Raw genomic sequence first — 258,817 nt, 5'->3', positions numbered from 1 at the left:
GTGGAGGGAGGGGCTCAAGGGGACATTGCACTGGTCTTGCTGCTGAGACTACTTGCTTGTAGGATGAAATTTCTTTTTTTTTTCTTTTTTTAAGATTTTGTTTATTTATTTGACAGAGAGAGACAGCCAGCAAGAGAGGGAACACAAGCAGGGGGAGTGGGAGAGGAAGAAGCAGGCTCCCAGCAGAGGAGCCCCATGTGGGACTCGATCCCAGGACGCTGGGATCATGCCCTGAGCCGAAGGCAGACGCTTAACGACTGCGCCACCCAGGCGCCCCTGTAGGATGAAATTTCTTGCTCACTACTGTGCAATTGCAAGATGCCAGTGAAAAGAGCCATTTTTCCTAGAGTTGGGAAAGATATGAAAGTACCCACTCCCCTGCACCAATACTGAATTCTGGGACACCTCCCTTAATCCCAAACTTAAGTTTGTGACACATATGGACTCGAATCCTGACTCTGCTATTTGCCAACAATGTGACTTTGGGTGAGTTACTGATGTTGAGAATAATTGTCATCTCTCATAGGATCAGTATTAGGATTATATTAAAGTTTGTGAAAAAAAAAAAGCTTATATTTGTTAAGGTCCTGGAAACTATCAAGCACTGACTCCCTCTGCAGGGCTTACAATTTCAGAAGTGGCATGGGCCCTTTAGCTAGGGTAGGTGTCAGAAACTTCCATCATAAGGAGTCATATACAGGAAAGGACATCTGGCTAGGCAAGGCGTAGGGTAGTGGCTATAGCTGTGGTTCTGGCTTTCGAGGGGCAAGAGCCTGGCGGTGAGGGAGGTACCAGGAGCATCCTGTCAAGGGTCAACTTTCAACAAGGCTGACATTTGGGTTTGGGTGTTCGAAAAGATGGGAAGTTAGTAACCATCTCTTCTAGAATGGACTTTGAAGACAGAAAGTCAGATTCAGAGCTAGCTGTCTAATTTGCCTTGGGTAAGTGAGCAGCTAGGAGCAAGTCGAGTTCTGACACACTGAGACTGGGTGAGAACTGGGTCCATTCTTACAGGTCCCACAGTTTTTATAGTCTTGGGGGGAGTGCCTTGCAATGCATGGCTCAAAATATACAACCATTAAAAAATTATATATGTTTGGCTTCATTTTAAAAAAGCTTCTGAAGCCAGGGGTGGCATGGGGAACCAACCGCTAACTTGTAAGCAAAGTCCAAATAACAAATAAACAACCAGTTACAAAATATTTGCAACTCATAACGCAGACGGAGGGCTAACTCTTCCTATTATACAAAGAAATCCCTAGCCATCAGGGAAATTCAAATCAAAACCGCATTGAGATACCACCTTACGGCAGTTAGAATGGCAAAAATTGACAAGGCAAGAAACAACAAATGTTGGAGAGGATGTGGAGAAAGGGGATCCCTCTTACGCTGTTGGTGGGAATGCAAGTTGGTACAGCCACTTTGGAAAACAGTGTGGAGGTCCCTTAAAAAGTTAAAAATAGAGCTACCGTATGATTCAGCAATTGCACTACTAGGTATTTACCCCAAAGATACAGATGTAGTGAAGAGAAGGGCCATATGCACCCCAATGTTCATAGCAGCGTTGTCCACAATAGCTAAATTGTGGAAGGAGCTGAGATGCCCTTCAACAGACGAATGGATAAAGAAGATGTGGTCCATATATACAATGGAGTATTACTCAGCCATCAGAAAGACCGATTATCCAACATTTGCAGCAACATGGACGGAACTGGACGAGATTATGCTAAGTGAAATAAGTCAAGCAGAGAAAGACAATTATCATATGGTTTCACTCATTTATGGAACATAAGGAATAGCAGGGAGATCGGTAGGAGAAGGAAGGGGGGGTAAACAGAAGGGGGAATGAACCACGAGAGACTATGGACTCTGGGAAACAAACTGAGGGCTTCAGAGGGGAGAGGGGTGGGAGACTGGGATAGGTCGGTGATGGGTATTAAGGAGGGCACATATTGCATGGAGCACTGGGTGTTATACGCAAATAATGAGTCATGGAACATTACATCAAAAACTAAGGATGTACTGTATGGTGACTAACATAACATAATAAAAAATTATTATTAAAAAAAAGAAATCCTAAAAATTGATTAGAAAAATATTAACAATTCAAGAAGGAAGGTAGATGGTTAATGATAACATTAGTTCACAGAGAAAGGAATAAAAATGGCTCTTATACAATATGTGCTGAGCCTTACTCATAATTTGAGAAATGTGAACTGAAACTAAACTCGGGTACTATTTTGACATTACAGATTGGCAATCATCGGAATCTGATAACACCCCTAAACTGCCGAGGTTGGAGTAAAGCCGCACTCTCACACATTGCTATCGGAGGCTAAGTGAATACACCAGTAAGGAAGACAATTAGAGAGCGGCTATCAAAATTACAAAGATCTAGCGATCTTACCCAAGTCATTCTGCGGAATTAGCCTTGCACATGTGTGAAAAGGTGAATACACCTAGTTCTTCATAGCTTGATAACTGCAGGATTGAAAACAACTTATACTAATCTCATTTATCTGTGAAATCTAAAAAAAAAAAAAAAAAGTCAAACTCAGAAACAGAAAGAACGGTGGTTACCAGGGGCTCAGGGTGGGAGAAATAGGGAGGTTGGTCCAAGGGTACAAGCTTTCACGTATATGACGACGTTCTGGGGACCTAATAATGTACAGCATAGTGATGATTGTTAACAATACTGTGCTGTGTACTTGGAAGTTGCTAAGAGAGTAGATCTTAACATTCTCACCACATACACACACACGTGAGCACACGTATGCACACACCACAGAGGTAATTATGTGGGGTAATTATGATAGATGTGCTAAATAACCTGACTATGGTGATCATTTCACATTGTACATTTTCAATATATATAATTTTGTTTGTTACATATAATAAACAATAAAGTTGGGAGAAGAAAGAAGAGAAAGTCTATGGACCAGTCGGGAAGAGCTAAATAAATTATGGTACAACCGCACAACGGAATATTATGCAGGTGAAAAAAAAAAAGAAATGAAGAAGGCTTTTTTGAAGTGAATTTTAGTAACACATCAAGTATACCTTTTAGACTGAATGAGCAACATCCTATTCGGCTGAAGCTGAATTTAACCTCACAAAATGATCTAGGAAATGAGGATAAGGCTGAAATTTTATCAAAAAATCATTAGGAGACTATTACATAAAAATAGAGATTGATTTGAAAAGCCTGCTGTTAGAGTTCCAATACAGTACTTTCTCAACACCATTCGCTTTTAGATTGCCCGTCTGGCCACTCTTCTGCACATTCGCAATACTCAATACCAGCCCATTTTTAACTGAATTTAGTGAAGGAATAAAAAACCTTTAAGCCAGCTCTGCCAGCCACAGATACTGATGAATGTCATATAACTATCCGGATTTGGGGCACTTCTTTCCCTCTAATAATAATTAACTAAAAAACAACGATCTCCACTTCAACTCCTGGTCAGTGGTGATGATGCAATCTCATTGAAGTCACCCCATAAACTGAAACTCTGTATACTGCTCCATCATCCGGGTTAGGAAAGCCAACTTCGCCAGTCCCCCCCAGAAGCCTGTCCATGTGGCCCATCCCAGTCCCAGCCCTCTCCTTCATACCCAAACTGTCCGCTCTTCTGAATTTTGTAGGAATGACTTCTTTCTATTTCTTTATGATTTTATCACTGGAATATGTATCCTTGGAAACTATAGCTTCATCTCACCCAGTTTTTTTTTTAATTTAGTATGTTTTGAAGACTCTTTTACATTATAGGTACTTGAAATTTACCTATTGAAAAATCAAGGCTGTTTGATTTGTGGGGTTTCCTACAGCCAAATTTTGATGACCGCAAACTCATGGTTCAGTTAAACACGTTCTTATGTCTGCATATTTCCACAGTTCAAAACCGGACCCATAGACTTGATCAGACTCAGATTTGATCTCTTTGGAAAGACAACAGGTGATGTGCTGTCGTTTAAACAAGGGGCAGAATATGTCTGGGCTTCTCTCTCTTTGTGCTGGAAGCAGCCATTTATGCTTATTATTTAGATTCATAATTCATCCGGTTTTCAAAATGGCGATTTTCCCCCAAGTTTTTATTTAAATTCCAGTTGGTTAACCTACAGTGTAATGTCAGTTTTAGGTGTAGAATTTAGTGATTCAACACTTACGTATGTCACCTGGTGCTCATCACAAGTGCCCTCCCCTCTGGTCACCATCAGTTTGTTCTCTATAGTTAACAGCCTGTTTCTTGGTTTCCCTCTCTTCCCCCCCCCCCAGCCATGTTCATTTGTTTTGTTTCTTAAATTCCACATATGAGTGAAATCATATGGTATTTGTCTTTTTCCGACTGACTTATTTCGCTTTGCATAATTCTCTCTAGCTCCATCCGTGTCCTTGCAAATGGCAAGATTTCATTCTTTTTATGGGTGAATAACATTCCTTTTGTATATCGATACCACATCTTCGTATCTCTTCATAAGTTGATGGACATTTGGGCTCTTTCTGGAATTTGGTTATTGTACACGATGCCGCCACAAACAGTGGGTGCCTGTATCCCTTCAATTAGGATTTTTGTACCCTTTGGGTAAATACCTAGTAGTGCAATTGCTGGATCATATGATAGTTCTATTTTTAATATTTTGAGGAATCTCCATACCGTTTTTTACAGTAGCTGCACGAGTTTGCATTCCAAAATGGTGATACTTAATCTCCCAACTCATTTTTAGTTGTTAGCAGGAATAATTTTATAGAGACACTTTCCTGATCTACTATTTGGTTATCCAGTGGTTCCATTCATATGGGTCCTAATTGATTACCCTTCAAAAGTAACCAATTTTTTCTAATATCATTTTGAACTCATGAATTCAAACATATTTTATCAGTTTCAATATACTATATTTCTTATCATTACTAAAGCTCAAATGATTACATCTTTATGGGAGCCATTTGAAGTTGCCTCTATTTGACCCTTATGGTGTTTGATAATTATCCTGTTACATGGAACGAAAAGATGTTCCAGTTATCTTGTATGTTGCTTGCTCCAGACTAGAAATTCAAGAAATTCTGTAATTTTGTAGTCAGGACCAGAATCTTCTTACCTCTGAATTGGTCATTATTCCTAAAAATTTTCAGGGAATAAATAGATAAATAGATGTCAAATACCTTGTGAGTACCAACTGATATTTCCAATTCGAATACTTAACTTCTTTTATATCTCTTTTGTTTCAAACTGCAAATTCTGGTTCTTAAGGACACAGAATAAAATTAGAATCATATATAACATGCATAACATAAAATTATATCTATATGAATTACAATATTGGCATATATAAAACTGAATAAAATAATCGAATAGAGTTAGAATATCCCATAATTAATTGTTTGCTTTATCCCACATTACACACACAACAGTCTAAACGTAACAATGTTAATGCTACCACCACGAATTATAGTTACTAAAATAGTTTTAAAATTTTGCATGTGCTCTCCACTTCTTAACCATCATCACTCTTTTTTTTCTTTTTTAAGTGATTATATTGTATCTACATCCCGTCCTAGAGCCATTACCTGCTATCTTCTCTGGCTTTTAATTTTCATTGAGTTTTTATTTTACTTGAAGGTTTACACTGAAACTCCACCAGTAATTCATATGTTGAGGTCTCTCTAGTCATTTCCTTTATCCAAAGCATTTTTTCCCCAACGGATTCTTTAGAAATGGCTTATGGGAATAATAATCCTGAAATTCTTGTATGTTCAAACATTCTATTGTTCTTTGCACTTTTAAGTGAATTTTGCTAGGCATGGAATCCTTGGTTCACATTTTCTTTCCTTACATACCATAAACAGAGTACTTCCTTCAAAAAGGTCTAATGATTAACCAATTTTCTATCCCTTGTAAGTTATGGACATTGGCCTAACAGCTCAAAGGATATTTTTTTCCCTTTTTTTAAAGTTTGGTAATTTTACAAGAATATGTCTTGATGTTGAGCGTTCTAAGTTGCTATCATCAGTGACACAGTGTGCTGTTTCAGTGTAAAATTTCAAGTCTTTTAAAATCATTTCAGAAAAAATTTTCTTACGATTATTAATTTTTAGTATTCTGTTCTTTTTCCTTGGTTTTCTTTTTCTCGGAGCTTTTCTTATGGGTATGTTGAATCTCTTTTGTTTATTTAAAAAATTACAACATTTTAAAATCAATACATCTCTTCATTTCTTTTAGATTTTAAAATGTCTGCCTTTTTCACTTTCTGTTTTTCTTTCTCTTTCTGTCCGTATTTCACTGTTTATGCTTGTATTCTTCAACGTTGGTTAGTAGAGATGGTGGACCTCGGCCCTGAGCATCACAGCGTCTTCTTTTTGGGTATGCCAAGATGCAAGGCCTTGACTACTCTTTTCTCAGGCCATCGCTCAGGGTTGTGCTCACAGAGAAAAAGTGTTGACGAATGAGGTAACGTCTCCCTCAGGACAAAGAGCAGACTTGCTTCCACTTCGTATATAAGCGGTCGATTCCTCAAGCTCAGTGTTCCCCAGCTGTGACAGAAACCCATGGCGAGTAGCATCTCGCTGGACCTCAGCTATATTGCCCCATGGGACTCGGGGAACACGAGCAACATGGCGCTCTGGCTTCTGCTCTCACCGAGAATAAAGTCCTTTGCCTCAACATCTTGCTCCCAGGGAAACAGGGGGGAAAAGCTGCAGTAAAAAATGAAGTAAACATGTAGACTATAAAAATCCCACCTGTATGATCATAGTATAAAACTGCAACCTCTTGAATCTGTACACAGACTAAAACTGGAAGTTGTATTAGAAGAATAAAAGTACTATCTTTGACTTCAAAAAATAAAAATTAAAAAAATAAAGTCCTTTGTCTCTGACCCAAGAGTTCTGTTTCTCCTACCAGCATCTCTAAAACAAGAACAAGCCAGCTTGTTAGCTTGCAAGTAGGAGAAAGCCCAGACCCTTCACTGTTCTTGACAGTTTGGGAGATGAGGATGAGATAGTGACAGGGACATGGCTTTCTGGAAGATGAAGGACAAGGGCTCCCACGGGATTGGGTTAAGAGACAGAGAAGACGTCTTGGGGTACAGTAGCAGGTGCTCTCACCCTAAGTGGAGGGAGGTAAGGGAACGCCCCTTCTCCTAGCTGTTTGTATTACTCACCTATTGCTGCAGAACAAATTTCTGTACACACATGGCTTAAAACAACACAGATTTATGATCTCACAGTTTCCGTAGGTCAGAAGTGTGGGCACAGCGTGACTGGATTCTCTGCTCAGGGTCTCACCAGGCTAAAATCAAGGCGTGTGGTTCTCATCCGAAGCCAACAACCAGGGAAGAGCTCAATCTGTGAGCCACCATGTGAGCGAGCTTGGAAGTGGATCTTCCCCAAGCCGAGCCACAAGATGACTACAGCCTGGCCAACACCTTCATTGTGTCTGTAAATGACTCTGAAGCCAAGGACCCAGCTAAGCCACACCGATTCCTAGCCCAAAACTTTGAAGTAATACAGTCTGCTGTCCTAAGCCACTAAAGTTTGGGAAATTGGCTATGAGGCAATAGGTAATGGATATATTAGCACGTGCGGGGATAAAAGGAGAGAGCCCCAGAGAATGGGAGTTATGTAGGAGTGAGGGAGGCAGTCCTAATAGTGAGACAAGGTGCAAAAGAGGGAAAAGCCTCCCCTTGCTCCAGCCATCCCTGCAGACTAGCTTCTCTTCCTCCTTGTGCGCACCACACTCCTGACCAGAGAACAACAATCTCCTGGCAAGTGTGTCTGTTAAACAACCGGGTCTTTTTCCCATAGGGGGGAAAAAGCACCTGGATTCAAACGGCAGGATTTGGGGAAAACGTGCAGTGGGGCCCAAATAACGTAGCTGTGCTGGTCCTCTCTCCACCTCTGAGTCTACAACACTAACGGCCGCTTTGAGCTACAGGCACTGTCACTGATGACCGTCTGCTGGAGCTTCTGGCAACAGAGAAGCAACATCCACATGGAGATACTCCTTGGAGATTTGGACTTGTCACCTCCTTGGCATGGCTCTAGCCCTTTTGGAAAACAGCTATTGACCTGCTACAGAGTGCTCATGAAAACTGAAGGCCGATCCAAGGGAGTCTTGTGATGTCTTTTCTGGCCTGATATTCACATTCGGGAGCGAGTCAACTCAGACTCAATAACTTGATAGGTGGGAAGGGCCCCAAAGGCCTCATTAATCGAACAAAATGGTATATTCATGAGGCATGGGAGGTATTTTCTCCTCAACTGTGGCTGACCTTTGTATTTTCTTAGTAGTGATTTTTAAAAATCAAAAGACATACATTTTGATAAAGTTAAATTTATCATCTTTTTCTTCTGTAATTTGTGCTTCCACGTTCTGTTATAGAAATCTTTGCCTACCTGACTCTTGTGAACATTTTCTCCTAAGTTTTCTTCTAGGAGATTTATCATTTTAGTTTGTACATATCAGTATACGATCCATTTAAAGTTAATAGTTCTGTACGGTGTAAAGGAAAAGTTACATCTTTTGCCGTATGGATATGTTGGAAAGACTACTGATTTAATAATTCACCATTAAGTGGATTTTTATAGACACTTTTTATCAAATTGAAAACGTTCTCTTCTACTGCTCTTTGATGATAATTTTATTATAAATTGATACTCAATTTTATCATCATATTTTGTTTTTCTTTTTCCATGCATGTGGACAATTAAATTGATTCCTTCTTCTAATGTTAAACAACACTTGCATTCCTGAAGTAAATCTACCTGGTTGAAGTAGATTATCCTTTTTGTATATTATTATTATTATTATTTTTTAAGATTTTATTTATTTATTTGACAGAGATAGAGACAGCCAGCGAGAGAGGGAACACAAGCAGGGGGAGTGGGAGAGGAAGAAGCAGGCTCACAGCGGAGGAGCCTGATGTGGGGCCCGATCCCGGAACGCCGGGATCACGCCCTGAGCCGAAGGCAGACGCTTAACCGCTGTGCCACCCAGGCGCCCCTTATTATTATTTTTTAAAGATTTTATTTATTTATTTGACAGAGATAGAGACAGCCAGCGAGAGAGGGAACACAGCAGGGGAAGTGGGAGAGGAAGAAGCAGGCTTATAGCCGAGGAGCCTGATGTGGGGCTCGATCCCATAACGCCCAGAATGACGCCCTGAGCCGAAGGCAGACACTTAACGACTGCGCCACCCAGGCGCCCCATCCTTTTTGTATATTATTGAATTAAGTTTTGTAATGTTTGTTTTGGAATTTTTGCATCAGAGTTTGAGAGATCAGTCTCAAAAAATTTCCTAACATCCTTATCATGTCAAGGTTATCCTGGACCCATAAAACTAAGTTAGGGAGTGCTTCCTGATATTTTGTTCTCTGAAAGAATTTGCATGAGGTTTTTTCACTTGATGTTTGAGAGAAGTCACTGGTAAAGACATCGAAGGTTATGATTTCCTTAGCAACAGAGTTATAATTACGGATCCAATTTCATTAGTAGTAATATTTCTTCTTTTGACAGTTTTCACAAGTTGATTTTTTCAAAATGTTGTGTTTTGTGAAATTGTTAAATTTATCAGTATAGATAGATTGTTATACTATCCTCTTTATTTTCTTCCGAATGTCTGTTGGAAATGTAGTGATACAGCTCTTTATTCCTCTTACTCTTTTTTTGGTTTTTTCATTTGCCTTTTTAAAAATCTTGTTTTTAAAATATATTATTCATTTATTTTTGTGGAAGTCGAGTTGACACACAAATGTTCCATTAGTTTCAGGCGCTCACCACAGGTGTAGCGACCATCTGTCACCATACAGCGCTAGGACGATACCATTGCCCAGCCTCTGCTGTGCACCGGATCCCCGTGACTTACATTCATTCTGTGACTGGAAGCCCGTACCTCCCACTTCCCTTCACCCATTTTGCCCGCCCCCTCCTCTCTCCCCCTATTCCTGATATGCGTAAGTTTTGTTTTCTCTCCATTTTTCTTCATTAAAGCTGTGATTTTCAAAGAAATACATTTAGGATTTGTTGATTTCGCCTTTTGAATATGTACCTCTGCTCTTCTCTTTATTTCCTTTCTTACATTTTTGCCAGGTTTGAGATGCTCTCCTTTGTCTAGCTCCTTGAGGTCGATACTTAAATAGTTAATGTTCTGCATTATTTCTTTCCTACTATATCCATTTTAAGACTATAAACTTTCCTTTTAGCCCTGTGTTAGCTGCTTCCCACAATATGAATGTCACACATTCATGAGCACTCACTTCAAATTATTTCTAATTTCCATTATGATTTCTTCTTTAATAATACCAGTGTTGGGTTTTTGAAAATACCATCTCACAATTTTGGACTATTAATTAGAATATCTAATCTTTTGTATTTAATTCAGTTACTACTGTCTATAGAAGATTATATTTAGCACCTAATTTTTTTTCCTATTTTGAACTATCTATTTTGGGTTCTTTTAAATTGTTTCCTGGACTTCTTTTGGATTTCTCAAAAATATTTATTATTTCATTTTCACTGTACTTATTTGCTGTACTTTTTATTTAAGCTCTTCTCTAAATTGTTACCTTGATAATACTGCTTACATCTTTAACTTAATACAGAAAATGGCCAATTTTCACTTTTCCCACTTTACCAATAATTCTAGGACCTTAACACACATTCATGTAGGCCTACCTGGCTTTTGTTTTATTGTTGTAATTATTAAAAGCTACACAGCCAAGGAATAACCAGTGAGCTTGGAAGATAATGTCAAGAATAACTTCCAAAACTGAAATGCAAAAAGAAAAAAAATGAAAAAGATAGAACAGAATAATCCAGCCTGTGGGGTGATTAGAAAAGGTGTAACATGCACAGTGGGAATGCCAGAGGAAAAGAAAGAGATAAAGGAATAGAAGAAATACTGCAAGTAATGACTGAGAATTTTTAAAAATTAATTAGAAACACCAAACCACATATCCAGGAAGATCAGAGAACACCAACCAGGATTTTAAGAGATAATAACAGACAGCTGCTCCATGAGCCCCAATTCCCAGCCCTTCTTCCCTACTGCCCACACCGGTGTTCCCCCAGACTGTGAGATGCTCAAAGAGGAGCACAGGGTGGCTGTACTGAGGGTACCCCAGAGCTCAGCTCCCATGGTGACCACCGTGATCATTGTACAGATAAAGAGGGGCATTATAGACTTTTAAATGGGTCAATTCTCCAAGAAGACATCATAATCCTTAATGTGTATGTGCCTTGCCACAGAGCACCAAAATATGTGAGGCAAAAACTGATAGAACTGCAAGGAGAAATAGATGAATCCACTGTTATCATTGTAGATTTCAGCACCCCTTTATCATTAATGGATGATCCAGTAGGCAGAAATTCAGAAGGACATAGCTGAGTGAATAGCACCAATCAATCAGTTAGATCTAATTGACATTTATAGAATATATTATCCAACAGAATACACAGTCTTCTCAAGCTTGCACGAACCTTTCACCAAATAGACATATTCAGGGCCACCATACCTTATTAAACTTATTTATGTATTTATTTATTTATTTTTAGATTTTATTTATTTATTTGACAGAGAGAGAGAGACAGCTAGCGAGAAAGGGAACACAAGCAGGGGGAGTGAGAGAGGAAGAAGCAGGCTTCCAGTGGAGCAGGGAGCCCAATGCGGGGCTCCATCCCAGGACCCTGGGATCAGTCCCTGAGCCTAAGGCAAACGATTAATGACTGAGCCACCCAGGTGCCCCACATTAAACATATTTAAAAGAATACAAGTCATACAGTGTATGCTCTCAGATCTCAATGGAATTAAATTAGAAATCAGTAACAGAAATATAGATGGAAAAAAAAATCCCCAAATACTCGGAGATTAAATAACATACTTCTAACTACTGTATGGGTCAAAGATGTCTCAAGAGAAATTTAAAATATTTTGAACTAAATGAAAACTAGAATATATTATCAAAATTTGTAGGATGCAGAGAAAGCAGTATTTAGAGACACGTTGATAGTACTGAGTGCATATATTAGAAAAGAATGAAGATTTAAAAATCAGTCATCTAAGTTTCCACCTTAGGAAACTAAAGAAGAGAAAATAAAACCAAAGTAAGCAGAAGAGAAAGAATACAAATTAGAACAGAAATCAATCAAATTGAAAACCAATAGAAAAAAAATCAACAAAATTAAACACCAGTTCTTTGAAAGGATGGGTAAAATTGATAAAGCACTAACCAGGGTAGCTAAGGAGAGGGAGAGAGAGAAGACAAATTTCTAATATTAGAAATGAAAGGGAGGCCATGATTCCTGATCCCATGGACATGTAAGTGATCATAAAATAATATTATGAACAACACCATGCCTACAAATTTGATAACCTAAATGAAAAGGACCAATTCCTTATAAAACATGATCTGCCAAAACTTACACAAGAAGAAAGATATAATCTGCATAAGTCTAGATCTATTAAAGATATTGAATCAAGGGTTAACCCCCCCAAAATAGAGAGCCCCTCCATACACTCTATAGGTTCACTGGTGAATTCTACCAAGAACTTAAGGAAGAAATTATACAGATTCTGTACAATCTCTTCCAGAAAATAGAAGCAGAGGGACTATTTCCTTAAAAATATGGAATAAAACTACTTTCTCTATGGATTTTTTAACAATAATAATGAGCATTATTAACAACTTAAACATACACAACATTATATGTCAAGTATGTGCCAATAAATCTGAGAAAATTATTGAAAGGGGCAAAAGATTTGAACTCATTAGAGAAACGCTAATTAAAACCACTTCACTCATTAGACAAGCTAAAATTAAAAAGACTGATCCTAGCAAGGGTTGGCAAGGATGAGGAGGGATGAGTGAGTGAGCACTCCTGGTGAGTATGTAAAATGGTACAACTTCAGATAATAGTTTGGTATTTTCTTAGAGTTAAAATTATATTTACCATTTGACCCAGCTATTCCACCCTTAGACAATTCCTTAAGAGGAAAGAGTGTACGTCCATATATTTATACATAAGTGTTCATAATTGCTTTATTTGTGATAGCCAAAATCTGGAATCAATTCAAATGTCCTTCAACAAATGGATAAACAAGTTGTGGTATGTCTACAGAGTAAATACTACCAGGCAATATAAAGGGATAAACCATTGACTCAATAATGTGGATGAACCACACAAAAGATATGCTGACTGAAAGAAGCCAAACCAAAAAAAAGTACGTGCTGTATGATCTCATTTTATAAAATTCTAGGAAATGCAAACTGATCTAAAAGTACCAGAAAGCAGCTTAGTGGTTGCCTGCAGATGCTAGGAGGCGAGGGGAGATGGAAGAGAGGCATGACAGAAGAAATTATGAAGGGTCACATGGAAACTTCTAGACCTGATGAATATGTTCACTGTCTTGATTTTGGTGATAGTTTCACAGGCATGAACATGCCAAATATTATCAAATTGTACATTTTAAATAAGTGCAGCTTTTTGGATATCAATGATACCACAATAAAGCTATTATAAAGAAAATTATTTTAAAATAGAATGTAATGTATTTTAAAATCATAATTGAGGGACAGATGGACATTTTGTACTCCAGATATGTTACAAAGAAGGACAAAATATCACCAATGCAGTATTTCAGCCTTGAATGCATAATCTAAGACTAATCACGAGGAATCATCAAATGAACTCCAAATGAGGAACGTTCCGCATAAAAAGGAGGGAGGACTGTATGATATATATGTATATATATAAATGCCGTGGAAGACAAAGAAAGGCTGTGGAAACCAGATGCAATGCCTGACCCTAGACTGGGTCCTGTACCCAAGGAGGAAATTGGACATTATTGGGTCAAATGACAAATTACAATATGAGTGATCAAGTAGATGAAAGTATTGTATCAGTGCTAAATTTACCAAGGTTGATAACTTGTCACTGTGGTTATGTGACACAATAACTCTATTCTTAGAAAATAAACACTAATAGAGTTTTAAGTGCTCTAAAGCCATGATGCAGGTAACTTAACCAAAATGGTTCAGAAAGTGGGGAATGAGGTGGGGCTGAAGGGGGCCGTAAATGAGAAAGAGCATACCGCAACTAGAAAAGCAAATGGGATTAAATGTTAACAACATGTGAACCTGGGGAAAGGAGAAATGGTATTCTTTGTATTGTTTTTATTTTTGGAAATTTTTCTGTAGGTTTGAAAGAATTTCAATATATAAATATATTTTATATTACATATTATATATTATAAATATATATTTATAAATATATAAAACATAAAATATTGTGGAGGCACCTGGCTGGCTCAGTCAGTGGAACATGCGATTCTTGATCTTGGGGGTGTAAGTTCGAGTCCCACTTTGGGTGTGGCGCCTACATAAAATAAAAATTTAAAAAAAATTTTAAAATATGAAATAGTGTGATTCCTGGACTCAACATTAATGTCATCAAGACAGAAATGACTTTCAAAAGACTTCTGGGGTGTTTCTAGATGATCATGGATTTCTCCTTTCAAATAAATTGACCCAGAATTTTGTATTTCAATTCCATTCTGGTAAATGGAACTTGAACGTTTGCAAGGAGAAAAAAGGGGAGATATTGGTCAAACAGTACATACAAACTTACAGTTAGAAAATGAGCAAGTTCTAGGAATGTAATGCACAGCATTGCGATTACAGGTAACAATCCTATACTACATTACTTGAATGTTGCCAAGGGAGTAGATTTTAAATGTCCTCACCACAGAAATGGCAATTATGTGTGACATGGTAGAGTCATTAGCTAAGGCCACAATACTAGTCAGCTAACTACCACCATTGGGTTGTATCCTATTGCAATATGTAAGTGTATAAATCAACACACTGTACACCTTAAAGTTACACAAAGCTATATGTTAATTATATCTGAATAAAGTTGAGGGGGGGTACATACATTTGCAAGGATATTGGCCTCTACCTTCTTCATTCACGTTGGCAATTTAGCCAAGAAAGCTCTGATTTTTTTCAGTAGCACCTTAACAATATGTTCTTGACCTTGAGTGCAAACATTTATCACATTCAGATGGTTTAAAGTATCTTTGAGATGAGCCTAGCCAAAGGCAGATGCCCAACCCACTGAGCCACCCAGGTGCCCCAGAAATATGCCAAGTTTTTCAAACTGATCTTTCTTATTAGGAAATATTCCTAATTTTCCAGACAGACAGAAGTGAGACGCAACTTCATTGTATCTGGCTTCACACTTGCCTTCATGAGAATATTTACACACATACACACACACACCCACTGTGGCCTTTGTATCCTAGTAAGTTCAAAGATGCAAATGAAAACATCTAATTCCTGTTCTTTCACTTACTTCTATTAGTAATAAAGTCTTGGGCACTGCTAACATTTTGCAGTTTGTTGCCAACATTAAATATGGAAGAAAATGAAATATCCTTTATAGTGTAGGAACCAATAGCAGGCCACCCCAAGGTGGGCTGCTTTGGCATGAAGATTATTTTGAGTCAAAAAGCAATCCATCAGGGGCTTCTGGGTGGCTCAGTTAAGCATCCACCTTTGGCTCAGGTCATGATCTCAGGGTTCTGGAATCGAGCTCCACCTTGGGCTCCCTGCTCAGTGGGGAGTCTGCTTCTTCCTCTCCTTCTGCTCCTTCTCCCTAATCCCTCTCTCTCTCTCTCAAATAAATAAATAAAATCTAAATTTAAAAAAAGCAATCAGGGGCGCCTGGGTGGCACAGTGGTTGGGCGTCTGCCTTCGGCTCAGGGCGTGATCCCGGCGTTATGGGATCGGGCCCCACATCGGGCTCCTCCCCTGGGAGCCTGCTTCTCCCTCTCCCACTCCCCCTCCTTGTGTTCCCTCTCTCGCTGGCTGTCTCTATCTCTGTCAAATAAATAAATAAAATCTTAAAAAAAAAAAAGCAATCAATCAGAAGCCAGCAGATTCAGGAAAAGTTCTTTACCTACCCCTCAACAGCCTGAAAGAATGTAGATGGAGACCTGCTCCAGGAAGAGAGCTATCACTGTTGATAAAACTGCACTATGGTAAGAACTAGGTTTGGTAGATGGGGAGGAACCTAACCCTCAATGTCCCATTGTTTCTAAATGGCCCAGCAAACTTCTGTTTACCAAACATTTACTTTTTTATGTTCCAGTAAATTGTATTCCTTTCCTCTGAAGTCCCAGACTCCTACCCCCTTCTCCTTAGTTTGGGTGGACATATATACTTCATTTTGCCTACCTGGATTTGGAATTTCCATGTCTGAGTGGATTCCCCATATGTATGCTATTAAATTTGATTTTTCTCCTGTTAATCTGTTTCATGTCAATTTGATTCTTAGTCTGGCTAGAAGGACCTTGAAAGGGACAGAAATTCTTGCTTCCCGACAAGAGGTTAATGGAAAATACAAAATTTTCTACCAAGGTTCATAGAACCCATGAAACGAAGAGGACGCTAGACCCCATATTAATAAATTTTGCTCAGGAATGAAGGTAAGGTGCTGACAAAAATCTGCAACTCACATGCATAAGATCAGTCCATAAACAATTCTGCAAGGGTTTTTTGAAACTTTTCATTACACTGGGACTTTTCACCTGAAGTATTATGTTAACAGCAATATTGTGAATGAAGCCAGAATTTTAGTGACATGATCTATGCTTGAACCTCCGCTGGGCTCCTTGATAGACACTTCACCACCAGGGTGTTGTGAGGGCTCCATGAAATGATCTAAGTAGAAGTGCTTAGCCTCATGTGTGGCACATAGCAAGCACTCAATAAATGTTGGTTTTGTTCTTCGTTCCTTCACCTCTTTTCCCACCAGCCATTGGATGTGTGAGGGTGACTTCCCTGGGCCCTGCAAACAGGCTCCTTTCCACCAGACTTTTTAAACAATCATTATCTCACACTCTAGTCTCTGTACACACTCTGGAAAGCCATTGCTGCCCCTGGGAGCCCAGGAACAAAGTAGCCCGATTTCTGACTCTATGCCAAGGTCCATTCCCCAAAACAAAGAGCAGCATTTAGAAGCACAAGTTAAGAGGGTTGCTCACCTGTGGAATCGTCAAGATCTGTTACCTACCCTGAAGCCAAGAAAGACCATGAATATGAGGACACAATGTTCTGCCTTCTCCTCCTCAGAGCAGGGCAAATGGCATCTATGCTGAGTAGATGGCCGTCTTGTCATGGAGTGCATTAATTTGGGACTCTGTATCAGTGGGATAGTGGATGGTGGTATCAGGTGAGGTTTAGCCTTCATTCATTCCCTCCTTCATTTAGCCATCACATGTTCCGCACATCATCATGTGCCAAGCAAACTGCTAGGTCAGAATAACAGAACTTAGTACCCAACCTCATGATTTACATTATGAAACCATAGAATGTTGAAGTTGTAAGGGGCCATAAGAATGGCTGAAGTCTAACATCACAGATAAATGGCTTGCTAAAGATGCCGTGAATTACGTAGTAATCAACCAAAGGTTTCCAGACTCCCAGGAAAATCCTCTTTCTGTTGTACCACACTGCCTCTAGTAGGTTCTAATACTTATTCTTTCCTATGTCATGCTAAATGAAGAAAGAAATTGTTTTCAAGAGAAAATCTGATGGATAAGGTACTGGCGGAAGATGAGGAGTAAGTCAGAGGACCCCAGTGTTTGGGTAGAATTGCAAAATTTCACAATCCTAACTGGAACTAATCCAGTAGAAGAGAGATTCAAAACTCAGTGGGCCTTTCGGAAAGCAGCTGCCATGGAAAGAGTAGGCCCCGAAAACCAACTGCTGTTTAACATAGAATGTCCTTTGCTTCCTTTGCGATGGTTTTAAACAGATAAAGCAGAGAAAATGGGTGACAAAGGAAATGCTCCAATGGCCTTGTAAACCCAAGCACCAAAGGCTCAGGGCTTTGCCTTCTTGATAAGCCTTTGGAAAGTCCTGAAAAATGCCATTCAGTTTCTAAGATGCTCTCCTGAAATATGACAGAATAGAAAATTAGATTCAGTCTTGCTCTCCATTCTGCAATCAATTCTTTTCAAAGAAACCAATTCCCTGACTAAGGCTTTTGGCTCTCTTCTTAGGCAAAGATGGGCTCCACACTCTGAGTGGTCATAGAAAAAGAACATTGTAAATTCTGTGGCATTTGAACTAAGACCTATGTCCTCCAATCTTCACCTGATGTCTAAAAATGTCAGACTTGATATGTTTTAGTGAACATATTGTTCCTACAAGAAAGAAGATGTTGTTAAATTAGTTCTGTATGGAAGATTCCTAATATTTCTAGTCAAGGTGCCATCAGCTCACTGATAGGTTTAGGAGCCCTAGAATGCCAGGACTGGCCATGGTTTCCCAGAACTTTATCCATGGTGAACCTTAACTGAGTTAACTTTTGTAGAGACAGATACCTAAATCATAGAAAAACCAGCTGGTTCACAATGTAAGTTTGGTAAAGATCATGTTGTGTGATAATTCTAGGGGGGATTTCATAGCCCTACAGAATAAATAGTCTCTGGCTGTGGAGAACAGATTTCCATGAAGGTGAAGTAGTCCTGGGCTGAGAATCAGAAGTTCTAGGTTGAAGGCCCAGCTTGATCATAGATTATACATATTTTCATCTCTTTCACTCTCCTGTTTCTCATCCATAGGGTGAGGAGCTACATGAGCTTTCCTGACTTACACATTGTTCTACTTTCACACGTGGGACTATGCCTGGCACACAAAAGATCCCAGTAAATGTCTGTTGAATGTAAATAAATCTCCAAGAGGCAGGGCTGCCTGGGTGGCTCAGTCGATTAAGCATCTGCCTTCAGCTCAGGTCATGATCCCGGGGTCCTGGGATTGAGCTCCACATCGGGCTCCCTGCTTAGCAGGGAGTCTGCTTCTCCCTCTTCCTCTCCCTCTGTGCTCTCTCTCAAATAAAAAAATAAAATCTTAAAAGTCTCCAAGAGGTACTGAATCAAGGTGGTTACAAGTGTGGCCTCCACTCACTATTGTAATCATGGGTAAGTTGCTAGACCTCATCAAGCCTGTTCCCTCTCCTGTAAATTAGGATAAGAATGATAATGTCATAACTCTAACAATAATTACTATGAGAAAGATTTTATTTAAAAAAAACAAAGCTTAACGTAAACCCCCAAATTTACTAATTATCATTATACTTTGCTATGGGGTAAACAGAGAATAATCTGGAGCTACCAGAGGAAACCTTGTGTGACTGATTCCCTTTAGGCATGAATAATCCCTACCCTATGATGAAGGTTTCGTCCCTGTAGCCTGAAGAGCTGTTCTTGCAGTTCCTGGCTTCTCCTGTGCAAGGGACTTCTGGCTCAGGATGGACAAACACTTCTTGATGGTTTTCTTCCTTTGCTGCTTCATTGTAGGTGAGTCACAGACCTGAGAAGTGGGCTCCAGAGACAGGCTGTAGGGAGCCCCTGGAAACTCTGCATGTACCGTAGGCACCCACAGAGGGCTGAGCCTTGACCACATTTATGAGGGAGAGGAAGCCATTCTTCAGAATGCTCCTTCTGCCTTACAGGCCATCTTTTCTGACCTTCTCAACATTCTGCCATTCCTCACCAGGGGCTCAAGCCTCTATGGCTGCCCCTTGGTACTCTTTCTCCATTCTGTCTCTACCATTCCCCATAATTCAAAATCCTAGCAAGATTTTCCTGAGGACATCCTTTCATTCATAAATCTGTATCCCATTCGCTGACAGAGCTGGTCAGCCCATAATGGATAATTCTGTAGTTTGTTTAAGTGCTGAACAATGGCTTTTGATACACTTACAAGGGACTTCACATGAAAACAAATTATTATAGGAGAGGAAATATTGGATGCTCTAGAATCAGATTTTTAAAAAAATGCTTTAGTCGCTGTCTTAAAGTCTCCGTACCTCTGGTTGCTCATCTGAGAAATGGGGAAATACTTACAAAGCTTTTGTGATGATTAAATCAGATACAAAGTGAGAGAACATGGCCCAAATGAGATGCTTAATAAATGTTACTTTCTTTTTGCACCTAGGTGCACCAGGGAGAGGTTTTTTGTTTGTTTGTTTCTTTTATTAAACCTGTATTTCGATTAGCTCATCCCACAACACATGTTACTGTCATATTTTATGAGGACTTTACATAGATTCAGTTCAAAGTTCAAAATTACAGAGTACATTACCTAACAATATCTTAAAGCAGCAAATGTTAGCAACATAAGCTTGGGTAAAATATTTAAAGCACTCACCCTCATTATTACACTCCCGCCTATCTACACTGCTGTCAGGTAGGCTAGGCCATCATTCATAGAGCCATTTCAAAGCTGGAAAAACCAATGCCATTGCTCTAAGTAATCCAGGTGAAGAGGGCTGAAATAGGGACCAGAAGAATCCTTTTCTTCTCACAATGGCATTTCTCTGGGTTATGAAGTTGGTAAGAGCTCCCAACCATTTACTACCTGCTCTTCTACCCACCGCCAGCTCTTCATCCACCCCTTGCACCCCACCCCCCACCTCCCACAATCTAGATAATTCCAGCTCCTTCCAAAGTCCCCCTGGTCTCACAGCAGCTCTATGCCCTCCAGCAGCAACATCGCTGAAGTGCATGACCTGCCACCTTCGCACACGGACAGATCGCTGTAGAAGAGGCTTTGGCTTCTGTGTTGCTCAGAAGTTCGAGTCATGCATGACTTTAAAGATCTTCCAGGGTAAGTCAGAGGGTCAGGGGAGGCCTGACATTCTTAGGAGAGTACTTCAGTAATTTCATATCTCCACTCAGGGTAAGTTAGAGGGTCAGGGGAGGCCTGACATTCTTAGGAGAGTACTTCAGTAATTTCATAACATACCCTGATCTTCCAGGGTAAGTTAGAGGGTCAGGGGAGGCCTGACATTCTTAGGAATGTCAGTAATTTCATAACATACCCTGACATTCCCCTGACATTCTTAGGAATGTCAGGGTATGAAATGTCAGTTATGAAATTTCTGAAGGAGAGTACTTCAGTAATTTCATAACATACCCTGATCTTCCAGGGTAAGTTAGAGGGTCAGGGGAGGCCTGACATTCTTAGGAGAGTACTTCAGTAATTTCATATCTCCACTCAGGCTAATCCAGGAGAGGACCCAAATAGCAGAATGCTCCTGAGCTCAGGTCCCTGTGCATGCAGACAGAAGAGGACGGGGGAAGATGAGACAGGAGGAAGGAGATGGTGGTTCTATATTCCCAATAAAACTGACCAAACAGATTTGAACTCTGAAGACACCAAAGCACTAGTTGCTAATCTTCTACCAGGAATAGGAATGAAGCAGCTGTAGAGAATTAAGGGTCGTTAGGGACCTCAGGCAAACAACCATGAAGGGGGCCAGTGATTTCTACAACTTCCTGCCTCCGTCCTTTTGGTAGGTATAAGCTGCGAAGCCATTCCTAAACCCACCCTGATGCCTAATTAAATTTTCAGACAGGACTGGTGCCAGGTTGACCTGTCTTTACAGAACTTGGATCACTGGGTTATTTTCTATGTTCCTTCTTATTACAGGTAACATTCTACAGTTATCATATATGGTGTGTCAGAAATTCTGCAGAGACTTGACCTTTGATCTCAACAATCGGACTTATATTCATAAATGCTGCAAGCACAATTTTTGTAACCTCAAAATCTAAAATACTGGCCCTCCTGAGGTCTCAAGTCAGAATGTTGTCAACGTTTCTCCCCCTTCGTGCTCTGCGTGGCCTCGCCTTCCTACCTTGTCCATCTTTGATGTACTGCAGCTCTCTTTCTTTCAGTGTCATCCTTCCTCGTGCCTCCAGCTCGGTTTCTACCTCAGTCAGAGGATAATGATCCTGAACAACAGATTTCTCCCATGACAGGGAATGGCATTTCCATACTCCAAGAAGCCTGTCCCAAGAGGCTCTGTACAGCAAAATTTAAAACATGACTGCTCCCAAACCTTACGATTAGCTTAAATTAGTTGAGGCGGACTAGAAACACTTCAGCTGAAAGTTCACAAATATTTGAATCTAAAACGCCCATTTATTGTTTACTATAACTAAGCAGAAATTACAGCAAAATGGATGGTGGACACTTGAGATTTGCCTCTATGGACACATTATTTTCCCAAGTGGACAGTGTTCACTTCAAACTCAGTTATGATTTTCTTAGCCTTTGCAGAGTACATCCATATACAATGTCAGTACAAATCGGAAAATAAGGAAAATCCTGCCTCTGTGATAGTCACAGCTCATGCACGGCCGCTTGGAGGTCTGTCAAGATGTACACTCAAGATACATGGCAACTCTCCCTTCTTCTCCTTCCTCTCCTAATCTGCTCCTTTCCTCTTTTGCTATCCATTTCCACTATCACCTCCCCAGCAACCCACACCATTGCTGTACAAATTCTCCCGCTCTGAATACCCAAGTCACTTTATGGATACTTTTTTTGACACTCTCAATGAATCATTTCTCTGTTTATCTTATTTACCCCAGTATGTTACAAATCACAGCAAGAACAGATCCCTGTCTTACTCGTTTCTGCTGCCGTTAGCTGGCCAGTGAAAGTTTATTGCATTTAATTGAATGGCCAGTAATGTTGATGCAATTCTTCTTGTGCATCTATTTAGTTTACAGGACTTATGATGCTTTTATGCTTTTTCTGGCTACATACCTATTTTCTTGCGTACTAGGAATGGTAATCTCTACTTCTTACCAAACAAAGAATGTTCACTATACTAAGTGTTTTCCTTGAAGCAGATTATGCAAAAGACATTTCTTTTTGTGGGACACTTTAGTATTCAAATATCTTTAAAGATTTTTTAAAATTTATTTAACAGAGAAAGAGAGAGCAAGTGAGCACATGCAGGCGGAGTGGCAGAGGGAGAGGGGGAAGTAGGTTCTCCGCTGAGCAGGGAGCCTGACATGGGGCTTGATCCCAGGACTCTAGGATCATGAACCGAGCCAAAGGCAGATGTTTAACTGACTGAGCCACCCAGGCACCCCAGTATTTGAATATCTTAACTAACAATTACTTTTGATGGGATTCTTCCAAAACTTATTAGCTAATCTTACTTCAAAATTCATAATCAATACTACCATTATAAAACAGAAATGTAAGTTTAGAAAGGGTAATCTGACCCAACATATTGGAAATACCTGAAGGCACATGTTTTCCTAGTTTTAATGATGTCAAGATTGATCACACAGATATTTTTGATCTCAGATTTATTTTATACAATATAAAGTTTCCCTTCAATCTTTTATCTGACAGCTTTAGCCTCCATCGATTATTATTAACTAGATCTAATATTCATTATGAGTTGAAATATAATTACTTTATCTTCTTTTTTTTTTAGAGAGGGAGGGGTGAGGGGCAGAGGGAGAGAGAGAATCTTAAGCAGGCTCCACACCCAGCACAGAGCCCAATATGGCGGCTCCATCTCACAACTCTGAGATCATGACCTGAGCCGAAATCAAGAGTCTGATGTTTAACTGAATTAGCCACCCAGCCACCCCTAATTACTTTATCTTCTTAATTGAAGTATAATTCATATATAATAAAATAAATATATGTTAAGTATATGGTTTGATGTGATTTGAGAAAAGTATAAACCTATATAGCCACCATCCCAGATAAAACACAGAACATTTCCATTAACCCAGCAAGTTTCTTCAGGTAACCACCCACTCTCAAAGTTATTGTTCTTCTATTACCATAGTACAATTTTACCTGTTCTTGAATTTATGAACTTGAACAAATGAAAGTACACACAAACTACTCTCTCAAGTCTGGCTTCTATAGCTCACCAGATATTTTGAAGATTAATGCATGTTTTTGTTTACACCAAGAATTTGTTCTTTTTTCCCCCCATTGTATACATATACAATAATTTATTAAATCAATTCTCGTATTGATGGACATGAAGTTGTTTCGAGGTTTGGGCTATTATAAATAAAGCTACTACGGACATCCTTGTAATAAGAGTTTTGGTGGACATACACATTCATTTCTCGAGTAGTAAATAAAAGTAAAATTCATTAGTCATAGGGTAACCATATAGGCATACACGTAATTTTGAAAGAAACTGCCAAATAGCTTGTGAAAGTGGTGATACAAATATATAGTTCTACCAGCCCTGTATGAGAGTTCCACATACCTCCCATCACCAATTATTATCAGTCATTTAAATTTTAGCTATTCTAGTGGTTGTAAAGGATATCTTGTACTTTCCTGATGATTAATGGAATTCAGCCACTTTTTATGCCCCAGTTAGAAAATAATTCATGCATGTTTCCTTCTAATACTTACATTTAAATTAACACTCAACTTCTCCATTTGGAATTTATCCTTGTAAGAAACTGATCCAATTCAGTGTATTTCCACGTAACTACCCAATTAGCTCAATGATGTTTATTTAAAAGTTTATATTCTTTGCAACTAATTTGAGATGCTCCTTTCATAGTACACTGCATTTCCATTAGCACGAATACTAATTCTGGGTCCTCTACACAGTTAAATTTTTCTATCCATTACCTCTTCTTATAACATGCACAAAGAACAAATTCAAACTGAATTATAAGTTGAATATGAAAAGTACACAATAAAACTAGAAGAAAGTGTAGCATGCATTTATAACTTTGGAAGAGGCAAAGATTACTTACTTAAACATAACCTAAAAGCAAAGCCATTTTTAAAAAATTATAAATTAGACCACATTAAAATAACGATGTCTGTTCATCAAAACACATCTCTAAGAGAGCAAAAGGCAAGCTAAAGACTTAGAGGAGATATTTGCAATATTTATATCTTCCATAGAACTTGTATCCAGAACATAAAAATCGTTCTTACAAAAAGCTGAGGGACTTTATCACCACTAGACCTGCCTTGCAAGAAATCCTGAAAGGAGCTATTCGAGCTGAAATAAAAAGGTGCTAATCAATGGCATGAAAACATACAAAAATATACAACATGCTGCTCTAGGTTAATATGCAGTCAGACCTAGAAAACTGTAATAAGATGGTGTGTTAACCACTTACTGTAGTACAAAGGGCAAAGGGAAAAAGCACTCATGTAATGGTAGCTACTATAATTTATTAATACACAATATAAAAAGAGGTAAATAATAACATCAAAATAAAAAAGGGGGGAGTAAAAGGGTGAGGCTTTTGTAGACAATCAAAGGTAAGCTTCTATCAGCTTAAAGTGGACTGTTTAATCTACTTGACACTTGATCTCAGCAATCAGACTTATGTGCAAAAATGAGGTAACTATAATTACTGTAACTTCAGTTAGACTCAAGCACAAAGCAAAAACCTATAGTAGACACACAAAAGCTAAAGAAAGGGCAGACAGAGCAAACAACCATGGAAAATTACCAATTTACAAATATAGGCAAAGACAGAGGGGAAAAGAAGCAATATAAATACAGAACAACCAGAAAACAATAAGATAGCAGTAGTAAGTCCTTACATATCAATAACGAGTCTAAATGTAAATGAATTGAACTCCCCAATCAAAAGACACAGAGTGGCTGAATGGATAAAACAGAACCCAATTGTATGCTGGGTATAAGAGACTCGTTTCAGTTTTAAGGACACACATAGGCTCAAAGCGAAGGCATGGAAAAAGATATTCCATAGAAGTGGAAACCGAAAGAAAGCAGGGTAGCTATACCTATATCACACAAAACAGACTTTAAGCCAAAAACAGTAATAAAAGACAAAGAAGGTCAATACATAATGATAAAGAAGTCAATTCATCAAGAAGATATAATAATTATAAATACATACAAACCTAACATTGGAGCACTTAAATGTATTAAGCAAATACTAACAAATTTAAGGAGAAATAGACAATGATACAATAGTAGCAGGGGACTTTAATGCTTCACTTTCAGCATGGATAGATCACCCAGACAGAAAATCAACAGGTAAACAATGGACTTAAACCGTACCTTAGATGAAATGGACCTAATGGACATTTATAGAACATCCTATCCAACAGAAACAGAATACACATTCTTCTCAAGTGCACATGTAACATTCCCCAGGGTTAATCATGTGACAGGACATAAAACAAGCTAAGCAAATTTAAGGAGACTGAACTCATACCAAGTATGTTCTTGCCACAATGGTATGAAACCAGAAATCAGTAACAAGAAGAAATTGAAAAATCTACAAACATACAGAAATTAACACATTCCAGAACAACCAATGGCTCAAAGAAGAAATCAAAAGAAAAATTAATAAGCCAACATCTAGCAGAAGCAAGGAAATGCCAAAGATCAGAATAGAAATAAACAAAATAGAGACAAGAAAAACAATTTTAAAATCACCAGAACACAGAGCTAGTTTCTCAAAAACATAAACTAATTGACAAACCATTAGCTAGACTAAGGAAAAAAGACAGAAGATTCAAATAATAAAATCAGAATTGAAAGAGGAGACATTACACTGATAACACAAAAATAACAAAAATTACAAAAGACTACTAAGAACAATCATATGTTAACTAATTGGTGAACCTAGAGAAATGAATCAATTTTTAGAAACATACAACCTAACAAGTCTGAGTCAGGAAGAAATAGAAAATCTGAATAGACCAATAATGAGTAAAATCCTCACAACACAGAAAACCCCAGGATCAGATGGCTTCACCAGCAAATTCTATCAAACATTTAAAAAAAGAATTAACATCAATCCTCAAACTCTTTTAAAAAATTAAAGAGGAAGAACACTTCTAAATTCATTTTACAAGACCAACATTAGCCTGATACTAAAGCCAGATAAAAACACTAATAGAAAAGAAAACTATAGACCAATATCCCTGGTCAATATAAAAACTCTCAACAAAATATTAGCAAACTAAATTCAACAGCACATTGAAAGGACTAATCATTATAACCAAATGGAATTTATGTCTCAGATACAAGGATGGCTCAATAATCTGCACATCAATAAATCTGATGTACCACATTGATAGAATGAAAGATTAAAATCATATGATCATCTTAATAGATACAGAAAAAGCATTTGACAAAATATAACAGCATTTCATGAGAAAAAATCGTCAACAAAGTGGTTATAGAAGGAGCATATCTCAACATAATAAAAACCATATATGACAAGCCCACAGCTAACATTTATACATACAGTGACAAATTGAAAGCTTTTCCTCTAAGATCAGGAACAAGACAACAGTGTCCACTCTCACCATTCTTATCCAAGATATACTGGAAGTCCTAATCAGAGAAATTAGACAAGAAAAAGAAAAAAAAGATCAGAAAGGAAGAAGTAAAATTATCATTATTTGCAGATGATGTGAACATATATATAGAAAACTCTAAAGGCATAACCAAAAAGCTGTTGGAAGTAAGCAACAAATTCAGCAGAGTTGAGGATATAAAATGAACACACAAATATTGGTTGTACTTGTACACTAACAACAAAACAACTGAAAAAGAAATAAAGACAACTATTTCATACATGATAGCATCAAAACAAACAAAAATATTGGGAATAAATTTAAAGAAGGAAGTGAAAAATCTGTACAATGAAAACTACAAGACATTGAGGAAAGAAATTGAAGAAGACATAAACAAATGGAAAGATATTCCATGTTCATGAATTATAATTAATATTGTTAAAATGTCCATATACACAAAGCCATCTATATATTCAACACAATTCCTATCAAAATGCCAATGGCATTTTTTAAAAAATAGAAAATCAATACTATAATTTGTATGGAACCACAAAAGACCCTGAGTAGCCAAACCAATCATGAGAAAGAAGAACTAAGTTAGAGGCATCACAATCCTTGGTATCAAACTATATCTTAAAGCTATAAAAATTAAAACAGTATGGCACTGGCATAAAAATAGAAGAATAGACTAATAGAACAGAACAGAGAGCCCAGAACTAAACTCCTTATTTACGGTCAATTGATGTTTGACAAGGGAGTCAAGAACACTCAATGGAAAAAGGATAGTCCCTTCAACAAATGATGTTGAGAAAGTGGGTAACCAGACACAGAAAAATGAAATTGTACCCCTATCTTACACCATTCACAAAAATTAGTTCAAATAAGACCTAATAGTGCAAAACTCCTAGAAGAAAACATAGGAAAAAAGCTTCTTGACCTTGGTCTTGGCCAAGACTTTTTAGATATGACACCAAAAGCACAAGCAACAAAAGTAAAACCCAACAAGCAGGTTTAAATCAAACTAAAAGCCTCTGTGTAGCCAAAAAATAAAATACAAAATGAAAAAAGCTCTTTGTCTTTAGAAACATGCTGGCTGATGGCGGTCTTGATGGTGGTCCAAGATGGCAAAGGAGTAGGAGACCTTAGCTTCATCCGATCTCAGGCATTCAGGTAGATAGCTATCAAATCATACTGAACATCTGCAAACTCGACCCGAGATCGAAGAAAAGAATAGCTGCAACACCACGAATAGAAAAGCGACCACTTTCTACAAGGAAGGAGGTGCCGAGAAGTGAATCTGAGGTGACATATGGGAAGATAGACCTTGGGGGGGAGGGAGCCTCTGTCAGCCATCTACTGGTAAGTGATAGAGTAGCCAAGTGTCAAATTGGAACTTTTAGAAGTCTGCTCTGGTGAGGGACGTCCCAGCCTAAAAGGCGCTCAAGTGGCAAAGCAGGGCAGAGTCCTAGGTGGGACAGTGTGGTCTCAGGATCCTCGGGGTCCCAGGAAGACTGGGAATGCCTGAGGTGGCAGAGTTCCCAGGCATTGGAGTGGGAAAGCCGGCTACAAACAGTGAGCCCAGGAGTGGGCTCTCGGCTCAAGGTTGCCATATACCGTGAACCAGGGCGCAGTCAGGTGACTGCTCTCCAAAAAGGGGCTCAGCAAGCAGCAGAACCAGTGAGACCGGGAGGAGCAGGGCAGGTGTGTGCTGCAGTAGTCTGCAGGGTTTGGAGACTTGAAATGTGTTCGCATGCCTGAGATACAAATGCTCAGTCCCAGGCTGGGTGAGCACAGAGTGAGGATGGAGACCAGGGAGACAGGAGTGATTGACTGCTTTTCTCTGAGGACTAACTGAGGAGGGGGGGTCCCAAGCTCTTGGCTCCTGGGCTGGAGATTGGGAGGTCGCCACTATCATTCTTATCCTCTAAAGCTGAGCAGAAAGCCTTCAGGAAACAAAAGCCACATAGAGCAATCCGAAGCGGATTAGTTAGCCTGGTCCCCTGGCAAGGGCGGTGCAATTCACCTGGGGCAAAGACGCCTGAGAATCAGCGCAACAGGCGCCTCCCCAGAAGATCCGCAAGAACATGCTGCCAAGACCAAGTTTACCACTCAATGAGAACTGCAGAACTCCAGCGCTAGGGGAATATGGACTATAGAATTCATGGTTTTTTCCCCATGATTCTTTAGTCTTTCAATTTTAATTTTTTCTCTTTCCTTTTCCAACCAATTTCTGATTTTATCACTTTTTATAAAATTCTTTTTAATTCACATTTTTACAGTTACATTCTATCCTTTCATTGTATTTAATTTTATTTTTGTATATATATTTATATAGATTTTTCCTTCTTTACAATTTTGGGATGCAGTTTCTTCTAACAAACAGACCAAAATGCATCCAGAATCTAGTCTATGGCTCTGTTCTCTTCACCTGCCTGATCGTATTCTCTCTCTCTCTTTTTTTCTTCCTCTGTTTTTTTTTGTTTTGTTTCCTTAAATTCTTTTTAATTTTCTATCTTTTCAAAGTATTTAATTTTATTTTTGTACCTATATAAGTTTCCCTTTCTTTACAATTTTGGGATCTAGTTTTCTAACAAAGAGACCAAAATACACACAGGATCCAGTATATTGCTCTATTCTGTTCACCTGTCTGATTATATTCTCTCTCTCACTTTTTTTATTTTAATTTTTTTTTTTCCGGTTTCGGGTCTCTTCTGCTTTGTTTAGTGTATATGACTCTGGGGTCATTTTGTATTTTGTTCTCTTGTTTATCTATTCTTCTCTGGACAAGATGGAAAAACTCACCTCAAAAAAGAGAACAAGAGGCAGTACTGATTGCCAGGGATGTAATCAGTATGGATATAAGTAAGATGTCAGAACTAGAGTTCAGAATAATGATTATAAAGATACTAGCTGGGCTTGAAGAAAGTATAGAAGACACTAGAGAATCCCTTTCTGGAGAAATAAATGAACAAAAATCTAATCAAGTCTAAATTTTAAAAAAGCTATTAATGAGATGCAATAAAAAATGGAGGCTCTAACTGCTAGGATAAATGAGGCAGAAGAGAGAATTAGTGATATGGAAGAAAAAATGGTGGAGAATAAAGAAGCTGAGAAGAAGAGAGATAAACAACTACTGGATAATGAGGGGACAATTTGAGAGATAAGTGAAACCAGAAAGTGAAACAATATTAGAATAATTGGGATCCCAGAAGAAGAGGAAGAGGGGGGCAGAAGGTATACTGAAGCAAATTATAGCAGAGAATTTCCCTAATCTGGGGAAAGAAACAGTCATCCAAGTACAGGAGACACAGAGAACACCCCTCAAAATCAATAAAAATAGGTCACCACCCCGACATATAATAGTGAAACTTGCAACTCTCGGAGACAAATAAAAATCCTGAAAGCATCTCAGGACAAGAGGTCTGTAACCTACAAGGGTAGAAACATTAGACTTGCAGCACACCTATCCACAGAGAACTGGCAGGCCAGAAAGGACTGGCATGATATATTCAGGGTGCTGAATGAGAAAAATATGCAGCCAAGAATACTTTATCCAGCTAGGATGTCATTAAAAATAGAAGGAGAGATAAAAAGCTTCCAGGACAAACAGAAACGAAAAGAATTTGTGATCACCAAACCAGTCCTATAAGAAATATTAAAAGGGGTCCTTTAAGCAAAGAGATAGCCCAAAAGTAACATAGACCAGAAAGGAACATAGATAATATACAGAAATATTAACTTTACAGATAAATATAAAGGCACTAAATTAATATCTTTTAATAGTTACTCTGAATGTAAATGGGCTAAATGGCCCAATCAAAAGACACAAGTATCAGATTGGATTAAAAAAAAAAAAAAAAGCAAGACCCATCAATATGCTGTCTGCAAGAGACTCATTTTAGACACAAAGATACCTCCAGATTTAAAGCGAGGTGGTGGAAAATCATTTATCATGCTAATGGACATCAAAAGAAAGCTGGGGTGGCAATCCTTATGTCAGACAAATTAGATTTTAAACCAAAGACTGTAATAGGAGATGAGGAAGGACACTATATCATACTTAAAGCATCTTTCCAACAAGAAGAGCTAACAATTGTAAATATTTATGCCCTTAACATGGGAGCAGCCAAATATATAAGCCGATTAATAACAAAATTAAAGAAACACATCGATAATAATACAATAATAGCAGGGGACTTTAACACCTCACTCACTGCAATGGACAGATCATCTTAAGCAGATCAATAAGGAAACAAGGGCTTTGAATGACACACTGGACATTCAGGGCATATTCACAGAGATATTCAGGGCATTCCATTCTAAAGTGACAGAATACACATTCTTCTCGAGTGCACATGGAACATTCTCCAGAATAGATCACATCCTGGGTCACAATCAGGTCTCAACTGGTACCAAAAACTTGGGATCATTCCCTGCATATTTTCAGACCACAATGCTTTGAAACTGGAACTCAATTATAAGAGGAAATTTGGAAAGAACTCAAATACATAGAGGCTAAAGAGCAGCCTACTAAAGAATGAATGGGTCACTAGAAAATTAAAGAAGAATTTAAAAAATTCATGGAAACAAATGAAAATGAAATCACGACAGTTCAAAACCTTTGGGATATAGCAAAGGCAGTCCTAAGAGGGTGGTATACAGCAATACAAGCCTTTCTCGAGAAACAAGAAAGGTCTCAAATATACAACCTAATCTTACACCTAAAGGAGCTGGAGAAAGAACAGCAAATAACGCCTATACCCAGCAGAAGAGAAATAAAGATTAGAGCAGAAATCAATGAAATAAACCAAAAGAACAGTAGAACACATCAATGAAACTAGGAGCTGGTTCTTTGAAAGAATTAATAAGATTGATAAACCCCTGGCCAGACTTACCAAAAAGAAATGAGAAAGGACCCAAATTAATAAAATAATGAATGAAAGAGGAGAGATCACAACCATCACCAAAGAAATACAAACAATTATAAGAACATACTATGAGCAACTATATGCCAATAAGTTAGGCAATCTGGAAGAAATGGATGCATTCCTAGAGATGCATAAACTACCAAAAATGAAACAGGAAGAAACAGAAAACCTGAACAGACCCATAAACAGCAAGGAAATTGAAGCAGTTATAAAAAATTTCCCAATAAACAAGCGTCCAGGGCCAATGGCTTCCCAGGGGAATTCTAACAAACATTTAAAGAAAAATTAATCCCTATTCTTCTGAAGCTGTTTCAAAAAATAGGAATGGAAGGAAAACTTCCAAACTCTATGAGGTCAGCATTACCTTGATCCCAAAACCAGAAAAGACCCCACCAAAAAGGAGAATTACAGACCAATATCCTGACGAACATGGGTGCAAAAATTCTCATGAAGATACTAGCATAGGACCCAACAGTACATTAAAAGGATTATTCACCACGACCAAGTGGGATTTATTCCTGGTCAGCAAGGGTGGTTCAACATCTGCAGATGAATCAATGTGATACACTATGTTAATAAAAGAAAGGACAATAACCATATGATCCTCTCAATAGATGCAGAAAAAGCATTTGACAAAGTACAGCATCCTTTCTTGATCAAAACTCTTCACGGTGTTGGGATAGAAGGAACATACCTCAATATCATAAAAGGCATCTATGAAAAGCCCACAGTGAATATCATTCTCAATGGGGAAAAAAACTGAGAGCTTTTCCCCTAACGAAAGGGACGCCCACTTTCCCCACTGTTTTTCAACATAGTACTAGAAGTCCTAGCCTCAGCAATCAGACAACAAAAAGAAGTAAAAGGTATCCGAATTGGCAAAGAAGTAGTCAAACTCTCACTCTTCACAGATGACGTGACACTCTGTGTGGAAAACCCAAAAGACTCCACCCCAAAACTGCTAGAACTCATATAGGAATTCAGTAAAGTGGTAGGATATAAAATCAATGCACAGAAATCAGTTGCATTTCTATACACTAACAATGAGACAGAAAGAAGAGAAATTAAGGCATTGATCCCATTTAAAATTGCACGAAAAACCATAAGATACCTTGGAATAAACCTAACCAAAGAGGCAAAGGATCTATAGTCAGAAAACTATAAAATACCCATTAACAAAATTAAGGAAAACAAAAAGAAATGGAAAAATGTTCCATACCCATGGGTTGGAAGAGCAAATATTGTTAAAATGTCTATGCTACCTAGAGCAATCTACACATTCAATGCAATCCCTATAAAAATACCATCAACTTTTTTCACAAAGCTGGAACAAATAATCCCAAAATTTGTATGGAACCAGAAAATACCCTGACTAGCTAAAGGAATGTTGAAAAAGAAAAGAAAAGCCGGTGGCATCACAATTCTGGACTTCCAGCTATATTACAAAGCTGTAATCATCAGGACAGTATGGTACTGACACAAAAATAGACACATAGATCAATGGAACAGAAGAGAGAACCCAGATATGGACCCTCAACTTTATGGTCAACTAATCTTTGAGGAAAGAATATCCAATGGAAAAAGGACAGTCTCTTCAACAAATGATATTGGGAAAATTGGATAGCCACATGCAGAAGAATGAAACTGGACCACTTCCTTACATGATGCACAAAAATAGACTCAAAATGGATGAAAGACCTAAAGGTGAGAAGGAATCCATCAAAATCCTAGAGGAGAACACAGGCAGCAACCTCTTTGACCTTGGCCACAGCAACTTCTTGCTAGACACGTCTCCAAAGGCAAGGGAAACAAAGGCAAAAATGAACTGTTGGGACTTCATCAAGATAAAAAGCTTTTGCACAGCAAAGATAAGAGTCAACAAAACCAAAAGACAACCAACAGAATGGGAGAAGATATCTGTAAAGGTCTTATCAGATAAAGGGCTAGCATCCACAATCTATAAAGAACTTATCAAACTCAATACCCAAAGAACAAATAATCCAATCAAGAAATGGGCAGAAGACACAGACAGATATTTCTCCAAAGGAGACGTCCAAATGGCCAACAGACACATGAAAAAACGCTCCAAATCACTCAGCATCAGGGAAATACAAATCAAAATCACAATGCGATACCACCTCCCACCAGTCAGAATGGCTAAAATTAAGTCAGGAAACGACAGATGTTGGCGAGGATGCAGAGAGAGGGGAATCCTCTTACACTGCTAGTGGGAATGCAAGCTGGTGCAGCCACTCTGGAAAACAGTATGGAGATTCCTCAAAAAGTTGAAAATAGAGCTATCCTATGACCCAGCAATTGCATTACTTGGTATTTACCCCAAAGATACAAATGTAGTGATCCAAAGGGGCACCTGCATCCCAACGTTTATAGCAGCAATGTCCACAATAGCCAAACTGTGGAAAGAGCCCACATGTCCATCAACAAATGAATGGGTAAAGAAGATAAGGTAGATATATACAACGGAATACTACTCAGCTATCAAAAAAATTGAAATCTTGCCATTTGCAACAATGTGGATGGAACTAGATGGTATTAAGCTAAGCAAAATAAGTCAATCAGAGAGACAATTATCATATCTCACTCATATGTGGAATTTAAGGAACAAAACAGAGGATAATCAGGGAAGAGAGGAAAAAATAAAACAAGATGAAATCAGAGAGGGAGACAAACCATAAGAGACTCTTAGTCATAGGAAACAAACTAAGGTTGTTGGAGGAGAAGGGGGTGGGGGATGGGGAAACTGGGGGACAGACATTAAGGAGGGCACGTGATGTAATGAGCACTGGGTATTATATAAAACTGATAAATCGCTGACCTCTACCTCTGAAACTAATAATACATTATATGTTAATTAACTGATTTAAAATTTTTACAAAATGAGAAGGAAAAAAATAAAATTGACCCACGGGGGAGAAAAAAAGAATAATATGAAAAAAATTTCAAATGATGTAACTGGAATTAATACTATTAAATAAGATTCTAAGGGTTTATTTACCCATATAATGCTTCATTTACCTATTTTAATTAGTTTTAAAATAATTTTAACAAAGGGAGACAATAGAATTGCTATAAATGGATAAAATAACTTCCAAGTGTTAGAAAAATAAAAATGAGTTTTTCTAAAAAAAAAAAAGAAAGAAACAAGAATATAAAATGAATAGGTAACTTACAAAATAGGAGAAAATATTTTAAGCCATATATCAGATAAGGGGTCAATATCCAAAATCTATAAAGAACTCATACAATTCAATTACAATAAAACAACTTCTAGCATTTATTGAGCACCTAATACATGCCAGGCAATTAATGTAAGATCTCATTTCTTTCTTGCAACAACTCAGTAAAGAAGATGCTATCATTTTTATTTCATAAATAAGGAAACTGGGTTTCTGAGATGTTAAGAGAGTAGTCCAGGGCCATTTGGTGAAATAGTAACAGAACGGAAGTGATTCATATTGGGATCTTTGGGCTTAAAACACATCATTCTCTCATGAATTCATGAAAGAAAAGAAGAGAAAAGAAAAGGAAAGGAAAGAAAAGAAAATGCAACTAAAAATGGGCAGAAGAACTAAACAGACATTTTTCCAAAGAATTCCAGCGGCCAACACGTACACGAAAAGATGCTCAACATTACTAATCATCAAAAAAATCCAAACCACAATGAGCTATCACCTCACACCTGTTAAAATGGCTATCATCAAGAAAAATACAGATAACAAGTGTTGTGGAGCGAAAAGGGAACTCTTAGGCACCGTTAGTGGGAATGTAAATTTGTACAGCTACTATGGAAAACAGCTTGGAGGTTCTTCAAAAATTTAAAAATAAAACTACCATATGGTCCAGCAACTCCACTCCTGGGTTTATATCCAAAAGAAATGAAAACAGGACATCAAAGAAATATACGCACTCCCATGTTTACTGCAGTATTATTTATAATAGCCAAGCTATGAAAACAAATTGTATTCCTCAATAGATTAATGGATAAATAAGAGATGTGATACCCCCCAAAGGAATATTGTTTAGCCACGATAAAGAGAGAAATTCTGCCACTTGTGACAACACAATGAAACTTTTTTAAATTTTAATTTTTTAAATTTCTAAAAAAGATTTTATGCATTTATTTATTTGACACAGAGAGAGAGAGAGCATGAGCCAGGGGGAGAGGCAAAGGGAGAAGCAGACTTCCCACTGAGCGGAGAGCCCGACTTAGGGCTTGATTCAGGAATCCTGTTCATGACCTGAGCTGAAGGCAGATGCTTAACTGACTGAGCCACCCAGGCGCCCCAACAGGATGAAACTTGATGGCATTTTGTGAAATAAATTAGACAGAGAAAGACATATACTTTATGATCTCACTTACATATAGAATCTAAAAATGTCAGACTAGTACAAATAGAGATTAAGAAAGGTGGTTGGGTCTAGGGGGTGCATGAATTGAGATATTTAAAGATACAAACGTGCAATCAGTAGATAAATAAATCCAGGACATCTAATGCAAAAACAGTGATTACACACAATACTGTATTATAAACTTTAATGTTGCTAAGAGACTAGATCTTGTTTCCACCACACACAAAAAAATGATAATAATGTGACATAATAAAGGTGTTAGCTAATGCTTCAGTGGCAATTTTATTGTAATATATAAATGTATCAAATTGATACATCATACACCTTAAATTTACACAATGTTATATATCACATATCTCAGTAAAATTTTTAAAAAGAATTCTTACAAATCTTACAAAAGTATCTTCTCAACCTCATCATTAAGTGCATCCTATAATTTAGCAGTTCTACCCTATGTAGCAAATGAGTGAGTGGTCCACCAAAAGATGTTTATAAGAATATTCAGAGGAGGAAACAGGCCAAGAGACATGACAGAATTTTTATAAATCACACAATCTAAAGTCATAATTATAGCTCTAATTCCTCTGATTCTAAAGGCTTGTCTCTTTCTTTCACGTCACTGTGGGCAACTGGACAAACTTCCAAATTCCCCAGACAGCATTTCTTTCTTAAATAGAAAGTAGCTCACTGGAGGGCCAATGCGTAATTTCCATTTGAATTCCCCTATGATAGGCATGTGACTCCAATGTGTTACATTTTAATCTTTAAAACCTGTAAGGAATTATTTAATAGTTTCATTGCCTGCTACTTTTCAAGAATGCAATTTCATTTATTTATTTATTTTTAAAAAGATTTTATTTATTTGAGAGAGAGAGAGAGCATGCATGAGTAGGGGGAGGGAGGAGAGTGGGAGAGGCAGGCTCCCCGCTGAGGAAGGAGCCCAATGTGGGACTCAATCCCAGGACCCTGGGATCATGACCTGAGCCAAAGGCAGAAAGAAGCTTAACCGACTGAGCCACCCAGGTGCCCCATCAAGAATGTAATTTCTTTTAAAACCCTAACCTTCTTCTTGAGCCCTTTAACTGCTCCCAACCATGTTCGTCCTAGATCAAATTAGGAAATTGTTTTACGCGTTGTTTCTCAGGCCTTTACAGCACCTGATATAGCTATTTTGCTTCCTTTGAACAAACAACCCACACAATATCAATTATTTTTTTATCAGTGCTATTTTCTAATGAAGGGTTTGCCAAAAAAAGAAAAAGGAGGAGAAAGAGGAGGACGGGGCTGGGGAGGATGGAGGAGGTGGAGGTTCATGACTGTTTTATTTGTGATAACTAAAAACTAGAAACAACCCAATTATTCATAGACAGCAGAAAAGATAAAATGTGGTATATATATACAGTGTAACACTACACCGCAATATAAAGACTGAACTATCGCTATATGCAGCAACATGGATAACTTCCAAAGACATAAGGATGAGCAAAAGAAGCCAGGCACAAAAGAATACAGTTCATATCACTTACACGATTTCACTCATATGAAGTGTAAAAACAAGATAGAAGCATGGTGAAAGAATTCAGAAGTGTAGTTATACTTGAGGTTATGACACAGAAAGGAACAGAGAAAGCATTACTTCAATAAAAAAATTGTTTTGAAAGCCATTTAAACGATCAAGGAATCTTTTCAAGAAGTCCTCTTTGTCTATTCACGTATTAATAACCGTGTTGTTTTAATTATAAAAGCTTTGTTATTGATTTCAATATTAGGAAGAGCTAGCTCTCCTTCATTGCTCTTGGTCTTCAGCATTTTTTGGCATTTCTTGTTTGTTTATTCTTCCAATTGATCTTTATAGTCAACCTATCTAACTCCAGGGTAAAAAGTGATGGTATGCTTTTATTGGTATTTTTTCACTGGTATCTTAAAGGTATTTTTTTTTAGAATAGTTTTTTTTATAGTTTTCTTTATATGGATTTTTTTCTGCTCTAAGTGAGACATCCCATTTTATATTCTACATAGTTACTGCATATGCGAATGCTATTGATAATTGAATGTTAATTTTTCTGTTATTCGTAGCAGTTTGGCTATTGATTCTTTTGGTTTCATCAGATATACACCCTTTCATTTGCTAAAGAAAATAGTTTGGTCTCTTCCTTTCAAATTCTAAGGCCCCTAGTTCCTTTTTCTTGTCTAATTACATTGATTAATTTTCTAATATTATACTAATTAGCTGTATAGGTAGTGAACGTCCTTGCCTTATTTCTTATTTTAGCATGAAACCATCTAATATTTCCCCCATTAAATAAGCTACTGGATTTTGGACTGAGATATATATCACTTTATCATGTTAAAGACATTCATCAATTCCACTTTTGAGTTTTTTTATAGATGAACAGGTGTTGAATTTTGTGAAATGACTACTTGTTACCCTTTAGGATGATCATCTGATTCTTGTTATTGTATTATTATTTAACTGACTTTTTTTTTTTTAGAATTTATGATATCCTACTTTATTTTAGGACAAATGTTTACTGTTTTTATTTACTTATTTATTTATAGGTCTATTTAATGACTGCTTTTTAAAAAAAATATTCTGTTTATATTTTAGAGAGCGGGAGCAGGAGTGGGGGGAGGGGCAGTGGGAGAGGGAGAAGCAGACTCCGGTGGAGCAGGGAGCCCAATGCAGGACTGGATCCTGAGATCATGACCCTGAGATCATGACCGAAGCCAAAGGCAGAGGCTTAACCGACTGAGCCACCCAGGCGCCCCTTTAATTGACATTTTTAATACTGAACCACTCTTGCATCCCTAGAATAAGGCTCACTTGGCCATAATGTATGGTAGATTGTATCATCTGGCCCCAATTCTTCACCCCTCCTATATGTCTACATCCTTTAACGTGCAAATTCTCAATGTCCTCCCATTGTAGGTGGGATTACCTGCCCGGTTTCTTAACTCTAGGCATGGCCATGTAACTTGCTTGGCCATTGGGGTGTTAGCAAATTTAATGTAAGCAGAGGTTTAAAATGGGCTTGGGTCTTGCTCTCTTATGGTTCTGCCATTGCCATGAGTAAGCCATGTCTAAGCTAATCTATTGGTCCCAGGAGAAGATGAGCATGCAGAGTAGAGCTCAGTCACCCTAGCCAAGGCCAGGCTCAATCGACCAATCTCTAGCTATTCACTAGACGTGAGTGAGTCTGGTCTCACTGAGATTGGGCTACCCAGCTGAGCAAATCGGGACTATCTGAATTCCTCAGACACAGGAAATAACTTATAATTTTAAGCCTCTGAGTTTTGGAATTGTTATTCAACAGAAACAAAATAATTCATTTTAAGTTATCCTTTTATCTGGTATTGAAATTTGTTTGCTAATACTTTGTCAAAGATTTTTAAATTGATGTTTATGAGATTTTTTAAATATCAGACAAGACAGACTATTTTTTTTCATCAAGTCTTTTTAATGACAATCTCTTCCAATTCTTTTTTTCATCATGTTCAGTTAGCCAAAAAAAGTGAGATTTTTATAATGCTCTATATTACATAAACTCATTTGGATTTGGATATAATTGTTTAATAAAATGAATGTTTCCTTTCCTTATCTATACTCTGAAATAGTTTAAGTAGCATTGGAATCATCTACTTATTAAAGGTTTTTTGGGGGGGAGGGCACCTGGGTGCCTCAGTTGGTTAAGCAACCTACTCTTTATTTTGGCTCAGGTCATGATCTCAGGATTGTGGGATAGAGCCCCACAGCAGCCTCCGTGCCGGGCATGGAGCCTGCTTAAGATTCTCACTCTCTCCTACCCCCCCTAAAAAAAAAAAAAAAGTTTTTTTTGGAATTCTTCTGTGAACCATGTAGATGTAGTGCTTTTTGGGGAAGTGACAGGAGCTCTTTTATAATTTTCTCTGTTTTTTATTTTTTAAAGATTTATGTATTTATTTTAGAAAGAGAAAGATATGGAGATCGAGCGCATTGGCGGGGGACGGGGCAGAGGGAGAGAGAATCTCAAGAAGATTCCACCCTGAGCACGGAGCCTGCAGCAGGGCCTAATCTCAGGACTCTGAGATCATGACCTGAGTCGAAACCAAGAGTCAGTCGCTTAATTGACAGCATCACCCAGGCACCCCAATTTTCTCTATTTTTTAAAAATAGAAATGAGTTTGGGTGGCCTTTCTCATTCTGCTTGGGTCAGTTTGGGTAAAAATTCTATTTTCCTAGAAAATTACTTATTTCAACTAGATGTTTATATTCATTTGCATAGGATTATACAAATTAATTTTGAAATTTAAATATTTTTAAAAATTTCCTCAGTTTGGATGTTTATTACTCCTTTGCAATATCTAATATTTTGTATTTGTGCAGTCTCCTTTTTTAAATAACAGGTTAACTTGTGATTTGCTTATTTAAACTTTTTAATTCATTTGTTGTATTTATTTCCTGTTTTCTATATGTAGCAGACACATCCTAAGGTATGGGATATACCCAATGATTCACCCCTTGAATAACCCCCTCCCTTGAGTATGGGCAGAACTTGTGACTTGCTTCTAACCAATAGAATGTAGCAAAGGTGAAAGAATATCATTCATATTATTATGTTACATTATGTAAGACTGGATCTTAGCAAACAGGAGAGACACTCTCCCACTGGCCTTGAAGAAGCAGTGATGTTGTAAATTGACTATGGGGATAGCTACGTGGTAGAGGACTATGAATGAATGGCCTTTTGGAGCTGAAAGAGGCCCCAGCCAAGAGCTGGAAAGAAAAGAAGAACCTCAGTTATACTACTACAGAGATTAATTCTACCAACAGGCCAAAAGAGTTTAGAAGTGAATTCTTCCTAAATTGCTTTCAAATGAGAACATGGCTTGGTCTACCCCTTGATTGCAGTCTTGTGAGATTCTGAGATGAGGACCCAGCTAAGCCCTGGACTTCTGACCTATAGAAACTGTGAGATAATGTGTTTAAGCCACTAAGTCTATGGTACACAGCCACAGAATGAATGATGGCCATATGGAGTGAATACACTACTTCTGAGATATCTACTTTTACTTATTGCTAGTTCTTTCCTTTTTTCTGCTTACTTTGTTCTTGGTCTGCTATTTTGAGTTGAGTGTTTACCACTTTTTAAATTTTATGTGTATTTAATGCTATGAATTTTCCTCTGATAAATGCTATAGCTGTATTCCATAACTTTTGATATGTAATGTTTTCTGCTAAGAAATTCTGCTTTTTTTTGGTCCTAGATTTTCCTATTAAGAGCTCCTTGATAACACCTTTCTATATTTCCAGGTGGTGGCACTTTTTTGGTCTTGTTTTTAACTTCTACTTTATTGCATGTGGTAAGTGAATATTGCTTATATTATTTCTATTTCTCAGAATTTATCAAGTGTTTCTTTGAGGGTTTGCAAAGATTTCCCAAATTTAGATATCTGGAACACCTCATCAGACTTCACAGAACACACTTATTCTCTAGGAACATACTTATAGTGCATATTGAATAGAGCTTTTATTTAAAGACAAAGACTACAGTGCAGCAAAAGGAGAGTGCAGACAAAAATTGGGGGAAATCCAAGAGACATTCCATGCACAAGCTCCCAGAGTCCTCATTTACATACAGACTGCTCTCTGTCACTGCACTGCACAATCAAAATCTGTGTGAGGAATCTCAGCTTCAGGACTATTTTAAACAGAAGTTCTTAATGACAGTGCATGTGGTTGGTGGGGAGGGGTGGGATTATAATGTCTCCGACCATGTGATCAAACCAGGTTGGAAAATAGTTTATTTATATCAGTAAATAAAATGATGCTGGGAGGCACCAGGAGAGTTTCACACTTTAAAGGTTTTTATCCTGGCCAAAATTCCAAACATGGACTGAGAAAAATATGGACCTTTTACATTTCAGATGTAAATCAACTCAATCCTCCACAGGGCTAATATGTGACTAATCTTTGTGAATGTTCCATGTGCATTTGAAAAGCTGTGTTCTCTATTATCTGGGTTCAGAATTAGATATAGGTTTATGAGAATAAACCTTAATAATCATGTTGTATATGTCTTTAATCCCCTTGCTAATTATTTATCCACATGATCTGGTGATTAGCATGCATTTCTTTTTCTCATCATCTCTTATAATTTCTATAGGAGAGCTGTTAAGAAAAGTTGTTGCTGTGGTATTGGCTGCCTGTTTTAATAATTTACATCTTTATTGTAGATTAGTGGCTTTGATAACGTAAAGTATATTATCTCTTTCAATGATTCTGAGCCCATAAATAGGCTCAAAATCCATATGAGTTTTTAATACATATTTTTCCCGTTCATTTATATTTACACATTTTGAATTGTTTTGACTTGGTCATATTTCTAAATCATCACAGAGTTGGATATTGCAATGTTATACTAAACTAAAATCTTTGGCTGATATGTTTAGTCAATGCTGTTATATTGTTTTATGGTGTGTGTGCATTTGTGTGTATCTCTTCTACTTTATGGTCTATTTCCTTTTATACTATCTCTTTTTCTTTTCTTTTTAAGTTTATTTATTTAAGAAATCTCTACACCCAACATGGGGCTTGAATCACAATCGTGAGATCAAGAGTCCCATGCTCTTCAGACTGAGCCAGTCAGGTGCCCCTATACTCTTGTCTATTTTAGGGGGAGGGGAAAGTATGATTTAATAAGATGTGTGTTCCTATATGGTTCAAAATCTTAAGCACATGTTTAGCCTTCTATTATCACATCAGTCATGTTATCGATCCCTCTTCCAAATATAATTGTAGTATCTAAATTTATGTGGCCATTATTACACATGTCAGCATGACTGCAGCACAATGTTTCTTTCAGTAAGTCATGGTATACTTGTTGCATTCCCTCTTCACAAGGTTTACAAGACAGTTCTGTGTAACGATACAGAGATCTCCCTAAAGAGAGAAAAAAAGCAAATGTGATCTCCTTGCTTAATCATACCATCTTCCTAGCAATAACATCTCTCCAGAACCTCATTGGGTTTCTGTGGATGGGAATGAGCCCCAAAGCTGTGCCTAAATCTCATCTAGGTCTATGTAGGACCAGACAAAAGACATCTGCCTCCCACACAGGCTCCACCCCAGGTAGTTTATGGAGAATTTCACTTTCCCCAGACTTTCCCATGGTCCCAGTTTCCCTCCACACCTTAACTCCAGGGTTGGTGGGCACCATTGGTAATGTTTTGTGTCTCTCTATAACCCACACTTACCTGTTACTCGATCACTATAGTAGTAGTGATCTATGGAACAACTCCTGTTGTGAACTGTTAGATTGAACTTCCAGCACTTTTTCAAGCCAGTGAGGCATTTATATCCATTAAAGTGGGCACACTGATAGCAAAACCGAACCACTAAATAAAGAGAGGAAAGATTGAAAGCAGAGCTCTAGGGAAAGTTAAGTCTGCTTCAGAAGCCTACCCCAATATCAACATTTACACTGTAGAGGTGTAGACCTCACAAGAAGGAAGTTAAATACCCTTCCCACTTCTGCCAGGGGTCCTTACTCCCTTGAGTGGGTGACAGCTATGACCACAAGGATTCAAGCCTCCTCCCCCATTCACCCAAGGCTGGAGGCAGAAAAAAACCGCAAGAGCAGTGAGTGAGGAGAGTAGAATATAGTCAGGGAGGGTAGAGAGACAATGTTTGAAAAAATCAGAAATGTCCCCTCTCATTGTGGCATTATTTATGCAAAAATTGCAAACCAACTACAACATACATTTCGATGTCAGGACTCTGTCTCCTGAAAAGAGAAAAAGAAAAAAAATCTCCTTAAGCCATTTTACAGCAGCCCAAAAAGTCAAGGTTAGAAGCCACCTCCCTTTCCTCCCCACATAGCCTCTCACCACCCATCACCGCCTCCCTCACCAGGCTTTACCTTCATCCATGAAGAGCATTGTGAATATGCCCAGCAGAAGCAACTGGAACATCCTCGCGCCCATTCCTGAGACAGTCCCAGAGGGAGGCTCCAGCTTTATTTATTCCCATCACCTGCCCTCAGGCATCCCACTAGATCACAGAACCATAAATTTCAGATGAAGCCACCTGAATCCTCTCTACAATGTTCCCAGGAGAGGGTACACCCTGTGTGCATTTGCATTCCTCCATCCAGACACCCCATTTCATTTTATTAGGTCTAGTATAAGGTACTAATTAATGCTGGTAGAGAATCTCTCTTGCTAGTCCCTCTTCACTTCACTTGTAGTTCTGGAAGTTGGCCTACAAAGAGCCTGTCTAACCCCACATCCACAGGACAGCCTTTCACATACGACAAACCTGGGGTCACTGAGCATCTGTGAGGGAGTTGCTCAGTCCCTTTCAGGTATGACCATCCTGGACACTGGCCTCAGCATGACCTCCAGCGTACTACACCCCTCCCAAAGTGGGTCATCAGGACCAGAGCCTGACGCTCCAGATGTGGTCCGACGGGCCAGTGTAGCAGCCCTCCGAGAGATGGATGGGACAGTTCAAGACAGGGGGGTAAGAGGTTTAGATGATCTGTTTCCCTTGAGCTTTATTCATTAATTTGTCCAAGGGAGACAAAGACCAGAAATGATTATAGTGGGAGAGACTTACACTGGGGGTGATGGGGCGAGAGGAAGCCATATTTGGATTAGTCACTAGAAATGGGGTGTGATCGGGGGGAAGGAGCAGGGAGGCCTGGAAATGAGTTTTCCCATCAGTTCTCTGCCTTTGCCTCACTCCCTCCAGACAGCGCCACGCAGTTGTACCTTCCTCTTTCATCTACTAAGTGTCATTCGATTAGTGAGGCCTGCCGATGTGCTCATGGGCAAACAGGAAATATCTGCATGTGTGTGCAAAACTCTCTGACCACGCTGGCCACGTCCCTTTCCAGTTTTCTCGCACATGCTTAACCCAGTTTGTCACTCGCAGGCTTTTCCTTACTTATGTGTCTTGTCTCTTTCCCCTCTCAAGGACGAATGTGCCATGAATGCAGGACTTTCCTGGATTGTGTTCACTGCTTTCTCCTCAGCACCTAGAAAGATGCCTTGCACCTATCAGATAATCAAAACCAGCTGATGAAGACATGAATGCGTTGTTGGCGTGGTTAACCCGAGAGGCACAAGGGAGCAGTGCCCCTGTACGGACAGCCCCTAATTCCCAGTTCACAGGATGACATTCCTTGCCTACCTTGCAGTTGGTGGTCACCACAGAGAACGGACAGGCATTGATCATGGCCGATTCCCACTGTGGGGGAAAGAGTGACTGTGGGGCCCATTTATCTTGAGTGGGCTCATTCCCAGAGCCAGAAACAGGCTACCCCAATGTGATCCTTTCCCTGCACATCTGGGATGGAAGATTCAGGGTGCTACCTCCCTGCTATGTGATCTGAAACAAGTTATTCACTTCTCTGTGCCTCTGGGACCTCACAGGTGGAAACAAGGACTGCCAGAGGTACATCAGATGTAATTGTTGGGACTTAAGAAATTCACATATGGAGGGGCGCATGGGTGGCTCAGTCGGTCAGGCATCTGTGTTCGGCTTGGGTCACTGTCTCCGAGACCTGGGATCAAGCCCTGGGTCAGGTTCCCTGCTTGCCGGGGGAGTCTGCTTATCCCTCTCCCTCTGGCCTTCACCCCAACACATGCTTTCCCTCTCCCTCTCTGTCTCATAAATAAACAAAATCTTTAAAAAGAAAAAAGAAAAAAGAAAGAAAAGGAAGAAAAGAAATTCACATATGAATCATGGCCTGGAAGACCCTACTTGGTGTCAAAGGTTCTTTGGGCATATAGAGCACTTGATTCCTTTGAATTCTCTGAACAACCACATAGGTTTAAAAGAATTGACCTCATCTTCCAGTTGAAGTCCAAGGGCACTTGGAAAGGAACTGTTTTCCCCCAGGGAATAAGGTGCATATCTGTTTGATCAGGTGGGCCATTATCTTTCCTCTCTCCCATGCTCTTTCCTTCTCTTTACAATCTGGAGAAGGGTTCCCAGGGCTGGAGATGACTGTGGGGAGAGAGGAAGGGAGAACAGGTAAGAAAAAGTCTGTCTCCATTAAAAATAAATAAATAAAAAAAGAATCTCTCTCTGCCTGGCAGAGACAACATTCACAAACTAAGTCCCACTAAAACTAGGGTGTCCCACAAGCCTGGCTGGGATCTATAAGACTTATGAGCCACGGTCTGGGAAGTAATTCCCACAGGGACCACATTCGTGAGTCTTGCATTTGGAACGTGTCAGACACAGGCACCAATCCATGGACAGAAGTCCTGAGGGTCTGAGTCGGGAGAACCAAGCTTATGCTTGGAAGCGAAGCACCCCATGTTCTGGCTGGGAAGATGCTCTTGCACTATGATCTGGGCAACCAGGGATGAAAATCTGCAGCGAATTCCAAACTTCGTGCAACGTGTCTCTCTCCTGTGTTCATCCGGGCAACTTTGAACAATATTCTACTGGGAGTCGACGTAACAGAAACTGTGCAAACACACCAAACTCCTACGAAGTACATAAAACTCCCTTTGTGCTTCCAAATCTGAGAACAACTGCGAACGTGTGCCGTGCCTCCATACCAGAATACTTCTGTGCATATACCACAAGTCCACGTTCGTAACAACCATCATCGTTCACACGGTATATATGAAGTTGTGATTTGTTATTGTGGAAAGTGCACCTTTATCACCGGACTTGTCTTGCCCTCCTAGTAGGTGAGGCCCAGACATGGCGGGAGGTTCTGGAGCTGGTCCCCTGGTAAATCCCTTTACAAAGGTTAACACCCGACTCTGCCTTCCAGACTCAGCCAGAAGCTTTGGCCAGCTGCTTAGCCCTTCAACACCTCTCATCTGAGGATCTTAGTGTGGGCCCCAGACAGACCTTGGACACCTGTGGCCACCTCTCCTTCCCACAGATAGAGAGGATGTGCTCTGTAGCCATTCTTTCCTCCCCCGTCTCTATCTGAGGCCTTGGAAACAGGTTCCCAGCCCTCCCCCCTCGTGGGGCTGAGAGTCTGCACCTTCTCCCCTCCTCTGGCCCCCATTCAAAGCCTTTCCACCCTGCTGCCCCTTCCTCCATGGGAGATTGGAGGACATGCTGTCCTGCTCCTGCCCTGCCCAGGGGTTCTCCCTGTACCCAAGCCCTATGTCTGTACACGGAGGAGAAGGTAATGGACTTGAGGCCACATTCGGCTCCTTTGTAGCCAGCCCAAGCTTGGGCTCACCTTGCCCCTGCAGGAGGACAGTGAAAGGGCAGGGAATGCAGGGAAAAGAAAATAAAAACAGAACCCACCTCTGACCCCACCACCCTGAACCCATAGATAGTCTCTGCATTCAGCAATACCCTCTTCCATCAGTTCTGCCAACCTCCAACAAGCACTTCCCCTGGCCCTGCTCTGCAAGGAGCCCACCCGAGAGTGGGATCATCTGGTTCCAGGTGAGGCCGTGAGAAGACGGAGACTTGCTGTATTACAGGGCTCCCTCCGAGCTCCCACACAGGCAGGAAGAAGGAAGTGTGTGATGGATGTCCAGTCCCATTTCTTCTCCGTGACCGTTTTTTCTGCACATGATGGCAAACCTGCCTCACTCCCAGGCCTGCAGGGGACATAGGGTCTGGCTGACTAGCTCTCCTGGCCTGCAGTCCACCTAGGCCTGCCTCAGACCCACGTTCCCCCGAGCGGCTGGACCCACCCCACCACACTGCCCTGCAGGCCTGGGTCTCACCCCAGAAACCCTTGCCCCCTCCCCCATACTCAACCCAAATCAGCCTCCTGACCTAGCCCCACTTCCCTCCTTTAACTGTCCTCCAGACTTTCTAGCTGTGGGCAGCCTGGAAGGTACCATTTTCTCAAATGAGTCAGTGAGTTGGGCATAGAAGCCACAGAGCCCCATGTCTTTCTTTTATGCCTAAGAGACAGGACGGAACTGAAATTTCACCAGAGCGTCAAAGCAAAGGGAGATCCTGATCTGCGTCCTCTCAGCTGTCAGTTCAGGGATCGTGTCTGACCAATGACAGAAGTAAGGAACAGGAATTTGGGGTCAGACATGGATTCTGGGTCACCCCTTCTCGTTAGTTCAGCTCCTACCACAGGTGCTGCTTAAGACCTTAAATCACCTAACATAGTTGACAGGGGATCGACTGTGGGGAGGCCAGGAGTAACAGTGGACTTCTTCACTGGGACTCCTCCTAAAGAAAGGGGATCCCTCTTACACTGTTGGTGGGAATGCAAGTTGGTTCAGCCACTTTGGAAAACAGTGTGGAGGTCCCTTAAAAAGTTAAAAATAGAGCTACCCTATGATCCAGCAATTGCACTACTGGGTATTTACCCCAAAGATACAGACGTAGTGAGGAGAATATGCACCCTAGTGTTCATAGCAGGATTGTCCACAATAGCTAAATTGTGGAAGGAGCCGAGATGCCCTTCAACAGACGAATGGATAAAGAAGATGTGGTCCATATATACAATGGAGTATTACTCAGCCATCAGATAGAACGATTATCCACATTTGCAGCAACATGGATGGGACTGGAGATTATGCTAAGTGATATAAGTCAAGCAGAGAAAGGCAATTATCATATGGTTTCACTCATTTATGGAACATAAGAAATAGCAGGAAGATCGGTAGGAGAAGGAAGGGAAGAATGAAGGGGGGTAAACAGAAGGGGGAATGAACCACGAGAGACTATGGACTCTGGGAAACAAACTGAGGGCTTCGGGCGGGGTGGGGGGGGATTAGGATAGGCTGGTGATGGGTATTAAGGAGGGAACATATTGCATGGTGCACTGGGTGTTATATGCAAACAATGAATCATGGAACACTACATAAAAAACTAAGGATGTACTGTATGGTGACTAACATAATAAAAAATCATTATTTAAAAAAAAAAAGGACTCCTCCGAAAGCTTTCTGCGTGATCCCCTTTCCCGAGGCATTTCTTAGATGGAGTCAGCAGGCTCTCAGTCTCCAAGGCAGAGAGGGCTTTGCCCTGAGGCCCTTCCCTGAAGCCCTGTTCCAGTGCCCCAGCCTACTGCCTTCCAGCCCCTCGCCCTGGTCATTGCCCACCACATTGTGGAGTGATGAGTACAGGATGGGAGGCTCCTGTCAGCCACCCCCAAACAGCAGTTCTCGACCAATTTCCAGGACTGAGTCAGAGTATATGCTCATATGCACTTCCTTTTTTTCTTTTCTGAATTTGTATTCAAATTCTAGTTAGTTAACATATGGTGTAAAATTGGTTTCAGGATTAGAATTTAGTGATCCATCACTTATATATAACACCTAGTGCTCAACGCAAGTGCCCTCCTTAACACTCATCGCTCATTCAGGGCTTCCCTCTACAGGCTGCTGGGACATTGACAAGTCAGGCTGGAGAAGAGGGGAGTGAAGTCCCCTAGCTGTCACTTCCGTCTGTTCTCATCTACCAAAGAAAACCCAGGTGTGATGCACAGCTTACAGAGAACATTGACCCAGGTTCACACAAATTTGTTACAGAGTTATACTGGGGAAAGGTGGACCCACCACTGTGCAACGTAACTGAATGAAATTCATTATTTCTATTTCCCCAAGCAAAAGTGAACAGAATGTTCTGTCTTACATGTTCCTGTAATGCCAAAGCACAAGAACATAACTGAGGTAAGATAATGGAAGATTTCGGTATGTGAGAATCTCGGGAGCCACACACACCCCCGAAGCCTGAGTAGGTGGCGGATGACTCAGGCAGCAGACTACCCTCAGAGGTCAGCTGTCCAAAGAGGGCCATAGCCCAGGGGCTGCAGCTGGGGCCCTGCCATGGCAGGAAGACAAACCTGGCGGTGGGGCTAGTGTAGGAGTGGCCTGCTAAAGTCAAACTATCTCTGAGGCCTGTATTTGTCTCATCTGGGAGTAAGCCATAAGGTCAAGAACAGTTTCTTCTAGAATGGCCTTTGAAGTCAGGGACTCAGGTGCAGAACAGACTGGCTTCTCTCAGATGAGTGAGCAGCCAGGAAATCAACAGAGTTCTGATTTATCCTAACAAGGTGAGATCTAGAGTTCTACAAGGAAGCATGACCAAAAACTGAAGAAATATCCAAAGGATTGTGTAAATCCCTGAAAAGATCTCAGTTGAATTGTTCTGGGCGTGTTCTCCTTGTATCTCTTCCCCCGTCTCCAGGATCTCCCCCTCCTTTTGTGATTTTCTGGGAATTTCCAAGTGCCTTTCTCGATGCCAAACTCTTAGGCACGCATACTTTCTTCTAGAAGGCATAAAAAGGCTAGTTCAGGATTATTAGAAAGGACTCTATTCCCAGAGCAAGCCCAGAGTCAGGCACAGCTTCCAGCATTTTGAATGCTGAGTCAATTCCACCAACTTCCTTTTTGCTTTCCCAAAGGCCTGACCCTGGGTCTTTCAAATCTCCCTATTTTGGGAGAGACAAAATTCAGCTCTTCAACTCCTCCCACAATGAGTGGCTGCATGAGAGCATCCAAGTCAGAGAAAGACTGGTCACAGAGCGGCACAAGTCTTAAATGCTGTGCTTCTGGCATATATAATGGCACGCTGTGCGCTGCTCACCTTCCGGGGTCTCACTGGGTGACACTACAGCAACCTCTGTTTTGTATCCCTGCCTGTACTGCCTGACCTTTCTTTCTTGACAGGGACTTTTCTAACTAATAATATGCCTCTTCCCACTGAAACTGGGGTGCAGCAGGGGTCATATTAACGATAGTTTCTTCTCCTATGCTTACCTGGCTGCCGAAGGGGAGGACTTCTGGGCCACAAATTGTTCCTATTATTACAAACAACACGTTCTGCCCTAGGGCACAGAGACCATTTAAGAATCAAAACTGTTTAGTCTCTGGACAGCCAAGTTCTATAAATTTAAAGCAGCTCCTCTGGAAGCTTTTGGTTGCATAAGAAAGTTTGGATGGTCTGATAATCACTGAGTTACAAACGTTTATATAAGTGCAAGAGCAGCCCCCATCTCTACGTTTCTGATTTGTGAGGTGAGAATAATGATTCATCTTTCTGTCTCCCTTCTTTCAAAGAGAATATTAAGAATATCCACTCTTAAAATGTGGTTCAAAAAATAGCAGTTTCAGGATTTCAGCCAGGTCTTTTTTGCAGCCATGGGCTGGCAATCAATCACCAGAGACTCTTGCTTGAAAAAGATAGGATCTGCTAAGCAGGGAGACCGCTTCTCCCTCTCCCTCTCCCTCCGCCCTCCTACCCTGCTCCTGTTCCCTCTCTCTCTTCCTCTCTCTCAGATAAATAAAATAAACCTTTAAAAAAAAGGAAAATAATTACACTAACTATAGTATAAATTCATACTTGTAATTGAGTTAATTAAAAAATAACTATACTAACCTCATGGGGATTTTGTGACAATGAAATGTGATGATTCCTGTAAATGGTTTAGAATAGTGTCTACTACAAGAATATGTTCATTAGATGCTTATGATTATGATTAGCAAGCTGGCCCTTGAACACCGTGGAGGTTAGTGGCACCAACCCACTAACAGTGGGAAATATGCATATAACGTGGACTACCCCAAACTTAACTACTAATAGCCTACCACTGACTGAAAGCCTTACTGATAATATAAATAGTTGCTTAATACATTTTGTGCATTATATGCACTATTTACTGTATTCTTACAGTAAAGGTAGAGAAAAGGAAATGTTATTAAGAAAAACATAAGGAAGACAAAATCCATTTACAGTACGATAGGTATGCTTATTGAAAAGAGTCTGCATGTAGGTGCAGTTCAAACTCGTGTTGTTCGAGAGTCAACTATACAGCCAAGGAATTCTAGGACATGGCTAAGATCTAGTTGGGTAAGAGTTCCAATGGCGCTGATGCGAACATGGACCATCAACAACCGCATTTAACAGGCAGAGAAGTGAAGGTGATAATACAAATCCCCTTTGCTCTCAAATAAACGTGCAAGAGAAGCCTTCTAAAGCCTCCCCTTCGGCAGCCAGGTAAAGCCTTCTAAAGCCTGTTGACAAGGAGCACAGATGCAAAACCCAGGGAGATGTTCGAATCGCTCCTGGATCAAGGCACTGAAGTGGTCAGCCCTGGGGTCAAGGGGCAGCCAAGAGTGAGAGGAAGCCTCTGAGATCTGGATTAGACATGGCCCATGTTCCAAAGCATCTGATGACAACCCCTTAACAGCCCTGGGATGAGTATCTGGTCTTACAAATAGGAGCAGGTATCAACACGTTCCATTTCTGACCACTTATCTGAGAGAGAAAAAAAATTCTGTGTAGTTACAGAAGTTTGAGAAATGGTGTTACCTAGGCAGAGGGGAGAGGGCAACGCGCACAGCACTGAGGAGAGTGATGGCTAATGGTTTTCTCGGTAACTATCATTATGGAAATTTAGATTTCTGAAGAGCTCTGATAATCTCTCACTGTTAATCTGAGAATATGTAAGGTTTAGAACTGACATCCTAGGCTTAAGCTTAGCTTTCTTTCTTAATTTAATTTTTTATATTTTATTTTGTACTGCATTGTATTGCATTTTTTCATCATGGTAAGTGTACTCTATAATCCCCATCACCTATTTTACCCATCCCCCACTCAGCTCCCCTCTGCTAACCATCAGTTGTTTTTCTAGTTAAGAGTCTGTTCCATGGTTTGTTTCTCTTCTTTTCCTTTGCAAGTTTGTTTTGTTTCTTAAATTCCATATATGAGTGAAATCCTATGGTACCTGTCTTTCTCTTATTTTGGTTAATATTCCTCCCAGCCTTGCCCAAAGGGACCTATGGCCATTTACCAGGGGAACTGTGCACTGGGGAAAAGGAAATATTCAAACCTTTCAGGGATTACTAGAAACTGGCCCTGAGTTGACACAAATTCCAAGAGACCCAAAACATGACTGTGGCCCACCAGTCAGAGTAGGGGCTTAGGAAGATGATCAATGGAGTTTTAGCTCAGCTACATCTCATAGTGGGTCCAGTGGGTCCCTGAACCTTCCTGTGTTTACTTTTACAACTTCAAAATGCATACTTGGAATAGACATACTTAGCTGGCAGAAGTGTTTACTTTTAAAATTTCAAAATGCATACTTGGAATAGACATACTTAGCTGGCAGAAGCCCTTCATTCGTTCCCTGACTATGGAGTGAAAGCTATTATGGCAGGAAAGGTCAAACAGAAGCCATTAAAAATGGCTCTACCTAGGAAAATGGTAAACCAAAAGTAATTCTCAGGAGGACTGCAGAGATTAGTGCCAATATCGAGGACGCGAAGGATGCAGAGGCAGAGATTCCCACCATGTCCCCATTCAACTCTCCTAATTGGCCTGTGCAGATGACAGATGGACTTGGATAATGGCTGTGGTTTATTATAATTTTAGTCAGGTGGTGACTCCAACTGCAGCTGCTGTACCAGATGTGGTTTGATTGCCTGAGGAAATTAACACATCCCCTGGTACCTGGGGTGTAGCTATTGATCTGGCAAACATTTTTTTCTCCATACCTGTCTACACACCCACCAGAAGCAGTTTGATTTCAACTGGCCAGGCCAGAAATACATCTTTACTGTCCTACCTCTTTGGTAAAACAACTCTCCAGCCCTGTGTCAATTTAGTTTCTAGGGGATCTTTATTGCCTTTCCCCTCCAAGAGATATCACACTGGTCCTATTACAGTGACAACATAATGCTAAATGGTCCTAGAGAGCAAGCAGAAGCAAGTATTCCAGACATATTGGTAAAACATTTGCATGTCAGAAGGAATAAGTCCAACAAAAATTCAGGAGCCTTCTACCTCAGTGAAATTTCTAGGGGTTCAGTGACATGAGACATGTTGAGATATCCCTTCCAAGGTGAAGGATAAGTTCACTGTTTTATCAGGCCCCTCCTACAACACAAAACGAGGTATATTGGCTCGTGCGTGTCTTGGATTTGGGAGGCAACATATTCCTCATTTGGGTGTACTAATCTTGCCCATTTGCTGAGTAACCAAAAAGCTGCCAGATATGAGCGAGGCCCAGAAAAGAGAAGGCCCTGCAACAGTTCCAGGCTGCCGTACAAGCTGCTCTGCCCCACGGCCATCCAATCAGCACATCCAATGGCATAGAAGGTGGCAGTGGCAGACAGGGATGCTGTTTGGAGCCCCTGGCAGGCACGTATAGCTCAACTGCAGCACAGGCCCTTAGAATTTTGGAGCAAGGCCTGGCCATCCTCTGCAGATAACTGCTCTCCTGTTTAGAATAGCTCTTGGCCTGCTACTAGGCCTCAGTAGAAACTAAACACTTGACCATGGGACACCAAGTTACCATGAGACCTGAGCTGCCCAGCACAAACTGGACGTTATCTGACCCACCTGCTGACTTTTAGTTCTATTAAATTATATTTACACAGTTCTTCTGATTTTGGTCAAAGTGGTTTAACAGGGGCCAGATTTACCCTCCTGCCTAAAGCAAATTAAAAAATGAATAGATGACAATACATGGGTCCCAAGGCATTGGATATGAGGTAATGTAGGTCACCGATTCCTGAGGCATGGAAAATAAATGAGGTGAGCTCTATGACTGCCCCAGCTTATACCTGAAGAGTTCACAGGCTGTAGAAGTGTGCCTGAGTCGAAGAGACAAAACTGACAGTCTGGGAGGACCAAGGCGGCTGGCTAAGAGCTTATAGAGCTCTACATCAAACTATACAGAGCATACATCAAACAAAAAACTAACAGAATTGAAGGAATAGACAAAGCCACAATTGTAGCTAAAGATTTCAACATCTTTCTCTCAAAAACGGATAAAACAACTAGGCAAAAAATTTAGCAACACCACAATCAACCGAAAGGATCCAACTGACATTTACAGAACCCTTCAACCAATAAGAACGCAGGTGCACAGAGAACATATACCAAGGTATGCCACATCTGGGCCACAAACAAATCTAAACAAATTTAAAAAACTTGAGCTCAAAGTGCATCCTCTAATGACAATGGAATCAAACCAGAAACTTGTAACAAAAAGATATTGAGAAAATCTACACTCAAAAACTAAACAATTCTTAATAATCCATAGATCAAATAAATAAGTAAATAATCCGTGGATCAAAGAGGACGTTTCAAGGGAAAAATTTTTAAATGCATTGAATTGAACGAAAATTAAAATATGTCAAAATCTGTAGAAAGGAGCTAATGCAGTGCTCCTTTTATAGATCCCTTTAAAACACTAAACACATACATCTGAAAAGAGGGAAAGTTATATATTAATATTCTAAGCTCCCATCTCAAGGACCTAGGAAAACAAGGGCAAATTAAACCCTAAGCAGAAGGAAGGAAATAATAAGAGAAAAAAATCAATGAAAACGAAAACAGAAAAACAACTGGAGGAAAAAGAAAGCTGATTAAGGTCTACAAATTTTAGAAACCTCTAGTAAGACTGATAAAATAGAGAAGAAATATATTTCCAGTATCAGGAATGAAGCATGAGATATCACTGCAGACCTTGCTGACATAAAAAAGATAATAAGGTAATACTATGAACTACTCTATACAAATAAATTTGACAATTTAGACAAAAAGGACCAATTTCTCAAAAATTACAGACTACTTCAACTCACCCAACAGGAAATTATTTTAATAGTTTGTAACTATTTAAACAAGCCTTACCACCAATCTTTCACAAACTGTTCCAAAAAATTAAAGAGAAAGTCCTTCACATCTTATTCTATGAGGCCAGTATTACTCTGATATTAAAACCAGACAAAAAACAGTATAGAAAAGAAAACCATTACAGACTTGTCAAATCATATGTTGTACACCTAAAACTAATGTTACATTGTATGCTAACTATACTTAGCTAAAAAATGAAATAAAATAAAAAGAAATTATTGACCACTACCTCACATGCACAGAAATGCAAAAAAACCCCTCTAACAGATATTAGCAAATAGAATCCCGTAGTATATAAAAAGAATTATGCACCATGACCAAGTGGGGTTTATTCTGGGAAGCAAGACTGGTTCAACATTCAAAAATCAATATAATCTACCATATTAACAGGTTAAGGAAGAAAAAATCATATAATACCAATCAATTCAGAAAAAGCATTTAATAAAATTCAAAACCCATTCATGATTAAAAAAAATAAACTCTCAGAAAAATAAAACTAGAGGGGACCTTCTTCAGCTTAATAAAGAGTGTACACACACACACACACACACACACACACACAACCTTGCAGATAACATTATGCTTAATGGTGAAAAACTAAATGCTCTCACCTTAAGATTGGGAACAAGGCAAGGATATTTATTTTCTTTCACCACTCTTAACAAATATAATGCTGGAAGTTCTACACAGTGCAATAACACAAGAAAAGGAAGTAAATGGACTACAGATTGGAAAATAAGAAATAAAACTGTCCCTATTGGCAGAGAATATGATTGTTCATGTAGAAATTCCCAAAGAATCTACCTAAATGAATAAATAAATAAATAAGAACTAATAAGCGAATTCAGCAAGGCTGCAGATACAGGATAAATACATAAAAAACTGTTATATTTCTGAACACTAACAATGAATATGTGAATATCAAAATTTAAAACATAATACCATGCATCACTGCATAAAAAAAATGAAATACTAAGTTGTAAATCTAACAAAACACAGTCAAGGCTTATTTGCTGAAAACAACAAAACACTGATGAAAGATATCAAAGAAGATCTAAACAAAATGAAAACATACCATATTCATAGATTCAAAGATTCAAAATAGTACAAATGTCAATTCTTCCCATTATGATATATAGATTTAGCACATTTCCTATCAAAATTTCAGAAAGATTTCTTACAGCTATAGACTAGACTATTATAAAATTTATATAAAAAGGCAAACAAACTAGAATAGCCAGCTAGAACAATTTTAAAAAATAATAAGGCAGGAGGAACCTGATTTCAAGACTTTTCACATATGAAAACTGTGAGATAATGGTGGAGGGACAGACACACAGATCAATAAAACAGAACAGAGATGCCAGAAATAGACTAACATCATTACGCCCAACTGATTTTTGACAAAAGGACCAAAGCAATTCAATGAAGGAAACCTTTTCAACAAATGATACTGGAATAAATGAACATTCATAGGAAAAACAAAATTCAACCTAAGTCTTACACTTAATACAAAAATTAACTCAGAATGGATCACAGATTTAAATATAAAATGTAAAGCTGTAAAACTTTAAAAAATATATTTGGGCTCTAGGGCTAAGAAAAGAGTTTTTAGACTGGAGACTAAATGTATGATCCATAAAAGGGAAAGTTGACAAAATGGACTTAATCAAAATGTAAAACGTTTGCTTGGTGAAAGACCCTATTAAGGGGGTGAAAGACAAGTTACAGAGTAGAACATATGCGTAAACCACATACAATTGACTCTTCAACAACACGGGGGCTAGGGGCACCAACTTCCCACACAGTCGCAAATCTGCATGTTAACTTTTGATTCCCCAAAACCTTAACTAGTAATAGCCTAGTGTTGAACATAAGCCTTACTGATAACATAAACCATTGATTAACACATACTTTGAATGTTACATGTATTATATGCTGTAGTCTTACAATACAATAAGCTAGAGAAAAGAAAATACTAAGAAAATCATAAGAGAATATATATTTACAGTACTATATTTATATTTTTAAAAACCCTACGTTATCAGTTGGCCTGTACAGTCTAAATCTATGTTGTTCAAGAATCAACTGCACTATACACTATTTATAATGCAGCCAATTATTACTTGGTAGACACTATGCTAAGATGCATTTCCCCATTTAATTTTCACAACAACCATATGAAGGAAGTCAGATTATCATCTCATTTTAAAAGTGAGAAAATCGAATCAAAGAAAGGCTATATAACTTGCCCAAGGCACAAAACTAGGGAGTGGAAGAGTCAGAATTTGAGCCCAGATAATATGACCTCAGAGCCTACACTCTTAACTACTATGCCATATCCTTCCATATCATTCAATGTGTTACTGAAGGAATCTGAAAATGAAATAATTAGGGTTGAACTAGTGATTAGTTGTAAAAAGGAAATGGAAGTGAGAGAGATGAGGCTTTAAAAGGAAATAAATGGCAGAACTTAATACCTGTAAGATATATGGGGATGAGAAAGAGTAAAAAATGATCATTTCTTAAGTGTTGGAAGCCTGGGGAAATGATACCACTGAAAGGAATATGGATATCATAAGAGTGAATCCAGAGGGAAATGATGAATAGTATTTTAGTTATGTTATATTTGAGAAGGAAAAGATATTCATGTAGAAATCTTAGTACACAGCTAAGATAAATTTTAGAAACCAGGAAAGAGGTAAGAGTTGGAAATAAAGATTTTAAAATTATCTCACATAAAATGAGTAGTGGAAGCAATAAAACTATTAAGCTCTCGGGGCACCTGGGTGGCTCAGTCAGTTAAGCATCCGACTCTTGATTTCAGCTCTGGTCATGATCTCATGGTTGTGAGATTGAGCCCCACACCAGCCTCTGCACTCAGTGGGGAGTCTGCTTCAGATTCTCTCCTTCTCCATCTGCCCCCCCCCCCCGTCTCTCTCTCAAATAAAGAAATAAATCTTAAAAAAACAAAAACTATTAAACTCTGCAAGGGGGAAAAAAAGGACAATACTTTGGAAATGAGCAACAGTTGAGAGGCAGAAGACGAGAGGTAAGAGGAGAATCGTGACAGGGTAGTAGTCTCAAAGAGTTTACCAGATGAGTTTCAAGAAGAGAGTAGGCTGCCTTTGCTTTTCATTCTATATTCTGTCCCGGAAGATCTCATTCTCATCCATTATTTAAATAACTATCCACCCACACACAAATATCATAAGGCCATACCTTGCATTTAACTTCTTCACTCAGATTTCTAACTGCCTGATTTTACCCCTACCTGGATGTCTTAAGGGCATCTCAAATTCACCATGCCCCAAATCTAACTCTCTCAAAATATAGTCTTCTTCCAGTATTCCCTATCTCAGAAAATGGAATCCAGTTGCAAAACTTAGAAACCTACAAATAATCCATGACCTCTTTCATATATCAACCCTAGCCAATTCATGGTCATGTCATTTAGGGTTTTATCCACTAAATCTATCTGTCCTCTTCTTGCTATCTCTGGCTATTAACATCCTAGCCTAAGCCACCACCATCTACTGCCTAGAATACCACAACTGCCTCCAATTTGGATTTCACATAATCTTGTCCCCCTCAAATGCATTCTCCTCAATGCAGCCAAGATAACATTACAAATGCACACCTGAGTATGTTACATAGCACATCCCAATCTTCATTTTAGTGAGTTTCCATAGTTCTTAGGATAAAGATCGAATTCTTTATCTTGGCCTACATGACCTACATAATCTGGCCCTTGCCTACTTCTCCAGTCTCATCTCTACCCTGTCTTTTTGTTTGTCTTTTTTCAATTTCTTGAATGTACCAAGCTTCTACCCCCAAAAGGCCTTTGCAAATGCTTTTTTCTAGGCCTAGAAATCTTTCACCCGATCTCTCCCCTCCACATTTCCCCTACTCATCCATTAGCTCTTTGTTCAGTGGCACTATGTTAAATCTCCCCATTTTAGATGCTTTTATTAGACCATTTGCTTCTCCTTAGCACTGAACACAGTTGTAATTTTACAATAATTTGTGATTGTTTGATAAATGTCATTTTCTTCAGTCCAACTGGAAGCTTCATAAGGGAGGGGGGGCATTTTTTATTCATCATCAAATCACTAAGACACATAGCACAGTACCTAACATAGGTATTGTGAAACCGAATAAAGGATACCTCATTTAAAATGGAGCTAAGAGGCCACAACAGGAAGGTCTCATGTCCCACCACTACTCCCTGTCAGTTGTAGATCCCCAATAAGAACAGTTGTGTCTTGCATTCCCACCAAAAAGCAGTTTATACTTGACTACCCCGGAAAGAGCAAGGAGGCTTTTCCTATATAGATGCCTGGCAACAGCCTAGCCAATGAGAGACTGTCACAACTCAGCCAATGAAAATCCACAATACTTCAAATTCCCAGTGTACTCCAATAAACATTTTGCTTAGAACAGCCCCTCCCAACTTCCTCCTTTTGTTTATAAAAGAACATTCCTTTCCTTTGTTCTCTGTACTTGCCCATCATTTTGCTATACCTTAGCATGTTCCGAGTTAGCAATCCCCTGCTATTCCCAAATAAACACATCTTGGCTGGCAAAATAACTGACAGTTTTAAGGTTAACAGTGTTCAATAAATATTTACTGAATAAATTATCAATCTCAAAAAAATAAAAAAGAATGGGAACTGTGCAAAACTGGAGACGACCGTTAAGAAGATCATTAGCAACATCTGAGAGTACAGTTTGAATATATTGATGAGGGCGGCACAACAGCAATGAGAACAGAGTCGAGAAGCTGGGCAAGTACGCTGGCAGAAGAGGGGCAGCAGCATCCAAACGGCTGTTTTCATTTTGCTGTTCTTTAGGCCAGTGTTCTCTGTATTTCCAAGATTAAAAGGACAAACTGCAAATGTCAGAGACAGGAGATAATGAGTCAGAAAAGAGAGGGCTAGAATTGAAGGAGTTTGAAAATGTCAACAAAGGGGTGAGGTAAGCAAACATATCATAAAGGGGATTAACTTAAGCATGGCAGTATAGCCAGTTGAAAGTAATATTTCAGTGCAAAGATAACGATGCTGCTGGGTTAATAGACAGCTAAACCTAAGCAGGGAAAGCATCTGAAAGAGAGCTGTGTTACAACCAGAAGGTAAGGAAACCATATTAAACTGCATTAATCAGCATAATCCAGATTATGGGAAACTCCATAGGACCAACAACATGGTTCCTTCAACAAACTGCACAAGAAAGTGGAGGAGGAACTTTTTTAAAAGAAACTTAAAAGATCAACCAATCTACTTGATTGGATCCTGGTTCAGAAAACAAAGTAAAGAAAAAAAATGAGACAAGTCGAAAATCTAACACTGGCTATTTGATAATACTAAGGAAATACCTTAGATATTTTAGGTGTGATAATAGTATTGTGGTTATGCTTTTAAAAAGGTCTTTTTTAAAGAAATCATACTGTAATACATTAATAGATTTCAGATGCCTGATATTTGCTTCAAAAGAATACAAAAGGAGTTATGTGGATAGTGATATAGAAGCAACAAGATTGATCATGAATTAATTATTGGAACTAGGCACTAAGTTCATGGGGCTTCCTTATATACAATTTTGTGTGTGTGTTTGAAGTTTCCTTGATGTTTTTAAGGATGCAGTTTGGTTTTCAAGAATAGAATTTTCTTCCATATACTTTATTTTAGATGGACTTGGTTAAGATTTTTGACGTGGGTTCAATGGATTTCAGAGAATCATGAAGATTATTAAATCAGATCTAGGCAAAGTTGGAGCATGAAGTGATCCACCAAAAAACAAGGATTGTGTTGAACAAAAGATACCACTTGAAACGTGACAGGAGATAGATCCTTCAGATTGTCATGGATTAAAGGTTTTCAAAGACCAAACTTTGTCATAAAAGATAACAAGAAAATAATTGGCGGTGAAGATGAGCATGTTGAATGATCAAAGCAGTAGCTAAGAAAAATGACAGTGCTCTTGTTTCTAAGACACATGGATTGCAGAGATTTGATGTCAAAAAGTCATACAGGTGTGAGATGACCAAACTAGAACAAGGAATATTTGCTTATGAGGAAAGAATAGAATGTGTGGCACTAAAGTAGTGTTGATAGTGGAAATCTACGCATAGGGTCATTCAAAACTTTACAACCCACCATCTGCCATCTTGTTTATTCCTTTTTCTTCCTCCCAACAAATCCAAAGTGACTTAGAGGTCGTGCAAAGGCCCTGAGACTAAGGGGTAAAAGTGTTTGGAGAAAAAGGATGAAATATTATCCTCTCCCTCTCACTGAATCTTGAATTTAAGAAATGATATAAATTTGTCAACCAGCACCTGCCTGTTTGTGTGAAGTGGGATACAGAACGCTCAGACGTGGAGGACAAATTGTTTAGCTATGTTGCAGGGCAGTGATCAGAATATTGAGTCGTGGGGACCTCTATGCATTTTCTTTTCTAGGTCTCATCCTCAGCGATCCTCAAAGCGGGTACATAACCAAAAAAAAAAAAAAATGTTCTTAAAAATTAAGATATGGGCAGGGAGTAGACCAGAGCATTCCAGAGGAAAACCGCGAGTGCTGTTCTAGCAAGGAGGTCAGTGCGGCTGGAGCACAGGTGCAGAGTAACGTCGGTAGGGACAGGAGACACAGCAATGGGTCGGACAGCCTTGTGAGCCACAGAAAGGTCTCAATGCGCGTCTGTGTTTTTAAACAGAACCTGCGTGGGTCAGACCGCAGGTAAACCTTCTGAAGAGAGGGATCGCTGGAAATGGCGCCAGGCGAGCTCCGGGAGCCTCCTCTTCCGACGTCACCCCCCCCCCCCACACACACACCGGGGTCCGGAGTTGGGAAGGGTGGAGACGCCGTCCATTGAGGCGGACTAAACGGTAAGGTCGCCCCTGCCAAAACCCAGCCAACTAGCCGTTAACGAAGGTTAGAGAGTCCCCTCCTTCCCTACCTGTGCGCCTGCAGGCGACCCAAACACAGTTCCGGGTAACGAACCAGTCCAAGGGGAGGTTGGAGAATTTCCGAATCCACGCCTCAAATCCCGGGCTTCCTCCCGCCTGTGGGAGAAGGCGAAGCGAAAATGAGCACCAATCAGAATGTAGATGTGGAAGACGCTCGTCCTCAGAGCCAATAGGAGGGCTGAAAGGCGGTGCCGAGGGCTCGGGTTCGCTCTTCAGGTTTAAACGGCGACTGCGGGGCGGTTAACTGCGGCCTCGGCGCGTGGGCGGGCTGTGCGCCTGCGCGAGCTACGGGACGCTAACGGAGGCCTGCGGTGCTGTGCTAGCGGGGCGGCGGGGCTCGCTGCGACGAGCTGACCTCGGCGGGGCAGGTAAGCGGGCAGAGGCTGGAATAGGGGCTGCACGGGCCCAGGAGGGCCGGCCGTCCGCTGCTGTGGAGAGGTCGGGTTTTGAAAAGCGTGGAATGGGAGTTTCCCCCCTGGCGCGGCTGGGAAACGCCTGAGATCCCTACTGACCCCAGGTCTGCTGCTCCCCAAAGCAGGTGTAAGCTCTGTCGTGCTGTGCCCTTGGCGTGCCTGAGCCCCTCGAGTCACTTCGGGCGCCCGCGGCGCTCCCGGTTTTCACTGCCTGCCTGGTGGCTGCAGCGGCGGGCAGGTTCGTGGCCCAGAGGGCGGCGGGGGGCGGTGCCGCCGAGGGAGCCAGGTTCCCCGGAGGCCGGGAGCATCCGAGGCGACAGCCACGCCCAGCGCCAGGTGGGCACACGATTGTCTTTGTTGTCGCGCGGGGACCAGAGTCTTCCCAAGCCCTGGTTACTCCCTTTGTGAACTCCTGGGTGTAACCGTGTGTGCACCTCTCTCCCTAATGAGTTAGGATACCCCAGATGAAAATACACCTTTTTTTCTGATTATAAAGTTATACAGCCCCATTGTTTTTAGAGATAAATCCAAGAAGTACGAACGTATAAAGAAAAAAAGGGAAGAAAATACTAGATATTCCATCGGCCTCAGATAACCATACAAAAAACACCACTTCATATTTGGGTTTCCTTCAGATATATTCATTACGAATATATACTTACATGATTATGCTTATAAAATATTTATTTTTATATAATTGTATATTTTGAATATAATAAAGCATATTCATTTAAAAAGTAGATTATGCCTTAGAATTTTCGGAACACATGCTTGTCAAATATAGATAGGTATTACCGTTTTTAATGGATGCATGGTATTTCTTGAAATTGCTGTACTGTACAATATATTATTTAACCAATACCCTAATGATGGATACTTGTTTTTCCAGCTTCTTCATCATAAAATAGGATGATGGTGGCTACAGGTATGTATACATGTTTGCATTCTTGTTCAGTTTATCTCCTTAGAGTAATTCTTGGAAGTGGATTATGGCTTGGAAATTGTGGTACAGTTTAAATTGTGATTCATAATGCTAAGCTGCCCTCTAGAAAAATTAATGTCCTCCCACCCACCCATCCACACAGTGTAACCATGCTTATTTCTCCACCCTCTAACTGGCGCTGGATATTGAAAAATCTTACCAATCTAAAAGGGTATCTTAATGTTTTTATTTGTTATGAATGAGATTAAACATCCTTTTCTATGTGTATTAGTCATTATTTCTTTGGTAAATCATCTGTCTTTCCCCTATTCTGGTTTGTGTACCTCTTAATAGCTTTCTAAGAGGAGTTCGAATTTGTGATTTTGAACCTGTTAACAGGTGTTCCTGTTAACACTTGTTCTGTTAACAAGTGTAATGGTTGTTTCTTTGGATTAAGGTTGTCTTTTGTCAGTGTTTGTTTTGTTTTGTTCTAATGTTGTAGTTCTTTAAGCTGCTTGCTTACCTCCCCAGAGGTAGAGGAATTTGTTGTAACTCTGCAGTAGCCCCCCTGTAATGGTTAGAATCCAACTACTATTCCAGTTTAAAATCCTCCCCTTCCACCCTTGAAACCTTTTCACTTGCAACTACTAAGCCTGGGACACTGAGTTGCTCCAGATTTTTGAAGAGAAGGTGCTGTTGGGTATTTTGGTCAATATTACCAGAATCTGCAAAATATAAGCTGCTCTAGCTTCTGTGTGAAAGTTTCCCAAGTAAAGCGAAAGGATTATCAGGTCTTTATATTAAACATAAAGAATTTACAGTTACCTGTGGGCCTTACTAAAGTTTATATTTTGTTATTTACAAATACCCATCTTCATACATTCAAGAAAAAGAATGGAGTGTGCCATAATTTAACTGCAAAGAAGATAACAGGTTAATCACTGTGAAGTATAGTACATATGCCCTAAAAAATCTCTTTGGGCTTTAGTGTTGGAGATCCTCCTAGCCCGGACAGAATGCTATTCCATTTCTGTCCCTGCTTCATTGTTTATCTTTTTATTAGGTAGTTTTGTATTGCATGAACGTTGAAATAAATGGTGTAATACTTTTCATAAAGAACCATTTTATTTACTATATATGTATAATGTTACATATAATATATATTACATGTTATATATTCATATATAATGTGTATAATGTCATTTCAACTTCACCATCTATTGGAATAATTCCATTTTTCCAATGAAGAAAGGAAGATCTAAGGCCTACTTCTAATGTTTATTTAGTTCCTACCTTGAGTCAGAAGCTCAAATTTATAAATTTGATAAATATTACCTCAGATAATTTAGGTACTTTTGCAAAGTTACATTTTGGGATTCATCATTGTTTCATCTATGATGATTTTCTTGAGTTGATCTATGGTAACTACCAAAGACATTATCACTAAATGCTGCTTGTACTAGATTTGATAGTATAGTCTAGTTAACCTTGAAAGGATTTTACTTAAGATGTAGGACCTTGATCCTCTCACTCCTTTGCTTCTATAGAATCTGCCAAGCATGGCTTTTTAGTGTTTTTTTGTCCCATGTATCATCTCTTTAGAGTTGATGTTTTTTAAATAGTGATTTCATAAACTGTTCTTTTTCCAGGTTTTTCTTTAACTCAAAAACTAATGGCAGTGGAGATACACTGAAATCAGGTAGGAAGTTGAAAAAATGAAATGCTTTGGTTTGTCCTTAACATGTGAAAGTGAGGATGTTCTACTATATTCAGTGATTACACTGAAAAAGATCCTTACATCAAAATTAAAGAAGAAAGCAGTACTTTAAGAACATTCAGGGTATTAGGAAAATTTGGCAAATCAGGTTCCAAAAACCAATGACCTGATTCAAAATCCAGAGGACTTGGATTGTGCAATTGGCTAGTAAGAATAAACCTGTTATTTTGTACACTATTTTCCCATCTCTAAAATGAGGATCTTTTCCAGTTCCTACCCTGCTAGAATGTAAAAGCTATTATGTGTCTTCTTCAGTACTCCAAGGTCACTTGACTTTTCTTATACTATTTTACATCCTAAACCTGGAGTTTTTTCAGTGAAATCTTTTATCTGTGGCCCACCAGCTACTAAGCTTCTGTGGCACTGAACACAGCATCAGTTCAGTCTGTGTATGTTAATATTGTTTGTAATTGTCCCATATGTTGTCTTAGCTAGCAGCTTGAGGATATAAACCATACTTGTATCCCTGGGGTTTTGAACCTAAGTAGGAACAAACTGTTGATTGGTAAGTAAAACTTTGGATCTCGGACACATAATTATTTCATAAATGTACAGAAGTATTTCACTCTGCAGTGATGAAAATTAGTATCGAGGCAAAAGGTCTGAGTTCATTTGATGTTTATTATTATTGTAATTGCTATAAGAGCTAATGTATCATTTTAAAAGAACTTTGAACTCTTTTGAATAAATATTGGTGTTAATATTTTGAGGGTTACTTATGTTTGAGAACAAAGCCCCACCTTATTTTCCTGTCCCTTGCGTCTTAGATGTGCTTAAGTCTGAAACCTAGGTGTTATCCTGAAAGCCTCCCTACTTTTGAACCTCACATTCACTCAGCCATAAAACCCTGTTGCTTCTCCTTTCTTAATTTCAAATTCATCTACTTCTTTCCATCCCCCTTATTACAAATCTAGTCTAGGCCATCATCATCTAATTCCTTGATTACTCTAAGAGCCTCCTAACTGGTCCCACTGTCTTGCCCTCTTCCAGTTCACACCGTATCCAGAGCAATATTTTTGCTACACAATTCTGGCTTGTATTTTTTTATTCCCCCAGTGGCCTCTCAAGATAAAAATCTAAGCTTTTTTAGGAAGGCTTACAGGACTCTACAAACATGATTCTTGCTTCCTTTTCTAAACTATGCTCTTGTCAGTGTCATGCCATAGACTCCTGTATTTACAATTACCTGCAGGCAAGTGCTGCTCTCTCTCACGCTTTACACAAACTGCATCTTCTGCCTTGGACGCACTTAAAAAGTTCTGCTTCTTTATCCCCACTTTAACTGGCTCCCACTTGTTCTACAAGATTTAGCTTGGAAATCTCTTTATAAGAGTTTTCCTAAAACCACTACACCAGGGGGTGGTAAACTCCATGGCCTATTTTTATATGGCCCATGAACTAAGCTAAGAATGTTTTTTACATATGTAAAAGGTTGTGAAGAAGAAAAAGGGGGGGAACTGGATGGCTCAGTCACTTAAGCGACTGCCTTTGGCTCAGGTCATGATCCTGGGGTCCTAGGATCGAGTCCCGCATTGGGCTCCCTGCTCAAGGGGAGTCATCTCCTTCTCTCTCCCCGCTGCTCATGCTCTCTCTTTCTCAAATAAATAAAATCTTAAAAAAAAAAAAAAAAAAAAAAAAAAAGACTGTAACCAAGACAATTTGTGGCTCACAGCACTAGACTGATAAGCTTTATAAGAGATGCTGTGTTTTATTCAGTTAGGTCACTTTCAGGTAGTAGTGTGCCTTTCATAAACCAATGTACCAAATATTTAACTGATTAAAGTTCTTATTTTAAATTTCTCTCTTAAAAAATAAGACACTCAGGTAAAGCTCTTTACAAGAATTCAGATGAGTGGTGAGTACCTCATTTACTTTTTAAAAAGACAGCATAACAAATTAGACACTTGCAGGATCAGCCTTTAATGAATTTGAACACAAGGCACAGGTTTTCATGTGTATGTAAATCTCTCCATTTCACAATTGCTTTTTGCTGCTTCTATCTATTAATCCTTTTGGGGAGGAATGAGAATGTTTGAACTCTTAATTCAAGCTAGAACTTCCTTTATAGGGCTTAATGGTCATTGGGGTTGGGTTTTTTGTTTTGTTTTTTTTTTCCAAAGAATCAATCATCTGAATTTTAAGGACTTCTTGCAGTACATATTATCTTGGATTTCTTTTCTGTTCACCTACCACTAAGTAGTTGTTGCCTCCCAGATCCTGTTATGGTTAACTGATGCTTCTAATTTCTGTATCAACACAGACTCTCTTTGTTGGCTTCTCCAAAAGAGTATTTTCTTCCTCCATTGTATCATTACAGTCCCTTTTCGCTTTTGTTTCTTCCTCATGGAATAAATGTGGGTGCTCGATGCGTCCCCTACGTACAAAATGTTGGATCCGGGATTCTAATCCTTGGCATTTAGGACGATCCATTAGGGGTTTATATGTGCGCATTTTCACTCCTTCTACAAAGGCACTGGTCTGCTTTATGACAGAGGGCTTAACATTTCTCCATTCTATCACTCCATCCATCTTTGGTCCTATAATATATACAATCAAATATTACATGGATGCTTTACCACAATAGAATCACCTCCAAACTTTATATAAATCTACCTCCCCCCATACCCATATAACTTTGGTTCTAGTAAATGTATCCAAGGATCTTCCTGTTATACCTGTCCCACAGGGGACTGCTACGGAGTCCAATCCTTGTAGCATGCTATACAGCATGTGCGTTTTAACAGCATGATTAGCCCATAGTTGTTGTAGATGGGTCACATTGAACTCCTGAACCTCCCGATCATAAATCCACTGGATATTTTCAAACTTACAATCATACAAGACTAGAGGAAATTCTACGGCCATACTAGAGAGAAAAAGAGACAAGAAACACAGCATGAAAATACACAGCAGCCATCCAACAGCCTTGTTTTTTAAGAACATGGTGGTGGGGAGGGTAGGTAATTGGGTTAAAAGGGGAAAAACTTTGTCAGTATTGACCAAAAGATAAGAAAATAAAAAAAGATCCCTAACCTTGAACAACTTTACCATGAAAAGAAAAAAAACAACAAACCATGGATCAACTAGTTAGGCTTGATCTATATTAGGGTAAATTTCAGTGATAACAGGTCGCCGAGAGGTGAGCTAACTTGCCTCAACCATAATGCTATAAAATTATTTTTTTTATTTTTCCAAACTTGTTACTTTTGTATGGTATGAAGTAAAAACTAGATTTCACTGCTTAGGAATGAATTGTTGGTCTATCTGACCTCAGCCTGCTCTCAAAAGAAAAGTCTGACTATTCTTCCCATCTTTCCTACCATTTTCAGACACTGAATATTAGGAAAAATTCAAAAGTACAATAGTATGACTACCCAATAATATAAAGCAAGGAAGATTTAATATGAATAGTTTGAATGCTCACTTTTAAACTTCACCAGAACCTAACAGTAATACCTCTCAACATAAATTCAGGGGAAAAAAACTTAGAAATGAATGTTACTTTATTTAAGGGGCCTGGTCCAAACACCTATTTCTTACTAATGGGACAGAACAAGGAGAGCATGTTCATAACATTCTGTAAGACAGGTGACCTAGTTAATGAGACAGTTGTTGGGAGAGGAAGATATGTTAACCTTTAATCATTTAAATTATTTAATATATTTAAAAGTATTCTAAAGACAACAATTGTTTTGGTTTTTTTGGTCTGTTTTGTTTTTAACTTACCTGTACTGAGGTTTCTGGGGGTTTTTCTCTATGTTCAGCAGCTCATCAATAATCTCTGGCTTCTCCATTCCTTGGCCAATCAGAAAAAGGATAGCCATCATACAGCGGACTTGATGATAAAGGAATGCCTGGCCAGTCACTTCAAACTGACACAACTGGAAAGGTTCTTGCCATGTCTCCTTATCCAGGCTCTGGCCCACTAGCTGTACTTGAGCAAACAGAATAGTCCTCTGAAAATTAATGACTCCATTGGCAACATCCATTTTACATAAGTTCCTAAAGTCATGTGTGCCAACATACTTCTGAGCTGCATAGTTCATGGTTACAATGTCTAAGTCAGCACGAGGGAAAAAATAGCGGTAAGTCCGCTCCAGACAGCTAAACCTAGCACTGAAGCTGGGTTCCACAGGGGCCCAGGCCAGTACACGGATGTCTGGAGGGAGTACCCGATTGAGAATGTGGGTATAGCGAATCTCTTTAGCAGCATCGCTGACTTTATCTTTTACATGAAAATCCTCTGAAGCTCTGCCCTTCAGAAAGTGAGAACGAAGGTCGAGAGAAATCACCTGTGGAATTAAAGAAAGATGTTTGTTTTGGAGACACAGTCTGCATTCTTAATACATACACCTAAAATATGATGGTATTGCAATTGTTTTGAGAAAGAGTATAGGGGCCCTTACCTGTCCAAAGGCACTAACTCCTTTGTCTGTTCGCCCACACCGGTGATAGTTGGATGTCTGTCTGCTTTCTACTAGTCGAGTCTTGGTTAGAGCCTCAAACAGTTTCTCTTCAATTGTATTGTTTGTGTTTTCCTGACTGGCAAAGCCCTGGTATCCCCAGCCCATATAGGCTATCTTTAGGGCTACATGTCTTCGACCATGAGCACTGAAATCAAATGCACGCTTAGCTTTTCCAGCTCCTAAAGAATTTTCTCTCACGTTTGAATCTTTGTTGTTAGCCTGTTCTTTTTTAAGTCTTTGTACCTCCTGCTCCAGTTCTTGTACTCTCTTTAGGAGTTTCTCAGTCTGGATTCTATCTATTTCATTTTCAGCCATGATAAGACAACCAACCCCACGAATAAAGGAATCATATAGGTCCACTCTACCTGAAAAGAGAGTAAAAGGATAGAAGTTTCAATGTGGATTACTTTGGTGATGTCAGTATCATTCCATTATGCGCAGATAGTACCTAAGATTTGATTTAATGCCTAAAGGATATATTTCGCTTTTGTCCAGGGAGATAAGCATTAGCTTAATTGTTAAGGATCCACAGATGCTCTTCTTTTCCATCCTGTCTGGCCATTTCACAGGGGAAAAGAAAAGGAAGGGGGAATAAGAAATAGCATCGTTAAAGTTTAGTCGGGGAAGATGTTTGTAGATCCCATTTCTTTCTTCACTAGCTGAGATGATTTAAGGACTGATGTTACTGATATTTCTTCTTTAAAACATTTCCTTTTTTGACTTTTCATTATACTTGTCCAATCTTTCTGATCACAAAATCTGTTCCTATAGAATATGTCTATTCTCTTTCTACTAATTTTCCAATATTTCAGATAAAATTAGTGGCTTATATGTTCTAACATCTAACACTCAGTTCTGTCTTAAAAGGTGCTACAGTAGAGACTAGCCTGATTGATGAAACTTATCAATGATTGCACTTCATATTGGAAATAGAGCCTGAAGTCAAGATTTTCGCACTCTAAAGCAGTTTTGATGGCAGAAAAAAGGTAATTAAGCATCACGATCCTTTTTTTAAGTCTAATTTATGTTCTGTACCTCCAGTAGTTGTTAAGAGTCAGTCAGGAAAATGTAATTAAGATGTTGAAATTCCTGTCATATTTCAAAAATATGGGGACAAATGTACTACATCCTTAAATTTGGGACAGTGCTAGACAATCTATGACTGACGGTCACTTTAGTTATGGATTATCTCCCAAGTCTCTTCTAAGGCCATGTTATCTAATTCTTTTTTTTTTTTTTTAAAGATTTTATTTATTTATTTGACAGAGATAGAGACAGCCAGCGAGAGAGGGAACACAAGCAGGGGGAGTGGGAGAGGAAGAAGCAGGCTCATAGCAGAGGAGACTGATGTGGGGCTCGATCCCGTAACGCTGGGATCACGCCCTGAGCCGGAGGCAGACGCTCAACCGCTGTGCCACCCAGGCGCCCCAATGTTATCTAATTCTTGGTAGCTCATTTAGTTTTTGGCCTTTGAGGGTTTCTTATATCTACGATAGATTAAAAGTTTAAATACAAAAAAAAAAAAAAAAGAAACTATAAAAGTACTAGAAGAAAACCTTTTTTATAGTCTTGGAGTGGGAAGGGCATTTCTAAGTAAGATCCTGCAGAAGTGCAGAAACTGTAGAAAACCAAAAAACGTGACTACCTAAAATTGAAAGTTGTACCAGCAAAAAATAAAATCAGAAGGTAAACAACAAACTTGGAAGAAAAATAATTATGGCAAGGGGCTAATTTCTTAATATAGAAGTATTTTATGAATGTATACATCAGTTTTAAGGATCAAACAGAAAAAGTCCAACAACCTGAGAGGTAAATGGGAAAGGAAAAGCATTTCATACAAAAAGGTGGGGGGGGGAGCTTATAAAAATGCATAAGAAGTTGTTCAAGTCTGCTCAATTTAAGTGCCATTCATAGGAGAACTATTTTTTACCAAACTGACTGCAGAGAAGGTTTGATAGTGCACCACTTAGGAGAAGGAATGAAGAAACAGGCTCTGGAAGATGCCATCAATACAGCTTCTTCAGAGGGCATTTGACAACAGCCAGCAAATAGAGCCCACACATCTTCTGACCCACCTACTCCATTTCTAGAAATTTAACATACACATATACTTGTACAAGTATGAAAAAACTTAAAAGATACTCGTCGTAACATTCGTTTTAACAAGACTGTAACCTAAATTAAATCAGGGACTGAATGAATAAATTATGGTCGATCCATATATCGGAATCCTATGCAACTTTAAACAAAATGAAAGTCTCCATGTGCTGATATAGCTCGATCAACCGAGACTGTCTTTAAGGTTCAGAAGAGTTGCATAATATGTTCCTTTATGGTATAAGAATGTACATGTGAATATGGAAAGATTACTAGAGAAAGCGTAAGAAACTGCCTTTGAGAGATAGACTTGGTAGGGAAAGGGGAGATCCTTACTTAAAATTACATGTGCGGGACAGCATAGGGAATAAAGTCAGTGGTACTGTAATAGCGCTTTATGGTGACAGCAGCTACACTTGTGAACTTAGCATAACCTATAAACTTGTCAAATGTACACTTGAAATTCATGTAACATTGTATGTCAACTGTATTTTAATTTTAAAAAATTGCCATGTGCATGTACTAGTTTTTCAGTTTAAAAAGAAAAATTGTAGGTTATTAAAAACAAAAAAGAAAAATGGTAGGGATATTGGAAATAGTGGGCAGTAGCTACCTGTTCTAGATCCAGTCAGGAGACAAGCATTGGGCATTTGACTGGTTGGTTTGGGTTATAAAAGTTATTTCAGTGACAGGGTACTGGGATGAACAGATTTAGCTTGGCAACTGAAGATGTATTAAAATTACATCAGCATAGAGGGGCATCCGGGTGGCTCAGACGGTTAAGCATCCAACTCTTAAGTTTGGCTCAGGTCATGATCTCATGAATCGTGAGATCAGGCCCCATGTTGGGCTGCCTGCTCAGCTTGTCCCTCTCCCTCCTCCCTTCTACTTGGGAGCGTATGCATGGGTGCGCTCTCGCAAATAAATAAAAATCTTCAAAAAATCTCTTAAGCATAGGAGTGTTTATATGCATATCACTGCTTTTGTGATGGTTTTGGATTAAGTCACTCTCATAGTTAAAAGAAACGACTCTGAAGCCAGACTGCCTGAGTTAGACTTCCAGCTCCACCACTTACTAGCTGTGTAACCTTGGGCTAGTTATTTAACTTTATGCCCCGTGTTATTCATCTGTTGAAAGTAGGTAAAAAGTACCACTTCCTCACAGGTGAGGATTACATGAATTATAAATGGTAAGCACATAGAACAATGCTCGATATATAAAGTGCCCCTCTAAGTGTAAGTTGTATAATATCCATTAAGCATTATATGCTCCATATCATGTAGTTACAAGTTTTTGTTTTTTAAGATTTTACTGAGAGAGCGTGTGTGTGAGCAGGGAGGTGGTTGCAGAGAGAATCTCAAGCTGACTCCGTGCAGATGCAGGGCCCGATCTCACAACCCATGAAATCATGACCTAAGCCAAAAACAAGAGTCAGACACTTAACGGACTAAGCCACCTAGGTGCCCCAAGTCACAAGCTTTTTTAATGCCAGAACTCACCTGTCCGGTGCTAGGAGCTACTAAAGGTAGCAGGAACTACCAGGCATTAGAAAGTGGGGGCAAACAAGAAGAGAGTGGAAATGAAAGCAGACGATGGATTCTCCGGAGCTGAGTTAATGCTCCTCCAAACTGCTACCATATTACCCTTTACTGTAATCTATTTTATAACTATTACATTTATGATTGCCTTAGCCATTCTCTCTCCGTCTGACTACAATAAAATAGTACACAAAAAGGGAATGAACAATTTATATGAACTAGGAATTACCAGAAATCTGATCAGTATTTTTTCTTGCAGAAGGTCCTACAGTGTAGGGGAAGCAATGGAGGAACTTATGGGACCCGATGAACAAAAGTGGGCCAATATGGATCCAGAAGAACGAATGTTGGCAGCTGCTACAGCTTTTACCCATATCTGTGCAGGGCAGGGTGAGGGAGATGTCAGGAGAGATGCCCAGCCTATCCAGTATGATCCCTACAGTAAAGCTTCAGTAACCCCAGGAAAGCGACCTGCTTTTCCTTTGCAACTGCAGTACCCACACGTAGAAAGTAATGCCACTTCAGAAACAGTCTCTGAGGCCTCCCAAAGACTCCGAAAGCCAGTGATGAAGAGAAAGGTGTTGCGAAGGAAGCCAACTGGGGAAGTATTAGTGACAGATGAGTCAATTATCAGTGAATCAGAGTCCGGTACAGAAAGTGATATGGATCTCTGGGACTTAAGACAAAGGCTGATGAGTCTACAGTTCCAGGAAGACAGGGAATCCCCAGTTGACATTTCACAAAAATTTAATTTACCACATGAATACCAAGGAATTTCTCAAGACCAGCTCATTTGCTATCTACAAAGAGAAGGAATGGGCCCTCCGGCTTATGAACAAGACCTGATTGTTGCCAGCCGACCCAAGTCCTTTATTCTCCCAAGACTGGACCAGCTGAGCAGAAACCGAGGCAAGGTAGACCGGGTAGCCCGATATTTTGAGTACAAACGAGACTGGGACTCAATGAGGTTACCTGGTGAGGATCACAGAAAGGAATTACGCTGGGGTGTCCGAGAGCAGATGCTTTCTCGAGCAGAACCCCAGTCCAAGCCTCAGCACATATATGTTCCAAACAACTACTTGGTGCCAACTGAGAAGAAAAGATCTGCCCTTCGTTGGGGTGTTCGTTGTGACCTTGCAAATGGTGTCATGCCCAGGAAGCTTCCCTTCCCTCTTTTTCCTTCTTAAATGTTTTTTTTTTTAACCTCTGTTATGGGATTGTTTGGGGGTGACCTGGTTCTTTATCTCTGTCCTTCTATTTAAATAGAAACTAACTTGAAAGCCCATGGAACATTATACAGTAAGGACTTCACCCATCATTGGTCTTTCCTAGGTCTGTATCACATTGGTATCAAATACCCCTTCACTTCCAAATTACCACTCTCAAATCCACTAACTGCAAGAGAAATCATGCCAAAGAAAAACAGACCTAGTCTTCTCACTTTGTCAGATAGCACTGTTTCTGTTCTTTACTGTTTTTAACCTTTGGCCAATGTGAGTTGCTGTTTTTAAAGTTGCTGGGCATTAAGCTTATTCATTAAAGAATTGGGATTTTGTGAACTTGATCTTATTTTTACTTATTAATACTTCCCAAAGTAAGATGATCTCAAAACTGAGTTATGACTCTGGTTCCAATCATTACTCCCTATCATACTTTCACCACTTAAATACTGAGAGCCAAAGGAAAGGAACAAAAAACTGTCCTTTATGCACACAATCTTAAAGGAACGAAGAAAAGTAACAACATATCTCCATTACTAAAGGAACATACTAAATCTAGAAAATTTAAATGCTTCTTAATAGACAATAACTATTATATAACATATAGGATTCTAACCCTTTTTTTTTTCTTTTTAAAGATTTTATTTATTTATTTTGACAGAGAGACAGCCAGCAAGAGAGGGAACACAGGCAGGGGGAGTGGGAGAGGAAGAAGCAGGCTCCCAGCGGAGGAGCCTGATGTGGGGCTCAATCCCAGGACTCTGGGATCACGCCCTGAGCCACCCAGGCGCTCCACTAACCCAAGTTTTATTTCAGAATTACTTCAATAATTTATTGCCCTCCAATTGTCACTTCTAGAATACCATGCTTTTTATAATTTGCCACTGAGATTTTCTTGGAAATTATGCCTGTCACTTGAAGGCTATTCCCACTCAAAAAGAATTTATTAACATTTGGAACTAGATGTAGACACGAATACCAAAATGAACCTGGCATATTTGGGTACGGACCAAAACACTAATTCAGTTCACCTTAAATTGGATCTGTTATTGATGCTTCTAATCCACGGAGGAACATCTAAATCTGGAGGTTGTGTTTTAGCATTTGAAGCCATTAATTAGAGTGACCGCAGAAATAGTTTGCTTGTTCAAGGGAAAACAGCTGTGCAATGCAGAAATGAGTAACTTTGACCATTACTATCTGCTATATCTTCTCCATAATATTTAAGCTACATCATTCATCCAGTTCCACTGCGAGACATTTATCAGGAAAAAAATAATCAGTAACTCAAAGACAGATGTAGGAAATGCTCACTGCAAATAAGTAAAAACTGCAAACTATCCAACAGTGAAATGATTAAATAGAAAATAGCCATTGAAAATAACGGGAAACTAATGAAAAAGTACAAATTAAATGAAACAGGTTGTAAGCTATATGATCTCAGTCATGTGCACAAAGCACAAGGAAAAATCAAAACGTAGTGAGATTAAAGGTAGTTTTTATATTTAAAATTAAAAGCCACATGGCATTTTATATGCAAATTACACCAAAGACTTACCTCCATATTATCTCAAAGCCCAATAATTACCAACACAAAAAGTTTCCAGAATACCTAGTTTAACCCATAGTTAACCAAAGAACTAGTCCAAAGGGCTTAAGCGCAGGTAAGATTTGTGGCAAAAAGACTTGAGCCCAAGACCCCTGACTCGGTACAGAGCTTCCTCCAGCACACCACAGCAAACCCTAAGCAGACCTAACGCTTGGAAACGGGCTGCCAAATTACCACAATGAGGGAATTGGTGTATGCGCTGAGCATCGACTGTAAACATAATTCGCTATCGCTAGAGTTTCAATACTTATTTTTTGACGTTACAAGACTTAAATCTCAAAACATTAATAACCAGTGGAGTAGGAGAAAGCGTTTTCCATGATGAACCTTATTTTAAACCAAAGAGGGAAGGAGGAGGAATACCCAAAGGATCAGGAGACACGCGCTATGATCATTAACAGTGAAAAGCAATCGCGTGGAACGCAAGCTCCCTATTTGAGAAAAGTCGCCACGCCTCCCTCCCCACGTACTACTGGAATCCTGACCTCTACTAGTATTTAGTTTTATAAGCAAACGATTCTGAGGCAGCGGAGACTTAACTCCAAGTCCAAGGGCCCTCTAAGAATCGAATTAAAGAAGTTCCTACGCTGTGAGTTTCTGAGAGGAGCTTCAAAAAGCACCAGATACAAAAACAGGGTCCTAAGCTACATCCCACTTCTACCCATCATTGCTTTGAAGATTAAGGTATGGGAAAGGGGGGAAAAGGTCCAGCTGTTTGTCCATTTATCCGCTCCTCTTTGTATAACCCAGAAAATAATTCATCCCCGAACCCCCTTACTTACCTTCCGGTTGTCGACCGCGCAGCTTTTAGCGAGACAGGAAGCTGTCGCTTTACGTCTTCCGCGCGCACGCCCAGGATCTCATGGGAAATGTAGTTCACTCTTGTGGGAAATGTAGCTCCAAGAGACAGAGGTGCAGGCTTTACGCGGAAATTTGCCTAATATTATCTAGTCTTCTCCACCTCCGACAAAGCAGAATCTGGGGCCTAGAATAAAAGGATATATTCTAGTGCGATAAATTAACGGAAAAGCAGTTTTTCAAATGTCTTCTATCCTTATATGAAAGCTAACGTTAAAGAACCTGGCCCGATTTTATACCTACTTAAATTAGTAGAAAGTTACCATTGCGAGACAAAATCGTTTGCTGTTAGGATCCACATGTGAAGTCTGAAAAGGAATTTGATAACCTCAAAACAAACGATTGAGACGCCTGAGAGTGACCGAACAGAACTGGGGAGCCTTGCTTCAGCACCACGGAGAGATCATAACTAGGTTTTTGCTTTGCCTGGGTTTTTGCAGAGATGCTGATCCAAATCTCAAGATTCCAGTTAGAAAACTGAAAGAAATCTAGTTCTTTTGTCCAAATTTAGCAGTCAGTAGTACAAGGAATCTATGCCAGATTATGCAGATACGGGTAGGAGGTGGAGGTTGTACCGCAAGGAAAACATTTATCTCAGGATTGCATTAGCAAAGGGCACACACCAGAATTAAAATTAAAACAAGCCGGTATGTGGAAACACCACAGGTATGAGAACAAGGGCGACAGTTAGAACCTGAACTTTACTTCCTCTTCGCATCTTTCGCATTTGAATTCATTTGTCAGATGAAACTCGTCATCTACTTTCCTATGAAATTCTCTGGTCTTTCTGACATCTTGTAATGTAGAAGCGGATATGTGGGGAAACATGGGCAGGAGTGCTTCAAGCCACGGAGTGGGGGGCGGGGAGAGAGGAGGGTCCAGCCTCACCGCCCGGAGCATTGCGTAATAAGTGGTGGGTAGGGGAGGTAGGACTCTCGAATCAGTGCGAAATTGCTGCGGGTTACAATCTCCAGCTGTTGTTGGCTCGGCAGAGGTCAGGAGCAGGCGAGCGTTCACGACACTGGCGCCCCATCGCGGGTTTCTAACACCTGGCACCGACGCGCTGCTGGTCGACTGCAAACACGCCTCTGAAGGCGCTTCTCCTTCTCCTGCAGCCTCCCCTCCGCCCCCCCTGGCTCCGCCCACCTCCCTGGAGCGCGCGCGCCTGCGCGCCGCGGGTGGTCGCGGGCGCGTCAGCCTGCCCCGGGAGGAATCCTATTGGTCGCTGGCTGGAGCCGGGCACTACCTCGTGCCGGGGGAGGGAGCACGTGCTGGGGGCGGGAGCTGCGATCGCGGCTATGGCGTCGTTACTTTGGGGAGGCGACGCCGGGGCGGCGGAGAGCGAGCGGCTGAACAGCCATGTAACCGCCTCTGAGCCGGGGAGGGCAAGTGGGCGGGGGCCAGAACCGCACTTTGAGAGGGAAATCTGCCGGGGAGGGCGGGAGGAGAGAGTCCCGCTAGCGTGTGGAGTGGGGTGTCAAATGGTGGAGGGGAGATGTGGCAAGGATGTGGGGAGGGCTGGGGGCAGGAGACCCCGAGAGAGACACAAGACCTTTGGTTTGAAAGGGCAAAATGAAGACTCCCTAGACGTCCCGGGAGAGAAAGCAGCTGATAGTCCCAGCTAGACCCTGGAGTTTTCTGCTCTCCCAATTTGACCATTGAGCTTCGGCTAGCTTCCATCTTACTGACCACCGCGCTTTGCTACCCACCATCCCTTCCTCGTGCTCTGACCCCCAAGGACTGCCACATTTAGGTTAGAGGACTATAAAGAGGAACTTAAGGTACAGGGGCAGCAGAAAGTCTCCTTCGATTTTAGCATAATTCACAGAGGTGATCTATTCCTGAAAAGAATCCAGTGTCAGAATTAATACCGGACACTGCAAAGGAAACAGTATTCGGGTGGGTCCCTCCCTGCTAGGGGGGAGCACTGGGCTGCTTGGTGGCTTGCTTCCTAATATTGGTTGAAATTTGTGTCTTTCAATAGTTTTCAAACCTCATCCATCCCCGGAAGAACCTTCGGGGTATTAAGAATACTACAGTCCCAAACATAGGTGAGTGCTGTTAGATAAAGCAGACTGGCCTCAATTAATTAAAAAGCATTGCTTTTCTTAGGTCCCTGGCAACTGAAATGCCTCCAGCTCTCATTAACTCTCAAGGTCCTCCACTACCTTCCCAGTCTTTCAATGGATTCCTTCACTGGATATCCCTTGCTGTCAGTGTGTACTGTGGAGATGGTGAGAGATAACTGGGATCATACACTTTACAGTTCTGTTTGATATTCATTGTTTCTCTTCCATTCTTCTAGATGGTTCTATTCATAACACGGAAGAAGCTGATGAAGAAGATGTAGGTAGGAGATAAATTTATTTGCATGTAACCTAGCACTCTGTATCAGTTAATCGTGATTTTCACAATGTGAGCGAATAATATAATCTCAGTTGGAAAAGAACTGTCTTCTGTTTTCTTTATAAATAGTGACTATCAGAAGCATACTAATTTAGGAGTAGGCCATATTTCTTTAGGGGAAGTTGAAATGGAATATTCAGGAATGGGATAAGATTTTCAGCTGGCAAGGAAAAATAGGTCTGGTGGTGATAGATGTAGGCTTGCTTCAGGACAGAGGTTGGTATAGCAGCAGAGCATAAGAAACTGGATTCTCGTGTAAAAAGGAATTCTCGGTGTTATGTCCTTCTTTCTAGAACCTCCTTCTAGAGAAAAGATGAGAGTAGGAACAGTTGCTTGATAATATAATCTCTGAATGGGAAGGAGCAATTTATTAGATTCATTTAGGAGGCTGGATTTTCTCCTGCAATATCTCCTTTTTTTATTTTTGCTTTTCTAGTGGATTTGGCAGCTAATTCACTCTTAAACAAGTTAATTCGGCAGTCCTTAGTAGAATCCAGTCACCGAGTTGAAGTCTTACAAAAGGATCCCAGTTCTCCGCTCTACTCAGTGAAAACATTTGAAGAGCTGCGGCTGTGAGTGTTTTTACTCATTTATTGTGGGAAAATGCCAGAAAGAATGTACAGAACAAAGTAATCTGCTAATAATAAAAACTCTCAGAATCCCCTTCATGTTCTAATATTCAATATTAAAATGAGATGTGTACATTTTGCATGCAGTTGAAATATAATTCAAAAAGGAGCACTAGGATACCTGAGTGTGCAGCAAATTGAGAATATGTTGGTGGTGAAATATCTTAACCTTGCCGTGCTAAGGGGGATAGCTAAGCTCAACAGAGCCATATTGCTGTTCTCCATACCATAATACAGATATAGGGACATCGATGGCCCAAATACCCTCCCTCACCCCCTTTAGATAAGTTATAAGCTTTTGCCTTCCTAATTATATTTTGTTTCAGATGTATTAAAACGAATAACTTTCCCAAATGGGTTTGCATTTCCTAGGGATCTATTAACTAGCATTAAGGAACTTCATTTTAACAGGTAGAGTTACTGATAGGGACTTACGTAGAGAGGAAAAATCCAAAATCCCAATGCCCCAACATTTTCTAAATGAAAGAAGAAGCCTACCTATGATTAACGGTTGGCTGCCAGTAATCTGCCAAGTAACCAAATGCAGAATGTACGTGTTGTTGAAGATGGAAGTGTTCCAACCTACTTCATTTTCTCTTCTTTCTGTCATCTATCATGAGACCCCAGGAAAGATGCGTTTAAAAATGCTGGCTCCGGGGTGTGTGGGTTGCTCAGTCGGTTAAGCGTCCAACCCTTGATTTCAGCTCAGGTCATGATCTCAGCATCGTGACATCAAATGAGCCCTCCACTGGGGTCTCCGCTGGGCATGGAGCCTGCTTAAGATAATCTTTCTCTGCCTCTGCCCCTACCCCCCTACCCCACCCCCACTCGTGTGTTTTCTCTCTCTCTCCAAAAAAAAAAAAAAGTTGGCTCAGAAGGATGAGGTAATATTGTGTCTTCTGCTCCTAGGCAGAATTGATGTAAGAATTACCTCAATAAAATTTTGTCTTCTCTAAAAATTGCTGTTAAAGAATCAAAGAGTCTCATTCATTAAAAAGAATTAAACAGTGTGGGCATCTGCCTGGCTCAGTTGGAAGAGCTTGGGACTCTTGATCCAGGGGTCATGAGTTCAAGCCCCATGTTAGGTGTAGAGATTACCTAAAAATAAAATCTTTTAAAAGAAAGAATTAAACAGTAAATCTCTGTTTTCTGCTTGTGTGGAAAATAAGACTCTTCTGGCAAATTGATATACTTGTATCAGATGAGTTTTTCCTTTTTTGCTTGGTTCAACTGGAAAGTTCAACGTTAGGCTCTTATTACTGTCCTCAGCCTAAGCTTGTAGCATAGCTTATTGTTTGAGTGGTCCAGCTGTACAGGCACAATTGTGTATGTTTGGGAGTCGAGGTGTAAATCGTGTATTTCTAGATATTACTTCTGAAGCTCAGTTGCAGAGTGGCTTAATTTAGAAATATACCTTTTGAGTTCATATTTCTGAGGCTGCTGACCAATCGTAGGCTTTTAAGTGTGTGCTTTTTTTTTTTTTCTTGATAGGAAGGAAGAGTTATTGAAAGGGATCTATGCAATGGGATTTAACAGACCATCCAAAATCCAAGAGATGGCTCTCCCTATGATGCTGGCCCACCCGTGAGTTTCCAGGGCAGTGCTGTTCCAAGTTGGTTTTTAGTCTCCTATGTGCAGTTTATGCCCAGGTGTCTCTTCTCTTCTACAGACCCCAGAACCTCATAGCCCAGAGCCAGTCTGGAACAGGAAAAACAGCTGCTTTTGTCTTGGCAATGCTAAGCAGAGTTAATACCTTGGAATTGTTCCCACAGGTAAGGAAAGGTTGAGGGAGAGAGGGGAATGCTTGCAATGCCAATGATATTTTAGTAATGGGCAATATTACTGCCAAGATATGATAGCATTTAGAATAGACATTCTTTCATAAAATCACAGGGCATTGGGCATCAGGATGGGACAGTGATGGGAGCACAGGCTTTATAGTTTGACTGGTTCCAATCCCAGTCTGTCTCCTTACTAGTAAATGTCTTAGGTGAGTCACACTGCGCTTGGCCTGAAAGTGAGCATTCCCTAGTGGTGGCCGTATAGCTGTAGGACCGAAGCATCACCCGGTCCACTTCCTCCTTTAGCAGAGGGGAGACTGAGGCTTGGAGAAGGAAGTGTCTCACATGAGGCCACAGATGTCCGAGAGTGACTGAGCAGGGACTGGAAATGCCCTTGCCCTTCTCTTGGTCTAGCTTCCACTTTTGAAAAGTGTCTGGTGTTCTTTTCTGCTTCTCCAAGCTGTGCTCATCAACTCATTTGACAAGCTGACTACCTGAATATTGAGCGCACCCCCTGCAAAGGGTTCTTTCTGGAAGCTTACAGTTTGATCAGCAAGATAAGCTGTGAATGTGGATGATTGATGCCTGGTGTATGAAATTTTGTGCTTTTTTAGACAGGTTCACTGAAATACATATTCAGGGTTTGGTATTATGAGTAAAAATTCTTTAGGAAAAGCTGTGCTTGAATCCATGTTGAGAACTATACGTGGGAACAGTTGTTAGCACTTTAGCTATGTTTTCCTCTCCTCTGTATCACAGATCCTTAATTGAAGCACATAAATGCATTAAATGTCACCAGTTTCTTGCATCAACATCGTCATTCCTCAGCAACCACCCGATATAGGGGGATGGAGGTAACAAAGGAAAGAATTTCAGGGAGTATTCTGCCAGAGGTGTATACAGTGGATTGAATCAAGCAGGGAGTGTTCTGGAAACAGGCAGACTTTTAATAGCGGGCAAGAAGTGATGGGAGTGACACTCAAGCAGTGATTCACATTACATTTCCCTTCTTCTTGATTCCCAGCCTCCTTACACCCCACTCTCTCCCACAAAAAAAGCAGGATCTGTGGTTCTTCATAACTCTTTAGAGAGGAATATAAAAGGTATTTCTCTGTCCTTCAACCCCTTCTCCTCTCCCATACTCAACATTCACCTCAGATCTATCAGCTGCTAAACTGTGTTCAACTGAAAATACTTTATTCAACCCAAATCTCCCAGTTTCGCACACCTGCGTCTCCTCAAACAAGTTCTAACCGCATGTCAGATTTGCACGATGGCTTGCGTGAGCCTTGCGACTTCCCCCTTCTCTCTCACAGTGCCTCTGCCTAGCTCCTACTTATGAACTGGCTTTGCAAACTGGTCGCGTGGTCGAACGGATGGGAAAATTCTGTGTGGATGTTCAAGTGATGTACGCCATTCGAGGGAATCGCAGTATGTACCAGTAAGCCAGGCCTGGCGGATTTTTTTAAGTCCTGACTCCACCACCAGCAAGCATGTTCTGCACCTTCTCGGCTTCCTTGTCTCTAACATGGAAGCTATCGCAGCACCTGAACCAAAGAGCTGTGACCAGGATGAAATGAGCCGATGCAGATGCAGCACCGTGTGCACGCTTGGCACGTAATAAGGACCCCGTACACGTTAGCTGCGTCATTGCCACATCCTGCAAGATGATGGCTTGGGGATTTCCTGAGGCTCAGTTGTTTTGTGCAGAACAGCTTGTATGGGTTAACGTTTTTATTAAAGTATTATGTATGCGTAGCAGGAAAAAAAGTCTTTTAAACAGAGGTCAGAAGGTAAAGGTGGAAGTTATTCTTTCTTGTCCTCCAAACACCCGTTTCCAAGGATAGTAGTTTTGTTCACAGAGCTTTGTGGTTTGGTTTCTTTTTTCAGTTCATACACATGTGGATGTACACGTATATGTTTTTGTAGAGTATTTATGAAAATGGGAATGTTTTTCTCATAGTCTCTAAAAACATATGTTTTGGACGTCTTTCTGTGTCCATGCGCATAGCCCCACCTCATTGTTTTGACTAGCTTCATAGTATTCCATAATTTATTTAATGCAACCCATTGATAGACATTGTGCCTTTTTTCCATTTGGGGACAGTTGGTAGCTTTCTCACCACTGTGCCGGTATTTCTGTAAGGCGGTGGGATTGCCGGGGCGGGGAGGCTTTTTAATCCACCATGGGTCAGAATCCAATAGGCAGGACTATTACTACTTTAAACCTGGAGACTGGGGGATTTACCTTAAAACTCTGCAAAATCCAAATCCATGACGACCCTCAGGGTTTGCACTTCAAAAATCGTCACGGGATACACTTTCATTTCACAGTCCTGTGTTGCGTGGCCCTGAATTGTGGACTGTGAGGGTCCTTTGCCTCTGAAGGAGTCTTTCAACCCTTTTCTCCCTAGTTCCCAGAGGCACCGACGTCACCAAACAGATTATAATTGGCACTCCTGGGACTGTCCTAGATTGGTGTTTCAAGCGAAAATTAATTGACTTGACTAAGATTCGTGTGTTCGTCCTGGATGAAGCAGACGTGATGATTGACACACAAGGATTCTCAGATCAAAGCATCCGTATTCAGAGGTAAGTTTCATATTCATCCTTTTTCTTCCTGGATCTTTGGTCTGGAGCTGGTGTTTGATTTGTCTGCTGTTCCCAATTGTCTTCACTGCTTGAGTCCCTGCTTCCTTTGCCTTTAAAACACATTTGGGTGTTCAGCATTTTTCACAGCTCAGCGGGCCCTTAGACTACTGTCATTTCCCACTTCTTTAGTTTGTCATGTTGCCTGACTGCTTTCGTTTTCACTGCAGGCCTACACATGGAACCCACCAAATTGTGCCACTGATTTTTCTATTAAGAGCAAAAGTCTAAAGAGAGTTTATTAAAGCCTGCGAAAGCTATTGTGAGGCTAACTGCTGGAGAGTAGAGAACACAGTAACCTGGAATCAGGAGCCCGGTGGTCTAGTCCTGACTTTCCCTCTCATTCGTCAAATATATCCTCTTATTTTTCTGGGCCTCTCTCAGGATCACACAGGGCCTTAAAATTACAGATTAGCAGGCCTAACCTGAACCTCACTGGTTCACAATTTCTGGGAGTGGGCTCTAGGAATCTATATCACTTATTAAATTCAAATAGTACTGAGGGGTGCCTGGGTTTCAGTCGGTTAAGCAGCTGACTGTTGGTTTCGGCTCAGGTCGTGAGTGTGGAGTCCGCTTGGGATTCTCTCTCTCTCTCTGCCCCTCCCGCCCATGCTCCCCACCCCAAATAAATAAATAAATCTTAAAAAGAAAAACCGAAAAACCAAACAGTACTGAAAGACCTGTAATGAAAAAAAGTGCCCCTTCTAGAGAATACCTCTCTGTTCTGATGTTAACCCTCATATGTTTAAATAGTGTGCTCAGATGGCTATTTCTTAATGTGTTGCTGACTGCTAGTATAGGAAGTGGAAATCCAGCTCTTTTGTACCACCACCCTCTCCCCCCCCTTCTTGTCCCCTCTGCCACCTCTCTGTGGTTACATCATAAGAGCTGGGTACAATAATAGTATTGTTATCATTAGGACATTATAAATATTGTTCACTGTCACACAGTGTATTGTTATAATTATGTTTTTTTCTTGTACAGCTCTTTCCCCTAGAATTAATAATCGCCTGTTTTCCTTCGTTTGGTTAGTATCCCTGGGTAGGGATCCTTAATTTTTCTCTGCCTATTTCATCATATGTGTCATATGTCAGTGATATCTCCAAATAGGCAAATACATTTAAAAACTCCATCAGTGTCTTTTTTTCCTGAAACTCCCCCAAGCTCTCTCCAGTTTCAAGCTGGACTAGTTGTACAGCTGTCACTGTAGGTCTCGCCGCCCCTCATTTACATGAATCTCCTGTTTTCTGGGTGATTTTTCTTGGTTTACTGTCAGTTTATTCAGTCTTCAGGAGTATATTCTTTAGTGGCTTCCTAAAAAGAATGTTAGGAAGTTCACTTTCCATCTCCCACATGTCTGAGAATGTCTTCATTGTACTGTAAACCTGATCTTTTGATTGATAGTTTGCTTGGATGTAGAATCCAAGTTAAAGAATTCTTCCAGTAAATTCAGAGTCAATGTTGAAAATGAGATTTTTTTAGATACTATAATTAGTACTCTCAGTTGCAGTGTTGTTGCTGACAAGTTTAATGTCCTCCTGATCCCCAAACTTTTGTAGGTGATCCGTTTTTTCTCTCCAGAAGCTTTTGGAATCTTCCTTCTCCACAATACTCTGAAACTTCTCAATGATACGCATTGGTTTGGGTCCTTTGTTTCTCATCCGTTGTTCTAGACACATAGCGTGCTCATCCTGTTCATTTGTAAAATTTGTGCCTGCCAGATCTGGGAAAACTAATTCTTAGGTTCTTTCTTTCCCTATAGTGACCAACTTTTTAGAGAGCAGAACACAGTCATCGCAGACAAAAAATATATTTATGTAATAATATAATATAGAAAAAATAGTCATCGTGTGTTATTAACATAAAAATATGGGAAATATATGTTTCTTTTAAATTATATATCATCCTGTATTTTTTGTTAACATAAACGCTACTATTTAAGCAAAACAACAGAACTCGGTAACAGTGGCAATTAGTTGTAATTATTAGTACAACTAATTAAATGAATAATATGTATGAGAAACATATAAAAGTATTTTATAATGTCATCTTTGACAGCAATTTATTTTAATCTTTTTAAATTCATTATTGGATGCTTAAATTTTGTACTCTATGCCATTGTATATTCTTAAGATACTCAAATACAAAACTTTTTACGAGGAGAATGTCAATACAGTAGGACTAATTAAACAGCTATTACCTGTGTTTAAAGACCCATCCAGCAGTGACCTATTTCTTTTTGTCTCAGTGTGGTAGGCTGTTTCTACTCTTTCCCTTTCCTCTTTCAGTAATAATTCTCTGAACTACCAGCAGCCTTCTTTTTTTGTATGCGGCGGGAAAACTGAATACAGTCCAAAGTAAAACTCATTTTGACTTGGCAGCTCTCATGCTGACTCCTGCTACTAGTCCAGTGTGCTGTCCTCTTCACAAAAGTGTTAATCATGGACTATTTAAGAGTTTACTTACTAGCAACACTAGGTTTTTAAACACGCAAGAATTCGTGTCTAGCTTTCTAGAAATGTCCGCATCAACTCTGTCTGCAAGCTTGTTTGGTAGATGAGCTGTTTGTCATTCAGACCCCTTGCGTCTGTAAATCCGCCATTGAGGTTATCCACATCTAAAATGTCCATTACTTTCAAACACTCTGAAGTACATTAGCTACCATTGTGGTTCTCAGGGAACATGGTGGTGAAGCACGGAGGCGATTTAGGCTTGTAAAATCAAAGATGGATTCCGAGTAAGTTAGAGTTTTTAGCAAAGGAACAAGAAAGTCTTGTTCAACTGGGCTGCCCTTTTCTGGTGACATTTTTTAGTTCCTCAGCAGCCTTATTTCCTAAAAAATGAGTAATTTTTTTGCTACAAGTATTTGTGGGTAACGTCAGACAGCTCAGGGGCAAGCAATCTCCTGAAAGCGTCTTCACAGGTCATCACAGTTTTGGAGAAACAGCGTATCATTTCTGTTTTACTATAATCCTTTCCTCTGTTCCCATATTCAGCATATTTTCAGATTAGAGAAGGACTTTCTTTTTGTCTCGCACTTTGAAGATACAATTTTATGACTGGCCAACATTTTAACTCTTCTGTGGCCTCGACAGTGATAGTATACAGGCAGATGTTCCAGGTGACTCTCTTCTTCCATTTCCATACAGGTAAAAATCTTACTAAGTGCAAGTTTTGAGGAAACTGAAAAGTAAGGAAACACTTTGATAACAGAAGCTCAGTAGCACAGTTAAGCAGATGACTCGCCTTTTAGAAGTGCTGGGCACAAAGTATGCAGGGTGTTTAGCTGGCAGGGTCTTTTCATTTTCTTTGATAAGTTTATAGACTGAGTGGAAGCTGCCAGAATTGACATTTGCACTGCAGACAGTTGAACAGAAGCTAGTTTGTATTTGGATGTGATTATCAACAGTCTTCTGTTTTAGATTTTCTGTGTCTTATTAAAACTTCATAGAAGTCATAAATCAAAAAATGGGCAGAAGATATGAACAGACACTTTTCCAATGAAGACATACAAATGGCTAACAGACACATGAAAAAATATTCAAAATCATTAGCCATCAGGGAAATTCAAATCAAAACCACACTGAGATACCACCTTACGCCAGTTAGAATGGCAAAAATAGACAAGGCAAGAAACAACAATTGTTGGAGAGGATGTGGAGAAAGGGGATCCCTCCTACATTGTTGGTGGGAATGCAAGTTGGTACAGCCACTCTGGAAAACAGTGTGGAGGTCCCTTAAAAAGTTAAAAATTGAGCTACCCTATGATCCAGCCATTGCACTACTGGGTGTTTACCCCAAAGATACAGACGTAGTGAAGAGAAGGGCCATATATGCACCCCAATGTTCATAGCAGCATTGTCCACAATAGCTAAATTGTGGAAGGAGCCAAGATGCCCTTCAACAGATGGCTGGAGTAAGAAGTTGTGGTCCATATATGCAGTGGAATATTACTCAGCTATCAGAAAGAACGGATTCTCAACATTTGCTGCAACATGGACGGCACTGGAGGAGATAATGCTAAGTGAAATAAGTCAAGCAGAGAAAGACAACTATCATATGATTTCTCTCATCTATGGAACATAAGAACTAGGATGATCGGTAGGGGAAGAGAGGGATAAAGAAAGAGGGGGTAATCAGAAGGGGGAATGAAACATGAGAGACTATGGACTATGAGAAACAAACTGAGGGCCTCAGAGGGGAGGGGGGTGGGGGAATGGGATGGACCGGTGATGGATAGTAAGGAGGGCACGTATTGCATGGTGCACTGGGTGTTATACGCAACTAATGAATCATCGAGCTTTACATCGGAAACCGGGGATGTACTGTATGGTGACTAACATAGTGTAATAAAAAATCATTAATTTTTAAAAAAAACTTCATAGAAGTCAAGAAGATATTTTGAACTCTATTTTTCAAATCCTAAGAGCTAGGGGGGATATATTTTTTTGTTGCTCTGATTTGACATATCACCTCGTATCGTGTACAAAGCATGATCATTGGTAAGATCTTACAGAATTAGCTCTCCACTGAAAGCGCTAAGACATCTGTGGTCAAAATGTCTCCATTTGTTCACTCGCAGGACATTTTACTTGCAAGTGCCGAAGCAGGCAATGTAACTTTACTCAGTTTCCTAGAGATATCAAGGGAGGAATGCAATAATGCGTGTGCATCCATGCGTGTGGCCGAACGAGTTCCGCATCCACTGTTTCCAGCTGAGCACTGTGTGCTTTCGAAAGGCAGAACGACCTTGAATTTAGAAATGTTGCCTGTCTCATTCGGAACTTGGGAGCTTCAGTCTCCATATGTGCTTTTCACGTCTCCTTCCCCGCCGCGCCTCGCCCCCAGTTCTTCCTTGATGCCATGCAGTGGCTCTGTTTCTGATATTTACCTCTTTCCTCCAGTTGAATGTGTCCTCCTGTCTGTCGTTAAAATAACACAAGTCGTTTGAACTTCTTTTTCTGTCTTGTCTGGATTGTCCTGGCTTTCTCGGTTTCTTTTTTGTAACCTCCTTCTCTTGTGATGGATGCGATATGCTGCTGTTGTCTCTCTGAGAATATTAATTATAGTATTTAAAATTTTTTCTGTTCTCAACATTGGCTGTGAATTATCTAAGTTTCTTCTTTTGGTTTCTTTGCTACGTCTCTGTCTCTTGTGGTGGACCTTTCCCCCTCGTATCTGGTGATACCTGGCTAGCCTTTCAGAATCTGTGGTTGGGAACTGAGAAGCTTATTGACAGCTCTGGGCTCTTGGTTGGGGCCTGTGACCTGGGCAGCTCCCTTCTAGGATGACCGTTACTTGCAGGGCATTAGAACTATGGAATGTGTCTCATCTCCTCCCTAGGAGACATACACTTCGTTGCTGGCCTCCTGGGAGCAGGGCCAGGGAATGGGCTGCATATTCTCATATGCATATTTTCAGTCACTCCCTATTTCCAGCTCTCTGCTTTACTCTCACCTTCAGCTGGGGCTGGTATCCCCAAGTCTGGGATTTCTGCACAGAATGAACCTCTGGTCTCCTACTTGTACATGCCCAGCTGCCTGAAGTAACGTGGGACCCAGCTGCTCCTTATACACATTTTCAGCCAGTCTTCCTTTTTAAAAATAGTTTTGGCCAGGGACACCTGGGTGGCTCGGTCAGTTAAGAGTCTGCCTTCGGCTCAGGTCATGATCCCAGGGTCCTGGGTTAGAGCCCTGCATGGGACTCCTTGCTCAGTGGGAGCCTGCTTCTCCCTCTCCCTCTGCCTGCCGCTCCTCCTCCTTGTGTTCGCTCTCTCTCTGTCAAATAAATAAATAAAATCTTTAGAAAAATAATAATTTTGGCCAAAGATCAAGTGAGACTCCTTCTTGCCATCCCTTACCAATAAGTTGGTATATTTATGTATAACCGAGAACGAAAGACTCAGGATTCTGGGAAAGCTCCAATAGTCAAAAAGGGCTTTCTCTTCAAGAGAATATTAAGTAATAATTAGGGCATTTATGTTGGTTGTTCATTCTTCCGTTATTGATTTTCTTCTTCTGCTTAAAGAAGATTAAATCATGGTATTGTCCCATAGAAATATAATACAAGCCACTTGTGTAATTTTAAATTTTCTAGTAGCCACATTTTAAAAAAGGTGAATTCGTGTTACATTTTATTTAAGCCAACATATCAAAAAATAGCATTTGACAAGTAATCAATTTAATCACTATAAAAATTATTAGTGGAATAATTTACATTCTTTTCTTCGTCCTAAGTCTTTGAAATCCAGAGTGTTCTGTAGTATAGCCCATGTTTCCTTTCCTTGTGTAATCTGTGTGCATTGTCTTTCTGGAATGAAATGGCACAAGCCTTGGGATGCCAGTCCTGGTGCCATCTTTTTCCATCTGGAGGACCGTGATACAGTAGACGGCCAAGAGGTCCCCCCACTCCCCCGCCCCCACCAACACGGCAAGCTAATGCAGAATTTTCCTCGTATCTTCTAACACAGCACTCCTGCTTCCTCTGGCCCCTGGTGCTGGTAGCTCCCAGAGCTCTCAGAGGTTCTGAGGGAGCCACTGCCACCGTCTGCATCACCATTTCCATCTGTACCACTCACGTGAGGCCGTCATCCGCTTTCTCAGTTACCATGCTTTCCCGTCTTCCAGAATACACTGAGCTATCTCACCCACCAGTTTCTCCTCTTCTGTTCCCCATGTTGTTGTGGGTTCATGTCTTTCTGTCTCTTTAGAATCATACTCGTGGTACGTGGGAACCTGGGGAGGTACACACGCAGACAGTCTACTGTTGGTGCCCAGAAGTCCGTCAAGTCGTTACTTAGACAAGCTCCCCAGACAACCCACGCCCCAGGCTCGACGTCGTGCCTGAGAGTCACTGGACCCCATGATCTCTCCTACTCGCTTTTAGCACTAACGCCGTATCTTCTAGGTGCTCTGTCTTCTTCTCAAAAGCTGTGATTTCTCTCTGGTGAAATCAGATTAAATTAAAATTTATTGATGTATAAAATGTGCTCAGAGAAACACATGAATCACAAGTATACAGCTGAGTGAAAATTCAAAGAGGCTGTGTTCATGAGATGATGGCCCAGACCGAGAATTAGAAATTTATCAGCACTCCAGAGGTCCCCTACGGCTCCTTTCCTGTCACCAGCCTCTGCCCACCCCCATCCCCGCGTGCTCCTCCCCAGGATTAACCTCTGTTCTGACTGCCAGCTTCTAGAGTCATTGTGCCCATTTTCAAACTTTACGGGAGTCAGCCCTGTGTGTGTTACCGGTTCAGCTCATGTTTTGCATGCGGTAGCATTTCCCCTTTGTTCCCCGTTTGTTTCTATCCAGGTCCTTCCCATCCCAAAGAAAGTTAGTGTGGCTGTTGTTCTTTTCCTCCCAAGAAGTGTAACACCTGCCATCGAACGACTAGCCTGTTTCCTTCCTCCCATTTCACTTTGTGTGAGACGAATACCAGGAAGAAGATCTGGACGAACGCTCGGGGCTCCTGGTTCTGCCCCACTTAAGAAGAAAATGGGCATGAAAGACACTAGACCCTCCAAAATACATATCTAAACTCTGCTCTTGAGCTCCACACTCAGCTCGTGGGTTTTTCCAAATTCTTGGCGGCAAGGAGGGGCAGGACACGTGGCCCTTTGCACAGAGATGGAGCTTGTGGTAGGCAGCCCCTCACCCCCTGACCCCTGGTGGCAGTGGGCAGGACGTGCTTGAAGCCGCCCCCAAGGAGAGCGACAGGGATGGCCGCGGCTGACAGCGTCGTCTTCCCTTCTCTCTTACAGAGCTTTACCTTCTGAGTGCCAGATGCTCCTGTTTTCGGCGACCTTTGAGGACTCCGTGTGGCAGTTTGCAGAGCGGATCATTCCTGACCCTAACGTTATCAAGTTACGGAAAGAGGAGCTGACCCTGAACAACATCCGACAGTACTACGTGTTGTGTGAGAATAGGAAGGACAAGTACCAAGCCCTGTGCAACGTCTATGGCGGCGTCACCATCGGCCAGGCCATCATCTTCTGCCAGGTAACCGTGCCGCGATCTGTCTCGTCGTGCCGGACTCACTGGCGCGGGGAGCGGAGGGCACATGATGCTAATAAGGGCCAGAGAGCCAGCCACCCCCGTCAGCACTTTGGGTACGGGGAGGGGGTATTTAATGTTCGGAACAACTGGGATAGAAATGAATCTGTATGTTACGGGTGGAACTTAGAAAGATTAAGTAACGGAATAGGACTTCAAGATGATGTTAAATAGAGGACATCCTTATTTTAGAAGGATTGCTTCTGACACCCCCATATAAGTTGATGTTTATTGTGGGGTTTTTACAGATCCCCTCCATCAGATTAAGAATATTCTTGTCTAGTTCCTAACTTACTATGAGTAAAGTAGCCACTCAGTCACTCACTATTAATATTACCCTATTTTTATTTTCATATTTATTTTTTGCTCTCCGACGTGTTTCACGTTCGCGTGTTGGTTTTGTTTTCTCTCTACCACGTGAACACTGTAAGCTCCATGAGCACAGGACCACATCTGTGTTACTTTCGTAGCCCCACTAGAATGGCGCCTGGCTGGCACAGGGACAGCCCTGAAAGCCTTATAAAATAAAAGCAAGCTCGCATCTGCCACAGACTAGCCATGAAACCTTGGGCAGGTGACTCTGTGTTTTAAGCTTTGGGTTTGGGATTTTTAAAAAATTTTTTAATGAAATTAGGTAGCTGTTTCATCAAATTGTTGTGCGAACAGTGATCATAATGCATGTAAAGATCTGGGTGAGACGCTGGGCAGACGGGAAGCACTCCTGCAGTGCCTGAGGTTGTCTTTACTGTGTTATCCCATTTTGTCATCATCCTACCACTTGAGGTAAGTGAGCATTTTATCTCTGCTTCCTGGCTGAAAAGCCAAAGCTCCCGCTGGTTGAGAGCACGTGACCCTGAGAAGCACAGCAGGTGCCCCATTCGAAGGTTCCTCTAGGGCTTGAGGGAGAGGTAAAGCAAAACTCCCATGCAGCCCTTTCGAAGGCTTCCCTGCTGTGCGTATGTAAGCATTGCAAATACAGCCGGTCTGCTTTGACTTGGGGTGCTATGCTGGGTTCTGTGTTTTCATGTAGACTCGTCGAAATGCCAAGTGGTTGACTGTGGAGATGATGCAGGACGGCCACCAAGTGTCTCTGTTAAGCGGAGAACTGACCGTGGATCAGCGAGCCTCCATCATTCAGAGGTTTCGGGATGGGAAAGAGAAAGTTCTTATAACAACCAATGTCTGTGCTCGAGGTGTGTGTGTGTGTGTGTGTGGGTGGGTGGGTGTACACGTTTAAAGTCAAGTTTATTGAAATATTACTTACATATGATAAAACTCACTGATTTTAGGTTTACAATGAGTTTTGAAAGACATACAGAGTCATGTAACCATCACCATAATCAAAGTTCAGAACACTTCCCTCTCCCTCCAGAACTTGCTTGTGTTCCTTTGCAGCCAGCCTCTTCCTTTTATCATCCAACCCTTGGCAACTCCTGATCAGACTTCTGTCTCTGTATTTTGTCTCTTCCAGAATGCTGTATAAATTAGATCGTATGGCAGTTAGCCTTTGTGTCTGACTTACTCCACTCGACATAATGCTTTGGAATTCATCAGTGCTGTGACACGTACCAGTAGTGCAGTCCTTTTTATTGCTGAGTAGTGTTCCATTGAATGGATGTACCACAATTAATTCATCCATTCACCAGTTGATGGGCATTTGGATTATTCACAGTTTGGGGCTATTTTGAATAAAGCTGTAATAAACATTCACGTATAGGTCTTTCAGAGACACGTTTTCATTTCTCTTGGATAAATGCCTAGGAGTAGGATTTCTGGGTCATACAGTAAATGTATATTTAGCTCCATAAGAAACTGTCTTCCAAAGTGACTACCATTTTTCATTCCCACCAGCAAAGTAGGAGAGTTCCAGTTGCTCTGCGTCCTTGCCAGCAATTGGTATTGTCACTCTTTAATTTTAGTCGTTCTAGTACGTGTATGTGGCATCTCATTGTGTTTTTAACTCATGTTCCCTAATGATGTCGATCATCTCTGAGGCGCTTTTAATTTCAAAACTGTTGACTACTGGGGGAAAAAAATTCTGTTTTTTCAAGACCTGGTCCTTCCTACAGTCTTCATCCTTCCTGTACCCTTGCCTAGACCCCATGCTTAAACCGTGGTTCCTAATTCATTCTTAGTTCAGCAGATAGAATGGGGGCCTGAACAAGGATGAGGTCCCAGCCCCCCGGGAGCTCAGTGCCTAGACACTCGACTGTATAGACCAATGCTATCCAACAGAACCTTCCCCGTGGATGGAAATGTTCTACTCTGTGCTGTTTGGTTAGTAGTCACTGGCCATATATGGCTGCTGGGTACTTGAAACATGGCTAGTGTGACTGAGGAAATGAGTGTTTAATTTGGATTAATTTAAAGTTAGATAGCCATATTGGATGGCATGACTCTAGACCTAGGAGGAAAGAGGGCACCAAGAGCTCCAAGGAAGACAAGGATTGTGACCCAGACTGCCTTCTAGTGCTGGGGGACGGAGGCACTGGGGGATCACAGAAGTCTTCCTAAGGAACATGAGATATGAAAGGTTTTGAAGGAAGGTAGAGAATCCAGTTTGTAAGAATTGACAGTTTGCGTGAGAAATGGCAAGACTATGACCGTACTGTTGGATTTGAGTCAGGAGAGGAAGAGATGAGACTTCAGGTGGTGTGGAAATCTAGAATTGTTTGTACTTCGTCCTGTGCAGTTGGGTCAGTCAGGTCCTGAACACAAGTGTTCTGGATGTTGCCGTGGTGACTGTATTCAGAGAAATTAGAGGAGGAGAGAAGAGGGGAAGCCAGCTGGAAGTTGTAACAGTAAGGCAGGGGATAAAAATGACTTGGGTGGGATGATGGCTAGGGCATGGAGTGGGTGGGGTCCTGAGAAGGGTAGGAGACACTAGAGGGGGGCCTGCTGGGGACTCAGCACAGGAGGAGTGGAGAGGAGGTGGTGGCTCTGTGGGCTCGGTGAGAGCCCCTGTCCACAACACACACACCGTCTTTGTACATATTTAGACTTCTGGGGAACTAGCTTCTCCTGACACTCTTAAATCTAGCATCCTAGACATATTGGGCCAGCAAACTGCCAACCAGAGTATGCACTTCCATGATGTAAAACCAGGTTTTATTAGTAAATCGTGGCTGTCACACGAGAGTTCCCTTGGCAAAAGTGGTTTGTGACTAGCCATGTCCTACGGAAACAGTTGCAAGACCCTACAACCTCTCTCCTCTTCTAGGGATCGATGTGAAGCAGGTCACAATTGTGGTGAACTTTGATCTCCCTGTAAACCAAGCTGAGGAGCCAGACTATGAGACTTACCTTCACCGCATAGGGCGGACAGGACGCTTTGGGAAAAAGGGCCTCGCCTTCAACATGATCGAAGTGGATAAGCTGCCCCTACTTATGAAGATCCAGGATCACTTTAGTAAGTAGCACCTGTCACAGTGAGAACCGTGGACCCTGCCGATGGTGACAGTGATGGCGTGTGTCACAGACCTTATGCCCCGAGGCTTAGGGCAGCACAGGGGGCAGGGGCCAAGGAGTAGGAGGTGCCAGAGTTCCTACAGGGAGACGGTTGATTAAATCATCCCTATATGGTAGGTAAAGAACAATCGAAAAGTCCAGTGGAATTAATATGAGTTCAGGTTTATGTTATTGCGCATTGTAGGACCTGGAGCAGCTTTTCATGCCCTATAAAGCACTACCCTAAACAAAGTAATAAAGTCCTTTAGGATTATATTATGTCCGCAGCTTCCTCTCATGTTTACATTTTTCCCTTCCTCTGGCCCTGCCCTAACAAGAAGGACGGTCCTGATTTCTGAGATCTGCTGTCCTTCCTCCAGCCCCCCATCCAAACAAGGCAGGCTCTGATAACCGGCTGGGGCTCTTGGACTGGCAGGTTGCCCTCTGATGGACACTGGAAGGGTGACCTAAACTGAGGTGTCCACCTCTCAGATTACCCCATACCCCAAAGCCCATGGATATGGCTGGGGAGCCGGGGAAGAGGGACACCCAAATGACCCCAAATATATCTTCACCTTTTGGGAAAATGGTACTTAACTTTTGTGGGAAGCAGTGGACACTGTCCTGGGGAAATGCACAGAGGCACACATATACAGTCTGGAATACAATTTTGAAAAGTCTACAGACTGTAACACGTCCATGGCCCTTCAGGGAAGTTGATTACTCATGCTATGGTAAGCGCCTTATGACCTAGACTTGGGAAGTGACCTCAGTGGAAGAGCCTTAGCCCCCTTCCCAGTTGCCATCTTGTACTCCCCCCCACACACACACACATACTCACCCCCCCGCACAGGCCCACTTCATTCCTCCTAGCATGGCCAGGCCCCTTCCCAGGCTCCCCTCCCTTGCACTCTGGCCTTTTTCCTGCCCCAAGGTGTCTAGACACGCAAGTTCTATTGTTCGATGCATTTGATGCTATTTTGGGTCAGTATTAATTGGTTATTTTGATACCATCTCCTCCTTAAGTAATCTCTAGAACGTTCCTCTCTCAAGGGGTCACAGGAACACATATTTGCATAAGTGTCACTGTCTTCAGAAATTCCGAGTTGAGTGGAATGAAATTCCATTTATGCCCTGAGCTCAGACTGATTCCATTCTCTTTCCTTCTTCTAGACAGCAGTATTAAGCAACTCGACCCTGAAGACATGGATGAAATTGAAAAGATTGAATATTGAAGACAGAACTTTATTGCTTGTGAAATATCCTAGTTTATGTGAGAATGTCCCAGTGGGTTTCGAAGGTAATTTTTTGCGTTGGGGCTTTTTCAAAGTGAAACTGTTAAATATGGCAAAATAAATGTCATGGTAGCCTTAGCCTTGAGACCTGAGGTCTTTTTGAAACCAGATTGGTGTGAAGCACATGATCTTTTTGAATAAAAAAGCAAGATTATTTCTTATTCTAATCTCATTTACAGGTCAGCGTCCTTGCGTGGGCTCCTGGGATGTAGCGGGACTTCATTTCTAGGAGCTGAGCACACCTTATGGTGCCACGAGATGGCAGTAGAACCTCAGTGGTTTGGGAATGTGAGCGCGGGGCGGAGAAGCCACCCAGCTCCAGGCCTCACTCACTCGTGTCCTCCTCCCTCATGCGTCTGCTTGCTCAGGAGCGCATGCGTGCGCGCGCACACACCCCTTGGGCGGGAGTGCAGGGTGCAACCTTCAAAAAGTAAAACGATTTGAAAGAGAACATTTTGCTTTTTTAATGTTTCAGTTAATATACAGAATGTGAACATATTTTCCCTGCTTGGCTTCTTAATGTCTTTAAATTAGAGCGGATGTAATCCATCGTCAGCTATCTAATAGTCTCTGAAAACCTGCCTTTGTTATAGGCATTTCTTCAAAACAGGCAGTGGGGGTGGGGGAGAAACACCCATTCGCCTTATTAAAGAAGTAACATTTCATGCACGGTATATCTGAGAATCCCTGACGTTTTCCTGTAAGTCCCACTGAGATGCTTTTCATTTCTCACATTTGCTGCTAACAAGTGAAACGGTGGGCTTGAGGAAACCGGGGAAATTGATACTCTCCCAGAAAGCTGGAGCAGGTCTGCGACCTGCAGCTAGAGCCCGGGTCCTGGCTCCGTCTGGCCCACCAGAGCCCCACCGGCAGCCACGGGAATGCCCCTGTCATCCTGGCCTGAAGGTGTTTCTGGCCTATCTGTTGTGGTTTTCCACGTGCAGAACTCCCTGCCCCACGTTTTATCCCCCGTGAGGGCTCAGAATTACAGGAAAACCAGCAGCGAACTCACTCCCTGGCGACGTTTATTGTGCACCCTTTACAGCAGACACCAGCGCAAAGGAGACGGAAAGAGATGTTACAGCCGTCGCAGATCGGAGAAACAGCAGCCTCAGAAGAAGCCAGCAGGATAACAGACTGTGCCGAAGGAGGGAGGGCGGTGCGGGTCACTGGTGCAGCTCGGAAGGGGGGCCCCGAACACCAACCGGCTTCCCAGAGAAGACACTCCGTCTCCTCTTACGAGAGAGAAATATGTATTGAATGGTGCCTGTGGTCGTGTACTCAGGACGGCCTCCACTTATCTAGCACAGGCCCAATGCGGCAGCGTTCCAGGCACAGCTCATCACCACAATTACCGAGAGATCTTGAAAAAAACATACAGTCCTTCCCCGGGTGGAAGAAGCCAGACCCTCCAAAGACAGGGCCCAGAGGTGCAGTGTCGGGGGGCTGAAGGCACAGGTAAAGCAGAAGATATTAAGGATCCCTGTCTCAGGAGGAGACACCGAGGCAAAGAGAAGTCTCCAGAGACAGAATTTGTACAAAGTGGAACTCCCACCTCTGCATGGCCACGCGGTTTTCCTCACACGGTGTCCGCTGTGTGGGCTCGCGCGGGACTGTGATCAGCGTGTGGTGTCTTCCTGTCCGCGCAGTACCCAGCCCCCAGCACAGTGCCCAGCACAGAACAGGTGCTCACTAAATGTTTGCCGAGTAAATAATCCTTGCCATTTCTTCATTAACTAACGTTCTTCCCTGATGTTTTCCATTCGAGTTCTGAACCGCAATTATATGGCATAAGGCAACTGAGCATAGGAAGTCTATCAAGATGGCCTGCTCTCTCTTCGCGAAGTCAGCGGGACTGTGCCTGATACTCAGCTCCGCACTGGGGAGTTCTAGATAAAACCTTGCCATTTCCCGGTTCAGATCTCCCATAGACTCCACCGGTTACCCTCACGCACGTCTTCAGTAATTTCCAGTTGGCAACTGTTCCCACAGGGTCTGCAAATAGTGGGCATTCTTCGGCCTTCCCCTTTGCCCCTCTCCTCACATTCCTTTGTCTCGCCACCTAGGAGGCAGCAAAGCCGTCCTGTGTTCTGAGTGCCTCACAGCTGTCTTAGCACTAGCTGTCCAGTCTGGTGAGTCAACAATCCGAAGGCTGTTTTGCAGGGTGCAGCTCCTTGCTGGGAACCGCAAGCCATTTTCGCATCTCCATGCACAGCCTGGCCAAGGTCATCTCTCAGTTGATGCCGCCTGAGGAAGGAGTCTGTGGAGAGGCAAGGAGTAACCAGATGATTTCAGTGCATCTTTGGGCTGGGTTCATCAGCTGTGTATTACTTGGCACCAAACACTAAACCAAATCCATTGAGTTGATCTTGGCCAGCTTGATACTGTTAGCATATTGCAATTCACAATTACGTAGAGCGGGGCTGTGACTCCCAGTGGGAGTTGTGAGTGAACACCTCGCCCGGGGCACAGCTCCTATGATGTTAGGTGCTGGATCGAAGGCAGCTATGAATAATAGGAAAGGCAGACGCGTTGGTCATAGTCTGGTAGGGTGTCTGACAGCCCTTCCCAAGAGACGTTATTGCTTTTGGTCATGAGGAAGTGTTGATCCCCCTCAGCAAAGCTTGGTCCCAGTGAAAGCCGCTGGCGGTCTCGGCACATGTGATCAACAGTGGAAAGTCTTAGAGGCTTGCTGGCCGAGGAGGAGATGAGCAGTACGTTTCCAGCTGTGGGGAGAGAAGCTGGTTGGGTCGAGCCTGCTTCTGCTCTTGGTCCTCTCAGAGGCTCCGTCTCCCTCCCTTTGATTCAAGGAGGGACCCCACTGGAAAGAGGACCCGAACAGAGATGCCACAGCTGTTGGAATGGAAGGTGAAATGGGGGTTCAGAGCAAGGACCTTCCCGTGGGTGTGCCCTTCTTTGCCCTCTGAGCTTGAGGGCCTTCCTCTGTTCTTTCCTACGGTTGTACGGAGAGCCCATGCTTGCTGATCCAGAGGGTACGTGGGGCCCAGCAGGTGGGCATACGTTACTTTTACCACAGGACTGGGGAAGAGTTGGGTCCTCTTAAATCCTACCTTCCTCAGTCCAACCAACCCCCCCTCAGTGATGGAGGGAACCATCATGTGTATTAAAGACACTCATAACATTGTAACCCATGAACTATGAAATATCACGGTCTTGCTTGAAATATCTCCGACTGTGCTTCAAGGAATACCAACTTTCTATTCTTGGAAGAATCCAAAACCAACTCGCGCCAGAATTTTGTGTACTTTTTTGTAACCCATGGCTGAGAGGAGAGTTAGGCTTTGCCCTTCTTACTTCTGTCTGCTGACCCCCTGGCCCCGCTGATGTTTTCGGTTCTAGGTTCCGCATTCTCCCAGGTTCTTGGCTCTCTGCTCCCTGCTGTCGAAGGACGGATGGGTCAGCCAGGCTCTCGCCTTCTCACACCCTTCCCTCCCACCCCAGCTGTGCTGCCTGGCGCCCCTCAGGGGCCGGTTGTCAGAGCCATGGTCTCGAGACACTGCCCTCTTTCCCCTAATTTTCCTTATTGCTTTGTATCTCAGTCAGCTCGGGGAACCATAACAAAATACCACAGACTGGGTAGCTTAACAGAAATTTCTTTTCTCACAATTCTGGAGGCTGGGAAGTCCAAAGTCAAGGTCCAGCAGCGTTCAGTTTCTGGCAAGGACTTTCCTCTGCCTTCTCACTATGTCCTCACGTGGCAGGGAGAGAGCCCTAGCTAGCTGAGTGCACTCTGGCATCCCTGAGCCCATAATCCCATCACCAGGACCCACCCTCATGACCTAATTACCTCCCCCAAGCCTCACTTCCAAATACAGTTGCACTGGGGCTAGGGCTTTAACATATGAATTTGCAGTGGGGTGGGGAAAAAACATTGTGTCCCACCTGCCAAATAACACTTTGCAATCCATCACTTACAAACTATCCGATTCCATTCCGTTCCATTCCATTCACTGTGATTTAAAATTTGGGTGAGGTTGAAACGCCATTATCCTTTTATGATGTGTATTTCCACCCCACCATTAAACAGGCAACTTTTTTTTTTTTAAAGATTTTATTTATTTATTCGACAGAGATAGAGACAGCCAGCGAGAGAGGGAACACAAGCAGGGGGAGTGGGAGAGGAAGAAGCAGGCTCACAGTGGAGGAGCCTGACGTGGGGCTCGATCCCATAACGCCGGGATCACACCCTGAGCCAAAGGCAGACGCTTAACCGCTGTGCCACCCAGGCGCCCCTAAACAGGCAACTTTTAGACTCTTCTAATGTAATACTGAGAAGGAACACACCTGAGATGGGATGATTCTTGGTTCAGAGAAGGAACGGTGTGTCCTGAAAATCTACAGAGAATCCCACTGCCCTCCTCCCCCAGTTAGTTAGCTTCGGATTCTTCTTGGGTTAGAGACGACCAGAAGCTCTAATATCTTAGGAAAGATGAACACTGAAAAGATGACTCTCCCACTCCTGTATTCCAGAAGAAATGAAAGAATTTTTTCTAAATGAGAATCTTTACATATCTAAAGTCTTCAGTCCTTAGAGAGAAACTGGGCAACTATCTCACACTTCTTTGGGAATTGATCTTTGCCCGTGATTTTTTTCTATTTAGTAGAATGGCTATGGGTTTCTATATTCCCATTTCTAGAACATATTTTCCATGAGTGGGGATAATGTCTTATTTTTTTGTAAAGATTTATTTGAGAGAGAAAGAGCGCGTGTGCGCGCACAAGTGGAGGGAGGGGCAGAAGGGCAAGCAGGCTCCCCATTGAGCAGGGAGCCTGACGCGGGGACTTGATTCCAGGACCCCGAGATCATGACCTGAGCCGAAGTCAGATGCTTAACAGACTAAGTCACCGAGGCGCCCCTATTGTCTTATTTTGAGCTCTGGTATTGTATTAGGAAGAATGATGTGGTTTCACTCTAGTCCTGTAGTTTGTGATTTGTGGCTTGGAATCCCGGTTGGAAGGAAATGATTGACCCAGGGGCCCCGGCTTTTGTGAGGTTTAGAGGCATGGTCAGGTATAACAGCCTCAGGCATGATTTAGAAGGCAGAGCTTGAGCAGGCTACTTTGTGAAGTAGTGAGCTCCCCATTCATGGGAAGACTTCAGTCGATCAGAAGCCTCCGTTATGCTCACTTGCAATAGAGACTGTACTTCTAGTTCTTGAATTAGCTGGGAGTTTGGAATACAATGATCTCAGAGATTCTGTGCATTCTAAAATACCATGTTTCTGGGGTGCCTGGGTGGCACAGCGGTTAAGCGTCTGCCTTCGGCTCAGGGCGTAATCCCGGCGTTCTAGGATCGAGCCCCACATCAGGCTCTTCTGCTATGAGCCTGCTTCTTCCTCTCCCACTCCCCCTGCTTGTGTTCCCTCTCTCGCTGGCTGTCTCTATCTCTGTCAAATAAATAAATAAAATCTTTAAAAAAATAAAAATAAAAATAAAAATAAATAAAATACCATGTTTCCATGAGTGCACACAGCAGAGCTGCACGCATGGAAAAGCATGAGCCATAGAAGCCTTGCACAGGGGAAGATCATTTTCCACAAACGAAAGGAAAATGGAGTGATTAAGCTCTGATTGCACGCTGTCTCAACTTTCAGATTCACTGGCTTCTTCCCCATGTGACCATCTCTTTATACCTATCTTCATCAACTTACGCAGAATGTGGATTATTTTTCACTTACTATTTATATTATAAAAGCGATAAAAGAGCAAATAAAAGTAGTAGGGGTAAAATTAGCAAAAACATCATTTCTTCATCATAACAATTATCCTGACGTAGTCCTTTCCATCTTAATACAACTATTTGTAGTTAATCACAGTGCATATATGTTATGTCTCTTTATTTGAAATATTCAAGTGTTTTTTCCTATTGCTGCATAGTCTTTGGAATTATTAAAAATAATAATTGACCATACTGCTCTGTCAGGTGAATATAACACAGTGCATACTCCTAGCTTTGTTGAACATTTAGGTGGTGTCCAGTTTTTCAGCATATTGTAATTATAAATAATGCAGCAAATCTTCTTGCCCATTATTTTAAATTATTTCTTGGGATTGGAGACATTCCGTTTGAGTATTAGGTAAAAAACAGGAGCATTTTTATGGCTTTTGGTAGATGATGGCAAATCGCTTCCAGAGGGCCATTTATACCATATACCGTCCCTCTGATTTCCCCTCACCTTACCAGCAAGGAGTATTTTCATTTTCAAATTGCTCGGTAACTTTTTCCGGTTTACATTTCTTTTAATACTAACAAGATTGGATTTTTTAAATATATGGCTCATTGTCTGAAAAACATCTGTGGTGTCCTTTGCCCATTTATCTTGTGAGAGCTTAATGTCCTTATCAAGTTGTGTGAAATACATATATGGGTTGATTTTTCCAAATAAAATAAAGATATTAACCATTTTTCCTAAACCACATCTTCCCAGTTTGCCTCTTTAATTTATGGCTTACCCACAAAATCATCTAATTTTTATAGTGAAATATATCAATAATTTTGTGAGTTTTGACTGCGGCTTCTAGAATGTTAGCACTGGTCTAGAAAATACTCAGTTTTATTTGCCGTTATTATTGTGATTTTTATCTTTTAAAAAGATATTTGACTTTAACCCATCTGAAATTTATTCTGGGGTGAGGCATGTCAAATCGATCACCACTTCTCTTTTTAAAAAATGTTATTAATTCCAACAACATTTATTGAGAGATCCTTTCCTTTTTCCATTTTCTTCTGATATCTCCCTCATCATATTAAATTTCTACACATCTACGCACATAAAATAGGGTTCTGACCACCTACTTAACCCCAGTTTATTCTTGAGCCAGTGGCAGTTCTAAGTATTGTCACATAATGTGTTTTAAGGACTTGTTCCTCCTCTTGGTTACCGCAATTCCCTCTCATTTTTTAAAAAGATTTTGTTTATTTAGAGAGAGAGAGAGAGAGAGGGCTCAAGCACGTGTGCACGAGCAGGGGGAGGAGCAGAGGGAGAGAGAATCCCAAGCAGACTCCGCACCGAGCCCAATGCAGGGCTCTATCCCACGACCCTGAGATCATGACCTGAGCCGAAATCAAAAGTCGGATGCTCAACCCACGGAGCCACCCAGGCGCCCCCTCCTCATTTTTCAAAAATATCACTACTAGTTTTATTCTTTGATATTAATTTTAGATCCATTTTATCAACTTCCAAAACACCCTCTGGATTTGGGTTTGTACCCATTTGGCAGTCATAAGTATTCAGTCCCTACATTAATTTGCACTATTTAATTACAAGGTAGTTCTCTTCTGTCTCAATGTGCAGAGGCACGCTAGGAACACGGACACAGAGGGACCGGGCATGGCCTGGGCCGGGAGGCTGCGATTGCTGGGGGGCACGGGGGTTGGGAGGACTCAGGGGGCTGTACCTGGGCTGGGGCGTGCACGCCCGCACGCTGACCTGTCTGCCAGAGAGGGAGTCCAGGCGAGGGACACTGGCGTGCCGTGCAGAGGTCAGGGGACCCGGATACTCTGATACCTGGAATACTGTCAGCCCTTTCTGTGCCAGGGCAAAGCCACTTCACGTGCCATGGCCTCGCCCCCCAAGGATCCTTCCAGCTCTAAAGCCCTCTTCCCCTCTGCCCCATGTGGTAGAAGACCCCGCAGTGCCCTTCCTGCGTCACCTCTGCTAGACCACAGGCGGGAAGGCAGAGACCCTCCTCACAGATCCTATGGGTCCTAGCACCCAACCGAGTGCGGAGCCCTCGCAGGTGTCCCGTGCTGTGGGGAAGAAGTGGCCGAGGGCGAAACCGTGCGGCCCCAGTGTAGAGAAGAGTTTTGTCCTAGCTGATGCGTTTGAGTGCACCCGGTCTCAGACTGCAGTGTAAACAGAAATAACCCACAGAACGTGTGATTCCACAGCTCTCCGAGAGCAGGTCTGGATGGTGCCCGTGCTGTTTGCCGACCACACCCTGACTAGTAAAAGTTAGAACATGGACCTGTGTGGGAATTCCTGGCTGGAAAAAAAAAAAAAAAGGTGAGTTAGGGGGCAGGGGTGGCTAGGGTCCTAGTCACCGTTGTGCTTTCAAAGTATGTGTATAGACAAGAAACACAAAGCCATTTGATACCTTATCGGGATAGTAAGGTGATGGGAGACTTTCTTCCGTGTGTGTTGCTTTAAAGTGTTTGCAAAGAATAAAAACTGTAAAAAATATTTTAGTGAACGGGAAAAACAAAAGTGGTTCATCCGCAGCCACAAGAGATTAGCTAGGCCACACCCCTCACTGTCCCTTCTCTGGGTGACTGTCCCCCTGAGGTATGCTTTCTCTCTGGCTGGGGCAGTTTCAAACAGCCTGTCTGGGTTTGCTCTTGTCTAGAAGCACCTGAGGCTATAGCCACTGCCCAAAGGGTGAAGATGCCGCCTTTAGAGAGTCAGAAAATCCCTCGTTCCTCATCGAGGGTTTACCCGCCGCCAGACCCAATGACCAGTGATGCCCTCCACACCCACCGAAAGCACGAAGGAAAATCTCTGAGTTAAAAGTTTGCCTTTCTTACTGGAAGAATTTTTATTAGGCCAAAGCGTTGACAAGTTTGTCATTCCCAGAATCTGCTAACACCCTCCCTCCATTCCCTTCAATTTTTAGTGCTTTTCCCCTCCTCATTTTTAGCGGGGAGGAAAAACTGTCTTGAACAAGCAGAAAGTTTTATCCAAGGTGTTTGGCAATGACTCCATGTGCTGGGAAAGATTTATGTCTCCGTTCTCTGGCACTGCCTAGCGTGAGCTCACTTAAAACAACTGAATAAATGAGTTCACTTTATCCTGTCAAAATGGAACTGAGGGCGGCATGGTACCCAGCTGGGGTCCACGGGGACCCTGAGGCAACGCTCATGTCTCAGTCACTTGTGCTGAGCTCAGCCGTTTTTATGTCTGTCTGAGATCATTAAAACGAGGAGGGCAGGGAGCAGAAAGGCCTGGGGAATGAATGGTGTGATGGAAACACTGCTCGAAGCCCACAGGGCTCAGCCAAAAGCCTGAATTTAGGGGTTCACTTACAAGGCTGACTCTCTGCCAGTCTTGTCTCCACCAGTTAGCAGCGCTTCGGATAGGAACAAGACCCGTTGGTTTGACCAGAGCTCCTTCAAGGGGCTCCTCGAGAGAGGTTTCTTCACGCTAATGGTCACGAGAGTATTTGTTTCCCTTAAGTCCTATTTTGTCATTCCTATGGCCTTATGATCATTAATACTGGGCTCATTGAGACAAGGCCTTATTGTAGAAAAGGAACATGGAATCTGTCCTGGATGGATTGTCTGGGCCAAGCTCAGGTCCATCCCTTTACATGGGTTGGGGCTCAGGATGCTTTGTTATTAACTCAAGGGAAGGGTGGTGCTGCTTAGTCCTGGGCCAAGGGCAGCTGGCTAGCTGGAGGGCCCAGGATGGCCCATCTGGGAAGTGACTCCGTGACCTTCCACTCTCCCTGATGCCAAGACTTATTCCTCTCTCTAGAGTCCTCGTGCTTCAGACAGAGGGAAGGGTAGCTTCTGCCTTAGGGGGGGGAACCCGGGACTGTAATAACTCCTAAAAATTTCTTGTCATTTAGAGGTGACAGAGTGTATCCCCTAGAGTGTAAGGGGACCATAAGGTTGTGGAGACTGCCTTCTTCCAAAGGAAGGGAGGTGAGGGAATGGAAGAAGGAAGAAGATCCTCACAAGTCCCAGGAAACTCCCATAGGAATGTAATAATGCCATTTTATAAATGTGGAAGCTGAGAGGTTGTGATTTATATATGTAAATATATCCTTAAATCAATTTATTTTTACCTAAAAATGGAACTAGTTTGATGTGTGCTGGCTATATTTTTCCAACATGCGTTAAAGCACAAATATGCATGAGACAAAAATTGTCATGGGTGTAATCCTTGGATGCTGCCCAGCGTGCCCTCATCCCACGAGGGCAGTGGCTCTCACAGTGTGGGGCCAGACGGGCAGCATCGGCATCCCCCGAGAACATTTCAGAAATGCAAATTCTCAGGCCTTACCACAGACCTCCTGAATCAGAAGGTCTGGGAATGGGGCTCAGCAAGTTCTCTTCTCAAGCCTTCCTGGTGATTCCCATGCTTACTGAAGTTTGAGAACCACTACCCTGGAGTGTTGGACCACTTGGGAATGTCCTGGTTGTGTCTCCTTTGCTCTCACAGTGTCTTCATGACCACAAAGCACACGAAAGCCCTGGGTGAAGCACCACATAGATGTTAACTCAGACCCAGCCTGTCACAGCTTAGTTAAGAAGACAAGCGTTGTGATGTGAATGACTCCTGCATCAAGGAAGACACCTTGAACCTTACACATACGGGTGCAGAGAGCCAATGCCGGCTCATTTCTCTCCAATTCCTCTGGTCAGAATTCAGAACTGATAAGGAGGACCTAGTAAAGCAGCTAGCTCTCTCCGTTGTTTAGAACAGCTCCGTTCAGCAGAACTCTTTGCAGTGATGGAGGTGTTCCATATCGGCGTGGTCCTGGGAGACAAATTCGCACGGGTCTTCTGCATTTCTGCACATTTTTTCAAGCAGAAGCACTGACTATCTTTTTCTGGACAATTTTCAAGGACATTTGTGTAGCCAACAGTCTTGGACGGTAGAGATCATGTCTTCCTCCAGAGCAAAAAACAGCCAGCTTCCTGCCCATTATAAAAAATTCGGGTTCCTGAAACTAGGGTTTCCTCTCTTGTATTGCCAACCCACTACATATCATCTGGCCATCCTCATGAGAACCGGAGCTCAGGAAACTGGAGCAAGAAAACGCTGACACTCTGGCTACCGATGTTGCTATCAATAATAAAGCCCTTTGTCTTCTGCCCACATTCATGAAACTGGCAGATTAACTTGTTCGCTTGCAACTAGGGGAAGATACGAGACCCTTCACCCTCCTCACAACACATTGTCCAACACATGTGGCTATTGAGCACTTGAAATGTGGCTAGCGTGACTAAGAAGCTGAATTTTTAGTTTGAGTTCATTTTCCCCCTAGTTTTATTGAGAAGTAATTTGACCAAAAAAGTTGTATGTATCTAAAGTGTACAGTGTGATGGTCTGATATAAGCATACATTGTGAAATGATCCCTGTGATTGAGTTAATTACCATATTCATCATCTCACATAGTTACCGGTTTTTGTTTTTGGTTTTTGTTTTTTTTTTTTTGGTGATCACTCTTAAGAACTACTCTCAGCAAATTTCAAGCATATGATACAGTATTATTAACTATAGTCTCCATGCTGTACTGAAAGTTTGAACACTTTGATCAATTTCCCCCCTTTTCCCTCACCTTCCAGCCCCAGGCAACCACTATTCCACTCTGTTTCTGTGAGTTTGACTCCTCCCCCCTTTTTTAGATTCCCCATATAAGATTCCATAAAAACCATACGGTATTCTTCTTTCTCTGGCTTATTTCATTTACTGTAATGCCCTCCAGATTCATCCATGTTGACGTAAATGGCTGGATTTACTTTTTTATGGCTGAGAAATATTCCATCTTATATTTAGACCGTGTCTTCCTTATCCATTCATCCCTTGGCGAACCCTTAGGTTGTTCCCATAACTTGGCTATTGTGAATAACGCTGCAAAAAACATGGCGGTGCAGACATGTCTTCGAGATACTGATTTCACTTTCTTTGGATGTATGCCCTGATGTGAGATTTATTTTTAAAGAGCCACATGCAGCTAGGGACTATCCTATTGGACCACATAGCTTAGAAGGCTGACCAGGTAGAGGGATTTTCTCCATGTAGAGGGAGGATAGACGTAAGGCCATCTTTATTTTCAGTATTTGAGCGTTGATGATTCTGCAGATCCAGGAACTCTAGGAGGAGCAGAACTTTTTATTACGCCAGGAGGGGTTTCCTGGTACGGCTCAGAGGTGAAAGGAAAGAGAAATTGGGGCTGAGTTCGGAGCTTGGGGATGGGGAGATATTCTTGCTACAAGATACGTCTTTTGGAAGAGGCTTGGAGGCAAGAAAGAGAAGGTATGGCCACAGAAGACAAGCAGACCAGTGGCCCTTAAAGAATTTACCCAGCCCTGCCCTCCCCTTCCTCAGTTTGAGCATATTCCCCATCCACCCCTGGCTGGTCAGAAACCCCTTTGGGCCTTTTCAGCTCCCCAGGCTCCTGCCCCCTTACCTCCTGGCTCAGAACAATCTCCTCTTTGATTGCGGGCTTGGGCCTTGCTGACAGGTCAGGTCATATGTACCTAATCAGGAGGAGCTGGGGCCTGAGAGATGATAAACGGGGCTTCTCATTTCAATAAAGTTTGTGCAGAATATTGGAAACAGCTGTGGGCCTTCGCTGGCGGGGCCAGAGCCCGTGGGGGCCTGGTGTTTGGGGGAGAAGGGTTGAAATCGGGAGACACCAGGGTGGGCGTCTAAAGGGTGCTTTGCCCCCCAAAAGCTGAGAAAGCTAGTGAGCCTAGTCCAACACCAGCTCCTGCTGGAATCCCAGGCTTTGGGGAGGGCAGGGAGCATTCTGGAATCAGAGCACTCAGGTCACACCAGGCAGGTCTGCGTTACCACCAGGCATTTATTCACATTTATGTCACATTTATTCACATTTATGTAAATATGTCGTTCATTTCACAAATTCCACCTAGATTTCTCCACAAGCTGCTTTTCTCACCTAACATCATGAAAATCCCTCCAATGTATTCTTTTTCTTAAACGGTGGTAAAATATATACAACATTTACCATCTTCATCGTTTTTAAGTGTAGAGTTCAGTAATGTTAATGAGATTCACACTGTCGTGCAACCGACTTCCAGAGCTTTTTCACCGTGCAAAATTGAAACTCTGTACCCATTCAACAGCAACTCCCCATTCCCTCTTCCACCTCAGCCCCTGGTAACCACTTTTCTTCCTTCCTTCCTTCCTTCCTTCCTTCCTTCCTTCCTTCCTTCCTTCCTTCCTTCCTTCCGATTTTATTTGTTTATTTGTCAGAGAGAGAGAGCACACAAGCAGGGGGAGCAGCAGGCAGAGAGAGAGGCAGACTCCCCACTGAGCAGGGAGCCTGACGCGGGACTCAATCCCAGGACCCTGAGATCATGACCTGAGCCAAAGGCAAACTCTTAACTGACTGAGCCACCCAGGTGTCCCAATGACTTTTCTGTCTCTATGAGTTTGACGACTTTAGAAGTCTCTATAAAGTAGAAGTAAAATCATACAGCATTTGTCTTCTTAAATTTACTCTCTTTAATATTTGCATAACATTACAGTATAGGGACATAAGTCTATCGTTCACTACCAGTATTTTTGCAAAATGCTATCGAAAATTTTTATGCATATCCTTGCATACTGAAGTTTGCTGCCTTTCTTATCTTTCCTTCTTCCTATCTTTCTTTCTTTCCTTCTTTTCTTACTTCTCCCCTCCCTCCCTCCCTCTACCAGAAATGACAGAGCTGGGTCAAAGAGATGCATATTTTTAGGTTTCATCCAGAAACCTTTCTCAGAAGCCTGGGTAATCCCCATATTCACAGCTGTGACTACTGCCCCCCCCCCGCCCCCATTTCTTCTTCAGCCCTGGCTCTTTCTAAGTTTTACTCTTCTGATGAAGGAAGAGTGGTGTCACGCTTTTATTTTAAAGATTTTATTTTATTTATTCGAGAGAGAGGACGTGTGAGAGAGAGAGAGAGCACAGCAGGGGGAGGGGCAGAGGGAGAAGGAGAAGCAGACTCCCCGCTGAGCAGGGAGCCCCACGTGGGGCTCGATCCCAGGACCCTGGGATCATGACCTGAGCCAAAGGCAGACCCTTAACCGACTGAGCCACCCAGGCGCCCCACGTTTAAAGTACGCATTTCTCTAAGTATTGGTGAGGTTGTGCACCTTTCCCTAAATGCATCGGCCGTTCACAGCAGAAATGCAGATGCTTCGTATTCATATGATTTGTCCATTTTCCTGCTGGCTTATTGTCCATTGTGCGGAGGGGCTCTTGTGTGTTACAGATGTCAGCTCTCTGTCGCTGGTAGATAGACACTGAAATACTGTCTCCAGTCTGTAATTTGTCTTTTGACTCTATGTGATCTTTTAATCCTTTGAACATTTATTTTTTTTAAGTTTTTTAAAAATTTATTTGTCAGAGAGAGAGAGAGCACAAGCAGGGGGAACGACAGGCAGAGGGAGAAGCAGCCTCCCCGCTGAGCAGGGAACCCGACGCAGGACTCGATCCCAGGACCCTGGGATCATGCCCGGAGCTGAGGGCAGCTGCTTAACCACCTGAGCCACCCAGGCATTGCAATCCTTTGAAAATTTAAAAAATGTATGTCTATCTTTTCCTCTCTGGCTTCTGGATTTTCTGTTTTGTTTAGAAAAATCTCCTCAAACCAGAGATTGTATAAATATTCTAATGTATTCCTCATTAAATTGCTTTAAACCGTGTTTAAAATGGTTTTAAATATTTCCTCATGAAACTGTTTAAATATGGAGAACACTACGTAAGTTGTTTTACATGTGTACATTTAAATACATTTAAATCTTTCATCTATTTGAAATTTAGTTTCAGTAACTTGTGAGGCATCAAGATGAACCTTGCTCTGTTTTTTTCGGGGAGCCAGTGGTGCCTACACACTTTATTAAATAAACCATCCTTCTCCCCACTGGCTTGACATAGCACTTTTATTGTATATTATCCATATGTGCTAGGGTGGATTTCTGGACTCGGTTCTCTTTCTGTCCCCTGGATCTATTTATCTTGTCCTTTACCCTTCATGTATGATTTGATCACAGTGATTTAGAGTCAGTGTTCCTAAGGCCACTCTTACCTAAAGATGTCATTGTTTTCATTGTTACCATGATGCAAGTCTTTTCCAGCTGTCACAGCCTGTGAATGTCGGTAACTTTTCAAGACAAGCCAGAGGAAGTCCGGGAAAGCCTGCCCCTGTGCTCTCAGCCATCAACCACGGCAGAGGCCGGACGGTATTAGACGAACATCTACTCTGTGCTTGGCACTGCTCTTTTCGGTAAACCTGGGGCTGGAAGCCCAGAGTTTCCCACGCTGCAGTGCCTAATGGTACTTCAAAGTTCTGGCTTCTCGGCTCCAGACCTATCCTCGATACACCGCTTTGTGAAAGTGGCCTTGGGCCCTGCGAATCCCATCTCTGCTTTGCCAGCTTTTCCCTATTCGATCCTTGTGACCAGAGCCACTAGAGGGAGGCTTGCAGGCGAGAGGAGGGAGAGTTCCCTCTGCATCTGAGTGTCCCCAGTAAGGGGTGCCCTGACCCTTCACCCCAGCAGCAGGCCCGTCCGAAGTAGCAGCTGGATGCTCGCGGCTTCTCCATCACTCACAGATTCTCCATGCACCACGCACCCCACACTCCAGCTGCAGGTGCCCCTTCCTCGGAGGTCTGGGCCCAAGCCCACGGGTCCTTCCTTCCCACTCAGAACTTCCTCCCCAGAGCTCCGGGTCCCTCCTCAAACATCTCTGGGCTAGTAGCTGCAATCTCTTCTTGTTTCCTCGGGACACCTGAGCATTCTCTTGTGACCTCACGACCAACCTTATACCTAGTTCTGGATTCTTAATCCTTTTTTCAACTGACTGGTGTGATTTCTGTCTCCTGACTGGACCTCAACTGACACAGGTAATGGGGACTGGAAGTTTTCTGGGGGCTGAGGGTGGCTTCTCTTGGCCGCCCTGCAGGGAACTCCCCACCCTCCTCCTTTCCCAGAATTATTTGGCTGTTGGTTGTCAAGGAGACGGCTGACAATTTCCAGTTTGCAAGCCTCCCCCTGGAGCTCTACAGAGACGTTCTGGAAACTCCCTACTCCTTCCTGCTCCCCAGCCAGGGAACTTGGGAGAATCTCGCCAGGTTCGTGGGCAGGGCATGGGAGAGGGGAGCTGGCCAGGCCTGCACATGGAGAGACAGACGAGAGGTTTCCTTAGGCCTTGCTTCCTCCATGGACCTCAAGTGCCCGGCCAGCTCCCCCAGCCCTGTCCAGACAGATACCTGCTGGGTCCAGACGAGGCCAAGTTCTCCGACCAGGCCTTCAGCCACAGAAACCTGTCCTCCCGGCGGGAGCCTCGTTCCCAGCTGCAGCGGAGAAGAGCCTGGAACCTTTTCTGGGGAGGAGCTTCAGCCATTCCTAAGTTCCTATCACTGAAGCAGGGAACAGCACACGCTGACACCTAGTGTCACGCCCGGGCTCCAGTCTATTCCAGAATAATAACAGTGCAACATAGTAGTAATAATAATAATAATCATAATAATAGCAGTGAAGTGGATGTGAATCTCACTCTATTAAATTCAAATAAAGTTGACTCCATTACTGGGACCCTACTCCCATCCTGGAGCCCCACCAGAATCTTCGAGACTTACATACGAAGTCCCAGAAATAGGGGGACGCTTCCAACCCCGGGTCCAACGTGGTTGCTGCTGACCTTTTCATTGGCTGAGCTTTGGGGGACTTTCCATTTCTCTGCCCTTGTGGGTCATGGGCCTGGCCTCTCAAGGTTCATCCTCTTTCAGGGACCCAGTGACCTCTGACCTGTCCCCAAACTCAGAGAAGTCTCTTCAACGGCCGCCAAAGCCATACTCCTTACTCCTTCTTACCACTTCCATGGTGAACACCTAATACAACTTTTCAGTGACTTCTTGCTTCTAAAAAAATTAAAATGGTTAACTTGGGTGTGAAGCAGCTTTTGTGTCTGGCCTGCAACCATCTTCGAGGCAACGCAGAACTGAAGACCTGGCCAAAGCTTCATCTGTTTTATTTTTGCAGAAGTCTCGGGGAGGAAGCTGCAGACACCATCACATCTCATGCCCGAATGTTGCAGTATTAAGAAAACTAGAAACACTGTCTCACCTAATGGCAAAACCATTATCTCGCAAAACAGAGTGAAAAACCTTTGTCTGGTGTTGTCTCGTAAAGAGTCAGCCTCATTTACGGGGAAGATCTGGGACCCGGAGGGGGAAGGAACGTGCTTGGTGTCCCTCGGCTGGTGGGCCACAGAGCCGGGGTCTGAACACTGACCTGGTTCCGAGCTCTGCCCTTTCCACACCCCCGGGTTTGCACAGTGGTTTCTGCTTCGCGCCGTCCTCTCTACGCACCCACTCCTCCAGCTCTCACAGCAGCTCTGAGAAGCCCCTGGGCCATGGGCACGACAACCCCATTTTTAACGATCGGGAAACTGAGGCCCGGAGAAATGGAGTGTCCTGCCCACAGTGGGGCAGGGGGGCTGGCTGGGAAAGTCTCCGGGAATGGTAAAGCAGACGGAAGGAGGGTTAGCTACCAGGCAGAGCTGGCACGGAAACCAGGCCTCCTTCCTGTCCCCCAACGACGGCTCTAGCCACCGTTGCTGCCCCTCGGCCTCGGCCTCCCCTGCCTCCCCGCCTCCCCTGCCTGCCTCCCTTGGTCTGTTGGTCTCCCTTTCTTCACCCCTCTATCTAGGGCCTCACTCATTTCCTCTCTGGTCTCCAAAGAGTAGTTAACAAAGTGACTAAGCAGTGACCCCTGCCGGGCCCTCTGTCCCTCTTGCCCTCCCCCTCCTCCTATCAGCCAGGAGCACAGCGGGGGCCATGTCGGCTGCGGAGCCTCTGGCCCATTTCCTCTCCAGCCCTCGGCTCATCTCCTGCCAGGGTCCCCGGGGGCCTGTGGTTGGCCTCTGACAAGGCACACATGGACACACATGGAAAAGCCATTCATTTCCAGGAGCATTTGCTTCCTCTGCTGCAGTCCAGCTGTCCCTATCCTTCCACCTTCTGCTCCCCCAAAAGCCTGAGGTTTCAGAACCAGGGTTCAAAATGGTGGCAACAGGCTGGAGAAGTGCGACGGCCCGCTGCCCATAGTGAGGCCAAAGTTCGCCAGAAAGTGAGGCAACGGCCTGGAAAACCTGAGCGCTCGTCGTCGCCAGACCACTACCCCCTCAGAAGACCATAAATGTTAACAGGACGGATAAACAAGACTCCCCCACGGTGAGTAACTGAGAGAGATTCAGGGTCTTCCTGTCAGAGCGAAAAGGGACCTGGCAGCTCCACAGGCCCCTGGCCAGCCCTGAGGGGACGGTCTCAGGTGGGGACCAGATGGAGAAGGCCCAAAGGGATGGAGCTGCAAGGAGCGCAAGGAAAAGAGCAGAGAGAGCCTGAGCCCGTTGGTAAATGTGGAGAGCAGTACTATCTCACGGGGTGTGGAGAACCCAGCACACGCCTGGCAAGAAATGGTAGCTTGTATTCTTATTTAGGTAGAGAATAAAAAGACCGAACAAGCTGTTTCAAACGTCAAAGGACTTTCATTTGGAAGGGCTCATGAATAATTGTGCAAAGTTTCGGTGAAAGAACTCAACCCTGACATTAGAAGTATGAGGGAAGCAGATTCCAGTTCACCCGAAACAGGAGGGCAAGAATGAACGTTTATTGCGTGCCTACGAGGTGCTTACAAGGTGCTTGATATGCGTGCCTGCGTATTATCTGTCCGACAACTTGAGGCGTAGTCAGAATCATGCTCGTTTGGAAGATGCAGACAAGGAAGCTCAGGGTGTGTTGCTTGCCCGGGGTCCCGCGGCTCCTGTAGTGCCCACCCAATGTTGGTCATCGGGGGCCGAAGGGCCATCTCTCCAGAAGGCTGCAGGCCTCACCCATTCAGAGCCCTTAGCCTGGTTCTCCAAAACTCCCACTCAAACAACTCAAGAGTCTGGATCCCTAAGTTCATCCTGTAACCTCTTCCCTTCTGAGTTGAGCTGAGAGAACACTCCATTGTTGGCCTCTCATCGCTCCTAACTCCACACCGTCCTCTCTTCCTCCCTCCAGGATCTCCCAAAGCAATGGTGCAGGGGTTGATGGAGCCCTTGGGACCCAGGTTGGCTGTCGTTGGAAACCCCACAGTGAGGGGGCCTGCATCCACCTGAGCAGGAGGGGAAGATGGGAAACAGGCACCAAAACCTGGGGAGCCTACAGCCTCACTTGCCGCTGGGCCTATGCACTGGGCATGCCCAGAGCACAGCACAGTACCAGGTGACCCTGGCTTGGCCGATGCTCTTTGGGAAAGTGGGGTAGGGAGAAAGGGAGATGTCCTGCCGTGTACAGCAGGGTGCCTTGCACTTAGCAGATGCGCAAGAAACGTTTGTAGAATTTCTGACATTCTTCAGGTCAAGGCACATAAATAATTTTAATAGGCAGGTGCTATATAGGCATAACCTCATTTATTCTTCTCAGGAAAACAATGATATAAATGAAGAAACTGAGGCTCAGAGGGAATAAGTTCCATGCTAAGATCACACGACAATGGAGAGGCAAAGCTGTGTTCTGACCACTGTACTTTCTTGTCTTTCAGAAGTGGAAGAGCTTGCCTCTCCTGGACCTTGAGCTCCCACAGCATCAGAAACAGGAGACCTGGACCTGCTCTCCCATTCTGGTCCTGCTTCCTCTTCCCTTCCGGACAGGACCACAGCTCTGCCCTGGGGGGACAGGGGGATGGTTAATTTTATATGTTGACTTCACTGGGCCATGGGTCAGATATTATTCTGAGTATGTCTGTGAAGGTGTTTCTAGATGCGATTAACATTTGAATGGGTGAACTGAATAAAGCAGATTGCCCCCCACCATACCACATGGGTGGGCCTCATCCAATCGGTTGAAGGCCTGGATAGAACAAAAAGGTTGACCCTCCCCCAAATAAGAGAGAACGCCTCCTGCCTGACTGCTCTGAGCTGAGACATCAGTCTTTTTCTGCCTTTGGACCTGGACTGAAGCATCAGTTCTTCTTGGTCTGAAGCTTGCCAGTCTTCAAACTGGAACTTACATCATGGGCCCTGCTGGGTCTCCAATGTGCTGACTGCAGATCTGGGGACTTGCCAGCCCCCACAATCATGTGAGCCAATTTCTTATAATAAATCTCTTTCTTTCTATACACACACATCCTATCAGTTCTGCTTCTCTGGAGAATCCTAATACACTTCCTTCCCTGACTCTCCCTTCCAGAGTCTCCCTTACATGGGAGCCTGAATCCCAGGGACCATCTGCCGTGCTGCTCGAAGCCAAGTTAGAAGGGAATAGGGGCTCATGACCCTACAGAGAGAGCCACGGCGGGCACCTCTCGGCCCACAAGGAGCCTGTGGGGCACTCCGCTCAGACAGCTCCTGTCCCAGCTGAGTCCTGATGAACCTGAGACCCAACATCAGATCCCCCATCTCACTGGGGTCCGGGGATCTCACCCTACACCCAACCCCAAACGATGGAAAGCTGACCTTACGTCAGGCTGTCTGTCCGAGACCACTAGGACCGCGGGAGAGCTGGGCTCTGCTCCAGCATCAGGGTCTGTGCCTCGTAGATCAGATCTGACGGGGGGGGGGGGGGGTGAAGGACCACGTACCAGCTACGCGCTGGGCACTGTTTGCCCGAGTGTGCGTATGTGTGTGCGTGTGAGAGTTTTATCAAGTATCCGTTAAAGTTTCTGAAAACAAATGTATAGTTTGATGGACTGTAACCCCCACCCAAGTCAAGAAATAGGACATCTAGCACCCAAGAAGCCCCCCATATGCTCATATAAAGTTTTCACTTAATTTCCATAATAATATTTACAAGAAAGAAGGTGCTATTATCCCCATTCATCTGCAAAGAAACGAAAGCTCAGAGAGGTTCAGAAATTTCCTGGTTTCACAGTCTGTCAGTCAAACCCGAAATCTGGCATTGTGGTTGACCCCCGAGCTCCTTCCACCCTCTACCAACTTCTCCCAACAAAACATGAGCGAAACACAAGAGGGCATTCGAAGTAGTGTTTGAATCTCTTTGTCCCTAAGGTCTAGGGGACTGCACGCAGGGCTCCCACACCTGGGCAGGTGGTTGGACTCGCTGAGACTGGGGCCGTTTTCAACTCTATGCTCAGTGACTCTCTGATTTTATGCTATCATTAAAATGAAAATGCAGGAAGCTCAGGGGGGGTGTCCCCTAGATCTGTCCCAGCCAGGTCTTGCCCTCCCCAACTCTGCATTATGAATGGAGTGAGTCATCTGGTAAATAATTTACTTGTCATCGGGCCAGTGAGGGTAACAGGAGAGCAGGGGTGGAGGTGGCAGAAGGCTGAGGTTGGCAATCCGAGCCAGACCCCCAATCCTTCTGGGGCTGGGCTTTGCTCTGGAGAGAGAGCACCCGAGTGCCAGGCAGGAACCCCAGATGGACGGCCACCCAGGGAGATGAGGCCATGGTGGGTCCGAGGGCTCCGCACAGACCACTCGGTCTCCTGGTCCTGAGCCCCTCTGCCTTATGCATGGAGGGGCCTCTGGTGAGTGATACTCAGCCTCCCCCCCCCATGATGGCCCCATTCCCCCACTCACATCCTGCTATTTCTCCCCCTGTCTTCCCCGGGATCCCTCTTTAATGCTTGCGTGGCCATTCAATGAAGTCCATCAACTTTGTTTATGCGCTGGAGCTTAGCCAGCGTGCCCGGAGCCACGGCTCTGTGCCACAGACAGCATGCTGGGTCACCCTCCCAAGTCTGGGGTTATCCTGACGGCCACCGTCGGGTAGTAAGCATGGAGTGACATGGCCAGATCTGGGCTTCCAAAAGTTCCCTCCAAAGTGCATGGTCTTCTGGTTGCTGCGAGCACTTGGGAGACCAGGAGTCTAGCTGCGAGATGCTGGGAGCTCGGGCCAGAGCAGCGTCCACATGGTTGGGAAGCAGCAGCTTCCAGGTTAAGTGTTTTGCTTCTTGATCAATTGAACGGCAGAGTTTTGCCCTTGGTCCCTTCCCTCCCGCTCGATGCCTGTCTTGCCTTCTCTCTCTGGAGAAGCCGGGAGCGGTGGGGAGAGTCTGAGATGGGGAGCTGGGCTCCCCCACCTGCCGTGCAGTTCTAGATGAAGCGACGTCGTGCTCAGAGTCTCAGGGGGATGTGATGACTGTGACAGTTAAGGTCAACAGCTAACACGTGTGCAGGGCCTCGCACAAAGGCATTCAACAAACGGAAGCTGGTGGGACTCGTTCCTGTGCCCTGTGTGTCATCTGAGGCATTTATCGTCACCATGAAGCTCTGCATGTTATAGTTACCTGGCCACGGGGGACAGGAGAACGTGGGGCTCCGGAGCATGCTGCCGTTCCATGCTAGGTCCTGAGCAGAAAAGGATAGCGTAGACTGAAAGCTCCCCGAGAGCAGGGATGGGGCGGCTCGTTTGTCATTGTAACCCTGGTGCCTGGTACAGGGCAGGCAGCTCGTAATTAGCAGCTGACAACTAAATGCTGGGTGGGCGGACGGCTGGCTGGTGTCACCTTCCCTTTGGTGCAGTGAGTCTGGAATCCCCCTGGAATTGTTACACAGAGAACCCCCCCCACCAGAGCATGAATTGCCAGTGGCCATGCAGAGCTCCCCATCTGGTGCTGACCATCAGATTGACTTCCAGCGTCTTGTTAAAAATACAGATTCCTGCTGCCCTGGGGGTGCGGAGTCCCTGGTCTGGCATGAGGCCCCGGAGTATGTATTTTTATCACGCTCCCACAATGGTGGGATGGCGCATGGGGATGGGAGCCTCAGCTCCAGTCAAGGACTCCCCCGGGCCACCTGCTCCCACGGCACAGCCGGACAGGAAACTCCGAAGCTCGCTCGGAAACGGTCTCTTCCCCACCAACTCCAAGGAGAAGGACGAGGGGCCCCAGGAGGGGGAGGAGGAGAGCCCAGCCTGGACGTCCTGCATTGCCGCTCTGTCCCTGGGGCAGCCCCACCGGACCCACCGAGCCCCTGCCGAGGAGGCCACGTCCGTTCGAGGAGCGCGGGGTGGCTCTGGGGGCTGGGTTGGGGCTCCGGACCCGCCCCGCGCGTGGTCTTCAGGGAGTGAGAAAACCTGGACTCACAAGGAAGGGAGGGCCAACCCCCCCTCACTCCCCTGGGCTCGCTGACTCCCCGGCCTGTGGCTGTCACCAATGGAGCAGAGTCCAAGGTGGAGGCCTGGGCCTCGGCTCTGGGGGCCGCGAGTCTCCGGAACAGCAGCCCGGTGCTGCGGGAGCTGCGGGAGGGTGCCCGAGGCCGCTTCCTGTGCCAGGCCCTGCACGGGGCCGGGGGCCAGCTGCACACCACCTACTCCTACCTCACGCTGGCCATGCTAGGTGAGGGCCCGAGCTGGGACTTAGTGGCCCGAGTGGCTTTGCACGCTGCTTTGCCTCTGTTTGCATGTGCTTCCCATTGCACGGGGCTGGGCCCAGGTTCCAGGGCACCTTGGCTCCAGGGAGTGAGAAAACCTGGACTCACAAGGAAGGGAGGGCCAGGGCCCCGTGGCAGGCCAACCCCCCCAGCCTGGCACGGGTCTGTGATAATAAATGTGGGCCTCTCCTTCCTCCGGCCGGTGCCCGTATCAAAGCCTCGGTGAGGCTGAGCGACCTGTCCCCTGTGGAGGGGGCCTACGTGGTGGCCACATGTGCAGTCCGGGAGGGCACAGAGCCTGTCACGTTTGCCTGGCGACATCAGGCACCTCGAGGCCCAGAGGAGGAGCTGTTGGAGGTGACGGAGAGATGGCTTCATCTAGACCCGGTCAACAGAACACACCTGGGCTGGTACCTATGCAGTGCCCACAACGCCGTCAACCGGCTGAGCAGCGATGGAACCTTCCTTGATGTCATCTGTGAGTCAGCCTGGGGGTGGGGGTGGGCGGGGAGTGCTCAGGGCTGGCACCTACCCTCCCATCTGCACCCTGCCTCCCGACACACCTCAGGGCCCCCAACAGTGCCCCAGCCTGCTGAGCGGCTCCAGTAGGTGAGAACCTCAGGGTACCGTACCCCTGGTACCAGATGCGGATCTAGTACCGGGCTTCTAGGCTTTTCCAGGTCGTGAGCCCCTCTTCCCAGGAAAATGAGCATATATGCAGAGTCACAGTTTTAGCCATAATTATGGTGAAAGGGGCGGCCCTTTGGGTTGAGCAGGAAGGCCTCGCAGAGACCGACTGAACCCTGAGGAAACCGGGAGGAGGGACGCAGTTGGCACAGAGGGCAGCAGGCTGGTCCCAAGTCAAAGGCTGAGAGCCTCAAGTTAGAAATCAGAAGTCTGTCTTTAAAGCAAATGAAGAGGGGCGCCTGGGTGACTCAGTCGGTTCAGCGGCTGCCTTCAGCTCAGGTCATGATCCCAGGGTCCTGGGATCGAGTCCCATGGCGGGCTCCCTGCTCAGTGCGGAGCCTGCTTCTCCCTCTGCCCCTTCCCCTGCTCCTGCTCTCTCTCTCTCTCCCAAATAAATACATAAAATTTAAAAACTAAAGAAAATCCATGAAGAGCAAAGGAAGGATTCTTTTTCAGAACTTACAAGGAACTCCAGAACAAGCAATGAGAAGCAGCAGCAACCTAATACGGAAGTGGACAAAGCCCACGGTAGTTCTTTCAGTAAAGAGAACAAATAAAGCTAAGGAACTTTTGCAAATTAAAAAAATTAATTTAAAAATGGAATTAGACGTTTATGGGAAGAAGACTAGGATGGTCTCGAGCCGTGCTCTCTAACGTGGCTGCCATTCGTGGGGATCCAAGCTCTGCAGATTTGCCTGAATCAAACAGGTGTTCTCAGCACACTGGCTTTGAAGGCTTAGTCTAAAAAAAAAAAAAAAAAAAAAAAAAAGGAACATAAAATAGCTCATCAATAAGTTTTATATTTGATTATACATTGGAATAATACTCTGGATGTATTTGGTTAAATACAAAATATTATTAAAATTATTAAAACCCATTGGTGCTTTTTGCTTGGTTGGGTTTAGTTGTTTTTCCTTTTTAAGATTTGGCTACTAGAGGGGTGCCTGGGTGGCACAGTGGTTAGGCGTCTGCCTTCAGCTCAGGGCGTGATCCCGGCGTTCTGGGATCGAGCCCCACATCAGGCTCCTCCGCTGGGAGCCTGCTTCTTCCTCTCCCACTCCCCCTGCTTGTGTTCCCTCTCTCGCTGGCTGTCTCTATCTCTGTCGAATAAATAAATAAAAGCTTTTAAAAAAAAGATTTGGCTACTAGAAAATTAAAACAGATCTGTGGCTCATATGTATCTGTTGGCCAGTGCTGGTCTAGAGGATTTCAAAAGCCAGGACTAGCGATGTCCCGTCTGTCTTGTGGGTGGTGGTTTGTAGGATTGCAGACTTAGGACCATGGAGGAGACAGGCGAGTGGTCCTTGGGAAAGACAGAGGAGCAGAATGGAAGCAGGTGGAGGATTCAGTCCTTTCTGGGTGGCAGAAAGAGGGGACACAGGAAAAAAGGGAAGGCAGTGACCCAAAGAAGTGAGAAGGACTGGCTCTGGGATCGTGTTCGGGGCAACTTCAATCCTGTTTTCTGCCCTCTGCAGCCTAGAGGGGCCAACCGTCCCAGTCCCAAGAAGCGCCTCGATTGTGGGCGCACCGGGAAGGTTGGCACCCTCCCTTCCTCCTGCCTAGCCAGCTCTTGCCGTCCCCCTACCTCAGTCTCTCCAGGAAGCCTCCCGCAGCCTCGGGAGCTTGCCCCCACAGACCCTCAACACCTATATTTGACTGTGCTTATGGCCCCCGGACTCTGAGCTCCTTGGGGGCCTTGCCCGGTGGGTGACACAGTGGGTACATAATACACGCTTGCTGGACGGTAAGCTCAGCTAAGATGATATGAGTGAGTGAAGGAATGAAGCCTGGGGAGATGACACAAGTCTTCCTTTCCCTCCAGATGGTCCAGACAACCCTGTGATCACCGTGGAGCCACTGGGCTTCAGTGAGGAGGGTTTCTGGGCCAGTGAAAGGAAAGAGGTGACCCTGAGCTGCCTGGACGCATCCAACCCCCGGAGTCACTATGTGTGGCTCCGTGACCACACTCAGGTCCACACCGGGCCTGCCTACACCATCGCCAGCGCCAGACGGGCCCACACAGGCCTGCACACGTGCCTGGCCCGCAACAGCCGCCTGGACACCCGCACCCAGACCAGCATCAGGCTCACCATCTGTGAGTGTGTGGGTGGGGGCCACTCACAGCTGGGGCCGCTGCAGCCCCGAGGGACGCGGTGTGGACATTGTGGGGGAGGGAGGGGTGGCAGCCAGACGGAGTTGCAGAGCAGGGTGAGAGGCTGTGAAAACTGTGGGAAGGGGCGGGGAGAGGGGAAGCCCCTGACCTTATTTGGACCTCATCCCCAAGTGATTCTTCCCACCGCCTTGGGGACTGAACTGAGGCACAGAGAAGGGTAGAGAAATGACCGTGAGGCAAAGTGCCCAGTGGCCAAAAGAGACCAGGAAAGAGGGAACCTTCCCAGGTGGGGGCTTCCATGGGCCTCTGGGATTCCTCAGGGACTCCGAACTCCTGCTCAGCCCCTCAGCCCCTGCCCCCTGACCTGAGAGCTCAGCTCTTCGCTCACCAGCCCCTCAGAGGAATCCATCTTTCCCCGCCCACCCACTTCTCCCTACTTCTCTTACTCTTCGCCCTGTGGCCTCCGGGTCCCCCAGCTGGGCCTGGGGACCATGGTGCACGGGCAGCGAAATCTGTCCAGCCTCACCGTCACCCGCTTCTCCACCCAGATCCCCCTGAGGGGCAGCCCTCCTGTGCTGTGCTCCCCACCCTTGGGGCTGTGACTTTGGTCTGCACCTGGCCTGGGGGGCTTCCCACTGCCCAGCTGCAGTGGGAAGGGCCCCAGGGAACCGGCCCTACTGCCCTCAGCAATGTCACCTGGAGTCAGCCAGCTCCCCAGCTCCCCAACGGCAGCGTTTTCACGCCTTCCGCGTCCTGGCTCTGAATCACCACACGGCCGGACACCCGTCTGAGGTGAAGACACCAGGTGCTGGGCCTAAGGCCGTGGAGGGACTCACCCTTTCTCGGCAAAACCGAACCCGAGCCCAGGGTCATCTTGGTCTGCACAGGGCGTCCCCTACTTTGTTCCTCGGTGTCCCTCCCACCGATGCCTCCATCCCCTCCTTGGCCTCCCTCCCACCCAATGCCTCCATCCCGGGCTCTTTCCTCTTCTCCACCCTCCCCTCAGGTCATCTCCACTGCTGTCTTCCCCATTCCTCCTTGCAAGGCTCTGGAGGTCCCAGGCCTGGGGGTAAGAGCCACGGTTCAGCTTGAATCAGAAGAAATAGAAATGGGAATGGGGTGGGGTACAGGGTGCTGGTGATTAATTAGAGTAGGGGCACAACTCTGTGCCTCAGTCTCACCCCCCAGGGCACAGGTGGGCTCTCAGCTTCCCGCTGCTCTCTCTCCAGTGGAGAACTCGTGTTTCATGGCGTCCTTCCCTTCAGCCCCAGGCTGCCAAGATAATTGGCCTGCTGCCTTCTGTGCCAGAAATGGGGGGCTTGGCTGGGGACTCGAAAGCTCAAGAGCACGAGGCATGCAGAGCACCTCTTTCCCTGGGAAAGACTTGAGCTCCGGATTCTGGGGATCCAGTCTTGCTCTTGATTGCCCACCGCGGAGCATTGCCCGCTTGCTGCCCTCGAAGCCTTTGTTGTCAAGTTCAGTAGTGGCTCCAAAGCCATGTAACCAGCGCTCTCCTCTCTTAGCGGACGACGCCCCCTTCAGCGCCTATCCAGCAGTGCTGGGTGCAGCGGGCACAGGAGTGGTGGGGGCAGCCGTGGCCTCCCTGCTGGTGTTCCAGTACGCTGCCCGGCACCCGGAGACTCTCCCCTGTGAGTGGGAAGCTCAAGCGCAGGGTTGCTTGACTCCATGGGTGGCCAGGTCTAGACCTACCCAAGGAGAGAGGCAGACCCCCCGGGGCAAGGAATCTAGGCTCTTCCTTAACTGTGACCTCTCCCCAATGCTAGCTGTCCATCGGGCTCCAACTGCCAACCTTAGGATCTGGGGCTATCCCCCTCTGCGTTCCGGGGTCTCTAGTGCGGAGCCTATCGGGGAAGGGCGGGTTACTTTCCCGGAACCCACGCTCAAGTTGCTCGAGTAACGCACCTTCTTTTCTTCCTACGGGCCTCGGTCAGTTGCTTGTTCCCACGGAAGTGTAGAACCCCAGTCATTCCGGGGGTTGGGATTGTCCTCTAACCGGAAAGGAAGGCCGGGGAAGTGTAGTTGTCACTAACGTCACTCTCCCATGTCACCCTCAGGGAGCACAGTCACCAATACGGGGGTTCAGGGGAAGGCCTGGAGGCACCGGCGGGTGAGAAGGGTTTTATCCTGAGGAGGATTACTCGTATGTGAGGACAGCAGTCCGGAGCTGCATGCATAACGCTCGGTCTCTGGTCCTGAGAACAATCTGGGACTCCTCTGCGGCATCTGTCTCCTTTGCTTGTGTCTGGTTTTCACAGGCGTCGAACCACCACCCACCACCCCAGGTCCGGATCCCGCAGAAGAACCCACATGTCACCATCTCATGACGAGCCCCAGCTCATGTCACCATCATGTGACTGCAACTCCGTGAGGCCCCAGACATGCACAGAGGAGACAGGTGGGAGTTGGAAAGATGCCTGTGTCACACTTGGTCTTAAAACCCAGATGGCTAAGCCACCGGCTACCCCTCACCCCCTAATGCCCAGCCTCACACGAGGACAAGGCTCAGCGGCAGGGCCTCTCCGTGACCTGGCTACAAGTCCTGGCCCGGCTGGGGGAAGGGAGAGGCGGAAGGATGAGGAAGACACCCAACTGGAGAAAAGCCGAGCTGGGTGTCCGAGGCCCCGGGACGAGGGTGGTTCTGGGAACGGCGCCGGGTGCGCTACGAGCAGGCTAGCCGCTTCCACGCAAAGCCGGTGAACTGAGCGGTTGCTAAATAAACCCTCCTCGATGCGGTCACTAGGAGAGACCGGCGTCAGCCGGGTCCCAGCTTCTCCTCCTGGCAGGAAGCAAGGAGACGGGAAGCGAGATCTGTAGGTATGTGCTCCCTTCCTTCAACGGTAGCAAGAAACGTGCTCTTCTAGTTCTTTCCCAAATCTCAAACTCCTTCCGCGAGAACACGAGCTTCAGTTATGGGACCGGCTTCATCAGAGGGGTAGTGAAGCCAGGGGCCCATCCCTGCGTCCCCGTCTCTCTCTTCCCTTGGGTGGAGGAATAACCCCGAGTCTGCAGCCGTCAGGGGGACGCACAGGCGCTAGACTCCGGGCGTCTGTGCCAACACGACAGAGCAGAGGCATTCCAGAAGCAGCTTCTTGCCACCAGGCCCGGGGGAGCTGGCTGACAGGGGACGGGGGCTGTTCCAGAGTCGCGCTGTGTCAGCTGCCAGCATGACTCACTGGCTCCAGGGTGTGTGTGTGTGTGTGCGCGCGCGTGCGTGTCTGAAATCTGGGTGAAACACAAACGAATGCTTGTTCAAGGGACTAGAAGCGTCAGGACTTGGCGCTGCCTCGGCAGGGGACTCGGAGAAGCAACAGCAGCAGAGCCAGCGGATGAGCTCGCCAGGATAAGTGGCGCCTGGAAGGAGACGGGAAACGGACAGAAACTTCAGTTGCTTCTAAGGTTCTCACAGATTTAGACTTTATTAGAAAAGGGATTTCAAGTTCTCTCAAGGCTCTCGGGGCTGGAGCTAAGGTTTAAGGGAGGCTTATTTCAACATGGGGAATAAACTAGAACAAGGCCCCACCCCACGTCAAAGACCCTGTTGGCTTTCCGGTCAAAGCAGCTCAGACACGTTGATGGGTTTTTAGGGCTGCTTTTCTTGAGGAGGCTAAACGTCTGCCCAGGAGTTCACACGGATGTTGCTCGATGCTAACGGTAAACACAGACAACAGGCGAGGAGGGCCCTCCCCTCCCCACGCTCCTCAGGCTGCTCTCCCCCCCGTCCTCTCTTCCTTCCGAAGAGACACTGAGGCCCCCGAGGGGCGTCCGCCTGCTTGGACACAGCTCCTGGGCTCAGGGATTCTCCCAGCCTCCCCATAAAGCACTTGCTGTCCTAGATCCTGTTCCTTCAGGACCTGGATCTCGGCGGTCGGACCAGAAGGGATTAACTCTGGGCCGTGCGATGGGGATCTTCAGGGGAGGGCAGGGATGGAGGTTCCAAAGAATTTCCAAGGAAGACGTACAGCCACCCCGACCACAAGCTACAAGCAGCTTTATACAAACAGGGAGGATCTGAGGGTCCGCATCTTCACGTGCTACTCTACAGGAAAGCAGCATTCTCTTTTAATACAAAGTCGTATCAACCAGACAAAACCTGTCAACGCTACATCGTTTAAAATATGTACAGTTCCAAACATAACATTACAACTTTCAGGAAAATAAAACACACTTTTCAATAGGATACAAAAACATGCATCTCAAAGCCATTACTTTAAAAAACAGAGCAACACAGGTGAAATCCAGCCATGGGGTCAAGTTCTTGGCGGTACTCCATCCGGGAACGAGCTGTGACACAGTCGGCCTATACAGACGTGCTGGTCTTCAGACTCGCTCCACAGAACCCAAACCCAGAAAGACACGCTTTTCGAAAAGACCACTTCCCAAGGCGTTAACACGGCACGAGGTCATTTACGCCCTGCACCGCGCCTAGCGGCAGACTATGGGTTCCTAACGGGGGACAAAGGACACGGTAAAATGATACACCAGGGGCAGGGGTGGAGTTTGTCGCTAAAACAAAGAACCACAGAGAATTCTAAGAGGAGAAGGAACGTGAAGAGGCCTAACCAATGACGTGCTCACTAAGCCCAGGGAAGATTCCATTCCCAGGCAGGGGTGGTGAGGGCTGTCGCCAGGAGACGTGGGGACTCTGGGAAGGCCAAGTGATGGGCACGGAGCTCTGCCTGCGTGGGACATAGGGCGGCTTCTCGGGCTGCGGGGTCAGAGGAACCCTGCAGCAGGGTTGGCGGGAGCATGCAGAACTGGGCTGGTTCCATCACAAGAGGGAACCGCATGCTTTTGGAAAGCCGTCTGGAAAACTGGAAGGAGCTCGGATTACGGCTCCGGGCAAATCGGGTTGAAATGCAGGCTCTGTGGTGGGTGATGGTATTGGAGATTTGTTGTGAGGGTTAAGGAGATAGCCGAGAGCAGCACCAAGCATGGTGCCTGGGATGCTGCGGTCAGCCCGCAGATGCTGCTGTGTCCTCTGACTTCCTGGGGAAGCGACATCAGGCAGGACTGTCCTTGGTGACCGTGTAGGTCATCCAAGTTCAGAACAACTCAACATTAGGGAGAATGCATAACTCCTAAGCGGTAAGGCAATTATATATATATATATATATTTATATATTTATATTTATATGTCTCAATATATAAAGGCATTTTTTATAAATAAAATACAATAAAAGGAATAACACTTAAAACAGCGTTACTAATAATATAAATAAAAGCAGTCCACAATGAGATTGCCCTAAAGGTAAAGTCGTCTCCTCTTCCTAGTGGACAAATCCCATATTCAAACTCCATCTTTAAAAGCAGGTTATGGCCTAAGGCTCATGCTAGCACGCCACTGTTTCCTGAATCAAGACAACTGCCCACGACATCTACTCCCCAGTTCTCCGAAACTCCCTTTGTGACAGCATGGTTGTATCCGGGCTGGCAAAACACAGGGTATGTTTTCATATTCTGCGCACGAGGACTCTGTCCTTTGCTAGTCACAGAAGTAAGGGATGCAGCTATCCGCCTCCAAAGCTAATTGCGTCTACACCACATGAAGAATAAATCCAGTATACTCTAAGTATGGACACTGGGAACGCAGAACTTGCTCCTACAGCATCCCTAATACCTGACCCTGAAATTATACTCACTACGTTCTACTCGAAGTCATTCTGGCACAGGGACCCAGCTCCGACAGCGTATTTCCCTAACTGCTCTATTTATAAGATACGTAGACATATATAAGGGAATACTGATGCATTTACATAAACAGTTGATTAACATAGTATGCTAGTCTGTTTCACTGCAATTTCTGGGAAACTGAACTTTTCTCATTGATGCTGAAACTGCTTGACTCTACGTAAAGAGAATCATTTTCTATTTTTTCCCCCAACGGGATGCACAATCCAAAAACAAGCAGTGATCTATTGAAGCTTGAATGAAGCTATTAAAATAGTTATTAAATAGAAGTAGTGTTTTTTTGTGTTTTTTTTTTTTTTTTTTTTTTTTAAGATGTGGAGAAGAAAAGCCTTCCAAAGGCAGCTGCAAATGTCCTTGTCACTCAGAGGGAGCCGTAACTGTGATTTATGGGCTCTGCTAACCAAAGCTTCACGTGTGTGTTTACAATGACGACATTCTGAAAAACGTCAGGAAATTTCAAACCATACCCCTCTCCCTCCAAATTAAATCTTTTCTGACACTCACATCTTCCAAGTATTGCCCAAGCTGGAAGCTTGAAAAATAATAATTTTTGGGTGGCATGACACTGGGAGCACAATGTGGGTCTTTCTTTCCAAATTGCCACTTTAAACTCATTTTGTTCCTACTCTTAGAAACAGTCCAAAAGGGCCCTATAGTGACAATTTAATAAACCAGTCCAATTTTAATGCAGTGGGACCTGAGGGGGCTATCTTTTTCTCTCTGGCCTTGGTCCCATGTCTGCATATGGCAATAACTCTACAGACCTTAACCTCAACCATGTTCATGACACCGTCGGGGACTAGTGCTAGAAAACTGCACATCATTTGTGCCCATGTGCAGACAGAGAGTCAAGGGGTCACCTATGAGTTCTGTGGAAGGCACTCATAAAATTCATAAGACACCTACTATTACGAACGCTAGGTTACAACTGAGCGGGACTTCAAACTTCTCAGAAAGTCTGATAACACAATACATCGAAAGACAGCTTTCCATGTGAAAACTTCAGTTCCCTCTTAGCCGAATAGGCCAATAGGCTGGATCCTTGCAGGAGGAGACTTATGGTCACTGAGGTTCTCGGAAACATGGAATGATCCCACCGCTCTCAGATGATTGAAAACCACGCAAAACTAGGTTGTTTCCTACTGAGGGGGAAGGAGGATGAGGGAAATTTTAAGGCATAAATAATATAAAAGGGCACACATTTTAAGATACATTCATAGGAAATTACTACTACAAAAAATAAATAATGATTTTCTCTGATCTGAATTCATGTCCTTCACACAGTCCATCCCCAGGCCTGTTTTGTGCAGTTATTGGCTTGAAGCAGGAACACGACTGGTCATTTGCACACCCTCAGGTTTCTTGGGGTTGCTGAAGGACCCCTGCAGGGCTGTCTAAAGGAATGCCAGGAGGAGACCAGGTAGTCTTTTCCGTACAGTCCTTGGACACATGTGGCAAAATAAGAGGGTTCCAACTTAAAATTTTGTTCTCTGTTTCTGAATGGACACAGCTGTCTCCTGAAAAACACAAAGGTTTGGGAGCATTATGAAATCAGAAAGGCTGACTTTTACAAAACAGTCTCACAACATTACTTTGAGCAATAAAGAAAGAATAATGAGCCCAATTACGCTGAGTTTGACTTTGAGAGAGAAAGTAAGCTTCAAAGATTTAAAATATGGTTGAGCTCTCACGAACAATTGTACAATTCATCTGAGGGCTAAAGCAAAACCCTTAAAACCCCGCAGATAACCACTTCGAGGAAAGGCTACAACACCAGACGCAACTCAAATGATGAAAGAGGCCCATGATCACAAAATACCTTCTTCCAGCAAGTCTACCGTCCGGGCACAAACCAAACCAAAGTCTATTTGGATTTGGTCTCCAAAATGTAATGGGATTAACAGCCTGAGATGAAGGATGTGAATAACAGAATATCACACAATTCCTTATATAGTCAATTGTTTCGAAGTACCTAATACCCCCCACCCAGTATTTCAGAAATAATGTGAGATGATCACAGAGAGAACATCCTGAAAGCGACTGCCCTCATAGAGGTCTTAGCTAACTGCAGACTAGCTAGAAACTTCAGATTTATAATGTCTCCCAGTACCTCTGCTGAACTCTGCTGTATCTTCTGTGCACTCAGAATTGATCTCATTCCTACTGTCCTGACAGCAAGTATGCTGAGCAGGTCTCGGCGCCGTGTCATCTTTGCAACTCTCCTCAGGTGACTGGCCACAGTTGGGGACTGTGGAAGCCAGACATGCAGACATCTTCATGGGACTGAGGGGCTTCATTTCCAAACCATCCTGAGGGTAAGGTGCTACCACTGGGACCACAGGAAGGGGGCTGCTGCTGCAAGTGCTGTTAGTTTTGGTGAAACACCTACAAAATACAACCGAAAGAATCAGAGTTGTGTCTAGAGGGATCAATAATTAAAACACACGTATTCTGAAATACCATTTGGTATTTTGTATTCACAGACTCTTAAGAAAGATTAGTGCTTAAAAATAATGAAATGATTCACTATGATTTGAGATATTAAGAACTCAAAAATTACAGTTAAAATGGAATATAGGAAGAGAATGCACCACTTAAGAATAAAACCGTATGTGGGGAGCCCAGGTGGCACAACTGTTTAAGCATCTGACTCTTGGTTTCAGCTCAGGTCGTGATCTCTGGGTCGTGAGATCAAGCCCCGCCTCAGGCTCCGTGCTGACTGTGGAGTCTGCTTAAGACTCTCTCTCCTCCCTCTGTCCCTCCCCCTACCAACACATAAATAAATCTTAAAAAAAAAACAAAAAACCCATAGGTGAGGACCTATCTCACAGGCTTCCTTTGTCTTGGTCCAAGTCTGAAATTGTCTTCCATTTCATAATTAACTGGTTCCTGAATATAGCACACGGAAGAAAAAGGCCATTGGCCACTCAAAGGAATGGGGGAGAAAAAGAGGAAGAAGAAAACAGAAAGCTAAGAAACCTATGGCCACATGAGCGGACTAATCTTATGAAAGCCAACAAAAACACACTGCTTTGAAATCAGATAATATGTTCCTTCTCACCCTTGAAAAAAACACTACACGGATTGGACATTCAAAAATCCAGGTTTTATTTTTAAACTTTTCTCTTTGCAGAATAGTTGCTAGAACTTATTAGCACTGAGCACTTCAATCCTGCCCTACTTTTACTTCCTGTGCTCATCTAAGATATGTGTTTCCTTTTTTTCTTTCTGTTCTTCCGGTTGGATAATTTCTATTGATGTTCTAGTTCACTGATTCTTTCTTCTGTTGTCTTCGATCTGCTGTTAGCTCATTCAGTAAATTCTTCATTCCAGTTAATTGTACTTTTCAGCTTTGGAATTTCCATTTGGTCCTTTTTATAGTTTCTATTTCTCTGCTACAATTCTTCATATGTGAATTCATTGTGTGTTCATCTTCCTTTAGGTGCGTGAACCTATTTATAATAGCTGCCTTAAGTTACTGCCTGCTCATTGTGGTATCTGTGTCACCTCAGGGTCTGTTTCTATTGACATTTTTTTCCCTTAAGTATCACATTTTCCTATTTCTTCACACATATAGTAATTTTTACTGTTTTTCCCCCTCTAATTTTCTGGTTGTTCTGTTGGTCTTGAATTCCATCCTCTGACACTTTCTGCTTGGGCCCTTGACCCAAGACTGGAGAAATGCACTCCAGCAAAAATCCATGAACAAATGTCAGGACAATGTCTTTCAAAATTAGATTTATTCAGTTTCTGCCTGCTTCTGGTTATTCTCCAATACTTCCAAATGGTCCAGATTTCATCATTATTACCTGTGGATGATCGAGCTAGTCCATCATTAACAAAAGCTGGAATTACAGGAATATATTTTTTATTTCCAAAATTATAAGAAGAGTCTCATGAAGACATTTCATTTGGCTTTGCTTTAGGCATGTTAGGTAGAAGACACATAACACTGACTGGTAGTATGATGTAGTTATGCAATGTTAGGGAATAAAGGTACGAATTCTTATTAACATGGAATGGTACATTTCTGGGGCATATGACAATCAGTAAAAGGAAGTCCAAGCAAATGTTACTAGCATCTCTGTTGGTTCAAGTTATTGGAAGTATCAAATGCTAGGCAAGAAGAAAGATGTGAACCTGAAAGAGAGTAAGATATCTGTCAGTAAACCAGATCCTTAATTTAAGTAAGTCCAACATTAATTTCAAATAGAGAAAAAATACTTACCATACATTTAGTGGAATTCAGATACTTGTCACCTGAAATGAAAGCAAAGTATGTGAGGTATTCATTTGTACAGAATAGTTTGAGTAAAAGATTATTTAATAGGACTATATTTTAAGTTTCAAAAATATAGAAGAAATATATAACTGATTTAAATAAAACCCAACCGTTTCCATGCATGTCTTAAGCCAATAGAAAATGAAGGAAACACTAGTATGGAAGGAAGTTTGCTGGAGGCAGAATCAGAGCTTTGGGCTGGACAGATCATGGTTCCAGGAGAGTATGGCACTCCTTGCTTGTCCCATGCTACATTTTATTCTATTCGAAATGTTAAAAACTTTCCTGGGATGCTGGCAAAGGGGAGCACTAATCTCCTGAAAGCCATTTAATGATGTCCATGTTATTGGGTTCTTTCCTTCTTGGATTTTGTCAGGTCTCTTCCACTGTCCCAATACCCAGGGAACCTGAGAATCCCCCTGAATGTTTTCAGTTCATGGGGATCAAATACAGACTCTAAGTAAGGTATTTACCCAAAATGTGGGGCATGGTCAGAGGCAAAAACAAAAAAAAAACAAAAAACAAACAAACCAAAAAACAAACCACAAAACCCCACCTTTCCGAATTCAGATACTACTAATGCAAATTCAATGGATATTATCCATTTATATAAATAACCTTCCCTACAAGAACTCTTTATTCTAAAAGCATTTGCTAAACAACTTCTAAATGTCAGACACTGTGGTAGACACTAAAAATAAAAAGGTAAATACAGCAGATTTCCAGCTTCCAGTCAAGCGGAGGAGATGGACAAGTAAACAAATGGTTACAGTGTGATGCAGTGTTTGTAAGAAGATACAAAAGACACTCTCAGCACTTACCTGTGAAATGGGTGATAGACGTGTAGCTGATGAGAAAGAGCACGACCTGTGTGATCAGCTAGAGGCCAGTGTCTATTCTGTCCTACTAGTTCAGACTCAACTGTCTTACAGTCAAGGAAATTACATTAGGTAGCAATTATTGAGTTAGAGAATAAGAAGGATTCTAATTTCCCAAAACCAGAAATACCTCTGGTCAGGGGAATCTATATGGCCACTATGATTTGCTGGAAATAACTTTTAAGAATTAAATTGCTGGTTTCTGGCTATGACTCAGTAGTTTATATCAGAAGAACTCTCCTGCCAAGGACAACTACAAAGGATGGAGAAATTTTTATTTTAAATCTGTTGAAGATATCAGAGGTCAACTACCAAAGCAAGCACCCAAATGGCTGAGAGCCACAGAGAAGGTAAATGTAAACGTGAGTTTCAATACCACTTTTCCTTTTGAGGCATTTGCCCAATTCAGTGCAAAAAGAAAAGGCTGAAACATCAAGCAGAAGGTGGTGGCTGCAAAGCTAAGAAGCCAAGCACGACTCCTGGCACTTTCATGGGGCTAGGAGGATAGAAACTGGAGTTCAGAGTCTCCTAAAGAGAAAAAGACTTTCAATTGGGACCCTGGAAGGTTTATGCTGTAAAAATCATGGTGAAGCAGAAAGAGACAACATTTTTATAGACACTGAAACTCAGCAGTAAAATAGCTCTGTCCCTGATTGAGCGAAAGTGATTTGCCTCTGGCAAAACTGCCTACCAAAAGCACTCCTTCTGGAGGAAGAAAACCTCCTCCAGAGCCTCCGTGAGTTTTTATACGCCATGCCCAGAATTCATAAAACATTACCAGGTATATCAAGAGGAAGGAACAAGAGAAAAGTAAGTGATGCATATACTGAGTTAGGAGGCAAAGACTCTGAAAGACCTCGCTGCATATATTCAAGAAAACAGATGACAAGACGAAGAATTTTTTTTTTTTTAAAGATTTTATTTATTTATTCGACAGAGATAGAGACAGCCAGCGAGAGAGGGAACACAAGCAGGGGGAGTGGGAGAGGAAGAAGCAGGCTCATAGCGGAGGAGCCTGATGTGGGGCTCGATCCCAGAACGCTGGGATCACGCCCTGAGCCGAAGGCAGACGCTTAACCGCTGTGCCACCCAGGAGCCCCAAGACGAAGAATTTTAATAGAGACCTAGACTCTAGTAATAATTATTATTTGGGATTTCTACACTAAAAAGTAGAATAACCAAAATTGAGAATAAATACATGGGGTGAGGAGCTAACTGGGCGCAGATGAACAGAGGTCTACTGCACATGAAGCAGGCATTGCACACCATTCAGACCGAAGTACAGAGACAAAAACGGTGGGAAATATAGAAAGAAGCTTAAAAGACAGGTGAGGAATAGTGAAAAGCTCAAAAATATATATAGTTGGAGTCTCTCTAAAGGAGAGAAAAGAGAATGGGACAGAAGCCATATTTGGAGACATAAGGACTAAGAATTCGCTAAAACTGATGAAGGCTCCAGCACAGATTCGAGAAGTCCTACGAACCCCAAGCAGAATAAATACAAAGACAGTTACACTTTTGGATGTGAATAATTAAACTGTTGAAAGCGAAATACAATGTGAAAATCGTAAAAACAGCCAGAAGAAACAGACGTTATTCCTTTGAAAGGGAACAATGCTAGCTGCACAGATGATTGTTCACCAGAAATGACAGAAGCAATAATGCAATGTGGTTAAAGTACAAAAAGAAAGTAACTGCCAGCCTAGAATTCAATAAAACTGTCAAAAGGATCCTTCAAAAAGGATGAACTGAAGACATTTACGCTGGGAGAATCTGTGACCCTCAGACCTGTATTATAAGAAATACTAGAGGCAGTTTTTCAAGTTGAAGGAAATGATTACCAGCAGACACAAGAAAGAAAATACAGAAAGGAATGAGGAGCAACAAAGAAAGGTAGTGTCGGGAATTCTGAATAAATACTGACTTCCAAAAACAGTAACTGTAATGTCATAGAGGATTTTAAGTATTTGTAGAATGAAAACCTGTGACAAAAATAACACAAAACCCTAGAGAAGGAATGGAGTTAAAATGGTCTAGGAAGTGGTAAAGTACTGATATATACGGGACTCTGATTCAAGTCATAATGTCCAGCACCAAGCACATAGTTCATGGCACATAGTAGGACCTCGAAAACGTTGAACTAATAAACATTAAAACATCAGATTTTTAAAATATCTTTTCCTTTTTTTTTTTTAAGATTTTATTTATTTGTCAGAGAGAGAGAGCACAAAAAGAGGGCGAGCGGCAGGCAGAGGGAGAAGCAGGCTCCCTGCTGAGCGAGAAGCCCTGATGTGGGGCTCGATCCCAGAACCCCGGGATCATGACCTGAGCTGAAGGCAACTGCTTAACCGACTGAGCCACCCAGGCACCCCTAAATATCCTTTTTCTTAAGCAAGTAAATCCATTATCGGGGGGGCATGGAGGGGCAAAGACTCAAGTAACTGGAAAATACCTTGTAATAGCTTGTTAATGCCCAGTACTAAGGTAAGACATGTCCAGTAAAGTGAGAACGAACAGATACACTTACCCCTGAAGTTTTTTCATTCCCTGTAGTAGTTATCTCTGTCCTTGTTCGATAGTGGCTCTGTTGTCTGGATTTTCTTTTATCTGTTGGTTTCAAAGTTGTCGGACTTAAACTTCAATCTCCTTGAGGGCAGGCAATGACTGTCCTCAGTGTCAGAGAAAGCTCTTAAAACAGTGAGACATACAGCACACACAGTCAGGTCCTTTAAAAAAAGTCCCCAACGGGGATGCTGTAAAACAAAGTAACTGAACTTCTGGCTTGATGCCTCGTTTCTCTGCAAGGTTCTAGAAGTCACACAGAGGTCCTAGAAACCTAAAAGACCAAAAAGGGTCATCAGGTCAGAAAGAAAAGTTTTCATTGAAAAGAAGCAAAGTTAAAATGTAGGGAAAAAAAAAATACTTGCCAGAATTAGAAAAACCAAGGACGTTCCCTAAAAACAAAATTTTATAAATTAATAATTTGTTTAGGTAGATAGAAGATGAATGAAATTTCATCACGTTAACATAAAATAATGAAGACTCACCGGATAGGAAGAAGCCTTAAATTCTTCTGTTTCTTTCCTTTCGGTTTCTTTTTCTCTGTTCATTTCTTTCATTTACAGCAAAGGGTGAGATTTTTAAATGCACTGTAAGGGCAGCCCTAACATCTGAGTGTGAGGCACCGCTGTGTGGCAGTGGGGCTGAATCACGTGGGGGGGGGGGCAGGGCTGAAGGGCCGGCCAAGTCAGAGGGGCCCCGGCCAACTATGATCGTTGATAACCGGGTTTTCTGTGCCGAAGTAAACACACAGATTAAATACACAAGATGTTTTAAAAGAAATGACATATATTTAACAAGAAAAAAAAGTACAATTTTACTATTCCCTATTCTTTGGTATCTATTTTTCAGCTAAGCGAAACGCGAGATGACCGCAGTTGTTAATGCTTTTGCTCTGAATTGTGACTCTCAATTCATAGAACGGTGTCGACAGTAAGATCGTACTTTGAGTTGGATTACCCACTTTCCAACAGGATAAACCAAACTGATTTAAAGTTTTCTGATACACCAAATCCTAACTCCTAATCATCAGGAATTAACCATTTGGATAACCACACGTAGATAATTTCATTCTAGTCCAGGTATCTACATGTGTTGGCATAAAAATGGCTTCAACTTAGCGGTTATGTGCTAAGACACAAGCATAGAGGACAAAATGCATAAAAAAGGAATAGGGGCGTCTCGCTGGCTCAGTCATTAAGTGTCTGCCTTCAGCTCAGGTCATGATCCTGGAGTCTTGGGATCCAGCCCCGCATTGGGCTCCCTGCTCAGCAGGGAGTCAGCTTCTCCCTTCGCCCCTCCCCCCTGCTCGTGTTCTCTCTCTCTCAAATAAATAAATAAAAATCTTTATAAAATAAAATTAAATTTAAAGAATTAAATTAAATTAAAAAGGAATACAATACCTGTTCTGAATAGAATCAGGAACACAGCATGTGAAACCAATTTTACTGATTAATACTTGAACTAAAATTTCTAACGCTGTCAGGTAATCATATAAAAAAATATCTATAAAGACCCAAATCGGGGGCGCCTGAGTGGCACAGCGGTTAAGCGTCTGCCTTCGGCTCAGGGCATGATCCCGGCGTTGTGGGATCGAGCCCCACATCAGGCTCCTCGGCTATGAGCCTGCTTCTTCCTCTCCCACTCCCCCTGCTTGTGTTCCCTCTCTCGCTGGCTGTCTCTATCTCTGTCGAATAAATAAATAAAATCTTAAAAAAAAAAAAAAAGACCCAAATCTATAGGCCGTGAAGACAGGTCAAGAAGTATACTGCAAATATCTGACACTCATCGAGCTGCCCTTACAGGGCACACTTTACCGTTCACACAGTCAAAGAGTTTGTAGCTTCACTGCCTTAGGCTTCTCAAACAGCCCTTCAACTGCAGTTATTATTGGCTTAAGGGAGAGTGAAGGTTTTCACGGAGCTGTCTCTGGCTCAATGAAACTACTTTTCTTAATTTTAAGTTTAAAAACATTGAGTAAATAGAACTCTGGGCATCTTGCCACATCCCAAAATGTGTGCTAAAACGAATTCAGGTGGTCTGGGACCTGTTAGTTTACCAAGGTATCTTTCAGTTAACAGGACAGACCTGACACACCTGTAAGACAGAAAAATGACTATTATAGTGTCATAAAAATAATATTCTTGAACGAACCATCTGAATAGCACACGCTAGAAAACAAGAGATTGGAGCAGTGGCATAGAATTGTGCCTGGGTCAGTATGTTGCTTTAGTATTTCTCTAAATGTATTCTGGATATTCCAGGAAAACTATCCAGGACCCCTGACATATTTTCTAGCGAGATGTTCCATTTCTTCACACACAGCTGGATATTTGTGTTAAGCGTGATTACATAATCACTCCGATTAGATACTTGCGTAAATCGTGCATTAAGTTTCCTCTTTTGATTATCCCCAGAGGGCAAAGACTGGCTATTCATGAATCTCCTGGATGTGTGACACGTAAGCTCATGAGTATGTTCTGGAGACTTCTGACACAGTCACATCTGGGTGGTGGTTTGTTTTAATACTCAGCTCACTTCTGTTTCCTCTTGCCTCAGTGTCTCTGTCAGTTTGCTGACCCAGCCCTTATTTTTGGAGGCTCATCAGTTGCTATGCAACAGAACCCTGCTGACGTTCCCCCAGGACCATGGCTATCCCCCACTCTCACGGTATACTCTTCATTGGATGCAATGACCCCAGTCTCAAGGTGGGAGTTGCCCTTTGGGAATTAGTTTACTGGTGACTGTCACAAACAAGCGACAATAAATGAGGACATTACTGAACACTGACAAGCTCACGTGCACGCTATCTTACAAATAAGAGACCAAAAAACACTATCCTAACCACCTACCCTTCACAGTGGGCCCTCGGTCTCCATCTTCTAAGTAGGAAGTACAGACCTTCCCCAAAAGGAAGGTAGTGAGCAATTTTAAAACTCAGATACAGTGCTTTGAATTTTTTTTCTTAGGGAACTAGGCAAGATTACCACAGATGGAAAAGAAACCAAGTTTTAGGTTTTGTGTGTTTTCTGCCTTGGTTTTTATGGCTAGTTCTAAAGTAGCGACGTGATCAGCCGCAGGAGACGGATTGAGTCACAACAACTCACTTGCTGGAGGAAAGAATTTGGGCGCACTCGACAAGTAGTCGTTTTCATGCTTCACAAACCAGCGGGGCAGCTCGACTTGTAGGCCAGAAAGAGCTAGAATGTAACAAAATGTCTGCATGCTCATCTGTATACACTGTTTTTATCTGCCGATATCTGAGGTCAGTGGAAGCTTCCAAGTTGGTAAAAGAGTGTCCCCAAGCCCAGGAACACACAGACTTTCAAGGTCGTCATCAGGCAAAGCCTTGGAGATCGATCATTCATAGTATCCGTGCTTCCTAAGGCGCTAATTTCAGTTCTCCTTTGGACCAACAGCCATGTGTAGCTTGTGCTTTTATTCCCAGATGGATTATATACATTTTTCCAAGCTGATTTTTACTTGGCTACTTCCTGCCCACTTCCAATCTCTCTAGGACCCTTAATTTCTTGTTCCTTCCTGATGGGACCTCTCAGTTCGTTCATCTGTGAATTCCATCAGTGTCCTCTCTAGTCTTTTACAAACGATCAAGACTGATGGTAAACACACAGGATTTAACGTCAATCCTTTCCCACTAAGCTAGCCAAGCAACTGACAAACCCCAGTTGATTATATATCCAGAACTGCGCCAATGCCTTTTAAATTGAGGAGAGGAGAAGAGAAGAAGGATAGAAAGCTTTTGATTTGTTTGACTGAAATCTGTTACATTCTTGAAATGCACAAGGATTTCTCAATTAAGTCTTTAGTGTATGGGACTGGCTCCCCAGAAAGCTGCATTCTATACGCCTCTTTCTAGCTGTCCATGGTGAGCTATTACATATCACTCTTAAAACGTGAAAAGGGTTCAAATTAGCTGAATACAGTGAAGCAGGCAGTCATTTACAACATGCCACGAGAGCACCAGAATCAAATAAAACTCCACAGATTGTTGCACTGTACATTTCCCTCTTGTTCTCAAATTTTCACATCAGTACTCCAATTTAGGCAATAAAGGCAACGTTTTCTCTCCAGATAGTTATTACCAAAACAGAGGGAAGATAAAAGGGGTCTAAAGCTGGCACTGACTTGTTTCTTAAGTGCCACTCTACAAAATACACTTAAGTTTAAACCCACGAAAGCACGGCAGGACACTATGCAGCTAAGATTGCAGAGGGGGCAGGCCCTAAGCAAGACTTCCTCAGTTCTCAGGCATCTGCGGAATACGAGAGCTGAGGTTAGTTTGATGTGGGCTCTAAAAGGATGACTCCTAAGGGTGCACTAAGGGGTAAACAGTTTCTTCTCATCTCCTGTAGTCATTCCTAGCTCAGTGGTTGCACCCAGTTACCTAGATATCCCCTACCTGCCTCTTCAACCAATCACTCGTCTCTCTCTCTTTTTTTTTAATTGGCACCTCCTAAATCTCACAAACCCATCTACTTCTCTTCATGTCTACTGCAACCGTCCTAGCACACAGCTTCTCCTCTGAGTTATTGAACTGGCGATCTCACTGGTCCCCTGTATCCTCTCTTGCCCCATCCAATTTATTCTCCAAACTCCATCCAGAATGTTCTAGCACAATGCTGTTCTACTTAACATCTCTTGCTGACTCACCACGGCTCTGTATGACCTGCTTTCACTCACCTTTTACCTCTGACCCCTTCGCTTGCAAGGTTCCTGCCATGGATCTGTACAGATCCCGGCATTCTGCTTTATAGATACTGCACAAATGGTACCTTGTTTTTGTCTGGGAAGTTTTAAACCTATCCCCTTCTCTTTTACCAAGTTTTAAAATTCTTCAGTTAAAATTCATTTAGAGCAAAATGTCACTTGTTTAGGGAGGTTGTTCCTAATACATTTTTTACTTTTCCTTTATTTTTTTATTTTATTTTTTTTAAGAATTTATTTATTTATTTGACAGAGATAGAGACAGCCAATGAGAGAGGGAACACAAGCAGGGGGAGTGGGAGAGGAAGAAGCAGGCTCCTAGCGAAGGAGCCTGATGTGGGGCTCGATCCCATAACGCCGGGATCACGCCCTGAGCCAAAGGCAGAAGCTTAACCGCTGTGCCACCCAGGCGCCCCTACTTTTCCTTTAAAGCACCCAGTTTTAGGTATACAGTCATTTTTATGATTTATTTTTATCATTTTGAAAAAAGGTATGTCTCCCCATTAAACTATAAGCTCACTTACAGTGAGCAAACCAGTCAGGGACAATGCCTGATTTGTTCATTATCTCCCAGGACCTAGCTGGGTGTCTGGCCCACTACAGACTTTCAACAAATGTTTGCTGAATGAATAAATGAACGCTTTTTCCTTTCGCCCTTCTTATGCTATCACACCCCTTGCATCATCTCCTCGAAGACGTTTCAAATAATAGTACCAGGATCTGATGTTTTATTATTATTATTGTTATTATTATATTATTATTATTATTATTTTAAGTGGAGCCCAAAGAAGGGCTTGAACACATGACCTGAGCTGAAACCAAAAGTCAGACGCTTAACCAACTGAGACGCCTCTCCTCGAAGACATTTCAAGGCCATAAACAAAAAATCATAAAAGAGAGAATGTCTTATAAAAAGGATGTCTAATCACTTTAAATACATAGGAAATAAGGCAAAAACAGTACCTTAAATGATTAAAAATACAAAAATAATGAGCCATAGCTACCATCTCCCTTGGTGACCCCACCCATACTTAAGTTCTATCACTTTGATGCAAATGACTCTGAATCCGTCTCACCATCTACCCCCCGACCCAACACCAGCAGGTCATCTGTGCCCTTAGATACCCACCTGACCCTTGGAACTCTAAATGCCCCAAACCAAATCCATCACCTTTTCTCAATGTGTCATTTTATTAAGTTCGTTCTTTCTTTTTTTTTCTAAGATTTTACTTATTTATTTGAGAGAGAGAGAGAGAGAGCACAAGAGCGAGCACAAGCAGGGTGGGGCAGAGATAAGCAGACTCCCCACTGAGCCGGGAGTCAATATGGGGCTCAATCCCAGGACCCTGGATCGTGACCTGAGCTGAAGGCAGACGCTTAACCGATGACTGAACCACACAGGCGTCCCTTCAGTTCCTTATTTCTGTGACTATTACCATGGCAATTACCATGCCATCCATGCTTGAAACTTTCTATTCATTTTGAGCCTTCCTTTTTCTCTTGATCCCTATCAGTCAATGGCCAAGTCCTAAAGATTCCCACTCTAGGCGTGCCTGGGTGGCTCAGTCGGTTAAGCATCTGACTCTTGATTTTGGCTCAGGTCATGATTTCAGGGTTGTGAGACTGAGCCCCACATTAGGCTCCATGTTCAGCGGGAGTCTGCTTGGGATTCTGTCTCTCGCTCTCCCTCTGACCCTCCTCCCCCTGCGTGCTCTCTCTCTCAAATAAATAAATCTTTGAAAAAAAAAAAAGATTGCCAAACAAGAACCCCCCTCATCCCTTCTTTTCTATCCCCCCTCCTTGCATGAAAGCTAAGGGCTTCATTATAGAAACAATTTAACTGGTCTCCTCCCTGCAATCCCACCTGTGTTCTGCTACCACTAACCAAGCCTAAACACATCTCTCGAATACATGGCTCCCCTTCTCAAAAATCTTCCGGAGAAACATGATGCGACCAGCCCATTGTTTTTCAACATTTAACTGATATCCCCCACTTTTGATTAACATAAAAAAATCTCATATCCCTCCTGCACCTTTATTATTGAAACAATAGGGATTTTTTTCCACTCCTTAAACGTAAAACTGCAAGACTCAACGTGCTTCTTCAAACCCTACTCCCTGTATTTGGAGCTCTGCTGTGAATCGCCATGATTAGACTACGGGCTCTCCGAAAGTGGGGCCTGGGCCAGCGCCCAGTAGGTGACAGGCGCCCGACACATGTTTATGAAATTAACTATGAAACCGTGACATTCAGGATCATCCGTGACATAAACTCAGTCCAGCTTTCCATTTTACATCCTGCGAACCCTGTACTTGCTCTTCACCAGCCCAGTTATTCCAGTGGTTCTTAAAACAAGGTGCCACGACCAGCAGCACCAGCATCAGTCGGAATTCATCAGAAATGCAAATTCTCAGGCCCCACCCTATCCCTACTGAATCAGAAACTCTAAGGGGACAGCCTCGGAATCTGTGTTTTCACAAGCACTCCGAGTGATTCTATCGCATGCTGGAGCGTGCTAACCACTGAACCACACTGCCAGCATACCTTGGGGATACTGAGGTTTGCTTCCAGACCACTGCAATAAAGCAAATGCCACCCTAGAGCCAGTCAGAGGAATCTGTTGGTTGGCCAGTGCACACAGTTACGTGAACACTATACTTCAGTCTATACAGCGTGCAACAGCACTCTGTCTAAAGAAACACGTACGTACCTTGATTAAAAAATACATTATCGCTAAAAAACGCTCACCGTCATCTGAGCTTTCAGTGAGTCGCAATCACTGATCAGGCCACTATAACAGAATAATGAAAAAGTCTGAAATACTGCAAGAATTACCAACATGCGAAAGAGACACAAAGTGAGCAAATGCTCTTGGAAAATGGGCGCCGACAGATCTGCGTGAGGCAGGGTGGCCACAAACCTTCTGTTTGTGAAAAAACACAGTATCTGCAAAGTGCAGTAAGGCAAAGTACAATAAAACGAGGTGTGCCTGTGCTTAGCCTTCGGTAGACCGTCACATAACTTCGCTGAAATTATGCCTCTTTTTGTTTACACATTAGTTCAACTGGCATTAGGAAATGCAAATGTATTGTTAGCAATGTCAATATTCTGAAAGTGCAAATTGACTAAAATTGTGCACATCGTACCTGTCAGCATTCAAAGCTTATTACAGATTTTGCCAGCTGGGGGGATCTTGAGCAAAGATACCTGTTTTCAGTTTCAAAGTCAAAAGAGTTAGAGGCTTTAAATGTAATGATTCCAATTTTCCAGAGTTGAAGGTAGGTCCTTACTGATATTTATCTGGCCAATCACTAAGCATGCTGAGAAACATGTTGTTAAGCCTATAGTTGACTGGCTACTTCCAAGTTCTGGTTTTGGTAATTTCCAGACACGACTCTTCACCTTGTAATTGATTTAAAAAATATAGGTCCCACCCCCTTTCAATAATGAGATATCCAAACTCCAGTCCATACTCATTATTTAACATACTAACTCTAACACGATTGTTAAATGCAGAGTTTTAGAGCTGGGGAGGGCTTCTGAGACCATGTCCCCCAACACCGTTGTTACGGGAGAAAGAGAGCTAAGGTTTCTGACAGACACAACTTTAATACAAAGGAAAATCTGACCATCTGTGGGGGTGACTGTGTAGAGGCAGCCTGAAAGCTTCCTGGAGAGCGTCAAAATTTAAATGGCCACGGGGCGCCTGGGTGGCACAGTCGTTAAGCGTCTGCCTTCAGCTCAGGGCATGATCCCGGCGTTCTGGGATCGAGCCCCACATCAGGCTCCTCCGCTGAGAGCCTGCTTCTTCCTCTCCCACTCCCCCTGCTTGTGTTCCCTCTCTCGCTGGCTGTCTCTATCTCTAATAAATAAATAAAATCTTTAAAAAAAAATTTAAATGGCCATGTTATTCTACGTATTTCTATCTTGTTTGAAATGCTGTGAGTACCTGTCTTAGGAATTTTTAAAACCCCCCAAATTAAAATAAAGTGGGAAAAAAAGTGAAATCTGCTACTTAATTATCACAAGGTCTTGAGAATTAAAAAAAAAAAAAAAAGGTATTGAATACTCCAGTAAGAAAATCTCAGCAATATTACCACGAAAACACATTACTTTATACAGAGGGTTTGTCCCCTCACATTCAAACACGCTCTCATTCCTAACGCAGAGCGGAAAAGAACAGGTGAGAAGAGACAAAGTCTGTATACAGAGAATGACTGTAAAGATTTCACATACATCAAACCTTTTAATAACATCTCAGTGAGAAGCAATGTCTTTAATATTGTCCATCTGGCTCAAGACACCAAGGCCCAGAAAGGTGAAAACCGTCGAGCAGGGCCCAAAGAGCGGTAACAGCCTTACGCTTCAGTCTCCTACTGTGAGAGCCGTAGCCTGTGTAAACCGCCACGAACGCCCTTCGGGGAAGGGGGCGAAGAGAAGAGTCCCACACCGGATTCCCAACAACCCGCGCAAATACAGAGCCGAGTACCTGTTGTTGTTCCGGCAGTTCCGACAGTTAACGCACTCCATCGGGTCCGTCTGAGGTACCGCCGCGTACACGCCACCACCCTTGTCAGGAAGGAAGTACAGGGGAAAAGAGAAACGCACGGCGTGAAGAGACCACAAACCCATAACCAAACAGCCCCAATGGGAAAGCCAGGCCAGTGACAAACGGCCACACGGTGTAGTCTAACCAACCCCTGAACAAGGTTATGTTTATCATTATTTACCAATAGTTACAAATGGGTTCCTTACGACATTAAAACTACAGTCTGCGAACCAACTGCCATGTTTTTTTTCCATGTATTTTTGTCCTGGAAGGAGCCAAAGAAATGGAGAAATTTAGTCACTTCCCCTTCAGTGGTTCAAATCGACTGGCCCCCCAATACACTGTACATTAGAGACTCCTGTTCATTTGTACTCTTCTCGCAGTCATGGGAGAATTTTATGTGACGCCAGTTGGAGAAACAGGGTGGAAATCTGTTTGAATGATGTCACAAGATAAACCCATCTTCATTTTCCTGTAATTATTTCGATTAGGTCTGTTCACTTGACTACACTAAGTTTTAAAACATGTTATATTTTTCCAGATGGAGTAGATTCTCAGCCAGCAATGACTTGGAGGGGAGAATTAATATTTTGATGTTGCTTTTGGCGGAAACTGCCCGGCAATTAAGAAAAATGCCCAGATTAACACATACCTCATTGTAAAACGCTTGCCTGACACATACAATGGCAAGAGTTCTTCACAGCTGATGTTCAGAATTGAACCAGCCTTTTGGTCAGAGTAAAAATTCTGCTTTCAGATGAAAAACAGCAGAACGGAGTCTGATACGGGTGGGAGACGTTGTCACACTGCACCCAAACCCAGAGTAGTTCTTTGAGGTTAAGGAAAGTTCAGGCAATTGTTTTTCCCAGAATACTTTCCATTTCCATTCATCTCATAACAACAGCCAGAATCTAAGCAAACCAAAAGCACTGAAAACGTCTCTCAACATTCCTGATCCAGCTAGCAACAGGAATTTTTAAGAAAACATTGCGAGAAAGTATATCTTCTGCTACGTGCCGTCTGTGGACGTCAGCTCCAAAACTTCACGAAGTGAAGTTAAGCTACGGGTAATGTGCTTAATCGAATCACTAAACACATCAAAGTTAATTCGATGATTTTTACGATCGCCAGTATTTTTAAATATGTCCCCATTTCCTCCCACCCCGAAAAGACAAGAAAACTAGTGAGTAAAACCCACAGATGGTAGCCTCTAAAATTATACACCTAAAGGGGCAACTATTATTTAAGTAGCAATTCGTTGTTCAAAAAACCCAAACTGTTGTGTCCAAATCCTCAATCAAACATCAGATTTATTTTTTCTCCTTCTTATGGAAACAGCATGTGCTATTCAAACCTTAATGCTCTCTTGTTTCGTTTCTTGGACAACGTTAGTAGCTTGGACTAGGAATAGTGACCAAAAAAGTTTACAAAGTCTGAACATAAGCCACGCCTTTCCATGTAAAATAACGAAATCGTTACTCTTTTGGTCCTGAGATGCATTCAAGCAAATTAGGTATTTTTCTACAATATTCTTAAATTAGATCACACAAAACCCATTACATGTCCAGCTTCAAGATACAAATATATATTACAGTTTTGTTCTCCAAATGTAATATTTTAATAAATCTTTGTTGAAGTTGAAGGTGAAAAAACTAAACTTTTTCAAATTTTAGCACCTTGTGGGTTATGGAAAATTCATCTGTAATCAGAACATGGACAAAAACGTCAATGAGGGCTTAATGGTACAATGAGTGCAACTAAACATACCACCTGTTTGACTGAAAAATAACATGGCCACACATCCAAACCATGTAATAAAGCAAACTCCCTAATGCAGAGAACCTCTCTCACCAGCATAAATGTAAAATATGCTAGCCGTTCTATTCCCATTTCAAAAATTAAACTACATCACTAAGTTATCCCGAAATAAAGTATTTTTCAAGGTCTATCACTCCTTGTGGCTAAAGAATACTAATATTATAAAAAGCAAAAATCCCGGGACCGCCTGGGTGGTGCACCTGACTCTTGGTTTCGGCTCAGGTCATGATCTCAGGGTCGTGAGACTGAGCCCCGAGTCAGGCTCTGCACTGGGTGCAGAGTCTGCTTGCGACTCCCCTCCCCCTGCCCCTGCGCTTTTTCTCTCTCTCTCAAATAAATAAATCTTTAAAAAAATAATAAAAATTATAAATAAATAAAGGCAAAAATCTTACAGGCAGCAACCCTACCACACGTTGGCCACAACAAGCAAAAACTCACTATAGGTTGGAGGTCACAATCTGATGGCCTGCAGACAGGTTCCACGTGGCCTACAAAATGCTTTCAAAAACTGGAATTAGTTGCCAACATGTAAAAAATCTGGCAATTTTGCCAAGATTTACAAGATGCTTTGAAAAAATCAGAAAACCCGGTAACCCGGGGCCCTCAGTTCTCTGTGCCAACAACTGGATTGAGTTGCAGCTGGTGCTCTCGGACTGCTACGGCCTCCACTGTTTCTGTCTCATTGCCAGCTTGCTTTGCTCAATTTCACGATCTGCCCGACCCCTCTAAAGCATATGAGTTTCCAGACTCCGCTCTTAATGAAGCAAATTTAAAGTACTGGGTCCACTCAACGCTCAATGGTATTTCCACCTCTCAAGAATAACTTCCAGCCAGTTTGTTACTGGTATTCCACTTTCACTATGAAATAATTTTAAAACATAAAGCAAATTGATGAACATACTATCACCTGACAATAGAAAGCTTAACGGAGATTACTCTGGATCAAGGGGTTGCCAGTAATACCTACTGTTTCCAGTCTAATAAACCCATGAGGTTTCTATGTTGACAAAGGCCAAGGAGGCTGACCCTGTTCTTGCTCCCTGGCACCATGGGGCACAGGGAGGCTTTATCTACAATTAGGTCTCTTACATTTACTAGGTGACGAGGATGTTCAAAATCCACATGTGTCCTGGTTAGTGAGCTTGTGTGCCCCGAGTAAAGCCCTCCGTTTAAGCTCCCGTTCATGATTCCGTTGACTCCATTCGGGATCTTATGGTGAAGATGGGAGCAACCGTTGCTGAGACCCCCATTGCTTATGAAGCTTCCATGAACATTCCCATTTATCCGATTTGTGCCAGGCAGAGTAGTGTATTCCACCATCTGCCCATTAATATCTGACCCCTGGTAGAGATAACCTGGAGGGTCATATTCTGTTAAGAGAGAACAAAAAAGAAAAAAAAAAGTAAGATGGTGAAAAAGACAATCTTCTTGCGTGGGCAGTTTTATTAATAAACCCCTAAGAAACTACAAATACGCTAAAATAAAATGCCCTAAATGTGTTCACTTAAAGTCTAATTATGAGATATGCTTTAAGAAAGTTATTACTTTTTCCTTGTGTGGAGATAGCTAGGAACTTTAAGTTAATTAAGGCTTTGTTAATGGGAAGAGAAATTAACCAGAGAGAAATTACTCAAGAGTAATAAATCATGCAAATTGCAACTATCTAAGTACTGGCAACATTAAGAAAAAGTGTTTAAATTCCCACACACTTCAAAGTGCTGAGAGAAACTATAAAACAACAAAAGGCAAATGTTAAATAGAAATAAACAACACTTTTAAATGAAAGGATGGAGTTGTGTATACATTCACTGACTATCAGTTCCTTGGTTAATACGGCCCGTGTGGAAGTTGCGGGTACTAAAGGCAAAAGGCTCATTATTCCATTTCCTTATATGAAAAGCACTTAAATAGTTGCCTCAAAATTCCACTTTCCAGAGGCATGCTTGCTAGATATATTTAGAACAAGCGTAACAGCCCTTAGAAAATACAGCACCTACACTGTACAAGACTTGTTGGCAGAGTTTTGATAAAATCTTCAAAGGTATTAGAGCACGCCAAGACTAGAGTAGGCGTCCTTCCTCCTATTACCGAACTTCTTGCACAGGTGAGTTACCGTCACTATACCTGCTTATCTTTTCCATCAGACTAGAAGCTGACAGGGCAGAGACCAGGTTTACTTTTTACCACTGTATCCCCATTGTCTAACACAGTGCCAGGCACGTCAAAGACAGCCAGTGAGTACCTTCTGGAAATGGCTGAATGAACATCACCACCATATATTTCCATCTTTGAACATATCACCAAGTCACAAAGGAAAATGACCTCAACCAGATTAAGCTTGCTCAGACGACCAGAGCAACACTTTTCTTTTAATGATTCAGCACACACTCACACAATTAAAGTCCATGACACCGAAACCATTTAGGAAAAGACCCAATCAAATGATCTCCGACCCTTTTAACCTGGCAGCACCACCACCACCTCTCTCCCTGTCTATCTCCTAGAAAGCACCGATTCGATAAAAACAAATCACCTTTTTTTCCCCCTGAACTATTAGCTGTGATTCTCTTTTTCTGGGGACAAAGGGGAAACCAAAAACACCTCCTCCCACCAAAGACTGAAGTCTCTGCTTGATCCGATTCCCCTGTCTTATAATAGCTGGGGGAACAAGAAAGCTGGGGAGGGGACAGAACTAGGGAAAGAAGAGGGAAAGGGGGTTCTAGGTTATCTGTTTTCATACAGCACCGTCACTTCCATTACTAGATACACGTGGGGAGACAAGATGCCAGGCTGGAGCAGTATGGGTACATCAGGGATGGAAACAGGACATGTTACCTTAATTTGTATCACTCAGTAACAGTAACATAGAAAGGTATTCCTTTCCCTCATTCCCAGCCTTTTCTACTCCCGCTGACAAGATGTGTACCAGTACGGAGGTGTTCCTGCAGCAATTCCAAAGCTCCTGCTTCGAGAACTCATGCTCTTTGGTGGTCTGACAAAGCAGAGCTTCCCAGCACGGAGTCGGCTATTTACATAGAGACCTGCCTGGTTCTGGCTTTGCTGTTTATTTCTCCTGGGCGATTTCGTGTGACGCCCCACTTGCTCTGGCTGACAGCTACAACAGTCCTCAAGTCACCTCCCCTGCCTGCAGAGTATCTGACGTGCTTTATACCGTGATGCTAACCCACGGAAGTATTAGAGATCAATATTTATCCTGACAGTATTTTCCTCCCCATCTTGAGAAACAGACAAGGAAACACTGACGAATGGCTTACTCTGTATGGTGTTTTGCTGGCGGTTCTTCCACAGGCACATGGCAATGAAGACCATGAGGATGAGGACCATCACGCCCAGCACACAGCCAACGATCAGATACAACATGTCGCTGCTTCTAGCGGGGCTGGCCGCAGGCCCGACGTTGCGTCCACTTCCCGGAGAATTTGGAGGGGTACTCAAGTCTTTGACAGGATCCTCAGAAGCTCCAGGAACGCGTTTCACTAGTTGACATATAAAGGAAAACATGATGTCAGAGTGCACACAGGCTCCATGCAATGGTTTACTCTCCGAAGGAGGTCTGGTTGGGAATGCAAGCCAGTCTGTTTACACTTGTTACTGAGATGATCTGACCACCAGTGAGTCACAAAGAGGGCTCAAAAGTTTAAAAATCTAATGTGCCAAAGTCTCAGTCCACAAATTCTAGAGACATCATAAAATCAGAGAAACAAACGCCCTCGGTCTAACCCAAACTGCCATATGATTATCTGCTCAATTGTACTTGGAGAAGACTCCCCATATTTCAACTTAAGGATGGGACAAAAACTTCTTTCTATGTGCCACACTTTGAGCTGAATAAGATTGAAAATTACATAAATTTATGCCTCTTTGATGTGACTGATATTAAAGATATGACTGTGGACCATTCAAACAATTATATACAATTCCAAAAACCTCACGCTTAATATGAAGCATTCCAAAACCGACCACCTCTGGAGTCCATGTAAATGAAGTTCTTTTTTTCTTTTTCTTTCTTTTTTTTTTTTTTTTTTAATATTTTATTTATTTATTTGACAGAGAGAGACAGCCAGCGAGAGAGGGAACACAAGCAGGGGAGTGGGAGAGGAAGAAGCAGGCTTCCAGCCAAGGAGCCTGATGCGGGACTCGATCCCAGAATGCCAGGATCACGCCCTGGGCTGAAGGCAGACGCTTAACGACTGAGCCACCCAGCCGCCCCTAAATGCAGTTCTTTCACCTAATTCATTGATATTCTGGAAGACAGTGACAACAAAAGCTAATAACAGGTGGGACTCAAACCCCATTTTTTCTGTCCTCAAATAACATGTGCTTAATGCTTTAAATGCCATAGAAAAGCAGCAGAGCATAGGGGCGGACAGCCGGCTCTCTGGAACCAGACTGCCAGGTGCATATTCTGTTCCACCACTTATCCTTAGCTGCATGACCTTGACCTCCGGGAACCAGTTTCTGCATGTGGGAACTGGAGATAAGGATAAAGGCTCTACAGTAAGGCTGTGATGGAGAGTAAATGAGTTAATCGTGTAAAGCACTTAGAACAGAGCCCGGCACAAGGCAGTGCTCAACCAATTTTGTTACTATTAAGTATTATATCATATTTCCTGTTATGGCCCCTAACAGCCCAGTGGAGCAGAGCGGTCCTTAAAAAATTCTACTTCAATAAACGTTATGCTGGGGTTCAATTTTCTAGCACCTTTACGCAGAACAGAGCGAGGAATCCATAAAGAGGCCACCTTTCAAAGGAAAGAGGTCCCCAACACTGAGAAGTGGATGAACACTTGGCAGAGACTCTAAAGGAAATTCCTGCTTCAGGTGGTATGCTGGATTAGACGATTCTAAGGCCCCTGCCAATTCTAAAGAAAACAAACGAGTTTCTGAGGCAAAATAGATGTTGCAGATCATACATTAACGATCACCACAGTCCGTCAGGTTGGTTCACTCTTCATTTACTCTTTATTTATTCATAATTCTACCAAGCCTGATGATTTTGCCAGTCTCTGCTAAAGTTAAAAATGTCTGTGGTGGATGGTGAGGGAGACAGATGCATCAACGTCAGTAAGAGGGAAAGCTAACACGAGGAAGAAGAGGAGGAGAAGGAGGAAGAAGAAGAAGAGGAAGGAGAGGGAGGAGGAGGAAGGGGAGGAGGGAGAGCAGAGGAGGAGAAGGGGAGGGGCAAGGAGGGGAAGAGGAGGAGGGGAAGGGGAGGAGGCCGAGGAAAGGAGGTGAAAGGGAGGGGAGGAGAGGGAGGGGAGGGGAGGAGGGGGATGAAAGGAGGGGGTGGAGGGGGAGGGAAGGAGGAGGGGAGGGGAGGAGCAGCAGAAGGAGGAGGAGGAAGAAAAGAAGATAAGAGCATGAAAAAAGAAAAGTGAGATGAGAAACAAAGAGAAACCCAAAGACTAAAGAAAAACCGTGACAGTCTCTGATCTTTAAGGGCAGGGGAAATGGCTGGCCTCAACACCTCTGTCATTCCTGGAGCACCGTACTGAATTACTAAAGATAAGACAATCATTGTTCAGAACGCGAACCCTGACTCGTTTCTTTAAAAGCAGAGATTGTGTATCCTACATTCTCTCTTTAAATAGGCTGGGAATTGTGTCATACATTTTAGAAAGTTATTCACTATAAACAGTTAATGTTTTAAAGAGCTGTTTTCATTTGTCAGTGACCTGAAAGTCTGTAGGCAGAACCTTTTCTTCTCCAGCAAAGTCCACTAATGATGCATACTATTACAGACACAGCTAACTCTAACGCTATTTAAACAATACAGTTATTACCTGTCGTCTGTGTTTTGCCTGGCTAGATTCTTAAATGTCTTGGGGACAGAGATGATAAATTCCACTTTTATTTAATTTTGCCCTGAGAATTACAACACTCTAGAGGCAAGTAAGAAAGGTCCATTAGGGGCGCCTGGGTGGCACAGCGGTTGGGCGTCTGCCTTCGGCTCAGGGCGTGATCCCGGCGTTGTGGGACCGAGCCCCACATCGGGCTCCTCTGCTGTGAGCCTGCTTCTTCCTCTCCCACTCCCCCTACTTGTGTTCCCTCTCTCGCTGGCTGTCTCTATCTCTGTCAAATAAATAAATAAAATCTTAAAAAAAAAAAAAAAGAAACGTCCATTAACATATCACAGTGACTAGTACAAAAAGCCCCTCAAATATATACTAACCAAAGTTAAATCTAAAGGTCTGTGTATACACAGGTTTAAAGGTAGATTTAATATGTGGGTTTTGCAGCAGAAAGGCCCATGACTTAGCATTAAAAAATGAAACTATGTCTTGTCTTTATAATTCAATTTTTCTGAGCCTCAGTTTCTTCATTTTTAAATCAGCATCACAAAATCACCTGTCGCAGACACAGAAGGTTGCCTGGCCCATTCAGCAGCCTTTTCCTGCCACACTAACAGAGCCCCGATTTCATCCAGCTGTCCGCTCAAACCCCACACAACTCGACTAGGTCCTGATCAATCATTCCATTCCAGGGAATGGTCTGGGGAGCATGTGACTGAGCTCTGACCACCGAGACTAGCAGGGCTCAGGGACGGGTGAGGACTTTGGGAAATCTCCTCTTGTTCCTGAAAACACACACAAGTTCAAACAATCCCTTTTTCTGTCGAATCAACGGAGCCTGGACACGAGTTTGTAAATCGCCACGTTAGCTGTTTCTATCGTTCACATGTAGCATCGTCATCCTAACGACAGAAGATGCTTCACAATCTAGGTATGTCTGCAGAGTTGAGAATTTCAGCTCAGCATTAGCGCACTGTGACGCTGAACAAAACCACCACACTTGAGAAGCAGACAGTGTTATGCGTAACGGTCACGCAAGAAGCCACTTGCGTGTATGAAGCACTTTTCCTTAAAATTATACTATAGTGTTTAAGAATTCTAATTCCCGCAGCAATTCTAATTTGCAGAAATTATTCCGCAAATACTTCTACTCTCTTCGTGAAGAGAGAAAAGAAGGGAAGTGACTTACTTGGGGTCACATGGAAATTCACGAATATTATCAATGCTTACGTAAACTAAGTTTTAGGCAAGTGCTCTAGCCAACATATTCTGTTTTCTGTTGGGACGGTCTTAATGCCTGCACCTAGAAAGCGGTCCGGAGCAGACGATTCCTTAGGTCAACATATCAAGAGTCAGGAGGAATAAGGTAGAGTCTGGAATTCCAGTACTGTCCAGGGGACAAAGCACGAGCTCTCATTCCTCTCCTACCTTTAGTTTCGCAGATCATCACGTTACTGAACTCGCTTTCTCCCCCTTCATTGAAGCATTGCATTTTAATATCGTAGGACGTTTCTGGCTGCAGATGGCCAATCATGTGCCACTGCTTTGAACCTAGAAAGGAAAAATAAAAGAGGAGCCTGACATATCGTATGACCTGAAGGGTGATCTCAAAACGAGGCTGAGACAGCACATATCACCAGTCAGTCTGTGCAAGGAAAACAGTGTGGAGGTCCCTTAAAAAGTTAAAAATTGAGCTACCCTATGATCCAGCCATTGCACTACTGGGTATTTACACCAAAGATACAGACGTAGTGAAGAGAAGGGCCATATGCACCCCAATGTTCATAGCAGCACTGTCCACAATAGCTAAATTGTGGAAGGAGCCAAGATGCCCTTCAACAGATGACTGGATTAAGATGTGGTCCATATATACAATGGAATATTACTCAGCTATCAGAAAGAACGACTTCTCAACATTTGCTGCAACATGGACAAAACTAATGAATCATCGAACTTTACATCAAAACCAGGGATGTACTGTATGGTGAATAACATAATATAATAAAAATATTATTATGAAAAAAAAAGAAAACATCCTTAATAGAAGTATTTTAGTAATAAACCACAGATAAACAGCATTTCTGTTACATGCCACGAAACACCCTGAATTAAAGCTATACCTGTGTGCTGATACTAATACTCATTTTCTTTATAAATAATCAGTGGTGAGTCGTTCATAAAATACAACATAAATTTTATGCATAGGTGAAGGAAAAAAACCCTCAAGTCCTCTGACGCCTCATGTTAGCCTAGCGAGTCAATCCACTCTGCCCGCCAGAAAGGAATACTATACACAGATCAGCAAATGGTGCCTTAACCCAGGACAAGTGACCATTTATTGACAAGACAGTCTGACAGAAACGCTCAGTCCCACTGGACTGGACGTGATATGAACGCACAGCTCAGCACATGCCTGAATAAATGGTTGAGAGTAATCAAAGAGCAAAATCTACTAGGGGAACCTCTGGGTCCCTCATCCCACTATTTTTTTTCCTTTGAGTCAGGGTCCCCAAGCCACACAAGGATCTCTAACAGAATGAGTCTGTTGTTATCCATGGCACACGGCCAACGTTTCATTTAGAAACACTCTTCAACTGAACACTCCTGTATAAATCGCCCTCCATTTTTATTTCCGCAGGCATGTGACGAACTTTAATAAACAGGGACACTTCTTCCAGATTCAATGAACTCTTCAAGCACCTTTAATCCCTCTTAGAAAATACCTCTTCAAACTGTTTCCACAGCTCCTTAGATGCTCAACTATACCACCTACTGATTAAAGAATTAATTGAGGCGGAGGAAAAACAAAATCAAACCAAGTATCCAAGTCAAATGTACTTGGCTGACAGGACCAAGAGCCCTAGGTTCCTTTCTAATTCAACACAGACAAAAATACTCCAAACCGGAAACACAATCCCTTTTGCAGGTTACCACCACAAAACCCCTCATTCATAAAGCCCTGTAGTTTACACGGAAGAGAATCTGCTTGTTCTAGGATCAAGGGACTATGAAAGGCTTGAGAAGTGAGGAATTCTATGCCCCCTTTATAAGCGTAAAGAGGACCCTACAATAAACTTGACCCAAAACCTCGACTCGAAGACTGGAACAGATCTGCTTCTAAATTCCACACACTTTCTCAAAGACTTCTATTTTTTCTCTGTCCTTGGGTCTTTCCTCGCCTAGCCTTACTCTCACCTAACTACAGACATTCCTCCCAAATAATTACCCCACTAGATTTGAAGTTTTCCCTTCAAAGCCCTAGTCAAAACAGAATTAAACTACACTTCTGATATGTTACAAACAAGAGAAAATTATTAAAAGAACACGAATCTTGTTAGATTAATATTCCACTGTTAGGGTAACTCTCCGAATAGCTAAATGACAGGAAGTACTAACAGAGAGAAAGAGTCTTTCCTGATCATTGATGAATAAGACAACTAAGTGTATTATCAGGTTGAAAGTCAACCAACCAGCATATCCGTTGCTTAAACGGGTAATTTTTTCTCAAAGGATGTTTTAGAAAAGGTGAGAAACCAAAGCACAGGCTTAAAGATTAGGATGCCTGAAATTCTGATTTATTTGAAACTCAACTTAACTCTATAAGATAAAAATATTCATCACAAAGGGACTGGTATGCCAGAAACATTTACAGTTTATCCCAATGCGGAACTTAATTCAAAAGAAAGGATAACTTAATATCAGTGCTCTTAGCAGATTCTTTAACGCTGTAATTGAGTTTCAGATTCTTTTACCAAAAGCTTAAACAATTCTGAGTCAATACACATAAGTAATCTAAAACTTTACTATAAAGAGAACGTTACATGCAAAGGGTAAATACTTTTGTTCCTTGGTTTGGGAGAACAGGCCAATAGTTTAAAACTGCCACAAAAAGAATGTCAAACGCATAAACTTGAAAATAAGGAATAAGCAGATTACACAGCACAGTGAAGCCCACGTAAACATCTGACTGCTCCGTCTACTAAGTTTATAAACAAGTTCTCTGTGAACCAGAAGGCAAAACTCACATTTGCAGACCCCACTACTGGAAACAAAACCTCCTGTAAAGGAATCCCAGCTCCACACACTATATTCACATCACACAAGCTTGCAAAAGTCCAAAGATTTAACTTGAGAGTATCCTTTAAAAACTGGTCACCGGCGGATATTTCTAGAGGGAACCAGGAGGGGTAGGGAAAAGAGTGACACGGAGAGAGACGGAAAGGGGTGTTCACTGTACTTACGTTTGCCTTGTTGAGAACTATTTTACAGCAAATGTTTAACTTCTGTCAAAAGAGTTTAAAAGTCTGACAGCCCCGCTCTCCTAACCAGCTAAACTAAAATGAAGAGTTTGCTAGGACTCAAATCTAGAACGGTGACTAGCAACTCTTACCATTTCTAGAAAGTGAAATGTGCATATGGAAAAGTGCCCATAACTGAACAGTTCGCGGAAGTTCATGAACTGAGTGTACCCATGGTACCAATACCGAGGTCAAGAAAGGAAAGAGTACTGGCACCCCAAAAGGACTCCCCATGCTTCTTCTGGTCACTTCTCCCTCAAGACAGCTACTATCCTACCCTCACAGAATAGTTTGGCCACTAACAAGTCTCCTACCTCATTTCCTCGATTCTTCGTGTTTAAAGCAAATTTTAGAAACTCATTTGCTCACTATTTTTCCCGATAAAGAGAAATAATCACTCTTTTATTCAAAAAATATTTACTGTGCACCTACCATGTACCAGGTATTAAAACTCAGATGATAACCTTTTACCACTTTACAAAAGTAATTCCACTGGATAAACATTAAAAGGAATGTTACAATATTTAAGGAAACTTGATGTAGCATATTTAAACGAATTTATTATAAGGCTACTTACACCAGAAACGATATGCAGTATTTGACGTCAAGAAGTCATATGAAAATAACCTTGGCCTAGGGCCCTTTTTTGACATGATCCATGGATGTTAGCAGTTCAAAGAGTCAGAATCTTGGAGTGCAAAAAACCCTTGGAAGAAGCTTTGCTCCCAAAGCAAGAACCCCTTCCAAGATATCTCCGAGAAGAAAGCAGCCAGATTCTACTGAGCACCTCCAACGTTAGGGAGGTTCTTTTGTCCGAGAGCCCTTGTTAAAACGCTGCATTGGAGGGGTCTTCCTTAACACTACTCCCCCTCCCCACCTGGCTGAGTTCCTCCTCCACTTAACAATCATTCGGTATTTGAAGACGGCCGCCATGTTGCTTATCCATCGTCCCTTCTCCAGCCTCAATATCCCCAGACATTCCCTTGTTCCTTCTGGACTCCAGTCGTTCCTTCATTCAATAAATCCTGAACACCACATCACTGTCGGGGCTGGCGACACAGCACTGGGAGCAAAGGCTCCTTGCCTACAGAGAGGCTACCCTTTAGTGGGGGAGACACACTAAGTAAATAATTTCATATATCCACACACATACACAGACATACACGCTCCTTACATATCAACCGCGATGAAATCTAGGACAGAACCATAAAGGTCACGGTTAGAAATTACACCAAGGTATCTCATACACCAGCAGGGGTTATCTGAGGAGGTAATATTTAAGCACACAACAGAAAAGTGGAGTAACCGAAATAAAACACTGGAAGAGGAACACAGGAGGTGGCAGAAATTGCCCCGTATCATCGTCCTGAAGCAAGAGAGGTCTTGGCGCACACGACGACACTCAGAGGGCCGGTGTGTCACGGAAGAGACACGGGGCGGGGGGTGGGGGAGAGAGGTACATGAGACTGGTGGCAGGTGTAGGCAGAGGCCAGCCAGACCACATACAGTCTTCAGACCACATGCAAAGTTCTGGATTAGATTTTAAATGAGGGGAAAGGCGGTTTCAACACGCTCCACTGTTGTGGCTGGTTTTTACTCTACGTATATTCCAACTTCTCAGCATCTCTAAAAGCAGATTGTTCTAGTACAGACTTCAATCAAACTGGCACGGAGACAATATTTTTGCAAATATAGCTAGAAGTTGCAAGTGACTTTTATACTCAGGTTACTATTCATTGAAATAAAACAGAAAACACAATTCTTTTTCAGATGAACTACTGACAAATCCTATCTCCCCCATACTTTGCTGTTTCTATAACCAAAATGTAAGATACTACATATATTAAATTGGAAAGATGGTTTTTCTTTGGGAAAAAGTCAAAGTAATAGTGTACATAACATTTCATGCCTTCTCTATCTTAACCTAGAACGATGTTTTTTGTAATATTTATAAACCCTCTCCATCCAAAGCTCTTTGCTGGGACGCCAGCTTGCCAGGGGGACTTACCTTCCACCACATCCCTCTTGTAATCACTGTCATTATCACTATCTGTCGGCCGGTAGTAGATATAAAATCCTTGAATGGGTGTATTATTGTTACTTGACGGAATGTACTAAGAAAAAGAGAAGCAAAGACTTGTCAAAGACAAAAATAAATGTAACTTTCACAGCCATGAAGATTCATTTATCTGTGTGGCGATATTTTTCTAGCTTCATTTTGCAAACACCCTTGATGGCCATTTTGAATTTAATTCAAAGGTAGTCAAAGGTATTAAGAGCACTTAGTTTTCTGTTGGGCTGAGCAAAAATCAAGTAGTATATTTCACAAGGTTCGAAGGCATAAAGGGACATTTGGCTCCAAAGAAATGGATCTTGAAAGGGCAATTAAGTTAACACTTGGATGAGAGCTGAAGAGACAAGTTTATTTTTACTCCTGCCCCACTTACCACGCATGCTTTTAGACAAGTATCTGTGCCCTTCATTTTTCCCTCACTTAAAAGTGAAAAACATTTGCTATTCGTAATACCGTGTCATCAGAATAGTAAATCGATTGTTAACACAGCCAAACACTTAACAGTTAAAAACACTTTGTTACTCGTAATATTGCGTAAAATGATCGTCAACATGGCCAAACGAGAAAGCGTCTGGTTCAAGAAGATGTCCCACTCACCGTCCACTTCAGCATGATCTGAGTATCGCTGACGGCTTCGGTGTAGGCGATGTGAGGTCCAGTGATGGGGCGGTTAGAAAAACGATTGGGGAACCCAGCCACCTGATAAGGACGAGACGCCGAACTGCGAAAACTCTCACCGTAATGGTTGATGGCAATGACCCTAAATTTGTACGTGGAACCTTTTGAGGGAAGGAAAAAAACCAGTTTTTAAAAAACAGGATACGAGAGCCAAAGGTATGATGGTCAAAAATGGAACAGCTGCATTCAAGTCTCTACGCTAACAAACACAGCCTCTGAAGCCTGTACGGTGAACGGATTTCCAGCCACTGGCCAGCGTCTGTCAACCAGCAGTGAATGTTCATGATGACCCCGACCCGAGAGCTCATGAGGGGTCACCGGGAGACGATGCCACGGACGATCAGCGACGTCTGTCACGGAAGGGGCAGGCAGGGAACAGGAAAGAGCACGTTCACGTTCTTGACCGTCATATTCTAAAGTCATAATAACCTCATATGCGGTACGAGCTGAAGTAACCGCTCACAAGGAGGTTCCTCTCCCTTTGAAAGAAACGACCGAAGAGAGGTTGAATACGGCGAAAGCTCTTCCGAAGGGGCACCGTGTGGGGGACAGCAGCCGTCTCTCTGATCTCACCAAGAATACGATAAGAAGGAGCAGATCGAAACTACAACAGAAGGCGTTTCTTTGTATTACATATTAGGAGCTCAAAAAAACCCCAAAAAACCTCGAAGGATTGTGTTTCTGAAACCCTGAGTCTGGAGAATACATCAGACTCCTACAGCACGTTTCCCGATGACTCAGAAACAGCCACTGGGCTTCTGAAGACGATGCTTTCCGTCTATAAAACGCTATTTAGCTTCACCCACATTTAAAACTTGTCATCTTCTCCCAACGATACCTACGGGCTCCTAGGCTCATGTTACCTGTTTAGACAAACATGGGCATTCGCCACTAAAGTACATCGAAAAGTCCATAAACAGAATGGCCATGAAACCCAAACAAATAAAGGGCACAAAAGTGTACTTGTGATTACTGCTTTTCTCTTGTGAGGTTTAACTTCCCGCATACAGCCTCAAGATATTGGGGTGACGGGGGGGGATGGGGGAAGGGGTCTTTGTGCTGAAATAAATCTTACAGAGCAAAGAAGCAGTAAGTGTTCCCTCATTTCCATAAGCCTAAGCGCTAATATAACTATGCTGAAAGTCATTATTAGATCAAATAATTTTAGTCAAATAGCAAGCAATTTTCCTCTTAAAACACGTAATCATAGCAAAACACCTACACACACGTACACAAAGATGTCACCGCAATGCTCGAAGTTACTGACAGTTAAAAATAGTCCAAAACCCTGAAAAAAAGGATGGGTTAAGTAAATTATACTAATACTTATATAGCAGATATATAGTTATTAAAAACTGAGTTTTTGAAGAATTTCTAATAACACTGGAAAATGCATATAACAGGGAAAATGGGGTCACAAAACAGTATTTACAGCATGATCCTGGTTTGTATTAAAAAAACAAAAAAGGCTACAAAAAATATACCAAAGTGTAAACAATGCTTATCTCTGGATGGGTGGGTTTTGGGTGACTTATTCTCTTCTTTCTAGATTTTTTTTTTTAAAGATTTTATTTATTTATTTGACAGAGATAGAGACAGCCAGTGAGAGAGGGAACACAAGCAGGGGGAGTGGGAGAGGAAGAAGCAGGGTCCCAGCGGAGGAGCCTGATGCGGGGCTCGATTCCAGAATTCCAGGATCACGCCCTGAACAGAAGGCAGACGTTTAATGACTGCGCCACCCAGGCGCCCCTCTTCTTTCTAGTTTCTTTGCTTTCAAATTTTCACACAATAGGCTCCCGTTACTTTAACAATTAGAAGAACACAAAATCATTACAAATATGCATCTAAAGTCAGCACAGGGCGCCTGGGTGGCTCAGTCAGTTGAGCATCTGCCTTCGGCTCAGGTCATGATCCCAGGGTCCTGGGATCAAGTCCTGCATCGGGCTGCCTGCTCCATGGGGAGTTTGCTTCTCTCTTTCTGCCCCTCCCCCCACTCGTTCTCTCAATCTCTTCCGCTCTCATGCTCTCTCTCTCAAATAAATAAATAAAATTTTTAAAATAAATACATAAAGTCAGCACAGATGGCAAAAAAGGAAATGTTTGAATATTACTACCTGGCTCTAAGCTACGAACTTCCACAGAAAGCTTGGACGGAGGGATATCTTCAGCTGCCACCAGCCAATCACTGGTCCTCATCCGTTTGTATTCGACCTTGAAGGCAGTGATTGGAGAACCCCCGTTGGCCCGAGGAATCCAAGTGACATAGACAGAGGTCTCTGATGCCGTGGAGATGGTAGGCCGGTCAGGTGCCTCTGGAACTAAACATGGAGACATCCATTCCAATAACCCACGGTATCAGAGGAAAGGGATAAATCCTAAGCAACATTTTAGTAAAGGTTTGTCACCAAACTTATTACCAGAGTTAATAATATTATGACTGTCTTCTTGCCCTCTGTTAAAAGCTAATGGGCAATGAAATGGCCAAAAACAGGAAATAAAGGAAGGAAAAGCACGATAATCTATAAACTTGAGAATCAGCTCTAAAAAACTGAAAGTTAATGGTAATGAGAATAGTGACCATGCTACTTTGGATTCATAGCTAAACAGTGTAATTATTACTCAGTGCTTCAAGTCTGATTGTGGTTATAATTTACAGTAAATGTTCAAAATTAGGTGTTATTTAATGTTTTTCGTTATCCATCCAAGCTACATAAAACACATCCAGCAAATGATTTACAGATTATTAGCTATTGCTCTCATATCCTCTCTCAATATACCTCAAGGCTACAGGAATGCTACTCCCAAAACACAGACGGCAAGTGGTAGAGAGATGAAGTTTGACTAATAAATCAACAGGGCTACTGATGGTAAGAGAGAATGCTGTGCGGGATGAAAGCAGGAAGACGGGGTATGGAGTTAAACAAAAGGCTCTCAGCAATCAGATGGTTCACCTGATTATCCACAAAAACTTTAGAAAAAGGGGCCGAGAGAACCGATGTCTAGCAGTTGTAGTTCACTGTGCCAAGGGGAGAGGATGTCCCAGCCCACAAGAGTCTAGAGTCCCATGGCAGGTAGAAACATCAGGAGGAGGTCCATCCGCATTTAAACCATGTACCTAACGCTTCTTGCTAACCAAGCAATCTTGTGGTTATAACTGGCTTCCCACTCGGTTCCTCCAAAGAAAGGACCCTGATAGAAACAATCTGGTCTCTGTGACCGTTACAGGACAAATTAGTAAATCACCCTTCTGGCTTACACTCGTAATCCCCTATGAATTTTGTACAAGTGAGCTGGGTCTCGGGAGACTACCTTTGGGCTGGCTAACGATCAAGTGTCCAGAGCTGAAGGAGGAGGACCAAGTCCGGGCCATGGTTATGCTACGTGGGTGAAGTCACTCAGGGAGCCCTGTCTGTCTAGCCTGAGCCTCATTCCTTAAGCAAGACCACTCTGTCTCAACATCTCTTGAGCCCCAACACAAACACATAAGAAAGAACGTAATCATGTTGCCGATGGTACCTGTATGGAGAAAATGGCGGCACTTTAAAAACAAATGGTGTAATGGATAAAAAGAGGAAAATATTCAAAGCAGGCAGCTTTTGAGTGATACTTACTGTATTCCTTTCAAGTTAGAAAGCAATGGAAACAGAATGAATAGAACGGTTAGTGATTCTCTACTTCGGTACTAAACAACAACTTCCTTAAATTGATTCACGGAAGGTTAAAACTCTTCAAAGAACACCACAGATCCAATAGAAAAAGGTTATCAGGGAAAAGAATCTCTACAGAGGAGACTCTTCAAGATCTAAAAGAAAGAGCATGTGACAGTTAAGGGATAAAACAAAGACGAGTTGGAGTTTAAAAATCTGAATGAGAAGAGCAGCTGCACGCCTGCTGGATGACCTCCGTGAGTCCCGCTTTCCTAACCTGTAAAACTGATAGGCTACCTTCCTCATCAGGTTGTCACGAAGATTCGAGAATCACTTCTTATAGCTATCTCTGCCCGGGGAACTCCAAACTCGTGACTTCTAGAACTGAATCCATAACCTGCACCGAAAAATCCTGATTACCATTACCTTGGTAAATGGTCCCTGGCCACCCCAGCCCAGAGTCACCCCATTTCTCCCTTTCATTCAATGTGGATTCAATGCCCTCTGTCTGTCACCTGTGTCCTTCTCCATCTACACTGTCACTCTGCCCATTAGTTCCCTAGCCTCATCTTTGGCCTTTCCCCTCTCCCCCTCCTTAAAGTCCTTTAGAGTTCTTCATAGCTTTCAGGAAAAGGCTGAAATTGGAAGTACATCATACAAGGGACCCACCTGCCTCCCCCACTCTGGCGTCACTCCCCAAGGCAACCAGTCAAACCAAATCAATTCCTTAACCCCCACATCTCTCAATGAAATACAACATGTCCCTCATCCATCTCTTTGCACAGGAACTGTCTTTCCCTAGAACTTCTTTTCCTGTTCCTTCATCCATTCTTGTCTTCATAGCGGTCTTGTCTTCGAGGCTTAGCTTGACGGGGCCTCTCTTACCACCACCTGCCTCCTTTTCATATTCCTTTTGTGATCCCATTAACACCGAGGATAGGACCTCAGGCACAATGAGTCAACATCATTATTGTGGGTTCGTTTTTTAGAATTAAAAAACCCCCTCTATGGTTATTGACTTCTTGTCTGGGTCATCGCTCTGCTGTAAACCTCCTGAAGACGAGACTTAACTTCACCTCCACTGCAACAGCATTTAGTCCGTATCTACCCAAGTATGTTACACCAATCGTAAGGTTTTTGTTTTCCAGATGGCAGCTTTACTCAGATAAAGGGATACCCGTGTAAGTAATCTGCTTCAGGCAGCTGAACTGCTCCTCAGAGGTGAAAGCACTCCAAGCAGAAGGGGCTCATGATACTGAAGAAGCAGAGGGGTTCCAGAAGGTGTTCGAATGTTACGACTCACTTTTGCCTGAGACCAGTTCATGAAAGACTATAGAAATAGGGAAGAGAAGCTTGAGCATTCTCAGAGCTCAGCAATGAAATTTTAAGCTCTCCCTGGATGTCCTGCTAACACCTATTAACACAGTCACAGAAAGTACATTATGTTTAATTGCAGAATTGATAAGTATGAAATTTAAATACTAAAAAGAAGGCTTCTGAAAACGGTATTGCTGTGACATCTAAAAACCATGCGGTTGGGGGATGCCTGGGTATCTCAGTCGGTCAAGCATCCAACTCTTGGTTTCAACCAAGAGTTCATGACCTCAGGGTTGTGAGACTGAGCCCCACGTTGGGCTCCATGCCCAGCAGAGAGTCTGCTTGTCCCTCTCTCTCCTGGTCTGCCCCTCCCCCTCTCTAAAATAAATTTAAAAATCTTTAAAATATTAAAATTAAAAAAATTAAAAATAGAAACCATACAATTGGCAAGCCATAGCAATAAAATGGAGCATGACATTGACAAGACGGAGCAATAAAACAGAGTACGGCATGTAACCATTTAGTTATTATAGGTGCCCCTACGCATTTTGATAAGTCACCAAAAAAACAAACAAACAAGAAAAGTCAGACTTTTAAAGTATAAATTTGGTTTCTGGGGCTCCTGGGTGGCTCAGTCGTTAAGCGGCTGCCTTCGGCTCAGGGCGTGATCCCGGAGTCCTAGGATCGAGCCCCACATCAGGCTCCTCTGCTGGGAGCCTGCTTCTCCCTCTCCCACTCCCACTCCCCCTGCCTGTGTTCCCTCTCTTGTTGGCTCTCTCTCTCTCTCTCCGTCAAATAAATAAATAAAATCTTAAAAAAAAAAAAAAATTTGGTTTCTTTGCCAGAGAGGAAACAGAAAAATCCTTTTTGTGAGTTATAAAACCTTAGTACCAGAACATTGTGAATCTGAGTTTATTACCTTAAACACCAATCATGACACTGAGTTACCAAGAATTGAGTAAAGGGCATTAAAAAATGGTTGAAATAGGACCTGGAAGAACTATATGGTAGGCTGTAATCTGAATGACAAACAAACACCCTCTCCCACTTTATCCCCCAAATAATTTGAAACATGTCAGTTACACTGGTAAACAAACAAAATTAAAAAAAATGAAGGTTCTCCACTTTACCTCCACTATGCCTAGAGGAATCTGTAAGGACCACTCCAAAGTTGTCCGCAGCCTCTGAAACAACAGGGCGCCGAGGGATGCCCATGGGGGGAGAGGACGCCTGCGTGTTCTTCGATGAGGTTGTTTTCTCTAGAAAAGTTAGAAGACATACACTCATCTGCTGCAACATAAATTCTGTGTGTATGCAGAGTAAGAAAAGATACTATAAAACCCAACTGGTATACAAATATAAGAGCTTCTCTGTTAGAGTGTCTAAAGACCTACCTTGTAAATACTTAGCTAATCTGAGGAACAGCACTTGAAAAATTACTTTGTCTTTTTCCAGCAGCTTTAAGGGAAAACTAAAAGGTGTCTTTCTTCATCAGGCTAACTTTCATTTACACACAGAATAAACACCACAAGTGAAAAAAGCCAAATGACTAGAGTAAAGGCTTTCAAACTGCTCACCCACTCTTCTTCTCACTGTACCTATTTCTTAATTCTAAAACATAAAATTCATGCTTAAAGAGCTTCTGTTTCTTTACGGGAAAATTATTATGTTGAGTTTTAAAATTCCAAGAGGCAAAAAGTGAAAATGGGTGATTATTGTAAAACTGAAATACATGCTTATTATTCAGTATTTACAGGTTAGAATCTATAAACAACTGTGGACTAATTATGAAAATTAACTCAAAATACACTGCAAATACCCATTCTTTTTCTAGCTAGACTCTGTAATTAGTATGAAAGAGTCTTTTCCAAAAGCCAATAAATAAATTTCTTCTCGATCACACCTCCTTTTTATTTTCGTGTCGTCCTAAAATACCCCTCCGCCCCGTTCCTCTCTCCACTCCCTGGTCCTTCTGCCCATTTATGGCCAAGCTATAATGGCATCCTTTCAATCAAGCCTAACCCTCAACAAGCTACCCCACAGAAAGAACATCCTTTCTTTGTACTCCTCTAGCATCGTCTAAGTCTTTGACTTGTCATATTTGGGCCTCTTTGCTGACACCTTTGCCTTCCTCCAGTCTATCTTTACCCTACAGCCGGAGTCCCCCATTGAAACATACAGTAGATAGTGTCACAACTCAGCTCAAACTTTCCAATGCTTCCAGCTCACTCGGAGTCAAAGTCAATGTCCTTGCAGGGTCGATAAGGCACCATGTGGTTTGGCCACTCTGTCATCTCCTGGAGCTTTCTCCCTTACAGCCTCCTCACTTTGCTTCTGTCTCAGTGCCCCCCTCCAGTGTTTCTAGGGGACATCAAGCACACCCCACCCCGGGGTCTCTGCAGTTGCTACTCTCTCAGCTGGGATGTTCTTTCCCCAGATATCCACGTGGCTTTCCGCTTCACCCTCGAAGTTCTGCTCACGGAGGACTTCTCTGGCCACCTCGCTTAAATTGTGCCAACTGCTACCCCATCTACTTCCTATATCCATCCCCTAATGTATTTCTCTAATTAGCATTCATCGCTTTTTAATGTACTTATAACTTAGGTGTAAGTCTCTCCCAACTAGAATGTGAGCTCCATGAGGGTAAGGGGTTTGGTTGATTTTGTTTATTGCCCAGCACACAGAAGGCATCCAGTAAATCTTAGTGAACTGAAATCCTGCCTTGTAGTTGGTATTTACTTATGTGTCTTACCCTTCTTAGCAAAGCAAAAGCCCCATTAGGATGGATCTGGTCTTGATCATCTTTGTTTTCTCTGTATCACCGACCCTAATGCTTTACACACCATAAACTCTCAAAAGTATTTCGAGAACACGGGATGGGATGGAATGATACAACATGCATGGCCAAAAAATGTACAATAGTAAAATTATTTAGTGAATTTATATATAAGACTCTCTGTGATCCAAAAGGACACTTAACTAATAAAGTGACATCAAGCCAGCCAGCTCACCCTCTTAAGGGAGGTGATACTCACCTTTGCTCGTTCGGAAGGTAAGCATAGCAGGTTGCCCTTCACCAGCTGCACTTCTTGCAACCATCAAAACTTCGTAGAGACTAGAGGGTTCCAGTTCTGTTAAATGGAGCTCGTTTTCACTTCCTGGGACTCGAACTGTGTGCCAGCTTCCCACCAGGCCAACACCATCATCTAGCTACTCAAGAGAAAAGAAGCCATTAAAAAAAGGAGATTCAGGGCAGAAAAACCTTCCATTCAAATTGGAGAAAATCTTCAATTTCAGATGAATTTTGGTATGGAATATCCCCTTGGAAGTAAAAGAGACATAATACTTCTTCATGCTAAGAAGTAGAAGGAGACCTGTATACAGCAAGAACTTAGGAATTCTTATGAATAAAAAGACTCCTAGTTCTGCTACTTACCACTAACTTATGGCCTCAAGCAAGTTATCTGATCTCCCAGAGTCTGCTTCCTTTACTTGTAAAGGAAACAATACTCCTTTCTTACTGTGCTAATAGGAGTATAAAATAAATATAATCTGTATATAATATAAATTAGAATATGTAGGCACATATGAATTCTATAATTATCCATTATCTATTTCCAGCATTCTTCATGTCTTGACACTTTCCACATGTATTGGAGGAAATAATTTTAAAAAGATCCAATCTGCCGCATAAAGTTAATGGAACCAGGAAATGACATCGCATGCAGTTTTTTTGTGGGTAACAATCACAGTGAAAGTTTCTTCACCCGGAATCCTCAGGTTAGAAACAGTGAATAAACTTTCAAATATCACCATGTTCGCTTTTCTAGATATTAAAAATATTACTATTCGATGATGGGTACCAAAATGGCTTGGACAAAGTATTTTAAATATGAGGGCATCTTTGGTTCATTTACTAGTCTCATTAAACAAAGGGAGATTTTCTCAGTTTGCTTTCATACAAGCCCCTAGAAGGATAAACACTGAAAAATCAACTGAGAGGATCCAGGTTCACCCGAATAAATCACCAAACAACATGAGATTCCCATACAATGAAGAAGGACAACTTGGAATAAAAATAACTGTCACAGATTATGCCAGAGGACTCTGTTTGGGGTTTCTAATAAGAAACTGCTTTATTTGCTAAATGAACTGTACTTTACTATCTCAGAAAGGGAAGGGATGACTTTTTAAAAAGTGGTTTCTGGAGCTTTACACCCAAGGGGTTAAAATGTTTGATAAAAAACGTCAAGAAGTCACCGGGTTCTTGGAATTCCTATTTTGGGGGAAATTACGTACACTTCATTCCTACTGCTTTTAGAAGACTGATTTATCCAGCATGATTGCTGGGATAGCTCTCCCAAACTCACAGTCCTAGAACACGCCTGTCCTGTTTCCCGCTGCCCCACAAATGTCAAAGACAATAAGCACGTGTTCTACGAGACGATGTTAAGGCGAGCAAAGAGAAAGCCGGTACACAAGAAGAGATTACCTTCCGATACTTCACGAAATAGGCATTGATGGGCAGCCCACCATCCTTCCCTGCCCTCCAGACCAGGTGGTACGTATCAGCTGTGTAGGTCTGCGGAGGGCTCAGAATGATGGGGGCGTCAGGCACGGAGGCTCCACTGGCATTCTTCTCTGGGGCTGAGTCCACTGCACCGGTGTGCCCCTTCACGGGAAAGGAGCTCAATAAGCCAGCTTCTGAACTATCTCTTTTATCATTCTGAGTGGGATCAGAAGCTGTGTCTGTTTCTGCTTTTGTGTTCGTTTCAAAAGGAACTGCAGAGTATGGGAGAAAAAGAGACAGAAGAGAGAGCGTGAGGAAATTCATGATTTCAGTGCCTTCTACCCAGCGGTGTAACTGCCCACACGGACACTGACAATCTGAGCCCAACTGACAACAGGTAACATTTCGATCTGTAATTCTTGGAAACATCTAACCTCCAGGAGCAACCTCTTACTGAAAAATCAATTACATGATGCAGGAGTTTAGTGATCTGAAGGATGTTATTTTTCCTTGCTCTACGCTAGTATTCCCTTTTACAACAATTTGCTAGTTTAACTTCGGAAGATTTTAAGTTGGAGAACACAGAGCGTTAACTTCAGTTGGTAATGAAGCAATGCATTCCCTTGGGGATGAGGTGAACTAAATAGTAAGGAAACAGTCAAGAGTTAGGCTAGTACCTACTGGGCAGCCAGTCTCCAAAGAGAGCCTTCAGTATTCACACCCTCGTACAGTACCCTCCCCACCGAATGCGGGCTGACCCTAAGACTGGCTTTAACCAATGGCAGGCAGAAGTGAGACTGTGCTCTTCCAGCCTTGAGTCTTAAGAAGGCCTGGCACTTCTTCTTTTGTGTTGCCACATACAGATAGCCAAGCTAGCCATGCAGAGAGACTACAGGGGTGTGGCGAGATGGAGGGAAGGAAGGGGAGGCAGGTGGGGATTCCAGCCTTCACAAAAGCACCACGCATGGGAGTGAAGCCACTTTGGCTGTTCCAGCCCCAGGTGCCATATGATTGCAACAGCATGAGACCCAAAACAAGGCCAGCAGAATTACCTAGCTGTATCCAGTCAACCCACAGAACTCTAAGACATAATAGAGGGGCTGCTGGAGGGGTGCCTGGGTGGCTCAGTCAGTTAGGCATCCAACTCTTGGTTTTGGCTCTGGTCATGATCTCAGGGTCATGAGATCGAGTCCTGTGTTGGGCTCCACGCTCATTGGGAAGTCTGCTTCTCTCCCTCTGCCCCTTCCTCTACCCATGCTCGCTGGCGTGCTCTCTCAAATAAATAAATAAATATTAAAAAAAATAAATAAAGGGGCTGTTGGATAACTAAAATACTTACCCGACACAAGCAAAACAATTTATATTCAACAAGAGGAAAGAAATGAAACAAGACTAGCAAAGATAAAAGAAGAGTTTACTTATTTCCAAAGCAAGCCCTCTTTCTGGATAGAATCAAAGGTTGGCTTAAGAAACTGCCACTCTAGTAAATAAAATAAAGAAGCAAATAAAAGGAAAAAAAAAAGAAACTGCCAGCCTGAAGAAAAATAAAACAAGCCTACAGTCCAATAGGACTATAAGCATCCAGGACATCCAGAGAAGGGAAAAATACTTCTATTTGTACTGAAAAAATAAATAGGTTGCATTTCAACCCCCACCCCCCAAAAAATTTACTGAGCACATATTATGTGCCAAGCATTGTGCTAGACACTTAACGAATATAATCTCATTAAATTCTCAAAAGAACATTCTTAGGTAGATAGCACCACTCCTACTTCACAGATGAAGAAATGAGGGTTCTGGGAGATGGTGACAGGAGAGGGCAGAAGAATGTTAGTGGTGCCGCCGTCAAAACTGAGAAAGCAGTCTAGGAAAACAAGTATGCCACCAGCACCGCGAAATCCAAGTACTGACAGCTTGCTTTCTCTAAAGTGGTATTCATACTGGCAACAAAAAGATCTCCTATTTTTGACCACTTATGTGGAGGAAGGGAGCAGGGGAAACAATGTGAAAGCGTTTCTTTTGCACGATGAAGTCAGATTCCTGGTTTAAAAAAAAAAAAAGGTGGGTGTGTTTTTAGGACAATCACAGCAGTTTAGGAGAGAGGCAGCAAAAAACCCCACAGCTAACGGTGTAAGATCAGTTCTGGTGTAAGATCAGTACTCGGTTTAAGAGAAAAGGTGTCCCAGACGCGTCCTCCGTTAAAGAAAACAAAACGCCAGTGAGAAAATCATATAGGAGAAAACTAATTAAGTTCACTGAGACAAACTTCAAAATATTGCTCCTGGAGCTGCCGTGTTTACCTAGTGAGTCAGAACGTGGGCTGGCTGGGCAGGGCAGGAGCTGGGGCTGCTGCCGCGGGCACAGGGACTGAGCAAGTGGCGGTAATTAGCTGTGGCTGAGCGTGGTGGAGAATGACCTTTTTATCATTAGCACTTTCATGGATCCTCTGGGCTGGTTACCACTGGGAAGTGGCATTTGGCTGTACAAGAGTTTAAAGACCACATGCCTCAACTGATACAGAGGCATGAGACAAACTTATGCTCTAGCCGGGGTCTAACCATACGAGGGTCAGAATTCTTTCTGCTCTTCAGGATGCAATGAGCCTTTCCTGTAACTTTTATTAAGAAGGGGATTCAATTCCTTCCCCTCTACTATTTCCAATACTATAACTTGAGCACTCACGAGCTACTAGACACAATCTATAAAGCCTCAATGCCAACTCTGTGAGGGCACGTGAGTAGCTCAGTCAGTTAAGTGTCTGCCTTTGACTCAAGTCATGATCCCAGGGTCCTGGGATCGAGTCCCACGTGGGGCTCCCGGCTCAGCGGGGAGCCTGCTTCTCCCTCTACCCCTCCCCACTGCTTGTGAGCTCTGTCTCTCAAATAAATAAGTAAAATCTTAAAAAAAAAAACAAAAAAAACCCCAAAACTCTGTGAAATGGTCAGATGAGACATCTAGCATTTCTAAAGGCAGAGCGCTTTTTGAATTGGAAAAGAGATCGATAAAACTCTGCTTTTAACGGCAATGAACTTAATGACTCTGAGTTAAAACTAATTCAACAAGGACTATAACCAAAGTTGTCAAAGCCATTCCCACTGTGACCACTCATACCAGCCACCCCTACCCAGACTGTCCCAAGCCAACTCCCATTATAGTTCTGAAGAGTTACAACCCACTCTACAAATATTTCTACATCCAAGACCTCAAAACCCAAGGTCTCTGGGAAGAAAAAAGGGGGGGTAGTCATCTCTGTCTTTGACCTTGCTTACTCCGCTCTTCACAGAAAACCAAGTAAACAGCTCTCGGTGTGCTAGAATTTAATAGGGCTCAGACTCCTGTAAAAGTGGGTTGTTCTGCATTGTTGTGAGCCGCAATAAACTCGGCTGGATCTTAATAATTACAGAGCGTGCAAAAGAGGGAACGCAGGCCTGCTGAGCAGGATGTAGGTGATGGGGTTGCTTACTATACATGAAAATGGTATTTATCTAGACTTAAAATCCTGGGGGAGGAGGGATCTTAAAGATCTAAAAAGTTCTAACCTAAACAAGTTAGCTTATGCATCTTCCAAGGGATTTGTATCTTTCATATTTAAAGCGAGGGAGTTAGACAGACTAGTTCCATCAGCTCTATCACATCTATGCCTCCCGCTACCCTGTATTTACATGAAACAATCCCATCAGCCAAAAGCTAACCAAGCAGCACCTGGGTTACACCTGGGTTACAGCTAACAACTTTGAGTAGAGCCACTCCGATTTTTGCTCGGCAGAATAGATATGTAAATATACACCCGTATACATACACCGCACATATTTATATATGTATATATTTATACAACACTCAACTACCTGCTTTGAGGATTCTTTTTTTTCTAAGATTTTATTTATTCGTTTGCAAGAGAGAGAGAGAGAGGCAGAGAGAGCAACAAGCACGGGGAGAGGCAGAGGGAGAGGGAGAAGCAGCTCTCCGCTGAGCTGGGAGCCCGACATAGGGCTCGATCCCAGGACCTGAAGATCAGGACCCGAGCCAAAGGCAGACATTTAACCATCTGAGCCACCCAGGTGCCCCTATGTGAGGATTCTTAAGATGACTAAATCAGTAGCTATTTCTTCCTTCCCTAACCACTACATGGGATAATTATCATTTAATTGTAATTAGACAGTAATAATTATAACCTAATACTTAGAATTTGAAGGGTTTCTATTGCCAGACAACACTCCAAACACTTCACACGTATTCTGAATTCCTTAAATTCTCACACCTATCTGATCAGTCGGACCCTCACTATCCCTGTGACACAGATGAGGAAACAAGCAGAGACGAGTTCAACAGCTTGCCCCAGGTCTCAAAGCTCCCAAGTGGCAGAGCCAGGATACCAACCCAGCCCCCACGCCTACCCCCCACGTCATCCCGCCTCTGGCATTCACAGAGCAGCACAAGAGTATAAACGGAAGTCTCGGCCTTCCCCACTCGTCTTCCTGCCTCCAGCTTCCTCTAGAGCCAGAGGGGCCTTGTGTGCATGTGAACGGAAACACATCCAACCTCTGTCGACTTCGCCTTCAGCCCCGTGCAAAAGACCACCCCTTGCCCACTCTCCCAGCGTAGGGTACCGGCCACTGCTGGTGTGGCCTGCACTCTGGCGGATGGGCCAGGAAGAAAGAGCTGTGTGGAACCAGACTGCGGCTAACGAAAGCGAGGAATTCCAGAGCCCCGTCCTGCTGTACACAGGGATGAACACGGGCTCCAGGCTCCGGGTGAGCACAACCCCTTAACCCCACGGACTCTTTGACCTGTGGCATCTGAGGACCCAGGCAGAAGGAGGCCACACGAAGCCCTCTAAAGCAGCGGCCCATGGCAGGGACCTAGCTGCCAAAACTAAGGGCCATACTCTGCCTTGTGTGTGACAAATAAGGTGACAGTCTCCTCTCAACGGACTACCTGCTGGGGAACCTGCCCTAAATACTCACTGACGGAAGGTTTGAATTTGAAGTCGAATTCGAATTAATCTTAACACTACCGATACTCTACATACTAGCTCTTCAAAAACTGTATAAAGCTTTTAAGACAGCCTCACCAAAAATCAGGAGAATATCAAGAATTAATGTTATACATCCCATTAGAAAGGTAACTCTGAACAAGAGGCACTGTTTGATAGACCACGACTCCCCTTTCTCAGTGAAAACCAACCCTTGAGACTTTGGGCACTGTACTTGTCAAGGGCTCCCCTGAAAAATGTCTGCAAGGACCACTTTCAGTAGCTTAGAAAACCAAACGCATTAATCACGAAAAGAGGTCATAACCGGGCTTGCTCCCAAATGAGAGCTGTCCATAGGACAACTACAACCCTGACGAAAAGATCAGAAATGGAGATTAAGGTTCATCCGGTTCTTGTGAAGACCAAACACCAAACACTACAGTTCTGTATTTCACTATCACTGGGAAAAAGTATATATATTTAGAGATTGCTGGATTCATGAAAATAACATACTTCAAAGCACTTTATCCCCTACTATTAGAGGAAGCTGATCACCTGAGAAAAAGAACCAATGGCCACTCACCCACTGTGAGGACGGCCTCTGACCGTGTGGTACCATGTTCATTCGTAGCTTCGCAGGTGTATTTCCCAGCATGCTCCTGAGTGACAGACTGAATATACAGAGAGCTTGAGCCGGCTCGGGACATGATGAAGTAGACAGGCTCCAGGTCAAAGCCCCCCGGTCGTAAGTGTGACTTCCGGGATTTAGATCTAAGCACTTGAGACGGATGGCTGGTTATCAACCCATGCCTGTCGTACCAACGCATTACCGGGATTGGCATTCCAGTGGCATTGCAGGACAAAGTCACAAAGTCTCCATCTACCACCTGTACGCTTGCTGGTGCTGTAATTATAACTGGCTTGAGTCCGCTGTCTATTAAAAAGCAATTCACACACACAAAAAGTAAGAACATTGTTACATCTATAATGCAAAATAATATAAATTCATCCTATTGCATAGTGTTCTCAATGTGGTGCCCAAGTAGCAGTCTTAAACACATCTTTTATATGTGTCTCTCAACAGTGTTTTTTTAACTGAAGTATAATGGACATATAACATTGGTTGCAGGTACACAACATCATGATTCAACATATATAAACTCTTTGTGAAATGCTCACCACAGTAAATCTAGTTACGATACCCTAAGCAATGTTTTACGTGCAGAATAGTATGGAGAACGCATTCATTCACTGAAATAACAGTGTTCACAAAGTCACATGCAAACAGTGATACAGTAAGGATAGTAATAATTAAAACAAAGATAACTCGCTCCTTGTTGGCTCCCTTCTCAACTTTCAGCAAGTGAAATTGCCCATAAAATGTAAAATTTTGGGGCGCCTGGGTGGCTCAGTTGGTTAAGCGTCTGCCTTCGGCTCAGGTCATGATCCCAGGGTCCTGGGATCGAGTCCTGCATCAGGCTCCCTGCTCAGTGGGGAACATGCTTCTCCCTCTCCCTCCACCAGTGCCCCTCTTTGTGCTCTCTCTCTTTCAAATAAATAAACTAAAAAAAAAAAAAAAAAAAAAGTAGAATTCTTCATTGTAGGCTCCTAGACATTTCCTACTTAGACTTCCTGTCCTTTAGAAAAAAAGGAATGTATATAAAGAAATCTGTTGAGAGCTTTCCACTATATATCCTCTACACATCTGACCACGCTAAGTACAGAATATGCAAAGCCAAAACCTCAGACTTCAAACATGAAAACAGTGTGAAGCAGCATAAGACAAAATAATACTCCTTCACGAAAATATAGTTAACTCCAGCGGAAAACATCTGATTACAAAAATCCTGGGAGAGAAACCTGTTTTGAGTAAAAGTCGATGAACGTATTTCTTACCATATACACGAACAACACTTTTTTTCCAAACTATAGTGACACCAACTCTCTTTCCTTTTGGCCCTAGATATTTATTCTCTGGAGCTATTTTTTTAAATTAAGATTGACTGATTGATTGATTGACTGATTCATTCATTCATTCATTCCAGTGAGAGAGAGAGCGAGAGGGAGGAGCAGAGGGAGACAAAGAGAGAATCCCAAGCAGACTCTGCACTGAGCACAGAGACCAACGCAGGGCTCGATCTCACAACCCATGAGATCACGACTGGAGCTGAAACCAAGAGTCAGGCATTTAACCGACTGTCCCACCCATGCACCCTTGAAGCTATTTTTAAGTGCACCTACAATGGAATATTAATTACAAACGGCATTTTCTCCAGCACGTTCTTTTCTTCCTCCAATCCTACTTCCTACATTTGACAAAACCATCACTTGGTATGATTAGGTTTCTGAATTTTGGCCAATCTAGTAAGGCTGTCTCACTGCTCATAACTTGCACCTCCCTGAGTACTAATGAGATTGAACATTTTTTCACCTGTGTCACTGATATTCTTCCTCCTTTGTGAAATGCCTTTTGTACAATTTTCTATTGGGTCATTTATCTTTTTTGTAATGGTTCAGAGTTCTTTGTATATCCTCCAGATACTGTTCTTTTATTAGTTCTCTATGTTACTAGTATCTTCTCATGGTATATTGGTTTTCTTTTAATTTTTAATGTTATTCTTTAATAACAAAGATGTTCTAATTTCAATGTAGTCATATCAATCTTTTTAAAAAAATTAGCTCAAAACGTCTTAAGTTTTGAAACCCAATCAGATAGATACTCTCCTATATTTTCTTCAAAAATTCTGCCATCTCGGGGCACCAGGGTGGCTCAGTCAGTCAAGCATCCAACTCTTGATTTCAGCTCAGGTCATGATCTCAGGGTTGTGAGATCGAGCCCCACATCAGGATTCATGCCTGGGGGAGAGTCTGCCTGGGATTCTGTCTCTTCTTCTCCCTCTGTCCACCCCCCCAACTCACGCTTTCTAAATAAACAAACAAATAAATAAATAAAATCTTTTTTTTGGTCATTTTCCTTTTCATAGATAGGACTTTAATTCACTAGGAATTTATCTTTGTATACATTATGAATTAAAGATTTAATTTCTTTTTCTCCATTTTAACAACGAATTATCCCACACCAAAACTTGGAATGGATATCCTCCTCTTGGGGATCTGCAATGTCACCTAAGTCAAGTCCTTAGGTGCAAATGTCTTTTTGGCGGTCTCTGTCTTGTTCTAAGAGTCTACTTTTTTTTTTTTTTTTTTTAAGATTTTATTTATTTATGTGACAGAGAGGCAGCCAGCGAGAGAGGGAACACAGCAGGGGGAGTGGGAGAGGAAGAAGCAGGCTCCCAGCGGAGGAGCCCAAAGTGGGACTCGATCCCGGAACGCCGGGATCACACCCTGAGCCGAAGGCAGACGCTTAACGACTGCGCTACCCAGGCGCCCCTGTTTTAAGAGTCTACTTGTTCCTGTACCAATATGTTATATCTTAATTACCACAGACTTTTGTATACTAATATCTGTAAAAACAAGTCCCCCATGTTCCTTTTCTTCTTTTCCTATGTCTTAGTTATTCTTGGGCCATTCCTCATATAAATTTCAGAACCAGTTTGTCAAGATCCTCAAAATATTTTGATAGGATTTTATCTACACAGAAGGTCTTAAAAAGACCTGAGAGCTTCTAATACTGAATTTGGGTATCTACGAACTGGTATACCTTTCCAGGTTACCTAGGTCTTTTTGATGTTGCTAATATTGAAAGGTGACTTTTAAATTATATCCTCTGTTTGTTGCTGGTTGTAACGATTAATTTTATGTGTCAACTAGACTGGACTAAGGGATGTCCAGATAACTGGGTGTGTCTGCAATGGTGCTTCTGGAAGAGGTCGGCATTAGAACTGATGAACACAGTATAGCAGATGGCACTGCTATCACTATAACATGGGTGAGCACCATCCAGTCTGCTGAGCGCTCTGTAGAATGAAAATGCAGAGGAAAGGTGAATTCTTTCTCTGCTTAAGCTGATCCATCTTCTCCTGCCCTCGGACACGGAACATCAGCGCTTGTGTTTCTCCAGCCTTTGGACTTTGGTCAAGACTTACACCATCAGCTCCTCCTCCCCCCCATAAATAAATTACACTACTGGCTTTCCTCCTTCTCCAGTTCCATAACCATGTGAGCCAATTCCTATAATAAATCACCTCCTCTTTGTATCTTGTATATTCTATTGGGTTTGTCTCTCTGGAGAAACCTAATTCATTGGTATAAAGAAATCCATTGATTCTTATTTGATGGTCTTCATCCAGCCACCCTGCTGAATGCTTTTATTATTTCTAATAATTCACCAGCAAACTGAGAATTCTCTATGTTGGCAATCACGGCAGCTATAAATTAATAATGATTTGGTTTCTTTCCTTCTTATCCTTACACAGTTTATTTTTCTTGTCCTTCCACGCTGGTTAGAATCTCCAGTACGATGATAAATAAAAGAGATTTTAAAAAGAATGCTTCCAATATTTCACCACTAAAAGTGATGTTTCCTGTAAGTTTTTGTTAGAACTTTCTATCAAGTTGAGAAAATTCCCTTCTATTTTTCTAAGAGTGTCTAACATGGATACTGAAGTATGTCAAATTTTTCTGCCTCTGTTGATATAATCATATTATTTTTCTTTTTTACTCAGTCAAAAGGATGAATGGCACTTTAAATTTTCTGACAGATTCCTGGGATGACTCCTTAGTCAAGCTATATTTCCTTTCTTATATATTGATGGCTTGCTAATATTTTATACAGGATTTTTGCATCTATGATCATAAATGAGATTGGCCTTTGATTTCCCTTTCTTGTGCCATTCCTTTGTGATTTCTAGCATCAAAATCATACTGACTGGAGAGGTCCCATTTTCTACCTTTCTCTGGAAGAGTCTGCATAATATTTGGAATGGCCTGTTACTTGAAAGTTAGTAGAACTCTCCATAAAACCAGCTGGCCTGGTGTTTTCTCTTTGAGAAGATCTTAAACCCCTAATCAGTTTCCTTCTGATAGTGTAGGACTATTCAGGCTTTTTAATTTAAGTCACAGCCTTACTAAGTTGTGTTTTTCCTAAGAATTTGTCCATGTCTGTCTATATTTGTAAATTGTTGGCACAAAGTTTATCATGGTCTTATGATTTTTAATCTCTGTAAGACTTTTACTTTTTATTCCTATTATTGTTTATTTGTATTTTGCCAAAGATTTGTCCATTTTATTAGATTTTACTAAGAACCAACTTTTTTCTTGACCCTCTCTCCTTTATCTTCATTTTCTGTTCAACTGATTTCTGCTCCTATCTTTATTGTCTCCTTTCCTTCGCTTTCTTTCAATCTCTTCCATTATTTCACTTAAGCTCACTAATTTTCAGTCTTGCCAGTTTTCTTTTATAAGCATTTAAGGCTATACATTTCCTTCTAAGTTCCATTTTTGCTATATCCTACACAATTCAATCTCTGGCATTTTCATTACCAAAGTATTTTGAATTTCCATTATAGTTTTTCTTTTATTCCACTATTGAGAAGTATAATTTTGCATTTCCAAATACATGCCAATTAAAACTTATTTTTTATTATTAACTTCTAAAATAACTGCATGAAGATCAGAGAATTGGTCTGCATGACACTGATTCTTTGACATTTGAAATAGTCATAACTCATAGACAAAAGATTGATTTCCCTAATACATAAAGGACTACCAATCCACAAGAAAGAAGACCAACAATCTAATTTTTAAAATGGACAAAAGACAATGAAGAGTCAATACACGGGAAAGCAAATTCAAATGACTCACACACATGTAAAGAAGCCCAATTCACTCATAATAGAAGAAACATAGATGCAAAGGTACTTTTTTTTAACCTACCAGATTGGCAAAGATTTAAAAAACAACTGACAACACCCTGCCTCGGTGAGGACAGGAGGAGACAGGCAGTTGCACTGCTGGTCGGTAAGAGTATAAAGACCAGTAACAATTTTGCAGAGCAACTCGGTGATATCTACCCAAATTACCAATGCATACCTGCTTTTATTCAGCAAGTTCATTTCTAGGAATTTATTCTACAGATATTAACACCTGTGCAAAGTAATCTATGCAGAGGGACATTCATTATAGAACGCCTTAAAATGGCAGAAGTTTAGAAATAGCCATCAGTAAGGTACTAGCCAAATCATTACAACCATATCACGGAATACTAATAAGCAATTTGAAAAAGAATAAAACACTCTTTAATATGGGAAGATATCCAAGATATGTTAAGTGAAAAATTCAAGGTGAAGAATACTACCACCATTTAGGAGAAAAAACAGACAGATGTTATTAAATACACGTTATGTGTAAGTGATCGTAAATGTACATACAAGGATATTCAAGAAACTGATAAAACGAGTTAGTGCTAAAAGCAATATGGTTGGCCAGGGAATAGGAATGAGAGACTTTACCACATGCCTTTTAAACGATGTAGTAACTGTTAAAAAAAAAAATAATTAAAAAAATTCTTTTTCAATTGAGGTTGGTCAAATAATATTGCTTCTTCATGAAAATGCCTATCTGCTACTAGGAAAGAATGTGGGAAGTAGGCATTAGTTCTGTTACAGTAATAGGATGATGTCCTCTTAGTAAAAATGATTTAATTTCTAACTAAAGCAAAAGCCTATCTGTAAAGTAAAACTTCCTATGATTATGGGACCCAAAAACTTACCTTTTTCAATTTCAAGTCTCCCAGTAGACTGTATGAATCCAATCCCATTATCTGCTACGCACTGATAGAGCCCTGAATCTTCCACGGTCACACCACTGATTTTCAGTCCGTTTCCTGCAGTCAGATGTCGTGGGGAAGGGTGAACAGGCTCTGCGTTATGGAACCAGGTACGGTTAGGAGTTGGGTTCCCGTGAACCTCACAGGTGAATTGTACTGTGGCACCCAAAGGGACGGTCTGATCCTGTAGTCCTTTCGAAATTGAAGCATTTTCTGAAAATAAAACATATAAATTAAACTCGAGCCCCTAAGAGATACCTTTTTAACTTAACACAAGACACAGAAAATCTTCCCTCTACCAGTAACTAGTTGAAACAATACGGTTGTATTGTTCACTCACATTCTCCCATCTGCTGCGGTCATCAAGAAAAAATTGGAAATGTATTTGAACTTTCTTCTAATAGGATAAACCATATGTTACTGATATGTCATTGTCTCTTTTTCTAGATCTCTGCACCCACCTAGCTCCTGCCAACACACATACACACACACACACACACCCCGCCTTAGGCTTCTCTGAGCATTTGTTTCAGGTGGTTTGTTTAAAATAAATAGCTTCCCCGGATTTCACACTAAACAAGAGCCAAAACAGAAGAATGCTTATTTGCAAGTTAAATTCTTTCCATGGTCAGTTCTGTCTTAAGGTTAGATATAAGGCAGAAAACTTTACTATCCATCAAGTCACTTACACCTAGACAAAGTAAATCATTGACCAACATTTGTAATATATGTCCAAATTATATGCTTATGCATATTAATCTAGACCTGATCTATCATTGCACTTTAAAGCTCCCCTGCCCTACCCTTCCTTATTTCCCGTGTTACCTATGCCAGGCCATTGTTGCAAAGAAACACATGCAGAAGTTTATGAAAACTATCTTTACTATGTAACCACTTACTACCTACTTTTTTCTGGCTTTCGTGAAAATCTGTTTTGATAAAGGAAAACATTTTCTGCTGCTAGACATGACAGTGAGATAGGTACCTGGAAGAAAGGAAAGGAGCAGCTTTGAGATAAAGAGCGTATATACAGAAATGTGGGTAGAAATAATGCAAATTTTATGAGCCAGATACAGTGAAAGCACCCCAAAGGGAAAATAAGATGAAATGGATTTTTCTTTAAAGATTATATTTATCCATTTGACGGAAAGAGAGAGAGAGCACAAGCAGACGGAGTGGCAGGCAGACGGAGAGGGAGAAGCAGGCTCCGCGCTGAGCAGGGAGCCCAACGCGGGACTCGATCCCAAGACCCTGTGATCACGACCTGAGCTGAAGGCAGATGCTTCACAGACTGAGCCACCCAGGTGCCCCAAAATAGATTTCTTTTTGAGATGACATTTTTTAATCAGTACTCTCAGTTACTACTACTCCTGGGTACTACACACTGATACAGCCCAGAATCTTCCATCCTAATGAATTCCCATCTCTTTCCTCCATGTCATTAGGAAGGAAGAACTATCTCTGCATGACACAGGCAGGCTGGGGGTGAGGTTCTCATGAACATCCCAGGTGAAATGTTCTGTGCCACCAAGAAATACTGCCAAATTCAGCAGGCCTTTAAAAAAACGAAGCTTGTTCTGACTACCGGTATCGCTGTTTCCAGCTAGTTCCTATTTCATTTATAGTTCCCCAAGAGATCTTCCATTCAACATCAGTTAGACTAGAAAATTAGCCTGACTTGAAAAACAATTTAGTAAGTCACATCTTACCAAGTACATTAACCATGTAAGTCACACGTTGTACGTCTCCAGACTTGTTTCCCACGATACAAGAATAGTTTCCGGAGTCCGCTGGGTCAATGCTATCTGTGGCAAGATGAGAATACAACCTCCTCCAATTGCTCCCGGGCAGAGCGTCCTGACCGTCCTTCAGCCAGTGCACTTGAGAAGCTGGGACCCCACTCACCACACACTCCAGGGTGACAGGGCTATGAGAGAGGACAGCTAATGCCTGTGACAAGGTAGGGTGAAGAATGTGAAAATCATCTGAAGAAGGGCCTGGAAAAAGAAAACAAAAAGTTGTTATGATTAAATATTCCCTTTCAATCTCTTCCTTAGCAAATCTGTGAGCCTTCCCATCTTCCCTTTCATTCTTCCTTACACTACAAGATCCTACTTGGTAGCTAAATCATTTTTAGTTGAGAATTAAAATACTCTGTGACCCTTTGGAACTATTTCTGAATCAGCAGCTGAGAAACGCCAAATTTTGGACAAGACCAGAAACCACGACTTTGTTGTGCTTTGACTATTGGTTCTAGCTTAGTTCAGCTACCATAATCTACAAGACAAAAGATACGTATTTTTTCATAATTCACAGTTAGCCACCAATTTGATTACCGCAGATATAAAGTCATATTTTCTCAATAATTTCCTTTTATTTGAGCAAAGGGTCAAGTTCTCCATATGCTTTCCGCTCTGTCAATCTTGATCAAAAACCTCTCCTAAAAATTCATTATCTTTTGAAAACATGTACAATACCATTCCATAACGCATTTACATATTTAATTTTTCGTAAGACTCTCTTATGATAAGCAAACAGGATCTGAAAGAAAAATGAACTCTGCTTTCCTAATGTTTTATAAGGAATGCTTCTGAGGACACTTCCTAGTTACCATTATTCTCCCAAATACTTACGACTCACAAGAAGCTTTCGGCCAATGGGTTCAACTTTTAATTCATGTGTGACAGGATTAAAAGCTGCACATTTATAGGAGCCCTTGTCCTCCAACGATACATTCAAAATCTGAAGGTTCCCTGATGGAAGGATTAAGTAATTCTCTGAGGAAAGAAGAGAACGCAGTTAGGCTTCTAGAAGAAGGACACCAATTAAAACAAATGAAGGCTGATAGCTGTGCTTTAACTTTAGACATAAGAACAGCAGCAAATACGCAATCAGGGAAATGTATTAAATGAAAGAAAGGGAAAGTTGAGGCAGGAGGAAAAAAAAGTCAATGGTACTAGAGGAACAAAAATCAAACCCAATGGAAACAAACATTGGACAACAGATCATTTGCTGAGAACACTGAAAGCACAAGCACATTTAGAAAAAGATACAACGACCACAGCTTCCACCTTGAGCAAACCTCCATCTACAGCACTGATCCCCCAGGGTCCAGCTATGTCTATCCGGTCATTTTTTTTTCTCAACAAATCCTGCCGGCGAGGGCCCAGCCACAGGTGCTACACCAATCAAGAAAGCAGATAAAAGCTCTGCATTCATGCTGCCAACATTCCAGCACAGGAAAGGGGGGTGGCAGAGAAAGGGGTAATGGGTTCAACTTTTAATTCATGCGTGACACATGAATTAAAAATACAAGCAAACAAAAATACGTATAACACAATGCTATGAAAATAAAAAAATTAAGCCAAGTAAAGGGGACAGAGAGCAGTGGGCATATTATTTTAGATGGGGCCACGAGGGAGGTGTCAGAAGAAGAAATATCTGAGTGGAGACCTGAATGAATGGAGGGAGTGTGGGGCTGTAATCACATCTATAATATAGCCATCTGTGCTTGTCTCCACTTGATTTCCCAGAGGAGAGACAATACAGCTTACGTATTTTTTTGCTATCTACAGTCCCTAGCACGCAGAGCTCAATGGCAGGTGAATGACATTGGTTCCATGGGTGCCACTGGCTTTTTGTAAAAGGTCTCACCTGTGGAATGTTTCAGCCACTTTCCCCGGATTTTATAGCGCACCTCAGCTTTGGGGTTACTATCTGGTACCCTGCAGCCAATGAAACCAGTACTTTTTTCTTCTGCTGTGATAACATGCTTTGTTGCTGAACCAAAATCACCGAGAACTAAAAGAAATAAGTAAATAAGTATATAAATTAAAATAAATAAATGCAAACTTAAACTCTCTTTCCCAAAGGAAATTTAAAAACCAGAGGCCACATCGGCCACATGGCCGTTGGTGGCAACTGATCCCAGTTCACAGAGTAGCGTGATTTTTTTATTTCAGAAAGCAGCTGGGGTAGGGGCGCATGGTTGAGGGCTAGAGCTAAGTCATGGCACCCTTTTCCAGAAGTCAGTGCTTCCAGGAGGTTACAAGACAAGCAAGCAGCTCTTAAAACATCAGGGAGAACTATGAAGCACGGTCCTTCCCGTTCTTTTTTTTTTTTTTTTTTTTAAAGATTTTATTCATTTATTCGACAGAGAGAGAGACAGCCAGCGAGAGAGGGAACACAAGCAGGGGGAGTGGGAGAGGAAGAAGCAGGCTCCTAGCAGAGGAGCCTGATGTGGGGCTCGATCCCATAACGCCGGGATCACGCCCTGAGCCGAAGGCAGACGGTTAACGACTGCACCACCCAGGCGCCCCGTTCCCATTCTGTCGGGATAAATTCTTTTCAAGTCCAGTCCCTCATCAAAACTCACTTTCCCTATGCATCTTTATTCTGTGGGCAGCTACTCACATTGCAATAAAATGGTTCACAGGAACAAACCTAGGACATCGACAAACCAAGCACTATCTCGTTTCTCTCTCAATTCCTCTCACTACTTAAAGTGCACTACAGATGGAGCCTGCATGGAAGGGCTCTTGATTATCTCCAAGGCTAAAAGCATTCAGCCGCCTGCCACCAGGAATTCAGCCTTCCAGTGTGTGTCTTGGAGCTGTCCATGGGTCACAGCTCTACGCAAACATTTACTCTTCTCGGTTATGACAAACTCACAACTCCTGGGGAATCCAGATTTGTTCTGTAAATAGGGGTGCTCTTACAAAGACATTTTCCATTACTGGAAGCCATCACCATTTGAAAGGCAGATGGCTCAAACCTACTAAGAAAACCACCACATTCCAGATTTTCCATCAGTTCAATACTCAACATTCCTTTCTCTACGGTCAATTTTTTTTTTCCCCTGCTTCTTTAGCCTGGTTTCAATTACATACATTAAAATCACTCAGTAATCAAGACAAATAAGACAATTAGATATGAAAGATAAAGGACCGCATGAAACAACTGAGTGTCAAAGGAGACAACAGCTTTTTTGTTGCTGCTGATGTTAAGGACTTTTTTTTTTTTTTTTTTATGTTAGTCACCATACAGTACATCCCTAGTTTTCGATGTAAGGTTCCATGATTCATTAGTTGCATATAACACCCAGTGCACCATGCAATACGTGCCCTCCTTAATGTTAAGGACTTTCAAATATCCACAAGGGAATTCAGAATTCGCATTAGAAAAAGGTCCTAACCATGTAAAAGTTATTTGCGTGCCTCTGTTATAGATGAAGACGAGGCTAGACTCACAGAAGTTCAAGTACATTTCCCCAAGTTAAACACACAGCAAGCGTCAAGGCTGGGGTGAGAACTCCTATGTGTCGACTCCAGAGCCCATGCTCCCCCTCTGTTCAACAACGCAAGTACTAACGGTTAATTCCAGGAAAAAGCACAGATGCCAGAGACAAAATTCAACTCACCAGCAGTCGATACTGTTGCAGGGCCACTGACAATGGCACCGATGCTATTGTTGGCGACGCACTGGTAAGACCCCGAAAGGGACGGACTAAGAGACAGAATGGTCAAAGTGCCCTGATGAATCTTAATCTGTTCCAGGTCTCTATCCAATCTTCTTCCATTATGCCACCATGAGATATGAGCGGTCACAGGGTTAGCAGAACAATGTAGTACTACGGGTCCGCCAAGTTTCTGGACAGCGGACAGTGGCTCAGAAATAAAATAAGGTGCCAAGTCTACAAGGAAACGTTCCCCGCATGCCAACGTGGGGGGGGAATAAGGGGGAGAGAGAAAGAAGAGTATATTGAATACATTTCATCTGAATCTATATAATTACAGGCAAGCCCTTATTTCGTCATACCTGTTACCATTCTCAATGCTTGTAAAAGTTCTAGGAACATTTTTGTACACCCGTTCTTAGAAGGAAAGAAGGGCAACACATTAACCTAGGACTTAATGATTAGGGTAGAAGAGAGTGAAACCCGATATAAATCAGACAACATGCCGATTCTGTAAGTGAGAAATGGCAAATGGCTCTTTTTATGAAGTAGCTTCTGAGAAATGCAAGTTAGGAACCTGAAAAAGTGAAGATAACTTGCAAAATAAAAAGAATTCTCTCCTATATCACCAAGGATTTGATTTTAAGACTAAGTTATTCTATAAACAATGGCTATGGTCTTACTACTTCCCTTTAATATAAAACAATGTTCAGTCATGCTGACATACAAAGTCTATCCTTTTTTGCATATAAAGCTAAGTAGAGAGTCAATTTTAAGTTTTATTTGGTGTTTAGAGTAGTTGCATTTATGACATCATTTCCTCAGCAACGTGGGGGGCAGGGTGGGTTCTCGAACTAACGTATCAAAACAGATCCTCCCCCTCCACCCGAAAGGAGGGGACAAGAATACTATTAATCTGGGGGAATAAACTACTTCAAAGAAAAAAAACTGAATAAATTGCTAACCCTACTTTCACAGGATATTTCCTCAGAAATGAAGACTGAGGGGTGTGCCTCTCTCGACTAAAACTTGAGGTGGTTGTTCAGCAAAACAAAAACTGAAATAAAACCAGAAGATCAGCTTTTGGGCTTACAAAAAGTTATACAGTATTCTTAACAGAGATAATAAATATTACTTAATGAATAAACATCACTTGTATTTCTCTCTACTTCTATAGGAATCTGAACATGAATCTAAAATTAAAAGAAACGCACACGCGCCACGCGCTGGGCATGGGCTTACATACACATTTAACAATCAACGCTTTTAAGCTTTTCAGCTTAAAACAGAAGTAGAGAGAAACTCAGCCAAGGTCACGTGAGAAAGTGGCAGATCTGGGATTTGAACCAAGTTCTCTCCAGACTGAGTACTAATACATGCTGATTCTAAAATTTCTTCAGTGGTATGGAGTCAGCATTTTTTCTTGTTATAATTTCCAAATTCAGACATTTGCAACATATCCTCTTATTGAAAAGCGCATGATACGATGATATTTGTTTTTAAGGCAACAAGAGGAATAAATTATAAGGACAATGATAGGAAGGCCTGCCAAGGCCCAGAAGCACTACGGAGATCCTGAAATTGCTGAAGGAATCAGTTTTTAAATCATTCAGCTGGGTCAAACCAACCTTAGAAATGTCTTTGGAAACCATGATTATCAATGAGGATTTGAAGCTGAAGTTTGTTTTTTATAGGATTAAGAAGAGGAAAAGCTTGAGTGTGGACATGACTGTTCTTGGGGATTAAAGAGCACGCTTTGGGTGCTGAGCACGGAGTCATGTATAGAATGACTGAATCGCTGTATTATACTCCTGAAATTAATATCGCACTGTACGTTACTGGAATTAAAATTTAAAACTCAAAAAAAAAAAAACAACCACGACCATTCTTCCGCTCTTACCTGAATTCACAGAAGGGCACAGAACCGTAAGGGTAACAACATACAGCAGTGTCTGTAAGGGCCGAGGATCTGGATGCATAGCGCCAGCTTACAGACGCAGGCAGGACAGACTTCCGGGCGTTGGCTCACTAAAACACATCCAGAGAAAGAAAGGAAGAAAAGATCATCGAAACGCCCCAAACAGCTGAAATCCTGTATCTCCATCGTCCCAGTTGGGAGCATGATGGCTGCCATCTATTTTGAAAGCTTTGTAGCGAGTGTGGCAAATACAGGCACTTGATGACCTGTAATCTCCCCAATCCACACACTCATCTCTAGACACTAAGCTAACGTTGGCGGTTTTGCTCATCCTTCCGAGGCACTAAGATAATACCTCCTAGTACACAGACTCAATTGCTTCCAACAAATACATTCAACCGCCTTTAGTGCATTTGTTTGTACATTTTACAAGCATCTAAAACTCAACACCGCCAAAATGCACCCCCCGCTTTATGGCTGGCCCTAAAATATAAACAGTAACAAAAACAACAAAATAATAACAAATGTTTACACAGTGCTTGGTACGTGCCAGACACCATTTCGGTGCTTTCTGTAGACCCAAAGACCACGGTGGTGAGAGTAGACGGAACGGTGGCAGGAAGGGAAGAGGGAGACCAAGGAGGAGGTAATGTAATCACTCAGCAGAGAGATGAGCACATGGTGGGTCAGACCAGTGAGTTAACTGTGGAGCTGGTAAGGAGTAATTGGACTCAATGTAGTCTAAAGGTGGAACCAACAGAATTTGCTGAAGACTTGGCTAGAGTATGATCAAAAGATGCGTCAAGGATAACTCTTAGTTTTTGGTGTAACAGAATCCATCATAACTCTGTTTACTGAAATGGGGAAGACTGGCAAGGGGGAGATGGATCGAAGAGTTTAGTCAGCTGTTCTGTCTTGGGGAAGGTCCAAGATACCCACCACGAGGCATCCGAGTACTACTGTCAAGTCAACAGCTGCATATAGGCATCTGGAGCTGTGTGGAGAAGTCAGAGCTGGAAATATAGATGACAGAAATAGAGACATGAGGGGCGCCTGGGTAGCGCCGTCGTTAAGCGTCTGCCTTTGGCTCAGGGCGTGATCCCGGCGTTCCGGGATCGAGTCCCACATCAGGCTCCTCCGCTGGGAGACTGCTTCTTCCTCTCCCACTCCCCTGCTGTGTTCCCTCTCTCGCTGGCTGTATCTCTGTCACATAAATAAATAAAATCTTTAAAAAAAAAAAAAGATAGAAATAGAGACATGAGACCTATTAAAGCCCTAGCACTACCTGATCTCTAAGGAAAGTATGACAGAGGAGAGGAGAGACCAGGCAGGAGCCTTGGGATACTTCAACCTTTAGAGACCAAAAAAGAGAAGGAAGCAGCAAGGGAGATGAGGGGAAAAGTAGCCAATGAAATAGGAAGGAATCCAGGAGAATGTTGTGTTCAGGGAGAAAAATGGAAAAGATATTTCTAGAAGGAAAGCATAAGCAACTACTGCGAACACTGCTGAGAAATAGAGTTAAGGCGAGACACCATCGTGAAGGCAAATACCAGAGCGCAGGGGATACCGACAACAGTGGCTTCAATGCAGGGGGACTAGCATCTGATGGTGGGTTCAGGACGGAATGGGAAGGGAGGAAATGAAGCACAGAAAATTCCTTCTAGGGCTTTGCTATAAAAGGGCAGCAGGAATATAGGGCGAATTGCTGGAGACATGTAGCAGTCAAGGGGAGGCTCGCTCATTCCTGCGTTTCTTGAATGTAGAGACAGTGCAGCACATTTGGCTAAATCTAAAGAGAGCTTCACAAAACCCAGCACTGGTAAAGAACGTGGGTAAAAATCGCTATCATCTACTATTGGTGGAAATATATTCAGCAAATTTTTTGGGGGGGAATTTAGCAATATCTATCGAAAATCATTCATTCATGCAATTATGCTTATGGAATGCTTACTACATGCCAGGTACTATTCTAGAAGCTACGGACAGAGCAATTTAAAAATATATAAATAGGAATAAGTGACACAGGCAAAAACGTATCCCTTCTATTCTAGTGGGACTGGACAATACGCATGATAAATAAAATGACTGAAATTAACAAAGTCCATGCCACCCTCCAGATATGGTCCATCCCTCCTCTGTGCTGCCTCCATGCCTTAGACACACGTCTGCCACTGCACTCATCACTCTGTTCTGCAGTGCATCTGGTTACGTAACTATGTCCTCCTTGAAAGCAAGAATGCTCTCATATTGAACACCGTAAATTCTAATAGCTAGCCGAAAACAGGCACTGAAGAGACATTTTTCAAAATGAAAGGAATACCTTCCTATAATGGAATTCCCAAAAGTACCTTAGAGAGTAGTATTTCATGAAACCTGTCATCTCACGCGACTTCGGCATATTCTCGCTATATGTTTTTATTCCTTCATTCGATTATTCACTCATATACATGTTTTTAACATCAGCAAAAATTATATATAATAAGTGCCTACTATATGCCAGGCACCCTGCTAGGCTGGGGATCCAAAGAGCGGTTATTATGTCTGCAAATTCTCCCCCCCCATTCCTACGTGGCCAGGGCTGGCCACAGAATCCGTGACTATGGAATACGACAAAATATAACTTAAGAGCTACATGAAGGACGTTTTAGAAATGGGAACTTTATGCACATATTCACTTATGCAAAGGTTAATTCTAACCACTGATAAGACTGGGCAGAAATACAAAGCAAGGCATACTTCTTATTTATAAATCGAATGATGTCTCCCGGGATCTGCTCCCTTCTCTATGCCATGCACTCTGACTCTGCGAGTTGCCAACTCAAGTTTATCTAGATCACAGATCATCAGATCACGGACTGCCTTTTAAGTTTCTTCTTGCCGACCTCTTTTATTTTTTTTTTATTTTTTTATTTTTTTTAAAGATTTTATTTATTTATTCGACAGAGATAGAGACAGCCAGCGAGAGAGGGAACACAAGCAGGGGGAGTGGGAGAGGAAGAAGGCAGGCTCCCAGCAGAGGAGCCTGATGTGGGGCTCAATCCCATAACGCTGGGATCACGCCCTGAGCCGAAGGCAGACGCTTAACCGCTGTGCCACCCAGGCGCCCCTTGCCGACCTCTTTTAAAAAGTGGGAGAGGATATTCTGGTATCACTCATTGGCGGAAGAGACCAGCTGTGTGCAACTTTTTTTTGGTTTATTTGAATTCTCACTTGGTTCAAGGGCAAGGACTGACACACCACTGGTAAGCGGTCAAGGCAAAGCAAACATTCAAATAACTTGTTAACAGAAGCCGCTGTCCTGAGAGAATGAGGACAAGGAGGGGCATTCTTCCTTTTGCCAAATCTTTCCTCGACTATTTATTTATTAAAAAGCAGTGAAACAAATACCAGAGTCAACTTTAACCCCAGCACGCGATTCACTGAGTTACTTTAGCTGTCCTTTAAAACTTCACAGCTCATTATAGCTACCTAAATGATCCCACAGGACCATCCTGTATGAATTCTATCTTTCTATTAGGTTCCTTGCAACATGCTGTCAGTTGATTTTGGAGGCTGGAAAGAACTTAGGACCGTAACATAAATATTTATTGACTTCGTTTATACTTACCCAAGGAAAGCTCGATGCGTTTGTTAAAGAACTGTGATAACGAGAACAAGGACCTGGATTCTATTGCAACAGGAGTCAGGTGGCCTGAAATTACATTTGACCCCCACCAATAGTCCCTTAGGTCTGATCTCACAAATAAACACTGCTGCCCACAAGGAAGGCGAGATGACGTAGAAAGCAGAATATATCCATTAGCACTGTTGGAAAACTGTTTAATGCTATGTTGCTTCCAAAAGTACTAGCTTTGTCCAAAAACAAAAAAAAAAAAAGCGAAAAACAACAAAATTTAATATTAGCATTACTGTATTGATCTAAGAAGTTATTGGAAAACAACAACTATATTTATATTTATATATAATGTAAATATTTACTTATTTCCCCTGCATTGCTCTACCAAATGAACAATTGCGTGTGTTTGGCCAAGTTTACCGCCACTGAACGAGGCTCCTATCACCTTCTTACAAACAGGCCAGTGGTCTTAACATGTATGTTACTTTCCTTACTTTTCTTTCCTACAGAAGTTTACCTTGGCAAGGGAGACAACAGCCTTCATTTCCTCTGCACAGAAATTGTTAACCCATCCTCCTCTTATCCTCTCTCCTGATCTGGAAACAGTGGGCAGCAGAGAAAAGGTCCACGGTAGGATCACAACCACCCACTCCACCACACATCATTTTTGGCACACCACTTGCCAAAGGCTGTTTAACCTCTGTTCTAGTGTACATAACATCCAAATATTTTCATGCAAAAATTAAAAACAGAATTCTGATCTAAATCATATCAGATGCAATCGAATTCTGATTTAAATTACAATGTCATGTTTTAAACTTCAGTGTTTTTCCCATTTAAAAATTTTTTTTAGGGACACCTAGGTGGCTCAGTCAGTGGAGCGTCTGCCTTTGGCTCAGGTCATGATCCCAGGGTCCTGGGATCGAGCCCCACATCAGGCTCCTTGCTCAGCAGGGAGCCTGCTTCTCCCTCTACCTGCCGCTCCCCCTGCTTGTGTTCTCTGACAAATAAATAAAATCTTTTTTTTTTAAAGCATCCAATGTGGTTAACATACCAGATGATATTTTAAATAAAATATTCAAGTTTTCTTCATATATTCTACAATGAATATGTTACAAGTAAAAAATTCTTAACAGTCTCCACAAATATTCATTGACAAAAAAACCCCTACACATTCAGCACAGAACAAAAGTAAACACAATTCTACCACCTAAAGATAACGTATCAATATTTTGATGCATTTCCTTCTAATCTTTTTCATACGTGTATATGTACATAACTTAGACTAAACATATATGCAATATGGTTTTAAATCCTGCTTTATTCATTTTTTATCTAATGAACATCTTTGCTCATTAAATAATTCATAAACACAATCTATAACAGCTATAGATACTTCACTGAATAGATGTACTTTAACTTACTTAGCCACTCCCTTTTGGGTAATTAGGCTTCTTTTTTTAATACGTGTGTGTAGCTATGTATATTTATCTTGCTATTACAGATAATGCTGTTATGAATATCTTTGTCCATAAATCTTTACCACTCTTCTACTTCCGTCTTCAGGATAGATTTTTTTTTTTAAGTGGATTACTGAGTCAAGGAACACAAACTTTTTAAAAGATTTTATTTGTTTATTTTAGAGGGAGAGAGAGAGAAGTAGATTCCCTGCTGAGCACGGAGCCCAACGTGAGGTTCGATCCCCGAACCCTGAGATCACGACCTGAGTCAAAATCAAGAGTCGGATGCTTCACTGACTGAGCCACCCATGGGCCCCAACATAAACATTTTTAATACTCTTAACATATATACTGACAAGTAGTTTTCCCAAACAAGGCAATAACGTACAACCTATCCCCAATAACCACCATCCGCATAGTATGGTTTACATCCCTACCCTGTGGTGAGTAAAGCATGGATGTCACACAGGAATTTGAGCAATTAATTCAAATATTTGATAAGGCACAGAGCAACATTTACTGTTTAATCTGTTAGGGACTTTTAAAAAACAATCTGCTAAATTTACATAATAATAACTACAACAAAAGGAGCCTGCCTGGGTGGCTCAGTCGGTTAAGCGTCTGACTCTTGGTTTTGGCTCAAGTCATGATCTCAGGATCCGGAGATCAAGCCCCATGTCAGGCTCCATGCTCAGCACAGAGTCTGCTTAAGATTCTCTCTCTCTCTCTCTCCCTCTGCCCCTTCTCTTCCCTGCCCCACCATGCACACTCTCTCTAAAATAAATAAATCTTTTTTTTAAAAAAGTAACTACAAAAGGGGCACCTGGGTGGCTCAGTCGTTAAGCGTCTGTCATGATCCTGGCGTCCTGGGATCGAGCCCCGCATAGGGCTCCCTGCTCTGCTGCGAGCCTGCTTCTTTCTCTCCCACCCCCCCTGCTTGTGTTCCCTCTCTCGCTGGCTGTCTCTCTCTGTCAAATAAATAAATAAAATCTTAAAAAAAAAAAAAAAAAGTAACTACAAAAAAAGTAAAAGGAATGGACATTGTGGACCACATTTATCAACCCTTGTTAATTTCTAAACTTTCAATTACAAAAAACACGACAGATACAAAAATCTCTGCTTTTTACCCAAAATTTACTGTAAAGTAGGATGCAGGGTCACTGTTGTTATACTGGGTGATTTTAATTTATAACATGCATTTCTCTAAAAATAAATTTGTATGCGAAAACTGCTGACAGACACTTTCTGGCAATATTTGCTGGCATTCAAAATAGTAAATTACCATTTATTTCAAAACTTAATTCTCCCTTCCCTACTGCTTTTCTCGTCCATAAAGCATTTTTTAAAAGATTTTATTTATTTATTTTAGAGAGAGAGAGAGTGCGCATAGAGGGAGAGGGAGAAGCAAACTCCCTGCTAAGCAGGGAGCCCACAACTCGGGGCTTGATCCCAGGACTTTGGGATCATGACCTGAACCAAAGGCAGATGCTTAACTGAGTGAGCCACCCAAGCGCCCCTTGTCCATAAAGCATTTAAGCACCTCTACTTCCCTAAACTACTAGAGGTAATCAAATAACTCAAGGCACTGGATTTTAAATTGGGTTTGTTCTTGCCTTACTATTGGACTTTAGCAAAGACATGATCAATTCCCTATGTGAAAATCACAACTCCTGAAGCTTATCCAACTCACTGGTCTCAGAAGAAATTAACAGGACCCTGAGGAAGTTCTTCCACCTGCTTCCTATCTTCAGAAGAAGTCAATGGCCCACATAATTCTATTATTTTCATTACAGTTCCGAGTGGCAGATTTAAGTGAGAAGATACTCCGGGGGCGCCTGGGTGGCGCAGTCCTTAAGCGTCTGCCTTCGGCTCAGAGTGTGATCCCGGCGTTCTGGGATCGAGCCCCACATCAGGCTCCTCCGCTAGGATCCTGCTTCTTCCTCTCCCACTCCCCCTGCTTGTGTTCCCTCTCTCGCTGGCTGTCTCTGTCAAATAAATAAATAAAATCTTAAAAAAAAAAAAAAAAAAGAGAGAGAGAGAGAGAAGACGCTCCGAAGCTGGGGCGGGTGGTACAATCTCTCTAGGGAAAAGACTATAGGGTACAAAAACCCCCAAACAAAACAGAACAGCTAAGCATAGCATCCCATTAAACCTACAAATCAGGGGACAACTCTTTCCTCAATGCTATAAAAATCCCTGGAGGGCTCCCCACTTTTGCATGGGATGAGTGCTGCTCCCTGAGTCCTAGCCTGATGTTCCTAAAGATGACTGTTTATGTCCTAAGTTAGAGGGCTTCCTTTAAGCTCTCTTTCCCATCCACATGCAAGACAATTTGTCTTGTAAAACACTGTATTTGAGTGCCAGCCCAGGCTTAGCAGCATTTCTGTTGGCAAAAGCAAGCTAAGGGTATGGCTAGTCTTAGAATAAGAAAGGGAATACTTCCCTAACATTTACTTAACTTATTGTTCAGGTTGTGAACTTACTGCTTTTATAACCTCTTTTCAACAGGCTGCCAGAATAATCCTTCGGGGAAAAGTCTTTCCTGAATTTCTAGATTTGATTCCTTTGTTTTTGAAGCAATGCCTTTGCTTTCCTAAGGACGATCAAAGCTGTCTCTCTGAATTATCCCCCTCCCTAGACTCCTATATCAAACTTTCTTATAGTTTTCTTTCAGGTTTAGGGAATAACTGTGATTAACCTGTGAACAAAAACTCCGCTTGGGATCCATGTATGTCTTCAGAAAAGAAAATTCTTTAAGTTTCCTTTTTTAAAACGATCTTATTCTGCATGACACAATAATTTCCTTCTTTAAAAACAAAAGATTGGCCTTTATTTTCAAATAATCTATTCCATAACATGCTATTTCTCCTGTTGATTTAAACGAGTCTTCTGCAGTAACTAAACAAAAGAAAAAATAGAACATGTCTACTTAAAAATTTTGAAGTAAGTGCTCTCAAGATTAATTCAGCACAATTTCAATGAGGGAAGTCAAACATATAATTTTTTTTTAACTCACTGAGGTACCTTGACCTTAATCACATCAAATTATAAATCTCCTATAAAAGTCTTCTTCATTCTGACTATTTGAATAATTTAGCTAAGAAGTTAACTTGTTTTCTGCACGGACTTCTCAAACAACCCTACTTTTTCTAGAAAATACTCAGGCAATTAATTCCATATACAGGGCATCTACTCTGGGCAAGAACCTACGGGGGGTACAAAGATTAAGAAAGATGAGGTAGGCGTAATTCCTGAACTAAAGGATATTGTGGTCTAAATGAGAAAAGAGGGCATGAATATAATTAGCTTTGGAATAAAGTATCACCAGTGCAACGGGAGTGTGAAATATATTCAGAGGAATCTATCTTGTAGGCATCAGGCTCTGCTGGGCACTCAGCCATAGACAGGACGTCTGTCTCCCTGCGGCTCGTGCTCAGGTGAGGGAAGGGACAACTAAGGAAAGCACCCAGACACACGCTCACCTAACAGAATGACTAGCCTTTTGGCCACAGGGGCTCCCGCAATCACCACTTTTGGGATGGTTTTTCTTTATTTGGCGTCACAACTTTTTCAATCAGAAACAAAAAGAGCAGTACTTTGATATTACAGCTTCGGGCAAAGATACACCCACCAGTGTCCATGACCCCACGATTTTTAGTCAGGAAGTCTCATCCAGGAGAATTGGAATGGCCTATTATATCTGGATGAACAAAAACACTGTGTTCTGTGTACAGATGCCAAGTGAGTGGGAGGACGGGGAGTGTTTTCTGCTAACCTCTCTGCGCTCTGTGCACCGTTCCTATGAGCTGGGGACCACTCCCCTGTTAACTCTGTTTCAGTTCAATGTGAATGCAGATCACTCCTTAAGAGGACCTGCTGTCTGAACACGATTTTCCTGCCTCTCCACCATCGTGGGGGGAGGACTTCCTCACGGCCCCCCGCACCTGCCACCAGCCTCAAGTCCTCTCTTCCTTAGTTGAGCATAGTAACTTCACTGCACCGTATTTAAGAACATGCTGCGTTTACTTTCAAAATACTGTTTATCACCTCTACAACGTGTTTGTTTCCCAATTGTTTTTATTGCTCAGCTGACTTGCTTTTCTATCTGTGAAGACTGTGGCTATCTTGGACCAGGATGGCATACATCATGACTTTTTCCCACCAAAATCAATGGAAATGGTTTGCACTAAGAGGCAATGCTTTTATAAGTACGAGTTCTCAACATTTGCTGCAACATGGACGGCACTGGAGGAGATAATGCTAACTGAAATAAGTCAAGCAGAGAAAGACAACTATCATATGATTTCTCTCATCTATGGAACATAAGAACTAGGATGATCAGTAGGGGAAGAAAGGGATAAAGAAAGGGGGGGTAATCAGAAGGGGGAATGAAACATGAGAGACTATGGACTATGAGAAACAAACTGAGGACTTTAGAGGGGAGGGGGGTGGGGGAATGGATAGATCGGTGATGGGTAGTAAGGAGGGCATGTATTGCATGGTGCACTGGGTGTTATACACAACTAATGAATCATCGAGCCTTACATCGGAAACCGGGGATGTACTGTATGGTGACTAACATAATATAATAAAAAAATCATTAAAATAAAAAAAAAAAGGAAGAAACAAAAAAAAAAAGAGGCAATGCTTTTAGGAGATAAACGTTATCAAGAATTAAAGTAGTTAAGGGAGGGGGGATGGGCGAGCCACAGAATGAGGCACAAGTGTTACAGGAAACAGAAGGGTCACTTCCCCCGGACTTAGAAGGTTGAAGAAGACTTCTCTTGGAAACAATGATCAGGTGAATGTGAATGGATGAGTCTGGGGGGCAGGAGGGAGGAAGGGAGGGAGAACAGCAAGGGGAGGCTGCAGTCCAAACAGAAGGAGCTATGTGTGCACAGAATTAGAAGGAGCAAGGAGGTATGGCTGCGGAGCCGAGTACGAGGAGGAAAATAAGGGGTGGGGGGCAAGGCGGCACAGGGGAGCAGAAGCTACAGCACACCGAACAATATAAATCAGGTCAGCGTTTTGGCTTTTATCCTGAGAGGGGAGTATTAATGGCTTTTAAGCAGGCAAGGGACAAGATCTGACTTGTGCCTTTGAAAAAATCATTTATGCTGCCATGTGGAGCATGGCCGAGGAGAGGAATGGAGGTTAGAAGGCCGGGGAAAGAGGATGCAGGCCTGTACTAGAGAAATAGCAGAGGATAGACTTGAAAGATTACAAAAAATTTTTAAAGACATGGACATATTTACCAGATGTTCTTAAAAGGTGGCACTGATAGGACTTGGGATAGTGAATGATCTGGACTGGGAAAGAAACGATCTCTTAGACGTCTTTGGAATTTATCACCGTCCACCTCTGTCTCCCCACTGCTCTGACCTCAAATAAAGGAACACGGCTGCTGTCCAGATTTCTACTTGGACAAGTGAGTGCGTGACGTGCAGGAAATACACGAGAAACAGCAGGGCTTTCCATGGCTTGTCGTCGCTGTTTTGATGGCAGCAGGGAATGGGGAGTGTGTCCCGTAAGGCGCAGAGAGAATGAGTTGAGTTGGCCATAAGGGGAACTCTAAGAAAGAGATCGAGGAGGCGAGCAGAAAGAAGCCTGAAGTGCTTTAGAGCTTTCAGGGGACAATAACAGATGGACGAAACTGTTGCTCCCTTCTGAGGAGGGGAGGACCCTTAAAAAATCCACCGCATTGGAAGGCGTGGCAACGCCTCATTCAAAATAATCCACGTGATCAATACCATTAATAAAAACTTTTAAAACAAAAAAGAAAAGGGGGATGAACCAGGGATGAGCCCTCAGATTTCTTAAAAATAAGTTTCAAAATGTCACTGAGTTTCATACGCATCTACCTTTTTTTTCTTAAATTCAATTAGCCAACATAGAGAACATCATTAGTTTCAGATGGAGAGTTCGATAATTCCTCAGCTGCACAGAACACGCAGTTTAAGGTCATCGGACACATTCCTTCCCTGTTGACTCCTTCGTGATCACTCGAGCCTTTGATCCGCAGCAGTCCTCACACTCAGAAAACGAGAGCAACAGCTGGCACACATCTTTCAGTGATTTCACTGCAGGAGTGGAATGGGCAGGAGGAGGGTGAGGAAAAGCAGCAAAGTGCCATCATGAGTCCAGCTGCCACAGAGACACCCTCTAGCACGTTAATCTACGGAGGGGGGTGATTCTCCTCCTTTCAGAAACGGAAGAATGCCTTAGGGCAGTGATGTGCAATTGACAACCGCGCATGCTCTGACCTGCCAAGTAGCTCAGAGGCAGTGGGAGGAACGTCTAAATCTTCTAAATGGAGAGCTGGTAGGACATCAAACAGCCAGGTCCACATCTGGAACTTGGGCCAGTCTCTCCTCCCCAGAACTCGGACCCATCCATATGAAACGCAGCCCTACAGAGGGCGCATTTGATGGGCACACAACGATCGCACCCTCATTCAGAGCGACTCCTTAAAAACTGTGCACACCTACAACCTCACGACCCTGCCCCCACGGCCCCCGGGTCTCAGTCGAGTCAGCCAAGCACACGAGCTGATCCTGCTGCTGCACAAGCAGTTCCTTTCACTGTGGACCGTCAGAAGCAGAGGCAGAAAATGGAAGTGACTTGGGAGGTATGGCACCAAAAAGGCCAAATGAGCAAAGAAATAATCAACTCCACATGAGCCACTTCGGCTCCAACACAATGAAAAGGGCTGAGGACTAACCCCAGGAAAGGTCACTGGGGTCAGAGGTCACCAGCAGAAAGAGGCAACAGTGAGGGGCCAGAGGAGTCAGTGTGGTCCTAATTACACACCCAAACAGAAGGGGTCTAAGTATGGAGTTAGGTTCTAGTCACAATATTTATGCATCTAAAAAAAAAAAAAAGTCAAGTGTTCCTGTTCCACTGTCTTTCAAAGAGACTATTTCTTCCTGCTTCCAGAACACAGGAAACCAAAAATCATGGAGATAAGATAATTCTGGCATCCACCGTGGGTTGTACGGGAGCATTACGAATATTTTAAAACACAGTTGCAGACAAACAGCGAAATTCTACAGAGTGACTCGGCAGAGATTATTAAAAAGACAAAATACAGCAAGTTTCAAGAGGACCATTTTGCAGACACCAAAGAGTCCGCACTTGCTCACAAGTCAACACTCGGTACATTTTTCAAGGTTGCCACTGGAATTGGCTTCACGGGGGGAAAAGAAAAATAACAGAGTTTTGGTAACCATGAAACAAAAGCCAGCTAAGAGCAGAAGTTTTTAAGTTTGCTAAGAACTAGTTAAACTTGAACAGACTGATCTTACAAAGATCCAGACAGACATTTGGCTAACGTTTTTTGATGAAGGATGAGAAGGAATACGAAAACATTTGAAAAAGGGGCTCTAGATAAGTGTTAGGTAATAAATTTAATATAGTTGTTATTATGTTCGGCGCACTGCTGAGACCTTACCAAATGAAACAAATTTCTCCCTGGCTGTTCCGAAAGACTCGCCCTCTTGGGGTTTGGTTTAGATTTCATTTTAATAACAAGGAAATAAAACCTCAAGGAGAAACTCATTTCCATGAAATGGATTCTAATGTATATGGTCAAACATTTAGGAAAAAGCAAAATAAGAAAAAATGAGAAATGTGCACACTGCAAATAAACTTGAGTCAATGCTGGCTGAGCACGGGACTCGCATCACAATGACTTTTATATTCTGCCACCTGCTGAGCTGGAAGCTTCCTAGAGACCTGGGACACAGTGACCCTGGTTTCCAAGGACCTCATTCCACCTTCAACCATGGCTGCATAAAATCACTGAAGGAATCTAGATTTCTTAGGCGCCCCTGCTTTGTTCAACTGGTGATGGGAATTAGGTCAGACACAGCTTCATCACAGCTGTCACAGCGCCATGGAAGGGAGGCCGTGCACGGATAATGGGACTCCTCAAGCACATTCATAAATGGACATACAAGTCAATCACAGATTACCATGTAGTCAGTACCTAATCACCTCAAATGGACTGTTAAGTCTATAGATATGTAAAAATACACACTGGCCTGTAGGAAGAAAACCTGCATCCCAGAAAACTTTGCTAGGCAGTGAGAGCCAAAGAAATGATCAAGAAACAATGCCCCGATGAATGAGAAAATAGAGAAATCAAGATCACGGGATCTTTGCAAACAGCACAATATCGCGGGTCATTCTAATCCAACTGGGAGAGCCAAAGAAGCAGCGTTAGCATTAGGTCCCAACTGTCTTCCAGAAATGAAGCAAAGCTTGCCAAACAACTCTGCTAGGCTGCGTATGCCTTCAGAGCAGTGGCTGCATTTTGACATTATGGGAGGCGACAGCAAACAGGATGGTCAAGACCATTTAAGGACACGCTGACACCCAAGACACATACGCACGCACGCACACACATGCATGCACCGGGTACACTACTGGGGAAACCACAGCCAACTGGCCCAACTTGGAAGACACAAAAACTTATTCCACTGATAACTCCTCGGTGCAAAACTTCTCTGAAATTCCTTTGTTAATGATTTTCGGTGTCAGTGTATAAACCTGATTCTTATTATGTTCTTATGATTATACCCGATTTTTAACACCACAGTGTCTTTCTCTTCTTTAAGATTTTATTTATCTATTTATTTGAGAGAGAGAGAGAGAGAACACAAGCAGAGGAAAAGGGAGAAGCAGGCTCCCCACTGAGCAGGGAGTCCAATGCGGGACTCGATCCTGGGACGCTGGGATCATGACCTGAGCTGAAGGCAGACATTTAACCGACTGAGCCACCCAGGTGCCCCCAACACTACAGTGTCTTAACTCCAACATTATCAACCAATTTATTCATTAATGGCTATTTCCCAACAAATTAAAGACACCAAGAATTTTCTTACACTGCTATAACCAGTAAAGATAATTCCCAAAGAGCTCCAAATTTCTTGGCACAGCAACAGCAATGTGCGATTGAGTACACAGCTTACAGACTCTGACTTAGATACGTAAGTTCTGGCATATTTCTTAAAATCTTTTATATTACACTATACTCAACGTCTCCCATGTACACAACACTAGCCACACCTTCCATCTGCCAAATACACTTTGTATGTTGCCACATCTACATACCCTGTAGCAGGACTCTTCTTGGAAAGACCTGTCATCATCGGCTTCTATGAACAACATGAGGTTTTTGTCTTGTTTTGTTTTTTTGGTGAGATTTACAGGAGCATTACAGTAGGTTCATTCTTTACATAATGACATAATTAATGTGGGTCTTGGAATTTTAAGAGTGCTGTGGGTTGGGGTGCCTGGGTAGCTCAGTCGGTTAAGCGGCTGCCTTAAGCTCAGGTCATGATCCCTGGGTCCCAGGATCGAGTCCCGCATGGACTCCCTGCTCAGCGGGGAGCCTGCTTCTCCCTCTCCCTCTGCCTGCCGCTCCCCCTGCTTGTGCGCAGACACACTCTCTCTCTGACAAATAAATAAAATCTTTGGGGGAAAAAAGAGTGCTGTGGGTTGTATCCTTAGCTTAATATTCTGAGATCTCTTCATTAGACCCATTTTCTAAGCCAAATTATAAGTGCAGTTGGAATCTACAGCCTAAAAAATACAAAAAAGCAGTTTCTCATCCATTTACACAAAGAAAATGTAGTGTGTACTTAGAGTCAAGGTAGCTGGGGAAAAAAAGAAGGGCGGGGGGCGATGAAGTGGAACAGACAATAGAGACACCATGATCTCATTTCCTAAGTCTCTGACATCTTTAACTCTAGGATTACATATAAACAATAGTATTTAAAAATATTTTTGAGGCATAAAAATGTTTCAAAAAGTGGCAGATGCCCTCACTTTAAAAATAGTATTTTTTTAAAATGTTACAAAATCTTTAAATATATTTCAATAACTATATGTGAAACATATTTTTAAAAAAATAAGTTAGTGGTCTAAATGGATACATTTCTTTTTCCTAGAGAATATCAGTCAGGTAGAACATTTACTAATTTAGTGTGGCTTAGGTACTACTGTCTCTAAGGGAGGGAAAAAAACTCCGTAATTTTTTCCAGCTTTATGACAAACATTTTACAAGTGCTGTGTTTAGGTGAAAAAACAAAACAAAACACTTAAAAAGCTCAGGTGCACCTCTTACACAAGTTTTGCCTCATCTCTGGCAAACTCCAAAAAGGACTGCACTTAATGCAAGAGGGAATGGCAGGAAAATCCAGCAAAGGTATCCAAAATCAACACCATTTCAGCTCTCAGAATTAAGTCAAATGCACAGAGTTCACTTCAGTTTGCAAACAGAAAAGAAAGTATTTGTGTTAACTCAAAAAAAAAAAAAAAGCCAAGTTGAAAAGAAAAAAAAAAGTCAGAGACTAGTTTACAATTTCATTATAACAACTTGGAGAGGTGGCCCCTTTACTTTATATCCAAGTTAAAAAAAAAAACAAAAACCCACAAAAACTGGAGAAATTACCCTAGCAAACTTTCTTGCACCGTGAAAGCATTTTTTCATTTTACAGTCAAACGTTTTCCAGCATTTTACAGGCAAATTATCTCTAAGGTGCTCACGGGACCCCGGAAACACAGTTAGGAAGACGTGAGCAACGTGCAAAACAACAGAAAAGATAGGTCTTCTCATGAAAACTCAGTAGTCATCTTAAAAAAGGAACCACTGCTTATGAAGAAAATGGCATTACCAAGCTAAAAACTTGGTTATCAAGCTTTCCAAGAATTTACGTTTAAAACATTTCATCACCCTACATAATCATCTCCTTTTTCTCTTCCTAGCTTTCCTGCCAACCTAAGTAAGAATACCTTAAGAGCAGAGGCCCAGATGGCAGGTGCGGGTGTTCCAAAACATCAGATATTATTTTGTTTATTTGAATTACATTCTTTGCTTGAACAGCCTCAGGGCGCACATAAAACATACTACTAATTAAAATAACCAACAGCAGTCCTAATAAAACATCTAAAAAGCAGCCTTTATATAGAGAGACTTTTTAGGTGCTTGCCTCCTGACCTCAGCACCTGGAACAATGAAAGTGCACTTAACACTAAGTGAGGCATTTGCATTTGTGCTGGAGAAGGATGAAAAGCCCACTTGAGGCTGTGCAAGGAAGAGAACCCTTCTTGATAATGATGCCTCATCAACACTTGGGCATAAATCTCACAGATGGACACACAGCTAGCATGAGAAACCGCAAAGAAGCCATATCCCAGGATGGACAACAGCATCCTGAGAATTTGCTAGATTTAATCTACAGCAGCGGTTCCCAGACATCTGGATGTCAATAACCAGGAACACCGAAAAATAAAGCAAAACGCCTGCATGTCCCACGTAAGCTTGCCAGCAGTTTGCCAAGTAAGAATACTTTAAAAAAAAAAAAAAATTGAAAACTGTCATCTGTCCCTGTCTCATTAGAACAGAACAAATAGCTAGGCGAAACACTGTTTCAGAATAAATTTGGCTTTAGGAATCAATGACTGCACGTCTTTTGGTCGGTTGTTCCTCATTTTACTCCACATATAAAATCTTCATTATAAACTATGCTGCTTTGAAGATCAATGTTGAGAAACAACTAATCAATAGATCGAAGTTTTCACTGTCTTGAATCGGTATGTTTAATATTATGTAATATTATACACATTGCATATTATACATTTGGATATATATTATGTGCATATATTATGTATATTATATATTATCATGTGTCATATATTATACACAATTATATAATGATATGCTATAATTATATATTTATATTACACATATATACCATAACAACTCAATACATTTGGCTTCAAAAGAGGCTAAATCATGCGCCCCCTAATGGACCATTAAACACAGACACCCTGTAGCTTTTCATCTTAAATGTCAACCAACAAATGTCCCTAAAGCAGCATTTTTAAATCTCCTTGGTATTGACAGGTTTCTGCCACTCAAAGATACCCAACTGGTCCTAGACTGCCATGCCTACGCTTCCATAGTAACATTCCCCTCCAACATAGGCCGAACTTGCAGACCTTGCTGGGAAACTGGTATTTCAGAGGCAGGAAACTGACACAGACACCCCGACATCCAACTAAAAAAATTCCCATGACTCTCTCCACACGCCACTCTAAAACTTCATGCTTTAAAACGTCTCTCCTTCTTCAGGAATGGCTCTGATTTTCATTTTAGTCTGACTTCCCCTGGGTCAAAATTACAGCCAAGGAGGAGTCCTGGAAGAGAAAGTGCAGAATTTGAGTTCATCTGACTCTCCCTACGGTGGGAAAAAAAGAACGAGGCTAGAGATTTACTGGCCCCATAAATGCAGAAAAATCTCACCAGACCTGGACTGACGACTGGTTTGTCCATTCCATGAAGGAAACGAACCAAGTCTACTTTGTTCACCACTGTCTACCCAACACCTAGGAAGTTTCTTGCACAAAATGAATGCTGAGTAAATGCTGGTAAAGGAATACACGCACATTGAGAGAAACCCAGTAATGTTTCCCAGGGATTATGAAGTTATTTCACAAATGACTAATGTAATATGCTTAAAAACATTCTAGTATGCCAAAAGAGATAATATGAGAATGGTCTCACATTACTAAGCAGCAGTTTAAAAGAATCAGCACCAAAGGTCTATGACCTGTTTAAAGAGCTCATTTGGTCTTCGATGGAAGCCAACTCCCATATTCACTTATGTCTTATTATGTAAATTTTTAAAAACCAATAACTAATAGCTATGTGCTATATAATTTAATAGGTACTTGAGGGGCGCCTGGGTGGCTCAGTCGTTAAGCATCTGCCTTCGGCTCAGGGCGTGATCCCAGAGCCCTGGGATCGAGCCCCACACTGGGCTCCCTGCTCTGCTGGAAGCCTGCTTCCTCCTCTCCCACCCCCCCTGCTTGTGTTCCCTCTCTTGCTGGCTGGCTGTCAAATAAAGAAATAAAATCTTAAAAAAAAAAAAAAAAGTACTTTAGCCGAATGACTAACAAAGTACATGATGCATTACCTAAAAGCCACAGGAAAAGAGAAGAGTTTAAATAACAGACGTTATCAAAAAGTCCTTTTAAACCTGAATAGAACAGGATCCTACATACAACGCCAGAAGCACCCTTACTTTGCTCACACAGAAATGACCAGTGGGGGCTGCAAAGCATTCGTCATCATGTTGGAAGTTCTAAAGGCATAGGACCAACAGTAGGAAACTGGAAGTCTCTGCTGTTACGATTGCTGTAAGGATCTGTAGCTTAAACGACAGACTCTTCATAGACTTATGACAGAGACTGGCATTACAGACTAAAATATCAGGGTTTTCATTGTACACAGTCATGTTTCCTGCAATGTGATATGAATTTTTCTAAGGTCAAGATCATGTAAACAAAATCCTACCACACAAAGCATTATTAAATTTAGAAAGATAACTCTCAAGGAGGAATTTCAAATATACTTAAAGAGTACTGGCCAAGTTAACTGGGTCAAACCACAAATAATTTTATAAATGTCCTTAAAACTATCAAGGGCAACCCTCTCGGGTCCCCTCCCTCCTTGGGAGCTTTGCACTATCCCTTTGTTGTTGCTCAATAAACCTTGCTTTGCTGACCCCCCCAAAAAAACAAAAACAAAAACAAAAAAACTATCAAGTCAATCTGTCCCACCTCTTGGTAACACTTTTTAAAGTCCTGAATTTGGTAAATAAATATCTAAGGAAAACAAGCACATTTTTTAAACCAAATGCCACAATGCTAACTTACACATACACATGAGGTGGACTCCCTGTCAACATCAGACAAATCAACTTGCTAATTTATTTGTATAAATAAATAAGTTCACCTTTATAAATCTTTATAGATTTTAAAAGATAGTACAAGTATTTAAATCAGAGTTCCCAGAGAAAGACTCAAATGTTTCAGTCAGTAGATCTGTCATCTATCTGCCCCAGCACCAAAGAGCAATGACACACTGCCAGGGGTAATGGTGGGTGCCTTGGAAATGATGTAAAGAGGCAGGGCTCTTCATGCAGCATGAAAAACCTTGCTGAAAAATTCTGATACTCCACACCACCCTTGCTTCTTGCTTCCACTATGCAGGGAATAATTGGTTTGTGTGGAAACACATGTATCTATTTGTCCATCTTATCAGACATCTGTCTTATGAGATTAATTATTCCGAAGAATAACAACAACTACCATTTATTAAGTTTACGGGTGAAAGATTTTACGTACATTATTACCAATCTTCACAACAATCCTAAAGATAGGTATTGTTTCCGTTTTACAAATGAGGTAACAGTAAAGAAAGCTCTGACAGCCTGCCCAGGATTCTACAGCTAATAAATGGCAGGGGTAATATCTGAACCCAGGGCACTCCCAGGCCTACACTTACCCCTTTCTACACACAGCTTCCTGAATAAAAGAAAGGCCTTAAGTACAAATCTGTTTTCATGTCCACTGACTTCAGTGTGAATCCATAGCCACTTCTCATTCCAGAGGGACTCTCAAACCTACCAGGTTTTAGCTCTCTTTCTCCATTTTAATCTGTAGACAGGCTGTTGGAGGCATGAAAATTATTTTTTGGAAATTTCCCTGTTTCTGTACTGCTGAATCTCAGTTACCGTAAGTTACTGTGGGTCATCAGCCAGACAGTGAATATCAGTGCCCAACTGGCATTTGTTTTTGGATCAAGTCTATGACATGTGAAGGTCAAGTGATGTTACAGGATACAGGGGACAAAGAAAGTTTTGGAATTGGTAAGAAGAAAAGCAGATGTGAATTATCTTCTAGCTCATGGCAGCGTAAGTGTGACAAACTTGAAAAGCATGTGATGTAGCAAACAGCCTTATACAACATGATGAAACACTTATTACGAAGATCACACATTACTCTGGTTCATCAACAATAAGTAAGTATTAACACACCCATACATTTCATGCAATGGGTTTGAGAGTTCCCAGTACTATACACAACAAGGCACTTTCAAAGTGATGGTCCGCAAAATATTGGGCTGGTAGTTAAAAACGAAGTCATTATTAAAAAAAGAAAAATATTAATGTGCTTCAAATCAAAAGAACCAAATCAAATAGGCAAGTGAAATATAAAATAAGCGTAAGTATCTTTCTACTATTAAACAATACTGATAATCTAAAAATTTTTTAAGAATTTTAAATGTTTCAATTGTGGTTATGTATTTATTTTGTGAATTTTAGATTTATAAGAATTTTGCATCTAGTTTATTTTGTTTATAATTAAGAGATTAGTAATAAAAATAATTTAATAAAAATAATTAAATTTAATAATACTTTAATAATTTTAAAGTAATAAAAATAAAATAATTTAAACATTAGTTTACAAGAATTTTTCCCTTCGAAAAAGTCATATGTTTTCCAAGTTTGAGTGCTAACCCCTTTTTAGCAAAATACAAGCCATTATCATCTCAGTTAAGACACTCTGTTAACTAATCAAACACACAGCTATTTCCTTGATCACACACATCCCTACCAAGCTGAGCTGAGAGTGGGAGTGGCGAATAGGACAAGAATTATAGTTTCAAAACATAAGATTCATAGTCCCCCAAATCAAAACAGTTAAAAGAATCCTATAAATGCTACCTACCTCCATGGCCACCAAGGCCACTACCCTAAGAAAACTCTATAAATGCAATACAATCAAGCTTTATCCTCTATGTTATAGGCCCCAGAAGGGATTTCTTAAAGTCTGTGCATTTGCAGAGTTGTGGCTCAACGTTTTCTCCTGCAAACACATTCAGTTATCACTACAAAAATTACTGTGCTTCCTTGAAAACCTGGATTCCAGTGATAAAAATCCAATAATGAGGCCAACCTGTGGGGTAGAAGAAACAGATGGAATTCTCAACACTTAACTGATTCCACAACTCCTGCAATTCTTTGGATCCCCCTTCACTGCTAACCCTCCGTCTTCAGCAGTCACTTGAGGGCAACAGCTAGAAACAAAATAGCGGAGTTGCCGGGTGGGGCTGACAATAGTGTGCATAACTGGCCCATCTCCAAGTCAAATATTTGCATCTGATGATCCCATGCCTATCCTATTTCTTTTCTGGAAACAACTTGGAAATGGCACTTTACTGGTGGTCGTTAATGCTACCAATCCCAGGGAAGGGTCTATCTGTTCTGACCATACGTTAAGCCCAAAAGAAAAGAAATTTAAAGGGATGTAAGATTCAAGCTCACTGAGTATACATATAAGAGTTCTAGACAGCGCTGGGATTTCCCATAGATGACAACACTTGTTGGGGAAATTATCAAGAGAAAAGTTAGCAAAAGGTTCCAAGAACAGGGAGCCCTTGCTTCTAAGAACATGTCAGTAAGGAAGGTATGAAGTACATCTCTCCCAAAGTGAATTTTATTTTCCTGGTATTCAACTGATATGTTTATATTGAGTTTGGGGAGACAGGGAGGAGAAAGGGGAGATCTCAAAGTCACAAAATTGAACATTCAGGCCCCAAAAGTCAAACGGTGTGCAGTTATTTGGAGATTCCGAGAAATTTACCCAAAAGTTCCCCGTTAACGCTCATAGCACTCACCTACCAGCTCTCCTCGCTTTGCGCCAGGTTCTAGCCAATCCAAAACCAGAAACATATCATCAATCCTAGCTTATTCCCACATCTGTAGCTCCCCAGAGCTTAACCCCCACTCATTTGATTTCGATTTGACAGTCTAATTCAGCGATGTCACAAATAACATCCTATTTTGTGAATACAAACCCCCACCTCGAAGAGAGCAATTCTAACAATCAGAGCAGCAACTCTCACCCTCCAGGAGCACCGACCACACACTGACCACACTGTCCGAACACTAACTGAGAGAGCCCAAGAGCCTGATGGGCTCTCATTCATTACCGTCATGCAGGTGAAGAAATTAAAGCCCAGGGAGGCTGTGTCACGAGTCTACAGTGGAATCTGGCTTTGACACCAGGTACTCACACTCCTGAGCTTACCCTCGTCCAAACCCTTACGATACAATGCCTGACAGTTCCCAGGTTAAGAAAATTCCATTTACAGAAAACTAACTCACCCTCAATTCAACTGTTTCATTAATCCGGAAACTGCACATGCTAAGTTTACTTAAAACAAGGTGTAAGGGCGGGGGAGGTGTCTGCCAGTCCTATACTGACTGTCTACTAGGCAGCATATGAATGACAAGGAACAATGGTCTTCATTAGCTGGGCTCAGCACCATATATAGAATTCTGGTTTAAAGCATCGCAAGAACATTGGGCACATTCAAGTCACACTATCAATCTGTTGGGAATGAGAATAAGAAACAACGCAGCAAAGAAATGAGCCACCAAGACTCCATGGCCTAAATACGCTATGACAATTGTCCAAACCATTTTCATACAGTTAGAGAGCAAGGGGTCGAAAAAATTAAAATTAAAGCCGAAGACTTTTCCAAATAACTCAATTTCATAAGACAACAAAGAGGAAAATTCTTTATTGGTTATAACTTCCACTAAGGAATATCAAAGAAACATCAAAGAAAACCACGTTTAAAAGATGTTAAAAGTATGAGGCAGGAACTCTAAAATTTCAAGAATTTAATCATGTAAAAGCCAAATTAACCTGCCGACGTAAAATTGTTATTTTGAAGCCACTTAATCATTACCTAAAAAACAACATACAAATTAATACATATTAGTCGCTAGAGACAAAACTACATTATTGACTTGGCTTATACTTGGTAATTAGAGAGCTGAACAAGTATTCATTCTTGTTCAGCTTTTCTCCTTTAAAAAAAAAAAAAAAACGACTTACAGACAAGCTTCATCAATCATTAAGAGGGCCTGGTTCTGATATTATATGAGCTCTGTCAACTTTAATCAAGTTGCTTGCCAGATCGCAGATAAGTAATGACTTGCTTGGGTTAAGCAAGGCCAGAGTTTCCCTTCTGTAGTATATACATCTCCAGAGTGAAAATAAACAGCCTCACACCTCTTACTGGGAGCTGGTCTCTGTTGGTATTACAACTCACTCTTCACTCCGATGAAGGAGGAGGGGCAAGATTTGCCTTTAAGAATATCTACGTTTCTTCCTTGCCTTCTCAATCTGGTCATCAAAACCATTTTTAAACCATTTCATCAAATAGTTAACAACTGGTTTGATTTTCACAGAAATGACACAAATTGGCTGTCACTAAATGCTTTAGCGTTAACATTTGTTTTAGCCAACATGATACAGGGATACAAAACTAAAGGGAAATAACTAACTGACCAGAGCAACATTAAAAGGCTCGCTTAAAACCGCAAAGCTTGAATTCATTTTCCTACATATCCAAGAAATGAAAAACCAAATTATGTCTCGATAGCGTCCGTCATGTTTTGGATACAGGGGTATCGTGAAACAACTGGTAAGAGAAAGAGCATATCAATTTAGATTTTATATTCATTCCATAATCAAAGACACAAATATAAAATGACATTTATTTCTAAAAAGCCCCCTTTGCTATTTTGCTTACTTACCCAGAATTGGAAAGGGCTTTCAAACTTCATTTTCAGCTGGGACATTCCATTATGGAATTTTTAAGCACCCGAGTACCCGCTCTAAAGAAATGTGCTAGAAAGCAAGGATCTCTGCGCTAGAAATAAAAATAAAGTGACCTCTGTAAAGGAGAGAGTTTGAAAATCCAAGACACCAGGGAATCAATTTTACCTTAGGCCAAATTCACTTCCGTAACTCCCCTTAGGTCAACAGAACGTATAATGCAGAGTCTGTGGTTTAGAAATGTCAAAGAGAAAAAAGATAACCAATTTGGAAGTATTTTATTCTATTCCTAAGCACAGACAAGTGTGCAATTATAACCTACTTTAAGCTTAAAAAGAAAGACTACAGTTTCAAAGGACCTCCTTTCCCAACACTCGAGAGATTTTAAAGACCATCTAACTCTGAGCTATGTTAAAACTCTTGTACCTGATACTCACGCTCCATCAGGTATTGTCTTCATGGTTTCCATTCTCATGAAAATTTTACTACCTCATGTATTTCAGCAGAAGAGTAAACACACACCAAATCTGTAAAACACTCTGCAAAGTACAAAGGGCTAAAAGTTATTTAAGAAATGATCACCATCAGAAACAGGAGACAATTAATTCTGTGTATGGAATAGAAAGAACCACGAGACAGGAGTAGTAATTGTTGGAACGGGCCACTCCTCCACAAGGAGCTAAGTGAACAGCGGGTTGTGACAGTTCCGCTGACACCCTCCTGTGCATGCAACACCAGACGGGACAGTCCTTTGCTTTCCCAGTCCTTTCTTTGGAGGCACCATTCTTATATGTCTGCAGGGCACCCAAACAGACAAGGGTCCCAGTCTGCAAAAACAATACGCCAGTCCTTTGTCGCCACGTTCCTTACTGTACAGGTGCCCCAGGATACGGGCCGTACATTCACTCCAGGTAAATCAGACACTAAAGAGGTTAGTATTTCTCAGTGAATTAGAAGGAACTTTTACAAGTAAATAGGGACTTCATTTGCCTACTAAATGTCAAGTGGAAGGATTTTTTGCCAGAAAACTCACATTTCAGCATGAAGGGGGAAAAAAAGCCTTAATTGCAGAAATGAATGAAAAACTCAAAACTCAGCTTCTCTTCCTAGTGTGTTGAAAGCCTCGGGAGTTTGTTTGATAGGTGGTGCCCGTTGACTTGATTCCATGACCAGCTGACATCTGTGATCACAACTAATTAAGTATTCTGTACCTACGTACAGCTAGCTAAGAAAACACGCACGTGATCTTTGTCCTACAGGGTTAATCATTTCCTTATCTTTCCCCTGATTATCTCCTATCTCAAAGAGAGATCCCAAAATAAGTAAAGCACTGACAAGTTCTCTTTAAAACATTTATGTTATTTTCATGTGGGGTGGGCTACAGCCCAGACTTGGAAGGGTCACACTGAGACACCCACTTTGGGAGCTGGCTACAAGAATCCCTACTGACAACAGTAAGATGTATGTAGTCAAATCCCAGGGCTAAAATTTATTTGATGCCACAGAACACTGATATGAATCTCCGCACAAGCTGGATTGTATGATTAAAAACCCCACTGTGGCTGCTGTCATAGTAACAAATGTGAAATTATTTTAAGACCTAACCACTATGACAATAGCTCTTTTAAAATGCATCCTCAAACACAAAAGAAGTAACAAATAATGACTACTGTGTTTGCTAGCCTAACAGGAGACCACAGTTAACAACCCATCTTATAATGACTCAACATTGGCTTTAGTTAGCCACGGGATTAAAAAAAAAATTAGCTCTAAAACGTATAATGAAAATTATATGAAAGACCTATATAGGTCTACATGTCAAAACAAAACAAAAAATGATTTCTTTTAAAAGAGAAATCCAACTAAAATACAAATCTAAAACACGATGACTAGAGCTTGGAATCCGAAATTCAGGGTAGAACTTTGATTTTTTTACTTTAATCTCAAAAAGGATTTGACCATAAAAAAAGAAAATATGCCTAACCATCAATAAATAGGAATCAAAAGATCGGATGAAGAGATCAGAACCATTCTAATCAAATTATAATACGACTTGAAAACATATTAAGTATAAGTATCTACTTAGAATTAGATTTGGGGCACCTGGGTGGCTCAGTCAGTTAAGTGTCTGCCTTCAGCTCAGGTCATGATCCCAGGGCGCTGGGATTGAGTCCGGTCTCGAGCTCCCCAGAATCGGCTCCCTGCTCAGTGGGAAGGCTGTTTCTCCCTCTCCTTCTGTGCTCTCTCTCTCAAATAAATAAAGAAATCTTTTAAAAAAATTAGTTTTGAAACATACTTTAACCCATCAGAACTACAATCCTCCTTACTGTAAAACTACACCCGTAATTCCATTTTGGATTTAATGAACAGCCAAGATTTAATGGAAGAAACAAAATGAGCTTGTTTAAAAAGGTGATCACAGTAAGATGAACCCACAAGGTAAATCACGGACAGCACGTAATAGCCAGACTTCAGTATGGTTCTACTCAAGCAAGAACAATGAAAGTGTCTTCTCACTATTTAGTAATGTCTGGATCTATTGGACCTACTGCTGAGATGCCTGGACACCAAACTGAAATCCAGGTATATGAGCTGGGTGGCATGTCTGGTTAAGTGTCCACCTCTTGGTTTCAGCTCAGGTCCTGATCTCAGGGTCCTGAGACTGAATCCTTCATGGGCTCTGCACTCAGTGTAAGCCTGCTTCTGCCTCTCCCTCCCTCTCTGCCCCCCCCCCCGCGCCCAATCTCTCTCTCTCTCTCAAATAAATAAATCTTTTTAAAAAAATCATGGTTGGGGCGCCTGGGTGGCTCAGTCGTTAAGCGTCTGCCTTCGGCTCAGGGCGTGATCCCAGCGTTCTGGGATCGAGTCCCACATCAGTCTCCTCCGCTGAGAGCCTGCTTCTTCCTCTCCCACTCCCCCTGCTTGTGTTTCCTCTCTCGCTGGCTATCTCTCTCTCTGTCAAATAAATAAATAAAATCTTAAAAAAAAATAAAATAATAAAATAAAATAAATTAAAAAATCAAGGTAACATCTAAAAATCTAATTTCACAACAGGAGTGAACAGGGTAAAACAGGCAGGAGAAAACACTATATTCAATCAAACTGAATTAACTGGTAACACGATGTTATTTTAGGGGTGATTATAAAAAGGATTAAACAGCACCTTCTCTACAAAACTGTACTGTCACATTTGTCATCACGCCCAGACATTCACCGTCACTTGACGATTTTATAAGCCAATCATCAAACTTTTCCAACACATTGCAAGCGAGGTCATATTAAGCCAAAGAATGAAGTGTAACTCCACTTTACGGATGAGGATTCCTCGTACCCACCTCATGCTCTCCTAGTCGCCAAACTGAGAGGAACAGTATAAAGAGGTGAGCGATCAACAGCATGTCCGTTTCAGCTGAAACTATGTTCACTCCCTAATTCTTATTGCCTGTTACTCACTGTGTTGTTATTTGGTTATATACACACCCTGAGGCCAAAACCATGAAAATAAGCCAAAATAAATGGACAAGAAAAATGTCTTATCCCTAGCTTATGATGCTATTTTTGTTTTTATTGGAATAAAAGAGGTTGCCAAGTTCTGATGTCATTACAGTAATTTCGTGGCCTGATAAAATAGTATTTTATCCATTAAACATCTGTCCCCCTTGCCAAATTTACCTCCGACCAGCCAGTGTGTACAATGACTCAATGAACGGATATCAAATTATAGTAAAATAGAGAATACTAATTACTTTTACTCTGATACCATAAAAAGCCAGTAACTGTCAGGCACTTCCCTGGCAAGAGACTGAAGCCAGAATGCACTTTTTAGTACCTATATTTCCAACAGAACACCTGCAATGCTGAGTATCCTAAAAACAGACAGGACTTGACATCAGCTCTCTAGACACCAAGTGTTGCATGGAAGAAAAATACACATTTTAAATATAAAGAATTGTTTAAAACTTCACCCATTTAAAATTTTAAAAAGAAAAAAAATTTTAAAGAAAAAAATGAAAGTGTTAAAACATCATGCATGAATCCCAGTAATAATGTGACATTTAACTGGTTCTTTTTGGTCTCACATTCTGACTCTCTTCCCATCCCTCTCCCAAATTTTAAAAAGAACACTGGAGGGGTAAAAGGTAGCGGTAATAGAGAAGAGATGAGAGAGACCTGCTTAGAGCCAGGGAGGCCATGGAGGGTTATTGTGTGAACATAAACACAAAACTGTAAAAACTCAATCTACTATACTTTTCTGCTTTATAAAATAGGGAAGATACTATTTTGTGGTGATTCAGGATTCTACACCCCCTTCAATCATTCTAAATATCCATTACTAACATACATTTACAGATACAAGATGTGTACATGGTTGGATTAAATAACCTTGGACCTCAGAAAATGCCCCAAATACAGTTTTATTGATGGGATAAGTCACTAGTATTGGCCGTTTCCCCCCGAGTTATCTCTCTCTTGAAATTCAAGTATAGAAAAGTAGGGTGGAGGAGAGAAGGCAGAGAGCAAAGATATATATTTATGCATTTTGACTGTACATTTGTTGTCAGAGTGAAGAAATAACTGGGCCAGGAGAGGGCCTCAAGGACGTTCTCAGATATGCCCCTCCATAAAAAGGTAGCAAATACTATCCTTGTAAAGCATTATTGTGCCTGACACTTACAGATTTAGACGATTGGAAAAGTTCCTACTTTCTCTCAAGTAATAAAGAAAATCTGACATTTACTTATTAATGATAAACAAAGAATTATATTTAAAGTAAAAAGAGCAGCCAAGGGGCGCCTGGGTGGCACAGCGGTTAAGCGTCTGCCTTCGGCTCAGGGCTTGATCCCAGCGTTCTGGGATCGAGCCCCACATCAGGCTCCTCCGCTATGAGCCTGCTTCTTCCTCTCCCACTCCCCCTGCTTGTGTTCCCTCTCTCGCTGGCTGTCTCTATCTCTGTCGAATAAATAAATAAAATCTTTAAAAAAAAAAAAAAAAAAGAGCAGCCAAGTAGAGGCAGTCCTCAACTTTAAACTAGGTTTGGTTTGAGAAAACGGATTTCTTCAGTGGCTGTTTGGAAATGTGTAACATATTTTTCTCCCTCCAAAATGACTCATGGATGGGTTAGTGTAGAGTCACTCCTTCAGAAAACCCCATTTCGTGGGGTCTTAGTACTGCAAGGGCCGTTAGAGGTCATGTGGTTCAATCTCTCACCCAAGGAAGAGATCCGTCCACAGTGTCTTCAGCAAATGTCTAGGAATAGGAGCTCATGGCCCCTCAAAAGAGCATCTCCTATCATGAGGCAGTCCTATTTGTCACGGTTCTTCCTTCTATTGAACCAAGATCTGCATCTTTTGAGCACCCCTACGGGACAAAAGAGGAAACATATATCACTATTTCAACTCTCCCCACCCCACCCCCGAAATCCGGGCCACTGCTGATCTAAGAAGAAAAGGGGACCACTTGCCTCTCTGGAGTACGGGGAACCCATCCCTACACATGGCTGTATGTGAAGAATGACCTCGTGTCAAGGAGTACGAAATAATAAGATTTCATAAAATTACAAGAGCTGAAAAATACAACATCTCCTGAGAGAGAAGTGGCTTGTGTTCAAGCAGATCCAGAAAATCCTTCCTCAACATTTCCAAAAACAGACATACAAGCTATTTACCTCAACCACAACCCCCTCCAGAATTTAAGAAACAAACAAGCGGCCTTCTAATTCAGGGACATCACCTCGTATTCTCGTTTCACTGTTTGGTGAAATAAATTTTATTTAGCACACTGGGGAATTCCAACAACACGGACAGAAACTTTAAACATATAGGCATTGTCTGACAGCAAGTAAGAAGCCAAAACCTTCTCCCTGAAGTGGGTACAGTCCTGTTCTTCAAAATTTTTCTGTAACGTAACAACATCTTAGCTCCACTTTCTTCCATTTTGGGTGTGTTTTCCAAAAGAACATTGTGCTGTTGTGCTTTCTTCTAAAAGAGTATCGCGCCAATGCCGGGCTAGTGGTTTTTTTCTGTACATTTCCAAGTATTGATTATGGATTAAATGCTAAGTACAAAAGATGTAAGCTACCTTAGATGGTCCTTCTTCTCTGCTTTGAGGGTCTCTTTCTTCCCTTCTAAACACACACACACAAGGGGCACGTAGGTGGCTCAGTCCGTTAAGCATTCAACGCTTCATTTCAGCTCAGGTCGTGAGAGCAAGCTCCGCGCGTGTCAGGCTCTGAGCTGGGTGTGGAGGCTGCTTAAGATTCTCTCTCTCCTTCCCCTCTACCCCCCCCCACTCAGACACTCTATCTCAAAAATAAAATTATATAAAAAAAATAAAAAATACACACACGCCTACAAAAGAACACAGTTATCGATGGATTTGCTTAATGTAATTGTGACTAAGAGGATTTATATTACCTTCACCCAATTTTATGTACAAAAATAAGGTCATGGTAATTTTTCTAAGCTAGCCACGAGGATCTGATTGTCAATTAATTTAGGAAGAGGTTCTATTTTCTTTTTTCCCAATGGGCACATACCCAATGTGCCAAAAAAATGTACTACAAATTTCAAAACATACCAAAGATGCTGTAACAATTTAAAAAGCACAAATTACTACCACATACAATAACACAGATGACTCTCACGGACATAATGAGCAGTGTAAGAAAGCAGATATAAAAGTATACACCATATGAATCTGTTTTTATAAATATAGTTTGAGAGCAGGCCAAACTAACGTACGGTGGGACTAGTAAGAACAGTGACTGCCTGCTGGGGGAGGCAGGGTGGTCTGGGAAGGGCACCAAGGAGCTTCCGAGGTGAAAGAAATATTCTAGATCCCGATCTGGGTAACAGTTAACACACATACGTGCATATGTAAAACTTCGCCTAGCTGTTCGCTTAGTGTATATTAACTATATACTCATGTACATTATTATATTATACAATCAATTAGAAAAATGCAACATTGTTTCCAAGTGCCTTTTCAGTTCAACTGCAAAATTAAGCAAATGGTAGCATACTACAACTACAGCAGCCGCGTGTACCCAAACCACTAACTTCCGAGAACTCCTTACTAGTTAGTACTTCAAAGAAACTACTCTGGATCAAAGTCATAGACTAATTTGTACAGGAAGAGTTACCAAAAGTAACAGAAGCTAACCCTCAGAGACGTGTTAGTATACTCAAGCCATTTACTTTCATTATCCCATGGAATCCCCAGGACCATGGTAAGAGATACTATTGTTATCCCCATTTTACAGATGACGAAACGAAGATTTCGGTCAAGCTCACTGCCCTGGCTCACATAAATGAAAAAAAAAAAAAAAAAGTGAGCTGGTCTCTAACAAGAACATGTAGCAGAAAAGCAAACTTTATGTGTCAACTTTTTCATTCTGTTTGCAGTACGGTAATCTAAAAATAAAACCGACCATGCGGCTGTAAGCAACAGAACAGAAAGCAGAATATATCTCAATTCAGTCATAATGTGGCTAGCTCTTTCCCCTCTGAATTCGGACACAAGGGACTTCACCGCTCCCTCATTCTATGATTGAAAGGCACATCGCTGGCTCTTCAGAGCTGAAGTCCCCACTCACATTCCAAGTGACATGCAGCAGAACAAAATGTACTTTGCAGTAGATTTTTATATGCTCTCTGGCCATCAATATATATCACACGGCAAAAGAGGGCGAACAACTGTGAACCAAGACAGGCACGCTGCTGACTTTAGTGTTTACTTCAATCCATTCGAGAGTCCTTTCAATGTGGCTGAACCAGAGAAGGGAGACTCGGGATTAAGGTGGGAAAGACTTAAACGTAGTCTCTTAAAAGGCTGCTGTATTTTCCCAGCACTCTGCATTGTGAGGAGAATTTGGGAGACGACGACATGGTGGCAGGATGGAAAGCACTGTGACACGATATGATTTTAATCAGAAACAAAATATATCAAATTGACCGTCGAATAAGCTACAGCATTCAGTGTGCATCGGTTGAAAACTAGAACTGGAATTCACAGTCATGTTTTAACTCTTCTCGGAATATGAAAATCAATGAACGATACCATCCAAGATTCAGACCTACTCCTCCTGGAAAAGTACACAAGCACCAAACTGGACTAATATCCTGAAAAATGTTTGTATCCAAAAATTATTTGGGGCAGCTGTGGGGGGGGGGGGCAGGGGAGGAAGACACACTCAGGTTTACCAAAAATTTTGCTCCAAAGATTTTACAGAATATTTTTGGTAGATATATTTTCATTTACTTGTGGCTGCTAGCGAGTTCTGCAGAGCAATGCCTTCAAAGGTACTAAAAATCAGAATTCTCAAAAAGACAACAAGAAAGAAACACACACGCTCCACGAATTTAAATTCTATACTAAGGTAACAAGAATGCAACAAAATCATATAAAAACAAAAGAGCACACTAAAATATGCCCATTCGAATGAGCATTTCATCTCTGCATAGCAACTGGCTTCCCATAGAAGTCTGATTTTGCTCTCAGTTTAAAAAGTTATTAGAACAATACAACAGTCCTTCCAGGCAAAGCCAAACTGTAACGCAATTTTACATTATTTATCAAAAGATCATTCAGAGAAAACTTACCAAGGCTGCAACGTGTATATGCTTGTGCTTCGGAGGGAAAGCAGAGAAGTGACTTTCTGTACTTACAGTGGCACTCGGTTCAGTGGTAAAAACACATCCCCACACAGCCTGCTTGGAAGAAAGTCCTGACTAGCACTCTGCCTTCGGGTTGGGCTTTTCTCTTACAAGATAAGCTGTTAAGTCATGCCTTGATTTTAGATCTGCTAACATATGGAGTCTTCTAACGTAGCCTCTCTCCGCCCCCCTCCCTCCACCGCCCCATCACCACTCAGCTCCACTCCCTCTGCACACACACACATACACACATACAAAAAAGGCACTGCAGGGCAGAAATTCCTCAGGTGCTCGCTAATGGAATTCCCAGGGTCCTGGAGCCGCTTCGGGGATCAAGAGATCTCATAGCCCCTGCTGGGGTAAGGAGCAGCGAGTCTGTTCCATTTAATCAAATACAGAATGAATTTTCAGCTCTATTCACTAGCTTGTCTCCCGGGCTCTCAAAAGGCACCAGGCAGCTAGAATCACACACATGTGGCTCTTTTAGGCAAGTATAATTAGTTTGATTTTAAAAAGCCACATTAATAATATCACCTCAGGACCATTATTCAGGGGACAGATAACAATGATACTGTATGTTTTAAGCCTGACAATGGGGGAAAGAGAACAAACAATGACGAAAAACTTGAAGGATTAAAAAAATAAAAAAATAAAATAAAAAAACCAACAAACCAGTTTTTCACTTAATTGTAATCCAATATTTTTAAAATGACATAAAAGATATTCCATATATCATCTTTTAATCTTAATTGAGAAGAAGCAAAGCCCTCCTCCTCCATCTCTTAAAAGTGAATTGGTGCCACATACACAACAAAAATTTATAAATGGAATGTTTATAAATAAATGGAATGTTTACATGCAATATAAAATCTTGAATAAAAACAATAAAACATTCTCTAATTCAATCCAAGTTAATAAAACTTCTGGGGAAAAAAAAAAGCACTCATCAAAACTCACCATAAAATCAAGTCCTTCAAAGCAATCTATTTAGCAACCAGACTCCAAATTCTCTGTCTAATCTAATTAGTTCCTATTAAGTAGTAAGATCATATATCTACAGAAAGACTACCTGGTAGACAACTCATCGGCTCTTCTGAAGTGTTGTCTTATCTATTCTTCTACATAGTAAATGCTAATTACAAGGCCATAGCTAATGTAATTACATGTTATAAATAACCAATTTTTCAATTAGTTAATTTTAATTTCCTATCCCAGCCTCATTTCACTAAGATAATGTTGAATTCCTGAAATCATTTCCCCAGGATATGCTTAGACATAATCACCAATTTTTGGTCTAAATTTGTGCAAAAGAAATATTTTTAGAGAAGAAAATTTTCACTTCAACTTATATTTTGACAAACCCATAAATGAAATCATCTAGAAAGTTACGAGAGCATAAGGGCAAGGTGGAAAAGAGAAAAGCAGGAGCACTAGTCAACAAATTTTACCTGCCCTCTTTAGGGCAGAGCCCCCCATGACAAACGTTCCTATTCCCACACAAAGCCTCCATCTCATATATACCTTGCTGATGGGAGTGGGAGGGGGTCCCATCTTAAAGTGAACTTAATTCCTTTCTTGCAAAGAAGGCAAGGCGTAAGACTGATTTAGAAGCCAACCTACACAAGCTTCATCGGTATGCTCCAAGTCCTAAGGGTTCTTTGTACTTCCCGGCTTGAGAGTCAGAGCTGTTTAAGTACTTTCCACAGAAGAGGAGGTTGATGAGAACCATAGCAATCAATCAAAGCATCCCAAGTGAGTTACTACACAAACAATAGCACAGTACCTCTAGTAACTGATTTTCCTGGTTGACTAAACTATTCAAACAAAGACAGATTTCCAAATAATATATCCGAGTTTTTGCATGAAAGTTAAACAATATACACTTGTGTGTTTTTTATAGAAATATAAACGTTTCTGCTCTACCCACTGCCAAGCACACACCCAGGGCACGTCTTTGCAAAATGAAACAGGTTTTCTCCATCCTTCTCATATAACTTAAAGTATGAGGCAGTTTATTTCAACATGTGCATAACAGAAACGACGGTTATTTGGTGCCTCTCTGGGTTCCTAAGAATGCTTTCTAGTTAAGCACTAATTTAAAATTTCCAGAAATTTTTTCTTTCATCTTGTCCTAAAAGTTGAACCCCCCATTTTCAGCTAAAATAGACTACTTTTTAAAAATGAGCTATAAAATGTCATAGAATACTTAGAATTACACTGAGAATAAACCCACATATTTTCCAGCTCCCCTCCCCACCTTTTCCTCCTTGACACTGCCCTTTAGGTATGCCAAGTGTCAGCTGGGAGTCTGAGGGCAATGGTATCAGTGAGGCATGGAAACAGAACTGGCCTCTTTCATTTTTGCTGGCCACTGCCCTGAGAATGAACTCATGTTAGTTTTTGGTTCAATTTTCTGTTTCTCAAAGTGTTTGTGTTAGGACACAGGGGCTCCCTTTCTGTTAATGATGTTCCCTAAATTCTAGATCTCAGTTGGAAAGCAGCCTGCCCTTAAAGCACCTGCCACCCTCTGGTAGTCCTGACCAGAAAAGGCAGGCATTCTGGAGAAGCGCTCCTTTTGGAGAGCCTTCCACCTGATTTGGTGGGGTTAGGAAGAACAATGAAGGCAAGGGCGAGAGAGTCTATCTATCCCTCTCAGTGATTTATTACTGAAATCCCTAGATGTGGAGAGAAAGCAACAAAGGTCTGGAAGCTGCAGACTGAAATAAATAGCGAGCTGTAATGTATTTAGCAAATGATAATGCAATCCACAGAAAGCTTTACAGAGGAGAAGGAAAAATACACTCCCTGGGGCTGGGAAGTCACTGAGTCTGTGAAGGCAGAGAAAGATACATTGTGCAGGAAATTTCTCTTGCTTCTCCCTACACATAAATCACTGTCTCTCACCGGCGCTCTGCGGGATGGAGGTTGAGAAAGCCGAGGGACCCCGCTCCCTTGGGAAAACGTGCTGGCGCCCCTTACTCCCGGCTATGCTGGATCTCACCTGCCCCAGCGGATCATGGTCAAAGAGATTTAATCGTGCTACTGACACCTCACCCCGCCTCCTCCCACGAGGTGGCTCAGAGTCCCAGACAACACGGAACGTCGGAGCTTCCCCGCTGGGCATCCGTCAGCTGCCCTTCCCAGACCCCGCACGCAGCCCGGGACCCCCACGCCCTCCGGGGCTCGCCGGCCTGCCCTCCCGCGGACCTCCCGCGCCCAAGCCGCATGGCCCCCAAGCCCGGGGTCCCCGGACCACCCCTCCCTCCGATCCTGCGGCGGGCCCACCCCCGCACCTCTTGGCGGGGCAGACTCAGTCCCCGGACCTCCTGCGCGGCAGCCGGCTCCGAAAGCCACCCCCAGGTCATCCCCCGCGCGCTGGCGGCGGCTACGGCGGCGGCGGCTGCGATCCGAACGGGCCCCTCCATGCACCGAGCAGGGCAGCAGGAGGGCGCGGCGCCTCGCACGCCGGGGCGGGGACGCAGGGGCGGGCTGGCGCGGGGTCCCCGCTCTCCTCGCACCGAGCCGCGCGAGCCGGGCACCCGGGACTCAGGGGAGGGGAGCTGCGGGGGGGGCGGAGCCACCGGGGCGCGCCCCCGCGGCCGCGCTCCTCTCCGCCAAGGCGCGCGGGCGCGTCACAGGCGGGCGCTGGGCCAGCGAGGAGCACGCGAGGAGCGGGAGGAGGGAACCGGGCCGCGGAGGCCGCAGCGCCCCGCCGGCCCGCGCCCCGCCGGAGGGTGCGCGCGCAGCCTGCCAGATCAGCGGCGGGGGGATGGGCCGTACCAATCTGCGGGGGGCAGGGGGGCGCTCTGAGCAGGACCTTCTCCCAGTCCCCTTCCCGCTTGCTCTACGGGAAAGCCGCCCCAAGAAAGTCGAGTACGGTCTCTGCTTTGGTTTAGGATAGTGAGGATGAGTTGTCTCCGCAACTCACGGAGACTCCAGAGTGCCTGCGCTCACTCTCCCCTCACCTTGCTTCCCCGGGAGAGGCGGCATTTCTGCCCGGTCCGCAAATGGTCTCCACGCTCCGCTGTTTGCCCGCCCAGGCCCCGCCCCTCGCCCCGCTACCTAAGTTCTCCGTGGAGCCCGCGAGTCCAGCCCTCCTCTTGGCTTCTACCTAGGCTCTGCCTTGCTTCCAGCTTCCCGCCGCGTGTGGCTCCTGAGCCTTTCCAGCACTTTTAGTGTTTAGTTTCTTAGACCGCTTCATCCCGCCCAGCACTCACATACACGCGAGCAGGTACCAAAACTCAGAGACCAGGAGAGGCTCAGTGTCACCTGGTGGAGCTAACGTGGCCTTTGGTCCCAGAGTCTCCCCAGCCCGTCCTTTGGACCTGCCTCAAGTTATTTGAGCTCACTGAACTTCGGTTGTTCAGACAGAAAAAGGGAAAAATAATTTCTATTTCAAGGTTGTTGTGAAGCAGAAGTATGATATTTGGTGAAAAGTACCTGCCACTCACTGGACATTCGAGGACTGTGACTTCTTTATAATAATTATTATTACTACCGGTTCCTTTCTTTTCTTTTCTTTTTTTACCACCATTATTAGTCAAGTAACACTCAGTACTGGGGTGCCTAGGTGGCTGAATCTATTAAGCCTCGACTCAGCTCAGATATTAATCTCAGGGTGTGTGTTCAAGCCCCTAGTTGGGCTCTTCTCTGGGGGTGGAGGCTACTTAAGAAAATAAAAATAAAAACACTCAGTACTGAACTTATGAGAAATACACCAGTCTCCCCTACTTTCTTACTTGAAAGTAAAGAAATGCTTCCACAAAGAAATGCTTTGAAAGTGAGTGGTGGTGGAACAGTTGAATTTGCTGCTTTTGCTCTGTCCAGGGTCTCTGTGAAAGCATTAGATCCTAAGAAAGTCAGTTTGCGGGGGGGGGGGGGGGGGGGGGGGGGTGCAAATGAGCCGCAACTCGAGTTTGTTTTTCCATTGTCCCATTTTTTACTTCAAATCACAAATCTATCTGTTATTAACGTAAGGTATAGTAAATGATTTTTCATTCAGCCAATAAAACTTATAAACACGAAGGTTTAACTGAGAGAGTTGTGTATGAATAGAATGGAGGTCTTGCAGGTTTCTCATGGCACTCTGTAGGAATCCTAGCCGTCGGCCACCACAGTGCTGACACTACAGACACTTCAGGTTTCTCTTTTGGGGCCCCATTGACTCTGGCCCCCCCCATCTCGCGGAGCCATTTGACTGTCCCTACACCTATTGTTGCTCATAATCAGACTGAGAAATAATCGCGTTGTATATTATACTGATTACTCTCTTTCTGCCTTGTTCATAAAGTGGAGAAATCATTTCACATATCAAATAGTATTTCATAAATGGATCACTCATTTATTTGTTCAACATTTACTTTAAAAATACTTATCGAGCGGGGCGCCTGAGTGGCTCAGTCCGTTAAGCGGCTGCCTTCGGCTCACGTCATGATCCCAGGGTCCTGGGATCGAGTCCCGCATGGGGCTCCTTGCTCAGCAGGGAGTCTGCTTCTCCCTCTGGCTGCCACTTCCTCTGCTTGTGCTCTCTAGTGCTCTCTCTCTCTGACAAATAAACAAATAAATAAAATCTTAAAAAAAAAAAAACACTAAGCACTTACTCTATGCCACTGCTAGGCAAAGAGGTACATAGAGAAATATGACATAGTCCCAAGCTTTAAAGAGTTCACAATCTAATTGTGATCCAGACACATAAATGGGTAAGTACACTGAGATGTCTTCAATGCAATGAACAGGGAGCTGTGGGAGCACAAGGGCGGTGTTGCTAACACTGCCTGGAGTTCGGGGGAAGCAGAGGGTGACTTGTCAAGAAACGCTTCCCAAAAGAAGTGACCCATGAACTAAGTCTTAAAGAATAGTAGGAGTTACCCAGGTAAAGGTGAAGGAGTGGAAGGGCAGTTTGGCAGAGGGGACATGATGAATAAAGGCATAGGAGTGAGAAACAAGGCAGCCCACAGGAACTGCAAACTCTTCCCTGTGGTTAAAGTGTAAGGGGCTATGTAGGGATTGGTAAATGAAAGCACTGCAGAATGACGCTAAAGCCAAATCACAGGTGGCCATGCATGTCCTGCCAAGAAGCTGGGACTTCATCCTGTAGGCAATAGGGAGTCAATGCAGGATCTTAAATGGGAGTTGATATGGTCAGATCTGTGTTTAGAAACATCACCTAGCTAGCAGCAGTGATGAGGATAGACTGACGGAGCCAAGTCTGAGATAAAAAAATTTGGAAGCTTCAGAAGCTGTCCGGACTGTCCAGTTGGATGAACAGACTGCACTGGGACAAAGATAAAATAACGTCAGAGAAGAGAGGGGAGATTCCAGAAGCAAGAGGAAAGTTTGGCAGGACTTGGAAACTGATTGCATGTGGAAAGAAGAGAGGGAACTCGAGGATGACATCAGCCTTCCAGCTTGAGTGGATGGTGGTCATGCCTCCTACCCCCATGGTACCTGGGAAGAGCATAAAGTCCTGTAGGAAATATAGGTTTTAGGGAAACAATGGTGTGTTCAATTTTGAGCCTTTTGAATTTGAGATCCCTGTGGAACTTCCATGTTCATGTGTCCACAAGATTGATAAGTCCAAGCTGGAGATAGAGATTTGAAAGTCATCAGCATGCAGTATATTTATGCTATGAAAGTAGAAGTGACCCCCTCAGGAAGACTATGGGACCTCATAAAGTCGTGGCCAAGGGTGATGGATTTCTAAAACTCCACTAACTAATGCCCTCAGTTATCCTGATGAATTTGGAGGGAAGTTGTTTACTGAATTCAAGGTGTGGAAAGTGAAAAAGGTGCTTGAGGAAAGTGGTGAGGGTTTGGAATAGCCATTAGGAAAAATGAGAGTTGCAAATTGAAAGTTGAAACTCGGTCACAGGAGTAAGGAGTGATGCCAAGAGCCTGGCTGAGGTTGGGGTCATGAATTTGTTGTGGAGGAATCTGCATGATTGTCTGATTTCTCTATCGAAAGGTAACCACTCAAGTGCAAGGGGAAAAGCTAATGCTGATCCAAATCTGGAGCTTTGCTGGGTGATGTGGGAGGAGGAGAATAATACAAGGTATTGGTAAGAAAGTAATTTAAATCATCAACCCTAGGATCCATGGTGTGAGCTGGGAAGGGATGATAAACCCAAATAAGATGTCAAATAAAAGAAAAGGACATTTCTGTGAGGTTAAAGAGCAGTTGTTACAAGATTGAGGAGGGAAAAAGCCACCAGGTCTTTGGTTATGTTCACCATTTCCAAAGTTCCAGGTAACAATTAGCTCTAGCAGGCTAATGGATGCCGGTGGCGAAAGCGGTGTAGAGATTTTGGGTCATCCTAATTTATGGGATCAGGGCTGGAGAGATGGGCAGATAGTGAAGAGACTGAGAAATGTGAAAAGAAATACCAGGAGCCAAATGCCCAAGTCCGCCCACAATGACTGGAAGGTGGATAGATGCTTAAGTGACACGATGTACAGTCAATGACTTGTAGGCCTGAATTGGGTGCTTTTATAATGCTAAAAACTGTTAAGACTGGTTCTCCAGGAATAACATCATAGACTGAGTAGACCTACATCAAATTCTGACTCCACCTCATTTGTCTTGGTCAGTTATTTAAACTCTTGGAGTCTTTTTTTCATCATTTCTGAAATTGAGATGATATTAATACCCCATAGAGGGTTGATAATATGACCTCCTTTCATAGGGTTGCTAGAAAGATTAACTGAGGTAAAACATGTGAAGTACTTAGTACTTGGCCATAGCAAACACTGAATAAACGTTAGATATAATAATAATAATAATAATAATAATAATAATAATAATAATAGTTAATGCTTATATAGCCCTTGTTATGCCAACTATTATTTTAAGCATTAGTCCCATATTACAAATGAGAAAACTTGAGGCCAAGCAACATGAGATGTCCTGACCAGGATCACACACCTAGTCAGTGTCAGAGCTTGTGTTCAGACCCAGGTAGCCTGGCTCTAGAGGCTGGACTCTTGATTACTGTACCGTTAATGTCTCCCCACGATAAGAATATTTATCTTTATTAATATCACTACAAATTAATGTGTCAATTACAAAACTTTCATTGAGCACCTTTTAGGCAGAAAGCACTAAATTAAAGAGGTATAAGAAAATGCCTAGATTTGGGGCGCCTGGGTGGCTCAGTCACTGAGCGTCTGCCTTCGGCTCAGGGCGTGATCCCGGAGTTCTGGGATTGAGCCCCATGTCAGGCTCTTCCGCTGGGAGCCTGCTTCTTCCTCTCCCACTCCCTCTGCTTGTGTTCCCTCTCTCGCTGGCTGTCTCTCTCTGTCAAATAAATAAATAAAATCTTGAAAGAAAGAAAGGAAGGAAGGAAGGAAGGAAGGAAGGAAGGAAGGAAGGAAGGAAGGAAGGGAGAAAGAAAGAAAGAAAGAAAGAAAGAAAGAAAGAAAGAAAGAAAGAAAGAAAGAAAGAAAGAAAGAGTCTAGATTTAAATACATTTACGGACTTCCTCAGGATCCCTTGGCCTCGTTGTCTCTAGGACCCTTGGCTACCACAGTGACCTATCTGGGGCTCTTCCCGCTGTTCCTGGACCCTGCAAAACTTGGGATCTCACTCCCCCAGCATCTGCTGAGAAGGCCAGGTGACCCAACTAAACGTGTGGGTGTGTCTCCCCCATGAATGTGAGAAGGACCCGGAGGAGCTCAACAGATTCCTCCTCCCTTCCTCCACCCAGTGGCCGTAGCTTTCAGTACCTCTCATCTTGAGGCATCCCTGGTGGCCCAGCCAGAGCACCTGTTGAATGACTAGCTGTGACCTTGCATTTGTTTCCCAGCTTTTCCTACCACATTTCCCTTTGCCCTCACTCTCACCTGGCACTGACTTAATTGCCCCAATTCCCGTTTCCTAGAGAGACTCTGAACCCCAGGACTTCTGTTCATAAAGCTTTAGAAGGATTGGGCCTATCTCTGCATAAAATAAGTAACAATACAGAGAACTACGTAATAAACAGTGAGTAGAATGCAGCAGAGTGCAAGTTTGAGTCCCCACCTGAATATTAACTCGACGATCTTCTATTTTTCTGCGCCTCAGTTTCCCCATATGTAAAATGGGGATAGTGATACCTGTGCCGTACTTTCATACACTGGTGGTGAGAATAAAAAATGGTACAACCTCTAGGGAAGACAATTTGATGACATTTACCACAATTTCACATGCTTTTACCTTTTGACCCAGTGGTTCCAGTCTTGAAATTTATCCTACAGATACTCTTACACTCACATAAAATGCTACATGCCAAGGCCCATCACTGCAACACTGTTTGATAGATTAAAAACAACCCGAGTGTCCATCATGAGGACTTCTAGCCACACGATGGAATAGTATGCAGCCGAAACAAAGAAAAAAAGACACTCTAGAGAGTTTCTACGGAAAGTACTCTGGATTCTACCATTTGCAGCAACATGGATGGACCTTCATGCTAAGTGAATAAACCAGACGCAGAAAGACAGATGCCGGATGATCTCACTTGTGTGTGGAATCTAGGTAATAGAACTAATAGAAACAGAGAACAGATTGGTGGTTACCAGAGACCGGGGTGGGGGGAGGGGGCATTGGGTGAAGGTGGTCAAAAGGCACACACTTTTAGTCCTAAGATAAATAAGTCCAGCGAAGGTAACATACAGCATGGCGACTAGAGTGAACAACACTGTGTTGTGTATTTGAAAGTTGCTAAGAGAGTAGATCTTAAATGTTCTCCCCACGAGAAGAAAAAGTATAACTGCGTGAGGTGATAGATGTTAACTTATTATGGGGATCTTTTCACAATATATCCATCTATCAAATCATGGTGTTGTGTACCTTCAGCTTTTATACAATGTTATATGTCAAAAGAAAGTACTCTGGGACAGGTCCTGAAAAGGAGGACAGGGAGTGAGATGTCAACACAGAATGGCGTATACAGTGTTACGCCCCAGTATATAGAGTTAGGAGGGAGAAGCTAAGGAAATGTATTTTCCATGCTGATGTTTTGCATGGAGAACCACTGGAAGGATTTAAAGAATAACTTAAAAATAATTACCTCTGAAAGAAGGTGGGTAAATAGTATTGACAGGAACGGAGATAAACTTGAGACTTTTTAACTTACAGCTGTTTATAACATTTTGATTTTTGAACATGTAAATGGGTCACATATAAAAAACAAAACAAAACAAAAATTTACTATGAAAATAGTATCTGCCTTTCAAGGCTTAAGTGAAATAAAGTGTCAAATTCCTAGCACGGTACCTGAAGGACGGTAGGACCTCAGTAAACGGTCGCTACAAAAAACAAAAACAAAACAAAAACAACTTTCAACTGAAATGGAGGAAGAAAGGCTTCAAGAAGGAAAGAGAACGGGGCACCTGGGTGGCTCAGTCAGTAAGACATCTGCTTTCTGCTTAGGCCATGATCTCAGTATCCTGGGATGGAGCCCCCCGTGGTGGGTTGGCTGCTCCACGGGAACGCTGCTTCTCCCTCTCCCTCTCCCTCTGTCCTCTGCCCCTCCCCTCACTTGTGCACACTCATGCGCTCTCCCTCTCCATCTCTCTCTCAAATGAATGACTGACTGACTGACTGAATGAATGAATGAATAACATTTTTTTAAAAAGGAAGGAAAGAGAACTTAACCTCAGCTCAGAGACTGGGGAAGACTCAGCAGTAGAGAAATGGGGTCCATTCCTAACCAGGGTCCATTCCCCTCCTTCCGGTGAAAGCAGGATTGCATGTAGAAGACTCTAGACAGGGCATGACCCAGGGGTTAGAGCAGACGAGCAGTGGGAGATGAAGTTAGTGAGACAATTGGAGCCACATAGGGAGGGTTTGAATTGTAAATAAGACCTTAAGACTTCATTCTTTGGGTCATCATAATAACTAATCTTTGTATTATAGCTTATGTTAGAAACTTAAATCTTACTGTCTGGATTTGATACCGATTCACATTAATGTTATAAGCCTCTAAAATATCCTTGGGCTAGAAATGATCTAATAGGTGTGGCAAATGTCAGTGTCCCTTTGGGCTACAGCGAGGTGGGTCAAAGGGTATCATCCTCAAGCTGGCTCAGTCTGTGGAACATTTTCCAACTCAACAGTGATTTCACATGTTTTGCTTTGGGTCATGGCTTTGGATTTTATTTGATCTTATTTGCATAAGAAAACCATTCATCCCTTTAAAACTGACAAAGAGAAGGGAAAATGACCATCGAAAGTCAATTGGTTTAGGGCCTTTCTTTTTCCTCTCTGCTAAGGGTTCCAAAGTTCAAAACAACAACTAAACCCCCACAATATGTTGGACCCAGGGGGTTCAATAATAACAGAAGCCACTTGTTCTATTTGGATAATTTCCAAATTTACACAACAAAGTTCCCACTAAATATGCAGGAAGTTCTGATTATTTATGATGTAATTTAATATTGACATGTTATTAACTGGCCCACGCCTCCCCCAAGCTTTGATGACTGCAAGGTACCTGGCACTCCCACCATGACCGGAGTTGGTAATCAACAGTTTGCCCCTGCAAGATATTTTTTTCTTCAAAAAGAAATTCCAATAGCTTGACTGTATTCTCACTGTCTTGTACATTTCCCGAATTATGCGCAAGAGGATTTCACGGAGAGGGAGATTTCTATGGCCTTTTTTATGCTGAACAGCCTAAGCCCCGGAGACTCACTGCCTAAACCCATTACACACAGATCACCTAACTCTGTGACTGGGTTTGTGATGCTAGATTAATTTACTCACACACCAGGACAGAAGAAAATGACTTTACACATCTTCTTTGCACTAGCAAAGAATGTGGAGATCATTTTACAGAAAAGAGAAAGGCAGGCGGGCGCTGAGCAGATACGGAAGCCACCTTCCGTGTCATTCTGTTACATGCGGCAAAGGAGCCCTTGTCTGAGACGTGAAAGAGAATGACCGGTTGGGGATATTTGCAGAGGGTAGCAGCTAACGAATGAGTTATTGGAGACTGGACGGTCTCGTAGAAAAAGCACTGAACTAAAGACTGGGAAATCTGTTCAGTATCATTTATTTCCAGATCCCTCCTTACCCTCCTGTCCGCTGTGTGAACTTGGGCCAATCACTTTGTCTCTACAGGAGAATTTCCCTCCTTCCTCTCAAAGAGGAAAAAGGAGCTACAGTACTGTCTCTAAGAGGCTGGCATTGTTAGAGCAAATTCTGGGAACTTTGTAGCTCTAGTATGGGTTGGAACACAAAGATTTTGACATAATGTCTTAGCTACTGCTTGAAGGATTTGGTTTTTTTGTTTTTTTGTTTTTAAAGATTTTATTTATTTATTTGACAGAGAGAGATAGCCAGCGAGAGAGGGAACACAAGCAGGGGGAGTGGGAGAGGAAGAAGCAGGCTCACAGTGGAGGAGCCTGATGTGGGACTCGATCCCAGAACGCCGGGATCACACCCTGAGCCGAAGGCAGACGCTTAAGGACTGCGCCACCCAGGCGCCCCTGAAGGATTTGGTTTTAAGTCCCCTTCTGGACACCTAACACCTAGGGCAGTTCTAACTGGGCTAGTCTCCGGAGGTGCTGGAGGTCTTCTGTTCGGTCCTGTTGTCCACAAGCTATACGAACTTGGGTGAGTCTTCTCATCAGCAATCAGGTACCAATGTAACAGGCTGCCAGGTTGTTTTGAGGATTGGAGGTGTACGACACACCTTGCTAGGGGCTGACACAGAACAGGCACGCCGTGTAACGACTGCTCTTACTTTTCATTAGCTGGGTTGAGACTACTACTGTTCCATATCCATTGTGAATATTCCTTAGAGCAGCAGCAGAGAATGGTATGAAAACTAACTTGCACCTAACATGCTTCGTGCACCTGTTTTCTCATCCAAATGCAAAACAGGAATGGTACCATTTGCTAAGACTTTGTGAGGGTTAAATGAAGTAATGCACATAAAGAACTTGGCCCAGAAACAAAGACATAATCAAGAATAAAGATGAAGTAGTATTATTTTTATCATTATCATCGTGGTAAGAATCATCGTGAATTCCTCTCCTATAGACCGAAGTTGTCTCTAATTGCTTTAGCTGTGAGCACCTATCATGTTACATGGGCAATGAAAGATGGAACACACATGAATTATTGGTTTGTGTTACAGTCTTTCACACATTCGTAATAAGGCTGATGCTTGCTGTATAAAACATATAGGTATTTATTCGTAAGTGGCATAAATTTAGAAGACTGGTAAGGATCAGACAAGCTTAGCACCTGGTAAGCATTTCATTGTACTTGTTAACAAAATAAACACGTGCATATATTTTAAAAGGAAATCTCATTAATCATTATTCTTAGTCTTGCTTTTGTATTATGTAACCAAGTGTTTTCTTCTGGTTAGTTAAAAGTGCTTATCGGGAACCCTCTAGCACTCTTGGTGGGAACGCAAACTGGTGCAGCCACTCTGGAGAACAGTTTGGAGTTTTCTCAAAAGGTTAAAAATAGAACTACCCCACGACTCAGCAATTGCACTACTAGGTATTTACCTAAAGGATACACAAATACAGATTTGAAGGGGTACATGCACCCCAATGTTTATAGCAGCCTTATCAACAATAGCCAAACTATGGAAAGAGCCCAAATGTCCATTGACTGATGAGTGAATAAAGAAGATGTCGTATATATACACAATGGAATATCACTCAGCCATCAAAAAGAAAGAATTCTTGCCATTTGCAATGACATGGATGAAACTAGAGTGTATCATTCTAAGTGAAATAAGTCAGTCAGAGAGAGACAAACACCATTTGATCTCACTCATATGGGGAATTTAAGAAAGAAAACAGGTGAACATATGAGAAGGGGGAAAAGAAAAAAAGGAGACAGGGAAACAAGCCATAAGTGACTCTTAACTATAGAGAACAAAGTGAGGGGTGATGGAGGGAGGTGGGTGGGGGATGGGCTAGATGGGGGAGGGGGATTAAAGAGGGCACTTGCTGTGATGAGCACTGGGTGTTGTATGTAAGTGATGAATCACGGAATTCTACTCCAGAAACCAATATTGTACTGTTTGATAACTAATAAAATGTTTTTTAAAAATGTACTTACAAGGGGCATCAATGCAGATACCTTAAGACAATGGTTTGAATGGAGTCCTCTGCATCACCATCCCAGCCTTATCAAGTTTCTGGGGGCTTGAGAGACCCTGGAGCAGAGTGTCGCAGGGAGAGGATACCATGAAAGGGGACCTGGAACTCTGGCCTGTTGGAGCAGAACTAAGAGACTCAAGAAGTCACCTGCCTTGGGCGACTCTCCTTGAAGCAGCTTTGGATGCAGCCTTTACCTTCATGTTCATGCCAGAAAAGGAGGGGGAGCAAGGAGGCAGAGAGCACCTGGGAGCGAGACACCTGAATGCGGAGACTTAGGACGGGGCAGCGGGGATTGAGAACAATTGAAATGGGGAGCCATTTCCCTTCCCCTTCCAATGCACCCCTGTCTCTCTGAGGAGCCATTAAACTGTTAGAAAATTGTTGCTCGCAGCCTCTGGCCTCCTTGCAGAGGGACTGTTAATAAAGGGAAGGCAACGGAAGAAGGAGAGGGGTTTTCTCCAGATTTCTCCAGGTTGTAGACACAAATTGGCGGGGGGGGGGGGTGGGACTTCCTGTCAGGTTTCCGGGCTGCAAGGCTTGAGTGAACTCCTGCCATCTGAAGCGTCAGTAACCCCTAGCAGCTTTATCGTTAGTTCTCCCAGGATCTAAGGGAATGGCTCTCCAGGTGCAGACTTTTGGATACTGCAGCAGACAGAACCCTAGGGAGATATTTTGGATTTGGGGGACCTTCTGTCTCCTCTGCCTTTCAGATGGCTGTGCTCCCTGGTGACAGGTGGAGGGGTGGGGGGGTGGGGGGGTGGCTGAGATTAGCAACCTTCTCTGACCTGGTCTCAGGCTGGGAGGGGGCATGGGAAAACCTGTAGGAGAGCCCATTCACAGGACCCCTCCCATTCTGTTCAGACCCCCACCTGCATTCAGGAACACCTCTTTCCCCGGCTCCTCTGTTGTATTCATTTCAGGATTTGTCAAAAGCTCAACACTGAGCCAATTAGCCCCCCCTGCAGCCCAGCTTCTCTTGGGCCCCTTCACAAAGGGCTTCCACCTTGATGAAAGGACTGTGTCTGAGGAGATTCGTGCTTCACATTCTTCGCAAATGCCCGAGGGGCAGGGCAGAGGCCTTTCTGTAGCTGAAAGAAACTGAGGTGGGGGCTTGGAGACTTCAACTCAGAACAAAACAAACCAACACAAAATGTCAGGACTCAACCTTTTTTCCAGAGCGAGATCATTTTCTTTTTTACCTACCACCCGGAGCCATGACCTTGGGGACTCTACGTGCCCTCTTAAGCTCATCAGGCCCTGTCCTTTGCCTCCGCGTGTGGAGGATGGCTCCGAGACGGCTTGTTCCTCTCTGCAAAAGCCCAAATGGATCCCCCTCTGGGTTACGAGTCAGCCTCTTACACTCCTGACCAGGAGGTGTGTGCTCTGGAGGCCCCTTTCCCGAGCGGGAAGGCTGGCTGGATAGTCCTCTCCCATGGGAAGTATTTCAGGACCTCTTCGAAATGGTCAGCCCTTCTGGACTCTGGTCTGTGAGCCGTGGGATCTGTCTGCAGAGGAAAGTCACCGGGGAGACGGTCATCCTGGCTTCTCCTCTCTCAGCATAAGCAGCCACCGTTTGGCCATTCAGCCCTTTGTTCACCTCCAGTGCCTGGGTCTGTGCATGCTTCCACCCTAGGGTGGAAGAGATGGCTACGAAGGTGCCCAACTGAACAAGCCCTTGGAAAAACGAGCCAAAGGCACAAAGGAGGCAGAATAGACCACTGTCCCTCTTCTCTCTCTTCCTCTGTTTCTCTCTCTACCTTTAAAATGCTGACATTGCCACAGTGCTCAAGGTTAATGTTGCTGATTTTTAAGTATAATCAATTTATTCAGTGATGTTTACTAAGCACCTACAAGATATTATCAAGCAAAACGTAACACTTCTTTGTGTCTGCCTCCCATTTTGCTGCTTTCCTGGGACAGGTCGGTGTATATATCTTCCTACCTTTTTCTGAGCTGCCAAAGACCCAAGCAAGTCAACAAATGCTTCTCAAGCTTTTCTCTTTGTTCACCACGAGCTTGCCTAAAGAAGGACATAACAGCATCCGAGCTCTTGAGACACTTCGTCTTTTGTGATGAGATAAAACATGCCCTTACGTCGTCTCGATCAAGTGCCAGGCACAGAATTCGAAGCATTGTCTACAAGCACTCAGTTAACCTTCCTGTGAGAGAGGCATTCTTATTCCTATTTATGGGTGCAGAAACCAAGGTTCAGAGAGATTGAGTAACTGGCCCAAAGTGGCACAACTGGGGAGAACAGAGCTGGATTCAAATCCCAGCAGGTGAGTGTCACAATCCACACGCATGACTCTCATGCAACCTTTCAAGGGTGTCTCCACGACAGTGAGGAAGCCGTGCCGAGTGGCATAGACACAAACGCTGGTTTGCCCTGGTGGCCACGAGCTTATGGGTTTAAAAAGCGAGAGACATGGTTCTTGGAAAAGAATTGCAGAAAGAGCCGGGTTGAGCGGTTTCAAAGCTGATGGCATTGTTCTCATGCAGAATGAAGAGGACAGCTTGGGGATCCGAAGAGAAAGTAAGAGATAGGATAGGAGCTTTGCCCGACTTTAGAGTAAGGAAAACAGTTCCTCACTGCAAAATGACGGTAATAATAGTCCTCCCCTCCTGGTTTTGTGAGGATTAGAACAATGTCTCGCACGTAGCAAGCTCCGTGTAAGTGTTGACTATACTGTTACTATTATTGTTCTTGGATGCACTTTTACTTCAGGACTGGCTAGCGTTGGGGAGAGGGGAGCCTGGCTTATATTATGGTGTCTTAGGTTAGTGACTGGAATACACTGAAAACCTTTGTTCCTGGCAAGGCAACACTATGCTCTCATTTCAAACCCCACTTATAAATTCTGCAATGGAAAAAACGGGGCTGGCCCTTAGGGAACTCACTGTAAGGGCCTGAGGCTTGGGCCACACTCTCACTAAATTCACTGGCAGAAGACCTTCGAGCCAGCCAGCCCCACCTGGAGGTGGAAGGCGATTAAATGGGTGATCTCACCCCGTCCCCTTTGACCAACGAGAGGGCCTGAGTCTGTGATCCTGTAAACAGACTCCAATGCATTGCAAACCATGGGCGTTTTTGTGGATTGTTCTTTGTTCCGAAAAAGCCAGAGCCGTCTTGAGAAGTCTGCAGAATGTTAGAGCTGTCACTTGCAAAGTAATGTAATTTCTGTCTGTTACCCAGCCGATCAGCAAAGCCAAGCAAGGTATATGTCTCCATGAGTCAGGGTTTATTTAATATTTGCAACCCTGGCAGCTTTTTGACTGATGAAAATGTTTTGCAAACAGAACCTGGGCCTGTTTTTCTCCATGCTCCTTCCCCCCTGCCAAATGTCGAGTGAGCGGTTGGCAGAGGCCGTGCTAAGCTAGTAGGGCCGAGGAGATACTATCTCTGTCTCCTTGTAACACAAAACATTTATTTTGCAGGGAGGGAACACAAAATTGAAAGGGCTCCAAGATTTCTGGGAGCAAGAGGCTGGATCTTCCTTTAGCCGGACTGCCTGGTTTGTTGACTTTCTGCCTTTTGTCTCCCTATGGCAGGGCACAAGCCCTACCTGAGATATAGGCCATTAGGAAGGCAGTTCTAGAAGCACCAGACAGCCCCCCCCCCCAGGTCCCAGAAGTTAGGAAAACTGTCTAGGCGGCTGGGAGGATGACCAATGGGCAGCAGAAGAAATCAGCCATGACGGGGGCAAAACCAGGTTTGGTGACTGCTTTCCCTTTCTCGCCTTTGCCCTCCAGCTGTCAGGGGACCCAGAGCCCCCAGTGCAGGCCCAGCTCGGGGCCCACGGGTCACTTTGCTGAGGGGCCTCCTTTCCCTGCAGCCAGCCGAGGACGCCTGGAGATCTGCGACCACGGAGACAGTCTCCGGGCCAACTTCGCTCCCCTGCTGTTCTAGGCTCCGATGCTGCTTCAGTGGAAATCCTGCATCTTACCAGGCTTATGACCCGGGGCGTGTTCTTTCATTTCGGTGTCTGCAAATGAGGATCATAATCGTACCTCCCCCCTGGGCTGTGGGGACCGTTAGAACGAACGGTAAGCTCCATATAAGCGTGAGCTGTGCTGTTACTGTTACCGTCAGTGGTAAGGGAGGCGTCAAGTTCCCGCTTCACAGCCTAAGTCCGTGGTACCCGCTCTCGGCGGCTTCATTCGGCCCTCGGCCTGGGCCCTGGTGCCTCTCCCGGGCTCTGGTCTCATGAAGGAGCACCTTGCTCTTACCTCGGAGCTGGCTCTGTGTGGTCTCCGAAGCTCCTGGCTTTCATAGCCAGCTTCTTTGGTCCCGGGCCTTGCACGAGCCTCCCAGCACCAGGCCGTACCACTCAGTCTGTCTGTTCAGTTTTTACAAACACAATCTTTGTCCAAACGCTGCCTTTGGAGAAAAGAGAAATATCTCCGAGAGTTCATCCCGGGGCTGATTTATAACCACACTGCTACGCTCTTGCTCCAGAAAATGTGCCATCTCCTTATTCAGTTTTTCAGTAAACTCTGATTTATTGAGTGCTGTTTACATCCGAGTTTCTCAACGTGAGCACGATGGGATATTTTGGACTAGATAATTCTTTGGTGGGGTGGGGGGCTGGCCTGTGCCTTGTAGGACAGTAAGCACAAACCCTGGCCTCTCCCCACCAGATGCTAGTAACACTCCTCCAGTCTCTAGATATTGCCAAAGTTATCAGATTTAGCAAATAAAACTATAAAGTTTTTTTTTATCCATCAGCCTTACTCTGGGCAGTTCAGCCCGGGTGGAGAAGCCCTGGGTCAGATGGCACGCCCTGTGCTTTCACTCACATCCGCGCACCCACGGGATAACTGGCAGCGACCAGAGACCCAGGAAACTGGGTCTGGGAGAGGGAAATAGCTCAGCCGTGGTCCCCCCGATGCTGGAGTGATTCCAGTGTGCTCTCCAATGTATTCCAGCAGCTGAATGAGGCTCGACCCTTTTTAGCTTCTTGCATGTTTATGAGCATTGAGGAGCCCCACTCCCGACTCATTCTACCCCTTCCGCACTGATGCTCTGATAATCGGGACATTGATTGTACAAAGGGCCAAACTAGACACTGTCCTACAAACCTCTCCACCCCACACAGCTCTGAAAGCCTCTCTTGGGGAGAAGGCACGGGGAGGAGAGGAGGGTCCCTGCCTCCCACAGCTCTGCAGCCAAAGCCTGGAGAGACAAAAGGCAGCGCGGGGCTGCGGGGCTGCGGGCCGTGATTATTTCCCTTGCTCTATCACCCAGCTCAATGGGGCATTCTGGATCCCTGCCCTCCAATACTCAGGGGCCTTATTAACAGACCTCAGCTGTTGTCCAAAGCCCTTACCTCACCCAAGAGGGCTCTATTTGCATGATAATGCCCTCTTTGGGGGAATTATTGCTTAATTAAAGAACAGCAATCACTTTAATTAGCATGTCTCCTTGCTCCCTAGTACTTTCGTGGATTCACATGAGCTCCTCATTAGGTACTGGCACTCGGACAAATCTGGGGCTTCTGGCGGCGCAAGGAGGCTCCCAGGGCAGGCGGCCCCAGCCAGGACCTCAGAGCCGGGGAGGCCCAGCCCTGCCAAGAGCACAACCCAGGCTTTGTGAGGAGAACGGCAGACAGGGCCCGGGCCAGCACGTCTCGGCCCGAGAGCCGGTGGGCAGGGGAGGGCCAGGCCCTGGCTCGTGGCGTCTGCAGGCTCCTGTACCTCCGTTTATCCCCTGGAGCTGGGCTTCTCTTCTCAGCTCAAACGCCCTTCACATCGAGCTGCTTGGCCCATCCTTCTCCTCCTGTGAGGGGTTCGAGGTTCTTTCTCCCACCTCGACCCATCTCTGTCTGTCTGTCTGTCTCTGTCTCTCACACACGCAGACTCACGTTCATACCCACACCTGTTTTAATCTCAGTGCATCTCCGATTCATCACGCCCAGTGTTGGAGTGCAGTTTTCTCTTTTACCTGGCAGTGTGTGGGGATAGCCCATGAAAACAAAGACAAGCAAGCAAGAAAAAACACCTGTCCTGGGGGCACCTGGGAGGCTCAAGTCGGTTAAGTTTCTGCCTTCAGATCAGGTCGAGATCTGGGGGTCCTGGGATGGAGCCCTCCCTCTGCCCTCCCCCTCCCCCTGCTTGTGCTCTTCCTCTCTCTTAAATAAATAAATAATATCTTAAAAAACCAAAACCAAAAACACACCTGTTCTGATCCAGAGATGGTCTCTTTGCCGGGCAAGATCACTACCTTTCCTTAGCTTCTTTTCCCTGAGATCTAGAAAGCTCTCCAGGGGACTGCTCTAGGCCCCTGAGTGGGATTTCCAGAAATATGGACCAATGTGGATTCTTATTGCCACAGCTCACCCTTTCCTGATTATTAATAAAACGGAAGTTATTTTGTAGGCAATGGACAACCACTTTCTACGTACTACAAGTAATGTCAGCCTAACTATACTTTGATATTTCTCTTGATCTTTTCTAGGAAATCTTTTTCCAGGATAAGGACAATAACATCCCCTCCAGAAAAAAAATGTCTTTTGCCTGGATGTCAGGGTACCAAAAATCAAATGACCTTTATCCTCCTTCCTACATCACACACGTTCTCTCCCCCACCCCGACTCCAAGGCCTGTCTCTATAATATTCTGTTGAGTGCAAGTAAAGGTGAAAGTACACATTTCAAAAGTGGTGAGGTAGAAACAGTCCTAGATTTGCACTCCAGAGATCTGTCTTCTGGTGTAAACTTAGCTCCACGGCGGAAACATCTTTCACCCAATTTTCTGGGACTCTAGAGACCAGAGTAAGAACAGGTGCAGAGCTACAGCCCCAGAGCGGGGCCAAAGCCAGCCTCTCATCAGTTCAGGACTGTCTCCTGCCACCGGCGTGCCGTGCGCACACCAAGCCGCTCTGGCCCCTCCATCACACCCCAGAGTGAGCAGCCCAGGGCTCCCCAACCTGCAGAGTCCCCGATTTTGCCTGTGTGGGAGGAAGAGGTGGCTTGGAGCTCTTTTGGGGAGCAGGACTGGAGAGAGATGGGGGACGGGCAGGGTGCCTGGGGAGAAGGGGACTCGCTGGCTCTCTCCCTCCAGGTCCTCCTGTGGAGAAAGTAACAACAAATCAGAGGTAAATCCACATCCTGGCAGGAAGCTGAGCCTGAAACTCGATGAAGCCACAGCGGTTCAAAGGGAGAGTGACACCCAAACAAGAGAGCAGCTCTTAATCCCCCACAGAAAGATGGGAATGGAGAGCTCAGGCCCAGGGGGCAGACCGCCCCTTTGTTTCACCGGGATTGAAAACACAGCCCTATTGAGAGGCTGGGACTTGGAGACACAGACCCCGAGGGGCAGTTGCCAAGTTGAAGGCAGCCCAAGGCTGCCAGCTTTCGCCTCTTTAGTTCGAGGCTTGGCAGTAATGAGACGAGGAGCCAGGACTTTTAACTGGCTAGGTCAAAAAGGTTTCTTTATTAGACAAACAGGGGGTGGGGGAGGCATTTGAGTCTCAGCTTGAAACCACTATCATCCAGGGAAGAGCCAGAGGACTGTTGGGCCGTCTCCTTCCACACCCAGCCCCTACCCCTGAGCCCCTGGGCCCCTCATCTCTGCCCAGCCCGTGGGCAGATGGGGCTACGGGAGGGAGGGGTCCCTCTCTCCTGGGTGGTGACAGAATGGCTCCTTGCGCAGCTGTGGGGCCCAGCCCCGGGCCCGAGGTCTGGGGCCCTACACCCTCCTGGGTGATCACTAAAGCTCTTTGTCAACCAGTGCTCTGCAGAGACCTCAGGCTTAGGAGGTAGAGCCCAGGGGCCAATGCGAGATGGGGAAGGGGACAGCCCAAGGGGAGCGAGGGGTGTCCCTCCTCCTCTCGCCCACATATCTCAACCAGAGCAACTTTTTTTTTTTTTAATTTACTTGATACATCTTTCACATAAGATTTCATTTGAAGAAGCAATCACAGAGCCTAGAGACGACGTTGGAGAGGGGAGATTCATGCACCCCTGTTCTCTGCAGAGTTGGCATCCCAATGTAATTCATTAAATGAATGCTCCCAGGACACCTTATTTGTAAGACCACTAGCTCCACAGAAGATTTGAGGCTGCTTACAAAGAGGTGTGTATAGGGGCGCTTCGGGGTGGCTTAGTTGGTGAAGCGTCTGACTCTCGATTTCAGCTATGGTCATGATCTCAGGGTCCTGAGATCAAGCCCCACGGAGGGCTCCATGCTCAATGGGGAGTCTGCTTGAGATTCTCTCTCAGCCTCTCACTCTGCCTCTGCCCCTCCCCCTGCTTGCGTGCACACGCTCTCTCTCAAATAAATAAATCTTAGAAAAGAGAGAGAGAGATGTGTATTATAAAATAGAGGCAAATATAAATGGGAATAAGTTACCAGGACTGGAGAAAACATACGTGAAGTGAAACCACGACTAGGGAAGAGAAGCACGCATATGCGGGTGATAAAGTTCTATGTGTTTACTGTTACCAGACTCCAAATTGGCTTCTGAGCTTCCGGTAAGGCAGGGAAGGGGAGAGAGGGAGAGAGGGAGAGACAGAGACAGAGAGACGAGAGAGAATCTGGTATCTAATTCTCTTTACCAGAATGAAGGAAATACATCAACTTCTCAGGTAAGGCAAAATTCTTTTAGAAAAATTTTTATTTATTTTTATTTTTAAAAAATATCTTCCAGACATCTTTTTAAAAATTTTTTAAAGATTTTATTTATTTATCTGAGAGAGAGAGAAAGAGAGAGAATGAGCAGAGGGAGGGGCAGAGGGAGAATCAGACTCCACCACTGAGCAGGGGGCTGGACCCAGGCGCTCAATCTCAGATCCCTGGGATCATGACCTGAGCTGAAGACAGATGCTTAATGGACTGAGCCACCCAGGTGCCCCTTATTTTTATTTTTTAAAAGATTTTATCTATTTATTTGAGAGAGAGGGAGCACAGAGGGGGAGTGAGAGGGAGAAGCAGACTCCCCTGCTGAGCAGGGAGCCCGATGTGGGACTCCATCCCAGGACGCCAGGATCATGACCTGAGCCAAAGGCAGACACTTAACTGACTGAGCCACCCAGGTGCCCCTAGAAAAAATTTTAGAAGTTTCACACAATGAACTTCATATAGGAAGGGCTGAGTCACAGAATTGGGTCTTTAGCTGGCTTCCTATGGAAATAGACTCCTGTGGCTGATTCTGGGGATGGTCAATAAAAACCAAAGGCATTAATATGAAAATGCAAACGTAAAAACAGGTTGGCGAAGATACAAGATAAAACAGCCCAAAGAGTGGTCTGGTACTGCTTTAGTTTGCTGCTAGCATAGCCCATCCATTTTAGTTTGGGTTCCTGCAGAAACAGACCTCAAAAAAAAGATTCAAATGCAAGTCATTTGTTTGAGATATGATCCCAGTAAACATGGTAGGGGAGTGGGCAAGTGAGACAGAGAAGGAAAAGAAGCCCCCTCAAAGGTGTGTTATCAGGCTAGTTACTACTAAGAGAAATTAGAGCCTACCCTACCGGGGGGGTGCTAGGAGTATTAAGCAGTCTGAGTTATCCTACCTGAGGGGTGGGAGCTGGGGCATTTATACTCCCATCAGTCATTGGCTGAAGATGGCTCCTAGGGAGCAGTAATTCCCCGGCACCTCCAGCTGGCCATGCTCATCTGCAAAGCAGACCCCAGCAGGCGGAGAAAGCCCTCGGGAACGAGACGCAGGTGCTCGCCTGGGACCGTGGGCCAGTGTGCCCACAGGCAGAGTGCTGACAATATCTACTCCACTATCCTGCTTTGGTCACACCAGACTGGGGGACACATGGTGACACCATAATAGCAGTCCACGTTTTCCTGCTCTTGCTCAGATCTGCTAAGGCAGGACTTCTAGTTCTCTACAAAGTCTTCCCATAATTATTCCCAGGAGAATTCAGGGAGTGTCCCTCTGGTGCTCATAAACCAGCCCCGTCTGCTGGTCCACTGGGCATCTTCTGGGCACAGCTCCCCCTTCCGGGGACCGTTTGTAGTAAGCCTCAGGTCAGCTGCCTTCTCTGCTGGGCCCTGGCAGCATCACGGGTCACCCCGGGCCTGTTCAGTATCAGGGCCTAATGTGGACATTGACACCCTTGCCCTTTGGAGTGAGATGGGGCTCTCAGAAGCCCTCAGAACACCACACCGTGTTCCCAACTGGAAAACAGAAAATGCCTTTCTCTCTACCTAACATCATCTTCTATTAGAGGTCCACTAAATCAATACAGTCTTATGTCCTGATATCAACGAAGATTTCAATTAAAACAACTCTTGATTGTTATATGAAGCTGTCCTTGTACTTTCTTCAGAGAAAAGGCAAGGAACAAACCCCAAAAAATATTTTACACAAGATTATCCGTCCCTTCCAGCAAGTTATATTCAGAAATATTCTCTCCTCCCCTTCAACACCAAGTTCGTTTGTTTTTTTGGTAAGATTTTATTTATTTAGTTAAGAGAGCGAGAGCAGGAGCAGGACTGGGGCAGAGGGAGAAGCAGACTCCGTACTGAACCAGATGTGGAGCTCAATCCCAGGACCCCGACTTCATGACCTGAGCTGAAGTCAGATGCCCAACCAACTGAGCCACTCGGGCACCTCTCAACACCACAGTTTGTCACTGGATCAAACCCGTTCCCCTCTCTTTTCCCTTGGGATTGCTTCCTGGAAAGCTCCTTGGTCCTTCACGCAAATAGACTTCTCAAGGACTCGGCGCACTAGTTTGCCAAATTTGCTTAGACATGTCTCAAATTGCGATGGTAGATACAGGTGAGACCAGAACTAGGCCCCTTGCTTCAAAAAGATAGACATTTTGGGGTGCCTGGGTGGCACAGTGGTTAGGCGTCTGCCTTCAGCTCAGGGCGTGATCCTGGCGTTATGGGATCGAGCCCCACATCGGGCTCCTCCACTAGGAGCCTGCTTCTTCCTCTCCCACTCCCCCTGCTTGTGTTCCCTCGCTCGTTGGCTGTCTCTCTCTCTATTAAATAAATAAATAAAATCTTAAAAAAAAAAAAAAAAGACAGACATTTTGAATTTTGGAGAAATGGGTAAATTCTATGTTCTTCAGAGAAACTGTCATGAATGTCCCCTCGGGTGACCGCCAAATGCCAGATGGTTTAATATTATATTCCATAAAGAGACCCTGGAATGCTGATGTTCTTTGTTGATGAATGAGAATAGATCCGTATGCGTGGAAACCAGCAGATCAAGGAATCTCTTTGATCTTGTTTTGAAGGTGTCTACCAGGACTCCCACCTGTATGGAGGGCTGTTCCAGCTCTGCGAGGAGGAAGGTTGAAGGGGGACCTGCAAGCAAAGACAGAGTTTTTCTAAGAAACCGATCCCATTTTGTCATAGACCATGAACAAGTGGTCAGTTAATTTCCCAACGTTCTACACTATAACGTGCTTTTCCACCTTTCCCAAAGCATCTTTCATTGCAAAAGCCTCTGTACTGGAGTCCCTGTAGGTTCTAAGGCTGTGTAGGGAAGAAAAATGTCATCGAGCTGTGAAAATATTCGCTAGTGAATAGACCACTTATAAAATTGGCCTCCTGCTTGACCCCAGCGCTTATCTCTCTACCGCACCCTCCCACACACCCAACCTAGCATAGCATCTTCCCCTCTCAGGCTCTGCCTGGTGGGCTGAGTGTTAGAGGCGGTGTATGCCCAACAAAACAACGCAAGGACGATGGCAAAACGCATGCGCAGTGCAGGATTTCACGAAGTCCGCGAAGCAGGATCAGGTAAACTACGGAAACCACGCACAAAGCCCCTTTAAAACGAGAGATCGCTAATGATTGCGGAGAAAATCGGCAAAATTCTTGAGTGGCTAGGTGCTCTGAACGAGAATTTTTGAGTAACAAGAATTTAACTCCCTTGAGAACATGGATGGACCTTTGGAACATTTTTGTAAACGTAACCTACTCTATGGTCATGCTGTGAAAGTCAAAAGGGAAAGAAAGGCGACATATCCTGCTGCAGGCTCGCAGATCCTGGCATCCGAAAACCTTCCCGAGACGTAAGTCGTCCTTTGTTTTTTAGAGAAATACTGCATGGGTGGCAATTATAACTTCAATGTTGTTAGACGTGGGGTCAAATGAACTTATTTTTTGTATTTTTGGTTTAATTTCAACATAAAGTTCTAATGTATACGTTTTCTCCCTACTATTTACTGTGAAATGCTTGGTCCCTTTTTAAGTGGACTCTATTTGCTTTTAAGTGGAGCCCAATGTGGGGCTTGAGCTCATGACCCTGAGATCAAGACCTGAGCTGAGATCGAGAGTCAGAGGCTTCACCGACTGAACCCCCCAGGAGCCCCTAAGTGGAGTCACTTTAAATCACTGTTTTCCAGGATCCTCTGCTCTCCAATATTGAGAAGCTTCTGTGCCTCCTGAGGAGTCTGAGCCAGGCAGCTGATGAGCTTGTCATTAGCATGAAATTAATTCCTTTCAAGTTTCACATTTTCTCTTACAATTTCATGCAAATACGTTTATACTCTATAGTACACTCTGATGAATTACTTAACTGTTGCACGACACTTTTCGCTAAAAGTCTTCAATAAAAAGAATATTCTTAGAAAAATGAACCATATTTATCCTGCGGCTTTATCGATCCCTGTGGCCTGTTGTGTATTTCCCTCAGGACAAATGAACTCCATTTGAAAAGCCTGGCCATAAAGAACCAGCAAAATTGCTTGGGCCTTGACAATGCCCGGAGGGAACGTTGCCAGTCAACTAGTCTACCCAGCCACAGAAAAATCCCAAAAATGCCCCCTTAGAGTATCTAGCTTAGAGCCGTGGTTTGATGGCTCTAGGAGGAAAATGAATTGCAAACGCACTCTTAAACTGCTGGGTTGGTGGACCTGGTCTACGGGATTGTGCTCTGTGAGCCAATTCAGCTGTGGACGACGTTATCTGCCAAAAATAGTACTTGTGTTTTAGAACATCGTTAAGTCACGCTTTCTGAGCATGGTGAGATAACCCCCTGAGAACACTCCCGGATCACATCCAACAGAAGGCGTATCATATCTTCATGTAGAGGTCCCTTATCTTCCTCTTTCTGAAGCAGGAATATCCGTCTGTAGATAATCCTAACCCAAATGCAGCAGGGTATGCATTTTTTAAAATTTAAAACTTGGAGCAGGACAAAGGAGAATAAAAGAAAAAGGAAAGGCATCAGAATGGTGTTCCAGTTTAGAATGTTCTAGATTGTTATTTGCTCTGCCAGGAAATGAGTCCTGTGGACTTGGATTCTCATGGTGGCATCAAAATGCAGGTTTGATCTGAACACCAACAACTAGGGATCTATATTGTTCTTATGTGGTCCATTTCCTGTCCACTGAGTCTGGGCAATGAACGGCTAGTAAAAACCTCAATCTGATCATGGTTTTGCCAGATTCGTTCACAACCATAGAGAGAAAATCAGTGATCAACAGGGAGTGGCTTGAGAACCCCAGTGGTTTCCCACATAAAATATTGGCCTGGGAAACACAAAAGTACCATTTGCTAAGAAGATAGTGTGCACAATCTTAGTAAATACAGTTTATTTTATTGCATGTCCATAACAGAAAGGATATTCCAATTCCTCAAAGGCTGCCCACCCACCCCCTCCAAAAAAAAGTTGACTAAGATGAAAGCAAAGAAGAACGTGTACGGTCTTCCTCCGATCAGAAGACAGAACCTGAGCCCTGGACACTCAGGTGGGAGTCGAACCTTGAGCCCCCTGCCATCCGCTTCCTCTGCCCAGCCTGCCTGAGACCATTGACATTTGAAGATGGGCTTGTCCCTCATACTCTAAACCTAATCCAAGTATCCTTTCATATGGCCTGGTTCCAGGGAAAGGGAAGGAGACGTATGTGGATTCCACAACCTTCTGGCTGTGTGACCTTGGCAAAATCGGTTACCCTTTCTGTGTTCTCACTTGTAAAAGGAGAATAGTAACACCTTCCATGGAGGCTGCCAGGAGGACTAGAGATGAGGCACGAGACTGCTGGTCCTATTTCTGATAAAAACTGGTCCTATTTCTGATAAAAGTGTGGTTTTCCTCACCAGCCGATGATATTTCTAGACTTCATTTCGAGACTCTGTAGTTCCCAGAGAAATGCCTTCATTAAACAGTGTTTTAATGCGTTGATATTAATTTTTTTCGAAGATTATCCTAAGACATTATCATAAGAATTCTGCCTCTTTTGCAAAACTCTAGTTGAAGGTACCGTTCCGTATGTCGTCCATTCAGAATCCTTGTGACGCTTTGGATAGGACAAACTGCTTTGAATTTAGCACCAGAAAAGAGTTTTTCTATTTTTCTTTGCTTTTTATCAATGATAATCAGTGCTTTCATGTCTGTTTAGTTGCCAGGAAGCCTAGAACTAAACTTAATATAAGGCTTTGTTTTTCCTCTTCCTCCCTGTATGGTTTTTGGTTTCTTTACTTTGATTGTAAGCCTTATTTTATACTACTAATACTTTTTTTTTTTAAAGATTTTATTTATTTTTTCGACAGAGATAGAGACAGCCATCGAGAGAGGGAACACAAGCAGGGGGAGTGGGAGAGGAAGAAGCAGGCTAATATCGGAGGAGCCTGATGTGGGGCTCGATCCCATAACGCCGGGATCACGCCCTGAGCCGAAGGCAGACGCTTAACCGCTGTGCCACCCAGGCGCCCCTATACTACTAATACTTTCATTACGACTCCTGGTAGTAGTAGAACACAGCATTTGGATAGTGACAATGTCGAAGTCTGCCTGAGCCCTGTAATCCTGGAAAACGGTGAAGGTTGAGAGATCCCCCCAACTTTCCCGTTCCAGAAAATGGCTAACCGCAAAGAACCACCCTTCCCCATACACTCAATGATGTCCTCCCTGTTTACCTACAACAAGATGGGACAGAGACCCTCAAAATTGTCTCCCTTTGCCTTATAAATAATGATCTGAACTGCTTGTCCCCACCGGTCACCCAGAACAAAATGCTCGTTAATCAAACTTCGGTTACGCTTCTGCCTATCTCCAGGACCCTGAACTTTTTGGCCCACCTTCCACTGGCCTACAACCGTCCTGTCCTGAGAATAGGCTGGCCTGGGGTGGGGGTGGGGGGACAGTCTCTGAACTACTGTCCCTTATGCCCACTTTCTTACACCTCCTTCTTTCTGGCCTTGTTTACTCCTCTCTGTAGAAGAAAATCCCTTTTTGCTGAACTCCTGAGATGCCCGCAGACTTTATAGTCAATAGTGTTGTCCCTATTGCAAAATGCTGTCCCCTCCCCCAAACCTGCAATAGTCTTTTCTGAGTAAAAGTCTCTCCTTACTAGTCTGGATTTGTTTTTTATTTGAAAACAGTAATTTGCCATATAAAGGGTACACACACACACACACACACACACACACATTGTATTACATACGTGTACACATTATACACATACACACACATATAAATCTCATTTAAGTGTCATGATAAGCATATAATAAGGTCAATACTCTTATTAGCGGTTTCAATTTACAGTGAGGAAGCAGGATCTCAGGAAATGACTCGCCAGTGAGTGAAGTAGAGATCTGAAGCCAGACTTTCTGTCCTTAAATCCTGAGTTACTCTTGCTACATCATCGTCAAGGAAGTGGACAAGGTATGAATCAATGCTGTGCACAGAGACAGGGAGAATGTTTCCTCCGGTCTTTCTGGTCTTCCACGCTGCCCGGAGGTGATCGCTCTCATGCAGTATGATGGCCGTTGTTTGCTTCCCCAGGAACATACAGCTGTTCTGGTAATGAAGAACATTCGGCCCGTTAAGATGGGAGGCATTCCCATGCAAAACATTTCACACAGAGAACTGCATCGAGGAAACTCTCTAGACGCATCCCTAGGCGCTATGTTGGAAGTACTGAAGTCATATTTTGCCTAGTTCCAAATGAATTTGAGGTTTAACTTTGTTACTTCATTTAATCTCTCAACCCTTAAATGAGGCAGGTGGTTACCTCCATGATCCAGATGAGAAAACTAGGGTGAATCCTTTGGTGGTTCCAATAATGATAGTTACTATCTATCAGAAACAAGAAAAAACACTGTGTGTTCAGTACTATTATCCTCCTTTTTGGAAGAGGAAATCAGAGAAATTAGATAATGGAAATAATTCGCCCAAAATACAGCAGAGCCCAGTCTTTACCAGACTCTTCTGGGCTCTCTCTTCTTTTCCTCTACCTCCTGCTTCTCCTTTTCTGTCTTTTACCAGGGTTTTTGTCTAATCAAACTTTCTCTTGCACATAGTTTAAAGATACTGAGAGTTTGGGGCACTCGGGTGGCTCAGTTGATCGAATGTCCAACTCTCGATTTCAGCTCAGGTCGTGATCTTGATCAGGCCTGTGTCAGGCTCCATGTTCAGCGGGGAGTCTGCTTGAGATTCTCTCTCAGGGCACCTGGGTGGCTCAGTTGGTTAAGAATCTGACTCTTGATTTCCACTCAGGTCATGATCTCAGGGTCATGAGGTAGAGCTCCGTGTTAGGCTCTGTGCCCAACGGGGAATCTACTTGAGGATTCTTTCTCTCCCTCTCCTTTTGCCCCTCCCCCTGCTCATGCTCCCTCTCTCTCTCTCAAATAAATAAATAAATCTAAAAAAAAAAATGATGAGAGTTGAGAGTTCTGCAAGCCTTGGTAAGAAATACAACAGGGCCCCTACTCCTGCCAACTCCTGCTTTTCAGAACTAACCTCTTCAACTCTTTAAAACAGATTCTTTACCTTCAGAATGCTAAATAGCAAGCATATAGTCCTACTTCTACATTTTCCAACATTAGGTATTTCTTAAATTTCCTTAATTTAGACATTGTTTAATTCCTTATTGTGGAAAAGGAGGATTTCACTCTCTGTCACCAAGTCTCGAGGCCCCCAGTACATACCCACCACACACATGGTTCCTGCCCCGTTCAGCCTGCCATTTCCCCAGTCTAATTAGATCATGATTTGGGTTAGATCAACTTTCAATATTTATCTTATCATGAATATAGAAGTACTATTCATAGCCAAGTCTTTTTTTTTTATGTTCAGTTAGCCAGCATATAGGCCATCATTAGTTTTTGATGTCGCGCTCAACAATCCATTAGTCGCACAGAACGCCCAGTGCTCAGCCACGCCTTAAGTATATGATGATTATTTTCCTCTTTCTGTAAAATTTTTCTCCTGGGGTTAAAAATCATTTTGATTTTGTTTGTTTATTGGTTCGGTTTTCCACGTATTTGTCACTCATTTAGTCCCCGACTCTCCCCAGATTAAATGATTGCGTCTCGATCATCTCAAACGCTGACACTCTTCAAGTGTTCTGTCACCTCATCTTCTCAGAGAGACCGTTCCGGGAGCTGCTGGCTCGGCCAGGCCGGACAGGGTGCTCCGCAGGCTTGCTTGCAAAGTTGTTGCCTTGGGACCTCCTTTCACGAGCTAACTGGGGCTGGCCTTCCCTCCTGTACAGGACCCCCTTTTTCCTGGGTGCTGTGTCTTCCTTCTTGGTTCACTCCTCAGTTTCCGGTGGAGCATATATTTCTCAGCAGCTTCCCGAGACAGAGTGCATGGCAGGCAAAGTTTGGAGACGTAACTGAAAATGCCTTCATTCTACGCTCAACCTTGATTGAGAGTTTAGATGAGCAGAACGTTCTAGGTTGGGAGTAGTTGTCTTCTCCACTGTCTTCTCGCTTCCAGGGTTATTGTTGCCAGGAAGCCTTCTGCTGGCCTGATTCCTTCGTATGAAGCCTCTTTAATCTCTCTGGAACCCGGAAGATGTTTTCTTGGTCCCTCCTATGCGGAAATCTCATGATGACGTACCTTTCTATGTTTTCTTTATTGGTTGTTCTGAACATTCAGTGGGCTCTCTTAATCTGGAAACAGACCATTAAGACTAGGGTTAGGGTTCATGAACTGTACTTTCGATTATTTTTAACCTCCATCTTCTGTATTCTCTGTTTGTGGGATTCTGTGATTCGAATATTAGTTATCGTCAATGCGTCTTCCAATTTTCTTCCTTTATTCTCTCCTAACTTTTCCCTCTACTTCCTGAGTAATTTCCTCTACTAATTTTTCAATCATCTATTGATTTAGAACATTTTCTATCACCTTGAATTTCCAAGAGCACTTTTTTTGTTCCCTGAGAATTCCCTTTTAAAAAAAAAATAGCATTCATTCTTGTCTTTTAGATGCAATATCACCTCTTTCTAATTATATGAGGTTCTCCTTTTCCCTGCTTATTCTCTGTTTTTCTACGTTGTTTTTTTTTTTTTTTTTTGGTCTTTTATTGGTTTGAGCCTTTGCTTTTCATGTTAGAAGCTCTCTTCAAATATCTGGTGCTTCTTGGCTGACCGCTTAGGACAGAGCCCCGAAAAGCTGGATGATGGTGCTTAGCAGTGCATGGGAAGGCTTGTCATTGCAGATTTCACTGTAGGTGAGCTGGCTGGGCCATTCCCTTGGGAATCTCTCTCTCTCTCTCTCTCTCTCTCTCTCTCTTTTTTTTTTTAAGATTTCATTCATTATTTGACACACAGAGAGAGAGCACAAGCAGGGAGAGCAGGAGAGGCAGAAGCAGACTCCCCACTGAGCAGGGAGCCCAACGTGGGGCTCAACCACAAGACCCTGGGATCACGACCTGAGCAGAAGGCAGATGCTTAACCAACTGAGCCACCCAGGCGCCCCTCCCTTGGGAAACTCTCGATGTCCTTTGAGAAACTTTATCTGGTCTCCTGCTTGGAGAGTATACACCTGGCTTTCACCATTTGGGGGAAGAAGGCTGGTGGTCTCAGCATTCAATGTGTAAACTTGCACTTAATTCCCCTGTTTTCGTGTACCTCTGTGCATGATATCCCTCAGCCTAGAAACGATCTGTTTTGGGACACGTGGGTGGCTCAGTCGGTTAAGCATCTGCCTTGGGCTCAGGTCATGATCCCAGGGTCCTGGAATCGAATCCTGCATCGGGCTTCGTGCTCTGCAGGGAGATTTCTTCTCCCTCTGTCTACTTCTCCCCTTGCTTGTGCTCACTTGTGTGCTCTCTCTCTCTCTCTGCCAAATAAATAAATAAAATCTTAAAAAAAAAGAGAGAGAGAAAAAGAAACTATGTTTTATCTCCTCTACAGAAGCAGACCTTTCCTCCAGAGAGGTCTAATCTTTGCTAAGGATGGGAGCAAGGAGTATGGGGAAAGATCTGGGGCTTACCTATTTCAAGCAAACTTTCAACGAATCTCTCTTTTTTTTTTTAAGATTTTTTTATTCGTATTTTTAAGTAATCTCTACATCCAACGTGGGTCTCGAACTTAGAACTCTGAGATCAGGAGTCACGTGATCTACCAACTGAGACAGCCACGTGCCCTTGAACCAATCTTCTTGTCACTGCTCACTTTGTCCTTCCCCTTCTAGAAGCATGTTGTATCACTATTTTCTGAGTCTCTGGGGGTTCAGAGATATAACGTGGGGTGTTGTGTCTGAGTTGGGACTTAACTTTCCCAGACCTGCTTAGATGGGTTCCACTTACTAGTACCGTATATACTACATAACCTTTCTAGCCTCCAGAACTTTGTTGCTATTGTCTCTTTTGCCATGTTTTTGTGAGTTTATGCTTTTTTCTTTTTTTTAGTTTCCTTTAATTTTTGTCTTTTTAAAAAGATCTTATTTATTTGAGAGAGAGAGAGAGCGAGCGTGTGCACAAGTGGGGGGAGGGACCGGGGAAGAAGCAGACTCCCCACTGAGCAGGGAACCCAATACAGGACTCGGACATAAGACCCTGGGATCATGACCTGAGCTGAAGGCAGACACTTAGCCTACTGAGCCACTCAGGTGCCCCTAGTTTTCGTTTTAATGGTGTTTCAGGAGGAATGAAGTTAAAGAATAGGTTTTTTTTTTTTTTAAGATTTTATTTATTTATTTGACAGAGGGAGAGAGATAGCAAGAGAGCACAAGTGGGGGCAGGGAGAGGGAGAAGCAGGCTCCTTGAAGAGCAGAGAGTCCGACACAGGGCTCGATCCCAGGACCCCAGGACCTTGACCTGAGCCGAAGGCAGGCGCCTAACTGAATGAGCCACCCAAGCGCCCCAAAGAGTATGTTTAATCTGTTATGTTTAACTAGAAGTTCAAGCCAGTGTTGGAATGTGAACTCCACTGTTCACCTGCCAAGAAACAGTCCCCCCAGACAATCAATAATAACAATTGTTGAGCTTTTATGATCTATCAGATACTATTTTAAGCATGTGGATATTAACCATACACTAGATGGGGTCACTGTGAAAGCTTGGTGGCTTTCTAATTTTGGCTTCACCTCCAAGAGCTATACAGCTAACTTCTCTCTGCCTCAGTGTCCACATCTGTAAAATGTAGCTACTAAATAGAACTCACCTGCCTTGCAGGGTTATTGTGCGGGTTATGCAACATGTGTAAAGCTCTCGGCACGGCGTCCAGCAAATAGCAAACATTCAGAAAAAACACACTAGGATGGAGGGAACAGAAGGACCCTCCCCAGCGGGAAAATGCTGGAACTGGAATTACCCTCACATCTGATTTCAGAGCAAGTGAGACTGGATAAAGAGATAAGATCCTGGGGGTGATTAGGAGGGAAGCTTATGATGAGGAGACTCAGAAGTACCCAGAAGAAATGGAATAGTGCAGAGGCAATGGAAACAAGACCACACTAGGCTGGATGGATGTTGTAATCTGAGCACCCTGAATTGTAAAAACATGGCAGCGGGTTGGGGGGCAGGAATCTCAGGCATTGGGATTAGCGCAAGGGGCTTCTAGTCCCACAATTACCTGAGCATCTGATGCCTCTCAGAGTCCCCAAATCTCTGCCCGACCCTAAGATGTTGGGTGGAGGCTCTGGAGCTGGCGGGAGTTAACCCAGGCACGATCTGGCTACTGAGAGGAGTCAGCGGAACCCAGGAGCAAGGAAGAGCAGGGGTTGAACTGCCAGTGCTCCCCACGTGGGGCAGGGCCCTCCCGGAGCAGACAGCTGTGGCCTCCACAAAGCAGCTGCTCCAAAGGCTGGATTGTTCTCTTTGCTGTCCTCTGGGACTCCAGGACCAGGACGAGGGAAAGGGGGCATTCGGTCAGGAACCTGGTTTACATTTCAGATGAAGACTCTAATTGAGTCGGACCTGGGCCTCTTCATTTCTCATCACCACAAGGAGTCATGGAGTTCCTTTCATGTCCCCGGAGAGCCAGCTCTTTCCAGAACGGCTCTGGCTTAACCCATTCCTGGCCCTCCGATGTATGTGTCACTCGCCAGCACACTCTTGCGGAGTAGGGCATGGGGGGCCGGTTCTCAGCATCAGCAAGATGCAGAAAGAATGAACGCCACTCCATTCCTCTGCCTCAGGCTTTTACTGCTTCCTCGTGGACGGCATCTGGCCTGGATTCCCTTGGATCCCCACTACTTTCCTGTCCCTGCAGCTAGGCTGACAGATACTTAAAGAAAGTCCATCTCCTGGGGGATTGAAAGATCAGGATTCTAAATACCGCTTACTTTCCTGTGTGTGATCTCATATTGGTCATTAAGTTTCTTTGTACTGTGTATTCCTGGACCTTTTCCGTTCCATTTATATTCATTTATTTTTATTTTTAAAGATTTTATTTAATTTTTTATTTGAGACAGAGAGAGCACGAGTGGGAAGGGAGGGGCAGAGGGAGAAGCAGACTCCCTCTTGAACAGGGAGTCCAATGAGGGTCTGGATCCCAGGACCCCGAGATCATGACCTGAGCCGAAAGCAGACGCTTAACCGACTGAGTCACCCAGGCGCCCCATTTATATTCATTTTTTTAACACAAAAGCAGTATATGGCTTTGGTAAACTTTTTCCCCAATATGTCAGTACGTAGGGGCCAACCTATTAACAGTTTGGCGTATAGTCTCTGAAACTTTTTAAAAGTGAATTTTAAATATATAAATATATAAATACATAGAGCTTTGTTTTGCTTTGTTTTACATAAATGAGATAATACTATACAGACTTTCTGGAACATGCATTTTTTAAACTTAATATATTATGAATATTTTCTGTCTAGAGATGTATAGTTCTACTTCAATCTTTTAACAGCTGCATAGGATTTCATAAGAGGTCTTAGAATTCGTTCACCTGCTTCCCTATTAATAAACACAGGTTGTTTCTAAAATTTCATTATTACAAGCAATGCTGTAATGAATTGCTTTGCAGTTAGACTCTGCTTGGGTGATTGCCCAGCCCATGATTCTCACAGCGGCAATGTCTGTGAAGCTCCTCGGTCTTGGGGAACCGTTGCCTTCTTCGGCACCCTTTAACCTCTAGTCTGAATATGCACTGTGTCACCTTGTTTCCAGGGCCACCACGATCAGTCCTAGAGTGGTGAGCACCCCTCAAACTGAACCAGGCAGAATCTCTGCCCAGAATCTCTCAGATGGGATGCAGGACAGGGGAGCCCTATTTTCTTTCTGCTTAGGGAACGGGGATGGCAAAAACCCAGGAGCCGCCAGAGAGCCTGAGTCAACCCACAGAACAGCAGCGATAAGGGAGACTTTCTTTCTTCCTAACCAAATGTCTACGTCATTTCTGAGGTCCCTCTGTTCTACATTCTACGACTC

At 42.9% G+C, this 258,817-nt stretch overlaps 6 protein-coding genes across 15 annotated transcripts; 4 read left to right on the top strand and 2 right to left on the bottom strand.

Annotated features, from left to right (window-relative positions):
- The first annotated feature begins 18,977 nt into the window (after window positions 1–18,977).
- On the top strand, window positions 18,978–21,621 carry PATE3 (prostate and testis expressed 3). Its single transcript, XM_087868021.1, has 3 exons — window positions 18,978–18,981; window positions 20,492–20,671; window positions 21,497–21,621. The coding sequence occupies exons 1-3, from the start codon at window positions 18,978–18,980 to the stop codon at window positions 21,619–21,621; spliced, it is 309 nt and encodes a 102-aa protein (XP_087724147.1).
- Window positions 21,622–63,230: 41,609 nt separating this feature from the next.
- HYLS1 (HYLS1 centriolar and ciliogenesis associated) lies at window positions 63,231–75,772 on the top strand. Of its 3 annotated transcripts, XM_045798083.2 has the most exons (6): window positions 63,278–63,367; window positions 63,535–63,748; window positions 64,302–64,337; window positions 65,984–66,033; window positions 71,445–71,563; window positions 74,473–75,772. In XM_045798083.2, exons 5-6 carry the CDS (start codon window positions 71,550–71,552, stop codon window positions 75,398–75,400), a joined length of 942 nt encoding a protein of 313 aa, XP_045654039.1. In that variant the 5' UTR covers window positions 63,278–63,367; window positions 63,535–63,748; window positions 64,302–64,337; window positions 65,984–66,033; window positions 71,445–71,549; the 3' UTR covers window positions 75,401–75,772. The 3 variants fall into 3 exon arrangements, with proteins under 3 accessions (XP_087724431.1, XP_045654038.1, XP_045654039.1); XM_087868305.1 differs by lacking the exon at window positions 63,535–63,748 and having other exon boundaries at window positions 63,231–63,367; window positions 74,476–75,772; XM_045798082.2 differs by lacking the exon at window positions 63,535–63,748 and having other exon boundaries at window positions 63,231–63,367.
- On the bottom strand, window positions 68,013–77,866 carry PUS3 (pseudouridine synthase 3). Of its 2 annotated transcripts, none has more exons than XM_045798080.2 (5): window positions 77,825–77,866; window positions 70,518–70,942; window positions 69,838–70,403; window positions 68,787–68,977; window positions 68,013–68,648 (listed from the first exon to the last, which is right to left on the bottom strand). In XM_045798080.2, the coding sequence occupies exons 2-5, from the start codon at window positions 70,890–70,892 to the stop codon at window positions 68,338–68,340; spliced, it is 1,443 nt and encodes a 480-aa protein (XP_045654036.2). In that variant the 5' UTR covers window positions 70,893–70,942; window positions 77,825–77,866; the 3' UTR covers window positions 68,013–68,337. The 2 variants fall into 2 exon arrangements, with proteins under 2 accessions (XP_045654036.2, XP_087724430.1); XM_087868304.1 differs by having other exon boundaries at window positions 69,838–70,040.
- A 1,313-nt stretch (window positions 77,867–79,179) lies between these two features.
- Window positions 79,180–98,322, top strand: DDX25 (DEAD-box helicase 25). The gene is made up of 12 exons (XM_045798084.2): window positions 79,180–79,261; window positions 79,885–79,951; window positions 80,206–80,250; window positions 80,743–80,878; window positions 82,427–82,519; window positions 82,605–82,707; window positions 84,033–84,147; window positions 85,131–85,308; window positions 93,128–93,365; window positions 94,450–94,612; window positions 96,640–96,828; window positions 98,040–98,322. Exons 1-12 carry the CDS (start codon window positions 79,199–79,201, stop codon window positions 98,099–98,101), a joined length of 1,452 nt encoding a protein of 483 aa, XP_045654040.1. The 5' UTR covers window positions 79,180–79,198; the 3' UTR covers window positions 98,102–98,322.
- A 22,297-nt stretch (window positions 98,323–120,619) lies between these two features.
- On the top strand, window positions 120,620–126,430 carry VSIG10L2 (V-set and immunoglobulin domain containing 10 like 2). Its single transcript, XM_087868020.1, is given in 9 exon segments — window positions 120,620–120,884; window positions 120,887–121,207; window positions 121,459–121,719; window positions 123,751–124,023; window positions 124,590–124,791; window positions 125,452–125,687; window positions 125,980–126,011; window positions 126,121–126,169; window positions 126,318–126,430. Coding segments are annotated over 9 exon segments (1,752 nt in total).
- Window positions 126,431–128,085: 1,655 nt separating this feature from the next.
- On the bottom strand, window positions 128,086–226,437 carry CDON (cell adhesion associated, oncogene regulated). 7 transcript variants are annotated; one of them, XR_015726974.1, is made up of 23 exons: window positions 225,481–225,750; window positions 189,954–190,081; window positions 188,018–188,290; window positions 186,253–186,399; window positions 185,232–185,375; window positions 184,308–184,595; window positions 182,542–182,811; window positions 176,455–176,805; window positions 170,882–171,171; window positions 169,425–169,599; window positions 167,520–167,648; window positions 163,540–163,743; window positions 161,345–161,526; window positions 160,682–160,787; window positions 155,804–155,926; window positions 151,838–152,059; window positions 149,652–149,932; window positions 146,685–146,764; window positions 137,958–138,201; window positions 137,838–137,864; window positions 137,438–137,746; window positions 133,979–134,010; window positions 132,142–133,890 (listed from the first exon to the last, which is right to left on the bottom strand). XR_015726974.1 is itself a non-coding variant. In XM_087868301.1 (20 exons), exons 2-20 carry the CDS (start codon window positions 190,030–190,032, stop codon window positions 131,104–131,106), a joined length of 3,783 nt encoding a protein of 1,260 aa, XP_087724427.1. In that variant the 5' UTR covers window positions 190,033–190,081; window positions 226,299–226,437; the 3' UTR covers window positions 128,086–131,103. The 7 variants fall into 7 exon arrangements, 6 of the variants coding, with proteins under 6 accessions (XP_087724427.1, XP_045654042.2, XP_045654041.2 ...); XM_087868301.1 differs by lacking the exons at window positions 132,142–133,890; window positions 133,979–134,010; window positions 137,438–137,746; ... (1 more) ...; window positions 137,958–138,201; window positions 225,481–225,750 and adding exons at window positions 128,086–131,267; window positions 131,861–132,135; window positions 226,299–226,437; XM_045798086.2 differs by lacking the exons at window positions 132,142–133,890; window positions 133,979–134,010; window positions 137,438–137,746; ... (1 more) ...; window positions 137,958–138,201; window positions 225,481–225,750 and adding exons at window positions 128,086–131,267; window positions 131,861–132,135; window positions 226,153–226,209.
- Window positions 226,438–258,817: the final 32,380 nt, after the last annotated feature.

This window comes from Ursus americanus, chromosome 16 (genome assembly GCF_024610735.1).
Source record: "Ursus americanus isolate L20-20 chromosome 16, mUrsAme1.1.p, whole genome shotgun sequence".
Classification (NCBI taxonomy): Eukaryota; Metazoa; Chordata; class Mammalia; order Carnivora; family Ursidae; genus Ursus; species Ursus americanus.
The sequence above is the reverse complement of the archived record's forward strand: the minus strand, read 5'-3'. Positions and strand labels throughout refer to the sequence as shown.

What these genes read in the sequence shown, in the direction of transcription:
- PATE3 (XM_087868021.1), top strand. An exon ending in GACTTTAAAGATCTTCCAGG is followed by an intron (nt 20,672 to 21,496) that starts GTAAGTCAGAGG and finishes TTCTTATTACAG; the next exon opens with GTAACATTCTACAGTTATCA.
- PUS3 (XM_045798080.2), bottom strand. Translation starts at nt 70,892, where the DNA reads ATGGCTGAAAATGAAATAGATAGAATCCAGACTGAGAAACTCCTAAAG. An exon ending in CCCCAGAAACCTCAGTACAG is followed by an intron (nt 68,978 to 69,837) that starts GTAAGTTAAAAA and finishes TTTTCTCTCTAG; the next exon opens with TATGGCCGTAGAATTTCCTC. An exon ending in AGCAGTCCCCTGTGGGACAG is followed by an intron (nt 68,649 to 68,786) that starts GTATAACAGGAA and finishes TATATATTATAG; the next exon opens with GACCAAAGATGGATGGAGTG.
- DDX25 (XM_045798084.2), top strand. Translation starts at nt 79,199, where the DNA reads ATGGCGTCGTTACTTTGGGGAGGCGACGCCGGGGCGGCGGAGAGCGAG. An exon ending in GCGAGCGGCTGAACAGCCAT is followed by an intron (nt 79,262 to 79,884) that starts GTAACCGCCTCT and finishes GTCTTTCAATAG; the next exon opens with TTTTCAAACCTCATCCATCC. An exon ending in ACATTTGAAGAGCTGCGGCT is followed by an intron (nt 80,879 to 82,426) that starts GTGAGTGTTTTT and finishes TTTTCTTGATAG; the next exon opens with GAAGGAAGAGTTATTGAAAG.
- CDON (XM_087868301.1), bottom strand. Translation starts at nt 190,032, where the DNA reads ATGCATCCAGATCCTCGGCCCTTACAGACACTGCTGTATGTTGTTACC. An exon ending in AGTTCGTAGCTTAGAGCCAG is followed by an intron (nt 161,527 to 163,539) that starts GTAGTAATATTC and finishes TTCCCTCAAAAG; the next exon opens with GTTCCACGTACAAATTTAGG. An exon ending in AGATCATGCTGAAGTGGACG is followed by an intron (nt 160,788 to 161,344) that starts GTGAGTGGGACA and finishes TCTTTTTCTTAG; the next exon opens with TACATTCCGTCAAGTAACAA.